Source organism: Colletotrichum fioriniae (assembly GCF_027942845.1).
Source record: "Colletotrichum fioriniae strain IMI 355084 chromosome Unknown scaffold_10, whole genome shotgun sequence".
Classification (NCBI taxonomy): domain Eukaryota; kingdom Fungi; phylum Ascomycota; class Sordariomycetes; order Glomerellales; family Glomerellaceae; genus Colletotrichum; species Colletotrichum fioriniae.
The window spans coordinates 1,640,482-1,901,739 of record NW_027076846.1 but is presented as its reverse complement, the minus strand read 5'-3'; the positions used below and the strand labels follow the sequence as shown (position 1 = coordinate 1,901,739).

The window sequence follows — 261,258 nt, the reverse complement described above, 5'->3', positions numbered from 1 at the left end:
CGTCTCACGCAAGTTTGTTGTGTCCCAGAAGTTTGCGTCCCAGGAAACTGGATCGGAAGACGGGATGACCGAACGGAGTTTTTCTATTCTTAAAACTCTACCTTAGATCCCGCGATGGGATACCCAGATCTTGGGATCCGTGGTGGTGTGTAACTATGTTTTGCACGTCATGGAACATTTCCTTTTCATCGGTGAAGTTGGAGATTGAAAGGAGGCTATGCCACCCTCCTCTCCCCTTCCCCAACCTCACGAGACGGAACGGCCGATGATCCCGCTTCTATTCCTGATTTACTTGAAAGATGAGATGCCCAGGTTGATGGTGGTGATGGGGTGGGAACCACGAACCGGATGTGATGCTTCCACCATCGATACAGCAACGACGAGGTCGGATGAGAGAGGAGAGAGAGGCCCGTCTCATGCTGCCATTGGATGACCCAGAGAAGCGAACCTCTGCACCGACGACTCTATTCTTGTCTCCAGAAATAACGGGCATCTCTCGGAATCTGCTTTGTTTGGAGTGACGTGGGCGACAAGCACGTCCAAACAAAGCGAGCATTAAGGGGTTCATCGACTCGTCTTGTCTCGTCATTGGTTTCCCCCGTGAGATCCTATTCAGAAAACGTCCTGGACTGGTGGCCTCTCTACACAGCAACCGGGAAGGCGCGAGCACTCGCTCTCTCTGAGGACATCGAGCTCGTCCCTTTGACAAACACGATCCCTGCGAAGATGGGTGGACGGGTGTCGAGATGAAGTCGCAGACGGGCCGATGAGGGATGACCGTTACGCGGGCAGGATCTCGGGGGGGGCGATGCTGCCGCTTGGGCAGGGCAGACGCGGGAGCTCCTCGATGGATGCTATATCAACACCGGTATGGTCCATTGGGGGGAGAATGTTGCGCCGCCTCCTTTGAACCCAGCTCGTAATGATGAGATGAGGCCTTCCATAGGCTGGCGCGGCCCCAAGGCCCTGCATTCCGAGCCTAGTACCATCGGGTACGTCTAACGGCGTCTCCGCGGTATGAGGGCAGAGAGAGATGAAGAAGGATGTACGGATACGGGAGAGAACGCGTCTGAGCGTCGTCAATCTGTATCCGTATGCCTGCACCTCTCGAAGCGCGTGGGACGTTCGTTTCCCAAAAGAGAAAGGCAAGATGGCAGATGGGAAGGGAAGAAAGAAAGGCATTCTGTTCAAAAATTAGCAACAAGCCCTCCTGGTCCTGACTAGTCTCACTGTGATTTTGAACATCATCTTAATTCATCCTCCGGGCGATCTCAACTAGCCCTCTTCGGATCCCAAGACCGAAGGGTTGCGGCTGTGGACAAGGCTGTATAGTCAAAGCTGGTGGCCTGGCGTCCATCATTTGAGAAGCCGAGACTTGAAGGCCCAGTCGCCTTGCCTCGTCTCCGCCTCCCTCCGAAGCCTGTCACGCCTGTCAACCCCTTCCTTCAGCCCACCAGCCCGAGCAGCAAGGAGGGAATCGGAGCCTTGTCTCTCATCGTTAGTAGTGCAGATCGAGGCGTAGGGCCGTGGTTGTGGCGTTTATTGTGAAGAGCCAGTCGTATCTTTGAACGTGCGGACGGAGGTGGGTCCGCTGGGATTGAGTGACGGGGGGGGCTTGCACGGGAGAAAAATGGGAATGACAGGGGATTGGATGAAGAGAGAGAGAGAGAGAGAGAGAGTGGAGAATATCCCCGGAAGGGGTGGGATAAGGTAAGGTAGGTACGGATATACGGCGGAACGTAGTGAGAGAAAGGGGGGCGTGCAATAAAAGTCTGTTTCCCAGGCTGGTATCGAAACGTCGCATATCCTTACCTGTATCCTTACCTCACGGTTAGCTAAGGCACCCGCCTAGGCAGGTAAAGGAAAGGCACGGTGCCGACAGGGAGCCGTGATGATAATTCGCCAGTACTCCGTAATAAGGGTGAAGTGTGGATTCTTCCGTCGGACGGCCGGATCACCGGGCGGCAGGTGCACGCTTGAACACTCCAGATTGCACCGAGAAGATGCGCCGTTAGTGCCATTGGATTCGTTGCATTGCGTCTACTGCGTGTGTACATACTGGTAGGGCGAGCCGAGGAAACCAATGGCAAGTGACTGTTTTCTAGGTCATGTAAGCCTGTACACAGCAAGGTCTCTTCATCATATGGCTCCGGGACGAAGACCGTTTGGGATCATCGCTAAGGACTTAGTAAGGCCAGCTAGGGCCTCATTTTCAAAGGCATCTTTGGAGCTTCTTGCCCTTTCCGAATCTGTGCTCTTCAAACTTCGCCCCGTCTAGGTGAGGTGCACGCGACCAAACAACGTCGACGCTAACAAGGTCTCATGGGAAACAGTTCCTTGCGGGTTCCGCCGCCGACGACATCGTAGAAAAGCACAATCACCTCGAGGTCCCTACGCGTTGTCTGCGCCCCCAGTGTAGACGTGATCTGTGTTGCTTCTCAGAGTCTAACGGGATGCGGCCCTGAACAAGTTGTCCGTCGGGGACCACATTTGGTCTCCGGAGCTGAGATCGTCCCGTCTTCCAAAGTCAAATATCATGCGGGATCGTAATCGGTGTGCAACGGCCGCCTAAAAGGAACGCGCATACAACGGATAGGACCTGAACAACGGATTGCCCATGCATTACTGCTGCAAGGCCCTGTGTGCTTCCTAATCGTCTCCTCCAACTGTTTACTGTGTAAGCAGACGGAACGTGGAAAGATTCCCTACCTCAACTCCATGTGTCGTCTCTTTCGAGCCGTACACTTGGCTGATCGAGCCCAAACACGTCCGCCCCGAGCCCAATAATCTGCTTCATCCTCGTGTTTGACAGCTGCATCGTTCCGCGAGATGTAAGTGTCACGTTACGCCCGAGCAGTTTTTCTCCTTCTACGGTACGCCCGGCTCAAGTCCGTCTAAATTCGCAATGTGACCCGAAGCGTAAGTTCGCGGAGGCGTACGTGGCACATACGCCGACCCCTTTTGGCGACCATGAAGCAGCCGCTTGCACAATCCGTGGTATCTTGTCCCGAAAACTAAGCATATCGGTCCGTGTTACACATATCAAAACACCACGCCTGGTTCCTCGCGTCCCGTAGTAGTCTCTCGGGAGAATGCGCCAATCTGGTCTTCGTTGGCACGCTCATCACATAACTGTCGTCCTTCCAAAGCTTGTCCACTCACAGGCTAACACAGCTCAAAATCCTTCATCAGCTGCGCGGATGCTCGGTTGCGCTGCGTTGCTACTGAGAAACAGGGTTCATCAGTACGGGCAAAGGGTCCACCATGGCGTGAATAAAAAAAAAAAAAAAGAAAAAAAAAAAAAAAGGCTGGCCAGCCATGGCTGCTTTGAGGCATGGCGGATAAGCATGACAAGGGTTTGATGATTGTCCCTTTCGAGGTGTCAGGAAGGGGGAGGCGATGGAGATCATCCGGCGGGGGTTCGTGGAGAAGAACGAGCTTGCATGTAGACGTACATCGCTGGATCCATATGTGACCTCGCAGGCCGTTGCATCCTTGATTGATGAGCCTTTCTCGCCGACATCACGCAGATTACATAGCCAGTCATGTATTTACCCAAGCATCGACAAGGAGCAGGGCGGTCGGGGAAGACAGAGACTGGGGCGCGCGGGGGGATGTGTGCAGTGTATCCGTACACTACGCAACGAGATGAGATTTGCGAGAAAAGCTCCGAGGTACGTGCCTATTCTTCTGATGAAATCAACAATGTCACCTCGAAGGAGGGGGTGCGGGCAGATGGAACACGAACATGCCAAGTAAAAACCACATGTAGCGTCGGAAGATTGTTGAACTGATGAGTTGTCCGTTGACTACAGTCGAGAAGTAGAGGAGTACCGCCATGGTTCAGCCTGTGTCTGTACTGGCTGGCATCTTGGGTGAGCCAGAGCAAGGTTGTAATGCCTGTGGATGCGACGTTGACGAGAGTTTGTCGCCGTCAGCCCTCCGTGATGACGGACGACGGTGACAGGTGAGCAAGCATAGGGCTTGTTGTCAACCCGGACAATCCTGTTACAGGGTTTCTCGCGCCCTCTGACAGCATCTTCGCAGCTGGACTCCTCTGGTCGACAAATCTCTCTCAATCTCGGGCGAATTGTTGTGGCTCTGAAGTTCGACAATCCGGCTTGTAAGGATGATGTGATTGACGCCGGGAGCGCTAGTATCGGTGATGATACATTAGCACAACGGAATAAGAACGAGAAGAGGACGTGTACTTGCCCAGGATACACTGTCTTGTTTGACTCTGTTCCGTCTAATCTATACAATTTCCTGGCACCAACCAGCTGGCATCGGGCGGAATTCAGAAGTCTCAGCTGCACCGCCTGGGCGGCACGATTTCTCAAGACAGGCCGCATCAGCAAGTCGTCATCGCCTGGAGGAGGTTGAAGAAGTCAACCATGGAAGTCGTCAGGGGGTTCCGGGGAGGGATGGAAGGCTTAACAAAATAGCGTTAAGGCAGGTCTCAAGCACGGAGGGTGGGTATGAAACCGGAGCGACTCTGGGGGCAATCCCAGTGCAGTCGTGCCGCCTCGACACTGATGAGGTTGAGAATGTGTCGATCCCAGGAAGCTCTCGGTGGTGGAGGGGCATGATTGGGGTTCCAGCTCTCATCTGAAGTCAGCCTTTCTCGAAGGGGACTTAGAACGAAGTTAAGAATAGGTAGGCGTGGCGTAGCGTGTCAACGGCGGTTCCCACTCCCGTTGCGACTGACATTTGATGGTCTGGCTGGCGGCGTGTCAAACTCTTCTCGACAAGTTGATCCAAGACGGCGTCAAGGACAAGCTCGATTGTTGTTCAGGGGCTCCGCCAGGGATGTAGTCGCCAACATAATGCGAGGTATTCCTCGTTCCTGTACATGGAATGTAGTCCCTGGAGGGGAAGACAACATTGATTCCAGTCGTCCGTCAAAGCAAACTGGAGTGGTGCCGAGAAGGAGAAGTCGGACTACAGTCGATGAAAGGAGAGATGTTCAGGAGGCTGATGTGGAGAATAGCCAGCAGACGAGTCGTTGACGCTGGGCGATGATGATCTTGCAGCCCAAGGTGTTGCGTAGTTTAGGTTGAGGTTGGAGGGGCACGGGGGGGGGGCAAGTAGTGTAAGGTAGAAAGGTAGCACGCACGCACGCGCGTAGCGAAGCCGCCATGTGAATGCAGCTCATCTGAAGCCGGGGCACACTAAGGCAGAAAATGTGGAACGAGATTTTCCTCTAGCTGCTAACATCATTCATTTACAGGTCGGAATGCCACAGGCCGGAGCTGGGGAAACGTGAACCGCGTCGTTTTAGCGGACCTAGAAGGTCGGAATGTGAATGAAGGAGCGAGAGAGTAAGAATAACCAGACACGCGCTGTCCCAAGGCATTAGATGCATCACCAGTGAGAAGAAGAAAGCCTCTGAGGTGCCTGATAAAGATTATACCTGCCTCGAAGTCCGAGGTTGAAAGCATCGACTTCCATAACCTACTGAAGACTTCGACGAGGTTCTAAAGAGGAAGCTCCGATCTTGAGAAGGTAGAAAAAGAGGGACGGACTGGCTGGAGTGGATATGAACATCATCTCGGGCAGCTTTTCAGGTACAGGCACTCTTTCCCTCTACTGGTTCTCTATACGTACCGAAGTACCTTTATCTGAGATGTCAAGCAAGTAGGTACACTGAAAGGTTGGGAAACCAAGAAAAGCCTGGGTTCAGTCCCTCTGTGCCTAGGTAGCTATGTAAGATAATATTTTTCAAACAGTCACTTTGTGGAGGAATTAAGCGTGCTCCGTTTCGATCTTGCTGCAGCCCCTTGTCCTACAGACTGGTTGATCATCCACCGTCAAATGGGGTGGTATTGGTTATGCCTGCCCCCGGGTGCTAGTCTACCTTGTGCGATGGAAGTCGAACGATTTCTGATATTTGGCCGACATTTAGGACAATGCAAAATGTAAGTTTGCGAGACCTAGGAACGTACCGTAAAGTATTGGAGAGCAGTCTAACGTCAGCGGTCACTACTGCTTCCGTTCCTGTGACGACTTCAGCACAAGCCCTCCACTCCAATTAAACCCTATCGCCGATGCGGAATGTCAATGCGGAATTTCCTTCCTATCAATTCGGAGCTTCCACGACCGCAAAGCCATGAAATTAAGTTGAACACGGAGAAGAATGGCCCAAGGGTTTGATGGCTCGACGGCTTGCGCGGTTGACTAAGGTAGTCTGGCAGCGTCACGTAATTGCGCCGTTGAGCTATAGCTCGAGAGCCTTTACCTTGTCTGGTGATTGAGAGCGGACTGGTCCCCGAACCTCGAAGCCTCACTCACCAGGGCCAGTCCCGTAGTACAGCAAGTGGCTTCTGATGGGGTCAAGGCGCAAAGCAAAAGCCAGGGCTCCAATGTGAGGTAGCCACGGTTCCCACCTTCAGGTACGCCGCTGTTGATCATTTACTGATCGTGTGGCTTGAGGAATTCTTGTTAGTGTACGGAGTAATGTCTGAGGCACCTTATATTCCGCAGTGATCTCCAGGACCTGTGGGTACCGTAGGTAGTCACGTAGTGATGCAGTACTGCTAGCCTGCTGTGGTATCGTGGAGCTTTGCAAATGAAGAGCTTGTTCCCATCGATCTACAGTACTTTGTACCGTTTAATGTTGACCTCGATATATGAATGGTAGGGCAGGCAGGTTGAAGATGTGGTTGACAACTTGAGATCAAAGAACGGTAATGAGTGCCAAGGACGTCCGCTATGGTAGACTTGAGTCTGGGCCTGTTCCTGACTTGTTGACCTGTTTCCCGGGACTCCTGAACGTGGAGGTCTCAGAAATGTCGTCTTGGCATGCGTGGCTCACCATCCGCGCCGTCTTCTTTGTGTTGCCAGGACCCTTCTACCTTCGTGCTTTCCACGCGGAACAATAACAATGTGAGCATGCTGCGCTTGGGAACCCAAGTCAAGACACCCTACAGCCTCACAGCCCAGGCCAGACCACCTCCAAGTAGTGTAAGGCACAGGTGCCGCAGTACCGCGGCACCTTACTGCTTAGGCTGTGGTCGTGAATCCGTAGAGTTAGACATGCCTTTGACTCTCCACATGGCGTCTCTTACATCAGCAACAATAATCAAGTCCCCAGTGCCCCCCCATTACCTCTAAGTGCAAATCGTTCATTGCGTTTCGACTACCAGCCGTGCCAGCCACATCGTCCTTTCCCAAAACAAGATGGGGAAGGGGCGTGGAGGGGCAATGGAAGGAGGTAAGGTACCTTAGCTACGGTGGGTCCTTCCAATTGGGCTCAGGTCTGCCTTGCTCTGCTAGCGTCTGCCCTCCACACTCCCGCTCCCACTTCTACTCCCACCACTTCGTCGCTGTCGTGCAGACAGAGTGACAGACAAACACAGACACCCCAACCCTCACAACCCTCCACCAGAATCCTTCCCTCCTATCAACGCTCGGATATTATCACGATCTACCTGCTCCATCCCCATCCGGTCCTCTTCTCCAACTTGTCTTGTCAACCCCGAATTTCGACCGCTCCAGATGATCCGCCACTCTGATGAAATCGGTACGCCTCATCCTCACCCTCGTTGGCTCAGGCCCAAGCCGTTCTTCAGACTTCAGCCCAAAGCCAACATGACTTCGATTCTTGCTTCCCAGCTTTTCTGCTCGGAGATCCGTATCTTAAAGTGCTGGCAACATTGACCCGTCGTGACCATACGCAGCGCTCTAGAAGGACTGGAGCTACCCCGTCCCTGGTTTGGTCGAATGACGTCCTCTGCACCACCTGAACCCCCCGGCCCTCAGGAAGATCACCCTTGGGTTCCATCTCCAATCCAGATGTTCAAACCCAGAAATGCTGGAACCGAATACACACGTCGAAAAAGGAACCAAGCAACCATGTACGGGGGCTTCTCAGATGCTACGCTTGGAGCTCAAGGTGTGCCTCAATGTGTTAGGTAGTCCCACGATCCAACTTCGGCCAAACCAAACAACCAGCCAAAGATGATTTACTTGCGCCTCTACCTACGCCTATCCCTACGCCCCATTCCGTTGGCGCCGCTGAAACCCGAGCTAGTGGCTCTTCAGAGGCTTCGTACTTTTTCCTCCTTCGCCAGATATTCTCAGAGCTCAATTCAAGTCTTGTCTAAACAAGAAGTACTGGCTACAGGGGTCGCAATCGGGGCGCCATCCCGTACAGATCCGGTCGTCGTCGACGAGAATCCACCACACTTGACTGTGAATCTGCAGCAGGCGAGGCACCAGGGCTGCAGGGTGGTCTGGGCCAGCCCGAACAAACACGGATCAAGGCCAAACCGATGCAGGCTTGCAGTGCTGGCTCCTGGTGCGTCTCCGGGGTCCCTTGGCCGCTGCCGCCCTGCTGTGACCGTTCCTGGTGGAACCCACGGCCGACTAGGTAAGCCATGGCAGGTTGACGGCGGCCTTCTTTGGCACTTTGCTAAGAGATGCAACACAAGCAACGGTGTAGACACTGACGTGACGAGGATGAGATTCCACCACATATTTGAGGCCCCAAGCACGGTAGTACCGTAGTAGGGTTACAGGGGATCAGCCGCAGGCGGCCAACCTTCCATGATCCCTCTTGGAATGCCTCTCTGCGGCGGACACACATGGCCGTAAGATCACCTGCTAATACCCCTTAGGATGGGATGGTGTTTACGATATCGTCGATGCACCATTCATAGAACGGCGAGTGTCTATCCCGTTTCTTCGCCAAACGTTGGTTTTCTGTCTAGCTCGCTGCTGGAATGCGGCTGTAATACTCATACCAAACCGATGGCTAAGAATATGTCTGGATAGACCACGGCATGCCACCAAATGCAACGGCGGACCTCTGGATTCTACACACGCTTGGCACCCGGAACGTTTATTCCCCGTCCGCGCCTCAACGACATATGCCACACCACGAAGAATCGCACAGTCGAACTCGTTCTCTCTGGATTTAATTCGATACCCATGTCTTTACAGACTCGACAGAAATTGGTCAATGTCAACGGCTCACCAGAATATCATGACATCCTCGTACATTAGTATTTTAGTCTGGGCACGGCGCATAGGTACCCACTCGCACCGAGAGAGTCTCGGAAGTTGCCTCTGGTTGCGGATCCACTGGGCTTCCGGCTCTCCCACTTGATCCCCCCGATTCATCCCTGATTAGGCGCGTGCCCCAGGCCCCCCTCGACTTCTCGGTCCCACATTATGGCGTGGATATCCAGTGACCCCCGGCTCCCACCCACTTTGTGGTGGAGGAGGTATCCACTTCTGTTCGCACTGCCATCGTGGGTCTTGGGCTGGGATGGCATTGGAGAACCTTGCATCTGCAGCGGCCACCACCAGAAAATCAAGGGGCAGCCCTAGCTAGCTACCTAGAGTGCTAGACCAGAGTCGGCGAGAACTCAACCATCGAAGACTCTGGCCGTGCCTGGATCGAATTGGTTGGAGAGACGCGATGATCAATCTGGGTCTGTTCATGGCCGACGAGGCGAGTGCAGGAACAACTGCTGTCCGAACGCGGTCCGACAACTGTGCTTACGAGGATCGCAAACAGCTCATTGATATCCATTGTCCATCGCCGTGGACGTTGAGTCAAATGGACTAGGTACGGAGTACAGTCGATGCGTTCGTTGGCTACAGTGAATCGGGGTATCGATCATACAACCAGGCATGTTTGTCGTTGGGCCGCTGAATGTAACGTCCATGCCAACCTCAGGGACTTGACGCTGGAAGTCTATTTTTCAGGTATTACCATGTTGTTGGTGGGCGTGTGTTTACTATGGAAGAGACGAGCTGGGTTGTGCCTTTGTTTTTTTGTTGCCGCGCGCCCTTCATATCTGGCAAAAATGTCTGACCTCGATATGGAACCTCGGTCTATCTCCCACATTTGTCCTATTCACCCTGCCGGAGCTTCCAAACCCTCCCGTTTTCATACAGGCATATGGACATACGAGACACTTGAGTCGCGTTGCAGGGACTGGGCTGGTTGATGCTGGCAGTGTAGGTGTTGTGCGGTTTGTAAGGGAAGTTCAGTCCTGGCTGTGAGATGTTTACAGCATCTCAGATGCTGTCGTATCTCGATGAAGTTGGCTCTCACTTTGCAGAACTGTATGTACTTCGTATCTGGTTATGCAGGCTTCCTATCCGTAGCTCAAACCATTGTTATAAAGCCCCACGCCCAGTCTCAATTGGGTTGGAACGAAGACCTACCTTACGCAGTACTCCGTACGGCATGACGGATATCTCCTGCGCGCTTGAAAAGCTTGGCAGATCTTGGACGCATCGCCCGCACATCTTCACACACGTCACACTTTTACAGTTTATTGTTCTCGGTTATACTAGCTCGACTTTTCGACTTGATCCAAGCCAACACTTGTCACTGAGTGTCAGTGTGAAAGGGCGGAACAAATCTTCCCACGGTCAAAGCCACAGCCACCTCAAGCCTCTAGTGCTGTACATGGCAAAGTATCCGTACTCTCCGCTCTGCAATTCCACAGCATCACACACTTGGGCAGCCCGACAAGCCACCAGAAGAAGACAAACATATCAATCAACTTGGTATACGACGTCCGACAGACTAGCCACCCATACGCACATTCATCCCGCGGCGAGAGTTGCCAAGGAGAGGTTGAATTGGTACAGATACATCGCCTGCGGCTGGACTACCTTATTGTGTACATAAGGTTTCTGGGCATCTGGTCCCTCATCTGGAAATCACGAGACGAGGCAAGAGAGTCCACATTCAAACCAAGAGAGGGACACAGCCCCACCGTGGAGGACGACGGGGATCGCTAGGTATTCTTTCCTTGGGCCGTGCCTGAGTAAAAAGACCCCATTGTTGGAACAGTCAGCACTGCTGTGAGCATTCTGTCAGCATCAACAAGCAGCAGGCCCAAGAGACACCCCCTGACCAGATTCCAGAAGGAGCAGCAACAGCAGAACCTTATTTGCCAGCGAATTGAATAGAGGGGAAAAGCCTCGGTTGAAAACGCCACAGAAGTAGTATCGTATGCGAAATACCTAGGTTGGAAGAGGTAGAGAGAGAGAGAAAGAGAGAGAAAGTCAGAGGTGAGTGAGTACGGTACTTACCGAGCCTACAGAGTGCACCTTGGCTACATTGAGTGTGCACTTCGCAAAACCAAATATACAACTTACGGATAGATACTAAAGAAAGCGCAGACGCAGACGACAGACGCACATCTCAAGTGACCTCGACGACCGTCACAGCATCACCCGCCTAACTCCCCCGGCCGTGTTCCAGCGAAGTATCCACGCATCTACGGCACCCCACAATTTGACCGCCGAAAACGCTTCCGATCCCATTGCTTGAGTCCCCTGCAAGTTGAGGTGCGGTACAGTGCAGCAGCGGTGCTGAGAAGTTCAACAAGAAGTGTGGGAAAAAAGGTCTCCAACTCTTCTCCCACCTGCACGCCGTGCAGTGCACGCCTCCGCGCCTGGAAGTGGACACACACACGCCTGCAACTCCACAGCTGCGCCCACTTGGATTGGTGCATCCGCGGCCCTCCCAGTCAATCACAGGTCGCCGATTACCACACCCCCTTTACATCCTTCCATTCTCTGTGCGACGCCCCTCCCCCTCCCCGGCCGTCCCTCCCCAACCCCAGTTTTTGCTGCACGAACAAGCCGGCGACATTCCCCATCACCCATCTTTCTCCTCTCTAAGCAGTGAGCATCACAAATCTGCTCCGCTGGTTTGGTTTTTTTTTCCCTTGACGACCTATGTAGACCTGGACCTTGACCTAGACCTAGACCCAGTCTTGCGCCCCTCTGTGTCTCTGGTAGGAGGTTGTCTTTTTTATTTATTTTTTATTCTCTATTTGCTGGTCACTGAGTGGCCGAGTCAGAGTTCCTCTTCTCCGACAGATCTCGACCAGACGCCTCTTCTCCTCTCCGCCCCCCGCCCACCCATCCAGTCCCGGTTCTTTCTTAACTTTGTGTTACTGTCATCAGCTTTGTGGAACATTCCCCTTCTTATTCTTTCGAGAACACTAGACAAGACGACAATATCATCTTCGACGGCCAAGAAACGTGCGCACGCGACCGGATTGAATATTCCTCGGCCTTCAACATCAACATCAATCACCATCGCCGAGTCTTTCCGCCGTCTGGTGCCTCTTCCTTGCGACCGCTGTGACCCTCTTCCCCCACTGCTCCAACTCACACTTACACCGGCGACCGCGGTCCAAAGCCATAAACAGGGACAGGGACAAACGCCGTCCTCAGCGCCGGCGTTGTGCGGGGAGCCAGCTTGCCAGCTCGCTCGGCACCGTCTTCTTCCACTGTCGCCTGTCCGTTGATCATTCCCTTGATTCGTGCATGACAAAGGACAATGTCATCTAGCCTGCAGCAGCTCCAAAGCCAACAACTCAGAGCTGTCAGTCTCGAGTATTCGCAGCAGCACGCTCACGCTCACGCCCACGCCCACGCTCTCGACTCGCCCGGCGCCCATTCTCATATAACCACTTCCTCAGCGTCCCACCAACCCTTCTCCTCCGGAACCCCAAATGACGGTATGCGGTCCAACAGCGCGAACCACAGCGTCGTCGATGCTTCTCACTTTGCCGACGACTTTTCTTTCCCTCCGAACCCGCTGGACGACCAAAGCGCAATGATGTTCCTCGGCGAACCAGATCACGCTGCCGACATGTTCCCGACCTCGCATCGCCCCTCCGTCTCTTCCATCGGTGGCCGCCAGAACTCAATAACAGTCATGCCTATCGGTTTTGCGCAGGCCATGAACCAGCGCCGCCACAGCATTATTACCTCGGAAGATGGCAGCCAGGACAGCGGCCACGCCGAGCACAATCCACTCGAGGATGCCGGTGCCGATGAGTTTGGTCTACCTACGCAAATCGCCGGTAACGGTTCCGATCTAGGCGGGAAATCCAAGGACGACAAGACAGATCAGACGCCCGCATGGAGCGAGTTGAAGACCAAGGCCGGCAAAGAACGAAAGCGACTTCCTCTAGCGTGCATCGCATGCCGACGTAAAAAGATTCGATGTTCGGGAGAAAAACCGGCGTGCAAGCATTGCCTTCGATCTCGGATTCCCTGCGTGTACAAGGTGACAACGAGAAAAGCCGCGCCAAGGACCGATTATATGGCCATGTTGGACAAGCGACTCAAGCGCATGGAGGAGCGCATCATCAAAATTGTGCCCAAGAACGAACAAGACTCCAATGCGGTGTCGCTGACCCGCGCCGTGGTTAAACCGGCAATTCCGGGATCCCTCCCCGCGGCTAAGGCCAACTCCAAGAAGCGAGTTGCCGACGAAGCATTCGGCCAGGATCTCGACCACTGGGCAAAAGCGCCGGCCAAGACGAGAATTGATACGCCAAATAAGAACTTGTCCTTGCAAGCGCAGGAAGCGGAGGAGAACAAGCTCTTCCTGGAGGGGCTCGATGCACTTCCGTCCAAAGAAATCCAGGAACATTTAGCCGAGGTATTTTTCGAGAACATTTACGGTCAAGCATACCACCTACTCCACAAGCCCAGTTACATGAGAAAACTCAGGTATGTTTCTCTTGTGAGAGTGTGATACTACTTCAGTGCTGACTTGGAGAATGCAGAGCTGGCACGCTTCCGCCAGTACTCATACTGTCCGTTTGCGCGATAGCCGCCCGCTTTTCCAGCCACCCGAAACTCAACAACGCATCACCAAACTTTCTGCGTGGAGAGGAGTGGGCGTCGCATGCCCGGGATATCTGCACCAGGCGATATGAGTGGCCCAACATCACGATTCTAACATGTCTGCTTATCCTCGGCCTCCACGAATTTGGTACATGCCATGGCGGTAGGAGCTGGGCTCTAGGAGGCCAAGCAATTCGTATGGCGTTTGCTCTACAACTTCACAAGGACTTGGATCACGATCCCCTGAACCGCAGCGGAGCATCTCAGCTGAGTTTCATTGACCGTGAGATCCGGCGCCGGACGATGTGGGCATGCTTCCTCATGGACCGGTTCAACTCCTCCGGTACCGAACGGCCTACGTTTGTGAGGGAAGAGACGATTGAAATTCCTCTACCGATCAAGGAAAAATATTTCCAGCTCGATATGCCGGCACCGACGGAAACCCTCAAAGGCAAGGTCCCCCATCCCGTGTCTGCGGAGGATGGCCAAATGGCCGACGCCAAAGATAACATGGGCGTTGCCGCTCATATGATCAAGACCATCTCTCTATGGGGTAGAGTCATCAACTATTTGAACCAAGGAGGAAAGGAGCTCGACCCCCATCCTATCTGGAGCCCCGAATCCGAATACACCAAATTGCTGCAGCAGTCCGAAGATTTGCTCGATAACCTTCCAGAATTCCTCCGCTACTCACCCGAGAATGTCGCGCTCCACGACACGGAAAAGATGGCGAATCAATTCTTGTTCCTCCACATCGCGATGCAGCAAAACGTTCTGTTTCTCAACCGAGTTGCCGTTTCAACGCCAAACAGCCCCGCTGCGCAAGGCGTTCCTCGGGAGTTTGTCGCCAAGGCAGGTGACAAGACTTTTGCAGCCGCCAACAAGATTTCCGAGGTTCTCAAAGACGCCGAGTCTCACATGGTGACTGCCCCCTTTGTCGGCTATTGCGCCTTTTCGTCTGGGACGATCCACATACTCGGCATCTTCTCTGGCAATCCTGCCATTGAGGCAGCATCGAAACGAAACCTGGCGACAAATGTCAAGTTTCTTTCAAAGATGAAGAGGTATTGGGGTATGTTCCACTACATGTCTGAGAACCTCCGCGAGCAATATCGGACATACGCAGATGCCGCCAGACAAGGCAATTCGACAAAGGAGACGTCAACGGCTTCTCCCATCTTCCAGTACGGCGACTGGTTCGACCGATACCCCCACGGCGTTTCACAATCCGACTTTTCCGACCCGGCATCTACGAAGAAGAAGGAGAAGGGCGACGACGCCGTGTTAGAGCAGAAGCCAGAACTGCACACCGTCGAGGAATACTTTACGAGTTTGTCGCCACCTCGTAGCACAGAAGGCAATTCGTCCAGACCCAACCCGCTCAAGCGGAAATCTTTTGTCGGAAAGAAACTCGGCACTCCGGGCATGAGAGCAGATGGAAGCCAGCTGGAACCACTTTCCACCGAGAACGTTGCTGCCACGGCGCAAGAGCAACTGAGCGCCCGCATGCAACAACAGAGAGGCATACAGCAGGGCTCGCTCGGCGGCCAGACCAGCGGGCCGACGAGCTTCAACCCCCTCACCGTGCCGCATTCGCAAGGCTCCAACTACCACGCCCTATCTCCCATCAGCCCCATCGCCGTTAGCCAGTATGGGCACCACCACCCGGGCACACCGTCATTCTTCTCTCCCGACCTGCTCAACATGTCGATGAATCAACAAAACGGCATCTTGCAGCCTCTGGACCGGCAGCTCGTGTTTGGCGGGTACTCCATGGAACAGGGCAACATGAGCCACTTTGACGGCATCGACTGGGACGGCATGCCGAGTAGCGCCCACAGCGCACCGGGAGCGCACAGAGACGGCGCCCGCTCGCGTCCCTCGCGCGGCGGTCCCAATGGCATGGGCGGGCCCGGCCACGGACACGGGGAGGGCATGGGGTTCGGAGGCCAGGAGGCGTCGACGGCGTGGTTCATGCCGTTTAACATGGAGCCGCCCGAGATCGGGCAGGACATGGGTATGAACATTGACGGGTTCGGCAACATGTTTGGCAGCGGGTTGCATCACGGAGCACGATGAGCTTTGTTGTAGAGGTATCTGTCTGCCACCCCCCCTGAGCATTGTATTAACTTTGCATTGTACATCTTGCCTCGGAGAATTTCCTCCTCCATTTTTTCTTTTCCAAGTTTATGACGTATATGATGGCAAAAAGACGGATGGGCATGGCATGACACGGGAACATGGACGGGAGAAAGGGGGGAGAAGGAGAAAAAATCTTACGCGGTCTTAGCTTAGCGATTTTTTCCAGCACATTTTCTTCTTGTGAGATACCACTATCATCAAACTCTTAATGCAAAAGTATCAAAAAAAAAGGATTCTACAAATTATTTTGACGTGCCCCTCAATTACTGTAGATAGATAACTTTTGATGTAAAATTTACAACCCGGGAGAACCAAATCTGTACATGGTATCGTTGTGGTCTAAGCAAACTTAACTTTTTTTTCGGTACCCTCTCAATGATGACAAGAAGAAAACAACAATATGCACAACTCCCTTTCCTTACTCACTCAGCGGCAACACCCTCATCAGCCTTCTTCTTCCCCCTAGACCTCTTCCGCTTCTTCCCGCCATCAAGCGCAGCACCACCATCCTCGACGTCCTCCTCTCCCTTTCCTTCTTCATGCTGCTTCTGCTCAGCGGCAGCGGCTGCAGTACGCTTCGCACCCCTCTTGCGCCCCTTCTTCTCCTTGAGCTCCACATCCTCCAACCCGAACGTCGGTCCCGTCCTCTCAAACTCTTCACCAAAGTGTTCCCGCCGCCACTGCCTGAGCCTCGCCTTCTTGCCCAGTCTCTTCTTGTCCTTGCGCTTCTTGTCCTGGTCGCGGAAGGTGGCGAGCTTCTTGAGGCCGGCGAAGCTGTTGAGCGCCGCGTCCGAGGGCGCGAGGAGGATGTCGCGGGCCGTCATGCCAAAGGCCTGCGGGGAGGTCTCGCGGTAGCGGAAGGCGGGGACCTCGTTGGCGGCCGCGGCTTCGGTGGCGGATTTGTGGGAGGAGGACGCGCCCGGGACGTCGACGACGTCGAGGTCCATTTTGGCGTCGACGAGGGCTTCGAGCTTGGCGCGTTGGAGCTTTGCTGCTTTTTTGGCCGAGAGGCGGTCTTTTTTGAGGTCTTTTGTGGTTTTGCGCTTTTTGGAGGGGCGGGAGTCTGAGTCCGAGTCGTTGGACTCGTTGTCCTCGGCTGCTGCTGCTGCGCCTGCTGCTCCCTCGTCGTCTGAGAGTGTGATTTGCGGGTTTTCCGTGTCGTCCTTGAAGTCGGGGATGATGTCGTTGATGTCAATGTCGTCGTCCCACTTTGGCTTCTTGGGCTTGCTCTTCTTCTTCTTGCCGTCTTCTGCCTCTTCTTCGTCGTCGTCCGACTCGGCGCCGCCCTCGACCTCGGCGTAATAGTCCTCTCCGAACCGGCGCTTCATCTCGCTCTCCCACCGGTCGTCGTCCCACGCGTCGTTCAGGAAGCGCAACCACTCGTCGTCCTTGAGCTCCTCGCCCCTCAGTCCAGCAGCGTGCTTAATCTTCTTGAGCTTCTCCTCGGCCTCCTCGAGCTTCAGCTTGCGCAGCCTGGCCTTCTCCTCCTTGCGTTCCGCCTTCTCGGCCTCCTTCTTCTCCCGCTCGGCGTCGCGTTGCTTGCGGCGCGCGGTGGCGGCCTCTTTGCGGACGGAGCGGGCGCTGACAATCTCACGCGAGTAGGTCTTGAGCGCAGCGTTTGATTTCGCAGGGTCCTCGAAGCGGAGGTTGTAGGCCTCCTCGAACTTGTCGTAGAGCTCGCCCTCGTCGCCCTCGCCCTCGTCCGAGTCAAAGGCCTTCCAGTTGTGTTCGCCGCCTTCGGTCCAGGCGCGGGCCGCCATGAAGTTGGACAGGAAGAGCTCTGGGTCGCGGTCCGCGTTTTTGATGTCGTCTTCGGTGATTTGCTTCTTGGTCTTCTTGTTCACCTGCGCCGCGCGGGCCGGGTGCACGCCGTCGACGGCGGGGCCATCTGCAATCTTGGCGACCTTTTGTCCCGGTTTCCGCTTGACAAAGTCCTCGCCATCTTCCTCGTCGTCGGAGCCGCCGTCGGCAGCCTTGTTAATTTCCGAGATGATGGACTTTTTGAGGGCGTCCTGTTCCTGGTTATACGTCTGTGGCGGGGCGGGTGCATCGTCGTCCTCATCGTCCGAGGCGCCGACGCCGCCTGCGAGGATCTTTTCGCGGTGGTAGTCCTTGAGGAACATGGGCTTCTCCTTCTTCGTCTTGGAGGGCGTGGCCTCGCCGGCGGCGGCGGCGGCGGCGGCAGCAGCAGCCTCAGGGAAGAAGGAAAAGTTCTTGTCGAGGACGCGAGGGTCCTTGTTCTTGATCGCGCTGAGGGTGGCGGAGATCTGAGCGTCCAGATCCTCGGTCGCGAGGAAGCCGTCTTCGTCTTCGGTCTCGTCTGAGGAGGACGAGTCGCCGTCAGAGTCGTCGTCATCGGCCTGCTTGCCTTTGCCGGGCTTCTTGAACTTTTCCTCGACTAGGTGGTAGCCACCTTTGTTAGAATGCTGCTTCTCATAATGTGCTAGAGACAACAATCAATTGAACTGAACCTACGTCTGTGCATCTCCTCGCGCTTCTTGTTGTGCTCGAAGCGCTTGGCGTACTCCTCGTTGACCTTCAGCGTCGGCGCCGCGATGTCTGCCCCTCCATCTTCGCTGTCCGAGTCGCTGTCGTCCAAAAGGTTGACCTTCTTGGGAGCTTTCTCCTTCTTGGTTTCCGGTGCCATCTTGACAAAGTTTATTCCTCTGGAGTAGGAATTCTATGTGCAAAACGCTTCGTCGCAAATGAGAGACAAACGAAGGAAGTGAAGTCTTGCAAGTCGCGGAACGGGACCCTCCAAAATCGAAGATCTCAAAGGTGGTCAAGCAACTTTTTTTTTCTGCCGCTTAGCCCAGTAAGCTGCTGCAGGCTGTTTGAAGGGCCCCTGCACAGGGTGGGAATCTTGGCGGGGCCCGCCCATGGATGCGGACACCGGCGCATCGATTCTCCGCCGCCCCTCCAACTCAGGTCATTGCCAGGCGTGCCAGGTGAAGCTGAGGTGCGAGGGAGAGAGCATTGGCCAGCGGCGCCGGGGGGCGCTTCGTCATTGTTGCGCCTCACCACACCCGTCGTTTCAGTGGCCAAGCTGCTGGCCTACCTACCGCTACGAAAACCATCCAACCACCCACATACTCATCGCGAAGGCAGCAACTTACAACTTTCGTGCGTCCCTGCTTCCATCCGAACCGAAACTTCGCATCATTTTCCTACGACTCAAATCGCAAGACTACCTTGAAGGAAAAAAGAAACCGGCTATTGTTATCGACCTGAATTACCGAGGACAAGATGGACGGATCCGGCGGTGCCCCGAAGCCGAGCAGCAGCGTCAAGCTGGTCCTGCTCGGTGAAGCTGCCGTAGGAAAGGTGCGGCCACCACCATCCGAACCCAACATCAGACCTTCTTGCTAAACAGCATCGCAGTCATCGCTTGTCTTGCGCTTCGTCAACAACGATTTCCAGGAGAACAAGGAGCCCACCATCGGAGGTACGAACCGCTGCCGTTGCCATCGCGGACAAGACCAGTCCGTTTGAGAGCGAAAAAGAGCTAACCTGTCCACTCCTCTCGCCCCCTTGCAGCCGCCTTCTTAACACAAAAGTGCAACCTACCGACCCGGACAATCAAGTTCGAGATCTGGGATACCGCCGGCCAGGAGCGCTTCGCCTCGCTGGCGCCCATGTACTATCGCAATGCCCAGGCCGCCCTCGTCGTCTACGACCTCACGAAGCCCACGTCACTCGTCAAGGCCAAGCACTGGGTGGCGGAACTCCAACGACAGGCCTCGCCGGGCATCGTCATCGCCCTCGTCGGCAACAAGCTCGATCTGACAAACGACGCCGAGACCGGATCCGCCGGCGACAACGAGGAGGCCGACGGAGAGGACTCTGGCGACGCTAGGAAGGTTTCGACGGAGGAGGCCAAGACGTACGCCGAGGAGGAGAGTCTGCTCTTCTTCGAGACCAGTGCCAAGACGGGCCACAACGTCACCGAGGTCTTCACGGCCATCGCCAACGCCATTCCCGAGACGTCGTTGAAGAGCGCGCGGGGTCCGGGCGCATCGCACGCCGTGAGCCGTGGCGCAGAGGACCAGCAACGGGTCAACCTCACGGGCTCAAGGGATGCGGCGGCGAAGGAGGGATGTGCCTGTTAAAGTTGTAGAATGGGGAAATTGCGTGTTTGTGTAACATCTCGAGAAAGGATGATTATCGTTTTTGCAAAGGAGGGATTCCTTTTTTTGGGCCGTTTTCCCAACCTCCCCCTTCATCATTTTGGAGTCGATCAGTTTTTATGCGCTGCATTTCTGCTATAGGGTTTCATTTATGGGAGCGTCCATCCGGCAGTAAATGGGAAGTTCGTCATGAGTCGAAATTCAGACAAAGTCGCTTTGCACCACTCTACATGCCGACTCCTCAGTTGTGGTGTACAATGGTCCCACTAGTGCTGGCAAAGTTCGCAGAAGAAGACGTTGGGAAGGATTGCGGGTCGGTTGGGAGCGGATGCTTCGTAGTGCATTATGTAGACGGAATCTCATACATTCAAGAAGATTTATGGCATACTTTGGTCTCGTTGAATTCACCGAGGCGTTGATGATGTTGACCAGGGATTTGCATCACCCCATGCTATCATTGCCAAAGTGCCGGATGCATAGGTGCAAACGGCCAGTGGGCGAGTAATGCACCGATCGGGGCAGTGGGCAGACCGACCTGCACAGCAGACCTGGTGGCTGGATCAAGCAGGCAAGGTACGGACCAAGGTGCTGTAAAACACTATAAAACCAGCAGGCCGGGGAAGGTTAATGAGCGCATCTGGTTGGTCAGTCACCGCCCACGCGTCCCACCTTTTTTCTGGCCCTTCCCGCGCCTCGTCCACCTCAAACTGCTCCGTCACTTCAGAATCTTTTTCACGACCACCTGCTTTCTTTGCGCAAACAAGCTCAACAAAAAGCAACCGTCCGCCATGACAGCGTCTCGCGCGACGACACGCTGAAATCATTCCCATTTCTTCTTTCTTCATACTAATACCAGGTCGGCGGTCACGCGGCCATCTTTTATTGTTGTACTTTCCCAAACCCCTCCTTCGCCCATGTATCTCTCTTCTTGATATTCCTGTTCCTCCGCAACGACGACAGCATGGCTGTCCACCTCACCCCGGCCCAGGTCGAGCTCATCAAGCAAGTCTCCCGCGCCCTTTTCTCGACTGCGATTCGTCTCAATCGCGTTGCTAACCTTACCTCTCTAGCTCACTTGCGCCCGACGACATTCCGATCAAGTTGCGATGCGCCAGCTGTAGCAAGCCTGCCGTCAACGCCTTTCGCCTTCCCTGCTGCGAGCAAGCCATCTGCGAGACTTGTCAGTCCCCCGTCTCTCATTCCCGCCTCCACGTGCAGCTTCTGACCGATCTTTCTAGGCCAAAGTTCTCTCCCATCATCCTGCCCCGTTTGCGAGCATTCGCCCGTGTCCGCCGACGACTGCACGCCGCTCAAGTCGCTCCGAACCACGATCAAGGTTTTCATCCGAACCCAAGAGAAGAAGCGCGACGAAGCGCGGTCGAAGAGTGCAAAGGACTCAGCGCCCCCTACTCCAATTGATGCGAAGCCGAATGCGCAGATCACTGGCTCCGATGAGACTCCTGCCGCCGACACACCTTCACAATCTGCCGCGATCCCCGACGAACGCGAAGAGAGCGCCGTTTCCCAACCTGCGCCAGTCGCAGATGCCAACACGACCGATGTTGCGGATGCAGACGTCGCCGCAGCACAAGACCAAAACGTTGGTGTTCCGAAGACGACTATGTCAGTATGACGTCTTGCTAACTAATCGACTAGGATGCGCCTAACCACGACGAAGAGCCTACCATCTCTAAGGGAGAGGACGACGATGACGAGACAGTCATCATCACGGGCGATGAGACCGCGGCCGATGGCAGCAAATTAGTGAGACCTCAGGAGGAGGATGTTGCGGACAACGATGGCGCAGAGGGCGACGACGCGAATGCGAGCGACAACGCCAATTTCAACGGAATGAATGGAGGCAACTTTCAAACTATGAACTTCACTGGGAATGGTGACTTCAATCAAATGCAGATGATGATGGCCATGCAGAACGGCATGGGCTCCAACTCGTTTGGCAACTTTCCAATGATGGGTAAGCCAACCCTCCACTTTCTCACGTCGTTGGCTGAAACTAACCGTGTCAGGTATGCCAGGAATGGGTATGGACCCAATGGCGATGCAGAACATGTACATGAACGGCGGCTATGGTGCTCAAGGCATGGGCATGGGAGGCTTCAACGGTGGTTTCGGCTCAGGCTCCAATAACTGGAACGGGCAACAGTCATGGAATTTCGGCCAAGATAATTTCAATTCTGCTAATGCTGCTGGCATGGGATCTGGTGACTATGGCAACTATAACTCAGGATTCCAGTCAGGGTACAATCAAGGTAATTATGGTCACCAATTCAATGACTACCGCCGCAACAATTACGGCAACCGTGGACGAGGCAGAGGACGCGGCTTTTACAACGGTGGCTATGGTCGAGGCGGATACCAACAGTATGGCGGCTATGGTGACCAGAGCCACGCGCAACAACAGTATGGAAACAACATGTACGGCCAGGGGTCCGAGGATGGAACCCGCGCCGCAGGAAATGTTGACGAGTTTAGCCGCGAGCGCCCAAATGACCAGGACGCGACTTCCAATGCAGGAGGCGGCGAAAACGCAGAGAACGGTGATGGGTCCAGACCCGCGGACGAAGGCGGGGACGAGCAGGGCCAGGCGGATCAGGAGGACGCTATGAATACAGACATGGCACAGGCATCCGGTGACTACTCTGCGTACAACGGGAACGGCATGTCGGGAGGTTATGGTCCTCAAGGATTCGCGCCTGCAGCCCCTGATGTTCCTATAAATGCTCCGACAGGTCCCAAGGCTATGCGTCAGGGTCTGCCGAATACAAGTTTGCACACCTTGCGAGCGCGAGGATACGTTGTCCCTGATGAGAGAGGCCGACAATCGTCGGTGGACGCACTCGCGATTCAGAGTCCCGTCGTGGACCAACAGCAGCAACAGCAACAGCAGCGATCCAGAAGCAACTCGTCGACACGTACCAAGGATAAGGACAGGAGCCGTCGCCGAGATGCGAGCCGTGATCGTGAGAGAGAACCTGACGTCAAGTCGGAGAGAGACCACGGCGTAAGAGAACGAGACTACTCACGCTCACCCTCACGCAGCAGAGACCAGAGCCGCGAGCGCAAGAGCGAGCGCGGCGGTGACCGAGATCGGGATCGTGATCGCGGCGATCGCCACCGGCGCCGGCGCAGACGTTCGGAATCAAGATCTGTCGTTGACGATCGAGACGATGAGTATCGTCGCAGGAAGCATAAGAGCAGAAAGCACACCTCATACAATGACGAAGACGACGTCAAGTCCCGTTCCAGAGACGACGGGCACGAAGAGAGGTCCAGGTCGGCGTCGCCTAGCGACTCGAAGCGGTCTAGCCATAGGAGCCGCAGAGACCGCGATGAGAAGCGCCGCGATCGGGAGAAGGACAACAAGCACCGGGACGACGACTACGACGACTACCACAGAAAGTCTAGCCATCGCTCGCACAGAGAGAGGGACCGCGACCGAGACCGGGGAGATCGGGACAGGGATCGGGATCGGGAGCGCGATCGCGACTACGACCGTGACCGGGACCGCAAGGATCGCGATCGCGAGAAGGATCGGAAGCGCGATAAGCACAGGGACCGGGAACACCGTCACCGCAGCAGCCGGAAGCAGTCGGCGGAGCCGCCCACGCCTGTCGACAGGGAGTTTCACCCGCCTACCGGCCCTCGTAGCGGTGGCGGTGATGGCTCCGGTCTCGAGATCAAGGGCGTGGGCTTAAAATCCGGCAGGTCGTCCGACAGACAGGACGGCGGACGGCGAGACTCCCAGGCCTCGGTCAACAGCAAGTCCGCGCCCAGCATCCCTACGAAAGACGCCCACGCCCTGGAGCGCGAGGCACGGGATCGCGAGCGTCTGCTGAAAGAGACGCAGCGCATGGCTGGTCTTGCGGGTTTGGCGGGTGCGAAACGCAGCAGGGATGAAAGTAGCGGAGGAGGAGGTGGCGAGGACGGCAAGCGGAGCCGACGAAAGGGGCGCCGCAGCGAGGCTATCAGCATCGATGAGGAGGAGGAGCGGATGCGTCGCATGGAAGCTGAGCGCGAGGGCAGTCGCTGGGGCTAGAAGCCTGACGGTCGGCCTCGTGCTGGTGCAGGTGGTGCTGCGATGGAGGAGACGATTGGCAGGCTTGGTCGTCACAATGTTCGGCCTACCAGGTCTCGGAGGGCGGACAATCGCGCCGATCACTACTGAGCACGGAGAAGTATTCCTATTCATTGAAGGGAAGACAGAGTTGGGGTTCGCTCTTCTCTCATGCCCAGCGGGGACTTGCGTCCCGGATCAATGGCTATTACTCTAGGCCAGCGTTTGCATGATATCATCTCAGTGGGCTCCTCTTTGGCGATGAAAGACTCACTCTGAAGAAATGGATGAGAAAAGGGGAAGAAGAGGTGATGGCGAGTTGTGGGACCACAAAAGGTAGACTTATTACGCTTCAGTAGCCGGCATGGGCTGTTATAGAGTCTCAGCACAACTCTTTGACATGATAAATCTTCTCTTCAGTGGCTATAGTGAAGTTCTCGTAAAGTGTGTTGCAAGTGAAACGGGTGCTCATTGAAGCTACCTGATGGGGAATCACTGGAATAGCAAACTACGCACCAGAAACCACTTGCCCTCGCAGCTGTCCACCCCTACTTCTACTACTACGATGCTTTCCAACGTCTGTTGCCGGTAGTATGTATACTCTGTAAAGTACATGTGATTGCTATTCTATTACAACTCCTGCTTGGGCTTAGGCTCTCTGAAGCGATATGGCCGCCGAGGATTGTCGAGAGCCCCCAAGGCCTCTCCTTGGCAATCTCTATTGAACTCGAAATCGATCAGGCGAAACTGAACTGTCACCGCATTTTCAGGGTCATCATCGAATAGAGAGTTTGGATCTGTCGTTTCATGGCAAACCAAAGGTCTCCGTCGGATACGTGTGCAAACTCGGGGGTGTGGCGAGCCTCTGCCCAGCCCAGCAGAGGGTTGGATCCTGCTTCACTCATTTCGTCCCATGCCTGTTCAACCAACAGCTCTCCGTCTTCTACAAGCCAGGTGCGAGTGGTCGCAATCGTGAGTGATTTGAAGCCGTGTCTAAAGTCGGCGGGTATCGTCAGTGCCGCGAGGGCTGCGCGAAGCTCAGCTCTGTGCCTTACTGGCGTGCGAAGATCACCGTATGGGCCCAGTCTCTCCAGGCGCCCAGTCACGGCTCCTCCGAGGTGATATGGCTTGAAGAGGTATGCCCAGCTGCCGGTCCGGGTCTCTGGGCGACAGAGGCCCTGGATATAAATGAGAAAGTCTGTTTGGTCATGGATGTTTACGAACCGCGTCGCAAGCCGTCCATTAGCCGACCGGTATGGCCTCTCTGGGTACTCGAGCTCCGGATACTGGATACTCGGACAATCCAGTATTGGGCTGATTTGCATTTTTTGACTGCATTCGTGATCGGCAGAGGAACCATCAGAGAGTCCCGGACAGCTGCCGAGGCTCCAGTCTGATGTATCGTCGTCTGACATGGGGTAATCAAGCTCTCCCTCAATATCACTCAGCGCGTCGTCATTGCTGTTAGACACATAGGGGTCTCCGAGATCTGGACGTCGGCCGGAGTAGAAGAAGTAGATTGGTCGTCGTGCGCGTGCAAGATCGATATCGCTCGGCCCTTCCCTCGGCGGCCGGGGCATGGGCCTCAGAGATCTGAGGTACTCTGCTGCGTGGGCGTCGCGAGGCTGTGGGCAGTCTATACATTCAATTTCTCGGTGTTCCAAGCATCGGATGATGAATCGAGTACCATCGCGTGGACGTCTCATCGTGTACACTTCCTAGTTCTCGACTGGGGTCCATCGGGTGTCCGAGGCTCGCGTGGACGTGGAAAAGCCGGGTGGGATTGACATGATGTATGTTTGCGATGATTTCGAATAATATACTTGCTGGGTGACCCGAAATAGACAATGATGAGTTGGGTTGTTCGGGTAATGGTAAAGAGAAAACCGGAAAAGGGGGATGATGTTGGGGAGAGGAACAGGGATGGCATTTCTATACCAGAACTTGCTTGGCCTGGGCTCTTGCCATTGGGCATGCCGTGGGTATTACCTACCTCATGTAAGTCACAGGGACAATCATTGCATACCTCGCGATCCTTCCCAATATGAGAACATCGTGGTTTTACATAGCTGGTGCGGCAGGAACGGGAGGTGAAGAACTTGGTGAGTTAGGCTTAGAAAGTCTTTTGCCAGCCCACCAAGCACTCTTTCCAATCTTCAAATCTGCAAGCTACCCTGTCATACGGGAAGGCCCGTCAACCGCCTAGCCTCTAACTTGAGCCTTCAAATCTTCAGAAATGCCTGTTACAAACAACGGCGAGCTTGCCTGGATTTCCAAGTACAACATGTCGATGGCGTCGACTCTCATACTCACCAAGGAACAGCCCCATCTCTGTTTGAAAACGTTCCCGACACAGCACTCCCCTCCTCCAGCGTAGCCATCTCCACAATCCTCTTCGCCCCCAACCCAGTTGAAGCAGCGCCATGGCTAGCCAGCAGATCCTTCCCCATAAACGCAGTCAGCTTCGTCTCAATCAGCCCCGGGCACACGGCATTCGCAACGCCCCCGTCACCCTTCAACACCCTAGCATAGCTGACGGTCAACATATTGACCGCAGATTTGCTGGCATCGTACGCCTTGGCCGCGATATCGTAGAACCCCGCGCTTCCGTCCAGGGCAGCGGCCATGGACCCCTTGGTAGAGCTGACGAAGACGATGCGCGGGAACTGGGCCTTGCGGAGGAGCGGGAGGAGCGCGCCAGTTAGGACGGCGGTGCCGACGACGTTTGTGGCAAAGGTGGACGTCCACTGCTCACGTACGGAGAGTTTGTCGTTCATGTCAAAGTGCGCGCCGGCGTTGTTGACGAGGACGTCGAGTTTTCCAAAGGTTTCGGAGATGTAGGCGGCCGCTGCGAGGATGTCGTTGTCGGATGTGAGATCGAGTTGGATGGCGGACGCGCACAGGCCGCGAGACGTGAGGGAATCGGCTACCTCTTGGCCTGCTTTGAGGCTACGAGAACCGATGATGACGTGGTAGTGATGGGCGGAAGCTAGGATTTCGGCAGCGGCGCGGCCGATGCCGCCGTTGGCTCCTGTGATGAGTGCTACTGTCTGGGGATTCATGATGCTGAGGTATTTAATGATGTGATATGAGAGTGACGACTAGAGGAATGTGTAATACTCGCTCAACCTCGTCCTCCTCGCCTTATATGTATCGTATCCTTCATATTTAGAAGTATCATGATACTTGTCCATGAGCTCGAATGAATCATAATGACGTTTCTGCAGAGATAAAGTAAGTAGAATTGCGAATCAACATCTCACCGGCCTCTAAAACGATAAGCCTCAAGCTAAATGCAAGATCTTGACGCATTTGCTATCGAGATGAGCTCCTATCTCATATAATCTAATCACCCGATAAGCAGGCATTCCACTCCGAAGGCTCCCCTGGATGCTCTGCCCGCTTGGCATCATGGACTGGGAAACAAAACGGTTGAAAAAGGTCCTCTGTACACGGAAACCGAAACCGAGATCCGCTTTTACATAGGTTGGATGTTGAAGTCCTTCCTGGATGACTCTTCGCCGCTTGAGCCAAGACCAGGGGTGCCGGAGTCTCCCAACTATCCGCCCGGGCTCGACCCGCTTTTGCGGCCCTCTCAGGGGCAAGATGACGGCGTTTTCAGTCGGTACTGAACGTAATTCGCAAGTGAGAAACGCCACACTTTAGAAAGGATCCAATGTAGTCGAGATTGCAATCGGACACATGATCGCGGGATATATCTGAAATCTGATTTAAAGCAAGAGTTGCAAAATCCGTAGTGTGTCGAGGCGTGGGTGTTAGGATAGATAACCGACAATGGTGGCCTTTGAAGTGAGAATGTTGACATTTTCTTCGGTGTTGGTCCTGTGTGACAGACATGAGGAGGCCCAGAAGTTTTCGACTGTACGCTTGAGAGTGAGCAAGCTCTATCGTGTCCAGTCCATACCGAGGCCAAGGATGGACTCAATGGGCCACACCAGGCAATCCAAGCACCGTCCAAATCATTGCTTTCATGGCGTCTCGTAACCGATCTCACTGACTAAAAGAGTAGAAAAAAGAGTCGCATTTGCCACCATAATCGGCGGTGGGTATCTATCTAACATACTTGCTCATAAATCGCTTGTGGAAGTCGGAGCGCAGGAGATCCTATACGCAAGTCAGCAAAACCATCATCACACCGCTTGCGCTCACCCGTCATAGGGGTGCTTAGACCAAGAAAGGGGGGGTGGAATACTCACGTTGACAAACTCCTTGCCCTTGCCCTTCTCTTCCGTTCCCCTCGCCTGATTCTTGAAAACGACATCGTCGTCCCACCGTCTCTTCATGTTGAAATCAGGCTTATTCAACAACGGGTTCCCCAGCGCGATATCCCTCTCCCGCGCCTCCTCCTCGACCTTAGCCCTCTCCCTCTCTTCCTTCTCTCTCTTCTCCGCCCTCTCGCGTCGGATCTTCTCCATCTCGCGCTGTAGCTCCGCCTCCTCGTCGTCGCTGTCCTCGTCACTATCGTCATCGTCGTCATCGTCTTCTTCGTCCCCTTCCTCGTCTGAGGATGCGTCGACGTCCCGCGACTCTTCTAATATCCTCCTCCGCTTCGCTTCAAAGTCCTCTTCTGCGTCTGCTTGCGACCCGGCCTCGAGGGCACGCTTCACGCCGCCCGAGGGCGCGTCGGTAGTATCGGCATCGTCGTTCGCGGAGGGGGGAGGCGCGCCGCCGTTCTTCTTGGCGAAGTGGGCGGCCTCGGCGGCGAGGAGCTCGGCTCTGAGATCGTGGGATTCTTCGTCTGCGTTGCCGCCCTGGCCTGCTTGGCGGAACTTGAGTTGGGTGTGCGCTGGGAGGAGACGTTGGTGGTAGGCCGGGCCGCGAAGGGCTTCTTTGCCTCGGGCCTGGGTATTATTTGGTTAGTAAAAAAGTTGAATCGTTGGTGAAAGAGCACTATGAAAACATACCGGATCAAAGGTGGGACGATGAGCGGTGGTCATGTTGGCAGTTTTGCGACGGGTTGTGAGAGTTGAAGATTGGTCGGTGTTGAAGAAGACTGAAAGTGCTAATCTGGTGATTGACAATTGACGTTCGGTCCCCCAGTAAATGCATGCGCGCGCGCACCTGGCTGAGTGGGTCCAGCTGCAGGGGAGGCGACACTTTAAGGCTTCGACCGCCCGGCAGAATTTTTGCAAGTGCCCCACCAATGCGATTGACCTCACTGAACACCTGCAGGTCACTATTGAGCCCATGAGTTTGTTTCTCAGTCTGAAATTGCTTCTCACATTTTACCAATTTCAACCACCAAGATGCCCAGGGAAGCCGAGCCGTCAGCAAATGAAAAGGCCTTTGTCACACAAGCTCTTAAGGAGAACTTGAGACTTGATGGCCGGGAATTCGATCAATATCGAAAAGTCCAGCTCACTTTTGGCGATGAATATGGAGTGGCCAACGTTGAACTCGGCAAGACGAGGTCAGTAACTCATGAAGTTATTCTTCACTCACCAGGTCCAATTTTGCTAACCACCATCACAGAGTCCTCGTCAAAGTCTCCGCAGAAGTGACGGTCCCCTACCCAGACCGCCCCTTTGAGGGCGTCTTCCAAATCACCACCGAGCTCAGCCCCATGGCCTCCCCAGCCTTCGAGGTCAACCGCCCAACCGAGGCCGAGGTCCTCCTCTCCCGCCTCCTCGAGAAGACGGTCCGCCGCTCGGGCGCCCTCGACACGGAATCCCTCTGCCTCGTCGCCGGCAAAAAGGTATGGTCCGTCCGCGCCGACGTCCACATCCTCTCCCACGACGGCAACCTCACCGACGCGGCCTGCCTCGCCGTCATCGCCGCCCTGCGCCACTTCCGCAAGCCCGACACCTCCAACGAGGGCGAGAGCCTCACAATCTTCACCCCCGCCGAGCGCGAACCCGTGCCCCTGAGCTGGCTGCACAGCCCCTTTTGCGTGACGTTTAGCTTCTACGGCGACGAGGGCGAGATTACGCTCGTCGACGCAAACTGGCTCGAGGAGCAGCTGCGGACAAGCAGCGTGACGGTCAGCCTGAACAAGCACGGCGAGATTAGCCAGATTTCCAAGTTGGGAGGCACGCCCGTCGAGGCGGTGACGCTGCTGCACTGCGGCAACGTGGCGTTGCAAAAGGCGAAGGAGTTCTCGACGATAGTGGACGAGAGGTTGGCGGACGACGCGAAGCGTAGGGACAAGGGCGGTCTCATATCAGAGCTTCTGTCGGCGGAGAATGACAGAGTGGTGGACGCATAGAACACGGCCAGTCAAGCAGAGGAAGATTAACCAAAAAAATGTAAAATGATACCCAGCCAAATACGCTCTCAAAAACCCATGCTCTGCAAGAAGAAGCGAAGTGACCAACGTGGCTTCACCCGTTCGTCCCTTGACTTTGAGCCTCCAACTCCATCTACGCCCAGTCTAAAAAGAAGTTCCCGTGTACTATCATGCCTCGTAAATGACGACAAGCCAGCGACGACGTCTACCGCATCACCGGCGGCCTCGACTCCTTATTCCACTTCACTCGCGACCGCACCCACTCCACCGCCTCCTTGACACCCGTCCCCGTCAGCGCACTAACAGGCAACACCCTCGAGTCGCGGATACTGCTCGCCTTTTCGCCCTCGAAGACCTTCTTCACGAGCCCCTCCTTGATCCTCACGACCTCTACGCAATCCTCCCGGTCCTGCTTGTTGGCCAGCACCAGAACGGGCACGCCCTCGGTCTCGGAGTGCTGCAGCACGTCCTCGAGCACGAGGCGGCACTCGTCCAGCCGGCCGGAGCCGTTGTCGTGCTCGAGGTTGCCGTCGCCAATGTCGGTCGAGTCGATGATGAAGACGATGGCATGCGCCGAGGCGTAGTAGCTCTGCCACAGGCGGCGCAGCGAGTGCTGCCCGCCGACGTCCCAGATCTTGAGGTACATGTCCGGCAGGGATATCGTCGAGACGTTTTGGCCCACCGTCGGCACGGTCTTGAGTTTCGGGTCCGGGTGCGACTCGAGGAAGAAGTGCTTGACTTGCTCGTGAAAGGTTGTCTTGCCGGCATTGTCGAGGCCGAGGAGGATGACGGAGTACTCTGTGGAAGGGGGAGAAGATTAGCTATGGAAACTGGCCGTGGACAATGGGTTTGTGGTTCATCATGCGCGAACCTTCTTTGCTAGTAGCTAGGAGGTATAACCCCTTGGCTAGGTGATACATGGCAGGCAAACGGCCGACTGGCGAGCGGCACCTGGTTTGCGACTATTTCAACGAGCGAGGTTCTGGGGGATCGTTTGGGGCCGGGATAGGTGGAGGGTTTCGAAGGCGGCGCAATTGGCGGGATGTGGATGGAGGAAGTGGATGGAGGAAGTGGATGGAGCTCGTCCACACGAGCTGGAGCTCAAACTTGCGTTGGAGCTTGTGCTGGCCTGTACTCCGTAGCGCTGACACGCTGTCCGCTACGTGGGTGGTGGGGGGTCCATACAGGGGTTTCAGGGACCTCCAGCTAGTGTCGGCGGCTCCTCAGCCCTACGGGCCCGGGCAGGCACGGCTCCGTTGCTGTTGTCTCCTCTACTGTCACGTAAGGCGCAAATTCCATTTGGTTGAGGACCTTGATGTCACACGACACTTGCTCAGGGCAGATAGATACCGCTCATTCTTCAAGTCATAAAAGTAAGAGATTTCTGATGATGACAACCCCTCCTCTCGTCACTCTTCTGCATCAGCTTGACGTCTATCGCACTTCTGATGAAGTCACTTACTCACTCAACCTCAGAGTGCTACTAACGCTAAGCTCATAGTCAACTCTCCCTACTTGGAATCCCAGAAAACACCCAAAAATATGCGGGCGAGTCTATTTATTCATGTCTATCATGACGTCTAAACACATTCGCGATCACAACCCCCGGGAACAGCTCCACCACCCTTCTCACATCTTTGGCGTAGTAGTCGCATAACCCTCAACAACAGCAGTCATCAACCGGTTGGCAATAGCCGCCGGGGGAGGCAACCTCAGCCCGCCCTCCTTGTACCCCTCCGGCGCAGGCTCGCCGAGCCCGCTAACCCCAAACTTGAGCGCGTCTCGCACCGTCTCGAGCGGGAACCACTGCGCGTCCTCCAGCTCCGGGTCGTTGCCGAGGTCAATCGTCTCGCCGTCGGGCAGCGCCTGCGCGATGGCGCCAATCATCAAGCTCGCCGGGTACGGCCACGGCTGGCTCGAGTGGATCACCACCCGGCCCACGCGCACGCCGGCCTCCTCGAGCACCTCGCGCCGGACGGATTCCTCGATGGACTCGCCCGGCTCGATGAAGCCGGCCAGCGTGCTGTACCAGTTGGGCGGGTACCGCTTGTTCCGGCCCAGGAGCACCTTGGTGCCGTCCGAGGACACGACGGCGGCGATCATGGTCGGGTCCGTACGAGGGAAGCTGATGTTGGAGACGCCCTTGCGCGTGGCGCACTCGGCCCGCTCGCGGGGTGTGTCGGAGCCTGCGAGGTCGGTGGTGGGACACAGGCGCTTGTAGCCCGTGTTGCCCGACAGAGACGGCTGCCCGCACCCGGCGCAGAACTTGTTGCGCGTGTTCCAGTCTGCGATGGAACGGGCCTGGGCGTAGATGCCAGCTGACAGTTGCTCATTAGTTTGACTGATATACAAACCGCTTGTTCATTTGCAAGAGGTAAATCCTTACCATGATCCGGCTCGAGCGTCATCGGTCTCATTCCCTCGAGGAACTTGTACCCCTTGCTCGACTGAGCCTCGATAAGCTGGTTGGCGGCATCGGCGTAGGAGCCCTTGGGCGTCACGTCAACAGCGAACCACGGCCGTCCCTTGAGCCCCTTGTACTCGAACGGCACCTTTGCGCTCTCCTCGAGACCCAGGAAGATGATGAGCGGCTTCGTGACCGTCGAGTCAAAGTTCTTGATCAGATCCTCCTCGGACGGCCCGAACGGGTCCTCAGTGGTGAGGGGCTTGACATCGTCGTACGAGACAAACTGCACTCTCGTCGGGGCGCTGGTGAGGGGGCTGAGGTCCTTGAGGAGCATGAATTTGGTGTCCTTTGATTGAAAGGCGGACCGGATAAAGGTGTGGTCGGTACGCAGCCAGCCGACGCGGTTGAGGACGCTGCCGGCGAAGTAGTTGACGGTTTCCCGCCCGAACTTGCGGGACAGCATGGAGTCCGGGTCGTCGACTGGTGCGGGGAGGTTCCAAGTTTGAGAACCCATGCCGAGGTTTCCTGGGTTTCTGGCTCAAGCGGGCGGTGAAGCTATCGCGGGGTCCTTGGGTTTTACGTGGGGGTTTCGGGGTGACTGGCGCCGATGTAGGATGTGTATGACGTATACTCCGTACCAAAATCAGAAAAGCAGTGAGTGCAAGTTTCTACAATAAGTTGATGTTAGAAAGACTGGAGGCGTCTTAAAGTGTGAGATATCTGAAAGACGTGCGGCAGAGACGGCAGCGGCAACGGACTGGCCCGGCTGATTAATCAGATTGACGAGGGACGGCAGAGAAAGATGGGGGACACCAGAGACGCAATGCGATGGATCTTGGAGCTTGTCACGGTGAATCACGACTCGCCGCTGAGCTCCGATAAATGGAGCCCCCTCCGGCAGATCCCTCCTCCCCCACACCAGGTGCGATTAAGAGATCGACTGGTCACCGTCGGGTCAGTGTCAGTGTTAGTGTCCGGACTTGTTACGGTGTTCGGAGCTACTGGACAGCCCGTGCGTGGCAGCTGTCTTACGAGCCTTTGTATTGGAATACCTCCATGATCATTGGGTATGATGTGGAAGGGGAGCTCTAATGGGTGCTCGTTGGGCAGCTGTCAATGCGACAACTTGGATGTAAGAGAGATGAGGATGCACTTAAGCTTATCCAATCGCCTTGGGCCCCCCTGAAGTCGCCCACGCGGCGGCTTAGATCTTGCCGAGGTGCAAGGAAGTGTTTAGTCATCATCGACTTCCTCTCACGATCACAGCCATACTCCTGACTGAAAACCTCACACTAACGAGCAGTCGAATCTCCGGGAGCAAGACTGGGAATTTTCTGCCGCTCTGTTCCATGCAATCAACATCGGCTGGAAAATTTAAGATCTCGTTTGCTGTTAGTCTTCAGCTGACATGAATACGAAGAAACAGGATCTCAGTGTAGGCAATGTCGCAACCTTGGCTTCTGCATTGTGGGTCCTTCCTTTGCTCACCATCGACTCAAGGTATACCAAAGGCACTTTTGCGCTGATTTCTTCAGACGTTCTACCTCTCTCGAAACCAAGAGACAGCGCCTCTTGGTATCTATATTTTCATTGATCTCTTCGTCCTCTTCTCAACACCACCTGTTGACGGATGGAATGAAATAGCTGAACTACCCATCAGCGACACTGCTCATATCACATCAATTCTGACAACCTTTCTGATGACTTTTGATTTGTATTCAATCAAATGATACTGACAATATCAGCCGTCAGGCGGCAGCAAACATCACAACAGTGGGATCCACGAAAGACTTGGCATCCTAGCCGCGTCAATACCACTGCAAGGGGCCCGGTACTTCAATTTAATGCCAGCATGTCGTCTCTGAAAGTATTTACGCTCGCTTGAACTCGCCATTGAGGATCGATATCCGATTCGATCTGTCTCTCTAGTCACTCTAAACCAGAGAGGGCAGTATCTAATGACGCTGAATCTTGACATCGCTCCAAGTCTCCGTTGCTTCTGACAAGGATACTGATAAAAGAAGAGACGAGACAAGCACCCAAGATGCCTAATCTCTAGCTCTAGATAGAGAAACATATGGAAGAAGGCCGTACTAGACCTTTGCCCAAAACGACCCTCCCACGCTCTTCCTCTTCGCCTCCCTCGCCAAGAAAATAAACACCATCCCCAGCATCAAGCTACTCCCCGCAAACATCTGCGCACCCAAATACCTACCACCCAAAACAGAAACCAGCGCCCCGGCAATCGGCGGGCCCGTCAACACGCTCATGCTCACAATCGTAAACACCATGCCGATCCGCGCCCCCTGCTTCCTCGGATCGTCCGTCAGCGACGCCAGCGCAGACGGGAAGAGCGCCTGGATCCCTCCCAGCGCGATGCCGCTCAAAGCGGCCCAGACGTAGAGAGCCGCCCGCGAGGAGGAGGAGGAGACGGCGATGGGCAGCGCCGCCCAGGAGTACGCCAGGGCCGCAGCAGCACCGGCGGTAGGGACGAACATTGTCAGGTTGCCGACGCGGTCTGCGAGGCGGTTAAGGACGAGGCGGCCGAGGATGCCGACGCCGTTTGTTATCATGAGGAGTTCAAGGGAGGTGTCGTAGGAGGCGCCTTGGATGTCGCGGGCGTAGGCTGCGAGGAAGAAGAAGACGATATATGATGCCCAGAAGCACTGCCCAGTTCAAAACAGAGGTCAGAATTCATTTGGTATTCAGGGGTTAGTCACTTTGGTGACTGAACAGAATACAGAAGGAGAGAGAAGCCTTTCTAGGGAAATCAACGCACCAGAGATGCTCCCACGGCATAGAAGGTATACTCCAAGTCCTTGAACGCCGCCCACTCCACCAAGTTCCCCGTCTTGCGAGGCGGCACCCTCGGCTTCAGACACGACAGCGCGGTACCCAGTGCGGCGGCCTGGACGAACCCGAGCGTCCTCATCGTCCAGCCGAACCCGGCACGGGGCAACATCTTCCGAATAACAATAGGAAACACCACGCCCCCGGCCCCGCTCCCGCAGGCCGTGATCCCGATCGCAAAGGAGCGCCGCTTGGCAAAGTACGTCGAGACAAGGGCAACGGTGGGACAGAAGAGGCACCCGTTCCCCAGGCCGACGCAGACCCCCTGGGCGAGCAGGAGCTGCCAGTACTGCGTGCAGGCCGAGGCCGCCAGGTTGCCCGCGACGACAAGGACGGAGCCGGCTGTCGCCACGAGGCGGAAGTAGCCCGCGTCCGTGAGACGACCGGTGAAGGTGCCGATGAAGAAGAGGAGGAAGATCTCGACAGATCCGATCCAGGATATGTCTGAGGGGCTGCGGTCGAGGGTTTGGATGTAGTAGCTCTGGAAAGCGCCAAAGGAGTTGATCATGCCCCTAACATCGTGCTTCTTAGTTATTTGGTTGAGAAAGGTTTGTGGTCTCAAGGATCATACCATGTATTCATAACGACGAGGAAGGTGCCAAAGACTTTTCAATATGGGAAAGGTGAGTGAATGGAGCTTTCCCAGTGCAAAAACTTTGGGTCTTGATACAACTTACCACACAACCAAGCCCTCAACCCGCCATCAGGTGGTGGTCCAGGGGTTATGGTCGATGGTGATGTTACTCTACTCGCGATACGACTTATAACACGATCAACTCCATTAGTTGACTGGTTTGGCAAGCTGGTAACCTCGCCCTGATGATACGTGTTGTACGTGGCAGAGTTCCTTCGGCTGTCGAGGTCGGTCGACTCCAGTTGCAGCTCGCTCTTGACGCCATGATCTTCTATGTCACCCGCTTCGAGTTTCCTCTCGTTGTTATCAGACCCGACTGGGCCACTGGTTGTTGTGTTGGACATTGCTTCGTTGAAGCTGTTGTTCTCTGAGCCTTGGGGTTCAAGGTGTGTGCACTGGAGGCAAATGAATAATAATCACTTTTAACGATTTCTTAGAAAATCTGAAGGGGGACGGGGAAAACCCTCTCTGAGGAGCACACTGAGCTTTCTCCCCCCAAGAACCGAGGATAATTCACCGGCAACTAACACCCGCTCCTGTGGTTCAAATTGGTCAGCAGGGAACCCGAGCCAACTGCGGGATCCCTTTCCCCTTTGAGCAATCTGTCTGGCAGTTTGATGACAAATTTAGGTCACAGATAGCGCGATTGACCCAACATGTACTTCATTCTAAGAGCACCCCTCTGCTCTTGAGTTTCAACACTGTGTCAACTGGATTGGCTTATGGGCCGTATACGGAGTTCAGTCAGGTAACAGCGTCCAGCTTGGTTTTGTTACCATTTGTTCGATCCTTGGATTGTATCTGCTGGCCAGGAGGTATTGGTGCCAAGGAGGTAGCAGCGCCAGCGTCATTAGTCAGCACTATTGTTCATTGCACAATCTCACCACCAAATTGCCAACTGCCCCAGCCACATTCATCTTCCGTCTACAGGTACTGGCATACGCTCTCGAATATCTCATCAGTGGCTGTACACGTTCGGCTCCTCACTGAGAGGATCCTATACCACTTCATCTCTACAGCACATCCGCACACATAACTGACTAAGTCATGAACAATGACGGAAGCAGGGAGCCGCCGAGGAAGCGTCTACGTTCAGCACAGCCAACTCGTCGGGGGAGGTCTCGTGGTGCGCGTGGCGGCTCCGTGAACCCCAGTACTACCAGAAATGAGTCAGATGAACTCGATCATCAGCCAACAGAACAAAAAGCACATGAGTCTGAAAGCTCAGTTGACCCACGAGCGCTTCCCATCCCCGCTGCTCTGGAGAGATACAAAGCTTGGAAAGGTATGAAAGTTGAGACTTCTTGCTGTGGTAGCCTATCTACTAACAAGTATATGGGGAGCAAAAGAGGCCGGAGCGCAGCACGATGAATTCTGCTTCATTTGCCGGCGGACCAATGGTCTGACGTATTGCATCACTTGCAAGAGATCGTACCACGAGTCTTGCAGGCCCGAGGAGAGCACTTTTGCTGCCATTGAGGGCAATGATTGCTTCTTTTGCGAAGTTTGCGTCCACCGGAACTGGCACAAAAATCCACCGTTTCTGATGCCGGAGATGCGGCCTTTGCCTGCTTCTTCATTATCATCGGCCCCTGCGGAGGCAGCTGAGGTAACGGGAGCTACGCCCTCGACCGAGGAAACGGCTCGGCAAGATCTATCAAATTCCCACCAAGTTCGCCAGGAGCAAGAGACAAATGGGACGACCGAGGCACCGAGATCCACGCCCCGAACGGCGGCCAGGAGGACTCGCACGACCAAAGCATCACACTCAGCCGCGAGAGAAGAAACAGCAACAGGCCCTCCATCTAGCACCACTCGCACCGAAATCAACCCCCTACCTCCGCCGGCAACAACAATAGCCTCGCGAGATGAACCGGCCCGTACCAGCTCATCCACAGCACGGGCGCCGGCCGCGCGCAAATCCCGCTACACGACCCTCCCGACAGACGTCGACGCCGCGCTGCGTCTTCTGTACGCCGAGCTCGAGACGGCCCACGAGCTCCGGCACAAGGTCGGCGACGTCGAGAGCCAGGTCGCGCAGATGCAGCGGGAGCTCCAGCTGCGCAACAGCGAGCTCGCGGTGGCCAGGCGGGCGGCGGACGTGGGCCGCGTCTCGGCGTCGGAGATGGAGCAGTTGCGGGCGCAGGCTGCGCTGGGGGAAACGGCTGTCGAAGAGGCGGCTGGGTTGAGGGCGGAGAATAGGAGCTTGCGCGCCGAGTTGGAGGTGAGTCGGGAGAAGCTGGTTGAGAGTGAGCGGGCGCTGGAGGAGTGGAAGCGGAAGCTTTCGGCGTTGATGTCGTAGTAAGGGGGAGTGGGGGTTCAAGGCATGCTTCCATCTAGAAGGGAAATTTATAATCAACACCTTTGTACAGATATCCTGGTGAGGGTTTTAAAACCAACAAGAGGTACGAATATGTATGGGGGAGTGCCTCATAACTCGTAATTATGCAGACCATTCACGCCATGCCAGTCTGTCTGCTCCTGATCCCGGGTTGTGGATTAGGGGGATTTGCGGGCTGTTTCTGACCGCTCATGTCGAGCGCGCCCTGGATTCCTGCGTGAGAAATTTGTATCCCGGCAAGACAAGATCAGACTGTCAATGACATTGCCGGGCTCTCTGAGAGAATGTCTTGCACACTGTGTCGAGACTCTCCCGCCCAAGCCCCCTGATAACAACAATACCACTTTGCTGACCAATTTCAGGAAGCCAAGCAAACGGCGAGTGGGCTCTTCTACATCAACGCCATTTATTATTGATACACCCCCGAATCAATGGATGAACCTACAGCATGAAGTCGTACCCTATTCAACCGAGAGTCCGTCCCCGGTTCCGGTCCAGAACCTGGAATAGGAGTTTGTTGTGGCCGAGCCCGTGTTCGTCTGGAAAGATTGGTCATCCTACTTTTCCTTCCCCCGCGGCAAGCGTGAGTTCCCCTGTGTGAGATGCTTCTGGGGCATGATCTGTATAGGTGTTACCGTGGTCCAGTGGTGAAAGGGATCAACAAACCCGATTCACACAGGTTGAAGTATGTGTACTGTGTGTGCTATCTGGGTCTGCTCGGGACGTTCATCTAATCGGTGGAAGTTTCGTTGGCTGTACCGTATCGCTGCGCCAGTGAGTTCACTCCAAGTCTGAAATTTGTCATCCGTTGTTCGACTCAGCTGGATAGTGGTGATCACCGCCGTCTTGCTTCCTTATTTTATATAAATAGTCTCATTACTTACTGTCTGATGGCGAAAATTCGATCTTTCTATATCATCCAGCTTTGCAACATCCCAGATTTAGCTTCTCCGAAAGTCCCAAACTTAAGAACCCAACCCAAACATCATCATCATTACCATGGCCCCTCCCACCACAGCAATCGTCCTCGTCGACCCCTACAACGAATTCCTCCACCACGAGGGCAAAATCTACCCGTCCGTGAAAGAATCCCTCGAGGCGACGGGCACAAACGACAACCTGCGCACCCTCGTCGCCGCGGCGCGCAAGCAGAAAATCCCCATCTTTTACGCCCTGCACAAGACGTGGAAGGAGGGAAACTATGCCGGGTGGACGCACCTCACGCCGTCGCATAAAGGTCTGGCGGCCGCCAAGGGTATCGCGGAGGGCAGCTCGGGCGCGGAGATCTTGGAGGGGCTTGAGCCGGATGTGGTGGGGAACGGGGACGTTATTGCGAGCCGGCATTGGAATAACAGGTGAACCACTTCGTCTGGAAGGAAAAGATCGAGTGTTGACTGTGGTACAGCGGATTTGCCAATACCGATTTGAACTATCAGTTGCGGCAGAGGGGTGTCACGCACCTCGTTATGGCGGGCATGATTGCCAACACCTGTCTCGAGTCCACGGCGCGGGATGCGAGAGAGCTGTAAGTGAAAAAAAAAAAAGAGATCTGAAGAGAGGAAATCGACTGACAATACGTGCTTCGGCGGATGTGCAGTGGCTTCCATGTTACCCTTTTGTGAGTTCTCCAAGGCGTTGCTGTGTGTGCAAGTATTCTTCTTTTGCTGACATAAGGTACCTACACCAGGTCCGACGCGACTGCCGGCTTCAGCACTGCGGTGAAGGATGCCGCGACGAACCTCATCTGGCCGCTGATTGTAGAGAATGTCACAACGGTTGGGGACTGGGTCCGTGAAAGCGAGACCAAGGCCTAAGATAGTCACGTAGCCTGATTCATGGCTTGTCTATAATATGTATGCAGTGATGAGCTAGCATAACGGCTGCAATAAGACGCCACTTTCATACCCAGTGTTCGTGTACGTTGTGAGATGGGAACAGTGCAGACAGCGACGGCCAAATTGGTCAGCAGCGATATGGTGGAGCTTCGTCCGTCTGATTAGGTAAGGTGGTGCCTGTCTTCACGGTTGGACCTTTTGTGGTGGAGACGAGTCCAAATCCGAGCTTGCGCCGGGGTTGCATGTAATCCTCCGAGCCAAGTTGCGGTCTGCCTCTCATGAGGTAAGTATAGGTAGGTACTTCAGATCACATTCCGCTTTCAAGAACTCTGGTTAAGATCCAGGCTGGTTAAGATCCAGGAATTAGTAGGGAAAGTGAGTCTCCTCAATATCGGATACACGTGGTATAAAGTGTGAAGAAGGCCTGCCTGAAAGTTAGGCGAAGCTGAAATGCACACCCGGACAGCTCAAGCAGCACCAAAGGATGGCCAGCTAGGTAGGTACCTGTCGATGAAAAAAAGTGGACGTTTCAGCGCATGGTTAGCGCTCGATTCCCCCGCATTTTGGTTCCCTCTTCCGGCGTGGTCGGTGACGTCGTGGCCAGTCGCTAAAATCCCAGCTGAGAGAAAACTTGCCAGCGCACGTGGACTCGGATGGCGCGAGCGGCGACCGAAAAAAAAGGGCCCTGCAAATTGCTGGTGGTGATTTTCGCGAATGCAAATGTCTCTCATTTCAGGTGGCATGCATAGAGAGGGAAAAAAAAAAAAAAAGTCTTCCTACCTTCATCGTCAGACTTTCGGAGGGACAGAACAGAACTTTCTCCTCCATCTTTTTCCTTACCCCAAAGCCATTGTTGCCGGTGCGTCTTGGATGAGCGCTTACCTGGCATTTTGTTTGTAGAATTGATCTCCATCTAGTCGTTTAATCTTTCTTTGTCCTAGAAAATCTCTGTTCACTCTTATAGCTTGCATCCACCGATACCTACTCCTCCTCTCCTTTCGTTAATCCTCTTTGGCCGCCGCATTTCCCACCCCCCTCCGAAATCGCATCATGGCGCCCCCTACCGCACCACTCAACCTCGACGTTGAGGCCATATCTGGCATTTGCGGGTAAGCACGATCTTTGCAATTCGTCCTCAAATCGATCAATTGCATCCCTCAATGGCTCACACAATGCGCATAGCTCCATCTCAATCGCCTGCTGGGTCGTCGTCTTCTCCCCCCCCAGATTCTCGAGAACTTCCGCCGCGGCAGCGCAGACGGTCTCTCGCTGCAATTCATCATCGTCTGGCTCGCCGGCGATGTCTTTAACATCCTGGGCGCCGTCCTCCAGGGCGTCCTCCCTACCATGGTCAGTCACCTTCACCAGAAAGAGAAATCCCTTGCAAAGCAGAAGTCGCTGCTCCAGCCAGCCAGCCCATGCTGCATCAAGAACCCCCGGCTGACGCTATGACTCCTACCCCTTAGATCATCCTCGCCATCTACTACACCATTGCCGATATGGTCCTCCTGGCCCAGTGCTTCTACTACAGGGGCTTCACCTGGAAGGACGAGGTCGTGCCCCCGGCCCCGAAGCCGCGCAACCGCACCGGCGAACCAAACGAGCGCACCGGCCTCCTCCCCAACCCCATCGTCGAACGCGAGCGCAGAGGCTCAGACTGGTCCAACCTCTCCCCGGCCGTACCCATGCGCCCCGAGACCGGCGTCGCCCCCGGCCCCTCCCCGCGACCGTCCACCGCCCTCCAGGCCATCGCCTGGAACACCACCGCCGTCCTCATGGTTTGCGCCGCCGGCGTCGTCGGCTGGTTCCTGAGCCGCAAGTACTCCCCCCACGCCGAGGAACCGGGCAACCACCACCAGCCTAACGACGACGACGACAATACCCTGACCTTCAACACCCTCGGCCAGGTCTTTGGCTGGCTCTGCGCCGTCTTCTACCTCGGTTCCCGCCTGCCCCAGCTCCTCCTCAACTACCGCCGCAAGTCCACCGAGGGCGTGAGCATGCTCTTCTTCCTCTTCGCGTGCCTCGGCAACCTGACGTACGTGCTGAGCATTTTTGCCTATGACCCGCGCTGCAAGCACGATGAGTGCGCACCGGGCGAGGCGAGCGCTATTTACGGCCGCTACATGCTCGTCAACCTGAGCTGGTTGGCGGGCAGTCTGGGGACGTTGTTGCTTGATATGGGCATCTTTGCGCAGTATTTCATGTACCGCACCGACGAGTTTGCAAGCGACGACGAAGAGGAGGGTGATGATGAGAGCATTGACGAGGATCAGTGGGATCAGCGGCCGTTGCTTGCTCGCGGTGACTCTGTTTACCCGTAAGAGCGGTTCATGAGAGGGCACTTTTTTTTTTTGTTACCGGTTTTTGAAGAATCACATTTGTGACATTTTACCATTTAACTAAGGCGTCCTTGATACACGGAAAGAAAAAGGGTTGGTGGTCATTGTTTTACTATAAAAGTACCTATCGCATTACAGGATCAAGAATCAAGAGACTTGGGGGTAAAAAGGTGGTTACTTTACCGCCACGGAAAATAAAAAGGGGCAGTGGCCGGGGGCAGCCTCAGGGGAGGATACGAGCTGGCTGTTGTACAATAGAGGCAGCAGCCTCGAGAATCATGCGAGGTCGCAACAAAGCTAGATCTACAAATCATTCCTTTCACCTGTCACGCTCGGACGAGGAAAGCTCGTGGCGTTGTTGTTGTTGAGACTTCTCACTCTCTCAACCTTCCGCGCCATGAGCCCGACCCCAGGTGGTTTCTTCATCGTTGGACGTTGTACGTTGAACATATCACTTACTACCAACAAAAAACCAAAAAAATTTAGATCCTTCATCCTCTATCCAACTAGTTGATTCTTCTAGCCTCCGTGATGACCACCAATCACAACCACCCAAGCCTCTTCCACACGAACGTAGCACCCCCCACGAAGGCCGTAACCCCCGTAAACACAATCAACGTCCCATACCCGCTCCCGTACCCAAACCCGGCCTCCCCGCCCACGGCTTCCCTGCACCAACACCCCGCTCAACGGTCCCGAAATCACGTTCCCGACCCCGCGCCCGGCCGCCAACATGCCAAACACCATGATCGGGTCCACGCCCCTCCCGCGCTCCCTCTCGTGCTCCGTCACCGTCTTCATGATACCGGGCCAGGCGGAGGTATACGCGCCCGCAAAGAGGCCGTAGACGACGCAAAACAGATACAGCACGCCCAGGTTCAGCGATAGGCCCCAGAGCAGGAACGTGCCGACGGTGGCGCCGGCGCTGGCGAGCGCGATGCACGACGGCGCGGACCAGCGGTCGACCAAGGATCCCATCGCCACGCAGCCGACGACGGAGGCGACGTTGATGAGGAGGATGGTGAGGGCTGACGCGTAAGGGGACGCGCCGAGGGTGGATTGGGCGAAGGAGGGGAGGTAGATGCCCGGGAGGAAGAAGCCCAGGGCCTCGATTGTGTTTGCGGCCTGGTGCAGGAGAAAAGGGCGGGAGAGGAGGAAGCGCATGTTGTTGAACGGGCGTGCGTGCGTCGCGTCCGCCAATGTCGTTGAAGATATCGGTACACGCGGCTTGATGAAGAAGGCCAGCGGCGCGGTGAGGGCAAAGAGTAAACCGGACCAGAGACGCAGGGTTGTGCGGAAACCGAGGGTGCCGAGGAGGTACTCCATCAGTAACGGGAGCAAGACGCCCGCGAGACCGGTGCCGGACCACATTATGCCGTAGGCGAAGCCCTTGCGGCGGACGAACCACTGGTCGATGTAGACGATGCAGGGCATGTATGTGATGCTGCCGCCTACGGCGTAGAGGATGCCCTGGGTGACGACGAGGTGGGTTACCGTGGTGGAGAAGGAGGAGGTCGCGAGGGCGATGCACATAACCAGGAGGCCTGCGATGGGCGCGTAGCGGGTTTGGCGGGGGTAGAGGCGGAGGAGGGCGGTTTGGAGGGGTCCGCCTAGGTACATTATCCCCTTTTTTTGTCAAGATGTCAGTTTTGGCTCTCGGGGTTGTGTCTCCTTACACGAGAGTTTTGAGATGGGGGGAACAGTATCAGTGAGAAGAGAGTGAAATAGGGGGAAGGAGGGGGGGAAGGAGGGGGAAGGGGGGAAGGGGGGTATTACCATGGCACAGGTACCGATGACGGCGATATTGGGCTGTCCAGCGAACGGCGGGTTCGTGGAGTAGTAATTCTGGAAAACGCCAAAGGCAAAGGGGAATCCCCAGACGAGCATCTCGACGGCGAAGCAGGCGGCTAAGAAGAGCCAGGCCTGTTTCCCGCCGTCGACGGGCGGGAGGGAGGAGAATTCCTGGCTGGCGCTGTGGGCGTCGTGGAGGACACCATCGGCGGCGACGCCGTTCTCGTCGCCGCCGCCGCTGCTTCTGTTGCCGGTGCCGGATTCTGCTGCGGCGGTGGCGTATCGGTCACGGGTCGTCGTTGAGGCTGCCGCTTTTGAGGACTCCGGGACCGGGGCCGTGACTCCGGCATGCGGGGTGAGGTACTGGAGCTCTGTTTGTGAGGTAGACATGGTCGCGACGTTTTACTACACCACGATTCTCTCAGGAAACAAGAAATGGGTGACTCCAAGTTGTCCCCTTTTCAATTCCCGTACAAGAAAAAATGAGAAAGGAGATGTCGTTTGTAGGCTGGTGGAAGTAAAGCTTACCTATGTGAGGCCGGCGTCTTTTGGGCTTGAAGTCGTTGATCGGCTGGGGGCGGGGCGGGAGACTTATCTCGGCGCGGGGAGCCCACTCTACGCCCTCCGATTGACTCGTTGACAAGGGTTGACGGGCGGGCGGGCTAAATCTAGGTACAATGTTGGTTCTAGAAGGCGCACGCCGATCCGCGACAGGGAATCAGGTATCTTCATTCTAGGCCTTGGTCATTAGTTGTTGTATGCACAAATGGACGAAACCCAACGGTTGTATTCATCGTCACTGCTCGATTTGCCGTTTGCGCACAATTTCTCTATGCTTGCTGACGCAACCACTCTTAGTTATCGAGACATGGGGAGGAGGGGTGTCTAATTTTTGGGCGATATACCTAATTACTAATCTCACAAATTTGGCAAGTATTCTCGAGATGCTATCATTAGACTCTAGAGTGATGCCAAGCGAGCGCTGACCCGGGGGATCTCTTGACCGGCAATGTCGGCGGCACCTCAGGCTCTGGCGGGTTGCTTCCTGCCGAGACACTCTCGTTCGGTTTTCAGGCACTCGGCGCCGTGAGATCCGATCCGCTGACCGGCACCGGCTCCGACCCTGCCGAACGCCGGCCGTCACTTCAACATGCCCCCGTTCTGACCGCTTCAAGCTCCAATGGCCGGGGACTCTGCAGTCAGCCTTGCGGAAGGTACCTTGGGATGCCCCCAATCAACAAAGTCTGCCCAATCCCCTGCATATCTCGGCAAAGATATCCGTCCTCTTCACCGCAGACAAAGGAGATTTATCGGCACAACAGGCCGAGGATTCCCAGCTCAAGCAAATACGTGTTGCAACTCCTTTTTTCGTACCTGATACGGGTGTAAGGTACGGTCACGCAGCCGCCTTGGTAGCCCAGGCAGTGAACATCCATACAAACCTCCATCTACAGTCCAACCCTCAGACGTACTGCATGCTACGCCTCGCACCCTTCCCATTGAACTCTCCATCCAAAGTGTCACCGTTTCGGATTGGGGACAAAAAATCCCACCAAACCCTTTCTAGGCTTCCACCTAAATCCCGGTACATGATCCCCCTCGCCCACGTTTTTTTTTTTTCCCTCAGCGGCGGGAAGAATGTTCCCAAAACATCCTTCGCTACGACGCCAGATGCAGAATGTCTCTCCTGAATCGTTTCGCTCGTCTGAGCCCTCTGAGGTGACGGGTAGAACGAGAAACCGCTCGAGCCGAGGCTGGTTGGGAGCAGAAGGAAAGAAGGGGGGGGTCCATGGTTCCCGCGTATATATTTCTGAGGCCCGAAAATAGTCCATGGACCCTGCAACCCTGCATTATCTAAAGTAATGGCAACCAACCCGCACATACGGATACCACGTCAGATCGCGCTCGGGTTCGGCGCGGGTTGGCTGTGGCAGGCCGCAGTCGTCACTCCGTCCCGCATGTTCTCATCAACTGGCGAACGAACGAGTCAGCGTTGCGCGATCCCGCGCGATCGGGTCCTCCGGGATCTTTTTTTTCTCAGTCCTTGGAATGTCACCGAAGCCCGGTGTGCCAGCGCAACGACTTTCTGGATGTGCGAACGTTGCGAAAACAATTAGGAAATAAAAAGAAAATGCGAAAGACTAGTAAGCCTTGCACTAGTTGGTGAACGGACTTGGATCCATCGCAGAGAAATAATGGAAACATCGGGCTCGTCTTCCTACAGTACCCGCACACGGCATTGCATTGCATTAGTAGACTCTCAACCAAAGGACGACGACTTGACACCGAAAAAAAAAAAAAAAAAAGAGAGAGCACATTTCATCCCAACTTCGCAGGCAACGCAAACACGGAATGCAAGGTCAGCAAAACAGAGTTTCCTATTTTCTTGCCTGCCTAATACCACTTCACCGTGCGACGACGCCTCAACCACTTTCTTCTCCATGACCATCGAACGCAAGCCGCATTCGGTATCCCTTTCCCCCCCCTCCAAAGGCTCCAATCCCCTTTGAAGATTTCCTCTTCCCCCAAACTGAGGTCATTCCACCCCCGTTTGGCCCCATCCCAGGATCCCCCAGGACACCCCAACACCATTTCAACTGCAGTTGCATAGCACAGCCAAAAGGTCAGGCGCAAGCCCTGTCTCAGCACAGTCTACAGGAAAGGATACCCCGAGTTCGCATCACGCTGCCAGCCAACACACACTCAAACCCGCGAATGAAGGCGAGAAAGAGCAAACAAGTGAAGCAGAACAGACGTATCCCGTAGATCGGTCGGCAGCTTGAACCCTTCCACTTGAAAGGCACTTGAAATGAAAAGAAACCCTCAAACACACCGAACGAAGAGTCCCCCTTCCATAAACCCCCTCCCAAGATGGAGGGACCGCCTGATCTAAGCCTCGTCCCATCCTTGCAACTGTCCTCAACCTCCCTCGCAATCAATGTGCCGCTTCGAGGTGACTCTTACACGCCGGGTGTCGTAGGTACAGAGGGATCCCCCCCCCCCCTCTCCCTCGTCTACATACATCTACGCAGAAACTCAACGTGCGGGGATATACTGCGCAAGGTAGACAAGACAAGGTATGTACTTGTAGAGACCCAGAAAGAGAGAGAAGATATACCAAAGCCTGTCAGCCCACGGTCGTCAATCTGGTCCCTTCCCCCCCTCCGCCCCTGCTGCTTTGCCTTGCACCTGAGCGCCAAGCTGCGGCCTCAACTCCAAAGTCTGCCTTTCTTCATCATGCAGGAAGAGAGAGAGAGAGAGAGAGGGGGTGAAGGGGTGGCCCCCGGACAAAACCATGGGCCACGCACCCTCTCAAACTTCGGGTTATTAGATAACTTTCTTCCTCGTGCCCTGTCACTGTTTTTTTTCTCTCCTGTTGGTTCCCTTTTTTAAATAAAACGATTCATCGCCTGTTTTGATGTTCACTGTGGCTTGGGTTCCAGGTGTGATTTGTTTTGTCTTCTGCACACACCTACAAGGCGACGTCAACTCGACTTAGACACCACACACACACACACACACACAAGACCTTCGTTTTCTGTCAACCACGAGACGGGTCAACGATTTCCGGAGAGAACTCGCGCGCAGATTTTTTACAAAGTCTTCCGGTCGAATACGTACAAACGTCAAAGAACGATTTTCTGCCTTTGTAATCCTTAATCACACAAACACACACACACACACACACACACACACACACACACATACACACACATAGGCCCGCGCAGAAGCAATGTCGTCCCAGATCGAGTACAATCAGATGCCAAGAGAGCCTGCGCCAGCCGTGCTCTCGGAAAACAAGATCAGCTCTCAGCAACCTGTATGTTCTCGCCCTCCAGTTTATCTTTCTATCCCCCTTTTCCCACGATGACCCATCATCGTCGCATCGATTTTCGAATCATCCAAGAAAATCGCAAAAAGAACAAGACTCTCTCTCTCTCTCCCGAAACCCGAGCTAACCGGATAAACCTCGAAATCTATAGGGCCCGAATCAGCCAATGACGATGGATCAATCAGCGAACCTGCGAGGCGGCGGCGATGGCGGAGTAAGTTGAAACAAATCTCAAGCCAGGCTCCTACTCCCCCCTCCCTTCCTTTGATATTTCTACGCCCATCTGTGATCCTGGTCAAATTCGAGAGAATCAGAAATGGAGAGCTGGGAAACGCGAGGGAGGATCCTGTTAACCGCCCACTCAAAAAGCACATGAATGGCTAACGTATAACTCTCTTCTCGATAGGCTGTCTGCTGCGGTCTCTGCGCCGGCCTCTGTTGCTACGAATGTTGCGAGTGCTGCTGCTGCTGCTGCTAGTGAGGGTTACGAAATGACTCTCAAGCCGGATCGCAACCTCTCACGTCCATGGCACTTTTGAGTGTCGTTCTCCCCCGAGGCACATCCGGATGTTTGATTAACGCAGTGGACGTTCCGCGCATCGTTTCTTCGCTTTCCGCATAGACCGAACGTCGTTTCGAGATGGGAGGGTGATATCGTAGACCGACCGAGATCTGGATGAATTCTCGTTGGAGAAATCCGCGAGAGAGAGAAGGAAAAGAGACGGAGAATAGCGTACGAGAGTTCCACATGGGATGAGGAAGGGATGGCTTGCGTGATCGAGTGATTGAACAGGGGGCGGATTCAGGCGCAAACATATACCAGGGCATTGAATTTCATGCCCGTGACAATTGTCACCTTTTTGTACGATTTTCAACTGTGTTTTTGAACAAATTACGAGTTTTTTTTCTCTCTTCTTCTTCTTTAGATACTCTCAGCTGTCTGTCTCGTCAGTATTCTCCTGACATGGTATCTCGACAACCTCTCGTTCTTCTCCCCTTGAACTGATTCCGGGGTGGCACGCCTCGTGCAACGTCGACGCTTGCAACTCCGGCATTACATCGAGATCTCGGAGCGCCTTTCTTCAACGCGAATCCGGATGCCACCCCCCAATCAAACTTTTTCATCCATATTTTTACAACTTGGAGCGAACGTCCTTGGTAGGCCTAGGGGGAAAAAGTCAGTATACACGTTCACAGGTCATCATCGTCAAGGCTCTCAGTCCCCGGGAAACGAAATAAAAAATAAAAAATTAACATACTCGGCAATCTTCTCCGTCTCCTTCATGATAGCAGCGCCGAGCTCGGGAGTCACCCGCGAGAACATCTCGTAGGCGCGCGAGCGGACCTCGGGGTGGGCGCCGGCGAGCGCGCCAGACACGTTGCCGACAAAGTTCTTCTGCTGGCCCTCCTGGCGGCCGAGGACCTTCCAGAGGCCGAGGGCCTGCTCGTAGTCCTCGGGCTTGACGGGACCGAAGAGGTCCGTGACGACGGCGCCGGCCCACTGCTCGTGCGGGGTGTTGACGGCCTTGACGGGCTTGTACTCGAGGGGGCGGAAGGTTGAGGAGTAGTTCTGGGGGGAAAATTAGTTCGGCTCTATTTAGTATGCAGATCCGGGGCAAGGAGGTGACGTACGGGGTTCGCGCCGTAGTTGCCGTTGACGGCCATGGCGCCGTCTCTCTGGAGAGGGTTGAAGGCGTTGAGGGGCTTGTTGACGGGGATCTGCTGGTAGTTCACACCGAGACGGTGGCGGTGGGTATCCGGGCAGGAGAAGAGGCGGGACTGCAGGACGGGGTCGGCGGTGGGCTCAACGCCGGGGACCAGGTGGGAGGGGGAGAAGGCGGCCTGCTCGATCTCGGCAAAGTAGTTCTCGGGGTTCTGGTTGAGGGTGAGCTTGCCAAACTGGCGCAGCGGCACCTCGCTCTGCGGCCAGACCTTGGTCAGGTCAAAGACGTTCCACTTGAACTTCTCGGCCTGCTCCGGGGTCAGAGTCTGGACGTAGACGGTCCAGCTGGGGTGCTCGCCGCGCTGGATGGCCTCGAAGAGGTCCTGGGTGTGCCAGTCCGGGTTCTCGGACGCCATCTTGCCGGCTTCCTCGTTGGTGAAGGTCTTGTTGCCCTGGTCCGTCTTGAGGTGAATCTGGACGTAGACGAAGGAGCCGTCGGGCTTGGTCCACTTGTGGGTGTGGCCCGAGTAGCCGTTCATGTGTCTGTAAGAGTAAGGGGTGCCGCGGTCGGAGAATAGGTGCATCAGCTGGTGGATGCACTCCTGGTTCTTGGTCCAGTAGTCGAACTGGGAGGCTGAGTTAGATTGAGATTTGTAATGAGTTTCTGCATCTTAACGCTTACCATCTGGTTCAAGTTAGCTCAAGTCATCTCATGAGAGATTTTGGGGGTTTCAATACTTACCATCGTAGCATCCTTCAGGTTAGTCTGCGGGTGACGCTTCTGGGTGTGAATGAAGGGAGGGAACTTGACAGGGTCGCGGATGAAGAAAATGGGCGTGTTGTTGTAAACCCAGTCCCAGTTTCCCTCCTCGGTGTAGAACTTGACAGAGAAACCTCTGGGATCACGAGCCGAATCGGCAGAGCCCTTCTCACCACCAACAGTCGAGAAACGGGCAAGAGCCTTGGTCTTCTTGCCGACCTGGTTGAGCATGTCGATGGAGGAGATATCGCTAATGTCATGGGTGACCTCGAACTGTAAAGCCGCGCGCGCAAACGCCGGTCAGAATAATTCTCTCAAAATTCACCAAGCTCCATGCCTGTTCCAACATAACACAACCAGAAAAAAAAGCTCACGAACCTCGCCGTAAGCGCCGGCGCCCTTGGCGTGGACGACACGCTCGGGAATGCGCTCGCGATCAAAGTGGGCCAGCAGATCAATCAAATGAAAGTCCTGGAGCAGCAGAGGGCCCTGGGGACCAATGCGCTGCCACGCCTGGGGGTTCTCGACGGGGGCGCCATTGGAGGTTGTGTAAGTCGGCTTCTCGTTATACCGGTAGGTAGAAGGCTTCTCGTCCTCGGAACCCATCTTGTCAGCGGTTCTCGTTTCTCGTCGATTCGGAGATGTGAGAGATGGTTTGCGCTTCGAGAAAATGGCGTGGGATGCTTGCTAATGTCAGACACCAACAAACAGGAGCGGTAGATGGCAAGTCAGATCAAGAAAAGAGCAAATCAAAGAGGGTCTCCGGGGGGCGATCCAATGGAGGGAAGACGAAAACATAAATAATCTAAAGCTCCATGGCAGAGAGAAAAGAAATAGGACGATAACATAAGTGGGAGGGGACCCTCCTTACACCTCGGCCCCTCTCTCTCTCTCCTTCTCACTCTATCTCTCCCTCTTCCTCCTGTTTGCCCCAGTTTCCTCGGCTTCTGGAGCCCCATGAGCTCTGTCCTCCCACTCAAGGCGTTCAAGTTACGAAGCAGAAACCCCAGGACACGACGTAAGTCGCCCGGGCAAGGGTGGCTTTCCTCTTTGATTTCTGAAGCTTTGGTGGGACACACGGCCAATTGGAAGGCAGACGAATGCAAGCTTGGGTTGGCCGAGGTCCACAGAGAGCTCCATCTCGAGGTTTCCTAGCGTCCTTCAGCCACCCCTTGTTAACTCCACCTCTTGTTGCTGAGGTGGTGCAAAGGCCAGAAATGGTCGATTTTCTTGCTGCTTTTTGAGTGGTAGATCTGCTGTCTTTAGTGTTGCTCTAGAGGCAACTCCAATTCTGGACCCTTGGTTTGAGGCTCTGTTGTAACAACTAATTGGGTAGCGCGATGTTGCTGGACACTTTCAACCTTCAACAGCGTTATCGTGAACCCGAACGTTCCCATACTGACCACCGCCAACTTTCTCAGACATAACTCGCGTTTTCCGCCGCTCGGATTGGTCCGCTGTCTCTCCTGGCCCCTCCGACAACGGCGGGGGTTCCACCACCACTGCCCAGCTGGTCTCTTTTGCCAGGATACATCAGTCATGACCCAGTCTCTTGCTCTACCTCCCCAGATGTTGCGGGGGACTCTTTAGATTCCGTCAATGTCGGCATCGAGGAGAGATATCTCGATTCCAGCCCTTCTGCGATGCGGAGAAAACTCGCCGACAAGAAAAAAAAGGATGGGGCCTGGCATGGGATATGCTGGTGAAGACTTTGTCCATCAGGCCATTTACATGCACTTCAACGGCTAGGCTAGCCTTTGATCACTTTGAGAAAACGCCGAGGGTTGCGCCCCTCGGAAGCTCGCTCATGCTGGTTTCTACTTATTCAGACAGGTCTGCCATGCTCTTCACCCCCAATTACCGTAGCTGGACGTTACCTTGAATAAGCCTGCCGGAATGCGAAGGGTGTCCGGTATCCATCGGGGTTTGGATGAACGTCTAGCACCAAACTCTGAGAACTCTCAGAGCCCGGCTTCGGGGTTCAAAAAGTTGGGCTTCAGCCACTACAAGACGGCCCAGCAACGCCGCCTCACCGGTCTCAGACCCGCCCTCTGTTCACCTCGTGTCTTTTGCCCAAATCGGGAGAATGGAAATTTTTCCAATTCAGGAAGCATTGCTGAACTACCATGACATCATTGGTCGGGGCCAGAAAGGCAGTCCATGCCGGCGGCAGCCCATTCGCGGTGGCATTCCCCTGAGCTTCTCCTTGTGGAGCGAACATAAGGAATAGGGTTTATCGCCGAGATCGCAGGAGAGTGAGGACTACGGTACATATGCTACGGGAAAGTCGCGTTACCGAATCTTCAGAGGCTGTGGCTCTGAACCTCTACAACGGCATGCATGGCCGGCCGAGGCCCCAGGTTAAGCTGGTGTCTCGCGCTGTCACATGGCTTCAGCGCGCGTACTTGACAGCAGTGACAGGCTGGCATGTTGGCTCGGGTGGTGAACCGTTCGCCGTCGGTAGCGTTTCCGGGGACCGCCGCCGCGGGTTCTGCGTTTCTCAAGCGCCGAGAACGCCGAGATGCCAGACCTCGCATCTCGGCGATATCCCGGAGGCGTCCGGATTCCCGCGTTTGAGCACTGTAACAACATGCCTTCTATCTATCTAACAAATTCGCACTGAACCAGTCCTTTGAGTAGAGTCTACTTTGTTCTGTTCATAAGATGATGGCTACGGAATTTCGCCCTGTGTGGCTGGCTACGAACAGGAGTATGGCGCCATCGGAATGAGCCGATGGTAAAGACTCGGGAGGAGGCATGTTCCGGGATGTGCTCCACTCACGCGAGAAGAGAACTTGAGTTTTTCTTCAGCTCACCTCAAAGGATCATAGAAACAAGTAAATCGCAGAGGGACTGTAGTCACTGCGGAATGTGTTCCGGAGCCGTTCCGAGCACACTTGACGCGGTGGGAGGCTGCAGAAGGTCCGCTGAAATGAGCGACAAACATCATGTCATTGGCTAGTGCTTATTTTAGCTCATAGGTGCCATTTTCATATGTCAGTCGCCAATATCACATAGGCACGTTGTCCAACGTTACCAGAAACTGTGGATAGGTACACTGTATTCGACTATTCGTACAATGGTGAATTGGGCCATCCGAGACTGTGATTTGCGTTGGGGCGTTGGAGCCTACTTACGCGCTCTCGCTCGACACAGTCATTCCCCCTGTCGATCTCGCCAGGAAACCTGACCTTGTGGGAGTAAAGCCAGGAAACGGATTCATATCAAAGTCCCGCGAATAATCAAGGCCTCGCTGGGGGTATGCAACGTAGAAAAGACAAACGAATGCCCAGTATAATGGTAATCAATGAGAACGCGAATGAGCCAATCGCTCTCCATCAACTTTGGAAAAGCCACACTTTATCTTGGCCCCATTATGTTAGAGTCATCAAGCGGGGAGTAAACTTGATTATCTTTCGCTGGACACTCCCTTAGACAGGGACGAGCGATCGAGAGCTTGAACAAACATCTTGACGTTCCCCTACGCCAGGAGGAGGCCCTGATATTGTAGCAATTATAGACACAACCTCATTATGATGGCCGAAGTTTTATTTCTCTTCTTTAAGACAAGCACACCAAACTAAAGCCACCAAAGCTGTGTTCCAAATTGTATTGCCTCGTCAACAGTAAGCTCACAGGACCTTGGGCAACGTGACTAGCTTGGACGGGGGGAACTATGCCGGGAGCACGGCAAGCGAGGCAAACTCTTCGACTGCGTCACACCCGGACCCGAAGATCTAAATATATCCGCCATGAGGCATGAGATATGAGTTAAAGAGACATACACAGCTTAGAAAAGCAAACAGGGGATGTCTCCTGTGGTGGAGAATCACCCTCGTGAAGGGGTTAAGTGACGAGACGCAACATGTGAATCATTCACCTGCCAGCCAACTCCTGTGATGTGATTCACTACTCGGTATGCTTGAGCCGCCGTCGAGACCGCTATAAAAAGTAGCCTTCCCAATCTTGCTCTTGCCGTCGAGGAGAAAGCCCACGGTAATGCATATTAATCACCGCAACTTTCATACCACCCAAAGTCCCCTTGATACTCCCAAGAACGAGCCAAGTAATCTGATAAAGATGCTTCTCCCAACATCCACATCCCTCCTCTTCCTCCTCCTCACTCTCACCGCAGCAGCAACCTCCCAGTCAACATCCACACCATCCCCGTCCCCGTCCCCATCCCAGCCATCCATCGATGACGGAACTGTCTGCCCCGGGTCCACGGTCCCCTGCTGGGAAGGCTGCATGCCCCCGGACGGCGTCTGCTGCCACGCCTCCTCCAAGACCTGGTGGTGCCGAAAGCACGATGTCTGCGGCAAAAACGAAGCCGCCGGCTGCATCCATCCGCCAAAGCGAGCCTCTTCCTCTTCCTCCTCCTCCTCCTCCTCCTCCTCCTCCTCCTCCTCCTCCTCCTCTGCCCCTTCAACAAGCGACGACTCATTCGCCACGGATACAGAAAGCGTGACGAGACCGAGTCTGACGGCCGCGACGACGACAACGACCGGCACCCAGCTTTCGACGTGCGTCTTTGAGATCCCGCCTATAGTACAGAGGCAACAACGGGAAAAGGTGACGACCACGTTGTCGGCGTGTCCCACCGAGCTGGCCTCGGCCACCTCCGCCCCGGGTGCCTCTAGGGGATCCGGGCCGGCGGTCACGGGTCAGTCGTGGGCGGTTGTGATGTTAATCGGTGTCGTGGTCGGTTTTGTGATGATGCTGGTCTGAATAGGGACAAAAAGACGAGGCGTTTGGTTGCTCGATGTAGATTAGCTTAAATCAAACTTGGCGATTGTGTGTTTTTGAGTCTTATGAGAGAGTCGTGAGTCCGAATCGCCTTGGAAAAGGTTGGGTACTAGGTCAGATTGAGCTAAGGCTCACTCTCCAGCCCTGATTCTATCCAAATCCCGCCGACCACCTTATGCGAGAACTCTGAGAAAAGGGGGTTAGCCATCACGAGGGCGACCAACGAGGTGTCAGAACAGAAACCGGGGACGCGGTACGACGTCCCCGTGCTGGCATTAGAAGCGTGTAAACTGATAAAATGGACGAATCAACTCGAGTTTCCTTTCTCTTTCATCTCTTCCTCTGTCTTCTGTGTGTGTCTCTCTCGCCCTCCCATTCGGGCCCTCTGGTCGCCTCATGAAAACGTGTCTGCGCAACACGCGCGTTCACTCATCCGCATTTCCAAAGACAACGTTCGTTGTCCAGTTATTCATAAATGAGCGCGGCAGCTAGACTGCAGACCGACTGTTTCCAGTAATCGGTTCTACAGTCCAGCACTACCCAATGCTGAAACGCCGTTCCCGCAGTACGCCGAGAGGTCGACGGGAATCTTGCGAATGCCCTTCTCACCAGAACAAAAAAGACGTCGACAAACACACATCGATGCGCAGCTCTACCCAACTGATGGGCCGTATTATGAATCGTGAGGGGCGTTATATATAAGTGGTTGTTCTTGAGAGGTTGGTCGTGTAGGGGTCAGTGAAGTCATAGACTCCGTATTTACGACTCCTGGTTGACGGTTTGCTAGTAGAAGAGGTCAGCATTCATATCCCAAGTTGAGGTTTCTCCCCAACTGGATCTCAAGGAGTAAATCCGCCAGGGTATGCACGTACGACAAGCCAGTCCATGCCCTCCGTGACACCGCTACCATCGACCGCGGAGCAGGCCATGATGCTCCAGTTCCGATCGCGCAGCTCGCCCAGGCGCAGCGCCTCGGAAATCTCGCCCGCGCCCTTGGCGCCAGGCTGGTCCTGCTTGTTGGCAAAGACGAGGAGCGAAGCGTCCTTGAGCTCCTCCTCGTTGAGCATGGCGCCCAGCTCCTCGGCCGCGGTCTGCAGACGCTCGATATCGGTCGAGTCGACGACGAAGATGACGGCCGCTGTGTTGGCGTAGTAACACCGCCAGTAGGGGCGAATGCTGGTCTGACCACCTAGATCCTATAGTCGGGGGCGCGCATGGCTGCTGTCAGTCTTTCTTTCTCTTCTTTTGTCTCTCTCTCGCTTGCGAATGGTGTTGTGAAGCAGGGGGCTTCGGAGAGTGGTGGCGTACCCAAACGTTGAAATTGAGGTTTTTGTATGTGACGGACTCGACGTTGAATCCTATCGTCGGGATCGTGGTGACGACTTCACCGATCTGGGAAGGTCAAGAAAAGGTTAGTCCAAAGCGCTGTGGGAGATGCACGCCTTGAGCGACGGCGGATAGGGAAGTCTGCTGCAAACTCACCTTCAGTCTGTACAAAAGTGTCGTCTTGCCAGCGTTATCCTGTAGAACGTTGGTTTGTCAGCCTTGCGTCTCCACGTTTCGGACGCATCACGAGGGAAAAGCTGAACGGGAGGGGTTTGCGTACCAGTCCCAAGATCAATATGCGAATCTCCTTCTTCGACCACACAAGGCCCGACAGCCATGACATGCTTGCGCCCATTTTGAAAGAGGTTTGTTGGTTCTTGACAGGAACTCGGTGTGGGATGAGGTGTGGTCGTTGTGTAAACTCAGAGCTTTCGGAGGGATGCAAAAGGCCGTGTGCGGGTTCGGGGGTTGAGATGCGACTTGTGTTCTGTCACAATATACGCGGTTGGCCTCGGGACAGGAGGGTCGCGGAGGTTTAAGGTAGGTGAGGTAAGGTTGTTGGTGGTGGTAGCAAAAGGTGGCTTGTTTCCCAAGGGGCGAGCAGCAGTAGCAGCAGCAGCAGTAGAATGACGAAAGCTGACCAAAGAAAAAGCTCCGCCCGCTTTGCTGGAATTATGTACAAACGCAGGGCCTTTTCCCGTTGGTGAAGAATAGGAGAGCACGAAGGGGTGTGAGAGAAAAGGGCGACAAATGTTCCGTGGCGTTCAGGGGCAAGAAGAAGAAGGAGTATCTAGTCTCTCCCCTTTTTACTTGTTTTCAAGAGTTTGGCTTAATTCGTCGTGGGTTTCGTTTCGTCGAGCTGTCTTTTTTGTCTTTACGAGTAGCAGACAAAGGACCGTTGCAAAAGTATCTCGGATGGCTTGACTTCCCCCCTAAGGCGTAACAGTAAAGGTAAAGTAGCGGAACGGGTCCCCCCTAATTGACAGTTTTTAAGACATGCATGGATGGGAAACCTGGGCGTCCAAACGGGTCCGCGGGCTGCCAATTCTGGGATCGTCGGCCGCTCGAGCCTATCGGTATGTCAGGGATTATCACATAAGCAGATTTCATAATTTGCATGCCTGAGGCAGCAGCATACATGGTCTTATCTAATCAGCACCTGAGCAAAAAAGAGCAGGAGCGAGCCACACGGCTGAGCCTCAAGAGGCGAGTGACCTTCTCGTGCCTCCCCTCTCCCCCCACCAGGCTCCGAAAGCGTGACCGACTCCACCTTTCGCCCCGTCCACCAATCAACGCGACTGCGGGCTCGCTAACCTAGTGCGCCTTGTGCACAAGAATTTCTCATTTCTAGTGGTGAGATCGATTCAACCCAACCCATCCGGAGAACAACTGCCACCCCAAAGGACTCGCACCAGTTTGATCAGCCAACAAGCCGTCAAAATGCCGGTATGTTGATAGATTACGTCCCTTTCGTCGCGCTCTCGTTCAAACGACTCTCCTCGACGCGATGATGATGTTGCCCCTCGACCGAATTTACCGACATGTTGCATCCGCGCCTTTCGACAAGATGCGTCACCCGTGGACGGGATTCACGATGAAGGAGTGAGGGGCAAACATCATCAACAAAATCGGGGAGGGTGATCGAGAGGCAGACGAGGAAAACAATCAACCAGGAGCAGAGAGCTGACAATATCCCCCGCGATACAGAGCCACAAGTCTTTCCGCACGAAGCAGAAGCTCGCCAAGGCGCAGAAGCAGAACCGCCCCATTCCCCAATGGATTCGCCTTCGCACCGGTAACACCATTCGGTACGATACACCCTCCCCTCTGTTCCTCTCAAAAAGGCCTCTCCCTCCTTTTCATCTTTCGATCTTGAAATGGATCTCAGAGCGAAAAGACGGGAGTCCTTCACATGAGAGAAACACAAACCCACCCCACCAAACACTCCGAAAAAACTAACATGTCCATCACAGCTACAACGCGAAGCGTCGTCACTGGCGCAAGACCCGTCTCGGCATCTAAACGCCTCGCCTCCTTCTCTCTTCAAGAAATCCCTTACCCTATCCTGCGGGACTTCCATATCAAACCATGGATACCGCCGACCGAACGACGACGCCGCGCTCGACTTTGGGGGAAACTTTCACATCAAACGGGAAGGGTTCACTCTAATGGACTCAAATACCCACTGGCTCGAGTCCTGAATTCGTGGGGGAAGTCTTTTTTGACAAACAGGAATGGAGGGGAAACAAAATGGATGCCCGGTTCGGCTAGACTCTACACGTATTGCATGTTACGGTCATAGGGAAAGGAAATGCAAAATTTGCCTCTGAAGAGATGAGGCCCCCACGATTTTCATTCTCAGTCGCTCAATACCTGTGTGATGCGATATTTCAAGGAACGCGATGCGTTCCACCTCGCCATCGAGGAGTATTTTCTCGCCCTTACTGATTGGTGCTGATTCTGTGCCTTCCTTTTGAGGTCATTCGATACATGCCGTCGCGTTCGGCCGAGAAGTCTTTCTATGTCACCGTAACAGTGGACACCATCAGCTTATCTGATAGTGTCAGCGGTATTCACGATAGCAATGGCCCATCGGGTGGAGGGGAAAGGGGGCCCTACAGATCCCCCAGCACTTGTTTCTTTGGCCTGGCTGTTGCCAATATCAGCTTAGGTAGCGCACATGGCGTTCAACAGTCACTGGCTGCTATCAGGCTCAGGCAGGTTTACTCTACCTAGCATACTAAAGTGATATTGATCGTCGAGTCTTCAGAGTCATCCGACTTACCAGTATCCAATAACTCACTGTAGACGAGCTACGACCTCTTGTCGAAAGTATGGCATACTAAGTGAGATTTGGTCGTCTGCCCTACTGTGTAATCTTTGAAAGTAATGGAAGTCACCTCCGCCCGGGCACAGAGATTTAGCTATACAGCCGGCCTCGATATCTGATTCTGTCACAACCTCAAACGGACCCCATTTAGGAACGCCATAAGGTCACCGACCAACAAGTTTATACGTTAGACGCGAAATCAAACTTCTTTGCCTTGCTATGGATATGTAGCAAAACCAAATGGGACGCACGCATAGCTGCTGTGCATGGGATGGATGACCTTATGTTAAGCGCCTCTCATCTACCAAGCGTCCCTTTCCATACGGGACGTGAATACCTGACCTGTGGAGCAATCCGCAAACTTTCCAGGGTAACCGAAAAACGAATCAATGAGCGATCGTCAAAACGCCGGAGTACGATGCATCACACTTTAGGTGCGCAGAGAAATGTCCGAAGAGTAGTTTAACCCAGACTCCGGCTCTTTCCACCAATCCATTTGTCATGATATTTAACGGTCCTCAGCCCACTCGTTCTCGCGGCGAATCTGCTCCTCCTCTTCGGGGGTGAAGTCGTTGGTGATGTTGAAGGTCTTGCGGATCTCCTCGGGTGACTTGCCCTTGATCATGTTGGCGACGGTCTTGCAGCCGACGTCGAGGAGAGGCTTGATGTCCAGGTAGTTGGATGCCTGTAGATGCGTTAGTAGTATCCAAGGAGATGTGACAGTGACGGGCGACATACGAGGATGATCTCGAAGAGCATCTCTTGGTCGACCTGCATGAACTTCTGGTCCCACTCCTCGATCTCGGTAGTCTTCTTGCGAGCATCGTTCTCGTCATCAGCGGTCTGCACGGGATCGGCGCGGTGGTGATCGCACCACTCGATGACCTTGCGAAGGACCGCCTCGTTGACCTGGGATAGAATGTCAGCGCATGTCCATCATTCGACCAAGAGGCGAGAGGCGGCGACACATACGTTGGGAATGGGAATAGGGTTCTCTTGGCTGATAGCATCATCACCGACATCCTCGAGCATGTTCTTGATGAGCATGGAACGCTCAGCGACAACGCGATCTGGGGGATATGTGTTAGCAAAGGATTGGTCAAGACCGGGCTCGCGGGCGGAAGGAGGGGTCTGACGTACCAACGGGGATCGTGATGTTGTCGTTGGACTGAACCCAGATCTTGGCGTCTTTCTTCTCGGTGGCCATTTTGTTTGGTAAGATGGGTAGCTGTGATGTAGAATATCTTGGAGCGGTCAGCTTGGAAGTGGTCGACAGCGATGGTTGACTGGTGGTGATTGATTGAAGGATTGAAGTTGATTCTGGAGGATGGTGGGGGAAAGTAGAAGTCGATCGGCGGGGAAGGAAGGCGTGGGAGTCGGGACTATATAGGCCTTACGTTTATGATTCGGAGATAGAATGAGAAGGTGAAGATTTTGAATGCGACAGGCGACAGTCGTTTGATTGGAGAAAGGCGAACAAACGAAGCAGTGAATAAGTGATCGGAAATGGCTTTTGTTGCGTCAGACGTTAGGTTAGATGGTTTTGAGGGTCGGGGCGGCCAGGCGGCTGTTGGTTGTGGAGAAGTGGGAAGGCGAGAGCGTCGCTACCCGTAGGAGTTGAGGGAGCAGGCAGAGGTGAAGGCCGGCAGGTGCTTTGATTGGTTCAAAGCGGCGTGACCTGTTTGTGCTCATGGGTCTCTACATCTGTTGCCTGGAGAAATTTATATGGCTCGAGGTACCTGCCCTTTGGTGCCTTTCAGTAGGTAGGTAAGGTAGGTAGGTAGGCCCCAATGGTGTCGATGGACCCGCAAAGGCACAGCACCTCAGTGGACCTGACCTGGAAAAGAACAATCTCCTCTTGTCCAACCTGCCCGGAACACAAGAGAAAAGAGAATGTCACGCAAGAAGGGCCTGAGGCAGAAGCTTCCTGGCGGTATTGAATTACCTTGCAGAAAACAGTCTCGGTGACTCTTCGCCGAATGCAACTCACCTTTGTGCGCAAGAGCACAGCTGGCTCCCTTATGTAAGCTAAGACAAAGAGATGTTGTCAGCTTGTACAGATATTGTCCCCTTCCCTCTCTGTTCGGGGGCATGATGTATGAGGGAAGAGAAATAGCATCAGCAGCAAAATTCAAGAGTCAAGAAGATGTATCAAGTTGTTCCTTGTTGCAGCGTGTGCTGCTACCTATGTTCTTGTTGGCCCAGGGCATAATCCGATGTATGTAGCCCGAAAGACTCCTTTCGAGCTAATTCAAGACAACCCTAGGCACCTTAGGTAAGCTTCAGCCTTTGCCTCATTTTCGAGAGGGCCCAGGCACCCGCGGAGGTGATGCCCAGTGGAAGAGTTCTCACACAAAGGCATCACTTCAAATGGGTATTCTGGTTTCGTCTATGGAAAAGGAAAAGAAAAGGGGGGGGGAGAGAATTCGCTATAGCTGCACGTAAGGAAACAATTTTTCGTGTTCCCTCGGGTTTTTACCCTAAGCCAGTGTCTTTGCTGTGAGGCCAAGGTACCTTATATAGACGAAGCTCAACTTGAGATTTTGAGCCAGCCTAAATTCCGGACCTTGATGCTGATCAAAAGGGACGAACTTGGACGGTCGATGGAGATAACTTAAAATAGGAGAAACGGCGGTAAGTATTCGGGGTGAAAGCGAGCCTGATAGATCTATATACCATCCCATGACCTCTGAGGCGATACCTGCTGAGGGTGACTCGTGATCAAGGATGCTAGATTCGGCCAAGCATCGTTCTTCTATCCCACTCTGCCATGCTCAGAAAGAAAGACAACCAGTACAATCCGAATCTCGGCGCAGAGAAGACCATGGGGTATAAGATTCGGACTTTGGTGCAATCCGAAGTGATACCTCTGTGCAACAGATTGCAGTTCCTTGGCATCCCTCCGTCCTTGGTAGACGGCAGTTTTCGGAGCCGGACAGACGATTAATGCAGGTATACCTTACTCGGACAAGAACCTCGTCGCCGCTAAGCTAAAGCCCGGCCGAAGAGCCCGGCAAGGCAGAACCGGGGGCGGCGGAGACGGCCGGCAAGGTAACGTCAGCGTCTATTTCTGCGAGTGCCGTATCTGCGGCGACAAGCACCTCCTTTTGCCAACGGTTGCATTGTGAATAACATGCTTCTCGGTGGATGGCTTCGAATCTAAGCCACTTACGGGCCAATGCTTGCTAACGGCGTCTGGTGCCTACTTTGCCCGTGATATTTCTTGTTTTCTCTGTCTCGGTTCGTGAAGCGAGCGGCTAGGTTTGCCTTCACCGCTTAGTGACCAGAAAGGCTTCAACTTATACAAAAAAAAACGATCGTAGATAAGCTCTCGTACCGAAGGAAATGTCCGATAAGAATCTGGAGCTGGCCAGGGTGTGGACACGAAAAGACAGGGCCGATGGCGAAAGCGAGCTGCAAGCACTTTACGAAGTCTGTCTTCTCCACGGATCTGAACCCCCGCGACGCGCGAGCAGGGCCACGCCAATCTGATGGTGCGAGACACTGAAGATGGTGGCATATGGTCTAGCATTCCTGGTCCTCTGATTTATACAGAGTAAGTCGGATGAATAGTAATAGTACTCTGCAAGTTGTTTTGCTTGCTAACGTAAGTAAGAGCCCAATTTCTCGAAACAGGGCAAAGTGTGGAATGCATCAATGATGACTGGGCCGGTTTCATGAGGACGCGCCAGTGGGAGTGGGCGGCGCGCCTGCGTCCGTGAAATTTAATGATTTGCAGTCCATAGCGCCGGATGTTGATGGGGCCCGCGATCCCGAAGTTTCCGTCGACGGACCAAAGGCGCGAACGCGACTACGACCGCGGATGCGCAGATGGCGTCCCGGGATTGGCATCATTACGTTCGTCTGATATCAATATCGGCCTTTTTCACCAGACGAACGGACAGAGCTTTGGAGACGGGTGGTATGGCTTTGTTTGATGCGACTCCTCCGGAGACGTGTTGGAGACAAGTACACCAACTGGCAGAAAGTCAAAAGTTAGCAAGTTATTGACAGGCGGCACCCATGCTGGACGGATGGGAAATGATGCATAATGACAGCAAGACATGATGGATAGACGTGGTTCGAGAAACCTGCTGACTGGGTCGGTGTTATTTGGTTGGTTGTCCGGGAAAAAGGGGTGGTGTCCCCTGGCGAGGGTTTGGAGCAGTGGACGAAGAGGACGGAAGAATTAGAAGCTTTGGATGGGGCCACCTCGCTCACAATACACGTACTGGACACCTGCCAGGTAGGTATGTAGCGATGGCCCTATGAGCCACGATGGCAGTGGCATGCACCCTCCCAGTCCCAGGTGCTGGCCGGTGGCAGTCTGCCTTGCCCGTTTTGGGGGTTAGCGCTCCCAACTGAAGGCCCCAGCGAGAAGAGCTTGGCAGGGAACAGGGGGCCGTTGCAGCGGACTCGGGAGGGCACACCCTCCAGAAGTCGGGCTCGGTTTTCTTTTCTTCTTTGATTTCTGCCAGCCAGCAACCATATCGCGGACTCGTGCGTCACGCTCCGCTTCACCGTGGGACGGGAAGGTTGGGTGTGTCGGGAGCTGGTTTGGCGATCCCTGAACCTGAGGTGTGCTGGGTGAATAAGCATTCCATTCTCCCAGGCGTGGCAGGAAGGTACCTCCTTATTCGTACGGATACCTTACCTGCCTTACACCGGGTAAGAAGGTACGAGTACAGTTGGGAAAGGAAAGGAAAGGAACAAACATACGACGGGAGCTGCCAGTTGCAACTGCCAACAACCTGGGAGGAAATGACAATCGTCCACCCGCCTTACCTCCCCGGTCCTTAGACTCTCCCGTCATTGGAGCTCCCAACCTTGACACCTCCCTCCTTGAGTCCCCTTCCTTCCTTCCATCCATCCATCCATCCCTTCTCCTCCCATCTCCTGCCACTTACCAAGTTACCAAGTTACCAACTAAGGTAGGTACGTAGCACTCAGCAGACCTCACTTCACAGTCACACCCTGAGCTCATCTCATCTCACCTGGCTCCTCTGGTGGGAACTTGCAAAGGCAAGAAATCAAACAACAAGTGCCCCAAGCACCAAACAGAAGCAAGAGCAGCCTCAGCAGGGGCCATGTGCCCGCTAAAGTAGTCTCAGAGATTGCGGATACACCCTCATATGGATAGTTCTGGGCCTATTGCTCGGGAACCGCTCCTTACACTGCTTACAAAATACACGTACCGACCAGGTTGTAAGAGCAAGGTTATCTCTTCTCCATTCTCAGTCACCCTGCAAAGTCCCCTCCAAGGTCCAAAAGAGCTGCGGTGCGGGTGCGGATGCGGGTGCGGGCTGACAGAGCGTGGGAACGACACTCAGTCACTTTCTCGACCCGAGTCCGCGCAAAAAAAATATCCTGACCATCACCCTACCTGACCTTACCTGACTTTGGACTTATTTACCTGGCCTTGCCTTGCTTGAGTCGCACCTCGACCTGCGCACCTCTTTTCTTTTCCCTTTGCTTCTCTCCCACCCCCCTCACCGGGCCTCACCTTGCAAATAGTAATCTTTTCCCTTCTTTGTTACCATCCTACTTCTTGCCTTTACTTTACTTCACTCCCACCTCTCCCTCCTTGACCTCTGCTGCGCCCGGTAAACCATCACATACCTGGCTCCTGTACATGCGCCTCTCCTCCTGATGATGCGACGTTGCGACATACACTCCTTTTCGCAACGAACCTCCCGCCGACCTTGCTCCGCCTAATACTCGACACCCGGCTACTTCCAGCCCTCGATCACGAACCGATGCCCGAGCTACGCGCAGCAACTACCACCAGATAATAATCGAGAGCACCTGGAGTCATGTGGCGGAGAGCGTACTTGTTTTTGGTGCTGGTTCGGCTGTGGTTCGCCCTGTCGCCCAGCTACCTGCACCCCGACGAGAATTTCCAGGGCCCAGAGGTCATCGCAGGTATGTTTGGCTTGTTTTGCTGCTGCTGCATCCCGTTGCCTGGGTAGAGCGTGCGCAGCTCTCGGTTTGGCGCCATGGAGCTTCCTCCCTCATAGCTCGGATTGAGTTTAGGCGCTCGTTCTCGTTCAACAGGACCTAGACTAACGGCGTGGCGCAGGCCAAATCTTTAGTTACCCAGTACGGCACACATGGGAATTCACAAACGAGCACCCGATACGAAGCGTCTTCCCCTTATGGCCCGTCTACGGCCTGCCCATGATGTTGCTGAGATGGCTGTGGATCGGAAACGGCAAGGATGGCGAGATTCCCCCAATCGCAGTCTTTTGGACACTTCGCGTCCTCATGTTCGTCACCAGCTTTGTGCTGGAGGATTGGGCCATCCATGAGCTCATCAGCTCTCCACGACACCGTCGCGTTGCTGTGCTCCTGGTCGCCTCGTCCTATGTCACATGGACGTACCAGACGCACACGTTCTCCAACTCGGTCGAGTGTCTCGTTGTTGCTTGGTGCTTGGTCTTGATTCAGCGCATTGTCGAGAGCCCGGTAAGGACCCCCTTGGCACGATTTTGTGGGCACCAACATGTGAATGCTAACGCTTGTGACAGCAACAATCATCGCTTCTTGCTTCTACGATTCTCGGCATAGTGGCCGTCTTTGGACTGTTTAATAGAATTACTTTCCCGGCGTTCTTGTTAATTCCGGGCCTTCGCTTGATACCCCATTTTCTCAATAGGTACGACCGCCTAGGCACCATGACATCAGGGGACCGCCCACTAACAACCCACCAGACCCATGTCCTTCACCGTGATGGTGTTGGCAGCTCTCACGACTACCTTGGTCGCCATCACCCTGGATACGGCATTTTACCTCCCTGAACCCATCAAGTGGGCAGACCTCATCTCACGGCCAGTCATCACGCCACTTAACAACCTCATGTACAACATCGACACAGACAACCTTGCGCAGCATGGGTTGCACCCTTGGTACCAGCACCTACTGGTCAATATTCCCATGCTGATAGGCCCAGCTGCAATGTTGCTCTTCACTCAGCCATACCTCTCATTACGACTCTACTCGGCCATCTCTGGTGTCTTTGTGTTGTCTATCTTCCAGCACCAGGAAGCTCGATTCCTCCTCCCGACTGTTCCGCTCATCCTCTCGTCAGTTCACGTCCCCAAGAATCGGACTGTCCTTCGTGTGTGGATCGGAGTGTGGCTTGCTTTCAACTTGATCTTTGGCATCCTAATGGGCGTCTACCACCAAGGCGGTATCGTGCCGGGCCAGGTATTCTTGAGCAAGCAGCCAGACGCGACGCAGGCCGTCTGGTGGAAGACGTATACGCCACCTATTTGGCTTCTCAACGGCAAGAATGAGGTGCTCACGACGCGCGACGTGATGGGTATGAAGGGTGACACGCTCCTGGAGGAGCTGACCAAGCTGGCGACCTGCGACACGCCAGCGGATCGACGCAACTCGGAGTATTTGAAGGAGAAGAACGGAACATATCTGATCGCACCAGCATCAGCGACGTGGATAGACCCCTACCTTCCCAACAAGGGACTGAAAGGCTTACGGTTTCGCGAGGTATGGCGTTACAGGCAACACTTGAACCTAGACGATCTCGACTTTGGTGACGACGGCATCTGGAACACCCTGACGAGGGTGATTGGCAGACGTGGTCTTGTCGCCTGGCGTGTGACGAAGAGTTGCAAGTGAGGTTGGGCCGTGGAGGAGACTTAAGAGCAATGAATAAAAAGACCTGAACGTTTTGATGATTGAAAAGGATTCGATTTTTCGAAAGCAAATGGTATCGTGACTATGTGATGTGGTCCTCCTTTGTCCCTGATTGTGACCAACACACCTAAATATCTCGAGCGCCGTACCGATGGCGCCAATTTTCATTTCATTACACAAAGTCTCTTTGTTGTAAGACCTGTTACGTTCGTTAGGGAGCTCCCTCAGTTCCGATTTCATCCCATCATCTGCGAACAGAAACCTATAGCGCATACCGAGCGCTTCGTTGGACGCCCGACAGACCTCGTCGAGTCCGCCGGCATTTATCCAGCTATCATGCCGACGAACACCTCACCCAAGATGAGTCCATTTTTGTTGTCTGTTAAGAAAGCGTTAGGTACGATGGTGATGTACCGTAAACGCCCAATAACCCCAAGACGCAGCTGGAAGGACGAAGATAAGCAGCACCCCCGCATCCCCCCTTCCTTCCCCCTGGGCAGCTTCACGCCGCCGCGCTCGTCTTATTCACATCCACAGCGAAATACCAATTCCCCGACACGTTCATCGTACCCAGCTTACTCTTCATCCAACAGACGTGGTTACCGTAGTAATCGCCCCAACCCGCGCCGACGCAGTCGTCGCCCTTGGACGCGCAGAGGTCGATGCAGGCGGCCATGGTGGTTGCGTTTTCCGAGGTGAGGTCGGTGGCGCCGTCGGCCGAGTTGAAGTCGTGGCCGCAGATCATACGGAAGGTGCGTTTGGGCGCGTCGGGGGAGCTGTAGGTTACGTTATCTGCGGCGGGGCAGGTGATTGTTGCGTTTGCGGTTGATGTTGCTGGGGTTGTTGTTGTTGAGTTGCTGGTTTGGGGTGTTAGTTTCCGTGAGAATCGGGTATTATGTGATTCATTTGAGAAAGATGAAATCAAAAAAGGCAAAGGGGAGCAAGCAAATGAGATGAAAAACAATGTTGGTTTGTGGAAAAAAGACAAAAGTGAACAAACGTACCCTGACGAAGACTTGGAACCATCCTTCTTCATCGCCAACCCAACCCCGAGACCGACGGCGATGGCGGCCACGACGATGACTATAGCGACGCCCATGACGATGTAGCACACCTTCCTACGCATTCCGCACACCGTGGCCTTTTTGCCCTTCCCGGACCCGTCTCCGTCGAGAGATCCGGACCCGTACCCCGGCGACCCCGGCGGCGGCTGGTGATACCCCGGCGGATGCTGCTGGCCCGCGGCGGCATAGTAATACGGCGCCGCGGAGGCGACGGACGGCGAGGACGAGACCTCGAGGTTGGGGTTCTGCTTGTGGTAGTGGTGCCACGATAACGGGTCGTCCGCGACCTCGGGGAAGGTTGTGGTTTTGGCTTCCGAGTGGTTGTAGGGGAATACCTCGGGCAGGTGGATGTCGTTGTTTGTGCGGTTCCAGGCGTTTGGCTCGGCTACTTCGAGGCCGGATTCGTAGACCTGCTGGTTTTGGTACTGTGGGTTTGATGTAGCGGGTGATGAGGTTGCGGCTGTGTTTGTGGTGTTTGTTGGGGCCGTCATTTTGAGAAACTTCTCGGATGCCCTTGGCCTTGGGCCCTCCATGGCCGATTCCCCCTTCTCCTCGAGAGAGGAGGACTATTATGGGGTTTTTGTTTCTCAGTGTCCTCCGACGCTCTGTCTCCTCTTAGCTCCGTCCAGGCTCCAGCTTACTGCGCCTCCCTCTGCGTGTGAGATTCCCTCGCTCTTTTTTGCAATATGTCTGCCTGGATCCCTCAGTCGAGAGGCAGGTAGTTCTCTTGGACGTCAAAGTGAAGGAACTTTGGTGAAACAAAACCCCACAGCTTGTGAGTGATGCGTGTTCGCCAAGAGATATCCGTATGATGCGAATAGGTTAGGGACCCCCTTTTGTTTGCGGAGAAGACAACCGAGTCCAGCCAAGTGCGTGAGCCAGGGTATTGTAGGACGGAAGTGTGGAAGAGATGGAAGAATGGAGATGGAAGAATAAGCAGGAAGAGCGAAAGGGGAGAAGCGCCAAAAGGAAAGGAAAACGGGAGAGGGCTGCCGGCATACAAATTAAACCCCAGGAGTCTGGAGGAGCCAGAAACGATGGAGGTAAGCACTGTAAGCAAGACCAAAAAAAGCAAAAAACGGGCCGGCGAGGAACTACCTTACAGGCTACCTATGTCCACAGTCCTGCTGGTGTACTGAATCCCCCTGCTTGGGGGGCAAGCTTATAGTTTAATACGACGGGTTTGGCGCGGTTCTCTCTCCTCTCAGCCCCGGGGGTTTGTGCCTTATTCGGGATAGCTTGGCAAATCGGCTGGCCTGGTTGCCGAGTCCTCCTTGTATGTATCCGTACGGGCTGAAGAGGGTGTGGGGGGGTTTTTTTCCCACGCAGGCCGTGGGATGTGTGATCGATGTAGAACGGGGTATGATCTACGGTCGATACGCGCTGTATCTTGACGAGAGCAAAGTCAAGGCTGACCCTGATTCCTGACCCTCGAACGTGCAGTGAAAGCTGAAAGTTTGTCACCTCGCTCAGTTCTCGCGTGTATGGCTTATTGCCGAGCTTGGTGGGACGGGTAACTGAATCGACCGAACCGGCCGGATCATGTCAGCGCGCGTGGGAAGGAGTTTCGCGCTTGCTAGTCACCTACTTAGTTTCTCACTGTCTCACTACTTTGCTCATTTATTATTGCCTGCCGCTACGGTCTACTGCTTTTCACCTTTTACCTCACAAGGCGTTTACTCGCCCACGGGCCTCCCCTTTTTCAGCCCCGTTTGTCAGCCACCAGCAACGGGTCTAACGACTCCCGGGAAAGCGCGCGTTGAGCGTGGAGAGACAGAGTCAAGAACGGGGCACACAGGGCACAGAGGGCTATTAGCGCGGGGGAGGAGGAAGCTTGGCGGGATTGTTTGGAGGTTCGAGAATAACGCCCTTTCTTTCCAATGAGATCCCCTCTCTTTCAGGATGAAGCAGAAGACGAGGGCATGAGAGTCGTCCCCGAATCCCCGTCTTTGGACGTAGTGTACCAATCCTCCAGCGCTCCGCATCTCATTTGCGGGAAGATTGGAGGCCACTGGGCAGCGTAACGTCGTCTTGACGGTGGGGAACGGTTGCATTGCAGACAAAGTGGTTTTGAAGAGAAGAAGCTGGGCCAAATCATGTCGCAGGGAAAACGACTGAAATGCTATAACAAGAGAAAAGACGACCCTATCTGCCTGCCACTCCTCCCAAGTATGCATTATCCAAGGGGATTTCTTCATGGAAGCGAACCAGCCAATTGGACGCCTAGGTTATGCGAGTTGTATGGGAGAGTGCGATACGGTTGGCTTGGCGAACGAGCTTGAACTTTTGGGCGAGAAATGTCCCCCTGTAAGTTGCAGGTCAGCGTTCCATCGCAGGGGGGGTTGAAGGAGGGGGGAGAGTCTGGAAGAGGGCGAAAGGTGAAATGGGTCTGGAGTTCTGGACCCTCTCTCTTCTCGTAGCGCTCGATTTGGTCAATTATTCGAGGTCGATTGTCGGGCTGTGCCTCCCGTCCGCGTTCCATTAGACTGGCTGCGGTACGGGATACAATGGGTAGCTCAAATGTCGCTCATGATGTAATATAGCTGGGGTAGCAGGCTTATCGATCCCGATGAATCCAGTTGGCGACCGCCCATGGAAGTTTGTGAACATTTTTGGGAGTTTGATTTATTGCCTATGACAAGCGTCACAAGGCAGTCCTGGAATTATACACTCATCGATTGTTATTCATCCGAAATTCGTGCCAAGCGATGAGTAACAATTCAGGGTGAAATCAAACTCAAGACGGCTGATGAGATGAGCAAATGGTCTGTCAGCCCTAGTAAAGTTTATGTAAATGAAGGTAGATATGACCTTGGAACGTGTCAAGTCTCTGACTTACGCACCCTTAAGGTGAAAAAAAAAACATGGAGCACAACTACGCGGGCTGAGGAAATGTGCGAAGTTTATGCTTCTTCTTCAATCTGTTCGTACGTTGGGTCTTCTCTGTCACCGGCCAGAGAATGTCGCCAATCCGCTCTATTTGAACCATATCGATCCAGGACTAATTGTGTTCTTGCATACCATCTAGAGCTGGGAGAAAAAAGCAAAGGCTTTGTGTGTTTTAAATTTGATCGAAGACAAGGCACGGTTCTTACGAATGTATTTACTATACAAAGTGCACTGCTGGGCTCACCCGGGTGGGTCCATCGGGACCGCGGTATACCCCTTGACCGAACCCGGCGCCGCGGTGGGGCCGTCGTGTTGATGCCAGCTCTGCGAGGTGAGACTGCGCTACTCAGGACCGACATCGCGGCCTGCAGGTTCGAGCAGTCGAGTTTCAGCCATGGTGATTATAACACCGGACGTCGCCGAGAGCCAAATTTCGCGTCGATTCTACGGACTCGTGGATAGACATCTCGAACTGCCCCCCCTGCCCGCGGCCCCTGCATCACATAATCTGAGCTGATCTTCACAGCGTGCAACGTCCAACGCCCACCTTCACACCTCGTTTGCAAAAAGCAACACAGATAGCTCGGTCTGACCGATCAAAGTAAACCTCCCAGATAAGTCTGGCGCCCAGCCAAACTCGGAATGGCGGAACAACCACAAGCACGAGATCTCAGCGAGTTGTCAGCGCATTTCCGCAGCGCTTTGCAAGACCTCACACACGAATGGGGCTTTGTCGTCGTCCGCACCGCTTACGTCGCCGACAGTGACGAAGCGCAATGGGCTGCCGCCTTGAAGAAGCTGCGCGCCTACGCGACTCCGGCCGACGACGACGCCGCCGAGATGGGCCCGGATACCTTTGCCCTGCCCGTCATAGCCGACAGCACCGTCCTGAGCGGCGCCGATTACGCCTCTGTGCGCAAGGCTTTCAACGGGTGGGTTGAGGATTTCGTTCGCCGCAAGAGTTCGTCAAACGATGATGATGACGACGAAGACGAGGGTGGACAGTGGCCGTCCGACGTTCGCCGTGACGCCTTCATCCTCATCGACGAGCCAGTGCTCACTTCGCTACTCGATGCACCAGCCTTCATCCCCGGCAAGGCCCCAAACCTCGACCTGGAGCCGTGGGTCGTCGCAGTCGACGCAAAGGACCCGGCAAGCGTGCCGTACGGCGGGGGAGGGCCGTACATGGGCTTCACGAGGTCGCGCGTGCGTGTTCTGGGTCAGCTATGGGAGGACCTCGGCTCGCGATCTCTGGCGAAGTTGAGTCCTGTTCGAGAGTACGACGGCCAGATCCCGCTTTATGACGGTTCTTCGCGGGGTAAACTCGTCGATCCTGCTGGTGGGCTGGAGTGGCGGTTCAAGTTCCCACGGGGTACGCCGCGAGGAGCGGATGGCACAAGGGCCGTGTTAGAGGAGATTGAGCGAGGTGTTGGCAGAGCGGATTGTTCAGGGAGTTGAGTTTCAACACGAGGGGTGGCTTTCGGGCTGCCGAAGACTGGATCAAGAGGCTTTGCGACGCAGAGACGGAAACCGTCGTTGCTCTCATTGTCCTACATTTACGAATCATACCGAGGTTGACAGCCGACATGTTCCATCAGATTAATGGGTACAGCTTACGAGAGTCAAATTTCAGTCCTATGGAAGGAGTGCTGCGATTCGCTTGCACGCCTCATTCGATGGCGAGTGTAAAACAGGTTCAAGCGCTTGGAAGAGTTCCAGCAGCCGTACGAAGGCTTCGACTATCATACGGACTTAGCAAGAAGAGGAGAAAGCTTGGATGTGCTACTAGTATTCCGAGCTCCTTGTCTTAAAGAAAGCTTCGCTTAAGCTTAGTCGTTCAGAGCCAGGACCTCAAGTCACATCGTTCAGTTCTTGGTCACCTATAGTATCGTCACAATCTCTCACGAACCTCGTTTTACGACGAGCACCACATCAGCGGAAAGTTTCCTGTCGCAATTGCTAGCCTGAATGTAGAATTTGGAGGTCTTCCGACTAAACCTGTATCGGCCAGTAGATCAAGAGATTTTCGACAGCCAGTTCATCTGCCAAGCACTGAGGCCTTGCCGCAAGGTTTCTCCGCCATCTGACTATCATTTGGGAAGCATGCAGCGACTTTTGCGTGTTTGAGATACCACCCCTTCCAGTCCCTTTCTAATATTCTGTAATGGAGAGTAATGAAGCGACTACCAGCGCCTTAGCGGACGGTGACATGTAACTGCAAGACACCCTTCCCTCGACTTTGGAAAGCCTCGTACTTTTACAAGAAATAGTTGACATTGACGCTTCTTGGGAGGAGGTACTGCCTCCGGTATTGGAAGAGTTCCCTATCATGTCCCAGATGTCAATGCCATACTACATGATGAGTGTGTGGATTGGTCTTTGGGGGCCATCCGTTAAGGATGAACGAGCAAGACAGGATTCGGGACAAAGTTTCAGCGAGCGTATGGACCTGATGTTTCTTTCTCTAACCTATGATAGAAGGGGCCAAACCGATTCCATACCAGAGACGCCTCGTCTAAGAATTTGATCTATAGTCATGAATTATATCTGATAGATCTGTATGTAGACTATCGTGGGTGAAAGCTATGATTCTGCTCCGCCATATAAAGAAAAAAGAGGTCTTCAACTCTTCAAAATTTCCAGCAGAGTCTAAAAGAGTCCCGGAGAAGGCAGAGCTGCACGCTGCCCTGCTCAAGCTTACCTGGCCCGTTCATCGACGGGGTCGCAAGAAGAAGGTAAACATAGCCAAGAGAAAAACAGTTGGCAATCTCGCATAGAAAATGTCTACAATTAATGCGGTGGCATGAGGAGTAATCTCATCCAAGCCCTTCTTTTCAAAAACCCTAGCGAGTCGCCATGTCCAGGTAGCGGTGGTTAGGAGTAAATTGCCCCACAACCATGGTCCTCCCTAGGTCAAGAGGTCAGTCATTTCTATTCAGTTCTCTAATGAAGGAAGAAGAAAGTATCTCACCACTGATTGAAACGGTACACATAACAAAAGCCCTATAAAGAAGAGCAGGATTTTGATCATGCCATCTGAAGCAAGGTCTTGCGATGCAAGGCGTACGTCCCCCGCTCCTGGCAGCCCCAAGACATGGTATTGCTTCATAACCGAAATTGATATCTGGATCCCGACGACGCCTAACGCCATCATCCAACCGAGCGCGTGAGAGCCTTGACGTAAGATGAACCAGAGGCTTCGTACTTGTTGCCTTTCTCCGGGCTGACCCCAGAATAGGAGGCCTAGTTCTCCAACGAGTAACAGAACGCCTGCATGTACCAGTGAGAGGAAGAATCCATCAATAGACTCGAGGTATCCATAGGCGTTATAGTATGATTCTGAAACGTCACACTTCTGTCGAGCTATCCAGAGAATTGAGCAAGCCTTGGAGATGGAAACCGTAAGATCACTGATCAATCCAGGGGGTGAGCTTCCGATCCATGACTTTCTACTAAGACACCCCAGCTTATGTTTGACATGCAATAAAACTACCAGTTACTTACATGACTAAGAGACGTTCGAGTGCCCAGAGCATTCGTCTTGCTTGTCTAGTGGCCTTTTTCTTCTTTCCTATCTCCGCCCAGGATGTCTTAAACAGCTTGAAGACGGATACGCAGAGTAAAATGAAGTTCATTGTGATTATTAAGAGTGGAATCCTTTGATATTGATGCCATAGTCGGGAGTTCCGAGCAGCCAACGAGGCGACTTTTCCAGCGGCGCATAGTAAAGCTGCGTCGGCATCGGAACTACCGATAGGCGGATTTGACCTATTCATTTTTATGATATCCTGGATTTTCGTAGGGTGTTGCTCTTTTCAATTGCTAAAAAGAGGGTGTTCTGCTCCTAGTTGTATGCTCTGGCCCCCTACGGCCATTTGCAAGGGTTTTGGCATTTGACGTCACCTCGCAGTGCCAATGATGACTTGCATCCTGAACCTGCGGACAATGTCACTTTCGTAAAACCCAATTATGGTTAAGCATGTAAAGTTCTAAGCGACACTTCATGCTTGTGGAACGTGGTCTTCATCTATTGGGTGTGGTGTCTCGAGGACTGCACGACCTTGCCTCTTGTGATGGCATAAAAAGGAACGTCGTCAACATACCGTCCTGGAAGAAAATTGACCCAGTCTTTGTTTAAACTGAGCTTGGTCTTGGGACGCTAGCTAACTGACGTGGGCATGCTTGAATGATGTATTGATTGATACCAAAATGGATTCCAAGGAAGCCCTATGATTAGGTGCCGGCTCGGTCACAGGTTCGGGATCATAATCGGAACCGATGTCGTTGATAGACGTGTTTCTTAGCTCGGGGTTATGACTAAGGCTATGCTTCAATCTTAAATCTATAGAATACTCTTCGTGGGATACTAGAGTAAGTATAAGGAGGCATTTAAGCCCCACCACCACATCATACAATGGGTTAGGTAACTCGTGTTTCTTAGCACTCCTCGTCACTCTACAGTCGGCATGGCCCGGTCGAAGAGACTGAATACATGGCTTGCCTACCCATAAAGCTCCACTGCGGCGGGCTGTTCCCCTAGGTTTCGGGGCATCAAGAATCTTTCCTTGATCAGGTCTCTTACACGGAGTCACACCAAATTCGGGACTAACAGCTACTGTAAGGATATTCTACATCGCATCTTAGTACGTTCAGGCATGGCATAACAAAGATATCTAGCTCACGGCCTGGTTTCGGGTATAAATTTAGGCTGTATGCACTTATGCGAACCGACCCTTGGAGAAAGCGAGGTCAAGTACATATCTACGATCCCGGGTTGCAACCCCAACCTCGTCGATAGAGCCAAGGCTATAATCTTGTACTCATCTCACGATGTGATCTGCATTAGTCCCGTGATTCTTGCCAGGCTCCCTTGAATACATGTAGTGGTGAGACTCACAAGCTGTAGTAGATCCCTGGAACGATGATTGAGCAGACGGGCGAGGGAGGAAAAGTATGGTGTTCCGTGTTATTGAAAGCAATACGAGGCTCTGCAGCGCCTTGAATGTTATTTATCTGAGAGGCATTACATGAGCTGGTGAATCAGTGGGCTTTTATTCTCCCACGACAATGTGTGTGTAACACTCAGTGTCGTTGCACCGCGCATGATGCCGTCTGGACGCCTCTTCGCCGTGGCGCCCCTAAACGTTCAGAGTTCCTGGACAAATGACTTCAAGTTTCTGCTGGAATCTCGAGTCTCGGTACTTCTTGATTCAAAAGCAGGCGGTGAAGTGCCGAGGAATGCAGATATCTCACAAAATTTGACGGTCCCTCCTGTGCGACGGTAAGCCATCCTCCAAGCGTCCGGACCATATCTGAATCTTGAAATCAGAAGGGACGGAGAAAGAAGTCTTATCTAGACTTCTTGCAATAACGATGACAGTGGGAAGAAACCGCGCGATTAATGCAGTCCACGTAGATCAGTACATACATTGACGAAAGCTTTGTTTGCGTGTCCCCCAAAGCTTGCATGGTTGGCGACAGCAGGATGAGTAGAGCATCTTTGGATCAAGGACCAGTCATTACGTTGTCAACTACACGGTACACGGTGATCAAATCACCGGTATGCTTCATTAGACAGCAAGTGCACGATACCCCTTCTCCGAGAGCTATTCGCCACGGGCAACAAGTATCCATCCGATGCTCCCCAACCAAATACACGACGAGCCCATATCTGCCCCTTCAGCCTCATCGATAGGCTAAGAGTTCGAGCTCGCGTGCGATCCCAGCATGAGCGCCATGATAATCGCCAAGAGATGCAGCCATACCGGTGATGAACATTTTGGGGGGATTTTTTACTGATAGCAGTAGCATCGCGGGACCTCTTCCTCGTTATGTGATAGAGGTAGCTCTGAGCCCAGCTCCTCGAAGACGGTATTCTCATTAGCACGTCGCTCATATGGCTCGAGACAATCTTTCTGCTATTGTCCCAGCACGTCATAAAAGCCGGATTTTCTGCCCGGGTCTTCTTGCACTTATAAGGAAATATAGTTGACATGGTAGGAAAAACTACTTTGGTGGTTTTGTAACATTTGTTAGAACAAAGAGACGTCCACGTTGTTGATGTCTACGTACGAGACCTGCCGAGAGAGGGCAGGAAATGATGGAAATTAGTAACTTGTGGGAAGAGATACTTGGGACACGAGTCTCTCAAGGAATCCAAACGTGTGTTTTGTTTGGTTCTGAATTCTTGAAACTTGCCAAATGAAGTGTGGAAATGGCTTTCGAGGCAGGGCAATACCAGTGAGCAACACAAGAAACACAATTTCATACAAAGCCTTTTCGATATGAAACCCTCATGATTATAACTCAAGAGTCCCGCATACACCTCTATTGACAACATCTACGAGATGTTCCACGTTGAGGGCTGGGCCAAGCTTCAGGTGAATACTCTCGTTTGAGCCCTCTTTATCCGGCCTTACCTACCTTGCGGTCCCACAATCAACGAGACCTGATGCTGGTAGTCATAATATTTCCATTATCTATTATACTGAGAAGCTGTGGTGTGCACTTCAGCCTCTAGCCTTCCCCTAAGGTGCCAAACATCGAGTCAACATCAGCTCAAACCTCACCCTCAACTACCACATACGACCATACCCATTGGAAAACTCGGGATCCCGTCCGCTCTCCCATAGATAAGCCAATGAGGGCCGGATTAGTAGTTGGGTCGGTGACGACCAGCGAATACCTGGTGTTGTATGTTTTTGAAGTTTTTGTGATGTTTCGTGGAGTTTTGGCGAAGGTGTGGATGCGTGGGCTTAACGCAGTGGGGGACGGCGGACTAGCTCAATTATTCCACGTTGTGCTGATCCTCGATGACCCACTAGACTCTGAAAGGACTTGGAGGAGCGAGCAGCGAGTATATGCCGGGTTATTTCTCTAGATTTGATGTCAGTATTGGCTAGTGTGAGTTAGATCGGTCTCCTTGACAATGGGCGTTGACATTGACTTGGAGGTAGCGTCGGAAATGGCCGGGTAGGCAAATGCCTGGTTTCCCCAGACAGTATTATGCTTTTTGTTCTCTTGGGTCCATAGGATAGAGATGAGTTCGAGCTCTATGCGAGCGAATGCGAGAGGGTTGGCTGTCATAATAACCTCCGAGTCCCTTCCTCTTTTCTCGTCTATCAAAGATTCGCGGCCACATCAAACACCCAAATTTCTCACGGGGAGCCGCATATCGTTTCAAAAATGTTATTTTAGTAGCAAAGCAATAATATGGCTGACCGAAAGAATTCCAGATCTGAATGTACGAGCCAGGAGTAGTTGTACCCGTTTGACATTGAGATACCTGCCTCCCAAGCTTTCCACAATCCACCCTCTTCGAATGCTCTTTCCCTTAACTCGCCCAAGAAATAAAATGAAAATCCACGACACTCAAACATCTCGTGACATCAAAAGTAACCAAAGCCAAGCACTTGACAACCTTTTCCTCTTCTCACATGTTGACAACAAGGCCCATTCCGCCAAGCATGACGCCAAGGGCAACAGCCGCAGTCTCTCTGGGACCGGCGTTCTTGCTGTGAGTGGTAGTCGAAGTCGCCTTGGCGGATGCTGAGTTGCTCTTCGTGGCAGCGGCTTTGACGCTGCCCGTCGTCGTGCTGGCGTGGGGAGTAGTAGTGGCCTATTAGTAGGAAGGGACATGGTTAGTTTACTTTTGTTCTGCTGGAAGAATACCAAGGTGGGTGCAAGAAACTCGAGGGAGGTATTTACAAGGGCCACTGTCGTCATGGCGAGGAGAGCGGCGAGAGAGAAACGCATTTTGGGCTAGTAAGACGGAGGCGGGAGATGAGAGTGTGGTTTGAGGGGTTGTAGTATTGATGAGATGGAGTTGTATGTAGTTCAAGGCGGTCTGTATGTTTCTGAGGCTGTGAGAAATGTAAGGGCGGATCTGAACATGAAGATAGATTTTGTTCGGGGTCTTATATAAGATATGTAGACAAAGAAATGTTTTACCGCACACACGAGCATGAAGCAGATTTACCCAACACAATACTAACCGCATCTAAAAATAACCCACCTGAACATCACGACTCCTCAAGACATTACCAAAAGGGGGCTTTACCGCCGTGCCTGGCAAATGATGAAGGCTGATCATGACGCCGTTTCCTGTCTCTCCAAGACAAGGAATCCCACCGGAAGTGTCTGCCTGATTCTATTTGGTCGAATCAGGAAACATCTACATGTTTTTGATGTATGCTTCGAGGTCCGGCTAGCCAGGATTGGCAGGGTAGTATTGATTTGATGCAGGCTATGTGTGGTACTGTTATGAAGCTTGTATGAAGCTTGTTCAAACTGCACGCAAGTTACAGAACGGTAGTTTCCCCGGGGCGGGTCACACAAGGACGATCTAGACCGACTTTGGAAGGGCAGGTGAGTGGAAGTCATGCCCCGAGGGGCCCGAACGAGGCGAAGCAGCCTTCGGTTTCTTGCTCGCGGCTTCTCGGTTGGAACTACTTGCTCGCTCGCCATGCGGACTTTCACATCGGCTCTAGATGCCGAACTCAGGGGGAGCCGAGGGAAAGACATGAGATGAAATGCTTAGCCTTTCATGATTCGAGTTGATGGATATGGCTTTTCACAAGGGGCGAGTTGATGGGCCGGTAGATCAAGACAACTATCAGATGACACAGCTAGCGAAGGAGAGTCGGCTTCTCACGCCTCAGATGCTTTCTTGAAACATTTGTTTGAAAACACGTTCAACGGCGCGAGGAGCTGTATAGGGCAGCAAGTGAAACAAGTTCCAGTCATGATGGTTTCCAGTCAATTTGGCCTAGTCTCTAGACTGAAGTAATGTTTCCTCGGAGAATACTTCGTGCCAGTTGCGGTTGTTGCTCGGACTGCAGTAGCACTCCGACAGGTGCCCGGGGCGGGGGCCGCGGGGGGCGCTTCTAGACTTCTTCGTATAGAAAGGAGCAACTTAACTAGTCCTTCATGCTACCGTTTCGTAGAATGTCGTGCTGCTATATTAAGCATCGCATTCCAGGTCGGTAATTATCACTTCTCGTGACGTTGCTAAAAGTTGTGGCCTGTTTATCGTGGATGTCGTTGATGAAGAACGCAGACTCTTAGTTGCACAGTTCGTTGAGGTAATTGGAGTCTGAGTGCACGAGGTTCAGCTTCCCAACACTGCCTCGTTTATGACGAGAAGTCAACGGACTCTGCATTTACGGTTTGATGATCGATTTTCTAGTGCAATTTAGTGTGACGGTGATATGAAGTTGGATGGGCAAAGGCCACCATTCAAGATTCGCCCCTCAACCTCTCTCGCGCACAACTTCGCAGGGGCAACGTGGGCAAGGTCCATTTGGTGTTGAGCAGAAAAAACATCGTGGAACGGCTTGCATGTTTCAAAAAGGGAACCAAAGACAAATGGACGGAAATGAGTAGCAGACTTGCGTCCCTGAGAATGACACTTCTTACACCAACACTGGTCGTTCGAATACACCAAGATGGACAAAGTACGTGTATAGAGGTTTGAATTGACTTTCCCCAAAAGGACAAGAGCAAGAAAAGGCGAGCGGCGCCAAAAACAGAATCCCCACGCCAAGCTGCCAGGATTCAGGAACAGAACCAACCGGCCGGCCGGGATCGCTCGCATCTGGATTGTCTTGGCGGCGTTCATCCCACCCGCCAAGGGGGAAGTAAAAAAAAAACCAAAGGTAGGTAAGGTAAGCAAAGCACGTGAACTTCCTGTCATCTTCGCGCCATTCTGACTGTGCCCACCCCCACCAATATACCTGACCTTGAACCACAGACGCGTCACGTCTCCCCGTCCTTGGACAGATCCCAGCCGCTAATCTTCACTTAAACACCACCGCAATCGCATCGCATCGCATCGCATCACGAACTTAGGCAAGCAACAATCCCATCATCTCTCAACAACCCACCCACTCCGCACAAAATGTCCGCTCCAGAACAAGACCAGCCACAACCCTCACAATCGATAAAGGAATCATCACCACAGATCCAATCGCAAGACCACGCCGTCCAACACCAACCCGGGACCGAATCGCATCCGGGCGGCGCATCCTCAACAACAACAACAACATCACCAGCACCAGAAGCACCCTCAGCGACAACAGCGCAACCATCACAAGACCCATCACAACAAGTGCAACAAACACAACCACAACAGTCACAACAACGACAACCGCCCGCCTCCCCTCCCTCCCCCAAAAACACACCCCCGCGACCCCCGGCTCCCCGCGCGGGACGCTTCATCCAGCTCTACGACGGCGCCCTCGCCAGCACCCTCCGCAAAGTAAACTACGACAACTTTGCCTCGTGCTTCCCCCACCGTCGCCGCCCACGCGCCGAATACCCTGCGCAACGTCCAGAAGCAAATGGTGGATTACCTCGAGGAGAGGTGTAACGTACGTTTAGGCCGTCTTGTCATACCCTCTTTCCGCGGAGGAAATAAGAAGAAGAAGAATAGCATGCTGATGTTCCTACCACCTCTGTAGAAAGACTTCCAATCGATCCTCGGCGAACGAGACGTCATCCGCAAACTAAACGAGCTAGAAAACCTCGTCAGCGACGCGGACCGCAGGAGACAAGAAGGCGGCAGCGACGTCGAAGAACCCATCCCGTACGTCACCTCCCTCCCCCCCTCCTTTTTCCTCGATACAGTAGAGATACATCAGAGACATATAAAAACTAACACCAAAACCACACAAACAGCCCACACGTCCTCCCCCCGACGAAATCCTGACAGCCCACCTCGCCCCGCGCCTCGCCCCGCAACAATCGACCCTCAACGCCCGCCTCCAAAACACCCAGGCCTCGAACGAATCCCTCTTTTCCTCCATCCAGTCCCAGCGCGCCGAGATTGACGCCCTCCTCGCCCAGCTCGAGAGCCAGGTCGCCGATATCGATGGCGCCAACGCGTTGCTCGTGGACGTGGCGCCCGAACTGGCGGCGGAGGCGCGGGCTTCGAGGTGGAGATGGCGGGTATGTGAGGATAGACAGAGAGCGATGGGGGAGGGAAGGGGGAAGGGAGAAATAGGAAAGAGATGGTAGGAAGGGGGGAGAGGTTTACGTTGTAAGAAGAAAAAAGTACGCAACCTGACGTTGGACGATATTCATGAGATGTTGTTGAAAAAAAAAGTTCGGAGTACGGCTAGGGATATGGTTGCTTTTCTCAATGCACGAGATACCATTTTGATTTACATAGGCCATGAATTGGCTTTGGGTTTATATGCTCACCCTGAGTTTCTCCAAAATTACTCCTGTTGCCACAGGGCTGAAGCACTCGTGAACAAAGCCAAAAGCTTGCGAAACGACCTGGTTCCTTTTACGTTCTTTGCCATCCTGGTCAAACGACATTCTCAACATGGCACTCTCACAAGATTTAAGCTTACGTCCGTTCCGAGACATGTTGTTAACATTCAGTATATTCAAGTCGACCAGACTATGCCTCGGCCATGACCAATGGGAAGTTTCCTTCAGGGTCCCCCATCGTTAACGGGTTTGTTCGGTGCCAAGGCTTTCGCAATGCCAGCGCTGAATACTCCATGCCACAAAAAAAAGAAAGCAAAAGGACGACAATGAAATTTGGGGCAGCGAGGATTGCCTCGCTGCCCTGACAACTCCGCCCAATGATGATATGCTTGGCGCAAAGCTATGCTCTCGCTCTCTCTCTCTCTCTCTCTCTCTCGTCCGCCATGAAAGACAAAGGAGACCAAGGACAATGTTGAGAGGAATGGAGATGGAAGTAGGAAGGAAGAAAGAAAGAAAGAAAGAGCCAACCAAATGCATATGCCGCGCCGTCCCGCCCGATTTTTGTTTTGGTCGCCGTACCGACCGACCACCCAGCCTCTGGGTAATGTATGGTGAAAATCCGTATCGTTCGAATCTTGCGATTCTTCCTCGTGTCGATGCAAAAGAAAGGCCCTCGTCATTGACGAGGGCACGGGGTATGTATATGTGCAGTAGAAGTGAGGGAGAAACAACGATCCATCTTAAATCCTCCTGTTTTCCGTGTGGATGACTTGCCAAGGGCCGAAGAAATCAATCTCGCCGTAGGCTGGCGGCAGTACGCGCACCATGCGACCTGTTGCCCAATCCACAAACCATCGCTTGCCCTTGCTGATGATGTAATTTGACTTTCGGGGGCTCTTGAACAGGAGAACAGAGTAGCAAAGCTTGGCGTAAAGCAGATCGTGGGCCGCACTCCATTGGTGCTCGGGCGCCCATTTTCCAGTGTCAGGGTCGATGGCCTCGTTGGGATACGATGTTGTCGACAAGCGGCTGCTGATCAGCTCGTTCCTCCCGGGTCCGGGACCGTAAATAGACTCGCTGTCTAATACGTTGGTCTCGCCGCGCTCGTTGACGACGGCCTGGTGAACGAGACCCTCTATAGTCGATGATGCTGGGAAGGGATCGGGTGCCTCGGCAGAGGCCACGCGGCGGAGTTCAGGACTCAGTGGTCTTGGCGTCGGTACGGGGTAGTTGTTCGTCGGTGCTGGTGTCTGGCCACGGAACCAGCGGATTCGTTGAATGCGGGGAATGCTTTGGTCGCGGGGATAGTCACGATCATCGATGGGAGCGGCAACATCGATGGCGGCGAAGAGAGCCTCCCAACCACCTGACCATCGTGCTTAATTCTATACAGGATAGAAGGAACTGATCCTCCTCGGCCCTTACTCGAATGACATATCGCCTCCTAGGTGGGAGTCAGTCTCTTGGCAGGTCTTGGCATGGAATGAGGCTGAGAATCGAGGCAACCTACTTCTTGTAATCGGCAGCAATACCAATATCGGCGTGCTGAAGACTGTACGCTCTGTCGAGAGAAGCCTTTCGCACCCACGGCGGGTTGTCGGGCGAGATGGTCGGTCCGTCTCTCGTCCTGCCCCATCCCCAATCCTTCTTCACGTTGTAAAAGTTCAATGCAGTGCCTCGTAGTTGTACGATAGTGGTGTGCCAATTTCTGTCCTCTGCCCGTTTGGTTGTGTTTTCAATTTCCATCTTCTTCACCCATACACCCTCCAACTCGATGTCGCACGAATAGCCTGGCAAGTCCTCCCCAACTCCATGTTGTGAGTTGACCCTGGGTGCCACCGGTCGTCTTGGTTTAGCATCTCGCTCATATGGTGGCGGCAGTGATGGTCGTCGGAAAGGGGAAGTCATGACTTCCTGGTAGAAATAATCCTCCTCCATCGATAGTCGCCGCCGGAGAGGCGGCGGCTGCGCAGCGGTATTAGATGGTCCATTTCCGCCGTCCTCGCTGCGGGGATCCATGGGGCAGATGAGGTTTTATATGACAGGAGACGAGTGAGCCGGCAACAGACGAGTCGTGTCAGGCCAGGACCACCATGCGGCGGGTGGCAGCGGAGGCAGAGGCCCGTTCCCGTGCGTCTGTCTCGGACGGATTCCCTGGAACGAGGGATTCACGAGATGTGCTTGGCCCGGGGGTTATGCTGACCCGCAAAACTTCATGGTGAGGGCCTTTTGTCGGCGGCTCTTTCTTAGGGCCGCACGGGGCAGAGTAACGTAAAACAAATGCAAAGGGGCCCTGGGACGAGACCGGTAGATGAGATGAGATCGGGGAGTGGATTAGGTCCAGTCAGGTACGAATGCGTAGGTATGGAGAAGGACTGGAGACCTCGGTGGTGTGGATGTGTGTGTGTGTGGTGGTGAGAAGGTGGTTGAAGGATGGAGTGATGTGCCGAGAAGCGAGAAAGCGGTGGCAATGGAGCGACGGGTCCAAGTAATAGGCCTGGTTCCAATGACCGGGCGTAGGAATAGTATCCGGTTCCTGGGGCGAGCGAGGTGCGAGACAAGCACGATGAGCAAGCACAGGAAGCACAGATGGGAGGAGGAGCCTGGAGTGATGATTGTGGAGGAAGCAGACGAGATGGGATGGGAGGTCAAGGTTGCAACGGGCTGGCGGGAGGAGTGAAGCGAAACGGGAGGCGTCGAGTCATCGGGTGGTGCCAGCGCAAAGAAGAGCCGCTTAACAAGGTTGGACTGAATAGGAAGCCCGATGATGAAAGCAGTACAAGCCGGATATGAGGGAACCGATTCCCGTGCAGGGCCGAAGAAGAGGCGCGAGAGGTTGGAGACGATGTCCGGGACCGCGCAGCAAGGGCAGTTCGTCTGTGTTGAAGGACCAGGGCCGCAAGGGGGACTTGGCTCTGGGGGCGGATCTCATGCGCATCGGACGTCGGGTCAGGCCAGGACAGGGCTCGTTGAAGAGCGGCGGGTGGGAACGTGTTTGCGTAGCTGACAAGGACGGCGTGATATGGCGAAAGAATAGGGTAACAGAAACCAAAGGTGAGTGAAGACCATGTACGGTAATTGGTGTGTTCCTGGGGGTGCCACCGCGCGACTTGTGGTGATCAGAGAAGGATGGATGGACGGATGGGACCTGGTTGATGGGTGTGGAGGCGTGTGTCGAGCGGAAGTTGAACAGGACCCCCAAGCAAGGTCGAGAGAACGGTCACGTTCAACGGGGAATGTACTGTGTATGCGTACGGGGTTCACCGTTGGTAGATGTGAAGTCCAGGTTGCAAAGGGTAAGACGGGTGTGTCTTTTTCCCGCTTTCTTTTCGAACTTCAAAAGGTCGAACGAAGTGCGCGCTACAATCGGTCCCTGTCGGGATTTTTGCAGGTGTTGGGTGATTCGATAATGGAGAATTGGAGAGTAAAGAGGAGAGATGGAGGCTCGGATTCTGGCCGGGCGGTAGGCGTGAATGTAGTGTATCGATCAGCCAAGGTGCGATTCAATTAATGATCCGAAGGTACGTATATCCATCCACTGCCAGGACTCAATGTGATGCTGTAGCGATATCCGTACTTGGTACGCGTACCCTTGATATGTACCTCGGCGCGATTTGGCAAATGGGCAGACTCTTTGTCGGATTGCTTGGAATGATGATTTGCAGTTTGGCGCTTCTACCGTACTGATGAAAAGTATGGTGTTCCATTCAGAGGGTGAGCAGCAAGCAGCAGCGGCGGCTAGCAAACGGAAACGCAGGCCGTCGGCTTGCGAGGTTGAGGCAGGCGTGGCAGGTCGGCAGAGCAGGGGCAGATGAACGAGGGGGATGAAAGCAGCAGGGTGGTCGTGAGTCCAGAATAGGGACAAGGAACCGGCCTCGAAGCAAATGGCAGACAGGCTCGAGTAAGAATTAGGGCGAGTTCGGTGCCGATGATCGTCAAGACGAACACCCAGCGGGCAGTGGCCCACGAGTAATTCCTGAAACCTAAGTGGTGAGTGGCCAGCGGTTCATCCGTCTAGCAAGCCGCAACCTAACATTACGGATACTGCGTAAGGTCCTGTGGTAGTGAAGGAAAAATAGAAAAAGGGCCCTTTGGTGCAAATGTATGGTGGTCCTGGTCAGTGGTGGATGTGGATGTGGGAAGCAAGAACAGCGCCGAGTGGACCGAGGCCTTTTGTAGACATGTCTAACCCGTTTGGGGAGGTGAAAGACATGCGGCGACCGGGGTGGCGCGGACTCGAGGTACTTTTTTTTCCCCTTGACCTGTGCTAGACTGCTAGTAGGCCACCCAGCTTTTTCATCTTTTGATCTTTTGATGGACGGTATAATGGCAATGCTACCTCCCATTGTGCCTAGACCCAGCAGCACGGCAGGGTATCTTTGTATTCGGAGACAAGAGGGACAGAGGTTGGGTTTCCCCGTAGGTCAACGTCCTCTAGCACTGTCATTTGCATTGCAACCTTGGAGATTGGCCGCCATAGCACAACGGGCGCTTGTAATCCTGTCAGAGTCTGGCAGTGACTGTCCACCGAGAGACAGAATAGAGGAGCGAAGTAAAGCAACCTGAAGGCAAGAGAAAAGATTAAGTGGCCGGTGAAGACGGAAAGCTTCAAACGCAATGTATCTATCTGATGCAAGGAATGGCGCCCTCGTCTCCAACGTTCTAGATTGGTGCCGGGCAGGCAAGCAAGGACTAGACGGGAAGGAAGTTGATGACCCAAAGTACCAATGTACCTTACCGTACGTACTAAGGTAAACAAAGTACCTTCCTTACCATGGGACCTACCTTAAGGTATGGAAGACGGGAGAGAGAGTTGCAGCGCCAGAAGGCCCGGGTGCAAAATGCTTGAATTCTGCCGAATATCAACCTGCCCGCTTAAGCCTTAGCAAAGTTTCGAGGTACCTTGCTCCATAGGTACTGTGTATGAAGAAAGGTATGCAAAAGTTAGGATGTGAGGCAGGTGCTTACCTTACCTAGCGAATCCCATCCTCCGTTTCACCCTTGGACAAGTTGCCGGCGAGGTACCAAATGGAAGCCACGACAGAAGGTCAGCTGAATGAATGCCTTTCTCAATGGCACCAATTACGGCATTACGGCACAGAAAGGCGGGGGCCTAGGCCGGCGTGGACCCTCCCTCCGTACCTGCTTCCATTCTCAGTCAGAAGTCTCCCGTCAACTTCCAAAGTTCTCAAGTTCCCACCGCTTGAGTCGGACGCGACCCGACCTTACCTTACCTTGCACCACCTAACAGGCTAACACCAACACCAAGCCTTGTTCCTTCTTTCTACTCCGTACTATAGGTAGCTTAACTCTCTCAACCATGGAGCAGGCAGGTAGCATCCGTCATATTGCACCAGCGCCCATCAAGGTAAAGGCCAGGTCAGGCGTCGCAACTCGGCCTCAACTCCGGCAACAACGTCTCTCTAGTCTTCCAACAGAGGAAGGTAGGCTCTCTAGGGAGGCCCTTTGCATACAATGTCCGCGTCATTCAATAACTGGGATTTTTCGGATATAGACAGAACAGAACTTGGTCGGCAACTGCCACTTGCTGACTGCTTGTGGAGCACTGGCCTCTGAGCTTCGTAAACCAAGTCCACCTTGGTTTAAGGTAAATTCTAAGGTAAATGTCAAGTGGATCGACGACCTGGGGGCCAGGTATCAGAACGTCACACAGTTCACTTACAGTACCGGAGCAAACCAGACACTCCTCACTCTTAGCATCCGTACTCAGGTCGAAAACCGCAGTTCACACGATTGAACAGAGCTTGCTTAGACGACGCGGCTTGGCATACTTCCCAAAAGAATCGTCTGAACAACTTACTTATGAGTTTAATAGGATGCTTCGTACGGGGATACAAACAATGGGATGAACGGGCTTGGCCGTCGACATGCCAGTGCTAAAACATGCCATACCACGCAGCACAAGCACCGCTACTTTGTACCCAACACCGCCCACCCACACACACTTTTTGTCTTGAGACCCAGACCAACACCAAAGGCCAAGACCAGGACGAAACAGGTCAGATATCCGCCACTGTGCCCGAGTCTACCCTCGTTGTCCACTGACCATCCCCCAGTCTCTCCATCCGTACCGTTCTCTTTGCCCTCCGGCCGCGCAATCAAGCATTTCTGCATAATCCATGTCGCCATGCTATCCCCCTAACGTTCGAATCGCCTGTCAATGTCATGGCCTGCCCTTCCGTCAACTATACCTCTCTTTCCGCCAACGCCGCCGCCCGCCCGCCGTCACTGTTTTTGCTGGCTCGGGATTCCTTGGCTCTGCACTGCAAGTCATTGATGGACGTCAACGGAGGGTTAGCACCGCCTAGCAGCAGAACGGGAACGCGGCCAAGCTCGACGCACATGGTGATCCTGTCCTCAAGTGGCTTAAACTCTCGAATCGGCCGAAAGAGGACTGTCTGTGTCCGCAGCTTGAATATCGTCCGCTGAAACGGAGGCAGCCACTAGCGTGTCCTTGAACCTACAACAAAGTGACCGTACCTTACCGTCCACTATTCCCGCGTACGCCCACCCGAAACATTGACGGCGGCGGGACACACCAGTGCTGTTTGCTGGCCTGGGCTTCGACGGGAAGAGTGGTGCATAAACGAAACGAGGAACGGCAAATGCCAAGAGCGGCGGCTGGCCCGAACCACCTACCACCCCTCGCGCACACACTCGCCTCTCCTCGCTTGAGCGCTTGTCCTACTGCAGTCTGCGAGTGCGCAGGGCGGAGTGTCCGTTTGGATGGACGCCCGATTATTGGCAAAAGTCCAAAGGATCTTTTGCGAGCGGATCCCACTCAGCCGTTCCCTCTTGCTAACACTAACTCGAATACATCCCCTGGTTCATCGCCTGTCGTTGGTCAGCCACCTGCCAGCCTACAGTACTTTCTCGAGCCAAGCATCAGCCGTGCAAGTTTGGGTAGAACAAATCGAACTTTTGCAGACGCGCCTCGTATATTGTGCTGCTGCCTTTGGAGCGGAGTAGTTTTCGCTTCGGCCCCGGTGCCCCAATGGCGCCGTTTCCCATATTGCGATTATCATGCGCAATACGTACGCTCTGCCTCACCACAAATTACAGAACGGAGCACTCTCCGCGACATCCGGCCCATCAGGACAATCGCTGAACCAGCCGTTGACAATGGCAGTTTAATACCTACCCCATCCATCACGCCATGCCTGCTAGGATCCCCTCCAGATCCCCCCGTTCCCCAGAAAACGCCCTTCGGATCCCCTCCGGTACGCCACGAAGTCAGGTTTTGACCATGGGGGCGCCAGTCGCGACTCGAACGTCGCGCCCTCCTTCTACGCCAGCATTCGATTTTTTGCTTCCCACAGATGAACATGGTGCTTTTGGGGCCTGTCAAGCAAATGTCACGTATCACTGATGGAGGACTGGTATGGAGGTATCAGTCTGTTGCAGGCCAGGCAAATACCACCACGCAACACACGCCCCCCGAACCCGGCCGCCCGTTTCTGCTTCTAGCGGCTTCGCCCAATCTCTTGGAATTTTCTTGGAAAGCTTGAGTGGACGCCATTCCCGCACCACAGCTCACGCCCCGTCTTCCAGCTGGCTGCCGCTGAATGCTCGCCCTGCCCTATTTTGCTAAGCCGGCCTCGTTTGTCAACGTGAAGCAAATATTTCGTTGTCATCGAGGAGACAGGACGTTGATTCTGACGCAAGTTTGCCTATGCCGCTCTACCTCGGAACAGGCAATATTCTAGAAACACTTGCCAGTGACCAACACCAACAAAACCCAACCTCGAAAGACGTATTCTTTCCTAAACAAGAATCGACGACGGAAATCTCCAAATAATCTCCACTGTCTAGCCGCTCTCCAAGGTGCTGATCTTTGATTATCGCCGGCAGTTCCCTATCTGCCACTTGAACATCTTCATCCTGGCTCTGTGATCATCGGTCAGCAAAACTGTTTGCATGCTAGCTAACGGACTGTTGCAACCCCTCGCAAAAGCAAGCGCGGTGAAGTCTGGCCACCTGCTCACGGATTCCCAGCCCACTCACACTTTGGGTTCCGTATGCTACCACTACAAGGATGGAAGCATTGTCCGTACGGAGATGTACAAAGCACTACTTTGAAAGCAGTGATGACAGCATGCCGCTCTACGACCTAGAACACGCGCGCCGGAGAATAATACAACCCAACGGCAAGATTTCCCCTCTTTAGATTCTCGACGCCCGAGGAAGCTGGGGGTTGACGGCTAGGACGGCATTTCCTGGACCATTTCTAATCGAGGTCCAGGTACCGGCCAACCACACAAAGTTGACGTGACCGCCATCTCAATCAAGAAGGTCGCAAGCAAACAGGGAGGGGGTAAAAAAGAACTGTGGGTGCAAGAGCAAAGACATCTGCAACCGCAGGGCTCGCAACATCCGAGCCGAGCCCGCCGGCAAAAAACCAACAGAAAGACGAGCATCAGCGAGCACAGCCTCACCGGCTGTGAAAGAAGCCCCGTTTGTCCAAGTGGACTCTTTTCCTTCATCAAGTCGGCGAGCTTGACAGCTGCGACAAATCGTTACCAGTCACCTACGGAGTACTTCGTAGTCTGACTGACATTTTGGGTTGCGAGGGGGAAGAAACAAAAATCCCCAGCCTTTACCCCGGTTGGGCGGCCAAGCCCGCAAGCCAAGACTTTGAGCTGCAAGCCTCCATACACCACTCTGAATACAGCAATTGTAGTCGCTGCCGTACCCTGATGGACAGAATAGAAATACACACGAGATCCGCTCATTATGAGAGTGCGTGCGTCGATGGCAGCTTCCGACTTGTCGCTCACGCATGCTGCTGGCCTTGCTTGGTTGGCAGCTCTTGGGACGTGAGAGTAAGGGCATTATTACGTACATCATTCTCGCGAAAGGGAGACTTTCTCTCAGCTGTGTACGACGATTGTGGAGACGAAATTCGCATACTAACGGCCTACTGTCAGCGCTTCCCAGGGCCTTGGCGACGAGGTTTTGAACTCGAGGGGTTTCAGACAAAAGGACACACGAACTTTTGGAAGTTTCCACATTGGTCCCTTTGTCAGTCGACCCTGCACAACATGTGGTCCGATCACCAAGGCAAATAACCAGACGTGCAACCCGCGCGTCCCATACTCCTGGTGAAAGGCGGGAGGTAATTCCGGGTGCCATTTCTGAATGGAGCCCCCAAGACCTCAATAATGGTTTGGGTTGGTCTTTCTGGAGTCGCACAAGGTTCGTTTGTTTATACGACGTTGTTTTCCCCAGGTTCTTTTGTAAAGAGGAAACTTTTTTCAAACCCGTCTAAGCGACTTGGCTATTTCACTCCCATTGAGCCTCGACAATCAAATCGAGATGTTTGGGAACAGGAGAAACATGAACAAGCTGAACAGTTAGGTCCAGTCCAATGACACCACAACGTGGTCTGGAGCTCTCTCGACTATCGACCGCCTTTTGCGAGCCAGGATGACTTCTTTGCGCCCTTTCTTTCCTTTTCGCATTTCTCCCCTTGGAACCTTTGTATTTCATTGTCCAACGTGGGGCGCGCTGTCACCCCGAGGACCGTGATGCGATCTCCGAGCCCGCATTGGCGAGAGGGGGAGAGAGGCAGAGAGAGGCAGAGAAGAAGGCGAGGAAGATGAGGTTCGTCTTGGATGAGCCAAACAAGCGCAAGCGAGGCGGATATCGACTACGGACTTCGATGTCGTCGCTCTTGATGTTGCCTCCTCTGCTTTTGCACCCGCCTACAACCTGACCAATCCCATAGCGCGCGGATAATATGCGCCGTTGTACAGCAACCAGAAAGCCCATCGTAGTAATTTCGTTGTCGTACTCGCAGCGAGTACAGTCGAACACGAGGTTCCAGAGATGCGAGCCAGCAATGAGGTTTAGGTTCCCCTGCTCTTGGCGGAACAGACTTGATCTCTTTGCAAACGTGAACGAGATGGAGACGATGGCGGTTCCCACATCTCAGCCCAGCATGGTAAGAAATGAAGCCGAGTAAAGAGGAAGGTGGATTTCCCTTTAGTGCGTTCTCGATCGATATAGTGCCGGTGGGATTTATCTACATACCCGATTAGGAGCCTCTGGTAGACTTTGAGAGTCGATCTTGGAGGCATATCTCTTACTGTTCTCCCCTGCCTCCCATGATTTCGTAAACTATCTACTCGCGCATTCCGACATTGTTCACGACCCCCTACCCGAGGTACCGCGATGTTCATAGAGAGAGGCTAGGGATGAAGCAGGCCACAAACCTCATCGTCTTGAAGTCTTTTTCCAGAAAGAAGACACAAGACGAGAAGAGAAGAGGTTCGCGTAGAAGGTGGATTCCAAACCCAGCAGTAGCTTTGTTTCAAAATCGCAGCTGTAGACAATTACAATCCAAGAAAGGATTCTGGGACACGCAGAGATATGGCGTGGTAAGAGCTTGGAGAAATCTGTGCCTTTCCATGGAAACTCGACATTCGAAACTGAGCCGCACAATCGCTTGCCATAAGCTACTACTACTACTACTACTACTACTACTACTGCTGCTGCTGCTGCCACGGAGAGGAGGGTACCGTTGTCTACTTTTCCCTTTGTCTATTTGAGAATCCCTTGGTCGGGTCTTGGTAGATTGTCCGTCCTCGGGACGAAGTATGAGGACAAACTTTATGCTCTTCTCTCATCGAGTCCGTGATGACCTGCTCTCAATAACACATGCGTGATTATTTTTTGACGCAATCTGGTTCTTGTGTGTGATGAGATGTTTGATAGAGCGACTCTCTGACGAGAGACAATGGGATAACATGCATACTTTGAGGTGAGATTTATATATCCCACCTCTTTAGCTATCAATGTATCCTCGACTCACCGGCCCTTTAGCCCCCCCAAAGTTTTGGCCGTTATACTCATCATCCCGTGGTATCAAGATAGACCATCAGGAAGGGAGGGGCTTGCCTCTTTTATCCTACTTGCCTCTACTGGGCGTCTGAGGGTTCTTCGTAATGATCTTTGTAGACATGACGAGCAATACATGGAGCAAACCATTTCTCTCAATACTATGACAGTTTCCTCCGTTTTACATAATTTTAGGATCCAGACATTGCCGTGAAACCTACGTTTGCAAAAGAATTCTCAAGTTCCACGTCAGGACGGTTTCAACGAAACATCGCCGCCCATGGAAACCATTGTATCTCACACACGTTCTTATTCCTTGTTCTTCCTCCTCCTCCTCCTCCTCCTCCTCCTCCCAGCTAGGGCGTCAAGTCTAGAGGTCCCCCCTTGACAATAGCTATTCTAATCATCCCATCACCCTCCAGAGAACAACCGGGGATTCGATCTGTATCCCCAGAGTCTCGAGACTCACGGAAGAAAAGATGAGTATTTGGACCAACAACAAAGCAAGACAGAATCAGGCGCGGCAAGCAAGAAATTATAACCCTCCTCCTGTTTTTTGTTCTCTAAAGCGCAAAGGCTGCTGGCCATCAGAGCAGAGTACACACACCCCTTGTGCTTTGATGGCATGATTTCGAAACTGGATAAAGTCCATAGCCACTCACTCCTCCGCTTCAAATATGGACTAGATATAACCCCATCGAGCACACGTGTGGAACAGAAGTCCAACTCACAAATAGAAGCCGAACGGTACTGGACTTCACTGGACAAAATATATCACTGCAAAATTCCCACAAAACCCCATTAGTAATTGTCGTCTGTTTCTCATTAAAAGAACCGGCTTACGGATCTTCGGTGTAGTGGTTGTGTGTCTGTGAGTGTGTGTGTGTCGGTCTTGGTATGGTACAGCATCATCACCCCGATCCCCTTGGGCATCCCCCTCCCTTTCCCACATTTCCCCGTTTCCCTTTCCTTTCCTTTTCTCCCAAGAAAGACAAATTCTCTCGGTAAAAAGCAATGGGACGCCAAAACTTTTGTTCATGCTGATCCCCCCTTTCCTCCCAGTGCTCCCCTTTCCCCTTGATTCCGTTCCAACTTCGCCCAAATGTACAGGGAACTCCATCCTTGATCGCAATCAAATTCTTGGTTGTGATAGTGAAGAAGTGAGAAAGAGCTAGCTCAAAACGTTGCTTGCGCTGGGACAAAGGTAACACTCCTCGGGGAAGAGGAGTTGCCTTGCCACGAGCGCGGATGCAAATGCTGGAAAAACGCAAGCGCGAGAAGGAAAAAAAGACAAGAAATGAGAATGAAAAGAATTTTGGGGGTGTAAAAGTACAGGAAACGGTGTGTAAATCCACGCCCTTGCCCTGTGAACTCCTTGCAAAAGAAATCAAGGTGACTGTAGCTTTTCTCTCCTTCGTCAGCGATCGTCTGACGACCGTGAGAATATTGTTGGTTTCGAGACGTAGTGAATTCGAGTTTGAATGTTGTGGTGGTCGTGAATGGTATAAATCTTGGTGTGGGGGGTGGTAACTACACGCAAGATGGTGGATGATAGGATCGATACTTCGTGTCGTCAACGCTGGTCAAAAGTCCTTCTAGGTAGCCTATGTGACCATGAACGGCGCTGCTAGCACATGACTGTCCTGCTTTAAGCAGCAGCCTGGGAAGCACCACGGCCACGGACGCTGCCGCGGCCACGGGCCTGACCACCGGTGAAGTTACCGCGGCCACCTCCCTGGCTACCAGAGCGGTTTCCTCCTTCGAAACCACCACGGCCACGGCCGCCGCCGGTGGCGTTGCCGCGAGGAGTGTTGGAAGAGTAGCTGCTTCCACCATAGGCGTTAGCCTTGGGGCGACGAGGCTCGACGATGATGTTCTCGCCGTTAACGGTGTGGGGGTTGGCAGCGGCAGCGGCCTGGTAGCCGGCAACAGTGGCGAACTCGACAAACGCGCAGTTCTGTTGTATTGTTAGTCTGCCACTCAATATTGGTTCAGGACACTCGAAATCTTACCTTCTGGCGGTTGATGTCGAAGTAGGTCAGCTCGCCGTGTGCAGCCAGGGCGCCCTTGAGGTCCTCAGCCTTGACCTTGTCAGTCACGTACTTAACGTATCCCAAGGTGCCGTAGTTCTCGGTGGGTGCCTGGGAGATGGACTGGGGGCGGTTCTGGCGCTTGGAGTCGGCTCCAACGGCTTGCCACTCAGCGGAGGGGGAGTCCTCCTTGGTGGCCTGGGCCTGGGCCTGAGTCTCCTTGGCGGGGGCATCGGCAGCGGGAGCAGCCTCCTTGGCGGGAGCGGCGGCGGGAGCAGCAGGAGCAGGAGCCTTGGCCTGGCCAGCGGGAGGCGTGGCGGTCTTGGGAAGGGGCACGACAGGCTTAGGTCCGACGGCGGCGGCAGCACGGCTGGCCCAAGACATGGGCTTCATCGGGACGGGCGCAGGGGCGGGCTTGGGCTTCTCGGGCTCAGCGGCGGGAGCCTTGGTGGGAGCGACCGGGGTGGGAGAGGGGTCGGCAGGCTTCGGGCTCGGTGACGTCCTCCTCAGCAATCTCCTTCGCCGCGGCCTCGGGGTCAGCCGTAGGCTCCTCGACCTTGGTCTCAGAAGCCTTTGTGGGCTCGGGAACCGCGGGCTCGGCATCGCCGTTGTTGGGGGCGACGTCCTGGGGGGCAGCGCTAACCTCCTCCAGCTTCTTCTCAACCTCGTCGGCATCGATAGCGGGGCCAGTGGCCTCCTCAGGGGTCTGCTCGACCTTGGGCTCCTCAGCCTCTGCCTGGGCAGGGACCTCGGCAACCTCCTCGGGAGCGGCTTGCTCTTCGGGGGCCGCCTCGGCTTCAGGAGCGGCCTCTTCCTCTTCCTCGTCGTTGATATATCTCAGGATGTCGTTGACGACGAAGTAGCCGGAGGGCTGAGGCGCGAGGACAAAGGTCTGGACGAACTTCTTGGGCTCAGCGGACTTGATGGAGCTCTCACCAATGACCTGGATGACGATGTTGTCGAAAGAGGCCTGGGAATCGACGTTTGTGATGCGGACTTTGCTGTTCTGGAAGTCGAGGCTCTTAATTCTCTCTTGGATAGTCTAGGAAGCGTGATGGTCAGCATGATTGGGCTTTTCGAAAGGTGTTGAAGTAACATAAAGAAAGTTGGAAGAACTGACTTGTCTGCCGACGGACACGTTTGCGACCTCTGCCTCCATACCATAGACGAACTGGGAGCGCTTTCCGTAAAAGAGCTGTGGATACGTGTCAGTATTCAAAGAACCATCTCGGAAGGGGGGTCAAGTTGAGCGCGTACGTGAAGCTTATCCGGGTTCTTGCTCAGGGTTGTGTAGTATTGCTCGACAAAGTACCAGCCAACCTCATCCTTAGAGAGGTTGCTGTTTCCAGCCGAGACGGCATCGTTGGTTGAGGTGGGACCTGATGATGTTGGTTCGACAGCGCCCTTGAACTGGTCCGGGTGTGTGTAGTTACCGTTGGTTGCCATGATTGCTTCTGTGGAATCTGGATATCTGGGCGCAATCGGACCGAAAGGAAGGAGGGAGGAAGACGACGATGGAAGGTCGCGAGAGGGCGAAAGCTCGAGGTTTCTGCGGGGCTTTTCGCTTTTGCTTGCGGGGAGATTTCTTCTTTCGCGGAAGGATATTCGATAGCTAGGACCCTTTGAATGATGGAATGTTAGGATTACGATATGCGCCAATGGGAGTGGAGGGTGAAGGATTAGAAGATTTAAGCTCGGAGGTGAGGAGGAGCAGATGCAAAGCGAGCGATATGGATGACCAAGGAGCGTACCTCAAAAGATGCGATGGGCCGGGAGGGATACGCTCAGAAGTGACTCGAAAGAGGTTTGATGACGGAGAGCCGAGGACGGGAGGGGTGGACGACGGGAGGAGGAGGAGGAGAAAGAGGAGGAAACGCCGGAAAAAAGGGTTTCGACGACGATGCGAGGGGGCGGCGGGAGCTTGAGGTGGAAGAAGATGGAGACGCGTGACGAGAGCAGCAGCGATGTGCGGAGATCAAAAGAGAGAAGGGATGGTTGATGGGAAGGGTAGAAAAATGAATGTGCACAGTTCAGAGGCAGAGGACACTGGGATAAAACCGGCTCAGGGTGTGTGTGTGGGTTTTTTGTGTGTTCAGTTGAGCAGATCTGGTCGTTCGGGGAGGCGGCGGCGGGCTGGTTTCTCTGAAGAAGAGCGGAGCGGCTTGCGAAGTGGGAGGAGAGGGTGGGACGTGGATGTGGATGTGGATGTGGATGGTCTTTTTTTCTTTCTATTTTCTAATTTTCGTTTGCGGTCGAAATGTCGTGAGAAGCAGAGGGAGGGACACTTTTTTGGGCTTCCCGGGGGTACCAACCGTAGGTACCTTACCACAGGCGCAATCCGAAGATGTGGAAAGGGCAAAGGAACCAAAAAGAAAAAAAAATAACACACAATTGTCGCTGCCAGACCACGACGTGCCCTGTGCTTCTCTAGGTCACGGTTCTCCTGCGGCAGGCGGCGCCAGGCCTGGGAACTGATTACCGACCCAAGTGGGGTTTTGCCGTGCACAGATCCCGATACATCTGGGAGCTTCCCTGATACCTATAGCCCCTGCGACCTTTGCTGAAGTGTAGAAGTCCCCGGAAACCATCTCAAGTATCGACAGGTTGGCTTATATAATCAGGGTAGCACGCAAAACCTAGAGCTCTTGGCCAAGCTCCCCAGCTCTAGCATCGAAGCAACTGCGTTTAAGACGTAGAATGGCAACTGCCATTGAGCAATGCTCCGGTGAGCGGAGCGCTTGAAGCTCTGCGAGGTGCATGCTCCATGTCTGCCCAATGACCTGTTGTCCTTTGATCTCCTTCAAAGAGGCGCGTCATCCTGTAATGCCTATCTATTCTCCGAACCACCAATACGTTTTGGCAGGGTATTGCCGAGGCAAAGGACCAAGCTAATAATACGGGTGTCAGACGCCAAAGCAAACCTCAGTCTTTTGTTCATATACTGTCTTTATCAGCTCCCTGACCGAGTTCTTTGCTCATGGCTATACAATTATAATGATACAGTGGTATTGTTGTTCGATTTTCTATCGAACTGACCCAAACGTCATTTTTATTCAACCCAGCCAAAAACCTCACTCACCGCCATCGTGTTGGACCTGACGCCGATGAGCGTGATGACGAGTCCAACCAAGTCTACCACCAGCAGGAGAGCCGCCGCCATCATGAAGCGGGGGCTGAACACTCTGTACAGCATGAGATGTCTCCTCAGCCATCCAGCCCACGCCATAGTTGCCAAAGACTCAACGGCGAAGTAGGCAATAAATATGCCCAGCGCTCTGCCGACGCTCTCAAGTACTCCCTTCCTCTTAGGGCTCACTTTCCAAAGTACAATGAGAGGAACGGCCGCAACGGCAACGATTTGACCCGCGAACGTGTTGAGGGCCATGACGATGGGGCTCCATGGGTATCTGATGGTGAATAGTGGGATGAAAGCGCTGTCCCATTGGAGACTGCTCAGTGTGGCTTGGTGGCCGGTCTTGAAGTACCCAAAGTTGCCAATGATTGCAAGCATAATGGGTCCAATCGCCTCATTTGTCAAAGAGTTAAGGTCGAGAATCTCCACGAGCGAGAGAATCTGCCAAAACATCAGGGCCAAAGCGCCACCTCCCATAGGCTTCGAGAGGAGGATGCAGGCTCCAACAATGTTCATCGGAAGAAGCAGATATCTCGAGCCATGCGTGTTGCCATAGCCCAAAACAGTGATCTGGGGACCGGCGTTTGTAGGTGTTCTGAAGATCGAGACCAGAGGCGGCGCCCAGACAAATGCGGTAGTGCCCGCCACGAAAACCAGGGTGAGGATCACCTGGGCCATATAAGTCCCGGCATTCTTCAGAGTCTGGGCTGGCAGGTCTGGGAACCAATCGCCGTTGTCGGCAGCATCGAGAACCCAGTACGATGCTGACAGAAGCAAGCCAATCCGGTAGACATAGCCAATCCATGCTGGCCCGAGCCCCTCCCAATTGCGAGTAGGCAAAAGGAAAGATTGGATAATGGAAGGTAGGATGAGGGCGACGGCGAAAGGTATGGCTAGTTGCCACGTAGACGACGTTGAGGAGGTAGCCGAGGAATAGTAGGTCGAAGTACAGTAGGGCATTTGCTCCTCACGGCAGAGTTTGGAAAATGATGCGAGCCGACCAAGAATAACAAAAAGAACCGAATGGTATATCGCGAGAGTGCGTTCCCGTATCGTAGGCACCGAGAACGCAGCAAAGACATTCGCCACGCCAAAGGTCGTGATGAAGAAGAGGAGGATCGAATCCTCCCAGATGGTGTATGAGTTTGATGCGAAACCAATGGACTGGCTGACCGTGAAGAGAACGGCGAGCCAACCCCAGACGTTGTTGGGCAGAAGATGGCGAAGAGTCTTGCCGAAGCCATAAAGCGAGAACAGGACACCTAACGCGCTGGTGACAGCGCCACCAGCAACAGCGTAGACCAGATCCTCAGGGCCGGTGAAGACGGAGTATCCGGCGCCAACCAGTGCTCCAGGTACAGCGCCGAGAATTGCCGCAAGGAAGATCTTCTCGTGGAGAGTCTTGTATGACGCAGTCCCATCGGGTTGGACACCCTGGAGTTCCAGCTTCATCTCTGCCTGGTCCAGCTCGAGATCGTCGAGAACAGCAAAGTCCTCATCTTCGTCGCGCGAGGCATAGACGAGCAGAGTAATGACTCCGACCGCCATGACAACAATACCCGTCACCATCTTGGGCACATCGAAACGGGCCCACAAGTCCTTGCAGATGCGCAGGGTTTCCTCCTGGAACATGTTGAAAAAGCCGTACGATTCCTGGTGGTTCTTCCACTGCCAAGAACGGTCGGCCTTCCTCCATAGGTTCGAAACATGGCCGGCCGTGGCGCTTTTAGACTGGTCAATACCACGGGCAGCAAAGTACGAGTCTTGGTATCGCTGGATGCCAGCAGCGGTCATCCGCGATACGGCTGCCAGGTTATCCCAGGCTTTGCCCTTCTTGCCAGCGAAAGCTTCCTCGATGGGACGTCCCAAATTGTTGTAAGGGATCGGGATGCCCAAAAGGAGTGCCAGAGTTGGTACGAGATCAATCTGATTGACCGGTCTGACCTTGGCCATGCTCGGGGGCTGCTTGAACTCGGGCTTGGTCCGGCCAAAGAAAGGACGCTTCGAGTACATCCACAGAGCTGCCTCGACCTCGTCGTCGCTCTCGCCGCCATGGTCGCCCTTGCTATCCATACCATGATCTCCCATCACGACGAGCAGAGTATTGTCGTCGATCTGAGCGGCAAGATCGCGGATGAAGATATCCATCTGCTGGAGCTTGGCCGTCATTGCCGCATGGTTTGGTCCGTAACGGTGGCCAGCGTGGTCGACACCAAGGAGGTGACCGATGAGAACATCCCACCTGCCCTTCTGCTCCTGTTTGAGGAGAGGGAAGATGTGATCAATAACACCGTTGTCGACGGTGTGCAGGTCCCAGACGTTGAAGCTGTCGTACGCTCTGCTCACGTTGGCCTCGAAATAACCGGGGAACAAAGACATCCAAGTATCGTCGCCCAGGTGCGCAATGCGCTTTCCAGCGTCCTTCAGTTGCATGAGAAGGTTGTCCTCCTCAATAGCGGTACCAGCAAAGTTGCTACCGGCATCGATGAACGTGGGCAGTGTACCAGTAGTCAGACCCTTCAGCCTCTGGAGAGTAGTAGTCGGCGGGTCAGCGATAAAGGGGCGCAGGAAAGCGTGTTCCGGGGACTTGACGGCAGTCTCGTGCAAGAAGGGCAATGCGTTGTGGAAAGGAGCCTGATCCTCCACGGGAACCGTAAAGTCGTACCGCAGCGCATCGACGATGACGACCACGGCCTTGTCAAACGACTTTGGGTGCCAGCAACCGCCTGGGACCGTGCCTTGGCCCTTCCAGCTCGACGAGAGCTCGAGCGGGGGTGCCGTACAGTTGGACTTCTCGTCGAGTACCAGTCGCGTCAGGAGAAAGCCGCTGGTGAAGAATGCGATGCCAATAGCATGCAGACACAGCATCCACGCCCAGAACGCAACGGTCCACCACCATCTACGCTCATAGGCATTCTTGCGCCGGCCTTCAAACACCTCACGCTGCTTCTCGCGAAGGAGTGCTCGTTCCTTTTCCGCCTTTATCTCCTCGGGGGATCTGCTAGCCTCCTCTATCTCCCTTTGGCGCTTCAGTTTGGCGAATTGCTCGGCAATGGCTTTGTAGTCGGCGGGCGGCGGACCCTTCGGTTTGGGGGATTTTTGAGGCATTGTGGCTTGTCTTAGCTGGTAGCGTGTTCAAAAAAAGAAAAAGGAAAAGAAAGATATGAAATATTAAGGCTGGCACTCGATGGCCATTGGGTTAAAGGAAGCTGTCAAGCCCCTGCTTTGGAGTCGTGTTCGTGTATTGTAGCTGCTTTGCGGATCGCAGCATGTAGGAGAGATGGTTTCGAACTGGCGAAGGGAGCTTAAAATTGGGAAGTCCACCAAGTTCCGGCAGCAGCCGCAGCGGCAGCTTTGGTGGGGCAGACGAACGCGACTCAGGGGCCAAGGATCCTGCACCTTTTGGTGCCGGCAACCCCTGGGTCACTAACAGAGCTTGGATTGGGACGGGTATGTCATCACCGATATTGCACACATAGAAGAGCAGTGCCGAGACATGCTTCTTGGAGGTAGCTTCTGCTATACAGACAAAACGATTGGGGAGATCCATTTTCGAAACTTTTGCTTTTACTAATTATCATGTAATGCGTTATCCCAATACTGGACTCCAAAACCACGCGAAACTGAACACTGGGCCTAATACAAAAGAAGCAGAGACGTCTCTCTTCGATGTCTTCCATTAGTCGAGAATGGACAGCCGCTTGAGCAACAGCTGACCTACAATACCACCTTACTCAGCCGTCAGCTCGGTACTGCGGAACCTTCGAGCAGGTATATTAAGCTTGAAAAGCTCATCCATCTCGGCCTGAGTCCTGTCTCGGACCTCGGGCAGACAAAAGTAGGCCCAGACATAGAAGGCGGCATTGATAGCAGCGTACACCAGCGCCGTGCGAGGTCCAAGACCCCATCCGTTGGGAGCGTTTTCCAACATCCTTGGCAAAAGCCACATGTTGAATTGTCCTGCGATGAGATAGGCTACTCGGCCGATAACAAGTGTCTTGGCTTTTTGTCGGGTCGAAGGAATCTCGGGGTTAATAGCATACACGAGAGGTCCGATGGAAAGATTGTAGACTCCTGTGAAGATCACGAGCATGACTGCGATGACCCAAGGAACTGCCGGGTGCGAATCGCTATGGAAGCCTAGCACGCCGACACCTGTCATGAGAACGATGGATCCCATCAATCCCCAGAGCCAGATGGTTCTGCGTCCGACGTAGTTCATCAGGGGCCAAGAAGAGACGATACCGATGATGCCGATTGCGTACTGGATGAGCGTAAAGTCGTATGACTTGGAGCTGCTCATGCCTGCCTTCTGGTATAGCTTGGCTGAGTAAAACATGAGGGCCGAACCGCAGAGCTGTTGCGTCAAGTTCATGGTGACGACAATCATGGTACGGCGAAGATTGGTGCCGCGGAAGCACTCCAGGTACGTAATATTGGAATCTTCCTGACTGCTCTTCTCCTGCTCGTTGGTGAGCTCGAGGACCTTGACCTGACCGTCAACTGGATACGTCGGATCTTTGTTGAGTCTTGCAAGGGAATTGCGTGCGAGGTCGGAACGAGATTGGCGCATGAGCCACCAAGGCGATTCGGGGGCAAGGAAGACGCAGAGGAGAACAGGAAGCGGCCATATCCATTGGATGCCGACGGGGATGCGGTATGCCATGAGGTCGTTGGATTCGATGTTCGTAACACCCTTGATTGCCGCCGTCGAGAAGAGCTGGCCGAAAATCCAGCACATAGAGACGAAAGTGGTGAGAGTCGGGCGAAGCTTGAGGGGCGAGATATCGGAAGCATAGGGTAGAACGCAGGCCTGGAAAGCTCCCCAAGGAAGTCCCAAGAGGAACTCGCCGGCGAAGATCATGCCGAGACCAGCCTTATAGCCTCCCGTGGGCAAGACCGCCGGCGCGAAGAAGTTGACGAGAAGTAGTACCATGATTGATCCGAGAGAGAACATCATCGTCTTTCTGTAGCCAAACCTGTCCATGGACAGACCGGCGAAGTACATGGCCGCAACTTGACCGGCCTGGCTTGAAGTAAGAATCAAGGACTGCCAGAGTGTTGGGATCTCCTTGACAGCGCCCCCTTGCGGAGCGTAACCGAAGAGGTTCTGGAACTGATCCAAGGAGAAAAAGTTGCCCATCAGAGCGAGGTCGTAACCCTCGCCGACAATGGTCATGGCGAAGAAGATGGACCATTTGATCGCGGGGAGGTACTTCGAGACGGTCTGCATGTAGTTGTGATGCTCCTCGTAGTCTCTGGCAGCCTTGGCCTCCGGGTTGGAGGCAATCGTATCGGGTATCTCCTTATCTTGTACTTCCTGTACAGAGGACATGGGCTTTTCGTGTATAGACGACATGATGAAATGAGCAATCGATGGAATACTGATAAAGCTGAGTTGTAAACATGGAGCAGAAGAAATGCTCGATCCAGAGTGTGTTGAACGAAGCAACTTTGTTGGGGAGAAGGAAAAGGGCGAGGAGATGTATGTAGGATGGCGAAGGAGGAAAAGGAGAAGAAATGAAGACGGATAGAACGAACTGCAGATGTCCATAACCCACAGCGGTCACTGCCCTCTCAGGTCGAATTGGCCCATGACACGAGAGCTCCTTCTCCATGATACGACTGAAGGAGGCCTTCGTGGGGGGACCATTGCTATGACAAACTCTAAATAAGAAGATAACGGGCAACGATGCTCACGAGAAGGTGCCACGTCCATTGGGACCTGGATAACTTCAATCAACCCTCAGGGTTGCGTGGCTGCGTGGATAATGCGCCTAAGGGGAATCCCCAGACGAATGCAGCGAAGCCCCATGGGGTTCGAAGTCTTTTCATCGCGGTTTCTTCGGCCTCCGTGACTCTGACTTGACCAAAAGCCTGCGTACCATACTTTGGAAATATTGGGCGTTTCCACCTCCCCACAATGAACCGGCGGTCAGGTTGAAGTACACACAGTAGGTAGTGCGGGAGCAGCGCCGACATCAATTAATGCTGTCTAATGACGGCGGGTCTTCGGCCTTACTGAACATGAATATCAACCTGAGTAGGATGCGGCTTTCAAGGCATCCTACTGTGTACAATTGCTCCGGTCATACTCCAGCATTGTGTTCCGAAGTCACGATAGTGACTGAGTATCATGAATGGCATGTTTGGTTGGTGTATTTATCCGTGGACAAACTATTCAGCCCTGCCACGACCTGAAACAGGGAACGGCCTCTCGCCAAACCCGCTGCAGATTCTTCATCGTCTTGAATCGCCGCTCCGATGTCTCGAGCTGTAATAGTCCCGATCTCTGTCTCTATCCCTCTCCCTCTCCCTCTCCCTATCACGGTGCCCACCCCCATGCCTATCCCGATCTCGGTCCCTCTCTCTCTCACGATCCCTCTCGTCCCTATAGCTCTCGCCCCTGCGCTCCTTGCGCTCGCTGCGCCTCTTCTCCTCCTCGCGGCGGTACTCGTCCAGCCTCGGCCGCCCGCTCTTTTTCTTTCCGCCGTGGTTCCACTGCCCCAGGTCCTCGGCGCCCTCCAGCTTCTTGGCCCCCAGGCCGAGCTGGTTCTGCCGCCTCTCGGTCGGCTGCTTCTTCTTGGGGCCGCGCATCTTGCCATCCCAGCCCATGCCGCGCAGCAGCGCGGCGCCGAACTCGCCGTCCGGTATCGCGTCGTAGTCTGCGAGCGTCGCGTCCTCACCCACATGCTTGATGTCGGAGAGGTAGGCGTCCTGTTCCGTGGCCTGGATGACAATGTCTTCTTCCTCCTGGCGCTTGTTCCCGAGTAAGGCATCCATGGCGTCTTCGTCCGCTGTGCGAGGTGCCCGTTTCTCATTTGGTGATCGATCACCACCCTGGCCGTCATTGTCATCTGCTGCCGTTTCATCCCGACCTGTGGGTGTGGTATTCTCCTCGCTCGCCTTGCGCTTCTTGACGGTCAACCCCCATTGTACCTGCTTCTCCGCATCGGCAGGCTCTCTCTCTGACTCTTGTTGTGTGCCGTTCCGTTCTTGCTCTCGCTGCGCCTGCACCTCGGCAGGCAGCAGATTCTTGCCTCCCCTGCGTCCGCGCAACTCCGCCTTCCAGTCGCGGTTGTTTTGCTTCTCAATCACCAGCTCACGGGGCTTCTCCTCTCGTTTCCGATCAGAGTCACCGCCAATTTCTGTAATCGCTTCGTGTCGTCCGCGGCTATGATCGTGCTCGCCGTCCGAGTCCGAGTCAAAGTTGTTTAGCGCATTCGTTCGTGACCGTTTGCCGAGTGATGATGGTGGGTCCGGGCGCGACGGTTTCTTGTTGTTTTTTGAGCTGGAAGAGCCGCCGAAGCTGATCGCTATCCTCGGAGCTTTGGGACCGTCTGACATGGCGCGAGTGTCGACGGGTGTGTGTTGTGAAATGATTTGAAAGAAAGAGAATTTTGGTGGTTGTAGCACGCTGGTTCACAGAAAGCAGTGGTCGGTTCACTTTGCGACGTCAACTTGCAGGGATTAGGACGCAGTGGCATTATGTAAGGTGGGGCACACTTTCTACATGACAGCTCTGTCGCAACATAGCTATCCGAATGCAGAAGCTCTTATCTACGGAACCCATGGAACAGCACCTTGAAATCTGGAAATGCATCTATATCGACTTCCCCTGGTGCCCATCAACATGCAAAACGCCGTTTCCTCCCACGCAATGTTATTTTTCGTTTATTTAGGCCACGTTCCCTCAAGCTTTGACAAGCTTAGAAAGCAAAGATTTGGTCCTCGAGCTTGCTCACGGGGCGGGCCTTCTTGAAGCCAAGGGTCTCGGCCGTCTTCTTCAGTCCGCTGACCATGGGCGGGGGACCGCAAAGCAGAAGCTTGACGTCGTCGGCAACCTTGGGAAGGAGCTTCTGTATTATATGTCAGCTCTGCACACAGAGTACGAGATCCACTGGGAGGCCTTACGGTAATCATGTCGCCGGTGACGTAACCGACGCCGCCGGTCCAGCCCGCAGGGGGCTTGTCAAGAACGTAGTGCACACGGAAGCCAGCGTCTTCCTTGGCAAGGGCGTCCAGGTCCTCCTTCAACAGGATATCCTGAGGGGTAACGTTGGCGAAGATGAGGTCAATCTCGGTCTTGTCACCGGTGGGGCGGCCACGAATGACAGCGCGAACGATTTGGAGCATGGGAGTGATACCAGTGCCGCCAGCAATCATACCAAAGTGACGGACCATGTTCGGGGTGTAGACGAAGGCGCCCTTGGGACCTCTGACCTTGAGCGTCTGTCCAACCTTCATCGACGCCATGTACTTGGAGATGTTACCGGTGGGGTAGGACTTGATCAGGAGGTCGAAGTAGCCGGGCTGGTGGTCGCCAGAAATGGGAGTGTAGGAGCGCACAATCTCCTTGGTGGTGCCATCAGGCTGGGGGCAGTTGGCACCAATGGAGATGTGCTGACCGATGGGCAGGCCGAGGATGGCCTTCTCGCTGGGGAGGTTGAAGCGGTAGCTTCGGACGCTTGTCAGCTGGGAATGTCAGGTTTTGAAGCTTGGGAGTACGACTTACATGGCGACATTGTGCGAGATGATGGTCTTCTCCTTGAGCTCAAAGTCCTGGAAGGTATCAGGCTTCAGGACCTTCTTGATCTCTGCATGAGGGGGGTTGTCAGTGGGCAATTCCGAGGTATTCCGAGAGGGGCCGAACTCACGCATGGCGTTGAACTTGTAGGCTGCCAGCGCGAGCGCCAGGGCAACAGCGTACGGCGTCCATTCGCGCTTGGTGATGAAGCATCCGAAGACGATCAGACCAGCGGGAATGTAGATGTTGTCAAAGTATTTGCGGGTAGTCAATTCGGACATTTTGAAGACGGTGTCCGAGGACTCTTTTTCTCCACAGAAAGCGGGATAGGACGTGTAGCTGGGAGCTTACTAGCTCTTTCGTTACGGGTCTCGGGAAATCTGGATAATTGCCAAAAAGGAAAATAGGTCAGTCGATGTCATGGATAGGAAACACGTGCTACTCACTAGACAACCGCGAAGCTGGGGGAATAGGGAAAGCTGTCGCAGTCAATCGGTGACGATGTCGAAGCTGGAAGGGCGAGCGTGCAACCAGATATCGTAAGATCGCGAAAGTGGGACAGCCCCTCCAATTTTCTGTTGAGTTGGGTTGCCGAGTTTCTGCCAGCCCTCGAACGGCGAGCGGTCAAGTGCAGCTTTGCGGTTGCGAAGTGCGTCGGTATGCGGAGGCCGGGGGCGGGATCCGTGAAAGCGAGCCAAATTCGGCAAAATAATCCGACGGCAGATGCAGCAAGGTCCCGACCTCGGGCTCGGTTTGCTTGGGGGGATTTAGGTTTGATGCGTGAGGTGGTCGGTTGGTCGGTCGGAATGTCGGTTCTACAACTTCCTACGTGGCTTGAGCATCATGTGGCAGTGCATGTGGCGGTGCGTATGGCTGACGCTCTAACTCGTGTCTCCAGCCACAGCGCCACATAAGGTTGAAGATGCGCCTCGTGTCGAAGATCAACATGTTGATCAACCAGCTGACGGAGCTGAGCTGCAGGAGCTCTTTCTTGCTTTAGTGCACTTGCGTCTAAGGTCTATGTATCTGAGACATGATTGCTCCAAAACATTGGTGCAGGACTGCAGGTCAGTGACAATCTGGGCACAGATGATTACGATCAACCGCAGTCTCTTTTCGCTTCATCTTCTTCACATCAGAAAACGACTGTTTGCAACGTCATCGCTGACGGGCGAATGGCCGGCATCATTCTCACTTTTCCATCGACTGACAGTCATAATCATACGCATGGTCAATTAAAAGCCCCAACTGCCGTTGAATGATAAGAGACATTCCTCGCATGGTTCGTGTAGTAACGCTTACCAGGGAGGGCTTCGGCAGCTTCGGGAAGAGGTCACCAACAAGCCACCAAAAAAATCAATTTAACAAAGAAGGGGGCGTGGGAGAACAGCAGGAGCCAGGACCAGTTCCTGAAAAGCCACCATACACGGGAGCTTGTACAGCTAGGTGATAGCTAGGGACTAGTTCCGGTCCAAAACTTCAATGCGCCATTTGGCTTGCGACGATCCGGCCTGTTCCAACAAGAGGACTAGCTATTCCTACCTTACGACGAAGGAAAATGAGCAGTCCGTCAGTTTGCTAGTCGTCCTGACAGCGCGCACGACTACCCAAGCTTGCTAAGGTACGTTTGCTGCGCCAAATTTGACAGATCGAGCAAAATGGCAAGACATCGGTGAAAACCGTGACATCATTACAGACTGGCCGCAGCGTGGCAGTGAGACGAAGGATATTGGAATGAAGTACTAGCGGAATTGACAAGATATGTATCCGTATCCAGGTCTCTCCTCGGACGGCCGTGTACGGATACATACCCCCGGGCGACTGGGAACCAATCTGGAATGCTGTCTCTAAAGCGTCACGAGCAGCCAGGCCTGGTGAGGGGAAATTCCGGGGGAAGTTAATCACTGATCGACCGGAAGCAAACTCCCAACATCGTAAAAATCTGATGCAAAAGTGTCGGGAAGTGGGATTTCTCCGCCTCGTTGTACGCAAGTATGATAACGCGTCCCTTCCCCAGATGCAATCGATCATTTTTCTAGATGGATCCCTGGATGCGGGAATATCGATGTCGGAGTCCTCACCTTATCCCACCAATTTTTTTTTTTGTCTCTAAGCTTTGCTGGTAGCGTCCTACGTGAGCAACACAGCGCGGGATGGATACTTGGGCCGACCGCGGTGGTTGGAAAGAGTGAGACGGGCCGGATTGTCGAACGGGTTGCCGGCCGTTCCCCGCTTTCGACACCAAAGTCAGGTCCATCGTCCCCAAGGCACCCGTCGGACTGGATGCGGGAGGTCCGTGCCAGGTGGTTCAAGAATTAAAGGAGACGGGAAAGTTTAGGAAGAAAAACGTGCGCTCCGTGTTGCGGTATCACGCTTGTGTCGCGCGCGACTCGCTCGTGGAATCGGTGGTAAGAGCATAGAGCGCGTGTCGCGTGGTGAAAAAAACATCCGAAAGGGTCATGATAGTGATACCCGCAACGACATCGAAATTGCGGCCGAAAGCAAGGATATATACTAGGTAGATGGAGAAACTTGGATTACAGTGTTATACGGGCCACGGCCCGTGTCCAGGGCAACTGTTTACCTGCAGTCCTGCACAAGCCCGGCTCATTTCCAGGAAAAACGGACACCTCTATATTCGCCTCACTTGGTTTTATCGGGGGCACGCCTTGGCCCAGGACTGCTGGTGGATTTTGCGGTTTGATGATGATGGGATTGAGCGCTCGCGAGTGGCGCACAAATTGTGCGGCAGTGGCTTTCCGGTGTGTTTCCCCCTTCTCAAGGTCTCACATTTGTAAATCCGTACAGGTGTAGTTATACTCCGACCGCCGTACGGATACAATCACATCAGGAACGCCCCTGTCCTGACGGCGATCAGAGACAAGTCGCAATCTTGAGTCCTTGACAATTTGGCCCCCGCCCGCTTCAAAGCCCGGTTGTTCCTTGGATGTGCCCCCATGCCCCCCCAAATTTGTTCGGCGCGGGTTTGGTTTCACAATTCTTCGCATCCGTGGTGAAAGGGTGCAAACTGCAAAGGTGTTCGGCCGGGTCGTTCAGACGATCGCGTTGGCCGCCCAGCGTCCCATTCCTGGGAAATTTCTTGAAATGGGCTTTCTCTAATCTTCAAGGGAGCGTGCCCGGGCGTCTTAAACACCTTTAATCATTCCTCACCATCGTCTCTACTTCATCTGAAACCGGCCGCATGGCACGATGGCACCTTCTTGAGCTTGACGCGGGCGGTCCAACAACTTTACCTTACCCCCAAATTTCTTGATAACCAACATTATTTGCCATACACAACCGCCGCAATGGTGTACTCTCGTGCCAACTGGTTCTGTTTCCCTCTTTCAAATTCGTGCTCGCTCGCTCTCGGCAAGGTCGAGTCTTGAATCCTTTGCCAATTACCGGAAGAAGGCTTGGGTGAAGGCGCCCCAGCACACCGACGAATATGTACGGATCTTCGTAGTGCACTTACACAGCCGTGGACAAAGTCACAAACCGAAGGGTCCCAAGACCACCTCCCCCTCGTATCCGTATAAAATGGGGCTGACATGGCCAGGGAATTGACCGTCAGAATTCTCTTGGTTCATTTATCTTACCCGACTCCTTCTAGAAACAAGAAAAGTCTATTCAGAGAACACGAGAAAGGGTTTCCCCTTGCTCTGTGATGCAGCTTTACGCGCACAAGAGCGACAAGACCCCTCCAGTCTCCAGAGGCCAAGAGAAGAGCGCCCTGAGCAAATCATTTCGGCGTGGAAAGAAGCCGCAGCCGGGGGCGAGGCGGCCGAAGCGCAACGAAGGGGAGGGGAAATTTGAAGCAATCTTGAGATATTTCAAGTCGCCGGGGCGCCCCCATTAAGCTGAATATTGAAAGTGGCTTGAAACGACCCTTACTCTCGGCCTGACCGGCTCTAGCGCCGTCTCCACGGCGAGGAGAGGAGCCTCATCATTCATGCTGCAGAAGAAAGTTTAGTTGAGAGCGGAAAAAAGAAAATGGAGAGAGAGAAGGAAATCGCAGCTAGTGAGGCATCAGGAAAATCAATCGATGATCACGATTAGAGAACCCTACCGTAGGACCCTGGATAACCGGGTCTCAGAGGCAAGAAGACAGGCATGGCTTGGTCACGGGCGTGGGCGGACTGAGCAAGCCAACGGAGCCATTCAGAGTTACTGAAAGTCAACCCGAATCCATCGTCTTGGGCTTAGGCGACTCTGGGATGGCAGCGAACTTTGTAGCATGCGCGGCATCTACGGCGTCGAGCATCTGCGGCTACCGCAGTAGTGGAATTGGCGGTCGTGAAGGGATGGATTTCCGCGAGGGCGAAGACGAAGACACCTGGATAGCACATCACGCTATGAGACATAAGTCCCGAGATGCCGGGAGCCACTACTCGCGATAGCCCACCGTAGCTGAGCAAGTATTGGAGATGACAGGACGGGCTGTACAGCTTGTACTATGCCGAATGGTAAACTTGGTAAGCGTTGACGTGCTGAAGTTGCACCGCCATTCTGCTGCGTACGCAGCCGCCGTCGACATACCGGCAGCGTAGCAACAGCATCCCAGATTGCTGGTCACTGGTTGCGCGCGGCGGGCTTTGGTGGATGCAGAGCCCATTTTCTCTTGTGGATTCGGGCATGTTGGGACTTGGAGGTGGTACATGGTCGGAGACGGGGCGTCGCAAGCTGCATCTGCCATCGCCGGCCTCACGGCATGCAATTGAGGCGAGGAGGCACAGCAACAGGGTGGCACTGGAGGACTGGTACGCAGCAGGGCCAGCGAGGTGAGGGGAGGAGGAGTGCCGAGGAGTGCCGTACGGATGCGCCATGCGTGCCGTGATTCCATGGTGAAAAATGCATGAGAGTGACGAGATGCACGCAGTTTCCGGTGGCCTCGCAAGCTCGTCAGTCGAATTCTGGTGGTACCGACAAGGTGCAGTCTCCAAAGACGCCAGAGGAAGATAGGTATGGCCCACCCCTCCCCTTGGCAAGCTGGGAGCCATAGAGCCACAGACCCATGGCACCATGATCCACGTAAAACGTGCATAATGGAGTGGATAAGAGTGGGCTTTGGCGTATGTTTCGATGCTCGCGCGTGGATGTTCGTGGATATGGTGAAGCGGCCTCTGACCTCTGAAGGTTCGTTTCTTGATCTTTCGCTCAGAGTTCTCCTCTTCGTCTAGTGTTTTGTTTTGTGCGTTTTGTCTGTACATCAAACAGCGGCTGAGTGAGCTCCATCAACTTTGTTTTCAGCTGCCAGGAGTGGGCAGAACAACGTACCCATGTCGAGGCGGAGGAGAACTGTGAACAACACATAGGTGATGGTAGTAGATTGTGTATTCGCGTGCACAGAAGATTGTACGAAGTATCCGTAAGGATACACAGATTCTCGGTACCTTCCTTGTAGGTTGCAGGGGAAAAGGGCCGCACACAGCAGAAACCCCACTGCAGGGCCAAGGCTTTCCGCCTCGAGAAACGCCCTCTCATTGGTGAAGTGCCCTTGCTCTTGCCTGTCTCTCTTGGGTGTCTCTCTCCCGCTCTCTTTCCCATCGAATTTTTGGCAATGGCAGCAACGGAGAAACCCCGCGTCTGTCTCATTGGGCGACGCTTCCGGGGGGCCAAAAACAGGATGTGCATCGATAACATCATAGCTGCATCAACCTAGCTTCGTTGTCTTTCGCCTTTCCCCTATGGATACACGTACATGGCCCTCAGCACCGGCCTCTCACTTTCATTACTGCGTAGACTCATCTCTTCCTCTCGCGTCTCCAAACCTCCTAGTTGAATGAACAAGTACTCTTTTGTATCCACGCACACCCCCACCCCCCTTCATGCTCCCCCAATTCCGATTCTTCCTGTTCGCTGTGTCTCTCTTGCGCGGCGTGCCGTGAACACCATCTTTCTTGGTCTCTGAGGTCGTGTTTGTTCTCCAACATCTTAATCCAAATCCATCATTCCCATACCTGTCTGACCAACCCGGCGCTACCTATCCTCACCACTCACTCACTCACCTCAGACTCTACTCACCTTGAATCCGGCCAACCCTACTCGCCCGACTCTTCCTATCTCATCTCATCCCATCTTACCTTATCCTCCCCTTGCCCAACAGAGTCCCTGATCTGACCGCACCTTGCCCGACTCGTGCTGCCTTGTCTCTCCTAGCGGCCAGGGTCAGGTCCTCTTCTTCCAAGACTCGGGGCATCCATCCGCATCCACTCACCCTAATCGTCCGAATTTCACCCCTCGCTCGTTGCTACCACGCTATCCGTAGACCGTAAGGATACCTAGCGTAGTGTACGAAGTACCGCCGCTGCCTCCAGTCTTCCCTTACCCTTCCCAGCAAGGTTCCTGGTTGTTGCCGGAGGCTTGCTGCACTCCGGTTCTTTCTTCAAACAGCTATTCCCTGCCCCCCGAACCTAGACGAACCTCTCCCTCTCTAAACAGAGGATAAGGACCGTCACTTATTAACACCCCTCCGCCGTCCGTCTTCTTGTGCACACACTTTTTGACCCCCTCTTCCTCTGATACCTCTCCCACCTTCTGATAACTTCAACTTCTCTACTATCTCGAACCATCCATCTTCGCCTCGTTAGCTCGTCGACGGAGATACATCGCCTTCTCTCTTTCCCCCTTACTCTCCTCTCACCTTCTTCTCGCCGAGTGCAAACAGCGCAATCGCCATAGTATTGATTAATCTCGACGACTTGCCTTTGGATAACGTTACATGGCCCAATAATCGATTACTCGACCTTGACGGCCTCGAGGGCCCGAATTGGCCGAGGCATTCCCACGACGACGACGGAATAGGCTGGGCTTGGACCCCCGATTACTGCACGTCAGTTCTGTCGACCATGGACGCTGCCGCGAACCGACGGTCAATGCTGCCCACCATTCAGACGACACATCATGGAGAGCCACACACCACAAGTAAAAGCTCGGCCTCAGAGCTTCGAAGTGTCTCGACACCAGCTCTGGGCGGCAAGAGGCGTAGTTTCTTAGCAAAGACCTTCAGGAAGGTTAGCAGCAGTTCCTCCTCAACCGATCTCGCCTCCATGTCTGAGGAGGCCTCGAGCGGCCTCCAAATGAAGAGTAAACGGGTTCTTCACAAGAACAACGGATCTGGCGGCTCAAATTCGTCCTCTATTTTCTACCGCCTCAACCGACGAGCTTCCAAGGACTCTTCCGCGAGCTCGCACATGTCCGAGGAGACTCCCAACTACCTCAGCCCTCAGCCGCCGGCGCCGGTTCCTATCAAAATTCTCAAGCACGGAGCCTTGAAGACTGACAGCCGTCTGTGGAAATCGCGCGCCGAGTATGTTGTCTTAACTGATGGGCACCTCATCAAATTCAGCAGTGTCGAGTCAGCAAGGGCGAACTTTGCTGAGCTTGCCCCGCCGTCTCAGCGCCTGAAGAGGTCTTCGACGTCTTCCACTTTGAGTCAGGATGGGCCACACTCTGATGGTCGGGTCGAAATTCCCCTGAGTAGGATCGTCAACATTTTCAACGAAGAGGGTGTAAGCCCTCACTTTGGGCTGGATGTCTGGTGGTCCGAGACATCGCCAATGGTATCTTGGGCTTGCACAAAGTTATTCTTTGGAATGCCTACTGAGCGAGACGATTGGATGTCGGAAATTCGCCATGCTATTCGTGAGTCTGTGGGCTCAGCCGTTGTGCCAAAGGGGCTTATTGCCCCCAACGTCGAGTCCGCCATTTACAACATCGTTGCCACACAAGAGCCCGCGTGCCGAGGCTGCCCTTTGGATATCTTTCCAGTCGTTCAACGCACCACCCTCCTCAGTACCAAAGCCGAGAACATTGAAAATGCCAAAAAGTCTCGTGACGGATCATCGTATTACTTGCTTCTCGGCCAGAACAAGTGCTATCTTGTGCGAGTTGCCAGGACTTCCGTGTACAAAGCCCCTCAGGATATCGAAATCAACACCGTAGTTTTTGGCTTGACATCTCTGGTCCGCTTGAAGGCGACTATGGTCCCGCACGAGGAGCGGTTCGTGCTTGGATTCCGGTATGTGTCTGGTGTATTTTGCGGGCCCCAACAGTGTTACTAACCCCTGCCCAAGACTCCCCTGTGAAAACGAGAAACGACTTGAGCTGGCTAGTCGGTGGTACAGAGAAATCGTCATGACGTTCATGAAGGCAGATCGAGCAGTGAAGCCTGCTTGGCCTCAACACATGCAACGGCACATTTTCGATATTAGGGGCCTGACGGCTCAATTACTCCTTCCAACAGGTCAAGACTATGGCGGACTCAAGCGCACCCTCGAGGCGTATTGTGCGACGTTCCAGTGCAAGCCTCCTGAATGGACTGTGAATTGGAAGTGCGAACGCCGAGAGCACTGCCCAGAATTTCGACTCCTCCCTGCGAAGGAAGCAGGTGGATACACGGCACTTCAGCTTTTGGCAGTCTTCAAGGCCCTCCGCTTCAACGACTACTTCAAGGCTCTATCGTTCCGTGACGTCGATTTCTCGCCCCTTTGCGGCCTGACCGACGTTCCAGGATGGGACGAGTCCATAGCTGACATTTCTCGCGATGGTAAGTCGGCAGTTACCCATCGTTTTCTAAGCATTCAAGCTGACCGTGGTAGGGTTTGTCATTGACCCCATGCATCGAGATATCATCAAGACTGCCCCACTGTTATCTCAGGAAATTCACGCCGTTGCCTTCACCTCTGGTTCTGTCCGTAAGATAGACTTAACCAACGTTCTGGCATCGCGGAATATTGTCGGTGTTTCACGCGCTCGTGCCGGGACCAAGAAGGATCCTGAGGTCGTTCGTCCTATCCTTCTTCTGCTCAAAACCCGCAGTACTCCTTGTGATACTTTGTTGGTCGGGGGGAACCCTCTGACGGCAGCTGAAGTTGACGATCTTGGTGAGTGGACTCCGTGGGTTATTACAATTCACATGGCTAATGGTATTCAGTGGGCGTCCTGCATATCCCCGATCTTCTCAAAGAACTCGACATTTCTAGATGCAATCTTGATGAGAGAAGCTTGGAGGAAGTTTGGGATGCTTTACCCTCACAGGGATATAAGATGGAGGCCCTCAATACTTCTCGCAACATTGGACATGTGGACCACATGGCGGTGAAGCAGAATCTGGCTCATTTCTACAACTTGCGAAAACTCGGCATCGCGGGAAATTGCCTCACTCAGGCCAAGGATACCATCTTCCTTGATGAGACTATCATGGGATGGGGCCTTGAGGAGCTGGATCTCTCGCACATCAACGTAAGTTAGGTAAAACCTTGCTTTCATGCAGTTGCTGATTCTGTCCTAGCTCAATGACGCCACGTTGCAAGTCCTCGGCGACTACTTGAAGTCTTCACAAGCCGATTATCTCCGCAGGCTTGACCTCAACAACTGTGCAATGACCGGTTCCCAAATTGCCACTCTCTTTCGCAGCATGGGTGAAGCAAGAGTGATTACTTGCTCTATCAGCGGCAACTATCTCGAGAACGGCACGGACGATTTGGTATCTGCCATTGTTGATAACTTCGGGCCGACGTCCCTCTTCATGGATATGGTTGAGTTTCAAAACGAAGACAACTATATAAAGCTCATCAACGCGCTCTCGATCAACAACTCGATTCGACTGCTGAGCCTGGTGGGAACCTCGACCCCTGGACAAGTCAGCGAGGACGCCTGCATGGCCGTGTCAGAGTTCTTTGCCACGAACAAATCAGTTCAATACCTCGACTTCTCTGGATTCTCCGCTAAGCTCGACGAGGGTCAACTTGGCCTGGGCTTCTCGCGGTCACTCTCTGGACTCGCTGAGAACAAGACGCTGCGTCACCTGCGAATCCGGAATCAGAAGTTGAATTTGAACATCGGTGATCTGGCACATGCGATCCAACTCAACCAGACCCTCACGACGCTTGACGTACAGGAGAATAACTTCAATCTGTCCAACTTGTCCCATATGGTCAGATCTCTTGACCACAACAGCTCTATTCAGGAATTCTGCCCATTCTCTCGGTCCGAGCTCAGCCGGGCCATCAAGTTCAGCGTCCAGAACGTTGGGATGCCAACGAGCCAGCCGACATCGTCTCGAGCCCGCCGCGCGTCCAAGGTCCTTTCAAAGGCCACGTTTGACAACTTCGCAATGGAAATGGATAAGAACAATGCTCTCATGGAGAACTTGAAGGACGAGTGGAGCGTCAAGACGGCTCAGATTGAACGTCTTCTCGAGAGAAATCGGACCTTGAGCTCTGAAAAGGAGATGGCGATTATGCAGTGGGATCCTCAAGTGGAAGGCCAGGAGGACTGGATCGCCCTTGAGCTCGGCACTGTCTATGGAGGCCTTGCCATCAAGGCTATGAAGACCCGACGCAAGATTATGCAGCCTGGCTACCGCGGCAGTGTATACTTTGGCGCAAATACTCCGCCTCTGGAGGGGATGGAAGAGTTTGGCGCCTTGGCGGCTCCTCACCATGTCACTCGCGAGGAAGTCATGGAAAGCCCCGCGACAGAGGTCGCCAGCGGTTCCTCCGGCCTTCCGACGCCTCCCGAATGGGCTCCTGCTGAGAGCCCTGTCAAGGAGTATTCAATTGCGTCCAGCGCACCACCGTCTCGCGATGCACCTCGCATCATCGACGAGAACTCTGATGAGTTCGACCTTTCTCTTCTCAAACATATGATACAACATGGATTCAACCTCGACGATTCGACGCAAGGTCAGGACCAGGACGTCGGCAGGAAAGCGGGGCCCTCAGTGTCGACAACCAGACTCAGATGAATCAAGTAAACAACCGAAACGAAGAACAAAAACATTGAAAAAGAAGGAACGAAAGAAAAGCGAAACGAAAAAAACACGAAACACACCAATCATGTGTCCCCCATACAATCTCCCACGTTTACCAAATCATTAGACATTAGCGACGGCAACATCATTTTTCAGATTTTTCAGTGTTTCACAAGGCGTCATAAAAGGGAGGAACAGGCGTTTTCTTGGATTACCGCGCGGGATTGATACCCAGACTCGCAGCAAAGCTCTAGTACTAGTGTTTGATTCTATTGCGTGCCATGGGCACGGTTGGCTTCCTGTTCCGGCGTCGGAGGTTCCTCGCTCAGCATACTTACTCTGTTTTGGATTTTGCCCATGTAGGAATACTATCAGAGAATGGGGTATGCTATGGTTGGAGGGTAGTCAGTTTCTCACCGATAATACATAATTGTGAGATTATTTAACGTGGCTTGGTCATGTCCGCTTCATTGAAAGGATAACAGTAGCTCCGCGCCTGACAATGATAATGTTTCCGCGCATGGTACGCATCGCCAACCCCGGATTGCGGGCCACTGCATGCGGCGCCCACCCGGACCCGGATGTTGTTGGCCATTGGCCGGCGGTGCGGGAAGGAGGGCCGCATGTTTGGACCAGGTGGAATGGTGTCAAGACTCCGTAAGGGCGCAGCGGTACCTTACTCTGTATTCGTAGAGGCTGAGATGTTTCACTTGAGCAATACCCACCAAGACTTGCTGCAATCCCTGCATATACGTTACGCGCAGGCGCAGGCGGCTTGTGTTTGCCCATGCATTGGGACCACTGGCTGCCATCTCCCTGTTTGCGCGGACCGACGTGTCGAAACTCTGATGCTGCAGATGCGGGGAGGGGGACAAGACTACAAGACACGAGGAGCGATAATGTATTATGGGGCAGAAGCTGTGGCTATAACCTAAGTATTTGTATGCTTGGCATATAAACGATGTTAGCAGTCCTACTCTATAAGTCTGTAAGAGGATGGAATGTGGCAAAGCACACTTGTCAGTTGAAGTAATATGGACGACTTCGAACAATGAACTTGGACGACACACGCCTGCGAAGCTTCGATGCATTTATCGAGGACCGAGCGTACGTTTAAGCGAATGGAAGTCAGAAACGAGGTTGGGCTCACCCATGCCGACTTGAACCGAGATACCTTGCACTTATCTGCCTTTCTGTTAAGAGACTTGCGACCTTAATTGATGGCAACCTATCCCATCTATAAGCAATCCCAAATAGACCAATTGTTGAAAGCTCTGGGCTAGATTCGGTTCTTGGGCACAATGGTCCTGTAAAGCTTGACGATGCCGAAGATAGGCGCTCCGCTAAGGACATATGCACCTCATAACTGTACGCGGTTCCAGCCCATGCGGCATCACGTAATGTTCTGCAATAGGAGACCCACTTGGAGCCCAAGCCACATTTGGACACTGACAGATCCCTGTTCGGTCTGCCGCCAGGCTTGCCAGGTTCCAACTGGGCAAACCAACCACTTCACCTTACTGGCCCCCCCGTTTAAGCCGCCGCACCTTCCTACTGAAACCTCCGTGTCAAGCTGGACACTTGTGAGCGCTTCGTCATCCAGCGTTGCCATCAACTCCGGCCACGACTGACTTTCTGCTTTTCCTATCCCCGCCTCCTCCGCGACCTGTTGCTTTTGCAATTTTCCCAAATAAGAACTGGCAAAAGCTCTCTCAGCCAAATCCTGATCGACGGAGATCCTCCGCTCGTGACGTTCGTCCCATCCAATTCTCAATCCCCTTATCGTCTTGTGTCTCCTAACCCTTCCATCAGGAGTCCCTCCATCTCTGACCTTTTCTTTTCGAAGCCCGACATCCTCGTCGGCACCAACCCTCGCCCATCATGTACTCGAACTCGAACGCCTTCCTGGGCGGCAACAGCCAACGGCCCGGCGCGCAGCAATATGGTGGAAGCTCTTTCGGCCAGCAGCCAGGCCAGCAGCAGCAGCAGCAGCAGCCGAGTCCTTTTGCTCCTCAGCCCACGGGTTTCGGTCAGGCGCCACTGCAACAGCAATTCACTGGCTACCCGGGGATGCAACAGCAGCAGCAACCGCAGCAGCAAGCTCCTCAACAGCTCCAGCCCCAGTTTACCGGCTTCCCCGGCCAGGCCCAGCCGCAGCAGAGCTTCCAGACCGGCGCTCCCCCGATGCCGTCGATCCCCTCGCAGTACCAGTCGCAGTTTCAGCAACAGCAGCAGCAGCCTCAGCAGACCGGGTTCCCGGGCCAGCAACAGCAGCCTCAGCCGACTGGTTTCGCTCAACAGCAGCAGCCTCAACAGACCGGCTTTCCGCAGCAGCAGCAACCCCAGCAGACTGGCTTTGCTCAACAGCAACAGCCTCAGCAGACTGGTTTCCCACAAGCTCAGCAACCTCAACCTACTGGCTTCCAGAGCCAGCAGCAGACGGCTGCCCCGACCCCTATCAAGCCCCAAGCTACGGGTTTTAGCCAGATGGCTGCTTCTTTCCGAACCGGAGGCACGCCGAAGCCAGCGGGTCGCCGCCCCAAGTCTGCCAACAAGATCCCAAACATTCGACTATCTTTCATTACAGCTCCTGATCAATCCAAGTTTGAGACTCTCTTCAAGTCTGCGGTTGGTGAAGGCCAGGCAACTACAATGTCCGGAGACAAGGCGAGAGACCTGTTGATGCGATCACGCTTGGATGGCGACTCGCTCTCACACATTTGGTCAGTGCCTTTCTAGCTTTGTCATTGTAGTAAATTGTACTAATGGGGTAATATGCAGGACTCTTGCCGATACGACACGATCTGGAGAGCTTCACTTCCCCGAATTCGCTCTCGCAATGTACTTGTGCAACTTGAAGCTCACGGGAAAGTCCATACCCCCGACATTGCCCGAGAACATCAAGAATGAGGTGTCCAGCGTCGTGGACATCATCAACTTCAGCATTGCCGAGGACGCCGGCCGAGATACACCCGGCAGCACTGCTACCGGCAGGTCGAGCACCGAACCCACGATTCATCAGCCTCAGCCTCAAACCTCAAACTCTCAGCTTTTGCAGGCACAGATGACCGGTTTCCCCGGGCAGCAAACTCAGGGCTTCGGGCAGACACAAGGCCTGCAACCTCAACAGACCGGATTCCCTGGCCTTAATGCGCAGCCCACCGGAATGAACCCTCAACCCACGGGATACAACGGTCCACGACCGCCAATGCCGCCCATGCCCACCGGATATGGCAACAGCCTCACGCCGGGCGGAGGTCCAATGGCTGCGCCTCTGAACGCGCAGCCTACCGGCCGCCCCGGCCAATGGGGTCTCGTCAACGCTCCCTCCACAGGCCTGCCCAACATCGATGCTCTTCAGGCTAGAATGATGCCTCAGCAAGGACGGGAGCAGGGAAGCTTCACTACGCAGGGTCTGCAAGGTAATGCCGTCATTCCTTGGGCTATCACCAAGGAGGAGAAGCAACGCTACGACGCCCTCTTCAAGGCTTGGGATGGACTTCACAAGGGCTTCATTGGCGGAGACGTCGCCATTGAAATCTTTGGACAGAGTGGTCTCGAGAAGCCCGACCTTGAGCGTGTCTGGACCCTTGCTGACAATGGTAACAAGGGTCGCCTGAACCTGGACGAATTCGCAGTTGCCATGCATTTGATTTACAGAAAGCTCAACGGATACCCCCTGCCTAACCAGCTGCCGCCCGAGCTTGTTCCTCCCTCGACGAGAAACTTCAATGAGTCTATTGGCACCATTCGGTCAATGTTGAGCCAGGAATCAGAGTTCCGTTCCAAGTCTGGTGCCGCTTTGCTTCCTCAAAAGACTGGTGTTAGCTATATGAAGACTCACTCGTTGAGAGGCACCCCGGGCGGCCAGAGCACTGGGCGTAAGGATGCCACCGTTTTCAAGAACAACGATGAGCAGGTCGGATACAGGTCTAGCGCTCGTCGCCGTGTTGGCAACAACTCGCCTCGCCCCGAGTCGCCATCCTCTACCGCATACGATGACCTCGGACTTGATCAATTGAGAAAGAAGATCCGGGAGAAGGAAGTCCTCCTCGACGCCATGGATTTTGCTGATGAGAAGAACTTGGAGGAGGATGACTTGCTTGACAGACGTGACCGTCGGGAGGCCGAGGAGCTGTACCGCCGCATTCGCCGCATCCAGGATGACATCGATGCGAACCCGGATGCCGCACTTTCGTCGGGAGACTCGGAAGCCGAGAGACGATCCTTGAAGCGACAGCTCCAGACTCTCACAGACAAGGTCCCTGAACTGGCTTCTGCCGTTCGCAAGACCGAAAAGGCCATTGCAGAAGCAAGACTCGAGCTCTTCAGGCTCAAGGATGCAAAGGCACACCCGAACAGTGCCGCTGCTATTGTCGGCACTGGTCCTGGGGGTGCCGTAACAGAGTCTGACAGGCTGAAAGCCCGGGCCAAGGCTATGATGCAGCAACGTACTGCGGCCTTGACGGGCAAGAAGGTCGAGTCGAGCTTCGACGACGAAGGCCCCAAGCGCCTCGAGGAGGAGAATCACAAGATCAAGACCGAGAAGGAGAACAACGAGAGCATGGTCAGAGATGTGGAAGATTCTGTGCGTGACTTTGCTCGCGGCATTGAAGACAATTTGAAAGAAGGTACCACGACGGCCTCCAACGAACACGAGAAGAGACGCTGGGAAGACGCTCTGGGCGTCGAGGATGAAGTCAGAGATTTCATCTTTGATCTTCAGCGATCTAGCCGTGCTGCACGTGTTCGGGCCCAGGACCGTCGTCCTACTTCCTCGTCCTCGCCTTCGGCTGCTCGTGCATCTTCAAGGGAGCCTGCTGCGGCCAGCCCCGCCGCCCGCCTCGAGAGCCCTGCGCCTCCATCGCGTACCACCACTCCCGGAGGCTCGTACTCTTCTTACAAGACCCCCGAGGAGCGTGCTGCTTTCATCAAGCAGCAGGCTGAGCAGCGTATGGCTGAGAGACTTGCTGCCCTGGGCATTAAGGCTCCCACTAAGCCTGGTGAGACGGCTGCCCAGAGAATGGAGCGTGAGAGAGCCGAACGTGCCGCTAAGCTGCGCCAGGCCGAGGAGGAGGATGAGCGCCGCGAGACTGAACGTCAGGCCCGGCTTGCCGAGGAGACGGGCGCTCCGGCTCCGGCTGCCAAGAAGCCTCCCCCGCCGCCGTCGAGGAAGGCTGCCAAGAGCGATGCTGCTGAGAGAGAGGCCTCGCGAAAGGCGGAGGAAGAGCAAGCGGCTAAACAGGCCGAAGAAGAGCGTCTTGCCAGGGAGCATGAGGAGCAACAGCGTGCCACCAAGGAGTTGGAGTAAGTTTGTTCCTTGGAAAAATGATCGAATACGAATATGTGCTAATGAATACACAGGGCGAGCGCTAGAGAGCAGCAAGATGACCTTGAGACTGAGCGTCAATCTGCAGCTGCTCGTCTCAAAGCACTTGAGGAGCAAGTCAAGCAGGGCAAGCTCAAGAAGGAAGAGGAGAAGCGCAAGAAGAAGGCAGCCCTCGCTGAGCAAAAGGAGAAGGAGGCTAAGTTGGCAGCACAGAGGGCCGAGATTGAAGCTGCCCGTCAGCGCGAGTTGGAGCTCCAACGCCAGCTCGAGGCTATGAATGACGATGATGACAGCTCATCAGATGACGAAGATGGCCCATCTCAAATTACCCCCCAGGCCTCCACTCCTACTCAGGGCGGTAGCCAGATCAGCAGTCAGGAGCTTGAGAAGCAGCCTTCCCCGCCTCCCGTTCCAACGGTGGTCACAAGCCCTCCGACTGAGAACGAGAGCCGCAATCCGTATCACCGCATGCTCTCTCACTCATCCGAGTCCACCTCGGCCCCGAGCGAACCCTCCGCGCCTGCCGCCGCCCCTCCTCCACCTCCGGCGGCTGCGCAGTCTACTAACCCCTTCCACCGTATGGCGCAAGAGAGCAAGGCAGCTCCCGCAGCTGCCTCTCCCCCGCCTCCCTCCGGACCTTTCTCCCGCAAGCGCCCTGATGAGGACGATGACTGGGGCACGGATAAGGAGGACGACGAAGATTCCGACGATGATGACCGCCCTGGCGGCAGTAGCGCTGCGGCTCTGGCTTCCATCTTGTTCGGAACCATGGGCCCCCGCGACCACTTTCAGCCACCGGAGACAAGCCGATGTCTAACCCTGTCAGCCCGGCCATGGGTAGCGACGCTTCGCCTGCGTTCCCTCCTCCCCCGCCGCCTATGCCAGCCACCGGTGCTCCTCCTCCCCGCCAGGCCCGGCACCTGAGGCTCCTTCGGCCCCTCCTTCGGCCCCTCCTCCGCCACCGATGCCGGCATCGCCCGCACCGGGTGGTCCGCCGCCGCCTCCTCCTCCCCCTCCAGGCATGGGAGCTCCCCGCCACCACCTCCCCCACCACCGGCGGGTGACGCACCGTCAGGCCCCCCAGCAGGCGGACGACCCGCGGGTCTGCTCGGGGAGATCCAACTTGGCAAGGCGCTGAAGAAGACCGAGACTCGCGATAAGAGCGGTGCCGCTACTGCAGGCCGCGTTTTGGATTAAATGCTAGATGCTAGTTTCAACAGTCCGTGCTGGGCTGTGGCTGGCTGTGGATGCAGGTGAAGGATGTCACGGGGTAGGGCAGAGAGAGAGAGAGAGAGAGAGAGTGAGTGAGAAGGGGATGAGAAGAAAGAGCTATGTTCAGGTAGCTTCCAGGATTGGTTGGAACTCGATTCAGTTCACATGTGGCAAGATTTTCGCTAAGAGGGAGAGGGGTTTGGAGGCGTGCAGTAGTAGGTATTGTTCCCATTATCACACAGATGTTCCACACCAGCTAGTAATGCAAACCCCGAATTTCGTTTCTTTATCCTCGTCAAGTCTCTGTGGGTTTTCGGTTTCTTTTTAGGCCCGTGACCTTCCCCCTCTCTCCCCGCCGCCGCCCGGCCGGCTGGCTGATCAGTCCGTCGTGTCAAACAAAGAATCTGAGCTGTGGGCTCCGGCGCGGAGCTGCGTTAGCTCTGGTGTATCGGGACCATGCGTTGCGCTGCGTTGCGTGCGTGCGTTTATATTGAGAATCACTTTTCTTTTTTTGGTCCCCTGGAGTAAGAGCTTGAGTGACGTAAAGTTACTTCTAGCTTTTCTTCTTATTCTGACGCCCGATCGAGTTCGTGTGTGTTTGAGCAGCACACGTTTATCGCTTGGAAGGATCGTCGTCTTTCTGCAGGGAGGAGAGCGCAAGTCCAGTGCGGCGGCGGCGGCGGCGATGGTGTTTAGTGTTTAGTGTGTGATGTTTGGATGTTTGTTTGCTGTGTGTCTGAGTCTTGAGTGCAGTGCACCCAACCCCTCTTCCCCGAGTCTTTTCGGGGATGTATGTTTTTTTCTCTTTCTGATTATGGATACAGCTACGTTTTTATGTTTGCTTGGATTTTTACCTGTGCTATCTTTCGTATTTTGAGTCTCCGAGGTAAGGAGGGGCTACTCTTTTTTCTTGGGAGGGGGTAAGGAGAGGGGGATTAGGTTCAGAGGTATTTGGTCCTTTGTGTTGGTCGTTTGGGTGAGCATGGCAAGGTGGCGAAATCTAGAGTTTGCGTAGGTGCGTATGGTCAGGGCGAAGAGGATGGTGAACGAGCCAAGAAGGGGGGTTTTCTAGTCTATCTTGCCTTTTTTTTCGAGGGTCTCTCGATGGGGGATTGCTTGAAGCTAACGAAAGTCAAGGTACTGTGGTACTGTACCGCTGGATTACGTGCATCTCTCTCTCGGCCCATAACGGGCAGGGACTTTGAATGTGAAGATCTTTCACTTAACAATCGGGGGGGAGGGGAGGATGCCCATGCCGTGGGCATCGATATCCTACAGTAGGTCGGTCTTCCTCTGTTCCTCATAAGCCAGACGCGACTTTGGGACGTGTGTCGCCTTTCTTCTTGAGAGCGCGATTGATATGTTTATTGACATTCGGTTCCTTTCGCCTGATAGTTCCTGCATCCTCGAGAAGGTGGTGGGAAGGGCAGTGAGAAAGAGGGGTGGTCAAAACGGGTTTGCGCCATCTGATGCGGCGCTGGAGGAAGAGGGGGGGGAGGTGGCGTAGCTGCGATATCTCGCTTTACTTCGTACACTACTGCAGGTTCTTCTTTTTCATGTGCGACATATTACGACATGATGGAGTCTACTACTGCAGTCTGCAGGTAATCTTCTCCGCGCAAACTAGGTGCTGCCCCCCCTCTCTTCATCTCCCCTCTACTACTGCGTATAATCCCGGATTTCTCGGGAGCGGCTGCTTTGTATCGGGTTCTAGTCGTGGAGACTAATGTAGGCGCGAGGCCTACTAACACCATGGTGAAGAGGAAACACTCTAGTGATGGGCTAGATATGCAGGTCGATCGTCTTAGTCTTGGTGGCAACTCGACACGAAAGAAAGCGAGCTGGGCGAGATAGCTATAGAGAGCGTGAGAGCGCCTACTGCTACTGCTACTGAGATAGAGGTACAGGAGGCTGAGCAAGAGCTATCAAGAAAGACGTTCAACGTTCAAGGTTGAAATACGGTTGCACTCGGCTAGGAAGCTTGGGACAGGAACGACATGAAGAAGGAGGGGGTGGATCTACGGTACGGGTCCTGCGTTTCCCCTCCCCCCTCTTCGACTGTTCGAGCTTTCACCCACATTGAGGTTCGAACGTTTCTATGGATCTGCAAGTCACATTTCGCCCGTGGCAAAGCGAGCAGCTGTAAAGTTGAGATGCTGGGTCCATGTCGGTCGTCGGAGGTAGAGTCTTTGCAGAATATGCTGGGGAGACAGAGAGAGAGGGACGTGCTCTGCAGAGCTCCTGTCTGGCCTTTTGGGATCTTTCTCGTTGGCCCCCGGACCCAGGCTGTCACGGTCAGAGGAACAGCAAGTGCAGCACTACGACCTCGATGAAACATATGCACGGATGAGGTGCTCGTGAGGTGGGAAAAGGATGAACCCCAGTTTAGAGCTACCCTGGAAAATCCTCCCAGCCACCGGACTTTTTTTCTGATCTCATGGAAAGTTTGGAAACGGCCATGGAAGGATAAGGGGTGAGAACGGCAGACTTGTGTGTGCTGTTGAGACTCGGGAAGATCGTGTCTCGGTCCTCCGAGTCTGTGTGTTACAGCTTGAGAGGGCCGATTGGGCTCCGGGGTGGCGCTTGGAAAAGAACGCCGGATGCTCTCGAAGGAAGCGGGATGGGATATTTCTGGAGCGCCCTGAGGTAGTCCCAACAATGGAAGGCCGAGTACAGAGCAGTACCCACCTACGTCTTACGACATGGCTGATGTGAGGGAGGAAGTAGAATGCGATGAATGGCCTGAAAGGTTCTGGATGATGGGCCGGAGATCAGACGTTGGCCTATGCTTCATGCTTGCTTTTTCGTGAATGGGAGGAGCCCTACCACCTGGTCTTTTACGAACCAAACTCGTAAGACTTAGACAATAAAGCCGAGGGACCCGTTTTCCAAACCAGCTTTCGCACGTAGAGGCAAACTTTTTTTGCAAAACTAGTGAAATAAGAAATCGAAACCGAGGCGGACGGATGGGCCGTGGGGGGAAAAAAGCAAATGAGATGGCAAATGCGTTGTCCATGGTTGGGAAGACCGGAATGAAGGCATTGCTGGCGGCAATTGGGCATCTAGAGTCGGCCAACTTTTGGTCGTCAATGCTTCTTTCTAGGGTGCTGAGGATCACAGACTCGACGTGGGATCGGTAAACGGACGGACGGCGACAGTGCGCGTGAGCTGAAATGCGCCCAAAGCTTTCCTCGGCTGCCTTGATTTTTCTGGACTACGGAGTACAGCCCGTAGGGTTATCTGGGCGATATGGGGCTTTTGGTATGGCCTGACATGGGGGATGAAGCTGGGGTTGGAAAGACCAGTTGCTTGGAGATGATAAGGTAAGGCAGAGTAGGCCGCAGGCCGTAGGTTGGCATATGCGGTGGTGGCCCTCTCCTCTGGGTATGGAGTATGGCCTATAGAGTATCGTCACGCTAGAGACGACACGCCGGACAAGGTCGGTACTGAATCAGAGATGGGATGGGAATGAGAATGGGAGAACGGCCGGCACTTTGAGTGGGTATATCAAAAGCAGCGCTATTAATATCGAGCAGGCAGGGATATGCGCTCCGGGGTTCCCAGAATGAGAGTGACAGTCTGTGAGAGGGAATTGATGGAGAGGAACGCAGCCGTACGGAGTACATACAGATGGAAAGGAAGAAAGGGAGGGGTACGGAGTACAGTAGTGCGATGCAGCGGCGCGCGGGTTGTGGTCCGCCGCGAGCGTTCGTGCATTGAAACGGACAGACGAGAGTTCCATCAAACATCCAAAGGGTGTGAGCTGGCAGTTGTCCGGGCCGGGAACCGCACGAGAATGAGGGAGAAGAAGAGAAAAGAGTGGCCAGAGAATGACGAAAACTCTGTCGCATTTCTGCCATGTGTCTCTGAATTTTGATTCCATGAGTTACTCCATATCGTCCGGCACAGGGAAGTGAGGATGAAAATTTGATCGCCGGAGCGGATTCCGTGGGGATCTCGATGTCTTTTTTCCCCCTTCTCTTGGGCAGAAAAAATGGAAGAGACTCCAGTGTCAGTAGAGCACGAGGTGGAAAAGATGCCGAGATGGGGATAGCGAAGAGTCAGAATTCGGGGCGAGCTAGATGCGTTGTCAATGATGTGCGAGATGGGATATCTCCCGTAGGGAAGATTTGCATCTTATGCGAAGATCGACTGACAGGGTGTGAGGACTGGGCTGAACCTGGCAGTGGAAAAGCCAAGGTAGGTACGGTACCTGGTGACCCCCTCCTGGTTTGTGAATGGATTGCGCAGAAATGGGAGGGGAGGTTCACATGGGAGAGGACGCCCGTCAGGTACCGGAGGCCGGAGCGATAAGGCGAGCGGTGAATGGTGAATATCAGTGCCAATGGGGGGAATCAAGAATGGGACGGGGCAGAATGAGTGGTGAGAGATACAGCGGCAGGAAACTGAGAAATTGCTTCCCAGAACCCTGCTTGGTCTGCACCACACCAGCTGAGCCAGAGCGTAGCACTTGCACCTGCCTGCACATCCCATTGCTCGCACTTGCGACTTGCAAGTTGCACGCATTCCCATTTGCCAAGGTGCAGTTGGCAGTTGCAACTTGTAGGTAGCATGGTGGCACCTACCTCAGGCCAGGTACGCTTACAGGGTACGTACTTTCTGGACTGGGATGGAAGTGGCTTCGAAACCTGGTGGGACCTGATGACAGGAACAGGCAAGAACGGGCAAGAAGTTGGGAAAGCCTGGCAAGTTGGTCCCAATTCTGGTTGAAACATTGTCAGCCAGAGGAACCAATGAGACGGCTCGAGGTGGAAACGGTTTGATTGGGGATCGAGAGCTGGGGCCAGGTCCGGGCACTGGCGGAGACACGAGGTTTCTGGAAAGAGTAGCCAGCCAGGAAACATGTGCGAAGGGATTGGCCACTGCAGCGTGCTGGCGGTAGCGAGAAGGGATGATGTCACGGATGGGGGGGAAAGAGTTCGGGAGGGGAGGTTTCCGCTCTCGGTATTTCGTATTATCGGATGCCCTGGGCCATTTGGGTCGTGCGGGAATACCAAGACCGACCTTACCTAAGGTACCGAGTACGGATACTCACCAACGGCTGAGAGTCTCATGTCTCCATCCCGTCAAGCACGTAGCAGTGGTCATGGACTCATAGACCCAAGGCAGCTTTACAGAGAGAATTGGAGCGAACAGGTCACAGGTATCATGACTAGTGTCAGATGCCTTTCCAACCCGTAAATCCCCAGTGGCTCCCGTGGTCCTGTGCCTGACAGTAAGGAGTGCCGATGATGAGATGTTGTCTTGCTTTCCGAGACCCTTTCCCCGTACCTGGCCGCGCTGGCTTCTAAACACTCAGGTTTCGGGCCCGGTGGAGAGACACATGTCGTAGCAGTCTTGTCGCGATTGGCGCCACGGCCTGGATGTTGCCTTTTTGTACAACAGAGTTCCAGTTTCTCTTCATCATCAATGGCTGCCTCCGTTTACTTGTAATTGATAGGCATGGGTTGAGGCGAACAGTGACACTCACAAAACTCTCACAACGGGCTGCAACCCGTCCACCCAACGTTCGTTGGACGTCGCCCATTTAGACATGGCATGCTTATTCGTCAGGCTCGCTCCAATGCGACACCGCGGCTGTCGTCGCCTTTCCGGAGAGGGCAAAGACCCATTCGACACCGCTCATCCATGGCATTATTAGCCTTCCAAGGTTTCCCAACGTATATCCGTGCAGCTGCTGTTAGTGTCTTCACGGCCGGCGATGGGCGCTCCAGAGTGCTCCCTGCGCCGAGGCTCGAGCATTTTTTAGTCCTTTTGGACCTCCAGACTACACTAGAAATCCATGGGTACCCTTCCTGAACAGCGCCCCATCTAGCCCAGTTCTAGAAGTCTGTTTCTCGCGGTTGGGAATCAAACAGCTGGGATAATGGAAGGAAAGCATTGACGAGAATTTGATCATTCTGATGGGATCCTCCACAGGCACGGACAGGTTGGTCATGCTCGGCCCAGAAAGACCCGTCTAGCCGTCCAAGACTTTTGAAAACGCAGAGCACGAGGCGAGAGATGAGATCAGGCGGAATGAGCGCGCGCAATCGTCTCTCATCTTATATCATCGGGAGGTAAAGTGAGACGCCCGTCACATTCCGTACCTGACGATCTGGCCAGCATTTAGACGGGGGTGGTCTTGGTACCTAGGTCTCGGTCTCAGTTTCAGAGCGGGGACAATCGTTGCAAGACAACCTAAGCCATCAAAAAGACTAAGATGGGGTGGGAAGAATATGAAAATTTGTTTAAGTGGTGTCAGTCTGACAAAAAAGAAAAAAGATGTCGTCTAGCCTTTCTAGCGGTTATCCGTGATTTCCTTTCCGTGATGGCTCCTGATGGGCATATGAGTTGGGATGACCCAGTTTCATCGGATGGGGGCACGGCAGCCAATCGGGAGCACAGTCAAGTGATGTGACCCGCTTGATTGGCTAATGGTAGACGCGTTTGTTGTTTTCTTCCCAAATCGGTGAGACGCGTCGGCTACGCGCCGACTTCATTCCATCATCCATGACCTGTGCCTCGAACCCTCGACCCAATCAATCCCAGCAGCGAGCACAAGAAAGAGGTCATCCCAACGAGACCAGATGAGAGCACCACAGAGAGGACCACAGAGCCGTCGCAGAGCGAGACAGTGACCTCTTTTCGAGCCCTCACAGGCTCGCACACACAAACGCAGCCACATCGCACAGCCATTGCCTTCGCCTCTCTGTCTACTTAGATAGGAAACCCAGTTCATCACGGCTGCAGGTCAGATCAGATCAGCCAATTGACGGTAAACGAGCGCTTAGCCGAACAAGCCAAAACCGTGAGGAAGACTAGCATTACGACCATTGCCAGAGGAAGAAAAGGCAAACTCCATGGTCTCTTTTTCGGGCCTTGCACTACCAGCTGGACTCGACCATGTTCGGCCTGGGCTTCCTTTGACACTTTGGTAGTCTCGAGATAGTCGCAACACCACCAAGGACGAGGTCGAAGTCGAGGACCGGAGCGATATCACAGTTTGCACCATTGCCCACAGCATCCACAGATATTTCCCCGGCTGAGCCCTGCATGCAACACCATTCGCTGCCCGTCAAGCTGCATCTAGAGGCTCTAGCTGTTATCTACAGCATCCATCCCTGTGGCGTGCTGGGAAGTAGGGGACCTTGGGGGTGGTTCAGTGGTGCTGGTGCATATGCGGTGGAAATTCAACCTTTTTTGGTGGCAGACGCGCGCACATTTTCACATTTCTGTTGGAAGACAGCGCGCGAAAAGAGGAGTGCCATACGCAGTACTCCGTACATACCCTACAGTAAAGCCCGTCGGTGGCCCACCACGGACTCTCGCATGAACTGCAAAACCTGCTTGCATACAGTACGTGCATAGCATAGCCTTCCCGTCCTGTCGCCAGCTTTCGCCCATTCACATTTCGTACAAACGTCGTCACCTCTAGGCTCTAGGAAGTCTGGGATCCTCTTTCGTCCACATCTTCTCCTCCTCTGTCTGCCGGACGTAACCCGCGCGGACACCCTTCCCCCTCCCTCCCCACTGGAACTGAGTCTGACAGGCCTGGCCCCGGGAGCCCTGAGCTTCTTCTGCTTGCCCGTTCTTGTTCTTCTTGTCTCCTCAGTCGGTTCCCTTCTGAACTTCGACCTGAACTGGAGCCGGGTGAAAGTCTGTTCGACTTCAAGCGACCGGGCTGACTTGACCCTCTCTTTTTCTTCGACGGCGTGGCCCAAGCAAACGCGCAAAGACAAACGCAATTCCTCATCCTCCGCGCCTGACAGAAACCAAACGGTGACGGCTAAGGGCACCGACCCCGGATGCGAGCAGCTCTCTACCTTATCTACCTTAGTATCTAGTCACCTAGTATATCTTCGGATACCTTACACAGACTGTGGACTGCACTATGTACTACTGTCTACCGGTACTTCAGGTCTCTGCCAACCCAAGTGTGCGCACTTCTTTCTGATCGCTCTCCCGCTCGGCGACGGTTGGCTTCCAACTTCGACCTCTTTTTTTTCGGGACGGCGTGTTCCAGCAAACGGTCGACCTTGCCGTGCATCCCATCATCGCCCATCCATGATGCTCCTCCACCTTCTTCACACTTAACACTAATCCATAGTCCATACCCATCATCCATGCATGCTGCTCATGCTGCTACCTTCTGTGCCTGTGCCTATGCCTATGCCTATGCCATCGCACCCCGGACGATATCAAGCACACGCACATTCATACTCGCACTCACACTCACTCACATTCGCGCACACCACACACACCTGCTCCATTACACTCCCTGCATCTAACCAGACTACGGAGGTCCTTTACACTACACACCCTTGCTGCCACTTCGGCGTACCCTAGCCTGGTCGGTCGTGTCACAGCCCACGCTCCTCTCGTCCAATCGCCCATTCCTCCCGTGCTCCAGAGGCCCCACCCGACATCTCTGGGCTTGCTGAGCTGGCCGCCCACCTCTTCAAAGACATCCCGGTCCTCTCCACTCGCCTTGGCTGAAATCAATCCATCTATCCATCCTTCTGCCGCCGACTCCCACACTTTGCTCTACCTACTCCTCCTCCTCACTACCTGCTCTGACCTACGCACGCCTGCTGCCACTACCACTACCACCACCACCACTACCACCGCTGCCGCTGGCTCGCCTATTACATCTTACCTACCCTCCTCTCCCTCGCGTGGTATCGTGCCTGATATCCCCTCTTTTCTTTTCACCTTTCTGCAGCCATAAGCCATACCTCACCCTCACCCTCGCCTGCTGCTCTCCTCTGACTCTCTCTCTCGCTCTCACACACACTCACACTCACACTCACACCCCATCGCGCATTATCGATTTCGCACAGCATCGTCGTCGCTCTTCAACGTTGTCTGTCGGGCACCACTCTTCGCAGAATATCGCCATCGCTTGCCTGATCGCATCGTGTCGATCCAGCGATCCCGTCGCTAAACTTACAATTTGACCGCCAAAAGGCCCCCTTGCATTCACGACCCACAACTCATTTCCAAAGTCTAGACCCGACCTAGGTGAGCCTTGAGTCTCCTCTCTCCTTCTCCTCCCTTCAATCATGCAAAACCCCGTTCGGGTTCAAGAACCTTGAAGCCGGGCCCTGTCAGGTTGACAGAGTCAAGACCACACCGTCAACTACTTATCTAACCTTATGCCTTTGCGGCTCGCTGACATGCCCTCCCTCCCACAGCCCACTACTTGCCGCGAACGCACTTGACGCAGGTTTGGAGACGACATCATCCAGCTACAATCGGCCGACATGGCCAAACCCACGCGCTACACCGGCTCTCATGAGCCTTTGCAAATCTACCAAGACGACTTTTTCGAGAACTCGACAACAATGATCAACCACGCACCCATGCCTGCCGCCTCCAAGCCACCGAGGAGGCCGCTTGGCGCAACAAGTACCAACAACGTCGTCCTCAACCCTCCGATGCTCGCATCCGACAGGCACTCACCTCTCAAGGCATCATCAGGCAACATCAGATCGCACCATGCTCCGTTGAAGTCCCAGGGCAGCAAGTTAAATATGGTGCCAATGGCGCCACCATCAGCAAACAACCAAAACACCGATTCGCTACACAAGAAGCCCTACTTATCCAAGTTCAAGACCGTCGCACAGAAGCCGCCTTCTGTGGATTTGGCTGCCGGCTTTGGGAAAGAGAACGTTCACCCCCAGTTGTATCCTGCGCCACCGACCATCAACTTCGATCAGTTTTACATGCACAAGGGACCCGGCAAGCGCACATTGATGGAGGCTGCGCCGATTAAGGAATCACGACCTCTAAAGAAGGTCAAGGCCGACGAGTCTGGTCTTCCACCCCACGACTCTTTCCCTCCAATTGTCGACGATGGGACGAAACCAGGCCACAGCTACGCGACTTTGATTGGGATGGCAATTCTTCGATCACCACTGCGACGCCTGACACTCGCACAAATTTACAAGTGGATCTCAGACACGTACTCGTTTTACAAGGCGGAGGAATCGGGATGGCAGAACAGCATTCGGCACAACCTCAGCCTTCACAAAGCCTTCATTAAGGTGGAACGACCAAAGGACGACCCTGGCAAGGGAAATTACTGGACGATCCAGGAGGGCATGGAGCAACAATTCATGAAAGACAAGCCAGCAAGAAAGACGGCAGCGACCGCCGAAAACGTGCCTGTCATGTCAACCCGAATGGAACCCTCGAGGCCGGCCAACATGCCGATCCAGGAGCCGACCCTTCCGCCTCCTGCGCCGATCAGGCATGCGACGACGCTCCCGCCTCTGCCTACTTCACAGGCCACCGTTGCCGTTGAGTTCTCATCTGATGCCACCATTCCTGTCTCGGACTCGGCCGCACCGGAAGATGGACAAGATAAGCTGGACAACGAATGCTCTCCTCTGCCGCCTACGATGCATTCTTCACCGCCAATTCCGCGGCACATGGAGCCCCGCAGCCGCACGCCTCCTCCGCCTGGCCGCGGACCTATGTCGTCCATCACCAGATCTCACAAGAGAAAATTCGCGTCCATGGACGACAGTGGTTACATCTCGTCTCTCGAATCCTCTGCGTTGCGCCCGCAAAAGACTGGCATTCTTACTTCAGAGGCTGATCGCCCTCGTAAGCGCAGTCGCGCTGGCAGGGCCGAGGATGAGATTGCTCGCTTGCGCGCGTCGTCTTACGATAGCCCTAGCAAGGGTCGGTCGTATAACGCGTTCGCCCCACCGTCCTCATCGCCGCTCCGCCAACAAGGGCAGATGCTGCCACCGCTCACGCCAGCCATGAAACTGAAGCCGCCTACCAAGGCCCCGCCTTCTGCCTCGCCCAACACCAACCTTCGCCAGCACCGCGAAAATGTCCGCCAGATGCTGCAGTCTCCGATCCGCAAGATGGTCGGCACCGGTGACGGCAACGCTCCATGGAGCCCCGCTTTCAACTTGGACGAGAGCGTCTACAACTACAACCTGATGGCCGCCGGTGACTTTGACATCTTCCAAGACATGGACAACGACTTTTTCGACGGTCTACCTCAAGAGTCTCCCTCCAAGAAGTCTGGTGTAAAGCGACCCCGTCTGGAGCGCACTCACTCTGCCAATGCCTTGGCCGACACTCATGACTCGGGTAACGGCAACAAGTCGGTTCTCTCAACGCCCTTCTTGAAGGCACCCGCACAACCTTCCGCCATGTGGGAGACTCCCAGCAAGGTCTTTGACGGCCTGTCCTCCCCTATCAAGGCCAACAACGACGCTGCTGTGCAATGGAGATTCCCCTCGCCGACCAAGATATCTAGTTCATTCTACGAGGTAGCGGCCGAGGGTGACTGGCCTTCGTTCTCCTTTGACACGACAGACTTCTTGTCAGAGGAGACCACCGAGTACTCGGGTCTCGACATCCTGCAAGGCTTTGAGAAGATTGGCTCTGGCTCCCAGCCCAAGGCTTCCGGCTCCAAGCCCAGCAAGCCTGCGTTTGGACGAAGCTACACCACGCAATTCTAATCTGTTGCAACGAGAGACGATGACGACCGTTACGATGTATGAACACACTTACTGGCATGACGTCCCGATGCATTCAGGCATTCAGGGCCTGTTTCGACACACTTCTCACGATAATGGAGCGCGCGGGGGAAACACAAAAAACTTTGGGCTGATTTTAAAGACTAATGTCTGATTCGGGCTTCGAGGCTTTCACAACTCTCTTGTCCATGATTGTTTGCTTTATGATAATGACGAAGCAGTGCACATATAATGTCTTGGCTCTCCTTTTTTTTCTTTCCGGTGGGCAAAGGGGGGAAAGCGAAGGGACATCATCATTCTTGAGAGTCACGGAGGAAACCATGAGATTCTTGCGCGTTTTTGCTTTTGCTTTCGTCGGCCTTGGACCAGGTTAGGTTCGGCTCGAGATTCGCTTTTGCTTTTTATTGCTGTTTGGCCGGAATAGGCTATTTTGTTGTTGTCTTTCTTGCTGTGTAGGAAAATCCGGGTTGGATGTGTAGCGTATTAGCTTCGCTCCTTTTGCTAAGCACACTGGTAGTGATCAATTCTATGGAAACACGCACTAAACAGAAGATCCTTCTCGCAGATGTTGTTGATGATGTCAAATATGATATGCCTGCCGTGAATGTCTTGTAGAATGTCTGTATTCCCATGCATTTGGTTGCACAGCTTTTTATGTGGGAACAGGTACATTGAAGAGACTACTTGAGTCCCTTGAGGTATATTCTAGCCAGCATGGCTCTCGACTGTACTGTGTTGTGCACGTTTAACAAGATCATCATCTCCTATGCGTGCCCTTGCAGTCTCCAATGTTGGAACTCAAGAACGGGTATCATATTGTCTTGCTCTAAATTTCCCCAATATCCTTCCTACATGTCTATGCCTCGTGAATCATGCCTTGTTCCCAGAACGCCTGAATGTGTATACAACCCTCTACGATATCTGCCAGCAGCGTCGCCATATTCATCCTAGGTTCGTTGATGTCGTCGTCCCCAAGCCAAACATGGAAAGACCATACAAAAATCCGTATCAAATCCTCCAAGAGGCATCTTGTCAAAACATCTCATTACAGTTTCACAATGTCGTCGCCCCGAATGCGCAAAGTTAGTAAATACCCATCCTCGTAGCCCACCCCGACTCCTTTTGGTTAATGTTGATCTGGTAGGGAAACGGGTTCGACCCCTGCGTCGTTATCGGAGGGATATGATCCTTGTGCGCGTTGACGAAAGTAATGACCTTCATGACGGTGGTCATGAGCGTCGTCTCCATGGCTTTTCGGACTTTGGCTCGCTCTGGAAAAGTTTCACCGGCAACGGTCAGCCTTTCATCTTTGTGTGTCCCTCTAGTGCTTCCATCACGATTACACACAACACCACCCCTCTCTACCGGGTTGCCAAAAGAGGGCAAGAGGGAAAAGGGAAGGTAGACAAACCAGTCTCCGTCCTGGGCTCCGCAACCGTGACTTTTACAGTCCAGCATTCCCAACAGACCTCCTCGTCGCCGCGCATGAGCCAGGCCTTGCGACGCTTCTTCTCAAAGAACTGAACGGTAAGCTGGCCGCGCCCGCCGCCGCCGCCGGAGCTGGACGAGGAGCGCTCCGCGTCGAGCTGGCGGACGAGGGCGGTGGCGCGCTGCTCGATCATGGTCTCAAGCTCGACGTCGTCGACGTAGGGTAGGGTCAGGTCTAGGACCTCGCGGGTGTAGGGAACGACGGCGGGGAAGAAGCGGTGGAAGAAGATTGTGTGGAGGATTCCTGTATCGCGGTGACGATAATTAGCATTTATTTCTGTTCGAGGGCCATCACTATGACAAGTATGGGTTTGTTTTGCATGGGTTGGGTTTTGCGCTTTGGAAGGGGGTCCAGGTAAGGCAGGCGCCCGTCGCATCGCGAGGCTGAGAGGTTGCGGAAGGTGTTGTCGTTCGTTTTGAGGCGGATATGACGTCTGGCGGGGCGCACGCGAACTGCGGGCTACCTATGGGAAAGAGGACGGGGGACGGGGAGACGGGGGAAACGGGAGAGAGATGACGGGTACCTTTGACGACATCCCGTACGGAGGCCGGGTCCGCAAAGGCCTCGAGGATGAACTCTGGAGCGCTGCTCTGCTGCATCGTGCCTTTTCTCGATTACGGTATTTTGTTCAGGTGAGTTGGTTGTCAGATAGACAGATGCGGTTGGCGTGAAAGAGAGTCACAGATACTCTCTCCCTCTGCCTGAGGTAAAGTCAGGGAATGACCCAAAGAAAGGTGTCAGATGTACTGAGGGGCACACTTCAGCCCAGCACTGATGCGCCGCACCGATAAGGGGGCGGGCGGGCAGAAGAGAGCGGGGAGTCACTACCGCAGTGTTTATCCAGGGAGGGAAGGGAGAGAGGCGGGGGAGGACGGGATATCGGTAGCAGGGGTACTCTTCCTGGTTTGGGAAAGGTACTTCACAGTTCCCCGAGCTGGGTCCTGGGGAGTAGAGTGTCCATAGCCTTGTGCAGTAGCAGTCCATATGGTAAGGTATTCAGGATACTTGGGCAGTCGTTGGTGGCGGGCAGCAAGGGTGGGCAGTGATGTACACTACCGCCGAGGAAGCGCTCGATGCGGCGGCGGCTGCGGTACCGGCACTTCAGCCACAGCTGTTGGGGGAAGAGAGTTGAGAACACGGGCATTAAATTGAGATGACGCGGGAACGTGGGTGTGGCTGGGCCGAGGTAATCACGGTTCACGACTCGCAGAGCGCAGTAGCCAGTCACTGGCTGTCAGGCGCGAGCTCCTCTCCTCCTGGTGGGCTTAATTGCTCCAACTTATCATTACGTGCCGACCAGCCTTCCTAGAGCTCGCCCAGATAGCCAAATTTGGGGGGTTTAATAGGCAAAAAATCTCCCAATCTTCTTTTTTCCATATGATTCCCCAAGCAAGACGACCGCTGTTTTCGATTCTCTAACTCTTTAACCCGGTTCGAAAGCTCCAATCGGGGTTCTTTTCGCCATTCTCGCATTCTTTGTTAAACTTCAATCCTTCTGATCCATTCCCTCCATTCCCCTCTACCATACTCCATATCGTACTTTACCTTTTCATCAAGAAACAGGCCGACCCCTCGGACGTCGAGTCGCTCGCCTTGCCAGACCGAACCATGTTGGAAGCCACTCGGCGATGGTTTCGCCGGAATAGGACGCCCCTCGCTGTCAGCGTGGGTGTCGTCGGCGCAGGCTACGTCGTGACGCAGTATGTCATGGGCAAGATCAACGATGCGCGCGAACGCATGAGCAGCGACCGCATCGCAAAGGAAAAGTAAGCTACATTCACGAAACACCCTCCTCTAAGCTGCCATGATCTCCTTCCCTTGCCTAACACCGCCGTGCCCCAATCGCAGCCTCCGCCGCCGATTCGAGCAAAACCAAGAAGACTGCACCTTTACCGTGCTCGCACTCCTTCCCTCAGCGACGACGAATATACTCGAGGCCATGAACACCGAGAAGATCACCTACGAGATCCAGAAGATGAAGGGCCAGACCAAGAGCCTCAAGAGCGGTAGCGGCAGCCCGCCGAGCATCGCAGATACCACCATGACCGAAGACGACGGACGGAGCATGGTCAGCAGCAGTGTGCAGAGCGAGAGCGGCGTGCATGCGAGCCAAATGACGGTACCGGCCCCGACGTCGGCTGCCGCGGGAGGAGCCGCCGAGGGTGCGCAGCAAGATGGCGGGGCGGCAGCGCAGAAGAGCCGGAAGTCGAAGAGGCAGTTGTGGGATGATCTGACCATCAGCTGTGAGTGACACCTATTTGATGCGATAGAGCAGACGAGAGAGGGGGCAAGATACTGACATTGACATCGCAGCTATAACAAGAGCTTTCACGCTATTATATACCCTCGCGTTGCTGACGATGCTAACAAGAGTCCAACTCAACCTCCTTGGCCGCCGTAGCTACCTCTCGAGTGTCATTTCCCTGGCGACCGGCGCGGCCCAAGCGACTATCAGTCTGGAAAACAACGACGACGACGGCCTCGACCAGCCCTACGGCAACGACTTTGAGACGAACCGCCGCTACCTAACCTTTAGCTGGTGGCTCCTGAACGAGGGGTGGAAGGAGCTCGGCCAGCGCGTCGAAGCCGCCATCCGCCAGGTCTTTGGCCACCTGAGCCCGCGCGACCTGCTCAGCTTCGAGCAGTTCTCGGAGCTGACGCTCGCGGTGCGCAAGGCTGTCGAGGGCGCCACGCCCGAGGAGCGCAGGGCCGCAAAGTGGCTGCCCTACCTCCTCCCACCGCGGGACAAGGAGGATCACGTCCTCCGCGAGTCGGGCATTCTGGAGGAGAGCACCGTGATGCTGTCCGAGAGCGCCACGTCCCAGTCTTCGCCGTCATCGTCGCCCGCCGTGAGAAGGCTGCTCGACGAGACGTCGGATCTTATCGAGTCGCCCTCCTTCACGCACGTGCTCACACTCATCCTCGATGCTGGCTTCTCCCTGCTTGTGGACAAGAAGCTCTCATCGGCGGCCTTTGATAAGCCGGACCTCGCCGAGTCGGAGCCGCGCACGTCGCAGGTGGTGGTACTCCTGCCCAAGATCCTCTCGGTTCTCACAAGGCAAGCCCACATCATTGGCAACGGGATGCCAAACGAGTACCTACAGGAGATGGAGCAGGTCGCCGACCTCGAGGGCTTCGCAGCCGTGGTGTACTCGAGCAACTGGGAGAATGAGATCCACCACGACGACGAGGGCATCATGGCGAGCGCCGTTGACGTGAGGGCTAGCGAGGTGCCTCGCGCCAGCCAGGGTACTGCTGCGACTTTCCCCAGTCAGACGCAGGGGATGATGCAGGGAACCGGAGAGGAGAGCCTCGTGATGGTGAACCCGCAGTCTGGCTTTGAGAGCGCATGGGGGAGGGCGGTGGACAGCAAGTAGGCCTTCCATCCAAAATAGAGAGATATAACATGTATATGTGGGCCAGACCTCGATTGATGTGTATTCTCGAGGTGTGTGAGCCGAGCTATGACATTTTTAATGATATTCACGGGTAACGGAGAGGACAGTTGGGAAGGCAAGGCAAGGGGAGTTGGAAATATAGGTATCATTGTATAATCTATGGTCAAGAGATAAATGGTTCATCTCTCAAATCTGTACCAATAAAGTACGGAGGCTAAGCCTAGAACCAGAGATGGCGCAGCCTCCATCCATTCCTTTGATCCATTTCGCTCGGCCCGCGATTCTCCTGATGATTTGTTGTTCTTGAAGGGCCGTCCAGTCGTTCTGGTGTGCCTCTTTTCTTGATCTATGTTTGTGATGGGACCTTCTTCATACGTCAAGTACGTAATCGGTTTGAGGGCCTACAATGCCTCCGTTGAACACTTTTGTTCAATGATGCCAACCTGGCAAAAGTCGTCGCGGTTCCACATCGATTTCTCCCGTATTGGGTTGTTGGGATTTTCCCCCTTTCCCCTCCCCAGTTCGAACCCAGTTCGAAGGGCTCCCACTCACGTATCGTTCTTTCCTGGGTTTGGTGTTTCCTTGCTCTTTTGTTTCTTTTCAACCCGGCTGTCGAGTGTGACTTCACATCAGGCCCCTAACGAACTGATCCAGGCCTAACTCAAAGAGCTCATTCTTAACGCCTTCGCCCCCCTTGTGTTCGGCCGGTGCTAGGGGGTTCTTGACGACTGTAAAAGAGGTCAGTACATCATGATCTATTGCCAAAAAAGAAAAAGAAAAAAAAGAGGAAACTCCAGAGGGATGAATTGTAACCATACCATATTCAACCCAAAGGTTAATATAAATCTGATGTAGCACATTCCGCATACTCAGCGTCGCCGTATCAGTAAGCATGACGAAGCGCAGGTTCGAGGGCGTCTCGTAGTAGTGGAGCTTGTAGGCCGACGTGCGGTAGCTGATGAAGGCGTCGTCGTCCCCGCCGAGCTTGCGGACCATGTTGCGCAGCGAAAATACAGTGCCAAAGATGAGTTTGGCGTCGTCCTTGGCCGAGTTCACCTGGCTGCGGCGGCCGAGCTGCTGTGATGATGGCGGTGCGGCGCCCGTTCCGGCTGACGAGGGAGGTTGTTGGGACGGGGGCCGCTCGGCGGGGAGCCAGGTTTTCGAGTAGATGCATTCCGTGTGGCGGTCGAAGATATAGAAGGAGTAGACGACCATGTTGGGCTAGGGGACGGCCGCGACGGAGCCGGCGGCGCGGGGTTGCGCGTGTTTGCGCCGGGTTTCGGTGTCGTTGGTCGACGAGGCGAGGCGGAAAGGGATGGTGGTCGTTTAGGGGCGCATGCCGTGGAGATGTGCAGGATGCCTAGATTGCGGATTGCTTCTATATCTAAAGAATCCGGGATTCGGATCTGGTCGTCTTCGGGGTCGGCAATGAATTCGCTAATTGTCGGTGTCGTTGGGTATCACGGGTTGAAAGTCGCAAGATGTTCATGAAGGTAAGGTAGCTGCCAGCTTAGGCGGGACGATTGAGTGTGGTCGGCCGTTCAGTGGCCCCAGCCCCGAAATGCGGCTACCGTTGCTTGTCTCGGTCGGCAGGTACCTCGGTGGACCTTTGAAATTGTAACTATGAGCTGGAGCTGGTCCGGTTGCGTAAGGTACAGATGCTAGGCAGGTATGTACGGGCAGGGGTGTCACTCTGCCTTGTGGTGGACCCCCCGGACGGAACGTAATTCTTTGGCGCAAGGAGGGGTTCGGAGCTGGCCCTACGAGGGGAGCACACTAGTCAGCCCATGATGAGAACTCTACGATGCGCCCAATGACAACAGGCAACAATGCTGGGCATGGATATGAGGAGCCGTGAAAATGGATAAGACGGAGCCTGGGCTTTTCGTAGGGCGTTGAGAACACTGGAGACTGCGAGGTGATCCTTGGGGGAAAATAACAGACGTGGGGGCTGGAAGGGGGCTCACTCTGAGCCTGAAGAGCTGAAGGAGAAACGCCTATTTTTTCCTTACCTTCGAATACAAAGTACTTCTTTCTCTCTTCCCACCCCCCGGCCCAGTTTCCTTTCGGTCGGGTTTTAAAGCTCAGCTGTCGTCTCGTTTTCGCGAATTCTAGTGCCCTTGCTTATGGCTCCCTTTCTTTTGACGTCGCTTTCGCTTTTTTTCACCTCACACGCGCGCTTCCAGGTTCAAAACGTCGCCAGCTCCATCGCTCGCTCATCCGGTCGTTCGCGCCTATCCGTCATACCTACCTAGTATTGCCTTACGTTTTGGGGTGCTCTGTTAGCTCGGCCATTCTGAATAGCAAAGCTCCGAATCAGCATAGGCAGAGCATTGTAGCTAGCTCTCTCACTCACACTCTCACTCTTACTTCGCTCTCACTCTCACCTCACCCGGATTTCACCTCTCCAACATTGCTCCTCCTCCAACATCACGTCAAGCTTACAACACACCTTTCCATCTACAACTCCCCAGCCTTGCGCAAGGCGAAGCCATGACGGATTCCGGCGAACCTCAGAGCCCGCCGACGACGGCCATGGCCTCGACGACCCTCGCTACCTCAAGCATGTCCTCACCCACCATCGCGGTAGGGTTTCACGGTGAAGGGCCCGCCGAGACTCGCCCGTCGCTCGCCCCCATGTACGTCAGTCACTACACTACTCACTTTGCTTCTCTGCGCTGCGCTGCAACTTTGCACTGCCTCCCCCGCGCGCTCCACCACTGCGCGGCGAGCTGCTCTAACCTCCTGCTCGCCCTACGCGGTACAGATCCGATTCGGCTGCCCAACCATCAAAGTTTCAGAGCCCCATGAGGCATCACCGTCGAACGCCTTCAGCTCACCGTGAAGTTAAGGTGAGTGTGGTTTATTCCGCTAGGTTTCGTTCAAAGCCCAGCTGTTAAACTGCCCCGCTACTGCTGGTTGTGCTTGGTGGGGGCGGGGTAGCTGCGATGACGACGAACCGGAGCAATGATCCAGAGAGACTCACCGACAAACTGCTGTAGGAAACGCTCAACGCCGTGACGGAATATGGCACCGAGGCACAGGATGGCTCAAGTCACCACCGCATCAACCAGTATGTCATTAAAGAGGAAATTGGCAGGGGGTCCTACGGTGCTGTCCACCTCGCGACCGACCAATTTGGCACCGAATACGTATGAGCCTCCCAAGCTTCCAAGCGATGAACCATTCCCTTGCTCACGTCCATCCGTAGGCCGTCAAGGAGTTCTCCAAAGTCCGGCTCCGTAAACGCGCGCAGTCCAACATTCTGCGACAGGGCGCTCGCCGACCCCAGCGCTTCGCCCCCCGTGTTAGTCTCAACGCACCGCTATCACCACATTTTGGCGAGGAGGGCAACGCTGGTTGGAACGTCAACGATGCCCTGTTCTTTATCAGAGAGGAGATTGCCATCATGAAGAAGCTGAACCATCCGAACCTGGTCCAGCTGATAGAAGTGCTGGACGACCCAGAAGAGGACTCACTGTACATGGTCCTTGAGATGTGCAAGAAAGGAGTTGTAATGAAGGTCGGGCTTAACGAAAAGGCGAAGCCATATGGCGAAGATTCTTGTCGTTATTGGTTCAGAGACTTGATTCTAGGCATCGAATACTGTAAGTCGGCTGCTACGTATACTCTGGCCAACCAGGCTAACACCGTCTAGTACATGAGCAAGGCGTCATTCACCGGGATATTAAGCCGGACAATCTTCTCCTTACCGACGATGATGTGCTCAAGATTGTAGACTTTGGTGTCTCCGAGATGTTTGAGAAGCCGGGAGACCCCATGAAGACGGCCAAATCGGCAGGATCCCCGGCATTCCTTGCACCCGAGCTCTGCGTGGTCCGACATGGCGACGTTGATGGCAAGGCTACGGATATCTGGTCCATGGGTATATCGCTGTACTGTCTACGATATGGCAAAATTCCATTTGAGCAAGAGGGTGTGCTTGAGATGTACGAAGCCATCAAGACAGATTCCCCTGAGCTTCCCGAGGATGAGAATCCCGACTTTGTGGACCTCATCAGCAGGATATTGGAAAAGGATCCCCAGAAACGTATCCAGATGCATGAGTTGAGGGTGAGCACCAGTTCTTCCTCCGTAGCGCTGGGTTTTTTGTTTGCTGATCATGAACCAGGACCATCCGTGGGTTACGAAACAGGGGACAGATCTTCTGCTATCAAAGGAAGAAAACTGCTCAAACCTCGTCGAGCCCCCAAACGAGCTTGAGATCAACCGCGCCTTTACGCGGAAGATGAATCATCTCCTCTGCGTGGTGAGCAGCGCACCTCATGTTTGTTACCACGATACAAAGAAACTAACGGCCACAACAGATGAAAGCAATCCATAAGTTCAAGAACATTCTCACAAGGCAAAGAATCGCCAAATCACGCGAAGGTTCCCAGACAGACTCCCCCCGCCTGGGCGCACTGCACGAGGACATTGAAGTCCTCCTCTCGAAACGCCGCGATTTCCTCAAGAAGAACAGCCTCGCCGACGTAACCAAGACCGCACCCCCCGAGAGGTCCGACTCGGAACCCCGCATCCTCGGCATCGGCATCGGGTCCCGGGATGAGTTCGACAAGGACGAGCCCTCGGCCGGCGCCGTGGCCGAGTCGCCGACCAACGTCGACTTCAATATCTACGACAAGGCGTACGAGGCCGAGGTGGAGCGCATCATGAGGAAGCAGACGCGGCAGAAGACCATGTACCTGACTCGCTTCGTCAAGGACCGCGAGCATTACAAGGAGGTCGCCAATGTCGTGGAGGGTACGTCGGCGGGTGCTACGCCCGTGGGGACGCCAAAGGCCGATACGAACCTGGCTGCTTCTAAGGGCCGGTTCGCTGATTTGGTTCATAGCATGACTGGTGCTTCGAAGGCCAAGACTGCGGAGGAAACTGAGGAGAGTTGAGAGCGTTGGGGAGCGAGACGAGATGTGAGTGGCTAAGGAGGCATACGGCCTGGCGTTTAACGGACAGGCATGGAGACAGCTTCTACTGCCTGGATACATTTCCTTTTGAATATGATACCTGTTCGTGGCCACTATGAGAGACAGAATTGATCACTGATTCAACATTCCAACACCCGCAACGAGGTTCACTGTGAATTAATCGGGGGCTGTCTTTAGAGACGCTAGAGGTAACCTAAGTAAACAAGCATGTCATTCCTCTTGATCTGCACTGCACGTAATAGCTACTAGTATGAGTTGCTTACCTATCCCGTGTCGCATATCACTTGTCCTTGAAGGATTGCCACCAACACCCAACTGCGATCAGTTCCTTTTCCTAGTTTCTCCACAATCTAGTCCATCCTCCTCTTCCTATGTGCAACATTCAACTTCCACCTGCCATTCGAACACTCACAACGCCCTTCCTTCAATTCCATCAGTTGACTATGTGTTTTCACGTGATATAGCCAAAATGGTAAGGTAACCAGGCACGTGCATGTAAGGTAAGGTACCTCAGTTCAAGCGGGGCGGCTTCAGGGGGGCAGATACCTGGATACTTACTTGGGTATATTGGCCAACTGCCGTTCGTCAATCGACAACAGCCAACATCATCTTGATTTCTTTCCAGGCACCTAATCCCCCAACATTCAACCTCTCAAGCCCCTCCTAAACAAACATATCGTCTTGCACAGTCTGTAAAAAAGGCCCGCCCCAGGTCAACCTAAAAACTGCGCAAATTGCGACACGACACCGTACTGCTCCCGCGACTGCCAAAAAGCCGACTGGAAATCCCACAAAAAGACGTGCGGCCTGACCGACGCCTCCGCACAACCCCGAGGTGGTCCCACCGGCGCCGGCGGCAACCCCGCATCCGCCGGCACCGCGCTGTCCCCGCCAAAGGGCCTAGACCAGCCCATCACGCGGCCCTTTATGCGACTCGACAATGGCACCTGGCTCCACGACCGGCCCGAGAAGGACGTCTACCGCCTGCACGTCGAGGACGAGTACAACATCTACGGCGGCGCGGACGATGGACTGGAGGGGTTCCGGCGGTTTTTGAACAAATCTGCGAAGCGTAAGGGGTTGTTGCCGGCGTGGTAGAGCACGGAGAAGCAGGCGGCGTGCGAGCGCGTGGGCGGGGCGGAGGAGGATGATTATTACGATTTGGGGTCCGCTGTGACGAAGGCTGATATCATTGAGCGGTATGGCGACCCGCGGTTCCCGATGCAGCTGCGCATGTTTGCCGAGGCGGTGAATTTGAGGGGTCCGGAAGGGCAGGATGGCACGCCGATGAGGAAGATGTTGGCTTCGATGGAGGGCGGGGCGTATGGGCCTGCGGCGATGGAGTCGACTATTGATGTGACTACGATGAATAGGTCGGATTTTAGGCACTGATGACGGAGGCCTTTCAGAAGCGAAGTTATCACTGGGAAGTCGGAATATTGAGAGAAATTTGGGGAATTTGTGCGTCTATGGATGAAGTTGTAGGTTGATACGGTTGCCCATTGCCGCCCTGCTGGGATGATCAGATGTCTAGCGTGGAAGGCTATTCGATTCCAAGTGAAAAGTATTGATTTAACCGTCAAACAAATGAGACCCCAGTGAAGATGGTCATTTATCTTGCATGGTATCTCCTAGTACGGATAAATCTAAGGTACCTAAACAGCTCTGTCAACGAGTCTCATGACGAAGGGTGTTGTCAGAGATATCCGTCTCTATAGCCCCAGTGATGGAAATGCGCCGCTTCTCTTGCCTACGCTGATTTTTGGTGCAGAGTCTCGACCCTCTTGCCTTCCATACAATTATATTTTTCTCACTTACACGCCCATCTGGCTTGTTCCTTCAACAAGCTTCAGAAGAAGATTCCATTTCACCAGGTAAGGATAGCTTTCAGCCATATTCCCAGTGGTCCCGCACCTTGTTTATTCTCGATCCCTTCAATTTCTATCAAACTTTCATATTCAACCCGTCCGGTATCGCCGCCGAATCCAAGTAATCTAAAAGGCCCCCTTCCAATTCCTGGAGATCCTCATTTCACTAAGCTTATCCGCCGACTCGTCAGGTCGTTCAAATCGCGGCTCCAACACGTCCTTCTCCATTCCGAAACCATGGCTCACCGTCAAAATGCCAGGGCCCCAAGTGATGGTTTGGCCCGTACCCACGGCATTGCGCGGGGGTATCGGATACGGGTTCTCGCCATCATCGTATAAGAATCTCTGCAACGCGTCCTCCACTCAAACAGCTCGCCCAGCTAACGGGACACCGGGAAAGTCTCGGATAAGCAGACGAGATCTTGCACTGGGTGTTCGCTCCTGCCATCCCAGCGTATCACGAATCGCAAATAGGCAGCTCTCTGTAGTCGCCATGGCCTTTTATGAACGAGAGGAAGCTTAGTTCCACAGAGCGTAGAGTTTGCGGGAGCGCGGCAAGGAAGTCGAGCGGGTCCGACTGCCTCACAAGCCAGCGCGTCAGCCCGAAATGCGCCAAATTCCTCCATGCTTCGACAGGGAAGACGGATCGCAGAGGGATGAAGTGATCTCTCACCGACCAATGCAAAGGATAATTCCCCGTTTTCGAGATCGTCGTCCTCGCCAGTTTCGAGAGAGAAGTGTCGCAAGTCCGCCTCTAGAGCTTTTCTCAGACGCCCCGTTACGGAAAGCGAGATAATTGTTGGTTTCCTGCCCGCCTACGATGAGGCTCAGCCTGAGAGTTGTGAAGCCTGGCTTCTTGATCACGGCGACGAGGTTGTCATACTCGACGCACGGCTCCGGAGCGTAAAATAGGCTACAGGGCAGACCGGACCAGATCTGGTTGCCATCAAAAATGAGCTCCTTGGTTTTTGTGCTTTTCTGCCAAGCAAGGATTCTGACGACATGGCGGAACCCTCGCCGATATTCTTTGTACTCCTCGCTCTCCCAGTCCCCGTACATCGCTTTATCTCCGTCTTTGGGAGGGACTGGCCAGCCACGAGGAAGCGGGTAGTTGAGACCTTAGGGTAGAGCACGAATAGCGGGTGTCGGATATAGCGAATGGAAAAGAATGCCGTGTGCTGCGGGTGTCAAGGTAATTCTCTTTAGGTTTGGGAACCTATCGTCCTCCAAAGCTCATTCAGTGCGGCTACATCGGCCGACGTAGAAAGCACTTTGTTCTGTTCTGCGAGTAGTTCCTGATAGTGAGCGTAGACGACGTCGAGAGGCAGCTGGGTCTCGAGCTGTTTCGCAGTCTCGAGATGCTGGGGCAGAGTCTCAGCATCATAGTCTTTCTTGTCTAAGTTTCAAGTACTCGATATTGTCTTTGCAGTGTCTGAAGTACCAAAGAGGAACGCCATGCGGGGGCTTCTCTGGCCGGTCGTCTTCTCCATCCCTATCGTCCTCGTCGTCGGAATCACACAAGTCTTCGTGCAAGTGCCGCAGCCTAGTATCTGGAGGCGGTGTTGTTTCGTAGCGAGCATCGTTCCAGATGATCTCGCGGACATCACGGTGGAAGGTGTCGTCTTCTGCAATGGCGCGAAAGACCCGGACATCTAGGGGACTAGCGGATATGAAAACACGCTTGAACCGAAGATGAGGACGGACATGGTTGGCTAATTTGTTGCAGGTCAAACGCAGGGCTTTGAGGTCGCAGTTGCCAAGGTGTGAGAGGACGAGGGCGGAAATCTCAAAGGGTGAGGTGGCGATGAAGTCAGTGACATATGGAGACCCCGTAGAGAGTAGGCCGGGCTGAGAGGTTGCCATAGAAGGCAGAATGTACATGCGAGGTCTGCACGAGATATTGCGGTATCTGCTTGTTGGCTGATGGCCATGAGCCTTGCACTTTGGGGGCTTTCTGTCTGTTAAGTACACAATCCACTCAGGGTCCCATGTGTAAATGTATGTTGGAGCGAACCGCAGGATCCTAGTCAAGTTGCGCTAATACTGTGATTGTATCAGTTGGTATCCGTACTTTACTTACTTTTGTATTTTCACTGCTGCTCCCTGGGGTCATTGCTCCGGGCGGGTGTAGCGGAGTCGGGAGAACCTCCAGGGGAATGGTCCAATCGAGTTGGTACCTTGGGTCAATATACCTCAGTGTACCTCGCCTCATGCCTCGACAAATCAACTTACACCTTTCTTGCCCCCCTTCAATTGGGTATAAACTATTACATTTGCCAACCAAGAAGTCTCAAGAAGTCGCGAGCACAAAACAATGCTTCACATGACATTTTAGCTACGAGTCCAGTTTCTGAGACTTAGTCTAAGCAAGTATGTGTACAGGTACGAGGCAGAAAATCGCGGATAGCCACGAACCAATGTGATAACCATGCGCAGGCTTGAGCCTACCGACCCACTCGTGGTGATGCCCAGGGAAGTTGGGTGTTAGTTCTGAAGATTCACAATCGGGTACACTACCAGCCAGCCACGCTTCCGCCCCATATGGTAGCCGCATTTGCCCTGGACCATATTTGTCGACTCTAATCCCTCATCAGGTCTGGTCTCTTAGCTAAGCAGGCACTATGCGTTTCTCAGATGAATATATAGAGTCCTAGAGATTTACAATATCGACGTTGGAGATGAGATCGAGTCGTGGCCTTCAAGTTTGAAACGAGAATAAGGCAAAGTTCTCACACCCCCGCCGGTCCTGGTGACTTCGTTAGGAACTATTTATTCATCTCCCGTTATGCTCACTGCCAAGTATCACATACGTCCACTGGCGATGTCCACCCTTCTCCGTCTATCAAGGCCTGGGGTGTCACCAACGGATCACAAGGGTCTGTCCAGAGCAGCAACATGCCATGTCGACTTCCAGTTCTTGCGTTGCCAAATAAGCCCGCCACAGATGAGATGTGCCTCTGGAGAAGGGCTTATGGTGATTGGGTTAAGAGTTTCGCTATAATAAGAGAATGATGGCATCTTTGGGGACGCTTTTAGCCCAGGTTTCTCGATCAATCATCGTTGATTTCGCTCCAACGCTTTCGACGCTCCAGGACCTGCAGCATCCTAACTTTGCGACACGATTCCAACGCGGCAGCGCTATCTTGAACATGCCATCCCATTTCTTTTACAGAGCTTCACGCAATCATTAGCGCGAGCAGTCAAGGCTACATCGTGACACTTACGACCCCATCTTCATACTGATATCTCCGACACTTAAGACTTAAAAGGGATGTAAGCCCAAGTCAACTGCATTATCCCGATGCCTTGCGGCCTCATGGCATTCGACACAGCAGCAATACCATCGCCAATAAAGTAGCCTCACAAACCAACTTGCCCTGGATGGACGGTGCTCTCAATATGACAAGACCCACTTACGATCTTGTCAACCTGGGAGTGGAAGCTGATGCGGAAGAGGCAGATCAGGACAAGACAGACGATGGCTTCATTCCCTTAACGGGGTATTCTCATATTATAGCTTTGTTGAAGAAATAGACAAACAAACCCAGTCCCCTCACGATCCCCATCCATCCAGACAGGCCGAATGACACCAAGCAATCATTGAGTTGCAGTCATTCAAAGCCATTTTTTGTCCGGCGAGATAATAGTAAACCCGTCGGTCTCTCAAGAAAGAACGTCACATCTAACGTCCTCGCTTTGACTCTTGGTTTCAACCTCACACTACCTAAAAAGGACGCCGCTAGCGCCAGGGTCAGAGTTGACTAGTCTAGTATTCGAGGATACTGGAACGCCTCTGTGAACTCTCCAAGGGTTGAAGAGGACTTTTCTAAGAGCTTTCAAGCTCCTACGGCTTAGCAATGGCTGAATATGATCAGCAACAAAGTCGGAATCAGATATGTATGTAGATGCGTTTGAGATCACGAAAAAAGTTCATGTGGAAGGCACCATTGGCTTTCAGTTCTACAACTGCTATTCTGTGGCCGTGACTCCTGGCTTATCAAGCACGAGGCAATACCTGACGGGTCTGGCCTGGTAGACAGGCAACATTAGGGAATATACCACTAGATGCGAGCCAGACCAGCGGGGTTCCTCTCTGTCAAGGGGTTCGCCAGGACCTAAGATTCACAGTTGATGGTGTCGGACATGTAGACCTCAAAATGAACAACAATGGCAAATTTAGTCACGACTAGCGGGCAAGACGGCAAAGCACTGAGTTCTGGTTTCTTGCAACTGACCGAGCTTTCCATATGGGAACTTCCAGAGGCGAGCCCCGAGAACCCCCGAGCAGTCAAAACACTTACCAGCATCTCCAGATTGCTATAGACGATAGCACGATGACAGACTTTAGTATCATTCCCGCGGGAGATACAACATTCTGTACGGACTATGGGAGTCTCATCTTGGAACGTCCCCTTCAATAAAGTCTATAAGATCCATGGCCTCGACTTGCGTTTGTAAACAAACGGGCTATAAAGCTATCATATATCTGACAAGGGTAGAACAGTCTTCTTGTAGTCATATAGCTAGATGGGTATAATATACCTGGCATATTGGTCCATGAATAATGCTAACTCTGACGTAGTACATTAAGCCATCGCGTACCTCCTAGCCTTTAGAATTCCTGTAAGTTTGTTCTTCCTGTCCATCAGTCATGTCCATTTCGGCATATACGTGAAAGAGACTATTAACAGCTAAAGGAATATCTCTTTCAGTATCAAGGACGAAAAACATAAGCTCAGATTGTTTGTCCACCATCTACCTTTCAGACAGCTGGGTGTCGTATAAATACCAAGTGGAAATATCAAGATCTAGTATCTACGATATGAGGGGTGGCTCTGCCCTTTCTTCAATTTGAATGAGGTAAACTCGTTATCCACTTCTATTCTTCCGAGACTATCAAGAAATATATTGCACTGATCACAACCCAGCCGGGCTATTCAAGCAAGGTACCAACGCCAACCACAAACCCCTCTCCCACGAACGCTTACAATTTTCGACTTTGTTTTCACGCACATCGAGGGGGAAAAAGAGGATAAAGTCTCCACGAAAGTCCAACTCTGATAGCCTAATATCCCTTAGCAGCACATAGAGAGAGAGAGAAAAAAAAAAGACAGAGTCCACAGTCCAAAAAGGGGGGTGCGTGGTGTCGACTTCGAAACCTTTCCTGCCCCGTAGCAATGACGACCACACCAGCCGCACTCGATGCGGCTGAGAATGAAGGAATGTACGGCTCCTTCACCTTCACCTTCACCTCACCTCACTCACTAGAACTCAGAGACGACTCACACTGTCTCAGCACACCACCCACAAAGTTTACCAAAACCACAAGGTCTCACCTCAGCTCCAGCCGGGTGTAAGGCAGGCTGGCAGCCCTCTGAACGAGTCGTTCGTGCGCTGCTACACACTATTGAGATACATTACACGTTCCTGATCCCTCCTTCGTCATATCTCTCTACGAGAGGAGTAAGAAGAAGCCGCGATCACCCGAGAGCATTACTATCCAGAAGTCAACAACCAAGTAGAGGCTCACAAGTGATAAGAGTGGGAGATAGAGACAATGCGACGAACAGGCTAAGCTTTAGCCGAACCCAACCAGCAGCGCTCTCTGTTCTCGCGTGCATGGCGACATGGCGACATGGCACCATGAGAACTGATATAAAGATGAGACAGGCATTATGTACCTGAGAGATGGAATAACATATGCAATGGCCGCCCGCTTCACCACCCTGAAGTAACTCTTGGCTCGCCACGTGCTGAGACTGTAGGTATCCAAAGCACACCGAATCACAAAATCCCGATTATCAAGCGTCGAAATCTCTTTCTATCAACCGAGTTCGCCACGGGAGGCGACTGCTGGGAAAAAGGTGAGCGGAAACGCGACGGAGGTTTTGCTCACCGCTCTCCTGCCAGCCACCGGCAAACCACCCCCCTGACCGGACCGGTCAGGCCAGCGGCTTGCGACGGTCCACCCCGTTCGTTCACTGCTCCTTCTGTGGTGACGAAGAAAGATAAGAAACAACAAGGGGGGAAGATAAAATAACACACACGCGCGTGAGATACAGAGCTGTACATGATCGCAGTAGGGCTGACTAGTGAGTCCCGACGAACACCTCAGGTACCCGTGGGGTTGCTGTGGGCACTAAGAAGGGGGAATGGGATGGGGGATGGGATTTTGGAATGCTTGGGATACATCTTCAAGTTGCACCAGGCGTCATGTTGATTAGCTAGCATAGCCAATTGAGCGTGAAGGTGAGACCGTTTGAGCCAACCCCGCCAGATAGCTCCATCGGGACGCGACGGCTGGGGTCAGACAAACGACATATTCCTTCTGTAGAGGTCTTGTCAGAGAAGAGAGAGACGACCCGAATCTTGATACCTACCCGTGTAGGTGGCCGGCCGCGGCACATGCCTCGCCAACAGTTCCGGCTGACGTTTCCGCCGGGCGGCTTGGTGCAGCACTGCAGAGCGGGAGGGTGCCGCCGTGTTGGCGTGACACCAGTACTCATAAAATGCGCCGAACTGCTGGGTAAAGCGAAACGAGCCACTGAGCTGCGAGCTTGTTTGCACGAGGGTCGCCTGGTTTTACAAGGTGAAGTGAGGTGAGGTGGTGTCTACATCACCGCCAATTCGTCGGCTGGGTTATGAGAGGATGAACTTGAGGCTACGTACGTAGGCACGTAGGCCCCGTTGAACCACACCGCAAGGTGTTGACGTTCATGTTCTGGACTTGTTGTCCAACAGATCAACGGCAGTGTCTCTTCTTGGGACATCCGAGAGAGACGCATGCTGTCTTTCACGCCAAAGGAGCGCCTGGCGCGGGGTGAGGACACACGAGAAGGATACGCCGTAGACGAGAAGTCAGTTCCGGCATACACTGGCTGAGCCTAGTCAGAGCACGACTGGGAAAAGTGATTTGTTCTTGGCACCAATACCAGGGCATCCTCCTCGTCCTTCCCCGCGCGGCCTCTACTCGCTCGCCTACGCCCGAGATGGGTCGATTGTCGTGGTCTGCGGACTTTCGGTTGAGTGTGGAACTCAAGGTTATGTCTTTCAGACACTTGCCCCGGTTTCCAGTTTCCCCGAATAGACGGTGCCAAGCCTTTTACAGGAAGGAGTAAGTGAATTAACCGCTCGAGGCCGTGGAACTCTGTCGAGACGGTGAGGGGAAGTTGTCCTTGTGCTGGTGCTGGTGCTGGTGCTGCAGACTGCAGCAGCTACTGCTCATGGGATGAAATGAGAGCTGCAAAGCCAAGCCAAGCAAGCCGAGCCGGGTAGGAGGAGGAGACTGGGGCAGAGGTCCGCAATTAAGAGGCCGCCAGCTGCAGATATCCCATGCTTATTGTTCGTCCTGCAGAGTCGTGCAGACACCCCAACTCAACCTCACATGCCGTCAGGTAGGTATAATATGAGAGGCAGGACCAGCAACCACAAAAAGGCTTGGCAGAAATGGGTGTGAAGAAGAGAGAGAGAGAGAGAGAGAGAGAGCTCTGACCTCCGAGGCAGTTGACGGATGGACAGCTTTGCAACTAACATGGCTGCTGTAGCTAGGAGAGAACCAAGGTGATACCCGGCGCGTTTAGTTGAGCTAGCCTGCAGGTCATCTGGAAACTGGAGCGAGCAGACCAGTATCGAATCAAATCTTAGTGTGAGCCAATGAGGAAAGCCGAGAGTTGCGCCAGTCTCCAGAGAAGAGGCACAGAAACGGACGCGGCCGCAGCATCGGAAAGACGAGTCGAATTGAGTTATTGCAGGTACTATGTGAGCAGTCAATGAGGGGGCTGAAAGACATGGATTGGAAATGCCTCATAGCGGAAGACAAATGCAAGAGTGGAGTGTTGTGTGTTATGGTCGCGCTGCCCAAGTGGTGGCAGGATCATGTCTGTACGAACGAGTAGGCACTCTCGTCTGCTTGCCTGCTTGCGTGTGTCTCCGTTCACAAGTGAAGCAAGCCATAAGACGGCAGCGAGGGGCCGGGGGAATGGGGGGGATGTACCGCCTTAGCGAGAACAAGATGACCCATGGGCAACAAGTCGATGCGAGCATACCGACAATCTGGAACGGGTGCTGGCAGGTTCGTCTTGTATTGACATGTCTCTGATTGCTCGTGTCTGCCGCATGTCCGACTAAAGTACTGATAGAGTGCGGCGGCACCACTGCATGCAACAGGCGAAAGGGGATGGCTCATGGTGCATGGGCCGCAACAACCATGTGGGCTCACAGAGGTGATTTGCGGAGAGGCACGGAGACATCTTTCAAGAGTTATTAGTACGGATAAGAGGCACCAAACCGAGGCTCTTGGAGGCTTGGAGCCAGACCGTCGGAGTTGTAGACCAATCCAGGGGATTGATCACGTAGTCTGCGGACAGCTAAGCCTGAGGGCGCTTCAACTGGGTCTCACCCGAGTGTTTTAAACTGCAACCTCAAGTGAAGTGTATCTGGGGATGACAAAACAAGAGCGGGAGAAGGAAGGTTGAGGCTGGTTAGACTTATGGAACGCTGGCATGGAGTTGCAGGGTGCCGGAGCCTTGAGAGTGGAAGTTGCGGATGTCGGCGGCGAGGCAGCGGAGGTCAATCGCGAGGAATGGAGAAGACGGGTTGATAGCGAGCCAATGATGTCGATGAATGAGAATGGGGAGACGGTGAGCTCATTGCTGAGAATGAGGTTATGAGATGGGGAATGAAAGAGCAAGGAGTAGGTGCCAAGAAACGTTACACAAGTGCATGGGGGCTCCATGGGATGTGTGGTTGCGCAGTTCAAGACAAACCCGAATGCCTCCTACCTTAGTCTCAAGACCGAGAGTCACACGACCTGGGGTGACGGAGGATGGGAGAAGGAGAGCGGCGTGTTGTTGAGACGGCAAGGACTACGCTGCGTGCAGCAGCGGCTAGGTAGTTAGTAGTCAAGCACATACGGCCAACGACTCCCCAGCGAGTAAGAAAGAGGTTTGGAGATGCGAGAGGGTTCAGGGTACGAACGGTGCGGTCGGGGAGACCAGGAGCGAAAGGGAAAAGCCGAGATTCAATGCGGTCTGGTTGGGAGGCTCCACACGATTGGAAAGGCGGCGGTTTCCATTTCCTCATTTCCTCATTTCCTCGTTTCGAGGTTTGAATGTTGTGGTCGCTGTTAGTACGGATAGTTATTACCTTCCATTTCTCACAAAATGTGAACTAAATACGTTTTGAAAGTACAAGACAAGTGGAAGGCAAGAACAGGCAAGAGAATATTTATAGAACCAGACTGGACTACACAGTAAAGCATAGATTGTAAACGAGAAGTAGTAGACAAGTCAGAGCAACGGGATAAACAATGAAGAGAAACATGCAAACAAGGCCATGACATTGAACAAGGGGGAAAATTAAAGGGAAAAAAAAAATCAAAAAAAAGGAAGGCAAGACTTTCTCGTTCTGGGGCCGATGAAGAATGGAGAACAACGGGATGGATTAGGATGGAACGGAGAACGGTACGGTACCTCTTGCCGGCTTGGTATTTCCTGGGCCTTGCTGACTTTTGTCTGCAAGTACTCAACCCACAGCTGCAAACGTCATCGGCTTGCGCAGGCACTGTGCGGGGGAGGCATGCGGCTAATACCATCTGACAGTACGGCGCTTGTCGCGATACTGGGCGTCTGCAGGAAAGAGGACCTGCCTTTAACACAGGAAGCCAGGTACTCGAGTACCTTACCTTTCTCACTCTTTTTCCGTACCTTCTGTACACTGCAGACGTACCTAGAGACCTTGTTTTTCTCTTCACCTCTTCTTTCTGTCGCCATTTCTCATTTCCCCATTCTCGAATTTTTACCTCACACAAACCCTGAAGTACCGAAATAAGCCGAGCTGAGGGGCGAGAGATGGAGAGAGAAAAACACAGAAGACAGAAAGAAGTACAAGCACAAAAGACAAAAAGTCAACGGTACGAAAATTGGCCGGCCAATCGCTCTCACCAGTTGCCCAAGCATTCAGAACCAACGAAACACACACGGAACCTTCTCTCTGTCTCTCGCTCTCACACAAATCCCATCAAGCTTCTTCTGCGAATCCTGTCACACGCCATGAGGTCGTCCAAGACCTTCCAAGACTTGCACACAGTCCACAAGACGGCCCTTGTCCACCCTGTGCAGACCCCGTCTTGGCCTTCGACTCTAAGGCTCTAACCCTGCGTAGCGAACCCCTCCAAAGTGCGCCAACAGGGCTCAGAAAGATGTTGTGTGGGTGCTCACTCGCCGATGCCCCTCCGGCTTTGGCCCGCAGTCGCATCTTGAATCTCACATTACCTCGCGCCAGGACGCAGCCAGCCATGCCCTGTCCACTGCCGTTCGCAAAGCCGCTTTTCTCTTTGCAGATGTCGTCTTGGCGGGTCCCGATTCGACCACGCAAGGGCTGAACGTCCTGCACGGCACCGCCCTGCCTTCCATGTCATCGATCAAACCGCACAGCAAAATCCGGGAAGCTTGACTTTCCATGCCCTTTGACACATGTGCCCTTACAACTGCTCCGTACGCACTACGCACTACACACGACATCCCAGACAATGTGGTCATTGAGTCGCGACGGCCGCTAAGCCGGCGTCCACGGCACACGGCTCCTCCAGCTATTGACCTTACCTCGCAAGCCCGCACCAAGGCACGCACACATGCGAGGGACAATCATGCCAACTGGCACGGCATCTTTGCGCTTGCTTTCTCTTCAATCGGAAATTGATAAGCTGCCTCGCTGGCAATGCCGTCCTCGAGCCAGGCGAAGGACCTGCTTGGAGGAATGATCGATGCCTTTCTACGTAATGACACGACGACCATCGCCACAAGCCGACTCCATCCGCTGCAGCAAGCTCCTGGCAGCTGGCAGGGGCCGTAGGGCTTCGTCCAATTTTTCCTTGGTACGGAGAACGGAGTATTGCATTGCTGTCAGCAGACGCTGTTGCTTATGTCAGGCTCTTCTCTCGCAAGCTACGGATTATCAAAGACGGTTACCACCGCAGGCCGCGGGCCTTTTCTACGAGGTGGCCGCGGGCAATGAGTGAGCGCCAGGCGCGGGCGTTCGGCCATGTCTAATACAGAGCACTTCACGTATTCCGTACGGAGTACCTGAGCCTGGTCAATGCACAACCACAATGGCACTCTGCAGACGGCCGAGATGGTTATTGAATTCGAGGACCACGTACCGGAGCCGGCCAAGCAAGGTATTGACCAGAAGGCGGATACCAATACACAAGACTGACAAACCCAAGAGTAATACATCGTTCAGCCTAGGTAAAACGGACATGTTTGTTAGTCAAGGACAAGTCACCCCTTGGCCGGCGCGTCCCTGGTCTGCATCTTGCCCCAGACCAAAAATGCGTCCTGTGGTCTCCATTCATAGGCTTTCCGGCAGCCGAATGGTCCAGTCGGCGGACTAATGTTGCGGGCAGAAGCCCCCGACACCCCGTCACCCCGTTCCGTGGCTCAAACTAGTCGATTTGCAGCACCAGAAGACGAGACAATGTGAACGGAGCTCGACTTGGCCAGAGAGGCAGACATGGCAGAGAGACCCTCAGGGCTGCGCGTCTTGCATGTCGTTTACCTGATCCCGCCATTTCCATCGGTCATGTACGGAAGCGCCGTTCCTGAGGGATCCTCATCGGAAGCCACGTCAAGGATTCCGAAGTCTCATTGAACCTTGTAGACGAAGGTCTTGAGTTCTTGTAAGTTGTGCCTTTCGTACCCTAACCTGACCTAACCTTATCTTGGTGTCTCTGCCCACGCCTGGTCCACTCATCAGAGACCCCGTCCGATGCACCTACGTTATTGTTACTGCATCTGTTGCTTGCCTGCTTCCCGCTCTGTGTCCGCACTGCGCATGGCGGTGGTCGTTGTGGTGGGTTTCCCACCAGAGTGACAGATGGACGGACTTTTTTCTTCTTCTGTTATTATGGAGATGTACTAACCAACACTGGCTGCCATTGATGTACCTGTTTCTAGTGGGAGTCCGGGTAAGTAGCTATTTGGTTGTCAGTAACCCATTTTGTATCTTTGTCTCTTACCTCGGTACAAGTTTGAGCGTTTTCTTTCAAATCAAAGACAGGTTCTGGCTCAACAACTCAGCCCTGTCCCTGGTCACTGCCCCCATCTGAAGGTGCTAAAGGGATCGGGTAGTCTCCGTCGAAACGGGAAACGAATACGCCACATTCTGGAAAAAAAAAAGGGTAAAGGACGAAAGAAAAACACTCACCAGACACTGTCACTTTGCGAGTACACTCTGCAAGTGAGAAAAGATTTTCTGGCATGCCCTTGATATCACTCACTTGATTAGTAGAAGCCCCTTTGATCTATCGGGGGCTAGACCGAATCGTAACAGCAACAGCGGAGTGGCCAAGGTGCCGTTCGGAGCAAACTTGGGAGGCTCGACATATTAGCTGGAAAACCTCCAAACTTTTACAGTAAACAGCAAAAGGGTGACAAGAAGGGTGACTGATGGGGATTGCCGACTGCCGCTCACAAGCGCGTTCTGGAGGCACCTCTCCACACCGAGGGCGAACAAACCATCTTGAAGCCAAAAGCAGTTTACGCGCCACCTTTCCAGTCGTCTTTCACCCATTACCACGGCCAGTCAAGAAGACAACCTTGGAAGACGAAGGTTCTTGTCTGTGTACGAGGCAACTAACCAACTGGTACCGTGGATTGGTGTAGTTTTTGATTCAGACACTTCACGAGAGCTAGAGCCTAGACCGTACCGTTGTAGCAGCAATTCGGACCTTCGCACTCTCCCTTTCATTTGCTCTTGGTAATCCATAGTACCACAGTCTACAGGCGGGCTACGAGGGACATTAAGGACTAAACTGGATTACCAAACAGGTGTGCAATTTCGGCCTTGTTCCATCCAGGACCACACACGGCAGTCAGTCACACCGACCACGAGTCCACGACTGGTCTGGTGCCGAGCAGCAAAGCAGGCCAGACTTTCCTGCCACCCTCTTAATGACGAGAGGCAAAGCAGGCGAGCCGTGAGGAAAGGAAAAGGGCCGTCGAGTCGTGGGGAGATTGCTGACAGATCAGAGTTCGATTTAGGCGGTGACTGCTGACCAGCACAGCGACAACAACAACAACAACGAGAACAAGCCTTTTTCCAGCCCTCCTCCCTGGAACAGCTTATTGCTCCTCTAACTCGTGTTGACCAAGGCACCTTGGTCGTCGTACAGTAGTGGTGGGTAACTGTGTATCCGTACCTTTTACGGCGTGGGAACCTGGAAGCTCTCGACCTGCCCCGACACACTCACACTTCGCTTACACCGCCCACCCGCCGCCCGCGGCCTGTTGTGTGTGTGTGTGTGTGTGTGTGTGTGTTTTTCCTTCCCCTCAGCAAAAGGGACACAACCCACTCGAGGGCGACGCAAAGCAAAGCAGTAAAAATAACCTAGCAGTACTTGTCAATCACCCCGATCACCTGCGTGGAGCTAGCAACAGTGCCAGTACCTAGAGCGGTACCAGTACCAGCGCAGTGGAGGGAGGGAGTGGAGGATCCCAGGTCTCCAGTCTCCAGTTCTCAAAAGTCTCCATTCTGCTGTTTTCTGCCCATCTGCTTTCTGCAGGCCGTGGCTAATACCTTAGGTAGCTTTCGCCGCTTCAGTAAGGTACCTTAGCTCACGGTAACCGTACGAAGTATACTTCACATCCACACCTTTCACCTTTCACCTCTCACCTCCGGCCCTTCCTACCTTTAGGTTGTCGTGGTCCTCGCCAGCCGGAGCCCGTCTGCATTCTGCCCTGAGGTCTCAAATTCCTCAACTGCACCGAGCTGCAGGGCAATCCAATGTTTCCCTCGTCAGGCCCCACCTTGACCCTACTTTACCTCAAAAGACGCTACACATCCTACGCTACCTTACTCTACACTACTTACACCAGGCCACCACCTATTCATCAACACCTGCCCGGCTGTCGCAACCTGACTGTCTTCCCCCCTCTCACCTCCATCCCCTCCCAATTTCTCTGGTATTATTGACTGCTCGCTCGCCCGCCGCCCGCCCGCCGACGCGTAGCCTGCCACCAGACCGCTACCTACCCGCCGCCGCTGTCGCCTGCTGGGGCCAGACTTTCTCGCTTTCTCGCTCCGACCGCCTCTGCCTCTGCTCAGGTTCCCATTCCTGCAGTCCCTCTCTCTCTCTCTCTCTCTCACACACACCTACATAATACTCTAATCCCTACGCCCATCCCATCTTTTTCGTCTTGTTACCTTCCCTTCCGACTTCTTCTCTCAAAAACTTTGAATACTACCTACAGCACACCCCCCTTCCCTTCACTCCCACCTTTCACCACAGGGACAAAATTAGAAAGAAAAGGGGGTTGAAACAGGTCTGCTATTTTGTCCGCCCTGCGAGTCACGTCTACTTGGGCCCGAGCCCTCCCACTGCGCCGAGGCGTTCTTTGCGCCACAGCGAGCCCTTTTTTCCCTTGTCAGACCTGAGCCTCGACACTCGACGGCACTCCCGAGTCTTACTCGGCTCAACTCGACTCGACTCGACTCGACCAGACAGACCAAAGACTTGAGTCGCAGACTTTACCCCCCACCACCACCACTACCACCAGCCAATTCTGCATAACCTGTCTCTGCTGCCCCTCCAGCAGCCCGCCTTGCTGTGCATAGCTGTTCATTCTTGCCAGCTGCACTGCACCCACGCACGCTTCCCTTGCGGCTGACACTGACACCCATCTGCGGCCTACCTGCGTCACCGATAGCCGGAACCAAGAGAGACAACAGCCACCAAGGGGAAAAGAAAGAGAAGGAGGTCACCCGTCGGTTCGCTTTCGCGTATATACCGCCTCCGTCCCGTCCACCCTTTCTCTCTACCACCAGGACCCCTCCAAACGAACCTTTCACCCACCAAACAAACCTGCTGCGCGCTCATGCCTTCCGCATCCCCCGCTATGGCGAGCCCAACAACCGCCTCGGCGGCCAGTTCCAAACCTTCCTCAGTCAAGTCTGACGGCAAAAAATCGCCGCGTTTGACCCCGCAAAATGGCCAGTCCCTTATCAACGGCAATTCGTCCCACGACGCCCTGCCGAAACCTGCCGAGAAACCCTCCATGAAAGACAAGCTCACGCGCATGTTCTCGACCAAAGACGTCAGCCGAAACGCTATTGAGGTCCCCCATCGACCCCGCGGCTCCAGCTTTAATGGCAGCGACAAGCCCCAACCTCCAAGCAGGAAACCATCCACCACCACCGCAGAGAAAGTCCCCGAGAAACCAGCCAACAAACCCGCAAAACCGCCCGTAAAAGACCTTCATCGATTCATGGCGAGCCCAGACTTGCAAGGTGGCCACGAGCACCACCTCAAGTCAAGTCGCAGGCAGGAGAAGCTCTCCGACATGTGGCGTACCCTCATCGGCAAGAAGCAAGAGCACGCCGAAAACGACTTGTCGCTCGTCTCTAACTGGGTCGACACGCTCAAGGCCGAGAAGGAGGACATGGCTGGCGACAAGAAGAACGGACCAAATGCAACGACCACTCTTGTAGAAAAGTACGGAAAATGTCAGGAAGTTGTAGGCCGGGGTGCCTTTGGAATTGTCAGGATATCCCACAAGAAGGTCGAGAATGGTGTAGAAAGACTCTTCGCCGTCAAAGAATTCCGCCGTCGCCCAGAGGAGACGGAGAAGAAGTACAGCAAGCGACTGACTGCCGAGTTTTGTATTTCGTCGTCGTTGCGTCACCCCAACGTTATCCATACTCTGGATCTGCTCAAGGACGCCAAGGGAGATTACTGCGAGGTCATGGAGTTCTGTGCCGGTGGTGATTTGTACACCCTCGTCCTCTCCGCCGGCAAGTTGGAGGTTCAGGAGGCGGATTGCTACTTCAAGCAAATGATGCGTGGTGTGGAGTACCTCCACGAGATGGGTGTCGCCCATCGCGATCTGAAGCCTGAGAATTTGCTGCTCACTACTCGTGGTGGCTTGAAGATCACAGACTTTGGCAACGGAGAGTGCTTCAGAATGGCCTGGGAGACGGATCCCCACATGGTTTCCGGCCTCTGTGGCTCTGCTCCCTACATCGCACCCGAGGAATACACAGACAAGGAGTTCGACGCCCGCGCTGTCGATGTCTGGGCCTGCGGTGTCATTTACATGGCCATGCGTACCGGTCGCCACCTTTGGCGCGTTGCCCGCAAAGACGAGGACGAATTCTATGCTAGATACCTGGAAGGTCGTCGCGACGAGGAGGGCTACGGACCGATTGAGTCCTTGCACAGAGTAAGTCTATCTGATTTGCTGATAGTATTATCCAGAAACTAATAGTCTTTAGGCGCGCTGTAGGAACGTGATATACTCGATTTTGGATCCTAATCCCACCCGTCGCATTACTGCGTCCCAGGTCCTCAAGTCAGAGTGGGGACGCGAGATCAAGCTCTGTAAGGCTGGTGAAGAGGGCCTTTGAACAACAACCTTGTTTTGGAACTACTATGGTGGACAGCTTCTTTCTTGTCAACAAGACTTTCAACAACTCATTTCAACGGCGGAATAGCAATGACCGGAATTTTCCATCCCGGCACAACGATAGAACAATGCGTCTGCACAGACAGCGTGCGTCAACCGGCGGTCTTTTGACTCCCTCTTTCAGCCTGCTTCGATTCACACCCTTTTACACTTGTTTACCTGACGATTTTACGACACCCCCCATGCGACCCTGTTATTGCGAGCATCGGCGTTTGGCGTTTTACCCTCCCATGCTGCTTACACCACAACAACCTACTGTTCAACGTACATATGACACCCTCGTCTTTGGAACGGGGCACCGGCAGAACTACGCTACAGAGCCAGGTCCTACATCGTTGGGTTGACTTGGCCAGCAGTCCCCAACACCTCATGGAACGAAGCTATAATGAGCGACGGATTGAAGATGCGTAAGGGCATTCACGACCTGGAAACGGAAGATGGACTTGGTTGAGCCTTGGGGAAGAGGCTTGGTGGGATGGTTGAGAACCAGAAGGAATTGGTAGGGACCGGATGCATAGGCATGATGCATCGGGTCTTGGGAACAACGTCTTGGGAGACTGCACGCGTGTGCGGGCGATGGGACTAATATGTTCCGCACATTTGCCAGATCCAAATGTCTGGATTGATCGCGTGGTCTCCCAGCAGCAAGTCAGTCCCCTAGTCCACTCGCTTTGCTCTTATAGTGAGTGGCTGTATTCTGAGCCAAAGACCTAAAGAAAGAAAAATTTAATGAACAAAGCAAAGAGGAGCGGCATCCTGGGCGTGATCATTTTTGTGACTGCTCTTGTCTGTGTGCTCACAACTCTTTGCCATGAATTTTACTTGGGTCTGGCAGTCTGAGCGGTCTTTGCGGACCAATCTGTTCGGATGGTCACCTGTCCTGTGTCCTGGGCACAGGCTGATCCGTGGTAGGACCAACAGAAGCATATCGTTGGATCTATTGCATCATTGGGATACGCAAAGCCACGATGCTCTATCTGATCATCTACATCTCCAAAAAAAAAAAAAATTTACTCGTCGGGGGCGCAGTATAAAGTTGGTCTACAGCCACATTGCTTATGGGTTTCCATCATTGCTGAAATCTACTTTCTATATCACAGCTTGGCAGATGACTTTGCAGCCTTTTGGGAGGAGGGCCGATGACGAATGGAGGTTGGGGGCGGCCGTGAAAATTCCCGCGGCTTCAAGATCTGGGAATGGGGCGCCGGGCCAGATCTGAGTGCCGGAGGAAGAAAGTGGGGGCTCCCCATAGCTCTTGTTTGCTGCCTTTCCCCCGGGTGGCCCGATGCGCGGTGTCCGTGGCTGTGGGGAACCCTCCCGGGCGATGAAGTCATCTTCTTCGCTTTGGTATTGGTTTTTTTTTATTTTTTATCTTTGGTATAACTTTATATCAACCAACCCCTCGGGGACTGCGGCTTGCCTGCAAGTTCTTCCCGTCCGAAGGTCCGTCTCGTGCTTTTGCACCGAACCGAGACTTCCGGGGCAGAAGAGGGAAGGGGGCCGCTGCCAAAGTACATACACCTGCGGAACGTCTTGGCGGAAGACAGCTAAGCCACCACCGCCTGACTGTCGCTTGCCAAGATCTGGCAATCAAGAAAGGCAGGGGCGGACAAAACGGGTTTGAACTTGTGATTCTTCTTATCCTTCCTTGATCTTGGGGTTTGAAGAAAAGTCTACTTTTTGTTTCTCGCCATGGCGACAAGTAAAGCGATCTTGCCTTGGCGCGTTCATCATACACAGTAAGTAGTCTTACTGTTTCTACCTCTGGAACACTCTGGAAAAAGGGAGCGTGCCTCTTCTCTTGCGTCCTGCTTTTTTTCCTTGGCGAGTATCATACTCATTCCGCCTTTACAATACTGGAGGTTTGTTCTGTTTGCCCTGTTGGGAGCGGTCAGCGGAAGGTAGGCTTACCTAGATTTCACACTTGGTAGAACTGGACTGGCCTGGCCTGGCCTGACCTGGGCATGCGGACCTAGAGCACGAGACAGCCCGACTCACACTCACTACCTACCATTAGGCCATTGAGCTTCCCTTAGCCCAGAGCCTCAACGAGGAAAAGGGAAAGCCAACGCAGCAACACCCACACTTCTCCCAAGTTCCATGGGAGAACTGACTGCTGACTGACTTGATAGGCGGGACTGATTAAGAAGCAAATGGATGGACTATCCCTAACTTAACAGGAATGACCAAAAAAACATACACCGCCTCTTTCTCAAAGCAGAACCCTAACCCCCCACGAAAGAGCCTCATTCACCTCCCCTCGTCGGTAAGTTGACTCACAAACTCTTAGGCCAGGACACAGGGGTACGTGTGGTCTCTCTTGATCCCGTGGCCCTGCTCATCCGCTCCCCTCGAGTCCACCGCACTAGCATCTTTCCAAAGATCTCAGACAGTCGTGTTCACTCTTTTTCTGCAGCGGGGAATTTTGGAGACTAGTAGCTTGTGTACCTATATCAGTGAAGGGAGAGGTAGGTAAGGTATAGGGTAGTGAGTGGTATAGTACCAGGTAAGCTGGCTAGCAAGGCAGTACACAACTGCACCTGCCCACCCCCCTCTTCTCTTTCCGAAGTAAGGTAGACTCGGAAATCTCGATAGACTCAACCAGCGTCATCGACCGATCCCTCCTCCGGTTCCCCTTCCACACTCAAGATCTTGGGAAGAAAAAAAGTCCCCATTCCACCCGCCGGGGTGGCGTATAGTATAGCACCCCTCCTACCCAAGTCCGGCGGCCAGAAAAAAAGAAAAGCAAAGCCTCTTTACTCTCCGTCCTCCCCATGCGTTTCCAGAACCGGCGCCAGCGCAACCTGAAGCCAACTTCCCTCCCCCCTCTCTCAGTTCCCGGGACTCAGCTGCCCTGCTCTAGTGTGCCAAATATCCAATACAGCTCCCTCCGCGGGCCCCCGTGGCTTTCTCCCAAAAATGACAAAGAAAATAACAAAGAACCCACGGCGCCGGATCCGGCTTGCGGGTTTACCGCCGGAGCCATACTCAGCCCCTTTCCCTCCCTCCCCTCCCCACCGTAACGACCACTGGAACGGGGAAACAAGGTTAGTTCCCAAGTGGGCAAACCTTCTAGTTTTCCGCCCTTGTACCGCATGCAGAAGACCGGAGAAAAGGCACGTCTTCTCGAAGTCTTCCATGTGTTTGGGGGGCGGCCGGCGGGTCCGAGAGTGAACGACCCACACCGTTCCCGGGTCCCCGGGTGCCGGAGTGGACAAACCGCCGTAGAGGACTTTTGCCGAACCACCACCCCCCCCCCCGGCATGGCACCGGCAGGGATGAGAAGGAACCGGAGCAGCGGGAACAATACAGACATCTTCCGGGTGCCCGGCTCTACGTACTAGGATCCAGCTCGCCGGGCCCATTCATATGTCAAAGACCGGGCCCTTGCTGCTCGTCTTCCCGGCCGGGTTGCCGCCCTCTGGATGGGTCCGGCCTCTTCGCAAAGGGGGGAGGGGGGATAACTAGACGCCTTTCTGCTGGTTATCGTGCGTCTCCTCCGCCGGTTTCAGAGACCCCATGATTGCCTTTCTACCGTGAAGTGAAAGTTTCCGTACGTCTCAGGTGTTCCTCTACCACAAATGGAACTTCTGGCTTCCCTCCTTTCACGTAATGAAAAGCTGTTTTTCACATCTCATCACCTTGGTTGTGTCGGCCTTGTCATCATCTACCTCCTGGTCTGTCCGTGACGGTGGTTACACTTCATGTCATGCATTGCATTTTGTCACGTCACACACGATGGAAGGGTCAAATCTTGAACTGAAAATGAAAGCCTCAAGGCCTCTTGTATATGCGTGTCGAATCTTCAGTACCTCTTGCTCCGATATACGTAATACCAAGGCGACAAAAGTAGCGCACAGGTTGGCAGCTCCCGAGATGGGAAGCAGGAAGCATAAAACACAAAAGAGATACGCGCCGAGGGTATATCCCTCGACCACCATTCTTTCCCCGTAGCAGACGACCCCAAGATAATACATACAGAGAGGAATCTGCACCCTCTTCTCTGCTCATGAATCTCGTGCCAACCCGTCATTTTCCCGTAAACACCGGTAATAACCACATAAAAATGACAAAGCAAATAAACGCCCCCTGGCGCACATCTTAAACTTCCAGTGCAAGAATCGAACGTAAAGTCTTCCTCAAACCGTGGCTGCCCCCTTGTAGAATAGAAGCAAATCAGAGCCGGTAGCGCCAACCGCCTCGTGTCCGCCTAGCCGCGCGCGAAAATACTCCATCGCTTTTTCCTCGAGAGAGAAAGCTGAAGTTCGTAATGATCGGTTTCGTTCCTTGTTAGAGACGTGCCGAGGAGGAAGCTCTTCGTAGTTGCAGACATTAATCCCTGACTTAAATCCTATCCTGCCGCGATATTTTTTAACATCCTCTTCTTCCTACTAGAAGATGGCAGCAAAAAGAGTAACAGTGGACGTGACACTGCCTCAAGCCCATGCAAGCTGGCCGAGATTGAATCGACGAAAGGGCGGGGCCGGATCCCGCAGGAAATTGAAACCTAGGAGTGAGACGCAAGTGGCCTACTCATTGAAGTGGAAGAATCGAACAAAGACGACAAGTGGCTCTCTAGGAGTGGAAAAGGTCCCAGGCTCTGGCGCAGAGCTGCATGAACTCCTCGCGCTTTTGCCTTTGGCTCTCGGGGCTGTCCCGACCGGCGCCGAATGGTCCTCTGCGCTGGGGAGCTGGACCATGACCCAATGGCGGGCTGCCGTCCTCATACTCGGCGCGGGTTCGGCGCCGGCTTGCGCTGCGGCTGGGATCAACAGCTCTGCTTCCCGGGGCAGGGGAAGGAGGCGTAGGAGGCTGGTGAGCGTTTCCATAGTGAACGATCTTAGGGAGCAGTTCGGGACGGCCACCGGCGATCTCGTGCTGTGCCTCTTCCGCTGACTTGTACTCTCTAGCACGTCCGGAAGTAGGAGGGCCATGCTGCATCTGAGGAGGGTGGCCAGGTGATGCCATGGGGGGACGGCTGGTCTGGGGGTACAGAGATGTGGGAGCGTTGTCGGGGTGGCCAGAGACCTGTCCAAAGACGTCACTGATGGGCGGAAGACGGTTGTTCGTCTGGTTGGCAGGGACGTGGTGGATGTGAGAAGTGTTGGAGAGGGTGTTCGGCTGGTTTGTGATGTGGCGAGAGAGCGGTGCAGGGTGTTGACGGCCAGTGAAGGAGTGTCCCAGGGGGGCCGACTGGATTACTCGCTCGTTGGCAAAAGACTCGGCGGAGGGCGGCAAGATGGAAAGCTGGGCCTTGTTCCTGCGAGACAAGCCGGGGGTCTTTGCTGCGAACTGGGAAACAGGGTCCTTTCCAGAGGTGTCGGGGCCATCGCCCTTTGCGGATTGCTGCTGCATTCTCTGCTCGATGATCATGCGTTGCTGATCTCTCACACTCATGCTGCGCTGGAGCTGCTCCTTCATGACGGGGTCCTGGGTGACAAAGCCGGGGGAAAGGCAGGCAAGGCCGACCTCCTGAATGCCCAAGTTGTCCCTAGCAGTCATGGGTCTAGCAGTCCCAGGAGTGTTGGAGCCCGGGTGGGCGCCCTTGTTTGACAGGTCGAGTTTGCGTGGCCTGTGACGAGTCGTCGGCAAATCGGGGGAGTTGGGCTCCTTCTTTACAACGATCTTTGGTGCACCGCTGGCATGTCTTGCGCTGGAAGGGAAGAAAGAGTCAATTGACTGCGATTACGAGGCAATGGGTTAGGCGTGGAGATGCAACTTACGCGCTGGGAGGAGATGATTTGGGAGCTTGGGCGGCACCCCTGGGGCTGCCGCTGCCTGATCGATGCGCCGTCGCATTGGGAGTTCCAGTCGGTGCAAGAGTTCTTTGTTGTGCAGGCGAGGAAGCGCCGTGCTGTGCGGAAGACGCGGGAGCGAGATCAGAGGGGAACGACGGTCTGTCGTGAGGGGCCGGAGAGGGAGCCATTGCGATCGCTGTGCTCATAGTTGCTGTTGGTAGGTAGGTTTAGAAGAATGAGGCGAGAAAAAAAGGGGACCGGTCGGGGCGGATTGCTGCTGCTAATGCTGCTGCACCCGACACGCCTGTTTGTCGTTTGGTCTGCAAAAAGAGCCTTACTTGGCTTGACGATAGCAGATATGCAAAGTCGGAGAATGGAAACCCGTGCAAAGAATTGGCCGAAATGCAACGAGTCGTCGGTAAATTAGTTAAAGGGCGAAATTGACGATGTCGTCAAAGGCTGGGTGATTGAGATGCGCGACTCTCCCTTGCTCGATGCTCCAGTTTTAAATGGGTCGAGATGGATGGAATTGTCGACGTCTGACTTTTGACGAGGAGGAGGTGCGCGACTGCAACTCTTTCTGTGTCAGAGGATTGGGGTTGCCTAGGCCGAAACGAGAGGACTCGACTTTAAGTCGGTTTTATTGGTTTGTCGGCTAAGGTAGACTTGGTGGGGAGTGACTTGGGGAGTAGTCAGTGGACTCTTTGTCCTTGTTTTTCTTGCCCTTTCTTGCGAAGCGCGGAGTCGCAGCAATTGACGCTTCGAGCTTGCGCTTTGAGCTTTGAGCTTTACGAGAATGGCCGAGAGCGGGCTTGGGGAGGAATTAGCCTGGCGGGTTGCGGGTGCACTGGGCGGCGGTGGAGGTGATGGTGTGGTGCCTCTAAAGGTAAGGCCTCCAAAGGTAAGGTACCGTAAGGCAGCTGATTGCTGCTGCTGGGCCGTGAAAAGTCGGAGCGCGGGTAGATAGAAAGCGGCTTGGTCTGACTACCTAGGTGAGAGGGATGGCGGGGCGGAACAATCCGAAATGTTGTAGAAATAAGAGAAGAGACAAAAGGGACAGAGCTGCTTGCTACTGCTCTGCTGCAACTTTTGCTGCTTTTTGCTGGCTGGCCGCTCTTGGGATTGAGGCGAACTGCGACGTGGAGCTGGAGCTGTGGAATGCGCAGCGGACGATTGTGTGCGCCAAAATTAGTGGTGCCTGGGAAAGGTTGTTGGCACGGAATGACTGATGGACAAAAGACAATGGGGTCGGCCAGGTCGGCTCGTGTGTCAGGTGGTGTCCAGAAAAGGGAGCAGATCAGTCTCAGTTCGAATCAGGGCTCGCGGGGGTGGTTGGTTGGTTGGTGAGAAAGTCCTTTTTGTCTTTCTCTTTTTCTCGAGTCAACCGAATGGACAGGTAGATGCCCAATGTTGAGTTTTAGTTTGCAGAAGAGGGTATATGGTCGTATTAATTAGTTGGCGCGAGACGGAGAGTGGACTACGAGGGTGGAAGCTGGTAGTAGTAGTAAAAAGTAGTAGTAGTGTATGGTCCGTCGGGTCGTCAGGTCAAATCAACGAAAGAAGAAGGTTGTGGTGGTTTGTTTTGTTTGAGAAAAAAGCGAGAGACTTGGTCTGCGACGTCGGGAGGAGAAAAGGTCAGTCGCGGGGGTTTTTGAGAAACCGGTAAAAGGAGGAGAGGGGGGTATCGGGGAAGGAGAAGAAGAAGAAGAAGAAGTAGAATGGACGGGGTGAAGAAGGTTGGGAAGAGAAGCGAGCGCTGGACGAGACGAGGGTTACAAAACAGAAGTTGAAAAGGATGGAGGGGAGGGGTGGTGTTTAAAGCAAGCGTCAGAGACACCTCCAGGCTCAGGCTCAGACTCTCAAGACACAAGACTCGGGAGACCAGGTAGGAGGGGACGGGGATTGGGATTGGGATTGAGACGGGGACGGGGACGGGGACCCCAAAGTTGACAAGTCGAGGACAGGTCAAGAAAACAGGGACCAAGGGGGTAAAGGGCCATACATAGAGTGTAACGACGGGGGTATGGTGACAATCCAGTGACAAGTTTGTCGAGAAAATGGGAAATGCTGGCCACCTTACCTTACCTAACCACTGTGCTGCGTGTGTATGTATGTAGTTTTGCACAGGTAGGTATCCTCACGGAGAGCGGTGCGGATACGCAGTAAGGCACGGATAGAGTGGTATAAAGTGAGACTGGATGGAGCAAGACGATCAAGAACTGACCAGGGCCCTTGGACAAGCAGTTGGAAGGATGGATCTTGGAGACTTGGAGGAGAGCGACGCACCAGGAGGTAAGAGGGGTGGAAGGGGCGGGAGGGGGGTCACGGAGTAGAGGGGCAGCTGTGGTTGTTTTATTCTCTTATGAAAGGGGAACACGGGGAGTGACACAATTATGGCCCAGCCGGCACACCAGCCAGGCTCTTCTCTGCTGCTCTGTTACTCTTTTCTTTCCTTTCCCTTCCTTTTCCTTTGCCTCTTCTCGTTCACGCATACAGTTTACCTAGTACTACTCCCTACAGAGTAGTGTACCGCTGAATTCACCTCACCTCGCCACAGTAATCCAGTGATACTACAGCAAATGTCGGATGTGCTGAGGGTTTCCGGGATCTATGCTGCAAGAGATGCGATTGACTGGCTGATATATACGTACTCCGTACAGAGTCTTCCAGGGCAGGAAGGGGGAGGGGTGGCTCCCCTCATCGGAAAGAGGTGTGTGCATAACGCCCATGTGCTGTACGGGATTATGGATGCACCTGCCAGCAGTTCCAGCTTGAGTTGGCCTCTCTTTCTGTATCCTTACGCAGTATCCTCATGGCACGCATGCCACAAATGCGATTCCACTGTGGTATTCTCCCACTATCCTACACACACACACGCACACACACGACAGAGAGTGGTGGTGACATTGGCTGGTGGTGGTGCGGCGGAGGCAGTCTAGACTTCCAGGCCACCTCAGAACCCAGGCCCTCGGTCTTTCAACACTTCATTTATACGGGAATGATTGGACAGCAACATCTGACGGTTGCGGCCGTTCTTCTCTTGTTCTCGTCCTGCTTCTACGCTTCTACGTTTCTCCTCTCGCCTCCGCCTGGTGAAGCACCACTCAGTGTCAGGAGCGACGACAAGATGCAGAGTGGCATCCGTGGGCTCGGGTGCTCTGGACCTTCTCCAGCTGTTGGTTGGTTCGCAGGCGTGTAGCAATGGTGGAGGTGCTGCTGGGCTACCCGGTACTATTCGCAGTGTGGCAATGTGGTTTGCTTCAACTCGAAGACCTCTCAGGCTCACACGAACAAACCCAGCACAGGCGAGGACAGGACAAGACAGGACGGGACGAGACAGGGCTGGGGCTGTCACCCACGCTGCCGGAAAGACTCCAGTGCAAGGAAAGAGAGAGAGCGGAGGAAGACGGTGAGAATCCGGATCGTGTTCAATCTCAAAAGGGGGCGTGGGATGTGGTGAGCGGGGGCACCGCTTCACCTCCGTACGCAGTAGGCTGTTTGACATTGAAGGTCAAGTTTCCCCCAGGTGGGTTCCTGCTCTTTTCCTCCTCACCCGTTCTCATCCTCCCGTCTCCTTGTCCAAACCCTCCCTGAGCTTTTTCGGGACCCCTGGTCCACAGCTCCCACACAGTCTGCACTTCCTATTTGGGCACCCATACAGACTAACAGTGACGGGATGACAGGACTGGAGCTGTCTGGCCGACGATGCTGATCAATCATCCAGCCCAGTACGAAACGGATACTCTCAACGACCTCCTAATAGCAGAATCCAAGAGAAACAACTATCATGGGCCCATGGCATGAACAACAACAATGGCAATACTCCCCCTTCTTGTTCTCAATCCCAATCTCGATATCCATGCACAGACGAGAACTGGCTGCATTGCAAGCCCAGCAACTAGAATGATGAGGGGGAAGCTACCACAGCACCTCGGGGAAGCTAAGGCAAGGCACCTTTGCTCATGTGCCTGAGGTGCCTGGCATGGCATACCTACACTACCTACCTACCTTACCTGAGGTAGATTCGGATACTTCTTCCAAGTCACTCTATACCTACCACAGCATGATAGTTACCTGTTACCACCTCTCAAGTTACGGGAAGCCGCCTCAGCAATGCTACCACGGTACGATGCCTGGTGGCCAAAGGAAGGGTACCTAGCGCGTGGTAGCGTCTTCCACCATAGAACTCTTCTACAGTCACAACCTATCGAAAGGTACGCTGTGTCGTGCCTCATCCCCAATCGACGGCTACCGCAGGCGAGGCTCGTAGGGCCGCGACGGTTGGCCCACGCTGCGGCAGGAATAGCAGACTATTGTTTCTGATTGGGTTCGATGCCAACCATCCTGCAACACACGAGCCACCGCTCACCAACTCGCTCGTTCCCCTCACCCCCAGGGACACACAACTTCTCCCACCAGATTATCAGGATTGGCACAGACTGCACTTCATCGATCAAGCACCATGGGCCATGGGTTGGCCTTTAATGACACCGGACGACAATTCTCCTCGTGCGAGACAAGACATCCCCGACCTGCCAGGGTGACCTGTAACCCTGCCGAGTATGAGAAATACCTGCTCAGCCTGCTCCCAACGCGCCGTTACCTATGTCATCCATGTACCTACCGTGATTACCGCACTCTATCAAAGACGGGGGAACTCAACAGACAAGCAATCGGAACCCTTCTCCTTTAGTACAGTTAGATGCCGATGTCGAGATCGAGCCAAGCAAAGGTCCGAGGCGCAACAATAAGGTAACGGATATGCTCTCCCAAAGACCAGACGGAAACACCACCGGCGGGGCTTCATTACACTTAACTCTGTCCCTCGACAACACAATCCCTCACTCCTTATCGTCCTCTTTTGGATGTCTTGGCTCGGTTCGGTAGGCTTGCCGTGCCGTGGGCTACAGCAACACAAAGCCGTGGCGGCCTCATCTGATGAGAATCACCGCGGCTCAAACTATAGAATGTCGAGTTCTCGTTGCATCGCGATACGTGGCTTGGCACCTGCTTCGTCATCTGCTTCCGAAGCAGAGGCAATTCAGAACCGCTAGTCAGCTCAGCTCGCCCGCTACCGCGCAACACTATCTGTGTCGTATAAACCAAAGACGACCCAAACTATCACGATCCCGTTTCTGAGACCCTCGTTGACGTACGTACCACCAGTGCGTACGCAGTGCGGTCCAGGTCCCCGCCATCAGCTCAACTACCTACGTACTACACAACTGTGTGCACCCAAGCAGCCCCTGGCAACACCTAGAATTCAGCCCGCGCTCTCTCGCATTTTGGCATTTACTCACCTTGCGAGATCGAACCCCTGGCACTAACCACTTCCGCACCTGCCATGACGGGGCCTGCCCTGCCAGTGGATCATCCAAAACGGGGACTCGGTTGTTTCAACCGTAGCATCACAGCGATATATGGAAACGTCCATTGCTTTCACCGCCGTGGAGCACCACGCAGTATTAGATGGCATACTTTCGACCAAGTCTACCTCCTACGTGCTAAGGCTGTCGTGGGGCGCAAAAGGACGGAGATGCTCCATGGGTTGCCCGTCAGTCGCGATATTGGTGTCATACCGCTGTCGCCGAGGCGTCAACCACGCCTTGGGCAAGCCGATGATCTCGAGACGGCAGCTTTCAACCTGGCACCGGACCCTGAAAAGACACCGCCAGACGGCCAGCCCGGGTGGCCTGTGCCTACGCCATCGCGTCTAGATATCCTGGCACCGCCTGCGCCTGCGCTTGGTGCCTGTGCCTGTGCTTTCCCGCACACATTGCCGGTCATCTCCAAACTCCTAATAGCTCTCGTGGTATTATTAAATGCTCATTCTTCGTCGCTGCCGCACCCCGGCACTGCAGCCCCCTTGCGGGCCACATCAGACGGAGCGATCACTAGGCTGTACTGGCCCGTCCGGGCGTCGGCCCTTCACGACTCTCTCCTATCCGGCAGATGTTCAAGCCACTTGCGGCCCCCAAGTGAGGAAACCCGAACATTGGGGGCGACGACGGCAATTGGAAGGTGAGAACAACTTCTCAGCTACCTTCATTCCCGTTGGTGGGGCTCCCAAGAAAGAGGCTAACCTGCGCACAGCATCTGTATCGCGACAAGCACTTTGTCCAACCGAAGCCTGTGCGAATGCCGACCGCCCAGTATCTTGGCTCACCGTCGGAAACTGGACCGAAAAACTTCATAGAAGTATCCATGAATAGAGGGGCATCCAATACTCCGTACTCGACAATCGGAAAGACCTTGTCGTGTGTTTCTCGAATTACTTTTTTCTCCTTTGGCCCCATGGTGCCACTGGCCAGACTACAAACGATCAAACCGATTCATTGCCAACCCAACTATAGAGCCTGAAATTTCCGTCGATAGGTTCGGAATATTTCGACCAAACTTCAAACGAGACTCTCACCGGTGAAATATAGTGCCTCTCCACCTTTTCCTCCGCCAGTATCACCCCTCCACGTCCACCACCCCTGATCACACCTGACGGACCCAGAGACTCCACATGGATGAATCTGCACAAGATAGATTGCCCAATCGGCCGTCCGAGTCTTAAGTCTGGTCAGCCAACAGCATGGGTTGTCTCTGGCTCTTGTGTCGCGCGCGGCGGCTCACGACCAAGCAAGCTCTGGACTAGAGACGGCGTTTCCGCTAGCCAGAAAGTTATTTCCTCGATTCTGATTGCTCCTCGCTGCCGCGCAGGAAGCTCCCGACGCAGTATGCAGTCGCTTGGGTGGACGTTGACAACAGCCGACTTTCCGTATTGACCTGGGCAGCGTTTGGTGTGCTCAATCCAGTCTTGAGTCTCTGCTCGCTGGATTTCCGGCCGTGACAGCCACCACTGGCGATCAGTAGCCACTCGTAGGGCGGCAGGCCTTTGCTGAAACCCGCCCCTCATTCTATTGACCTGACCTGAGCCTCCTGAAGTCTGAGTTTGGCGAGATTAGCTGGTGCTGGTTCACTCTGTCTCTTGTCTTCTCCGCATGGCAATGTCATGGGCAGGCAAGGTCAGGAAGAGCAGGGGGTCGGAAGGGGAAGATCCATGTGAAAACGTCCCTGAAGATCCCGGCCATATCCCACGACCGTTAAGCCGCAACCCCATGTGTCAATGTGTCACCAGCCTCTTTCTCTTTGTGTCACAGTTGGCAGAGAAGAGGCTGAGTTGAGTTGTGGCACAAGACGCACGTACCATTGGCATGAAGTTGATGAGTGAAATGCAGAAGAATACGAGTCGGAGAGTTGCAGTATTCTCCACGCCGTCGTCGTCACCGACGCCAGAGCCACCTCCTGCGCACGTCGTCAACTGTCAAATTTCCCATTTCTTAATGCGTCCATGCCGACTTACAACGTCTAGATGGGATTGATATGATTATCATAGATGAAGGTAGTATAACCACGACGTCGACGGATACTTTGCTAATGATTCTTTGGTTCTATCAGTCTTTTGTGCGGATAGATACGAATAGCCGTTTCTCATCCAGTATCTCAGCACCGATCTCCATTCGCACCCCTCTCCGAATGACATGTTCACGCCCCCCATGTAACCCCCAAACCCCACCACAGTTCCAGGTTCGTCGTCGACGTTACATCCCCTAAAAATTTCTCTTCATCCTTTTCGGGACGACAACCTTTTTTTCCTTCCACTTGCAGGCAGGTTTCCTTGGTATTGTGAATGGTGGTACAGACATCTTCATCCTGAAATTCCTCAGCGACATCAAGCAGAAGAAAAACATGGCTGTTCGTTTTTGGCTTGTGCGTAGCATTCGCTTTGCCTGCACAGACGATTCGTCGAGTTAAGACGTTACTTCCCTCGGCTTGCACACACATTTCCCACATATACGCTGAACACGCCCCCTCCACCTTGAACGTCTCCGTCCCATCTCTGGGTGGGACTCACAGACGACGGCCGTTGCTCACCATCGTCATCTGCAAACCATCCGTCAATCCATGCGGCTGGTGAGCGAGGACTGAATGCTGCTTACATAGCACACACTCAGAATCACAGTGACTTCCCAGACCTGGCGTGAGATGTACCTGACCAACCCCGGTTCAACGACGCACCAAGCTAAACCCACCAACTGGGTGTCGGTTTGAGGATGAAGGAAACGAGCCAATCATGTGGCTTACATCGACCCTGTCTTGAAACAATAAAGTGCGGTCGGCGGCCAATCAAACCTCGTTTCCGATGTGACAGCGCCGGACGATCACGAATTGGTCGAGTTTGGTTTGGCAGCCAACGAACAGAATCCGAACGTAGGTCGTCTGACCGGGAGGGGAATGCGAGGAGCGAAGGGTGGGAAACCGGAACGGCCTTGTCGGCTTTGCATCGTAACGCTTTGGCTCTCTGGGATCGCGATCAGGTTTTTATTCCCTTGCCCCGGTTGTTTTGTTTTGTTCCCTTGATAGGCATTTTTTAAGGGAGGTGGGCACGGAAGGCGGAAGGGGAGCAGGAGGAGGAGCAAGGCTCCCGTGATGCCGTATGATGCCCATGCATGCCATGTATGATGTCTTATCCGATCTCTTTCTCCGCCACTCCTGTCGCCTCTGCGCGCTTACGGACGTCAACCACGCGGGAGTTGGATGGTCCGTGGACGCGATGCGGGCAGCGGTGAAGAGGGCCCCTGTTCCACGGGGGAAGAAGTGGTGGGATTTCTCTCTTTCTATCCTGTCTCACCGAGAAGGAAAGACTCTCAACCCGGAACTTGGGCTGTCGGGGTCGGGGAGGCACCGCGGGGTGGCCCTGAGCATCTTTGAATTTGATTTTCGGACCGAGACAAGTTGCTTTTTGTAGGTCCATGGTATCTACGAATACGGGGATTTCGACTTGGTGAGACTTGATTGCGAGATTTGGGTCTGAGTACGGAGAATCCTTTCAACGTCTTGCTAATACCGAAGCATTCGCTTACCACGACGACATTGTTGATTGCTTTCATTACAGCATTGAGACAGGTCAAAGTCCACGAGTTTAAGCTTACCGTAGCTTTGGAGGGGCTAACCACTCAGGATTGGTTACCAAGAAATGCAGGGTAATGGAATTATCTCCTCTGGAAAGAACAAAGAAAGAACAAACTGGGGGGGACGAAAGACTGAAAAAGAAGCGCGCTATTGATCTTGGATTCTTCTTCTTTGGAACCAGTCAGAGGCTTTCGATGTGAACTAGCAAGCTGCAAGCTGCAGGGTGGTGTCGGTAGCTACCTAGGTGCTTAGCAACTCAGGTAGTTTGCTCATGCGTCCAACAACCAGAGTTGCGTGCGTGACTGCATCTTGCCGCGCGCCTTTAGGTTGGTGGTGGTGGTGGTGGTGGTGCTCTCTTCATTGTCTCTCGATTTTACCCCATGCGGAAAGCTGTCCATCACAACGATACTAGGTTTCCCATTGGTTCTTAGCGGGCTTTATGTTGGCTTGGGGGTTGCAAACAACCAGGTAAGCAGGTAATGCCATGCATACTATGACGATGTTGTCGCAACTCAAGTATGGTCGATGCAGGATAGTAGCAATATTGGTCTCTTTCAAATTTCGGAACATGAAGATGAAGATGAACATGATAGGTAAGAGAACAGGCGTCTCGTGAAATATCACCCCCGTTATAGGTATCTGCCGAGCGATAAGCTTTTCTGCCCTCTTCCACCATAGATGGCCCCCTTGTGCAGAGGAGGAAGGAACATATTGGAAAGGGCGCGAGGCGCGAGGCGAGGTGGCATTTCATCGAATCCTTTGTTCGCTATGACGCCTCTTCCTGACGTGACATTTTGCGATGCGATGCGAAGCTTGCATGTGGAATGGTAGAGTTGGGCGAGCTTAGTACCACCAGCTGGTACCGGTGGTAGATGGTGGATGCCAGCTGTCAGCTTATCAAATTGATCCCCGCGGGTCCGTTATCAAAAAATTTCGAGAGACCGACCCGGCAGGCGCGCAGTGCAAGTCGACTTGGAAGTGAATTATACTATTACCCCCCCGCGACGAAAAGAACCAAAACAGTCAAATTTCACCTCGAGTATCACTTACTCCCTCAAAACAACTGCCCAATTCCAGCCTCCTCAGCAAGAATCCGAAAAAAAAACATGCCCGGCAGAACCGACTCGGAAGACGTCCCCATGGACGAGGCGCCCACTTCTCACCAACCCGAGGAGGAGGAGGAAGAGGAGGGACAGGACTCGACTGAGCAGGAGGAGGAAGAGGAGGAGGAGCCCCAGCGCGTCAAGATTGTGAGTCTTTTATCTGCTTATGCGTCCAAGTTTTTTTCTCCAATCATGGGGGACGTTACAGGTTTGTGTGAGAGAGAGAGAGAAGCTGATTGTGGGATTTTCATAGCTGCCCGGCTCAACAGACACAGCCGCCTCATTCGAGTTTATCGATGAGGGTCACACGCTCGGCAATGCGCTGAGATATGTCATCATGAAGAAGTATGTTTTTGCGATTTCCTCATCCCCTCCCCCAGTCTCTCAACCTCTCATTATGGGCAGCAACCTGGCCTACTGGCATTTTGCTAAACTCACCCCTCCTTTTACTACAGTCCCGACGTCGAGTTCTGCGCCTACGCCATCCCTCACCCTTCGGAACCCAAGATGAACATTAGAATCCAGACCTATGGTGAGTCTCCCTCTCTTTCGTTCATCCCTTTCTCAGTCCCAGGTCCTATGTTGCTAACTGTAAAACCCAAAGACGGTACCGCCGTCGCGGCTCTGCAAAAGGGTCTCAAGGACCTTCAGGCCCTCAGCGATACCGTCGCCGAGGAGTTTATCCGCGCCAAGGAGGAGTTTGGTCGTTCATAGCGAACGCATCATGTAGAGAAGATGGAAAATGGCGTTATTTGACTTTTTATTTTTATTTTTACATGGGAATGGAGACACCAAAAGATAGAACCAATGGCGTAGACAAAACAAATGAAATAGGTCCCACCAATTTGGTCGGGGTTTTCTTCTTGTGACTTCTGTTTTTTGCGGAAATGTTTTTTTGAAATTGTATATTTATGTACACGAGCTCTAATCCCTCCAGCGCTCTTAGTTGCGGCCCTGTATAGAGTGTGGTTAGCGAAACAGCGTCAAATGTCTGCGAATGCCCTTCGTCCCCTTGTTCCTGCCCCTGGTGCTCTCCCCTCGATCTAGCATGCCCGTAGCGTTTCTGGGACAGACTCACCTCCAGGAATCCAGTCATGAAGCTGTTGGGCAACCGCTTGTCTCCTCTAAAGTTCTCCTCCTTGAAGTAGGACATGATGTGCGTCGTCTGCTTCCAGAAGTTCATCGTCTCCTGCGTTATGAGAACCATATGTTAGCTCTTGGTCTTATATCGTCCCAATCATAACGTCATCGGTCCAATTGGTCTCCCATTTGACACAAGACTACCCCTCTCTCCATCCATCCCTCCCTTGGTATGCTTCGATGCGCGTGTGCGCGGGGGGGAGGAGTCGTCGTCAGGAACGGCATACCTGATATTCGGCGTGGCTCTTGAACAGGAGAACGTCCACCACGGGGAGCTTGTTGGCGAATCTGTGGCGCTCAAACTCCTCACGTATCCGGGTGCGGAGGACGGACACGGGCAGGGGGACGTTGTACATCGTCTGGATCTCAGGCGCCTATTCCCAATATTACTCAATTAGCACTGCTCCTTGCTTCCAGCTTCCTTCGAATCGGCCTTTCTCGCTCGAATCGTCTTCATGTCGTTGCGCGCCTCGCTCGAATCGACCGCGTACGTCCAAGGTCTTATGACAGAGACAAATTGGGGAGGCAACATACAGCTCGGATCCATTCTCTGTAGGAAGCGAGAACCCGTCTCTTTGCGTCGTTCCAGTTGGCCGCTGCTCAACGGATCAGTGGGATTTTCGGGGTCAATTGGTCTGTACAACTCACACTGCCGGGTCGTCTTTGCGAATTGGGTCGGTGTGATGGCCATGGTGGGCGCGTGGGGATGCTGGTGAAGAGGGCGGTTTTGCTTGCTGCGCTACGTGATTCCCGAACGGCCTGGTCGTCGACTCGCTGGTCTGGCTGGGTGGAACGGGAATCTTGGGAAGCTCCAAGGTTCCGGACGGCCCAATCACGTGTGGCTCCTTAGTCAGCCCGGATCCAGCGCCTGCGCAGGTGTATGGAGAGGCGTTAAGGTAGTGGCATGCCGATAAGATATCGGAGCTTTTTGCCCCACTATCTAACCTATCAACCTGACCTTTCGAACTTCAAGTCCTTCGTCATCCAGCCAGACCATAACCGCGACGTGAAGCGAAACGAACCCTGACGAGACTACGAGAGCCCGTCAAATTTCAACAAAAGTGGCTATTGCAAGAATCTACGAGATACACGCTCAAACCAAAAGCCGAACATGCCTCCTATGCGATCTTCGAAGCGCAAGCCGCCTCCAGAAGGCTTCAACGACATCGAAGACCAGCTCCTCATCTTCCAGAACAAGATGAAGGACGCGCAGAACAAGCCGCCACCGACGGGACCGAAGCACCAGGCGCAATGGGAGATTTTCCAGATTGCGCACGCAAGGAGTCGCTACATTTACGACCTGTATTACGAGAAGGAGGCCATCAGCAAGCAGCTGTACGAGTGGCTACTCAAGAACGGTTACGCGGACGCAATGCTGATTGCCAAGTGGAAGAAGCAGGGCTACGAAAAGGTGAGTTGATGAATTAATAACGAACGACGAGTCATCCTGCTAACGTGTGTCTATAGCTTTGCTGCTTGCGCTGCGTCCAGACCAAGGAGACCAACTTCAACTCGACGTGCATATGCCGAGTTCCCAAGGCCCAGCTCAAGGGGGATCAAGAGGTCCAGTGCGTCGCTTGCGGATGCCATGGCTGCGCATCCAGTGACTAGAAGAGCAGAGTCTCTGGTCGTGTCCGTGTCCGTGTTTTCCAGGAAGATTGCCTTCACGAGCCTGTCTGTCAGTACAGTTTCCGGTCGACGGTCGACAGCGGGCCTCCCGTAGAGGGCAGGCGTTTGGCGCTTTGCATGGCAAGATTGGTTCCGGCCCTGGTTACGATCACTCGGGTCGTTGTTTACGGGAAAGAGGTAGTGATCCTTTCAATTGACCGTTTTGGTAATATCATGGCCTGAACGCTAATCGAAGTAGTGGTATCATTCGTGACGTCTTTCATCGTTTTGCAAAGCCTGCTCGTCCTCCGCCCCTGCCAAACCGCACGCTGTTCGGCACAAAGTTCAGCGCCGACATTGCGCCAGCGAGATCCTCCATTTCCGTGTCTGGACGTTCCGTTATCGCTGGTTGCGTGGGCACCGACTTGGCCTCGGGCTTGGCCACAGCATCTCTTGCCTTTTGTGACTCTTCTCCGCCTTGTGACGTGGTCGTGTCCAGAATGCTTGACCTGCGCTTTGAATCCTTGGTCGCACTGAACGTGTTCGACGATTTCCGCCGATGATGTCCTGCTTCTACTAGCAGTGACCGTCGCCCATCGACGCCCTCCCTGGTCACAGCAAAAAAGTAGTTCTTGGGAAACCCATGTTTGTCGATGAGGTGCATGCGGCGTTTCTGCGGTGTCATGCATTTTCTTTCACAGCCCTCTACGAAGCAGGAATACTGTAGCCGGTGTCAGCAAGATAGGGGCCGATGATGAGAGAAAGTGGGGGATGATATTACTGTGTGCTCTCCTCTTTCCCGCTTCACAGCGGCGAAGGAATCATGGCATTCCTCATGGTGCACATTAAGCAGATGGCTTGACGGTAGGTTCCTCCCGCATTCCAGACACCTGTTGGTGTGTATCGCTATGTAGTGCGCCTCATAATCGTCGTATGTCTTGAAAGTCAGAGCCTCCTTGTGAGGCGGAAGGGAACATTTCATGGCAAAATTCTCAGATGCTCCCTCGACGGCGGGCTCTAGTCCAGTGATTTTGGCAGCGCGGTCACCTGGAGTTGACGTCTCCGGGCTGCTACGCTCGTCTGCAGATATGCCAGAGGACGGGTGTTCCTCTTCGGCCTCTCGTGAGCGTTTCATCTTGAGTGAAGGCCAAGTGACGGGGAAGGTTGATTACTTGCAGATCAGGCACCCGAATTTCCCCCACGTCGCACTGCTCTGCTGAGTTATGTCCTGAAATTAATTTTTGGCAGGATCGGTGAAGGGGCTCGGACGACTGAGCCAGCCTGCAGTATATGGTATCCGTAGGATGTACTCCGTAAGGATAGCAGGAATCCAAATATGCCTCGCCGAGCCTTGGGCCAGTCAGGTTTACAATATCGGCGACAATAGGTCCGACGATGATGAATGGAATCGAATGTTTTGGGGCGAAAGCAGATCAAAGACCGGAGCCGTGGTGGGGCACTGACTGTCAAAGACCACTGCAAGGCTCAATGCTCAGGGCTCATTTAGCAGGTTCAGGGACGGATGGACAAGTCATCATCGAAATCAGTGAAGATGGAAAGGCCCTGACTGTAGGCAAGGGCCTAGGCTCCTAACAAAGCAACAACGTGACAAGGCTCGTCACTGATGTAGCTAACATGGGCCATGCTGGAGCTGCAAGTATCCCCCGTTAAGGGAGAGAGAGTGTGTCAATGAGGGACTCAGTGAGGGTCTGCGGAACCGAACAGGGACCAATCTCAAAAAGCGCAGTGCACGGTCCATGAGTGCCCGCCTGTTGAGGGGCTCCATCTAAAATATTAACTGATTCCCCAAGGCTCAGTCATGGAAGGTGGATGGAGGATGGATGATGTGGATGGACGGGAGAGACTGAGAGGTGCACACTTTATTGTTCCATGAGCTAAGTTCTGCTCGCGTCCCTCATGGAGACCCGACATCGCCATCCTCTTCCTGCTTCTTCTCTGCCTGCCTCTGTCTGCCACTCTCGCCCTTCTACACTGTCTGAGTGTTGCCTTTCTTGAATGTCTGCTTTGGGTGGCGCATCGCTCGTCGCTCCTTCCCTCCGACCCTCTGCCCAATGTTCTTCTTCCCGACTCTCTCATCACCCCGATTACGTGCCACCACAAGCCTTGGACCCGACGACGCCGCTGCCGCTGCCCCGATCCCACCACCATCGCCGCCTTCACCCTTTGGATCCCGACGACCTCACCTCCCAAGTTATGGATCGCGCGCACCTTCAGGGACTGGTCTTGAGAGCGTGTGAGCACAGCACGTAGCTTGGGCTTTTTATTTTTGTCCCATTCCTGAATTTCTGGAGTCCCGCACCTTCCACAACAACAACAACCCACCCCATCGCGAAAATAATCGCAACACCACCAACACCAAAATTCCTCCCCCAATCGCCAACGCCAGGGCCCAGCTCCGCCATTCTGCAAAATGGCGGAACATGTTGAGGCTGCAAAGCAGGCATGGCAGTAAGTCACCATTTTCCCCTCATGCTCATCTCGAAATTTGGATTGCGCCAAGCATTGCCTCTAGCGTACCTTATCCAGTTGGGTGGACATTTCGGGGTCCATGCGACTCCGGGCACCTACCTTCCGATGCTGACTTTTTGACCACAGCCAAGCCCAGAAGCTTCGAAAGCACCTGCAGAAGGAGGTAGACAAGCTCAAGGGGGATACCGACGGCAACGAGCTGAAGCATTTCGAGGTTCTGGAAAGCGTCATCTCCTCGTACGTACCGAATTCGGGCCCAATGTACTGGGTCGCAATACCCTGCTGACTTGTCATCAGCCTCCGATTAGCCTGCCTTCACGTCATATTCCATGACTTCGAGTATTCCGCGACCGAGAAGGTCGAAGCCAACCTCTGGCAGGCCCACAGCCTTGTAAATGCCGAATATCGAAAGATTCTGGGCAAGCTGAGATCGTCGCAGCTCGCCGTCCAGAAGCGCAAGCTGGATAGGATGTACAGCAGCTTTCTCAAGACGGCGCAAAAGTTCTACGTGGCGTTTGTCCAGCGCATGTCAGCCGTCTACCCGATTCCCGAGCTTCAGCGCATTGCCGAGGGCATCAAGGCCGAAAAATTGGCAGAGGCAAACCCCATGGCCAATACTACGCCTGCCGTCCGCCAGATTATCCTCAAATACGTTCATCTGGTGCTCATTCACCTCGGCGACCTTTCTCGATACCGGATGCAGGCGCGACACAAGGTTCCGAGCTACGAAGCTGCCTTGACATACTATTCTCTCGCCCACGACATCCTTCCCAATTCCGGCTTCGCGCACCACCAGATGGGTATCATTTACTTGGATGAGAGAAAGCACCTGGATATCATATATCACTTCTACCGCGCCATGGCAATTCAAGACCCCCATCCAATGGCGGCACAGAACCTCGAGTCGGAACTCAAGAGCCTTTCTGCGCCAACTACGCCGGCTCGTCGCACAGGTCCTCCTGACCCTCAAGAGGCCTTTGTCACCTGGTTCGTAAAGCTGCATTCTCACTTCAGCAAAGGAGAGCCGTTCCCTCAGCACGAGGGGCTTGAGAAGGAAGTGATCAACCATCTTGAGATGGCCATCAAGGCTCCAAACACCCAGGCAATCCTTTTGAAGATGGTCTTGCTCAACATGTCTGCATTCTTTGTCTACAACAACAAGGCGAAAGGTATGTAGTAATCATTATGGACCATGAAACTCATTTACTGACTCACAGTAGGTGACTGGGCTACCGCTGCGTTCCGAACTTCTCAGTTCCTTCTTCGCCTGAATGCTCGTTTCTTCATGACGTTTTGCAAGTTCCTCAAGAGGGAAATGGAAAGACTCATTGAGCAACAAGCAAATGGCGAACAAGAGAACACTGACGACCAAGCGTCTACAATGACTGAGAACACTCTTCCATTCGTGCGCCTGTATGCAGCCTGGCTCGTGGCGTGCCGTGTTGAGATTGTGAATGCTCAAGAGGCCCCTGAGCTGTCCATCAAGGACATGTACAGAGGATTCGCCAAGGCACTCACCTCTCTCTGCGAGATGTACGGCAACGAAGATCTCAAACTCACTCCTTACCTGCTTCCCGAGGACCAGGAAGCTATAGGAATGCTCCCTCTCTGCGACACGAAGTTGCCGGACAGTTGCCGTCTCAACTACGACGAGGATACTGGAAATGTGAAGCCTCAAATTCAGCACTATGGTGGCCAGCGTTTTGGCCCTCTTCAAGAGATCTTCTCCAGGGTGCTGCAAACGATCAAGTGTGGTTTCTTCCTCGCCAATGATGATACCAACTTTCCGTTCTCCTACACTTCGTCTCTAAGGGGGCTTACTTTCAAGTACGAGGACAGCTATACGCCAAAGTCTTCGGCTGTAGCGGCAACCTCCCAGCCTCCAGTTGAGCGAAGCTCTGCCGCGGACGTTCCTCCGGCGCAACGGAAGGAATCTCAGCGGCCGGCTCCTGTTAGAAACGCGACCCCGACTGCTGTATTGCCTGTACCGCCCCAAGTGGCTGCACCGCCGCAAGTGCAGTCGCACCCCACTCCCGGACGCAGCAAAGCGCAGGGCCAGTCAGATTACGACTTCAGTTCCGACGCTGATATGCTTCACATGGTTAATGACTTCCTGATGCCTCCTCAGGCCCACGTCTCTCCTGCAGAGAGCCACGAGGACACCTCGTACGGAATGAACTCAGCCATGGCCAACGAGGTATTTGGTGTGCCCCCGACCAACAGCCCGCCCGCCCTCGGATCCGCCACAGCAAAGACGTTCCCGAGCCTTCCCTGGAACATGATTTACACCCCGACACCCCAGGGTAAGAACCAAGAGCTGACGCCGCCAGACCGTTCCATCAGGGATGCTGCTAGAAGATCATTCGATGGCAGCGCTGGCTTCCAGAGGACTGCGCAACCCTCGGGTACCCCAAGGCTTGACGATCCATTCGGAGACGCCCGAGAGAACCCGTACATGGCTCGGCAGCAACAGCGTCCGTATGCTAGTACACCCGACATAAGTGCTCACCAGGACCGCCTTTTGCAGGCCTTTGGCAGACAACCTACCGACGCGAGATCCTTGAGTCGTGACTTGTCAGGATCGGCAGCATATAATTTGTGGTCGAGTCCGTATGCGGAAGCCAACAACCCCCATACTTTGCAACCCAGGGCGGCCGCCCACGCCCGTTCGTTCAGCGGATCTCGCCCCCAGTTTCCTCCGAGCCCCAACATGCCTATGAGCGGAGAGAACTTCTCGCCGGCTTCGGGTACTCAGTTCTCCAACGTCAGCAGTATCTACCAGAGCACGCCGTGCAACGGTATCGCGTATACCGCGACCACCGCTTTTGGACGAGGCCCCATTGCCGACATGCACGATGACCCCACGCACTACAAGAACATGGTCAGACAGAATGGAGGTGCCGCTACTGACGGCTACACGGCCGGATACAACGACATGATTCTTCAGTCGGCCATGGCTGACGAGGGGAAGCGTACTCCGGGCCAGAACATGCGTCGTTAAGTTTTGGGGACCACATACCCAGGACTCGTTTCCTGATCAGATATTATTATCCCAACGCCTGCCCGGCCCAACCGGCGGCTTGATTGGAAGTTGAACACATCTTTATTTGCTACTGCGATGTAAGTCCATCAGCACCTTGCATGAGCGTACACTACTGACACAAGTTTCAGCGACATGGATCGATCGCATGATTGAATTATACTGGCTCATACTACTGTTTTGGACGGACTTCACTGGACACGATACGACGGATACGACGGGAAAGTGGACTCCTGGTCTAGGATTTGTCATCTGGGCTGGTCTTTTTTGTCCAGCCGAAATCGTCTCCTCGCATTGTTTTCTACCAACTATCTCATGACCCATGGGCTCAAGGTCGTAAAATGTGTCGAGCCCAGATTGCAAGTTGATGCAAATTGCGATTGCCACTCATTTGAAAGCTCTCTCAGGAGCCAACGCCGTTGTTGAAACCGTTTTCCCTTTGACCCCCTCAACGCCAGACTATTCTGAACAAAAAGAAACTGAAATGCTCAATGCATTAGGTTGGAAGGCTACGTGCCTTACGCGGAATAAGCCTGCTTGGGGAAGGGGTAGCTAGTTCACAGTTAGCGAATGAAGCAAGAAAGTTTGACAAGTTTGTCATGAAGTGTCATGTGTGATGATGACGAAGGATCAACTTACGAAGGTCCAAGCTCCTGGATGCTGAGCTTAGCCAGCCACTGGCCCATGTCGATGGACTGGTCGAGGGACTTGCCATCGACAACACCAGCCATCAAACCGCCAGCAAAGGCATCACCAGCTCCGTTGGTGTCGTTGATCTGCTCCTTGGAGATGGGCTTGACGGGGTACTCCTTGACGCTGTCCTCACCCTGGACAGCAACCAGAGTGGGCTCGGTGCCCTGGGTGATGATGGCGACACGCTTGCGCTGCTTGTTCTCCTTGGGCAGGTTGGCGAGGACCTTGGCGATCTCCTTGAGGTCGGTGGTGCCGAGGCTGTGGGCTTCGGCGTAGGCGGCGGCCTCGGTCTCGTTGCCGATGACGTAGTCCCAGTAGGGGGCGCTGGCATCGAGGGGGTCCTTGAAGAACTGGCAGATGAAGGGGGCAGACAAGCTGACGGCGAAGACCTTGTTGTTCTTGGCGGCCTCCTCGGCGAGCTTCTGGATGGCGGCGGGGCAGACGGTGAAGTGGTAACCTCCGATGTAGTAGGCCTGGGCGTTCTCGACAAGCTTCCAGACGTCGGGGCGGGTCAAGTGCTCAAGGTCGTAGTGGTTGGCGGCACCGAGCTCGGTGCACATGGAGCGGTTGTGGCCGGTGATGACAACACCGCAACGGCCGGTGGCGATCTTGGGGTCGACGCGGTACTCGACGCGGAGACCGGCGGTCTTGACGGCATCCTGGAGGATGGAGGCGTACTTGTCGTCGCCGACACCGCCGAGGTAGACGACGGAGTTGGGAGGGAGGATGTACTGGGCACCGCGAGCGGTGTTCTGGGCAGCGCCGCCGGCAATCAGCTTGGCGTCGTAGTTGTTGAGGAGGTCCTCGTAGATGCCAAGGTGCTTCTCCTCAGCGAGGATGGCATCGTTCTCCTTGAGGCCATACTTTTCGAGGAGAGCCTTGTCACCAACTGCTTGGATGTCTGGGTTGCGGTGTTAATTGTCGATATTTTGGTTTCCAGCTCGGTGTTAAGGGAGGGGTTAAAGCGAAGATGGTGGGGTTGCGCAACAGTGTTCCCCGGTGCTTTAAGCTCTTAAAAACCATCAAAAGAAATCACTTACCAAGCAGAGGGTTCTCGAGGCAGAGAAGGCGGAAATCCTGGGATGCCATTTCGTTCAATTGAGGTGTTCTGGGGTGTATGGATGAGGTGTGGAAGGGATGAAGGTTGTGGGAGCTTTCAAAGATTTTGATTTTGGTGCTCCGTCGGCCAGTTTTGGATGAGGGGATGCCGATGGTGGGGTTACTGGACCTGTCGGAGGAGGTGGGGTGGTAGGAGAAGAAACGTGCTTGCACCGCAGGGCGAGAACTCTGACCGGAAGCCTGTCGACTTGGAGGGGTGTGGGCAGGAGCTCGGGCTGAGGGTGCTGTCGCTGCCGATGGTGATGAGAGGACAGGGGCAGCAGGGATGGTGGGGCGAGGGCGAGTAGCAAAGGTTCTCTTTACTGTTGCATTGAGAGAATTGGTGGACGTGCAGCGTTGGGTGAGACACCTCGAGGCGGTGACTCTCTGGCAAGCGAACATTGTTGCGGGCGAGTGACTGATGTGGAGTACACTTAAAAGAAGCGTGAAGCAAGGGGAATCGGGGATCGATATCAAATCACCGAGTGTAGGTTTCCCGTGATTTTGGCGGTTCTATCGAGGATTTATCAAAAGTCAAGTGTTGTAAGACTGAGTCAGGGCGGGAGAGCGCCGTTTTTGTTGTTTAGGCTGTCATATCATCAGGCCACTCGCCGAATGAATAAATGTCACGAGACAGGAGCAGCTCCTCAATATAAATTCCGAATCGATCAATTGAAAGAGGAAACCGCAACTACGTATGGTAGCTGGGCTTAGGAGGAAAGATCCAAAGGCCACTTTCCTCCTCACTCCATTTGCTGTCCCAAACCCCGTTTTTTGTTCGTCATCCACACAAACTCCCGGCGTCTCACTCATCACAGTTGGGTTTGGCGTTCTCCTCTCCCTCTTGTAGCGGGGGGAATCATGGCGTGATCATTCAATGCGCAAAATGCCTTTTAGTACTTGCCGAAGAGCTACCAGATGAACTGCCCTTGCGAGTACCCTCAAAAGATGCCAGCCGCGTAACACCATCCCAATGGAACCCTGAAATCCAGCCAAACTATGACCTTTATTCCTTGACCTTCTGGGTACCACGGAGCAGACCCGTCCGTCTCGCAGCAATGAGACCGGCCTTTTGTCCCTGGACGGCGTAGCGGGAGATGGTCGAGGCCTTACCGATATGCTGGTGGTTACCACCACCGTGGGGATGGTCGACGGGGTTCATGGCAACACCACGAGTTCTGGGCCAGTTGGCGCCACGCTTGACAGCGAATTTGTGCTTGGCACGGGAAGCCTCTGTAAACATGCGTTAGTCAACTGTTGCCTCCTTCTTCTTATCGTTGCTCTCATCCTTCCGCAACCAGGGGCCAAAACGTACTCAGGAGGGGCTTGTCGGTACGGCCACCACCGGCAACAATGCCGATCATGCCACGGGCCTCGGAGTGGACGACCTTCTTGGCGCCGGAGGGAAGCTTGATGCGAGTCTTGCCCTCATCGGGGTTGTGGCCGACAATGGTGATGTAGTTGCCGGAAGTGCGGCCGAGAGTGCCACGGTCACCGATCTTGGTCTCGACGTTGGAGACGACGGTACCCTCAGGCATGGAGCCGAGGGGAAGGACGTTGCCGACGGTAAGGGCGGCCTTCTTGCCGGCGTAGATGAACTGGCCGGTGTACATGCCCTCGTTGGCGATGAAGGTCTCGGTGTGCTGCTTGAACTTGTAGGGGTCGCGGAAGACGACCTGGGCGAGAGGAGCGCCACGGCCGGGGTCGTGGATGATGTCCTTCACGACACCACGGAGGTATCCGTGTCTCTCGGCATAGTCGAGGTTGCGGAACTTCGCGGGGGCCTGCACAGAAAATCGTTAGGAAAAATTGTCGTCGTATCGCGAATTTCGGGAATGTCGAATCTCACCTTGTTCAGGCGGGTGTTGGCCGTGAAGATAGAGCCACGACCTCTTCTCTGGTTACGGATCTGAGGAAGAGTATGTCAGCGCCTTTTGTCCTATCCCTTTGTCCATCTCGAAAAAAAAAAGTTCGCGGGTTTCGAATTGTTGGATTGTCGAATGCGACGAGTAGCAAGTCGATAATGCGCCAATGTCGTTCTGCGAATAAAGAATCGAGTGTTGAATAGAGCAATCACTTACAACGCGACCCATCTTGGCAGTCCTCTGGCGTTCGGAGGGCTAGGTGTTGTCGTCGTGGTGAGGTTGAATCGTCAAATTCCGTCAACAAGCAGGATGGCTCAAATTTCGGAAACTGCAGTGGTGCGTGGGACTTCCTCTCCAGCCCTCCTCGCTTGAGCACGTGTGATATCACGTGCAAAGATATACGTGGGAGATTGTCCAAATTTTTGACAGAGCACGGACGGCAAGATGAAGTGGTCTCCACAAGAGCGGACCCACAGGCTGACTGCTGCTTCCAATGGCCACTCGGTCTCGACCCTGGGACGTTTGCACCGCGTTACGATCTCCGCACTTTACCCTCACCTTCGGAACGTCTTACTATGGCCTACTGAAGCCATGCTCACGATATCCTCAACGCCATCATGCCGTGCAATGTCTCTCACTCACTATGAGTCATTCTGACGATGCACGAAAGATTTGAAACGTTTTGATTATGTGAGCACTTACTTCTGCTCGATGAGGTGTCCTCATTCCCTTCGCTATCTCCTGCTTTTCCTCTCGTGGCTGCATTTTCTGATGCTCTGTCAGGTCTGCTGTGTCCGAACGGTGTTGGTGCGTTTTGTGGGCAGGTCATGTTTTGGGTCTCTGGGAGGAAATCCGGTGAGGTTACAAGGACCCCGGAGTATTTGGTGCCTTGGTGTGGTCCAGTGATCAACGTCATCGGAACCTTCGCCGGAGTCGGCGAAGGCCGTTCCTCGTGGAGTGCATCATTGCGTCCAAAGCATTCTGCTCCCAAGGGTTCTTCGCGCCAAGGTTTGGCTGAGAAGGGTTCAATATTCGGGAGCACGCATCATTGCAAAGTGGCCCCGTCGCCTCAAGTGAGGTGTCGATATTGGTGACTACGGGCCGTAGGCTCGCCAAAATCGATGAATAGGCATTATCTTGAGCCAGTGTCGAGAAGGTGTATCCTGTAGGATTGCAGCCCATTCACATTGACTACGCATAGCCCTGTTCACGCAGCCACATGGGGCAAGAATACTCCAAAGATGGAATCTAGGTTGTGAATAGCCTCACTCCAAGCGTCGGGCATACCTGCAGACGCAAAGTTGCGAACGCGGGCGATCAGCATGGAATGATTTAGTCCCAGCTGGTTTGGCTGAACCGCGTTGTCATGTGATGAGCGGGAGGGATGTTGCGGTGGATGGGAACGAGGTGGAATGCATTGCAAGTGCTGGGCATCCCACGGGACTACGACCAGGAGAAAGGCCTCTACATCGCCATGTTGCTCAATAGCTTCAAAGCGCATCAAGTGCTGCCCAATTTTGATAGGCTCAGGCAAGCTAAAGGTCGGCTGCCGCAGTGACCAACAGGCCGGTGCGGGTAGGCGGAATGAAAGGAAACTGAGTCTCAGCGACAAAGCCTTAGTATCACCAACCCATTGGTTGGGAATAGCATCATCAACAGAATGCGTCAGCTTGAAGATTAGACAATCGCGAGAAGCTTCTCGGCCGAAACGATGTCTTAGTTTGCGCGGTCACTTCTGTCCTAGTCTGCACCATGGGACCCACCTGTCACCAAACAAGCATTATAAATCCTCGGTGGTTCGATTATGAGGACGTCCTGAGAGAGCGATCGAATATTCTCAGGCTTCTACTTTGGTGCTCAGCAGGAGACGTCGGGTTTGTGGTTTGGTGTTGAGAAAAGGTTTAGTAAGGCAAGGTAGGCCAGGATATCCCACAGTAGCCTTGGGTGGGGTACGGGCGACGTGGAGTCTCCAACGTCTTCGAGAACAAGACCGGACTCATGAAGCACAATCCGCAAGATATTGGTCAGGTACATATTCAAGCAAGCAAGCGGCAGGGAGCATGGACAGGCAAAGGGCTACGTGAAGGAGGAGGAGGCTCATCGTGTGCAAGACCATGCTATGCGTCTTTGATATATGCGAAGAGAATATGCGAAGAGGAATGAAAGCCTTAGGTATTTTAGATTTAATGACTCGGGCCTATCAGAGAACCAGACCAAAAGGAGATGCGGCTCAAACGTGACTTAATTAGTCCCGCGGGTGGGCGCTCGAAACTTCCTCTCGCAACTACACCGGCGCGCATACCACCACCTCCACCTACCACGATACCCACCCCCATCCAACTTCAACAACAACACCCGCACACACTACAGCCATCAACGCGAAGAGGAAAAATCGCCAAGATGGCTGACGACGATTCTTCGGATTTGTCTTCACTGTCTTCGTTGTCGCCAGTTCCTTCCGATGTCGAATCCGAAGCTGAGCCCGAACCTGCGACCAAGGGTGACATCCGGAAGTTCTTCCCCAAGCTTGCCAAAGGCAAGAAAGCCACCGTCGCGACCAAAGAGCCCTCGCCACCGCCTCGCAAGCGATCGCCATCGCCGCCACACGAGAATGCCTTCATTGACAATCCAGACATTGCTGTATGTACCCTGTCGCGTCGTTTCGCGCAAAAAAAACGCGTAGAACCACGCGCCCCACGTCATAGGACAAGCTAACACGCACCTCCAGTTTCTGGTAATGTTCCGCAGCCGATTCAACGATGCTTTCCCGAAATCCTTGGCCAACTTTGGCCCCCAAGAGCTTGAACAAGACATCATCGGCAGTCCGCCTGGCGAACGAGTCGAAGCTTTTCTATGCGCCCTACTGTTCCTGCTCTTGAACCGAAAGCAGGACGTCAAGTACGTCGACGCGACAGCAAACAACATGGGGGTTTTTTTGGGTTGCTAATTGGCGTGATAGGGCTGGCCAGTACTCCAAAGCTCTGGACGATGCTCTTTCCGCCCACAAGTCCCAGTGGCCGCGATCGTGGGAAGGCGTCAATCCACTGTCGGGTAGCAACACCTTTCACAGCATCACACCCACCCAGAGAGTAAGTACTGAACTGCTCCTAACTTGTCTGTGCACCAGTTCACTAACCAATTGGCACAGCTGTCTCTTCTTCGCGCATTCGCCTTGTGGTCTCTTTCAGCATCCGAAACTGTCAAGACCATCATCAACAAATCCTACAAAGGAAATCGTCACGATGACGACTTGAACCAGCCGCTCTCGGTCCAGCCTTGGGGTTCAGACAGTGACAAGAGACGGTACTTTTTGATTGAGGGCTTGGACGATACTGCTTTCCGCGTTTATCGGGAGAGTAATCCTGCCGGTTTCAACCGCACTTGGTGGTCAGTAGCTGGATCAATCGAGGAGCTTAGGGCCCTTTGCGAGAAACTGGAGACCAAGGATGGCGGCCCCAAGGCTAGGAAACTTGCAGATAAGATGCTGGCGGCTATTCCCCGCTTTGAGGGTACTGAGGAGGTAAGCATCTATCATCGAACTCCAATCCAGTGTGACAAGGTTTTGTTTTGAGCAATGACTAATGGTCACAGAAACGACGCCGCAGAGAGTATCGGCAGGCTCAGAAAGCCCGCTTCAAACGTCCTGAGCCTGGCTTCTCTTCCTATGAGGGTCGCACGAGAGGCAAACGAATCAAGTACACCTACTCCGATGACGAAGACTTCCTTACAGACTCGTCCAACCGACGCTCGGCGCGCAACACTGGAACGAGCACCCCTGCGGAACCAACAGGCCCAGTGACCACCGCCAGCGGTCGTCAGATCAGAGCTCCTCCACGAATGAACGGAAGCAGTGCAGCAGGTAGTGTCAACGGAGACTCGGAGGATTCCCGCCAACCATCAGAACCGACTTCTGGCCCTGGTGGCCGGCCACGCAGAGCTGCAGCGGTCAACCACGGAACGAACGGATGGGCATCCAAGGGCACCCGGACTCGTGGACGCGACTCTATGGATGAAGACGATGATGAGGGCAGTGAACCTGATTTGGGCGACGACGAAGAAGAGGACCATGTCCCAGATGAGAGTGAGGAAGACGATGACGAATTAGACGAAGACGTGGACATGGCAGATGAAGACTTGGCCGATGAACCTCGAAAGAGCTTGATCGTAAAGCTCTCGGTCAAGAAGTCCCCAACCACGACGAAAACGGCCATGATGACTCCCGCCCCAGAGGATGAGAAAGCCCCCATGAGAGACGACGAAATGGTTGACGAAATCGTCGCCAAGCCCAGAGAGAAGACCCCAGAGCCTGTCATCAACGTTGCGACTACAAAACCGCCCCTAAGCCCAGCCGCTGTGCAGACTTCCTTGGCTTTTAGAGGAAGCCCGGACAAGCTGCAAACCATGCTGCAACAAGTGGATGTAGGTGTGCGCGAGTAGGGCTCATTGGGAACTGGCTACCACAAGTCCTTTGGCGTTTGGCGGTAAAACTTGGCAGGCGGAGTACGGATAGGGATAGATGATGGGAACCATCAGGATGATTGAACAATTATTTGTAGGAGCATTCGCTCAGTCATAGACGGTACTACGGCTAGTACTCTCGGGAGATATGCGCATCACGAGACGCAGCGGTACTGAAAAGTACCTGGCTTGCAGAGACACTCTGCTTCGATTTTAGTTGTACAGATACCACACCAATCATGTTTCCTGACCCTTTCATGTTATGTTTTCCAGTCCCTCACAGCTCCTTCTTTGTAAATGGTGTCCTCCAGTTTGAGCTCTTTTGCGGGGGTAGCTGCCAGTTATTTACGCCATACCACCACCTCCGGACCCTTGCGCCTATCGAGCTGCCGTGGACCTGAGCATTCTTGTTCCAGTGGTGCCAGCCGATGAGGAACAAATTGTAAACGACGCCTTGTATCAAGGGCATCATCACCTATATCCGATCAGTACAGATTCACCCCGCCGCCAGATGTACTCAAGTAACCTACCTGATCCCTGGCAGTGATCCACGCCACCCGCCCCCAGGTATCGGCCTTGGAGATGCTGTTAAGGTAACTCTGCTCGAAGCGCAGGTCGGGCATGGGCGGAAGCTTTGCCGTGCGCGGCTTCGGATTCACCACACTGCGGGGAATGTAGTCGTCAAGCTCATCATCATCGAGATCATCGTGTGTCGGAACGGGTTCTAATGTCACTGGCTCCTTCTCAGAGGCTGCTGTGGAGGGATTGAGGTCGTGGCTTGGGGAGGGTGCCCGGTTGATGTGGGCTGTCTGTATCGTCTCTGCGATTTGGATGGGTACGGAGGAAGCCATGTTGTGAGTTTGGCGCTGTGTATAAGGCGGACAGGAGCTACAGCAGGTGATGGCTTGAGCAGCGATTTCGGGAAGCTCTCGCGGGGACGGGTATGGGCGCGTTGGGAGGTTGCGATAGAGTTAGCTCGTTAGTTGCATAGTCAGTGTTCATTCATTAATCCAGCACATACCACCCTTACTTGCATGGCGGATCCACCGCTGAGGTCATCAGCCGTTCCGCCCAAAGAAGGCGGTATCTGGACGGCACGCTGAAATTCAGTGGCCCAACTTTTAGCGGCACAAGATCGAGTGGGGTTGAATGGGCAACAACTAATACAACACATTGGCTTTGTCTCACAACCTGCCTTACATTTTGCCTATTTAAACCGGCTGCAGCCTGCCTATCCTGCAAGACATCGCCGAATACTATCAAGTAGATGCCTGAGGGCGCCTATCTCAGTGACTCACTTGGTAGTCATTGCGATGGTGAGAGTGTATAATGAGTGTTGGATGTGCCCAAATTCCAAAGACATACGGCGTTGAAGATGAACCATGGGCCGGGCGGCTCCAGCAAAACACTGTGTGGTAAGGTACCTTACGTGTGAAAGCCGGGAGATGAGTGGCTAGAATTTAGAGTGGCCAGGCAGTAGGCACCCTATGACTCGCTTGCGGTTTAGCGCCCTACCAGGTTTTGGGCGTGCACCCAGCCAGAGCCGGATCCTGGTGCGCTCCACGGTGACAGCACAAAAAATCGACCTACCTACGTGGAGCACCAACTTTTCTTTCCTTGCAACCACCCGACCGCATCGCAACGCATCGTTCCCGCCCGGAGAACCGCGCGACGTCGACGACAAATCCCTCACCGTCACGCGAACGCGTTCACTCATTTTGTCGTTCCTCGAGTCCCTTAATTACCCTCATTCAAGATGTCGGACCCCCAGGCGAACGAGGCCGAGAAGAACGTGAGTTTTTTCCCATATTCCTACATCGTGGCCTCGGAGCCCCTCCTTTTTTGCCCCGCGCTCTGAGCATGCAGGCTGACGATTCCCTTTATGGGTGCAACACAGATCGAGATATGGAAGGTCAAGAAGCTGATCAAGCGCCTCGAGGCTGCTCGTGGTAACGGCACTTCCATGATCTCGCTCATCATTCGTACGTTTCTATTTCCCAACCGCGATACCGTCGCCGATGCCGGGTCCAACTAACACCCCACCACAGCTCCCAAGGATCAGATTTCCCGAGCCGCCAAGATGTTGGCTGAAGAATACGTACGTTACGAATGCGACAATCGCACACCTTCCGAGCCGGCTCGGTATTAACGAGACTTTGTATAGGGAACTGCGTCAAACATTAAGTCCAGAGTCAACAGACAGTCCGTGCTTTCGGCCATTACCTCGACCCAGCAGCGTCTGAAGCTGTACAACAAGGTCCCTCCCAATGGCTTGGTTGTCTACTGTGGTGAAATCTTGACCCAGGAAGGCAAGGAGAGAAAGGTCAACATCGACTTCGAGCCTTTCAAGCCCATCAACACCTCCCTCTACCTCTGTGACAACAAGTTCCACACCGAGGCTTTGGCCGAGCTTCTCGAGTCGGATCAGAAGTTTGGTTTCATTATCATGGACGGTAACGGAGCCCTTTTCGGAACCCTTTCCGGAAACACCAGAGAAGTTGTTCACAAATTCTCTGTCGATCTACCCAAGAAGCACGGCCGTGGTGGTCAATCCGCTCTTCGTTTCGCCCGTCTTCGCGAGGAGAAGCGTCACAACTATGTCCGCAAGGTTGCCGAGTTGGCCGTCCAGAACTTCATCACCAACGACAAGCCCAATGTCGCTGGTCTGATTCTGGCTGGTTCTGCCGATTTCAAGACTGACCTCAACGCCTCCGATCTGTTCGATAACCGTCTGGCCACCAAGGTCATCAAGGTTGTTGACGTTTCCTATGGTGGTGAGAACGGTTTCAACCAGGCTATCGAGCTTTCTTCCGAGACCCTCGGCAACGTCAAGTTCATCCAGGAGAAGAAGCTCATTGGAAAGTACTTCGAGGAGATCAGCCAGGACACCGGTCGTGTCTGCTACGGTATTGAGGATACCCTCAAGGCTCTGGAGCTGGGTGCTGTGGAGGTTTTGATCGTTTTCGAGAACCTGGAGATCACCCGCTGGAAGCTCAAGGACAGTCAGGGCACCGAGCACCTGTTGCACACCACCAAGCAGCAGGAAACCGGTGACCGTGCCATTTTCATGGACAAGGAGACTGGCCAGGAGATGGAAGTCGTTACCCAGGAATCCTTCCTTGAGTGGATTGCAGAGCACTACAAGGACTTCGGTACCAACCTCGAGTTTGTCTCTGACCGTTCCACCGAGGGCAACCAGTTCGTCAAGGGCTTCGGTGGCATCGGTGGTATTCTCCGCTACAAGGTGAACTTTGAGCAGTTGGCTGAGGTTGATGACGACGATGACTACTACGACGGTTTGTGGCCTCCCAGTACCCTTTTGCCGACTACAAGATACTGACCATGCTAGATTGACCAACCGAGGCCCTCGAGAACGAGGGATCGACTCAAGTACCGTCTCTGAAGCATAGCAGCGAAGAGGAATCCGCGCGCACAGCGTCGCAGCCCGCGCCCGCGCCCAAGCCAAACGTCGCCCATCAGCTCCTTACAGACAGGAGCCCGATGAGCCCGGCTCACCTCACCCACCAAGTGGCGCGCCCGAGCCCGCTTCGGTCTGTTATGAAGGCCTCTTGAGTTGAGACCTAGTCTACATGTGAGACCATCCTTTCAGCCATTGCCGGAGCTGTGCAACTAACATGTGTACTAGATGATCCTCTCACAGACAGAGGACACTCAAGAGCGGTCGGGAGGCGACCGCTTGTTGATCGCGACTAGATAGAATGAAAATGAAATTAAATGCCTACTCAGTCCTTTCAGGCTCACTCAAGCCTCTTCGTTAACCGTGAAAAAATGTTTCTGTGCCACGCGTTCTGCCGTGTTTGTATGACTTGCCACCTCAGCTTTTACACCTAGATGCACCATCCTTGAGAGCCCTTGTTCTCACTGAACAATGACTCTCCTGGTGTACATTCACAATCACACTCCCCCTTAAGACATAGTCAGCTTGGGGCAGCATTTCATACAGGCGTGTCTATCCGATATGCGACTAAAACCTATCAACTTGTTATATGCATATTCATGACCTCTCACTCAGCCTCATAACATCTCACCCATTGAGGTGTGTAAGTCGTCAATGCCATCTTCAACATGAGGCCTCTATTTCCTAACATCTTTCGTCGGGGGTTCGCAACTCAGAATGCATCCTCATCGGTAGAGGCGGGAATCGCCAACATCCTGCACACCAGCAAAGAGATCCCAGACCACCTCTCCCCGACGCCCTCCCTTCTCCTCAACCTCCTCTTCTCAGACATCTTCACCTCGTCCGCCGAATACCCCCCAAAGTACCCATCATCATCTGAGCCTGCGAATTCGTTACCGCAAGGCCACCATCTGGCCTATTTCCCCCTTCAATCGCCGCCCTCATGGCTGATGCCGGACGGCACTGACCCTGACCACTGCCCCGGCGCACCGTTCACGCGCCGGCTCTGGGCGGGCGGCGAGGTCCGGTTTCGGGAAGGCTGGGAGGATGAGCTCCGTCTTGATGGGCGCAGGGTCGGCTGCATCGAGAGCGTGGAGGATGTGAGAGCCGAGGAGGGCCGGGTGTGGGTCGAGTTGTGGCGGCGGTATGGGATAGCTGCTGGTGGTCGTCATGGTGAGAGCGGACCGGCGGTTGAGGAGAGGAGGACGTTGGCTTTCCTTCCTGATGTTGATGTTCCTACTCCGGCGCGAAGGAGTTTGAAAGGTATGAGGCGTCAGCGGCGGCAAATTTAGTCTTCATTCCATGTCGTGGGGAAAATGTTTGGAGAAGGAAGAAGTACTAACGTTGAGACTTGGGTAGCACCGCATAAGCCGACAGCGTCTCTCACTCTGACGCCGACGCAGAACCTCCTCACCAATTTCAGCGCGCTGACGTACAACGCGCACGCGATCCATTTAGACCCGGCGTGGGCCGCGCAGGAGGGACATCCCGCGACGCTGGTCCACGGGCCTCTATCACTTGCTCTCATGCTCGCATTCCTGAACAGGCAGGGCAAAGGGCAGAGCGTGCGCTGGTACGGGTATCGGAACCTGGCGCCGCTGTACTGTGGTCGGGAGATGACGCTTTGCCTGCGGGAGAAGGAGGCGAGTGAAGGGGAGAAGAAGTGGGATGTTTGGATTGAGGGTGATGATGGAGGGATGGCAGTTAAAGGGACTGCTACGACCGTTGATGGCGTGTGATGTTGAGGTTGGTATGGACTTATCCCTAACCATCTCAGGCGATGCGTGTGTAGATGATTACTCGTAAAAGAGTGCCTAAAATTACATTATTGAACGAAAACCAGCCCTTGATATCCTCTGCGTGCCTAATCAGATCATCAACCCTGTAATGTAACACTACCACAAGTCCGGAATACTGCGGACTCAACATCTATGTGCCTTTAGTTCTATCACTCGAGCTCAACCGGGGTGTTATTAACGTTGATAATGTGTCTCAGCGACGGAGAAGACGCCGGATACGCCTCACTGAGAACGGAAGGCGAGGCTGCGGACACCGACTGATATTTGTGTCGCGCTTCAAAGCTGGAATGAAGAGGCAGGTGGTTCGCAGGGATAGATACCTCTGGCAGGTTTGAGAATTGAGCGCTCTGTGTCGGATCCTGCGAAGGATGCATGGCATCCTTGACCCTCGAGGCTCGCTTCTCCCGTACTAGAAGCCATACAGCGACACAGACTCCAATCACAACCGCTACTACGCCTCCAACGGCGCCGCCTACAATTGCAGGTATGTTGGACGGTGAAGCCACTGGCGATGGTGAATGTGACGGCTCTGTGGTTTGAGAGACTGTTGCGGGCGTTGTGGATTCAGCGGAAGCCAGCGCTGTCTGAGTGCTGTCAAGAAAGTTGTCCTCAATCGACGCCGGCACGAAGTCTAAGCTCGTTCGACCGCTGTGTACTTTCCATTGGCAATCGAGGAGCGATACCCAGTTGTCCCTGCCAATATCTTTGTAATATGTCACGCAGGTCGGGAGCCATTTGTCGTCCGAACTCGTGCTAGGAAGGTAGCTATTAGCCATCGTCTCTCAAAATGAGACGAAATATAGACGTACCAGCAGCGGGTATTGAGATCAACCATGCTTCTACACTCGGTAGCTGTGCCATCGTAGCATGTACGTCCAACGACATTATCACACTTCATATAACCATTATCAGTTTGGCACGGTTGCGGATACTCGCATGCTAGAGGGAACGTGGCTGTTTTATCATGGTCAGTATTCGATTCCTATATGCTGGCTGACATAGCTCAAGAGCCAGAGGGGGTTTTGAAGACTTACTCCAGGGAAGTGTTACGATCCCGCATGTATTGATGCGCAGTGCGCGAGGCGGCAGCATCTCTGCTCGGAGATGGGGATTGTTTTCGGGTGCCAGAGTTGTCGTCGGGGCCGCTCCATACTTTTCGTAATTCGGTGCCAGTGTTGGATGTGGTATGGAATCTTTGTTCAAGTGTTGGGACCCCGCGAGAACCAGGCGTAGCCAGATAGCCGCAGAGATGGCTACAAGAAGGAGTTCATCACTACTCCGGGTTTGAGCAGGCAAGGCTATCAGATGAAGTCTTTGATGAAGGAATATCATCCGTTGACGGAGATACAGTGGTCTTGAAGAGTCAAAGTCACCAGGAAGCAGAGGAGGCAGCATGGATCCCTCTTCTTGCTCTTTATCGTCTATGTTGAGGACTGTGCAAAGATATGAAAGCAAGCTGCCGTGTTGTGCAACCTTCAAAGCGAGGCAGGCCCTCTGGAATTGTGTGATACATGGTTCGCCCATCAATACCAGCGGATTGTGGCTAAACCGTGTGTGTTGCCGAAGTAGTTCAAAACATGAGCTGTTGCTGGTGTCAGCGTGGGCAGCCGGGAACGAAGAATCCTAGCCACTCTTGTGTATACTTGAGCTCAAGGACATCTACTAGATTGATGTGAAGCCGGGAGAAGAAATCGCAAATCATGAAGGCTGTATTCGAACCAGGATCAAAATTTCAAACCCGTTTCTATGAGATTTCGTCTTTGTCAAACCAAAAGGCGCCTAGTCAAGTCCGTAAAAGCAAATGCGGATATGCGCCCAGGGTCCATCAGCTTCGTATTGCAAGTGGCTCCCTCAATCTCTCATTGCATCTGACTGGTAAGCATGTATGCTGAAAAGAAAATAACCCACTGATCATAGTGGAACAGACTCCTAACGCCTTTGCTATGTGTAACAGAATAACCTTCCGGGCCCCGAGTACCAGACACACGAATGCCCAACTAATCTCTTGACGGCTCACGTTTCAAGCTCTGCCGGTCTTCGGTTGTCAACCACGTTGCTTCCCTGTACTTCAGCAAGAGGGGTAGGCGAGGGCGTCGGCCCGCGTTGCGCCTTGTAAGGGTCATCGTGCTCTCCATACCCAGCTCGAGAGTAATATGGCTGAATTTGCTGCGGTTGAGAGCCCGGCGTCAAAGGCACTTGCGACCCGTCCTCCCTCGCGCGTTTCCTCCGCCGCAATATCATCCAGACGATGACGCAGACGGCTATGGCTACCACGGCGACCCCGCCGACCACACCTCCGACGATGGCACCCGTTGAGTTCGAGGATGAGCCGGACGGGGGCGAAGTGGCTGTTGCAGTGTCCGAAGGGTCTACGGTCCTGGTCGCGTCTGGATCATCAGACTCTGCACCTATCACCATGATCTTTTGTCCACTATAGGCGGAATCACCGCATCGAAGCCATGTCTTTTGTCCCGAGTCGTCGGGCCTCAGGAGTGTCATGCAATACGGCAACTGACTCGGACCTGATCGAGTGCTGGAAAAAAGTTAGCACTCGAACTCACTGAAGTCTGGGAACGCGAATAAGACGAGCGGCCGAGTATGGCAAGTCTTGGGACGTGCAAGGTGGAAGGGATCACGGAAATACATACCAACAAAGCGCCTTCTGACCCAGAGAAGACGTTGTCTGCTGGCACACAGGTGCGGTCCCATCGAAACATTGTGTCTTGAGGATGTTACGACATCCAAACCATGGTCCCGAGCTATAGCAATCGTTGCTGACGCATGAGAATGTCTCGAAAGCTGGCAGCAAGGAAGACATCGTCAGCAAGCTTCGTGAAGCGCAGGAGTCATGGGCCAAGACTTACTTCCATTATCAAGGCGACGAACTCCACAGGCATTGGGAGGTAGACTTCTGGCTTCGAGCATCATTTGCCTCGACTCTTCGCTGGGAGCTGTCGTTGGCGCTGGGGAAAGTCCAGCGCCATGCTCTAGGAACCCCATCGCGAGCGTTTCTTGGGGAGGTCGCGCTTCGAGGCCCATGGCGAAATTCAGTGGCAAGAAACCCGCCACCGTGATTAATGAATACGGAAACAACTTGGTCAAGTCCACCGAGAGACTCTTCAAGTCATTGATTGAGCCAGGAACCAGTGTCCGATGTAAAACCTCGCATCTGATTCTCAATGAATGGCAACGAAGAAAAAGCGAAGAACCGGTGAAGTTCTGGCGGAGAGCATTATCCCCTATGTATCCCAAGGGATCTGACACGCGCAGGCCTAGTATGAGTGAGAAGTGATGGTCAACGATTGATTGGTGTTTCTATCTCATACTCAGCCTCTTCCTGATTGACCAGCTTGAGAATTATTCGTCCAATGAGTTTAAGGCAGTGTCGATCCCTCGACGTCAATTGCCAGGGGTAATAGAACAGATTCTCATCTTACTGCGTCTAGAACGTAGCAACTAATATAAGTCTGACCTGCTATCTGCAAGCTACTTGATCGGCCCTCCGCGGGCACTTGAGTGTTCATCTAAGCCCCTTCAGCCACACGACTTTCGGCCACAAGAAAGACAACCAATTATCGGGTTGATCAGAGCCGCTGAGACATTCGTACCGACATGACGGGATCTCGGATGCCAGCCATGACATCTAGAAAGATACTCATGTATTCAACATGAAATCTCACATACTCAAGAGCTATCGCTCATGAATAAAGATTGACTGGTTCGAGTACCGAAAGGATTCAATCATCCGGGACTTTCTTCCAGTTTTCACGTGAACTACACCATGAGTTGAAAGCTTAAGCTGCGGAAACTATTTATATTGCTCGGATCTAATCAAGCTGGCCACGCTCTCATCTTATCAAGGTATTACCCAACCTTGAATAAAGTGCTGTAGGTTCCTTCTTGCTGCTGCCCAATGTAGAAGTCCATGGGGAAAAGGGGAATCGAAATGCAAAGCCATTCCCGCCTATCGCCCAAGCTCGAAACCATTGCCAAAAGTCTCGCCCAAAAAAGCTACCTCCAAATTCCAGATAGAAGAGAGATGTCTCTCCTCAGATGCAACTAAAGAACGGTTAGTAGCTGGCCGGTGTAGTAGTTGCTCAGGATCAACTCACTGTACTGCTGCTTCTTGCAGACCTGCATCAAGGGCCTCCGCAATCTCATCAGTAAGACTGCCAATTGACCCATGTCGTTATCCACCTGAAATTTCGTCTCCGTCAGACGAAGTCCCAATGGTTCCAGTATCCTGGGTAGGTGGTGTGCCGTCAAGTGTTGTCAATGACCTGTCTAAACGCCCTCAACGTGGCCCTCCATGACGATGTCTTCAATCTCAGAAAACTGAGCCATGGCTCCAGAATCAGAAATAACGTCGGCCTCGGCGTGTCCATCCATATCAGAGTCGACAGTGTCGCTCTTGCCAGGGCTAAGATTCATCTTGGCCATGGTCATCTCGTTGACCCCATTCTCCTCTTCAGCATCCATCTCCGGGGCTGTGCAGACCTCATCGACGATGTCCTTCAAGACGTCATTACATGCGTCTTCGATTTGGGTGTCGGCCGGCAACTCGTCTCCAAAGAGCTCAGCATAGCGCCGAAGCATCTTCTTGTTGCTTCTGACGGCCTTGTTGTAAAGTGCACCAACCATTCTGCATCCGACGGGTTTTCCACCAGTCTAAGGTTCATTGTTAGCAAGTGTTGATTGTAAAAAGAATTTCGAGCCTCAGTTTGATTGGTAGGATAATCTTACCGGGGGGGAGTAACTGAACGCAGTTTTCTCTTGAGTTCCAGCTCTGGCGACTCTGTCTGCCCAGCGAATCTTGGTCTTCAGCTCAAAGAACTTTCTGAATCTGTCGTACTCGTTCCGGAAGGTTGAGCAACTGGGACTCGGGCGCTCAATGCCGCGCTCAACCCACTTGCCGCTGTCCTTCTTGTGGAACAGCTTTGCGCCAAACCAGTACATGTGCGGCCTAGAGCAGTGAGACCGGAAGAACTTGAGTGTTTAGCAGCACATATTAGCTAGGACTCGATTCCAAGTTTGTGATGGCCATTCAGAACGGGTATACGCTTGTGACTTACGTAGAGTTCGTACCTCTCGTGCAGAGTTCCGTCCTCATTCTCAGATGATCGGAAGAGATCAACCTTGTACTCGAAGGAGGTCAGGTCTTTAGCGACACTGTAAGACTCTGGATGAATACGTCAACGGTGTTCAAGCAGTAGATATGGTGTACATTCACTGACCAGGACGAATCCACCTGTAAGCAGACGCTGCAGCCCGGGCCCTTTCGATCTGCGCCTGGGCCTCCTTCTTCTCTTTGATCTTCATGGCATCGTATCTGTATTCATTCATTGCGGGTCTCTTGTTGTCGCGGCAAGATTTGGTGAACCAACTCCAGCTCACAATGTGAATCTTTTTTGCATGCTTCGTCCTGTTTCTTCTCTCTGCTTCTTTGACTGAGAATAATGAAAACAATTAGCTTCTGAACAAGGAACAAAAAAAGAAGCATGAAGCATGAAGCACAAAGGGGAAAATAAATATTCGATAAGTTGCATGTGAAGGGAAAGGTGACCTTACTTCGGTGGTGCTTGTTCTTGGACTTGAACTCCTCATCGGTGAACAGCAGGTGGGTCGTCGTCTCGTCCAAGTGAAGTGAGAATTTGCCTTTGCGCATCTTAACCCACTGGACCATCTGCTCTCTGGAGCAACCACTAGGGAAGTCTCCAGCAGCGGTAATGACCATCTTGTTGAAGATTGCTTGAACCATTGTGAAAGATGAACGTTGGTCGATGATTGTAAGTAAAGTCTCACTCAGTGACAACAGGACAAGAGAATAAAAGTCTGTGATGCTGCTGATGAAGATGAGGCAAGAACGGCTTGAGATTTCAAGTGAGGTAAGAAGCGTGAAGAGCTGAAGTGAGACTGCGTGAAAAAAAAACCTTGATAAAGGGCGTTCTCGGTTGGTAAGAGCAAGCAAGGTTTCTAATGCTGATGATGAAAGTCTAGGACTGCGAGTGATGTAGAATGGGTGAAGTGTTGGGATAGAAATTGGGTACGAAGAGGCCGATCTGAAACTGTGAGTGAGGTAGAAAGGGTGTAGAAAGGGTGAAGAAGTGGAAAAAAAAATGTCTGGAAAAAGGGTGGCTGTTTTAGACGTAGAGATTCGAGGAAGTAAAAAAAGATGAGCCAGGGCAGTAGGGAAGGAAGGAAGGAGGGAGGGAGGGAGGGAGGGTACAATTGGGGAAGCACTCGAAAGACTGGGAGGAAGGCGCGAGAGATATGAAGTCTCACTATGCCTTCCGAAATATGACAAGAAATCAATTTGATATGGCATCTGAAATGCCGGTCTGGAAATGCGGCACAGATCGATCTTATGAGAACCTATAGCATTTTGAGTATCGTCAATATTTACCCTCATGTCTACCTTAACGCAGAATTGTTTCTTGAACAGAAGCAGATAGCCCTATCTGACAATCTGAGGCTCACATTGTTCACCTACCCACATATCTCAGAGCAGTCTTGGCTCATGCGAGGATGTGGAATTAAGGACAGGATTATTCGATGACATCGAGGTCTGGGCTTCGTGGCAGAGCTGAAGTGTAGATATTCAAGTATCACGGACAGTCTTCGATTAGATCGCTTGACAGAGTCTCAAGCACTTACTCATTCGACGAACTCTCTACCTAAAGCTCTTCGCATTCTTGACAAACGTTCTAATCTTCTCCAAGCTCTGCTTGCCATCCTCCTCCACTCCGCTGCTCACATCAACACCTACGATACGGTCACCAAACTCCCCAACAGCCTTGACTGCCTCAAGCACATTGTCCGGGTTGAGACCGCCAGCGAGAATGACTTGCAACTCCTGGTCCTTTGCCAAGATTTCCTTGACACTGGAGACGTCCAGTAGCTTGCCTGAGCCAGCTCCCGAATCGAGCAGAGGAATGGTGTGGTAGCCTCGTTTCCCGATGCCAACGTTGCTCGGCTTGAAAGCCCGAATAACAGGTACCGGGATCAGGTTGGCCCACTCAACCGGCTCGTTGCCGTGAAGCTGAACAATGTCCAGGTTGAAACGCTTCTGCTTCTCGAGAACCTCGTCCAGGGGCTGATTCTGGAAGATGCCAGCGAGAAGCGGACGCGAGCTCGATAGCCTGGCGACAGACGTGGTATAGTAATCTGTAGCAGATTTTGTAGGAATGCTTGTTGCTGTGCGTGGGGCGGTAGGCACGAAGGTGTGTACCGCTTCTGAGATGGCTGAAGCAGTCTCGTCGGATATGCAACGCTTCGCACCTGGAACCAAGCAGATTCCGACAAAGTCCGCACCTGCCTTAACAGCCTCGAGGGCAGCCTCGGGTGTTCGTGTGCCGCAAATCTTGACAAAAAGGGGCTGGGTCTTGACCGGTTCAGGCTCAGCGTCTGTACCAGAACAGAGTTCTCTGATGAACTTGGTTGTGTCCGGCGCTCTGACAATGGCCTCTCCTACAAGAACAGCATTGACTCCATCGTTCTTGCAGAGAATGACATCCTGGTGGCTATTGATGCCGCTCAGGGCGCAGATGATGGTATTTTCCGGGACCATGCTTCTCAATCTGCTTGTTGTGTTCATGTCGACCTCGAAGCTCTCCAAGTTGCGGTTGTTGACGCCAATAGCCTTGGATCCAAGTTTCAAGGCTGTCGTCATCTCCTCGGCTGTCTGGACCTCAACCAAGGGCTCCATTCCCAAGGAAAGAGAATAATTGTACAGCCTCTCCAGCAGTTCCGTCTCCAGCATCTTGACAATAAGCAAGACCGTATCGGCGCCCGCAAGTCTGGCTTCAAGAATCTGGTATTCCTCGAAGATGAACTCTTTGCGGAGGATCGCTGGTCTGTTGGGCATACCGTCCAGAACTTGTCTAACAGCCCTCAGATCCTCGATGCTGCCCTTGAACCACTCAGGCTCCGTCAGCACGGATATGACGCTGGCACCTGCAAGGGCATATTTCTTGGCCTGGGTCGGAGCATTGATGTTGATGTCGAAAATGCCTTTTGAGGGCGAGGCTCGTTTGATCTCCGCCATGAGGGACACATCGAAGGGGGTCTGGCGAAGGCGCTCAATGAAGGGGACTTGAGGCGGAGCGGCATTGAGATCATACGCAGCTTGTAGATCTGCAGGTCTTTGCGAAGGAACAAGCTTCTGAGCTGCAACAGCAGCCTTTCGGTGGGCGTAAATTTGCTGCAAGATGTTGTTCTTCTTGCTTGCAGCCGGCGCAGATGACGTCGTCTTGGCAGAGGCGCCGTTGGTCGCGGAGCCCTTCTGGAGCCGGCTGTTCTCTTCCCAAGTGCCACCTTGAAGTTGCAAGAAGTTTCGCAGCATAGTCCGGCCTTCTGCGGTGAGAATGCTCTCAGGATGGAACTGAACACCCTCAATGGTGTACTCCTTATGTCGGACGCCTTGAATGATACCGGGGGATCCGTCCTCTGTCGCAACCCAAGAAGTGACCTCCAAACAATCCGGAAGTGTCACACGTGTGCCGGCTAGAGAGTGATAACGGGTAACCGGAAGGCCTTGGCGCAGACCAGCATAGACACCCTTGGCGTCGTGTGTCAAAGGAGATGTCTTGCCGTGAAGCCATTCCCCTGCGGATCCGACCTCTCCACCATAGACGTCAAAGATGCACTGCTGACCCATACAGACACCAAATATGGGAATCTTGCCAGAAAAGTGCTTAATTGCATCTCGACTGACTCCGGAATCCGTGGTGGGGTGTCCAGGTCCAGGACTGATGATCAACTGAGTTGGCTTCTTGTCAATCAGCTCTGCCAGCGTGATCTTGTCATTTCTGAAGACCGTCACATTCGCGCCTTCGAGAATGAGGTATTGGTAGACATTCCAGGTGAAGGAATCGTAGTTGTCGATCAAGATCAAGTTGGATGCCGTGGGAATTGGTGGCGAAGGGTCCGGATGCTGGGGTGAGTGATCGATGATATCTAAGGACGGCATTTTGCAAATTGTGCTGGAACCGCCGAAAAGTAAGTCAAATCAGCAGTGAATTGCTAAATCCCAATGCCTCTTGTCACGGATAGTATCGCTTCGGTGGTAATGGCATTCGAGGTTGGAATGAGGTGAGTCAATGGGACGGGTTGAAATGAAGTAAAAAGGCGGCGACTCACTAAAGTTGATTGTAGCACAGTAATTCGGAGAGCATACTTTAACTGTATTGATTGGTGATGACTATCGCTGAGAATACAGTGCACAGTTGCGCAAAAGGCAAGCTGCAATATACCCTGACCGGCCGCCCCGCCGCTATATCGCGATCCCGGCGCCCGGGACTGCCTATTGTGGCATTGTGCCTTGAACGGGCGCTAAGACGAACTGGACTTAGCGCCAGCTCCCGGAAAAACCACGGAACTCGAGCTCACTTTTTTTGGGAGCTCCAGTCAACCACCTGCAGAGAGGCTGCAAAAGCATTCGCGGGCCCAAGTGTGTACAAGCGCGTCTACTTACTTTCTTTGCATCTCAGGCAACATAGCTCATCGCAGCCTCGCCTAATGCAGTCCGGACCTTGACTGCTCTGCCCAATCGACCTCTGCGGCAATGGCGCAAGTGGCAGACCGTCAATATTTTCCTCCTTTGGAGGAATGCTTGAATGGAGACACCATCATTATGTGGGTAGCCCTGCGTTTGTTGACTTGCTGATTGTCCGGAAAACTGATCCTCGAACTAGCTCCTGGAAGCTCATCGCAGCTGCACTGGCGGACAAAGATGACTCCAGGCGGAAGAGCGAAGCTGTTGTACAGTTTTTACAAGATGATTTCGTACGGGCACTCATAAAAGATCCGTCGACCGCCTTTGCGCCGCCGAGCGATCACACCAAATCGAACTTCGAGACGAGGACCGCCGCTATACACGTCACCCCCAAACCGAACGACAACTTCGACATTAAAGTTATCAAAGAGGATGCGCAGTGGTTGAGCAAGAATGCCAAGGTCAACCTCGTTGCTGCGCTTCGCGCGACAGTTATCGAGTTCCAGTCGCGACCAGCAAGCCACCTAACAGGAACCCTCTCCTCCCAGGATATAATCAACCTCCAGGAAGCCTCTGGCGTCGCAAACGTACAATCGTCATCTTTCGTCCCTATTGCTGGTGCCGCTCAGGATGCGGAGACGATATGGGCCGAATTCGAGAAAGAGGAGTCAAGGCGACAGCGAATCTTCCAGACATATCTTGCTGAGAGACGCCACTTTCTGATGACTGCTGCGTTGGTCCAGGAGAACGTCCTCTACACCCAACCTTCAGCGTCAGTCTCTACGGCCGATCTTCCGATCGCGACAACTCAGTTGATCGCCGCGAGCGAGCGTCCCAAATACCTTGAAAATCTGCTCACGACCTACTTGCAGTATGTCACTGAGGCTATCGGTCGACTGGCCGAGGGGCTCGAAGCAGTCGTGGAAGACAAAAGCCTGCTGGGAGAAGAAATTGAGCTGGAATGGATGCGGACGGCACTCACTGAAGTTGTACACGCCTTGTCGGTCGTCTTCCAGTCAGTCGATGGCAGCGGCGACGATTTCGTACCATCCGCGCTGGTTGGCCAGTGGTTTTCCTTAATGGATAGCTATGGTTTTCTCAACGGGATTACTGCGGTGAGTTCACCAAGCATTAGACTTCGCTGGAAAGCCTGGACTAACAGCAGACAGCCGACTGATGCCATTGCCTCCCTAATCATGCCCCTTAGATCTCTCATCTCAGCCATATCTATCAAGCTCCTGAACCCTACACGATCCATCGAGTGTCTTGCCGAAGAGGCCCCTGAATATCGCGGAGACGAGGACCCATACATTACTGCTCCGTCAGTATTGGAGCAAGTCCACAATGCAATCCTCGCCGCAGCCAGTGCAGATTGCGAGAGCCAAAGCCCCATCATATTTGCGTGGACTGTCGTTGTCCACCGCATGTTCTACTCGCATCATGACCGAATCGAAAAGCGAGATGCGCTACAGAACCAGCGATCTCAGGAGACTTTCGAGGCTGGTGTTTTGATTCGGCCCACTACCGCTCGCCGTCTTTCTGCAGGGAGCATTGTTTCTCTCGACGGCAAGTCATTCGACATTTTCCTGACCAACGCGGGTCTGGACAAGGACTTGCAGGTTGTGGAGCAGCTGGCAGTAGCTGTCACATCGCATGGACGGGCTTACGAAGTATTGTCCGAGATGGCACTGGCTATTGGGGCCTCCAGTGACGGAGCCTTCTCGGCGCTTCTGAGTTCCAGAATCCGGCTTTCGTATGTCGACTTCCTCAAAGCCACATATCCTCTCGTAGGGTATCAGTCAGACTCTGTCACCTCTCTCCTTTCGGTCCTGGGAGCTGGCCAGCAATATTGGGACCTTTCGAAGCCTTCGCTCCACGCCTCAAGCGACATCTTGGCCGAGGTGCTCCACGACGATGCTGCACTCGAATATTACTTCCACCAGGCCCTCAACCGTTACCCATTTGAGTTGCTGCCATTCCTCAATCTTTGCAGGACTTTGGCGAACTGCACCGTCGCTGACGACCGAATGGATACGGTAGTCAACCTCTTGCGCAAAACCCCATCACTTACTTTCATTCTCCCCGATGACTACCAGCAATACGAGCTAGCCCAGGAGGAGGACAACACCAACACGTTTTACTTACTCGAAGACATACCGCTTTTCACGCCTGCCACAGCATGGAATCGCAGAACTCGGGTGGACGATGCATTTAGGATACCCGCGGAAACAGTGGGACGCTTTGTGACGGATACAGGTCGCGTGGTTCTTATGGAGTATGAGCACTCTGCTCTTGCCTTGCTTGGCAAGAGGCTTGAAATCCAACTAGCACCTGAGACTTACCGCAGCGAACTGGATGCGCTTCAGCCAGAGGAAACCGCAGAAACTATTGCTCTCTTAGCGACACTACTGCGCGCGGAGGTACTGAAGTCTGAAAAGCAAGGCTTGAGCGGCGAAACATCGCTCAAGTCGGGACAAGAGCTGCTGGAAGAGGTTGGTAAGCACATCTCCGGCAACAAAGACCTTGTGGCGGTTGTCTGCGAAACCATGGATGCCTATATGCAAGACGAGAAGGCGACCGAAGGACAGGGCATCGCAGTGCTCAACTCATGCGTTCAATTCCTACATGCGATCCTGCCGCTTTGCCCCACGAGAGTCTGGTCTTACTTGGCGCGTTGCGAACTTCTCAACTCGGAAGCCCAGGCAGGAAAGTTGGCAAAGATCACTGGTAATCTTGACTTAGTGGGGGACCGATATGAACTGTTGCTGTCGGCCGTACGGCTTTTTGCTAGCCTCATTGACAGCGTCAAGAGCAGCGCTGTTCAACGCAAATCGGGCAACAAGCTGGTTGGACGGCAGAAAATATCAAACAACGTTTGGCTCGGCGTGGCGGACAAGGTCTTGGGCAAAGTCAGCCTCGCAATTGCTCAAGCCGCGGTTGACGTCTTTGAGACCTCCTCAACTTGGCGCTTCGGATCAGAGCTTCATAAAGCACTGCTCATTCGGCATGTTGTCCCTGTAATGGATCAAATCATCGAGCACACGTACGGGATGGGTGACCAAGAGAGCGCGGATACGCTGGCGGCTTGCTTGGAACCCGCAGCGTCGTACATTATCGATGCGTTCCTCTCGCCCTCAACAGGGTCTTTGAGGTTCCAACCGCTCCTCACGACTCTGGTCAATGGTCTCCAAATCCCCGACTCAACGTTCTACCAAGACCGACTAGCCTCAGCTCAGGAACAGCTCACATGCGCTTTGCGATTCACAACAACCTTGCTACGTGTTGCGAGCTACCTGGACAGACCATCAGCGACGTTTGAAGAACACCTCTTCAAGACGTCATCGATTTTGGCGAGGTTATGTGCAATCTGCGAGCAATTCCGGCGACCAGCACTGCTACTGCTGGAGGCTCTAGTGCTGAGTGCTGCCAAAGCTCACGATGATCCCCCTTCACTCCTGGGATACCTTGGTCCCCTTTTGTCCCGGTCATTTATCGAGGTCTTGTCGCGACTCGACAAGCCCTTCCTCGTTGCGAAGGATGTGCAGACAACGTGGAAGTTCTTCTCCACGATAGTACAGAACCGCCAGCAGTGGCTATCAAACTGTCTCTTGACAGGCAAGACGCCCAGAGATGCCCTCAAGGGCGTTAAGAAGGACGCTTCATCGACGCCCAACTCGGTGCTGGCCACAGCCTTTGCAAAGCTGAAGAAGATCAAAGAGTTGGAAACAGGCGAGGCAGTCAGGATCCTCGATTTTGTTGCATCATCTCAGAACCATTGGCCTTGGACAATCTTCACCATGCAAAAAGACTCGTCCTTCTTGGACTCTCTGCGCCTTTACGTCAAGGACCTCAGTAGCTTTACGGTCACAAGCAAGACAGATGCCGTTAAGGCTGCCACAGATGCCAAAATGGCCGCTTACATTGCCGAGATATTCGCCATGCAGCTGTATCACTTACGGCAGATGGGCGGAGCCGACTCATTCGCCAAGAGCCTGGTATCCGACCTGGACTACTATCTACGGGACGGCGTAGAAGTGTCGAGCTACAATACTTCTCTGCACAGCAACTTTGCTAAAAACTTCACAAGCAAATACCCCGGAATTTCGTTGGAAGCTTTCAAAAGGACATCACTGAGACCCGGCGAGCTTGGTCGAAGCTATTTCTATGACTTGAAGAGTGCAACTGAGATGTTGAGCTTCGATCCAGGTTGGCATGGTCGTCGCAACAATGGGTTCCGCAACGAGATGGGGATCGCCAACGCCAACCTGTCCCTTGTCGACGCGCAGATTGTAAGTTTTTCACTTGAACACCTACCTGCCCTTTTGGCCCGCACTGATATTGCCGCAGTCGCTGTTCCACGCCTGGGAATACCTGCTCCTTGAGCTTAGTAGCTCTCTTGCAGAAAACGAAACCATTGCCAGACAAATGTTGCAAGTTGCGCAGCAATGCCTCGAGGCAAATCGGTCCAACCAAGGCCCAGAAAATATCTTCATGCGGATTGTCGAAGAGCGAGCTGATTTGAGCTTGCTTCTCGTCCAGCGTCTCGTTGGCCGTCCTATTTCGTCTCACGATGTGAACCAACTTCTGGGAACATTGTTCACCATCATCAGCGCTGTCGAGGAGCCCTTCAACCCGGAATCAATCTCGTACTACCGCACGATGCTCAAGGCCATCTACGTTACCCTGCGTGCGTATAGTGCTGCGGAAAAGAAGTCCCTGGGAGCCTCGAAGAACGGAGGTGACGGCTTCTCGATCACACTTACTCAGACTGTTCTGAACCTCCTCGACCGAGTAGTCGCAAAGGGGTTCAGAACTCTCGTTGCTCTTGTGCACGATTCCGAGGCTGCCGTTGCACCTGAAGACCTTGCTCTGCTTACGGCCATTTTGCAAGCTTGTCTCAACATGCCAACCATTGACCAATGTCAAACACAGATACTCAACATCATGGCATCATATGATGCAATGCACGCAGCGACATCACTCTTCTCCTGGGCCGATAAACTTTCCATCAACGGCGACCCGATCTATGGCGAGTTGAGCTTGCTCTTCTTGCTGGAGCTCTCTACCCTACCGGCGGTGGCAGAACAGATGGCTTGCGAAGGCCTGCTGAGCCACCTGACTTCGGCAGGCATCACCAACTTCATGCGCCGCGGAAACATTTCTCCCTTCTCAGAAGCTGTTGGACCCCAGCGATGCTACAGCATCTGGGTCAAGGGTGTTCTGCCCCTATTGCTGAATCTCCTCACTGCCTTGGGCGGAACGGTTGCGCCAGAACTGGGTTACGTTCTTAACCAGTTCCCTCTACTTCTCAAGTCTAGTGTTGACCGATTCGAGGCACCTGGCGCCAGTCGTACAGCATCGAGAGAGACGCCGCACTACGTAACGCTTCTTGCAGTATCAGAGGTGCACTCTCTTGCTCTGTTGACAAGAGTCATCGCCGCTCTGCGGACTGCCAACAACCGTGATATCCCAGAGATCCAGTGGGATGCTGCCTCCCTTTTAGAAAACATTGACTTTTGGCTATCGAGCCGTAAGTTGTTGCGCGACAGACTTCTGCCGCTGGGCCAGCGTGAGGTGGAGTGGAAGAGCATCAAGACTGGCGCGTCGGATGAGAATGGCCAGCCAGGAAATGTCTTGGAGAGCAAGGTCCTCTCGCAGTTGGAGGCCGTGAGGGATGTATTGAGCGAAGACCTTGAAGAGTCTTGAGTAAGGATGAGGAGGGATGTTGAGATAGGAATAATGAAGCCGAGGGGGTTATCGTCGGCCACAAGGGAATGAATGAATTGGAGGGGAACAACGACAAAAAAGGGTTTTAGGCGTTCAAGTGTGTAGGATAAACGTGGGTGCATCATACCTATTCCAGCCATCGTCACTGGGAAACCCCATAGTCTACATAGAATCAAATTCGTGGATACCCCTAGCAGATTGCTGGGTACAACCAAAATGACGCCCGTTTCTACTGTGACTTGTGGCTCACAAGCTGATGGCATACAAACTCTCTCTCTCTCTCTCACACACACACACTCAACGGCTCATGGAGTAGATATTTTGTCCATTCGTTTCTCCCTTCATTTTAGCGGTGTTTATTCCAAACCCGCAAAGAAGTGCTATGCCACGTCTTCCGTCCACCGGCCGGGGGACAGAAGAAAGTAAACACAATGTAATATACAGGAAACCCTCCTCGTTCGTGGTTGTCATTCCCAACTCACTCGCCTGGCTTCGTTAATTTGGAGATCGTGTGTGGTAAATGTTGCAAATCCCAGTGCCTTCTCCCCCTCCGACTTGGCTTGTCTGCCTGCCTTGCTGGGAATAGTGTTACATCAGCGCGTGCGCGCGCGTGCTCGCTCTATCGAACACCATTTGCGTGCCCATTCTCTTCTCTCTCTCTCTCTCTCTCTCTCTCTTTTTTTTATTTTACATCATTTGGGGGTTTTCTCGACAGTGAATTTACTGTCCCTGCATCTGGGCCGTCATCTGGGCGTTGTGCTCCTGGAAGCGCTCGCTGAGGCGCTGCTGGGAGAACATCTGCTTCTGGATGCAGCGGGTGATACAGCCGGTCTCGCGGGAGGAGAGGGACTTTGAGGTGAAGTCGTCGATGCACGAGGTGAAGCAGTGGTCGACAAGGTTTCCAAAGAGCTGTAAAAAGGGGGGAAAGAGGATTAGCCACAGAGTCTAGGGAGTCTTATCGCTTTTTGAACAGCGATTGAGGTGGGAAGAAAAACATGGGAGACGGAGGAACGGATTGATTTCGTTTGGTCTTCTGTGCAGATAACGAAACGGGAAGGTTGAAGAGAGAAACGTACGTTCATGAACTCCTTGACCTGGCGCTTCTGAAGTCTCTGCTGGAGCTGGGCCTCCTCGGTCTTGGTAAGGCTGGTAATAGAGAATTGCGCGTTAGTCGCTGTATTCGGTCTCTGTTTTCCCTTGAGCCCTTCTTGGGATCATTGATAAGGGGTGAGCTTACGCATCCATTTTAAAATGTGGTTGACTGTGATAAACTCGTAAAGTTGACGGGGTGTATGCGAGGCCGGTTGGTTCGTGATGGAGGTTGTGGTTGATTCCGGGTGCGATGACGATGGTTGAAATTTCTTTGGTTAAAGCACTTCCTCAGCCGAACAGCGCTGCGCAGAACGGGATAGCAGGCAAGCTTGCCTTCCCCCGGTCAATGCTGGCCAATCAGGCCTCTATAAATTTGGCAGCGCTGGAGCTCCGATAACGATAAGAACCTATCGGGATTTCATTTGGAGCTTCACCTCGGATAAATGCATGGACTTCAATGGGAGTTCCGTTGCGCGAGAGCCACTACCTTGAAATTCTGTTCTACTTCCAATGCCGAGCCAGTGTTGATTTTCATCTGGCCCTGGCGATGTCTCTTTTCAAAATTTGAATCTTTGACCTTGGCAGTCAAATCCAAAGGCCAATGTCAATTCGAGATATCTGAGCTATTATGTTTCTTTGTGTGCTTCTTACAGACACAGCATTCAACTTGAACAAGGGATTTGTACCAATTGCATGAAGAAAGTCCTGAACATTGTATTTAAAATATCCTGACGTGGACTAAACCCGCGTCGCCCTATATCCAACCCCAAGGCGACCGAGTCCAGTGACATCTCGCCAGGGTATCAAGCCTATATATATAGGTTCAGAAGAAGAGAAGACATTACCATTTCACATCGAGTCCGCCGGGTATCCAAGGTTGAAAAAAAGGCCGGGCCGCATATAATGATGCGGCCCGGCAGCCGAAAGCCACAAAGGGGGGCAAGCGGAGAGGCCACAACAGGAACCAAAGCCCCTCACATGACGATACAGCAAGCCTTCTCCAGCTTCTTGAGAATCTTGACGACCAAGTCGGCAGTCTCGTCCTGGTTTTGCTGCTGGTTCTGGCCGCCGTGGTGCTGCTGTTGCCCACCGTGGGTCTGGCCGCCATGGTGCTGTTGCTGGCCACCGTGATGCTGCTGCTGGCCGCCTCCGTGGTGCTGCTGTCCACCGCCCCCGGTGTGAGGTGGCGGCGGCATCGTCGCATCCCCGCCCTGGAGGTTGATGTAGATGCGGCCCGCGTTCTCCTCGGTCGAGTACTTGAGCCCCATCTCGCGGCAGATGGCCTCGATCCTCGGCTTCAGCTTCTGCACGTGGCCCGTCGAGTGGTTCCCCTTGCCGACGATGGCGTGCAGGTGTTCCTGGCCCCGCGCCCGGTCGGCGCGGATGCGCTCTTCGAGGATACGCTCCGCCTCCTCGACGTACTGCCCGTGCAGGTCGACGCAGCTGCCCGTCACGCGGCCGGCGGCGTTGTTCTCCCGGAAGATGAACTCGGACGCCTGGCGGTTATAGTCCTCCATCTTTTGCGCGTGGCGCTTGCCCTCGTTGGAGAGCTCCTTGGCGGCCGCGCCATCGCCCGATTGGTAGGCTTGTTGAGACTGGATAGAGCATCGAGGGTGGTGTTAGTTTTTTGCGGGATCATATAAAACCCAAAACCACGTGTTTCGAACGAGGCTTCGGTTTGGGTTGTGGCCACTTACGCGCTCAAAGGCCTGGTTGCGCTTGTTGGCTTCCTCGCGGGCGAGGTCGCGGAGGCGGTCGTACTCGCGCTCCGTATCGTCGTCGTCGTTGTCGGCGTGGCTGAAGGCTGCGACGGTTATGCTCGTGTCAGCGCACGCGTGCGTCCCACATATGTCGAGCCATCCCAAGCAGCACTGTCTTTATCCGGGTCTGTTTGTGGCGGTCTCGGATTCCAAGCCATGGCTCCAGGAGGATTCGAAAACGAAACATGGCGAAGATACTCACCGCGGCCGCCCAGGCGGTTCATAGGGATAGACATGTTTGCCCGTTTGCGCGTTCAATTGACTTCAGGACGCTGTCCGTGATGGAATTGGCAGAGGAATGAAGAAGGGTAATGCGGCCGCGAGCAAAACAAGCTTCAAGTTCGCGTCCAAGAAGCGGGCAGAGAGGTTGGTAGGACGGCGCTAAGCAAGCTTGTTTTTCGGTGCCGGCAACGTAATTGCGGGGCTCTGCTCCGGCCGATGACGGCTGTGCAGGCCGGTCCGGCTTCCGTCTCTGGCTGCCCGGTGCAGTACGGTTCAGCCATACGACCGGTTCCATGATGGGTGAACCCATTCGCCCCATCTTGGTCTATCGGTCTGGGTCCCATTTCTATGCCGTGTCTTCTGTGACCAGGGTTCTGGGGAGGGACAAGTTCGCCTCAAGTACCTTAACTCGTGTGATCTACAGGGGCAGACGCTATGCTTGGACATCGTTCTAACTCGCCAGGCGGCTGAAAACGCCACAGGCATCGCTTGAACCCGTGCTCTGGTTGGTGGCGCTTTACAGTATGTTCCGCGGTTTCTATATGTCTCTCCAGGGCAAAATGATGTCCTCTGTCTCCCAATTGTCCTGATTCAACTCGTCCGCATAGCAGAGCTGTTTAAGGCACTCACCGGAGAGGCTTCGTTTCACAGCTTCTCGGGTCCACGAGGATCTAGTCCCGTCCGAAACAAAACTCGAACAGCCGGAGTGGAGGACGATACCCACGGGGGCCAACGAAGGAGCGCTGGAGTCATGGAATGGACGCCAATTCGTCTGTATGATGTGCCAGATGGTGGTTACACAAGAGGCAGGCTCAGGGGCGGAAAGCTTCTGTGGGCCCTTCTAGAACACCACCTTCTCTTTTTTTCTTCTTCGTTTTTCTCCTTTCCGGATACTTCAGCATCTAATACTCCATAACAGGAGAAACCCAATCGTCAGTACCCAAGGTCAAAGCACACGCCGTCCGAACTAGCCGACCAAAGTCCAGATGGAATAATGACGATTTTCCGACAAAGGTAACCTTCACTAGGGGGGGTCTTCAGGGGAACAGCAGATGATCGTAAGAGGGTGCTGCTCATTACTACAACGACCTTGCAGAGCACCATCTTCGTACCTGCATGACATGCAAGAGGACGACGCGCAGGGAACGCTCCATCTGCCAACTTTTAGTGCGCCTTCACCAACTGTGCGCGCTGCTATTCGTCCACTCATGGAGTTGCACTGGGTCGGTGGGCGGCAGAGGCAAATGGGCAAGACGACCTTGACGACGAAGACGGTGTGAGTGGATGGGAACGGGCCTCGGAAACGAAGAGAGCCTCCACAATTTTGGGCCCTCTTCAATTAAAACGAGCCCTCTCGTGATCCCGCGTGGAATGACTTTTTGCAACTCCACAGATTTGCCTCTTCAGGCATGCGATGACTATGAGCCCCCCAGCCTCTGCCAATGGCTTGGATGGATCCCGCTTTTGCTTTGAGGAAAAGGCAGCTCGTCTGCCATGTGGCCTCCCTGTACCAGGCGGGAATAGTTTCTCTGGTAGTTTCCGACCGGCTGCTTGCAATGCATCTAGTGAATGTGCGAAATTACCTTATTTCGGATGCGAGATGTCCAGGTACGCCAGCTTGTCAAATGCTTCTATTGGTTCCCCTTTGATAGCCGCTTTTGACGGCGTTCATGTCAAAGTCTTTTAGACGACGGCTGCTAAAGCCTTGCTTTGCAAAAGCCGACGAGCCTCTTCTGGCTTGTCGATCTGAAGCTGGTCCCCCCCCACAGCACACTGTAGAGACTCTCGCCTTTGAGACGTGCCATCGAGCGAGAAGTGAGACCTGAGCAAGAAGTCTGGACTCCGAATTGCAAAAAAATGAGGGGCCAGAGCAAGGTCCATCCATTGCATGAAATACTGAGAATCCACTTCAGACCGCATTTTCGACAGTGAGGATAGTGTTACCCGGTACGGATATCGCAAGGTAGGGGCACATTCTCGATAGCCCCGTCGTGCCCCCCCAGGAAACCGTCCAAAATTTAGTGGTGATCGACAAGTCCAAACAGGTTCGGGAAGTGCACGCCTGCAGTTCAGCGGAATGGAACCCCGAGATCACTGTCCGATCTTTCTGTGCATGCCTCGAGGGGGCTTCAACCGCCATCGTATTATCATAACGCAGATGAGATTCGCAACGGCCAGACTGTGTTAATGTGTACAGCTACCAGCAAGGGTGGGTGATATTTGCCCTTGCATGGTCGGCTAAGATGGCTTGGTGTTTCAAGGCAGCTAAAATGGTGGGGTCTAACCGTACCAAACTCCAGGCTTTGGCTCTCATTGCACTGAGCGGTGGGTTGAGAGATTCCTGCCTACTTTCTCCGATGTGTCAACACGTACGTCGACTCTGTCGTGAAAGACGTGACAATCTGTGCGTCCTGTAAGAGTTCAGGCGTAACGACGAAGCGCCGAATGCTCTGGGCTCCAGATAGTTCTCCCCGGTGATTCCGCGAAGTGGATGCCGCTTCTGGTCTGTTTGCTCTGTTGTTTGCTTTCTAGAGAAGTAAGTTTCCATGTTTTAACTCGGCCGACTGAGAGGGTGGCTCTGACAGTATCGCAAGTCGGAGCGCCCATCTCGATACCGTGACTTGCGGTTAATGTGGTGCTTAGCTCTCGATACATGATCATAGTCGTGTGGCGCAATTATTGGCTGGCTGCAATAATTGCCCTACAAGTACCATTTCCGAGATCTAAGCCATCGAGGCGCTCTGGCAGCCAATCAATGCAAGAGAACCGAGTCAGTATGAACGATGTCTCTCTTTGAGCTTCACAGCTTCGTCTATTGCCGAACAGCTTGGGTCGGTGGCTTTCTTAGTGCGAAGCCTGCCTTGCTCGATGCTCAGACACGGCCGAGCGATTCTTTGTACAGACATCGAGGTCGACTTTTCGGGTTCATGAAAGCCGTGCGTCAATCGAGACCTGGATACCGGAACAGACTATCGCGTTCCGACGTAGATCTTGTCTACTGGAAGGATCTTGTTAGTACTAGTCTTTGGTCCGCCAGTGATACCATGTGCAAGCAGAATCGTGTGTAGCGGTAGCCAGTACTGCAGCCTGAAGCATATGCAGGTGAATCACCTCGGCGGCAGCTTGCAGCAAAGTAGCAAGCGGCTGAGGGCAGACGCGCAGGAACAAGTGGTCTGGTAAAAAGCAAACATCTCGGACTGAGTAGGGGGGCCAAAGATGTTGGAAGCTCGGAAAGAGTTGAATGACGACTAGCCGCAAACAATGCTGTTGTTGTCGAATAGTTCTTTGATGATGGGTTTGAGTAAAGGGAAAGTCGACATAGAATCTCGCTTCACGGGATGACGGCTCCTAATGTGAGCCGACTAAAATACCATTCAGATAGTCAGGATCCAAACTGGGCTTCTGAACAATCGATCGAGGTGTTGGACGCCAATATCCCTGATGATTGGATCTGTATGTGTCTGAGTACATACTGCTTGCCCTTTCCCCATTGTGTTTGCTTCTTGCTTTTGGAGATTTTGCGCCACGCACACACAAAAGAATTGCTGGGTGAGACGATGTTTGAAGCAAACAAAGACGCCATGGCAAGCAAGCTAATATTTTGATCATCTCGCTTTTTAATCAAAGGATCTTCTCATGCGTCCTACACGATGATCTCGTTAAGGGTAAACGGCCAAAACTGTCCAGTTATCGATAGACAGCGTGTAATGTACCGCATAGAAGAGGTGGAGCGGTCAAACATCGTAAGTGGATGCAGGGGTGGACAGGGAGACGGGACCTCTCGCGACAATCTGATAACAGGGCATTCCGGGATCCCGCTGCGTGTCCCAATAAGCGCAAGAAAATTCTCGAGACGAGGCTGAGTATCTGGTTTCCTGAGTCTGAAGGGAATACTGTTGACGCCGTATGTGCTGGCAGAGACGCTTGCACGGGCCTAAAATGGTGATGAGGAGAGTAGCCGCCGTGGCCGTGGGACCGTAGCTCCGATGCGGCCCCGGTTCTTCCTGACAGATGAAAGAGAACTAGAGCGATGGTCCGGCCCATTGGCGTCTGGCTCGTTTTTGAAGTTGACAGCATGAGTTCCCACTTGAGAGTAGAGAAGAAAGGGAATGCTACTTGTCTCCATGTAGTTTAGGCCTACTTTGAGAGAAAGTTGCCTTTGAGAATGCAGGTTCTTTGTCCCACCTCGATTTTCGTGGTCTGTCTTCTGAAGCAAGTTCGAGGCAGTGCAGATTGGAGGAGCGTTTTCGGGCGAATCAAAAGTTGATGGCCGAATGTATGGAGAGTTTGGGTCTTTTGCTGGTTTGTCTGGTAAGTGTGCGATGCAGTTTGGCGTCCAACTAACACCCAGATCCAGATCTGTACGCATACATGCCAACGAGTACCTATGTAGAGTAAAGGCCTGGTAAGTACCCGTACTCCATGATTGGTGGTCACCGTAACAAAAGAGGCCGTAGGTACTCCGTAGTGGTCGGTAGATCTTGTGGACAGGACCATGCCCACGGCAACGTCTTCGTTCACCTCCTTACCTTAGGGAGGCGGCTGACGAGGACAGTAGTGTTTCAAGAATTGCAATGGAAGTTTTGATGGAAGGACGTTGCTCAAGTTCCAATGTTCCATAAACCATCCATGTTGGGCAGGTTGTGGATGGGTGGATCTCTCGTCTGCTTGGCCGCGGCGGATGGTCTGGCTGGCGTTGCCTGCAGCTGCAGACTCTGGTGCAGATGGTTGCGAAAAAGGAAGCGTGCAGATTTCTTCTTCTCGGTTGGGACTCTGTCTGAACTGAGCCCGCCCGCGGTCCCCCCTCCACGACCGACTCCCGAGTCCTCCACATCCGCAAATGCTACTGCCGGTCGGCAGAGGATGGGTTGTCGTTCGACGCTTACGGAGTACACAGATGGCACCCGCAGGAATGATGGCGGTGTTATCTGGCCGCGATAGACGGCGAACCGTCAAACTGCCAGATGGACGTCAACTCAGGATACTATTTCAAAGTTCCGGTTCGTATTGGCATTGGCTCGTGCTTCTCAACCTAATTATTGTTCCTAGACCAGTCACCAAGGTGGCTTGATCCATATTAACTACCACACAGCAACAGATTGTATCCGTGGCAGTAGTCTAGAAGAGACATGGAGTCCCATTGCAGTTAGCGGATTCGTACCCGGCCGAAGAAAGAGCTCACACAGGGCCCAGAGAAGCCATCTCCGTGCCTGGTCTGTGGTCAGCGGTAGCGCGAGGAAATTTTACATTAGTCAGGGCGGCGAACAAGGACTCTTCAGACCAGTCAGGCCAGGCAAACCAGTGCGAGACCCCTTTCCCCTGTTCTTTTCCGCCCAGGGACGCCAGGGACTCCAGGGGACTTCGGCTTCGTTGCGGGCGACCTCTGGCTGGATGAGACCTCACCAGGCTCCTCTCCGCTGGCTATTGGCCCGGCCGCGGTGATTTCGACGTTGCAAAGGCCTGGGTGCGGATCCACGCCCGCTGGAAGACACTCCTGGTCATCGTCTCCATCCAGGTCTAGCAGGTTGTCGTCGATTGGTTGGCGAGGTCTTCGTCAGTCTGGTCATGTGTTTCTGACACTTGCACAGGAGCAGAGCAAAGGTAGTGGAGGCACGGAGTATGCGTAGGCGCGTAAGGAACAGGTAGGTAGGTAGTGGACGGTACAAAGCATCCATCTCATCGGCTTCCCGATCTGCAGTGCCTCTAACCGCATCTCTCAGTGTCAGCTCGGGGAGAGGAGACGGCGCTGAACATGGACGTTAGCTTAGCTCAGGAAAAGGACGAGACAGGCGATGACAGGACAACCTAAGACAATAGCGACCGGGGAGGCCAGACGGGAAACTGGGGCTAAATGCATCGAGAAGTACGTACATGCCCTTATGTAAGGCGATATATCATATAAAGCAGGTACCGGTGGATACATACCGGGCCGCACCAGAGACAGCTTAGCACCAAAATCAAGGCCAGGACATGTACCATGTCCGTGCTTCTGGAACTCCCAGCCCCTGTTGGCCCCTGCACTAAAGCCAGAGAGACGCGCCGTACGGATAAGTACCTATTGGAAGGTAGCTGGATATTCGCGTCCGGAACATTGCCCACACCGTACATGCCTATGCTTGTGACCTTGATTTCTTCAGCTTTTCTTGTGCACTACACTTGAAGGCCATGAGTCTCGTCGTAATTTCATGGTATGTGTAAATATGTGTAATGCAAATGGCTGAGGTGAGTGCGAGCTGGTGATGAGTTCAAGCCAAACGTGCCCGAGGTTGAGGTGTGAAGTGAGGTGAGGTGCGTTGCCGCGCACTGGCCACGGGGAGGAGCCTCCAGAGTCCAGCGTCCCCCACCAAAAGCTGCTTCAGTGTCGAGGACGCCCGGCGATGGCCCCCAAAAAGCCCCTAGTCTCGCTGCCAACTCCTCCATCACGGCCAGGTACAGCCAGTCGCGGCTGTCAATCTGAAGTCCAAAAGAACGGGACGCCTCCCATCGGTACCTACCTTACCTTAAGGTACCTCACTGCGTAGACACCAGGCAGCCTGGTAGACCCCCCGTGGACAGGTTTGGCACCACTGGTGCCACTGATTCCCTCCTTCCCCGTGCCTTCCCCGTGCGGCGTGCCCCTCTCTCCATTGTCCACCAACTTGGAAAGACCGCCAATTCGCCATTTCCTCGCCTACCCCGTGCCTCTTTGCCTCTTTTTCACACAGTATACTTTTATCCCCGTACCTCGCCCCGAAGCGCATTGTCCGCCCCGGCGACGACTGCCGCCCACTCTTTTTCTCCCACTATCCTCTGGTTCCTCGCAGCACCGTCGCCGCCATCCTTGCTCATAACTCCTCCACCCTTGCCCTTTCCCATCTCTCCTCTCCACATTAGAGGCACCTCCCAACCCATTCCTCTCTTTTCTCTCTCCCTCTCCTGCTCCTGGTCTTCCAATCCTGTCGCGACCATCCCATCCTCCCACCGTCCGCCCAACGGCTCGTGTTTTCTTTTCCTGTTTGCTGCGTTTTTCGACTCACCGTCAATTGAGTGATTCCATCATCAATCCAAAGACCAAGAGGTGAGTTTCATCCAACTTTTCCTACCGCATGCAAGCGAGAGAGAGAGAGAGAGAGACACGCACCACGAAACCTCCAACATGTCGGCGCCGACATCGAGCCACTGGGAATTGAGAAAGCGAAACGAACGAGACACCAAAGAGACAGCCTAGAAAGGAGAAACACCTCCACCTGCCCGCTCGCTCGATGCTAGCAACCTCCCTCGACCTTTCGACTCTTCGTCTCTTATCCGCCATCGCCTGGATCAACTTCGCATTCCAGCCTGTCGCCCCCAAACAATTCGATCCGTCTCTCTCGTTTGCCCGTCGACATCACACCCACCTGCGATGTGGTTGGCTAACAAGCTTTGCTTCCTTCAGGTCTTCTCCAACGCGCAACGCCAGATTCTTTACGGAATCCCCAATCCCCTTTAATCCCATCAATTTTATTCTACTAGTCGTCGTTTCCAACGACAACAAGCCGCCAAAATGGGTTGCGGAATGAGCACGGAGGACAAGGAGGGCAAGGCCCGCAACGAGGAGATCGAGAACCAGCTGAAGAGGGACAAGATGATGCAGCGCAACGAGATCAAGATGCTTCTTCTGGGTAAGTCAACATCTGCCCGCGATTGCATGTCCCACGCGCTCCGTACCTAGCATCATCCGATGACAATCAATCATGGCATCGCTGCACAACAATTCTCTAACAGTCACACAGGTGCTGGTGAATCCGGAAAGTCGACAATTCTGAAACAGATGAAGCTGATTCACGAGGGCGGCTACTCACGCGATGAACGGGAATCCTTCAAGGAGATCATCTTTAGCAACACGGTGCAATCTATGCGTGTCATCCTCGAGGCAATGGAGTCCTTGGAGCTGCCCCTTGAGGACCAGCGCATGGAATACCATGTCCAAACCATCTTTATGCAGCCCGCCCAGATCGAGGGCGATGTTCTGCCTCCTGAAGTTGGAAGCGCGATTGAGGCGCTGTGGAAGGACCGAGGTGTGCAAGAGTGCTTCAAGCGCTCTCGCGAATACCAGCTCAACGATTCGGCAAGATAGTGAGTGACCACTTCTCGGGCGGGAAATTGCCATGTGCGCTAACAAGACCCAGCTACTTCGACAATATCGCGCGTATCGCCGCTCCCGACTACATGCCCAACGACCAGGATGTCCTCCGATCGCGTGTCAAGACAACGGGTATTACGGAAACCACATTCATCATTGGCGACCTGACCTACAGAATGTTCGATGTCGGTGGTCAACGATCCGAGCGAAAGAAGTGGATTCACTGCTTCGAAAACGTCACTACCATTCTCTTCCTGGTCGCCATTTCAGAGTACGACCAGTTGCTATTCGAGGACGAGACTGTCAACCGTATGCAGGAGGCCCTGACCCTCTTCGACTCCATCTGCAACTCAAGATGGTTCATCAAGACGTCTATCATCCTCTTCTTGAACAAGATCGATCGTTTCAAGGAGAAGCTCCCCGTCAGCCCGATGAAGAACTACTTCCCCGACTACGAGGGTGGAGATGACTACGCTGCTGCGTGCGACTACATTCTCAACCGATTCGTCAGCTTGAACCAGCACGAGACTAAGCAAATCTACACGCACTTCACCTGCGCGACAGACACAACCCAGATCCGCTTCGTCATGGCGGCAGTGAATGGTATGTCCAATGCTCACCACACATTGCGTGAGACAAGGCGCACAAAGAGACTCAAGCTAATCTTTTGACTAGACATCATCATTCAAGAGAACCTGCGGTTGTGCGGTCTGATTTGAACAAAAAAAAACGTTTGCTTTTTCTACAATACCCTTTACTTCTAATTGCATGACCCAAGCCAGAAAGCGTCGTAGGGAGGCTGGCTCATGAAATTAACTTTCTTCCCGACGATGAGACGGCGACCCGACGGTTTCCCAAGATTCCCTTGATTACGCGACTGTATTTTTCTTCCTACCTCTCGGCTATCCCCCCGTATATTGCCTCGCGAATCAGGCGGTATACGTTTTTGGTTGTGCTCTCGTTGGCCCGCGTTCAGGAATAAGAGGGGAAAGGTGGGAGGTAGTTCTGTACCAAACATGATGTCTCGACCAGTAGACGGGCTCGCCGCGGAAGACGGAATCCTACTGCGGGCGGGCAGCGGTAGTGGGAGAGTGAGATGGGGGCAGGAGAGAAGGAGAGAGAGAGAGAGAGAGAAATGGAAAGATGGCCCCCATGGATGGATAGCAAGAGGAAAAGAAGCAATGAACTTGAATGCATTTGAGAGAGCCTGATGGATGGAAGGTGGCTAAATATTCTGTTTAATTACGAAAATCTCCTTAAATTCGTGCCATTGTGACATGATGCGTAGCTAATTGGCCGTTCCTCGAAGGCTCCTTACGCACCTGATGATGTGAACCCGCCATGGGAAGGCATACCGGCTGTTGTCTACGGTGCATATCCAGGAGCGTTGAGATCTGGTGATACATGGCGTCCTGCTGTTGCAGCTAGTGTGCTAGGCATGATCACTTTCAACATCCGTCAGAATCCCATTGTAAAGATCGCCATCTGCCATCTCGCAGTGGGCCAAGATGGGTAGGTAGCTTGGGATGGAAGGCTGGTCGAGACCCGGCGCCACATCCAGGACCGGCGTCGTCGTGCCCGCCTCCGTTCTCCGCATTGCGCCGTTTGCGGTCTTTGCAAGGCGACACCGCTTCCGTCCATGGGATATGTTTCCCGTAATGTACGTAAGGAGACACGCTTACACATACCTAAGCCTCCCGGGCAAAGTGTAGCGCAGCTTGGTTGAGGGTCTTCGTCTTCGTCATCAACTGCGATTGCCCGGCACCTAGCAATCACCACACCATCTTACTATTTCTCAAACTTCAGTTTAAGGCCGCAAGGGGTCCTCTGCTCTATTTTTTTTTTTATAATAAAAAATCTTCTTACACCGCCGCACGCCGTCGCCGCCTCCTTGTCTTCGCCATCCGCCCCGTCTGTCCGCTTTTCTTTTGCTCTGGAATTTTGAGTTCCATGGTAGAGGGTGGGCGGCGGCGAGGGAAAGGTAAATGGGAAACGGACGGGGGCCTTGGAGAGGGCCGAGTGTGGCCGCCGGTATGCGGAGAGGATTACAGGACGCACCAACACGCACATATTTCAATACTGCAAAAAGGAGATATAGTTCAAGAACTTTGACGACACATTTTGGGATGGGACGGGACGGGAGGCGCGGTTGTCGGTTGTGTTTGGGTTGTGGAAGCAAGCGCTGGTGGCGCGAGCTTTGGGGAGTTGGCGTTACCTATTGCCATTCACTTGGACCTTTACCACTCAAGACGAGAGGGGGAAAAAGAAAAAGGGGGAATAGGTAGGTATGTTGGCAAGGTAAGTGAATTGGAGCTTGGCGTGTATAGGTATCGCGAAGTGCAAACGCAGGTGAAGGGGAATGAATCGATGGTGAAGAAGCCGTTGGAGTGATCGTCGACAAGGATGGCAGGTCCTTGGGCAGAAAGTGCTTTTTTACCATGGACAGGCGGAGGCGAGCTAAGCTCATGGGGCGGGCGGGTGTTGCGTTGCTCGCCGCCGCCCCCGAACTTGCACATTACACACGGACGGGATGCCTCAAGTATACTACAGTGATGTTTGGCTGGTGGTGTTGGTGATGCTGGAGGTAGGATCCGGTGCCGGGGTTGGGAGGGGGGCTTCGTTCTTTCGTGATATTGGGTAAGGATCATGTCCTTTCATCCCGTCTGAAGAACGATGCTGTTGCTCACCCTCCCCCCGATTCTCAAACACGTCGCAGGATTGGTATGCCCTGCCCGCAGTAGCAGCCCCCCTCTCTTCCTCAGACCAACGAATTATATGAGTTGTGATATGTTTAATATGTAGTCGTTATATTGGTCAACTTTTGCAACGTGACCTTGCTCGATGGCAGAAATATCTTCTCCAACGTGGACCGGATTCGAGTACTCCGTTAAAGGGCCCCTTTCATTTCCAATAACCAAATGGCGGAGCAAGAAAACATGGACTGGTGGGGTGTTGGTAGGCTTTTGCTTCGCCTCACACAGTCGGGGAATTCGGCACGATGCGATCTCGCTCCTTGCAACATCTCCGTACACACGTGTACTTGTTTTGAAGGCTTCAAATTAGATGAGAAGGGGGCCACGAAGTAGACAGAGAATTGAGATAAAGTTGGGGGTTGTGTGGAGTGGCGGCGTGACGTTTCATCCAGATTGCGTTTGCTGTTCTTGTTTTTTTGCCCATATTTACATGTACTTCGTACACTAATACGGGATACACTTACACAGTAATGTAGGGCTCTCTTTCGCAATCGCCTCTGCCCACCGACTGCGGAAGGGATCGCGCTTTGAACATTTTCCCACGGACACCGCTCACGTCCTCCCGGGAATAGAGAAATGTCTATTTAGCTGTAGACTGTCACGGGTGGGGTGGAGTAGGCAGATCAGAGTTCACCTTGACCGTTGAGAAGGGGGAAGGGGGGCTAATTTGGCAGCTGGTGTGTGTCTGTGTGTAAAATAGCTTTCCATTCGGGGGCGTCGAATTCGGGCTGCCAAGTTTGTGCGAGTTGACTTGGGATCGCTGTGAACTATATATGGGTTTCCCTCATTCGTTCTTGGGATGGATATTGGTCAAGTACATGCTGGTGCGTAACTTGCGTACCTTACCTCTGGAGAGCACGGTTGAACAAGCCAGCAGAGGGAGCATGAACTGCTCTTACCTTCCCCGAGCGAAGCCGAAACCGACGAGTTGATTGGGCAGATAGTTTGGACTGATGAGACATGCAGAGAAAGAAGCTAAGAGGGTTGTACTTGCTCAAGGCAGGTTACTCGGGGAGATATTGTCACACGAGAGATTCAGCAGCGGGAGGGCGCATGCTACGCTGTCAGGCGTCTGTAGTCTGTAAAGTGGCTGTCCGCCCTTCACCCTATATCAATCATACCCATACCGGTTATGTGCGCATCTCAGCGTAGTGCAAGGCGGACTGTTGCAACAGATGATGGATGGGTGGCCTCACATTGAACGTCAGACCATTTGTCAGGCTGGGGGGACGGAGGCGGCGGGTTAGGTGAAATGGCGTAGCAGCAACGGAAAAAAAAAGGCAAATCGGCTGGATCTTTTCCCAAACTAGAAGATATATGACAAGACGGAATATATATGGGAAGGGCACAAGGGGTGTGTTTTCGCTTCCCACGACGGGACTATGGTGCGGCGGGATCGTTTGTACAGCCCCGGCAGTGTGACAGCAGTAGAGACATCCTAGTCCCTGGAGAGGCGGGCTTGTGATCAATATCATAGCCTATAGGTTTGGGAATGGAGTGTAGCCGGTATGAGATGCCGTACTGTGTAAGCCAAGAAGTCAAGTGTGAGCGAATGAGAGTGAATGAGACAATACATCCAGATATCCACTTGCACCTCTGAGATCCGCTGATTTGCAGTGTATGGACTCGGGACTGGTTCAGTGAAAGTTTCACCTATGCGTTGTTGTTGTTTTTTGACAAGCTCTTGGTATCAATCTATCTGCGTTTGCACGACTGTTAACGACTAAATCCAAGTAATTGTGAGCCGGCCCTTTCTCAGAAAACAACTGTGTGCTCGAGGTCTAGCCAGCCGCCAGACTACCATTGTCCTCCGATGTCCGCTATTGTTCAATGTCGTCTGTGTTGTCCATCCTATATTTCTGGCCGCATGGCTACTCTGGTTTCTTTGAGCAGGGAATATCCCAAATCCCTTCTGCATCCTGTTTCGTCGTGACGTTGTCGTGTTCCTGTCCGAGTCTACGTGTTCGCATACAGGGCGGGGCCTGACGATGCAAGCGCCAAGGGGAGTCAAAGGGAGGACACTAATGAGCGAGTAAGTCGAATATCTGACTTCAACCTGCTCCCAAATGCAAAGTGGTACGATGACGCCAAAGAAGCTGTGGCCATACGTCGTGATAGTTGCTGCCCGACTGCTGAGGCGCAGAGTCGGTGACTCGGGCACCCCATCTTGGCAACTCCGAAGAAACTTCGCAGTCCTGAAGGTGCCTTGCAGTCTCGATGATCGAATTCATCTCGTCTTTGATACTTCGGTACTCGGAGATGTAAGCAGAAAGCATAGAGGGGAAGAAAGATGACCAGAGCCTCTCTCACGCCCCGTTGTCCCCCTCCCCCATCGCCGCCTCCGGAACGGAGCCCTCTGGGTCGGGATGCTGACTCGGATCGTGACCCCCCTGCTGAGCGAGGAACTCGGCGTACTCGGCGCTAGCCAATGCTAGCTGCCGCGCCGCCGTTTCGATCCGGAGCTGGAATCGAACGTGGGGATTATCGCTCCGTGCCTCCGTCATGGCTCTGTCCAACACATCTTTCACGAAGTGGGCAATGGTCGGATCGGCGCCTGGCTGCCCGAAGCTGGGGCCTGCGGGGGCCATGCCGGGAGCCATCGGCGCTGTGCCGGCAAAGCTTGTATTCGCCGACACCTGTGGCACAGGCTGCAGCTGTATGGCTGGCATGTGCTGAGGCAGGTTGTTCTCTGTGTGGCCAAGTTTGTTAGTCACCCAACACCTTGACATCTAGTTGAGCTTGTGGGCCATTTTGCTTACCGTGGAAAGAACAGCGCGAGCCGCTCGCATTGAACCAGCAGTTGGCGCAGCTGCCACACATTTGGCCACTGACGACCACACATCCATTCCAGGGTCCATATCCTTTATGGCAGCTCTTGCAGGGACTATGAGCCTCCTGTCCCGATACGTGGGCCAGTAGTGCCTCGACATTGCTCCTTCTCTTGAGGTTCAGAGTTTGATCCTGGCGGCGTTGTACGGCGAGTCGCTCTCCTTCATTGTTGGCCAGTCGCTTGGCGAGGGCACTGTCGATGAGTAGCTGGCCGTATCCACTCTCGGAAGCGAGGTCTTCGGCCGTCCTCGACATACCGCCAGGACCATGCCCGCCCATCTGGGCTTCCATGGCGAACTGGGCCGGCAGGCTGTGTAGGTCGGGATGGATATCGGGGTCAGCGCCGGGTACCGTGCCGGGAGGACCGTTGGCTAGGATGCCTGCGGTGGCTAGGTCGAAGGGGTGCGGATGGTGTTGCTGCTGGTGATGATGTTGGTGATGTTGGGGAGGGGCGGTTATCTCGTCGTCATCTTCGTGTTCGGCCTCGGCCTCCGCATCGTGGGCGAGCTGCTCGAGCTGGTCGGCAGCCACGGAGGAGTGTCGACTGGCGCGGCCGTGAGCGTCCCTCTTGAGGCCGGCTGTGGGCTTCGTCACCTTGTTTGGGCGGCCTCGAGGAGGTGGTCGGCTTCCGCCTCGGGCACTCATGGGGTAATCGAAGAGGACGCTGCCTCTTTTGCGATGGTGGACGGTGAGGGAGCTCTAGCTAGTCGGCGATGATAAGTGGCGTTGAGAGTGGGCAGCTGGTGTCAGCTGGAAGAGTGTGTGATGAGGAGTTTGGGGGCCTCGAAAGAGCTGGTGTTGATTGAGCGGGAAGAAGCTGCTGATTGCTGTTCGGTCCCACTCACAATTTGGGTGCTTCCATTGTGGTGCAGTTGGGAGTGGGAGCTCGGGCCATAAGTTCTCCGCCTAAGCTTTGCCGAGTATTATGTAATCCATATCGAGAAGCCTACCTAAGGTTGTGTAGAAGTGGTAGGATAAGGTAAGGTAGGTAACGTACGGTTAAGGTAGGTATAAGAAGGTGCCATGTCACCAATCACGTCACTACTTTGATCTCACCTTGATGATTATTACTTTCATGTGACAGTCGACGTTCTAATGTCAAAGACTGGAGGTGCAGGCACGTGGCAGGGCAAATGGTCTTTCGCTACCTATACTGCTTTGGCAATGCTGGTTTCTTGTATCCCGTCCACTTCAAACGCCTACCTTGGCTGAGCCAAGACATCCCTTGGAACGTAAGGGAAGAACCTTTCGAGCACCTGGGTTGGGCCAGGAAGAAAGAAACATGCGCAAGGGGGAAGTCCAACCCTGACCGTCTTCAAATCTTCAGCTTCTAATGGCTGTTTCGAATCTTAACCTGACCGTAGGCCGGATCATTCTAGCCATGGTCCTCCATTCATTCACCTCGTTGCGACGAACCTCACGACTCAGCTGTGGGAGGGTTCTCCCAGACATCACCTCCACCCTCAGCCTCCGTCATCTCCTTCCACCTCTGAGCGAACTCCCTCAGGCCACCGTCGCCTGACATGCTGGCCTCCACGACCTCCTTGGGAAGTTTGTGCGCCGAGTACTGCGGTGTGCTGAAGTTGAAAGCAGCAGGGTTATCCTTCTCGACCAACCTCAATTCAGGCACCAATTCGTCAACGTCTTCATCGTCTGTTGTTTCTTCAACGCCACTGCCATCAACAAGTTCCTCCTCGTTGACACCCGGGCCTATTCTAATAATCTCTTCTTCGTTGGCAACTGAGCCTAGGATGGGTCCCGGAACCTTGAACTCTAGCAATTCCACCCAGCTGTAGAGCAGGCTATCTGTCCGAGGCGCCCAGGGGTTGATATCGATAAGGCGCACCTTGCCAAGCTCGTCGCGTGAGTCGCTGTCCCCGGGAACGTAGACGTCAAACGTGAATGAGCCGTCTGGGAAGGTGAAGCGCAGGCGGTCTTCGAAGAAATCGGTGATCTTGGATACCAAGGCGGGTCGTAACCCATCGAGGAAGGGGTAGTAGTTCCAGTCACGCTGGCAAAGACCAATCAGAGTGCGATGTTTGACGAAGCACCGGAACTCGAGGGCCGGGTTTGGCGCAAAGAAGGGTCTCAAGACCAGGACCGGTTGGAAAGGCCTGTTGGCGGAGGAGGGGACGGTGTCCTCAAAAGCGTGCTCCAGGTCATGGCTAACGAAGCTAGAGCTCTTGAGCAGGAGGTAAATGTCGTTGGGCGTCGTGCATTTCAGCGTGTTCTGATGCGGTGAAATCCAAGCGGCATCTTTCGGTGCTGACCAATTCAGCTTCGGCGCAACGGCACCACCCAGCTCCTTGATCCTCTCCTTGATTTCTTGGTGAATTTCAGGGAATCGCTCATTAGGCGGTCGGCAGTCAGCTTCGGGTTCGTCGTCGGAATCATCTTCTTCGAGATGTTGGTTTCGTCGTGGCGCGCCGGCTGTGTTCGAGGAAGCGGACCATTCCTCCTCTGCTTCATCCTCTTGCGGCTCATCGTCGTCGGCGAGAATAATGCCGTCGTCACGGATGTATTGGACAAAGTCAGGCGATAGCTTGATAATTCTGGATCTGATCGACACAGTCCGGTACTTCGGGAACCAACTATCGTACGAACAGTTCAGAATATGCTCCTTCGTGACTGGCGGAAAACTGAGTTCCTCAGTCTCTTGGGCAGTTGCATTGTTGATGGCATCGAGGGTTGGCTGCCCCTCAGTGAGACCTTCAAGTGATGGCATTGTCGTAAATTTAGCCTAGCTTGATTGAAGCGTCTCAATGCTAAATCCAGGTTTTTGAAGTCGAGAATATAAGTGATTTTGGGTACCGAGGTTCTGGCAAAAAAATATGATGAGGTGAAATTTGCTCTGTTTCTCACTTACATCGATGAGTCTTCTCACACTGAGTGAGTCTTCCCGTCGCCCAAAGCGGAACAGTACCCCACCATCCCACCCGTCATAAGTTTTCTGCCGGCCCGCATCTCTCTATCCACTTTCACCGCCTTTCAAGGCCCAACTGAACTTCGTCTGCGGTACCATGGCCAAGGGTCTAGTCTCGGTGACGTCTCTTGCAGATCCAAAGTACCGAGATACATCTTAATTTTCCCGCCAACACCGACGCGAGAGATCAACATCAACAGCGCATTAATCACTTCCTCCGACTAGAGTTGGTATACACCAAATAATCTCGATAACCATGTCTGACAACGTCGGTCTCTCAACGCCTCGTGGTAGCGGTACTTCGGGCTATGTTCAGCGCAACCTTGCGCACATGCGCCCACGCGACTATGGCGCGCCCTATCCTCCCAAAGACGCCGACTCGCTCCGCCACAAGCAGCGACAGCCCGATAAAGAGATCTTAGAACATGATCGCAAGCGTGAGGTTGAGGTCAAAGTCCTCGACCTGCGTGACACTCTCGAAGACGAAGGGTAAGCTAATGCCCCTCCCCCATCTCTGGCCACGCAATGATACTAACGGTGCTCTAGCCTCGACGAGGAAGAAGTTGAGAAGCGATGCGACGAAATGCGAAAGAAACTACTGGCCGACCTCGAGAAACAAAAGAACAGCCGTGGCGGCGGCGGCGGTGGTCCCGTACGGAAGCACTTTAAAAGCCATCAGGTCCACGAGATGGCAGACGCCAAAATCAAGGAGAGCGAGAGACTCAGGAGTGCTTTGAGAATAAGCAAGGACTACGAGGAAGGAAGTCACTGGAGGAGACAAGAGGAGAGACTTCGGGGCTCTCTAGAGAAGGAGACCAAGAGGGAAGACGTCGACTAAAGCACCGATTACACAGTAGAGCTCTTGTTACGAGGCATGGCGCCAGGATTTGGGCATGGAATAGCAGGGAATAGGCGTTCAGGCGTTTGCATTGGAGGGCGACCAAATACAGACACGCTGCTAGGGCATTGCTTTTGAAGCAAACGGTACCAAGGACGATCTCATGAACTCGACAGCTGGGTCCGGTTTCAAATTATTGTTGGTACATGGGCGGAGATTTCTTCCGGCGTCTAGTAATACACAATTGGCATGCCGTCTTTTAATTCGTTATTTCTTCCCTGATGGCGGAACCCAAGCTTCTGGCTGCCAGCCCTCGCTTGGCCCACTGGCTTTCGCCCAAGGGTCCTTGCCATATTTCTTCTTCGCATCGGTCGCAAGTTGAGCCTGATCCTCTGGCGTTTCTGTCGTCTTCGCGTTCGTATTGGCTGCTTTCAGTTCCGGCGCCGTGGGCTGTGACTGGGCAGTGTTCAAAGACGGCAGAGGTTGACCAGTCTGCTGACCTGGAGCATCGGTAAGCCTAGGCTTTGCCTCCCATCTCGCGTCGGCCTGCGCGGACAAGACTTTCATCCGCTCCTGTCTAAATGCCTCTCTTGTTTGTTCTTCGAGTGTCGGGGGGTCTTCTCGAGTGTAGCGCAGCCATTGATGCCACAACGGTGACACCTTCACGTCGGAGAGGTAGGTTGATCGGGGATAGTTGACAATGCGGCGGAAGCGGCCGGGGCCATTTCCCCGGGACTCTCGAAACTCCCAGAAAGTATAGCCCTGCAGGTCACGGCCTAGAACCGAGCGTGTTAGTTCTCCTCGGTCATTGACAATGGGGATCGATGGGCCGGGGACGGGGATGGGAACATGCCGACAAGGAAGCGTTTGCGCCATGGCAGTCTGAGCGATTTCCACTTGTACCAGGCCTCCAAAATTGGTGATATCCGTGTTGAAGACATTTGCGCTGTTGAAATGGGTGGTTGGGAAAGAAATATCTTCAATCAGGAACCCAAGGCTTTCAGATGCGAAAGTCGCCAAGTTCTAGAAAAGTAATGAGGTCAACCTTGGATTGCACCGCCACTTGAAATTTGGCCGAGGAATGGCGTATCTTATCGTCAGCCACATATTTCCTTTGCAATGGAAACTCGCGACTGAGCGTTCGCAGAATCAGAGTTGCATTGGCCCCGCCAGCCACCACCGCACACGTCACTCCGCAAGACCGCGGCGGTCCAGCCGGACCCTGGGTCCTGTCACCTTATCCAGGTTCCCGCCAGCGGCGCCTGGCTCTAGATGCATAAACAATTAAAACATCCCCACCACGACCGTTCTTCATCGGGCCTTCCAATCACTTCAAGCTGCCACCCGACTGCCTTGATTCCCCCGCAAACATTGACCTAACACTTGTTTTCACCTACAAAAAGACTGAAGATACGCGACCGGGGAAACATCCATATCATCTGGAGCAAGTCCCGCGCAACGCGCGCAGAACGACAGAAACTTGCATCCGTCACTTGAACTCCGTCATCGCCGGACCCCGCCGACGTCAGCGCCTAACCGCCGCCTTACTGAAACGCTCTCGCGAAACCAACCTCGAAGCTCCTGAACCCGCAAGATTCGATTTGGTACAACAATACGAAAGACTATCTTAATCAATCGCCACGACGACGCCATCATGGCCTCTGTATCGTCCTTGGACAAGGATTTGCGCAAATTGCGCCTCGACAAGTACACCCCGGCTGCTGCAAAAGAAGTCAGCAGCTGGATCGAAGGAGTCTTGGGTGAAAGACTACCAGCAGGCGACTTGCTGGAGGGACTGAAGGATGGCGTTGCGCTCTGCAAGTGCGTCAATTTACATCTCGCATAACTACCAATACTGACCCAGATACCTTAGATTGATTAACCTCGCGGTACCACCACCAGGCGTTAAATTCAAGAAGTCGGCGATGCCATTCGTCCAGATGGAAAATATCTCTCACTTTCTGCGCGCCTGCAAACAACCTCCTCTCAACCTCCAAGACCACGATGTCTTCCTGACCGTCGACTTATTTGAGCAAAAAGACCCTGCCCAAGTGCTTCAATGCCTGGGTGCTTTCAGTCGAGCCGCCAACGCAGCAAACCCAGCCAAGTTTCCGACGGCAATTGGGAGCCGGAGCCGAGGAGGAGTGATGAGCCCCCAAGGGACTGGCCGCGGAACCCCATCGCCGACGAGGTCGCGTGGATTCTCCAATGCATCAGGCTTCGGCTCGCCTCGGCCTACTCTGACCAGTGCCAAGACCGGAGACTCCGGCTCGGGTCGCTGGAGCCCGACTAAGCCTACTTCCCCGGTTACCAGCTGGAGCAGAAAGGAACACGAAGGCGCTACATCTCCCGCTTGGAACATAGCTCAGTACGGCTACATGGGCGGTGCCAGCCAAGGAAACCTAGGAATCTCATTTGGCAGTCGGAGGCAGATCACAAGTGCTGGTCCTGCAGTGCCTAGTTTGGCCGAGAAGGAGCGCATTCGAAAGGAGAAAGAACTCGAGGAGGAGTATCAGCGCCAACAGCAACAGCAAGAGGACACAGAAAGACGCAAGAAACTGGAGGACGAACGCGAGGCCATGCGAAAACAAGAAGAAGAGGAACAACGACTGCTGAAAGTGAGGCAAGCGGAAGAGGACGCCAAAGCGGAGAAGCTCGAGTGGGACAGGCAGGAAAAGGAATGGCGTGCGAGGGACGAGGATCGACGCAAGAAGGAGGCCGAAGCTCAAGCACGCTTGAACGAAGAGCAAAGCCGTTTAAGGAGCAAGAGTGACGCACGACTACGGGGCCAGTTCCTCAGCCAATACCAGTCTGAACAAGGCATCAAAGCACAAAAGACTGGAGCCGATCGGATTGCTGAGCTGGAGAGAGAGCTCGAAGAGGCCAGGGAACGCGAAAGGCAGTATGAACTTGAACGCCAGGGACGGACGGGCAGGACACTGGCCGTCACCAACGATCCCAAGGAACGTGTTCGGTCTAGGAGCCGGCCTTCAGATGGAACCCCTAGCCGTCAAGACTCATGGTCCAGAAATGAGCGTGAGGTTCTCCAGACGGCGTGGTCGCAACACCAAGACTCAAACCAAGATGACGAGCCCCCCGCGCCGCCACCAAGATCGCCGAGACCACTCCCTGATCCAATGGCAGTCGCCTCGCCTCCTCAAAAGGCTATAGCGCACACGACGGGTGGTCGGCCGCTCCCGGATCCAGCTGCTTATCAGGCGGCTGCGCGGGCCCCACCTAGCCGAACTGACAGATATCTCAACAATAACGCAGCTCCTGCGCCATTGGTCGCCAAGCAGACATACTCACGCGAGCTTGGTGCTACTGCCGAGCAAGACGGCGAGGACCGCCGGCGCGCTCAAAGCCAGACCAAGACTAAGGCGGGTGGTTGGGCTTCAAAGTCGCTGCTCGAGCGAGAGATGGAGATGGAACGCGAACGACAGCGTGAGTGGGAGGAGTCCCAGAAAGAGACGGCCAAGGCGGTTCCCAGTGGCAACGGAGTTGACGGTATTGGCGGTGGCATTGGAGGTCGCTGGGATGTGAGCCAGTGGGCGGGATACACTGGGGGAGACAACCAGAATCGGGGTGCTCAGGGCATCGGGGCGGGTCGTAGACAGATTGTCGGACCCAGGCCGCTACCCAATCCCCCTCGGTAAGAGGTGTTGTCAGATAGAAGGTGGTCTTTACTGTTCCCTAAGCGTAGACAGGCGCCTAATCCGCATGAACTGGGCCTAGGGCGGTTGTGCATGATGGAGCACCGGCCTGGCAATTACCGATCTTGTAATGAAGAGAATATTCACATAAACCTGACTGGTACCGATTCACTATATATGGACCCTGGGTGCCTTGGCTAGAGGTTTGAAATGAACCTCATTCTGTGCCTTACGAGTTCGTTATTCCTTCTTTCTTTATCTGTTTTTTTTTTCAACGCCGGTATCTGGTAAGCCCTCCAGTTTCTTGCGTCTCTAGCGAAATATCGAGCGTTACTACTATACTCGTTTCATTATAGGCCAGGTTTTGAGCGGGATCTTGGCCTCTGCAAGAAGATTCTTCAACGCAAAAGGAAAAAGACTAAGTTCTGACTTAAAGCCGATCCAGGCGCTGGATCTGGACGAAGTCTGACCTTGGATATTGCAAAGATCCATGTAGGTACGCCGTAGGCCAATTAAAAAAAGCTGTTCGTTGAAAGTGAGCCTCAAAGCCCGTCATTGTAGCTGGTGATGAGGTTAGATTCATTTCCCTCGTAGTAGACAGCTATGAGAGCCCTCAGAGCCGGGTGAGATCTAAAGGCCGTCGGCCACCTGGTGTAGGCACCAGATGGTATATGGACTCCAGGGTAGGGAAAGTTTATAGGCAGTTTAGTTGGCCTCGTGAACGTGTCATTACTTGCCTTTGGACATTCACCGCTTAAGAGAAGAATAGGAATTGTCTATATAAGGCTTGTAGGTTCGTGATCACCATTCCAAACTACCATGCGGGATCTGGCCAGGCTCCTGGTATCTTCAATGGCCGTTTTTCTCTTTTGAGATATCCAGATCGGTAGAGGGTTTTCATCTGCCTTCTGTTGAACCTCTCCTGCATGAGTCTCTGGGCGTATTGAAAACTTGAAGGAAGATTGCTGTCGGGATGTGAACAATTCCAATTAAAAAAACGACCGTCTGGTTCATAGTCCCGTACAAGGTTGAAAACAAATGGCCATTCAGTTTCTTCGGATTCAGAGAGTTCGCAGGATTTCCATAACACGTGCTGCCGACAATGCGTGTTTCCTATCATCGTCAAGTCTCCGAGATGGGGCAAAACGTCGCCTTTGAAAATTTCTCCAAAGTTTTTAAACTCGTTTCTGACTTCGTATGCTTTGCTGTGCGGGTCGACATTTAGGTGCAACAGAGGGACGTTAAACCCAGCAATCTGTGTTGCACCTGGAACCCATGCCCTGGCCTTGTTGGAAGGGGGTAGCCAATCGATGTATTGCTGGAAATGGGGTTCTTCACGTTGGAGATACCTGGCGACATCAACTCCAGCTACCAGCAAAATCCTCACCCAGTGTGAAATGGCAGCCTCGACTGTATAGGGGCAGGGAGAGCTCCGAATTAGAAAAGAAAGCACGGTGTTATGCCTTTGAAAGTGATTAAATGTATCGTAAGTCTGGATGCTGCAGATCTTGTGGACATCCACGCCTTCATTGATCAATTCAACAAAAAGGCGAGTCCAGTCTCTTGCTCGCCGATCTTCTCGGCACCAAAATGGATGGTGATGGGCCTGAATCACCAAAAGGCGAACTGCCATGTCCCAAATAGCATCGAAGAAAGCTTTTCTCTCCATTCTATCCAGGCCAGGCACTCTGCATCGTCTGTACACGGCAACCAGAGACTCAAGATCTCCAACACAACTGGCCATTAGCCTAAGCCTCATGGGTCTGGATAGTTGTGTGAGCTGAACAATTTCGTCTACTTCAAAAAGACGGTCCAGGGCATCAGAAGCTCCAAGTATGAGACTGGGACTGATCAACCCGACCCAGTGATCAGGCCTACAGATGCTAGCCATTCTGTTAGCCTGCATACTTGGCAAAGATATGTGTGCATTCTGAGTCATACTTCTCATCTATGCACAAATCAATATTCTGATGGGCGAGGAAGCGGCAAAGAGACGGCTGGCTGCAAACTGCTGCCGACTGTGACCGACAAGAAGTGAGCCCTCTCAAGATCTCCATCGAGTGCTGAACACCAGGCCTTACCTCGAATAGCGTCCTATCCCCCAGCATGGTGCCTAAAGTGATTGTTCTGGTAGAGAGCAGGTCTTGCAGCGCCAGCAAGTCTCCATCGCACATAATATGCAACATCCTCTCCACCAGCTTTCCGTCTTTATCTTTAGTGAGAACATGGCGAACGGCGAGGGCGCAGCCCATGGGACTCAAGTTGCTCATGGACCAATGCAGTTCTATCCTGTAGGAAAAACAGCTGTGCCCGAAAGTGTAAGTCTTGATCTCGCTTGTATTGGACACCTCCTGTGCACCGTGAGAGCTAGACTTCTTGAGTACTGTCCTGGTTTGGTTTTGGAATCGAAAGCCGAACGCTTCGATCACCTTCTGATCGCCTGTTTTCACCATTGTTGTATGTCTTGGCTCGGATAGCAGGTCGCCGTTGTCATCTTGTCGCAGAGCAGACTGCATGTGAGTATAGCACATGTTTGAAAACTCAGATGCTTCGGTCTTGTGGTGAATGGTCAGCTGCTGGACGATGTTGCACCTAGAGCTATTTACAGAGTCAGTTCGGAGCTTTCAGAAGTAGAACTCGGAATGCGCACAGTATCTCCGCAGTCATCATATGTTGCAGGTAATTCATATCATCGTCCAGCCACTTGCTCAACCGAGATATGTCATCTTTGCATTCCAGAAATGTGAATCCCGCGGTGTTGAAGGGCCGTCTCTTCCCACCTTTTCTTTCCAGCTTTTTGATGATGGCATGAATCTCGGCGAGTGTCGATGAGATACTTCTGAGAACACATACACCCCAGGTCTTGATGAGATCAGAGCACTGTCTCGAAGATGCGTCTCCCTCGAGACTGTCTTTGATCGCACCGCATATTACCTCGACCCTTTCGATCTTGAGTGCCAGCCGGTTGATCTCCGCCGAGGCAGACCGGTAAGATGTGACGACTCTCTTGACTTTGATGGCAGAGTCGATGAGCTGTAAAGAGAGCCCAATCACTCCGATAGCTGCCTCCATCGATGATGAGGACGATGTACTAGGTGTAGGTGTGTGAGACCGCAAGTACAAGGAGACTTGTGAAGACAAGAACGTTCACAAGAGACTTGAGAGACTGATGAGGCACCTTATTATTCTACCGTCGACAAAGAAAAAGTCAGCGAGACAAGGCTGTCAGGCAGATTTACCCCTCCCGGACCCTACATGCGACCATACAATCGTGGCCCAATAAGACCTCGCCGCAGATAGCTTCGCCACAGCTATACTGATTGCACATGCGGTTGGTTCCATTTCCGACGTATCACCACCCATGGCAGTGAGTTGCTTCCTTGCTAGACGTTGGCTATTGAATGGGGATACTGGAAAGGGGGGTTGTCTTTTTCGTGTCGTATCTAAGAAAGGATGCATTTATTAGGGGCTGTATAAAACCCTTCTACGCGGTGTCATGTACTAAATATCTAATTATGTAGGTCCCGAATGCTTGTATGTGCATCTTTCCCCTTCGGCCATTGTAAATTATTTACTCAAACGTAAAAGTCGAGCGGCAACTTGAGCCACTCGCATTGCTCGACATCCTTGAATCCTTTCATCATATTGTCTTTCACGGGCCAATCAATGGCCCTCATCTTCATGTCGCCTTTCACGGACGGCTCCCAGGGCCCAGACTTTTCTAACGCCCTCAACGTGCTTTCGAATCCTCTGGCCCTGAGGAAGGCCTTATCCGGATTAGGATCATAAGTCCTTGCAAACGAGGTGAACGTGTCGACGAGATATTGCATCCAGGGCAAGTCGTTCTCGTCTCGAAGCGGATTTCCCTGTCGTACGAGATTACCAAACAGCGGAAGCAACTCGCCCGAGTGGCATCGGAGGTTGTTGGCGGGCGACTCGGGATCTCCATTCGGGTGAGCCTTTGACTTGGGCGCCTCGCAGATGTCAAGTCGCGGCCACTCGGGCGTCTGGTACGTCCGCTCAAACTCATAGTAGTACACCTTGGACCCCAGGACGCCGTTCTCCAAGCCCGCGTACGCCGTAGCTTGGTCTACGCAGCGGAACATCGCGTCCGTCGCGAGCCTGGCGCCCACACCGAACGCCGCCCGCGTCTGATTTCTGACATCTGTCGGAGGGAAAAGACGCCGTGGCGGAGCTGGGAGACCCTGAGATGTGAGCCACTGGGTATCGTTGAGGACTGTTCCATTACGTGGGAAAATCAAAAACGGTAAGCCGTCTTCAGATGTGATTCCCATCATGACGTTGACGTTGAGAGAGTCTCCCCTGAGAGGCAACTCATCTGTCGTCAGGTAGACACCGTCGTTGACGAGGTACCGCGCTCCTGGTCCGAGACTGCCAAGCGGCGCGTCTCTCAGACAGTCGAGCTGCGACGTTGCGTTGGTGCAGTTCGTCGTGCCGAGAATAGCGTTGCCCACGAGATCTAGCTGTTCCTCGATGGAGAAGTACTTGGAGTACGACGTCCCGTACGCCAAGCCCCCGAGGTTGCTGAGCGGGATCGCGCCCGCAAACTTGCCGGCAGCCTTTGGAGACGCCATCATCGCGCGGACGGAGGCAGCTCCGGCGGACTGGCCAAATATGGTGATCTTGCTTGGGTCTCCTCCAAAGTCTCGGATGTGTTGTCGGACCCAGTCCAATGCCAGGATCTGGTCGGCCAGACCAAAGTTGCCATTTGTCTCGCCATCGTCAATGGCCAAATAGCCCAGAGACCCCAGCCGGTAGTTGATGGTCACGACGACTACATCACCACGAGACGCCAGGTTTCCCCCGTCAAACAGGGGATCACTGCCAAAGCCACTCGTCAGAGCTCCGCCGTGAATCCAGAACATGACCGGCCGGAGACCGCTGTCTATGCGTCTGTTACGGGGAAGATACGGCGTGTAAACGTTCAGGTACAGGCAGTCTTCTGCGCCGCCGAACCCCTGATAGCAAGGGGAGCCGAATTCAAGCGCGGTAGCATTACCGCCAGAGCCTCGATACATCTTAGGGTATGCGAACCGCTTCGTCTTTGTAGCGTAACGCATGCCATGAAAGCGGAAGCTGTTCCTATCGCGGAAGCCGAGTACTGCTTCTCTGTTGGAGTAAACTACAGTCTGCCACCTCGGACTGCTATCCTGAGCTATACCGTTGGAGTATGGCGCCGTCTGCGTGCAAAGAACGGTGTTCGTGTCGGATGTGCCGGCAGAGGAGACCTCGCCTTTAAGATTGATCGTTTGGGGATCATCGCCGTTCTTTGGCATAACCCAGATTGCTGACAAGTCAGCATCTGGCTCTTGATAGTCGAGAATGTCTAGTATCCTCTGAGTGTGGTTCGAATCTGCCTCCAACAGCTGTTCACCGAGACCGCTGCACATGGACTTGGCCTCTCGTAATGGTACCCGGGCCCTGAGGAAGAGAGCGCTTGCATTAGCCGCTGGGCTTTTCGAGTCTAGAAGGTTGCCATTGTCAGTCAGGGACTTTTGGATATGTGATACTGGTTGCGACTCACCCAGGAGGTCATTGTCTCGAATGATGGTTATGTCGGTCCTGAGGTCCTGGGTCGACGGTACGCACGAAACAGCTGCAGCTAGTAAGGCGACCAGAGCGAGCGCTCCCGCGGGCATGACGTCTTACACCGAGACCGAGATGACAATTCGCCGAGAAGAATATCGGAACCCATATATACAAACATGGAGAAAATCAACAACCAAAACCAAAGGAATGGATGGTAGAACTGTCTGCTTCTTCCTTCTGAGCAATGTTGACTTGGAAGTACAGCAAAAGTGGCGGCAGTCACTTCATCATTAAAAGAGTTCCAGGGACATCCGCTCAACTTGACTCAACCGGACTGTTCATTGCGCCGAGTGAACAGGACAGAAGCAGGCCAAGGATCTCCCAAGCAACAAGGCGAGCGGGAAAGGAAGAGTCGGCACGGTCCGACCAGGTGCCCAAGTCTTGCTCTTCCTCGCAATTCAGAACGACACACTTGGGCCCCCCTCCGCCCTCGCCGCGGGGCCCTGGGATAAAAGCTCAGGCACCAGAGTCGATCGAAGCTTTGGGATCAGCCTATCCGTGTTAGAGTGATTTCTCTACCGGGAAGACCGCAGGGCTGGAATGGCAGACAAGAGAGACCCCGAGCAGGGAAGCATGATGGACGCGGGCACTCTGCGAGTTTTAGGCTGGACGCATGAGATCGCGCGGAGGCCGATGCTTCTGGTCCGAGCCAGGAGCAGGCTGGCGGAAAGGTTGCTCAGGTTTCAAAACTCAAGTCTCTCGCGCGCTCGCGCGCGCCGTGCTCATTCGCCTGCCCCGCGACAATCATAGACACAAACGACGTGGGTTTATCGCGTATGGCGCTACTTCGATTTCTAATTGCTCCGACAGGCCGGTAGATTCTTGTTTGACACTGCAACCCTCACTCCACCAGAAGTTGATGGTGTGGGTGTCGTTGGGGCTTGTAGGACAAGTTTTGAGTGCCATTCGATTGCCGAACGTCCGGATTTTTGGCAAAACGTCGTACTCAAAGCCGCTGCTGTTGCATTCTCGAGTATGATCTACGAACTCGGATCGGTGCGGGGTGGATTGATGTAACACCGTGTCAACGTCCAAGAGCGAGGGCATGAAGACGAGAAAGGTCTGGCCAAGGTGAGAAAGCTCGTTGTAAGATGAACGACAATGGCGTCGGGAATCGACATGGATTAATCTGACTTCTACTGTTTCCATGCAGCACCGTTTGGCATTCTATCGTTCCATGTCTCTCTTCACACTTTTGTCGTTGAGGTAGTGGCAAGACGCCAAGAAGGACGGCGAAACAACGGAGACCGTCCGTCATGTTCGCCATCTGATGCGTGCTTTCTGCACATCTACTGAGTCGTCCCTTGTGAGGTAAACTCTATGTCCTGAAGAGGATCCTGCCCCGACGAGGTAAGAGGACTAGGTCAAACGGGGCCTGACTCACGAAGGTTATGGGGAGGATGAGGCTCAACATGGAACAACGTCAACCCTTCCTGACATCTAACACATGTCACAACGAGACAGACAGGTATTGTGTCGGATGAACCGCGATTTTTGATTTCTCTGGCTACTGATAGCTACGCAGGGGACTGCAACTATCAAAGTCACAGTTCCTCCGCGGTGTTCTCAAAGTTGATGATGGTGAACCAAAGCTAACCCAAGTTTCCCGAGCATTCCCTTGTATCCTTCTCCAACCTTTCAGATCTTGCTGGTGATTCCAGACATCTAATCGTGCTTCAGAGGCGGGTCGGACTTGCAACAGTCGTACTTGTCCGTTGCGACGATCCAGAAGCTGAGTGGAAATTCCTTGCAGCCGATACTGCCTCTGACTTCCATGTTACCGTCCTTGCCGCAGTGATCGAAGCTCTGAGCGAAGATGCCAAACATGTCGAGGTTGCCGATCTTGGAACTCTTGCCATTGATCGGGGAACCTTGAACATTGGCGAATTCAGAACCGACGGCGACGAGACAAGTGCCGATGCGCATGAACTCAACCCATTTGGTGCCACGGAGATCAAGGTCAGAGAAGGTCCAGGTGCCGTCTGTCTTGCCCATATGCTTGTATATCTCCATGCAGTCCTTAGTTAAGGCCTTCTGGTTGCGGTTGTAGCAGGTAACGCCTTGTCCCTTACAGACCTTCTCGGACTTGTCGCTTTTCTTGAAAATGTGACGCTTGGAGAAGGAAGAGGTGCTGAAGTAGTTGATGATGGGAGTGAAGGTGTCTCTGGCAAGGAGAGTATCTTCCGTGTTGATGTTACCCTTGGCAATGTCGTCGACACTCTTCTTGGTTTGCTTGACCTCCACAACCGAGGAGACAACTCTCTCCACTTCCGTGGAGTCGGCCTTGTCGATCTTCGGAACCGTGAAGATGGCCTTGCACTTGCCGTTGCCGAGAAGGACCTCGTGGCAGACAGCCTTGGGACAAGGGGGCTCGGTGAAGGCGCAGAGAGAGCCACAGGCAGGATCATGGATGATTCCAGGGCCCTGGGCAACAGGGTTGGCAGCGACGGCAAGGGCCATCACAGCGGTAGCGGTAGCGAGGAGACGGACCATGACAACCATCTTGAGGGGTGTTATTTGGGAGACTTGATTGGTGATACAGATGGAAGCTATCTCTTGGGGTAAAGAAAATGTAGAACTTTGTCTGCTTCTGGCTGTGGTAGTCGTCGTGTTTGACAATCGTGGGGTAGGCGGGTAGGTAGAGGTGAAGAAAACAAGAGGCAAGGAGGTCTCGGGTGGTATAGCCTCGAGGCGGTAATTGCCTTACTGGAAGTCTGAAGCAGTGAACAAGGTGCTTTGAAATCTGTGTGTTTGCTCGCTTGATAGCAGAGGAAGGAGGGAAAACAAAGGGAGAAGGTGCGATTGTGGGTGTACAGAAACGCCAGTCGTGAGGGGGAAGGCACGTCGGAGCAGCGTGAGGTGAAGAGAGAAAAAAAAAAACATAGTACCTAAGTTATGGCAATTATCAAATGAAGGGATCTGGAAGTACAGTATTCACGTCCAGGGCCCTGATGTAAAGTATTTCACTCTCTGTGCGCTGTGTAACATGAATAGCCGGATCAAGGTGAGATATCTTGTCCATATGGGGCTCAGTCAACCTTCTGTTTTCCAAGGCGCCAGACTTGGCTATTGTGGTGAGTAGTTCATTCACATGGGGTCAGTCATTGTAGCGAAGCCTGTGTATTGAAGCTATTGATGATGGCCTACTGAAGTATCCTTCCAATGTAACCTCAAAGAATTCCAAGAAGCAGTCACAAACTACCTGCTCCTGTAACCCGTTCCTTGTGAATCCTTGTCAACCCTGTAAGGATGTTTCTTCTCAAGAGCCAAATCTATAGCGTAAGGTATGCTCATTCCTCAGTTGTCCCACTTGATCATGTCGGGGTTGGCGATGTACCAGTCAGTAGCGACCTTGCCACACGAGGCAATGCAAGAAGAGCGACCAGCAACCTCGACCTGGTCCATCATTCTGTGCTTCTCGATGGCCTGCTGAATGATCTCGGTGACATCCTGGTTACCAATGTTGATACCAGCCTCGGGGCGGTTCTCCTTAGTGGCGCCGACAACAAAGGCGCAGGTGCCAACGACAGAGAGAGCGACCCAGCGATGCTTGTCCAAGTCGGCCTTGGAGACGGCCCAGTGGCCAGCATTGGAGGCGGCCCAGTCCTTGATGACGAGGCAATCGGAGACGAGGGGCATGTAGGGGTTGATGTGGCCAGAGTGAAGGCCATTGACGTTGTCGCAGAAGTCCTCGTTGCCAGCCATCTTGTTAGGGATCCAGCTGGTGGCTCCAGAGTTGACGGCAGTCTTCATGCTGTCGAAGTTGCCCTCGTTGGACTTGACGGGATCGAGAGTGAAGACAGCGAAAACGCTGCCATCGGGGGCTATGAAGGGTTGGCAGACAGCGTTGGCGAAGGGAGCCTCGGTGATCTCGCAGATCGTGGCCATGTCGGCCTTGACCGGCTGCTCAGCAGGAGCAGCAGAGGTGACAATCGCGCCCAAGATGACGGAGAAGGAGGTGATGATGGCGATGCTCTTCATTTCGGTGGTGTTTGAGAGTGGAGGGTGGGATATTGTGATGTGAGGTGTAGAGGGGAACTGAGATTGTTTGTTGTTGATTGTCGTTGAGCCACTTTTGTGAGGGTTGAATTGTTTGTGGGAAGAAACTTTTCCAAGGCAAGAGCAAAGGACTTTTTTGTCTTCTGGATATGAGTCTCTCATGGAATACACACTCAGGCGAGAGCGGTGAGCTAGTTTCAATGGTGAATACTATCACAGTTTTAAGTGAAAAGGGGGCAGGAGTGGATTGAGGGGGAAGGTGCCTCCAGCCCATTGAGCAGAAGCAAACAAAAACACGCCGCGGAAAGTTTGTTTGCAAATGGCTTATTTTTTTGCACCATGGACAATTGGGTAGGCTTTTAAGACATTCATGACTGGGATTTGAGTCTCAAGATCGCTGGTAATTGAGATAACTTTATAATAAGGGACGAGGTATCGTGCGTTGTGCAGCTTCGATGTGATCAATGCAACAACTTACCCAGGTTAATATCCTTCATCAAAATCTTCATAACCCGGCTGTTTGAAACAGCCCCTCCTATAAATTGATCGAGGAGTTCTCGATCCTGTTCTTGGGGACTTAGTCGTGGTTATGCATGGGAGGTCTTCTTCCTACCTGACTTACTTACCTTTGACGACTTGGGACGATATGTACGAGACACGACTGCGCTATATGCCATTCTTAATCCTTGACCCCATGTGTGTGGCTTGAAACTCGTTAATCGATTCCTCTTTTCAGACATACCGTGACTGTTGTTGATCATATTGACCAAGTTCTCTTCCTTAGAACATCGAGGAGGATGGGTAACAGAATCGTCTTACAATCGTGAGGCACCCAAACTGGTCACCAATCAAAGACGAAGAATACCACCCCTTTCAGAAATACGAGTATTGTATCTGCAAACCTTTTCCTGACGTTGAATCTGGAAAAGTGCCAGGTGAGTGGTGGCACAACCTGTGTGTTCCCCAGCAGAGGACGAAAAGAGGCCAGCATCTCACACCGCAGGCTGAGCCAGGCATCCAAGCCGTAAGCACACACTCTCGGAAAGACACTCACCTCTTGACTTCGGACTTGTCCGGTCGGATAAGTGGCGCGAGTTGAGACAAGTGTGGTGTCCTCGGGTAGAGGCGCTGTCTCAAAGGCTCTACCCGGCAAGGGAACGCCTTTTGCGAGTTCAACGGTTGGCGTCATACCGAGTATGTATCTTGGCACATCATCACCTCGTTGCTGCCTTGCTGATTAATTCTTTAGAGAGGCATCGACTTGACGCCGTGTTACAGATGAGCCAACCATCTCCGATCATACTAGGTAGGCAGGAGATGGATTGCGAATAGGGAGTCGAGAAAGGAATGCTAAACGCTGTAGATGGCCAGCCAAAGTGCTGTACATTGTGCAAAAACCCAGTCAGTCACGTCAGCCGAAAGAAACGAGGCAACCGCGCTTTTGCTAGCCTCGTTGAGAATGGGCAAAAAGTTTGAGAAAAGTTGTGATTTCTACACCCATCTACAACCTTGGCGTTGTAACCGGGCGCAGGCTGGTACATGTGAATGAGGGGTGGCGTCTTGTTGTGTGGAAGCCAAGGGCTCTTCTACTTGCAGGGATTATCAGCATCCTGACTGATTCCTCTTCAAGCCATGTGCTTTGTAGAGGTTACACCAAATACTCAGCATTCGAGGATAATCTCACTGTGCCGAAACTTCTTGAATGTACTGACATGATGATCAGTTGAGAATTGAATGAGCCGGCGAGAGTGACAGCTCTTGTCCTCCCTCGACCGTTGGGCACATATACAGATGATGGCGGCATTGTAGACGGTAAGAACCAGGAGCAAGGCCTCTTGTTTGTGACACGGAGTACAGCTTTTCGGCTTCTAAGGACAAAGGAAGGACCCGCAGTTTGACGGAAAGCCGCCAGATCGCTCGATTGTACGCGTTGTACATGAGGAGAGCAAGGAAGTCCCTGTGGCATTAGGCATCTCTGCAATGGCTACGGCGAAGATAGATTCCAGGGTGCGTGAGGAGATTTTTCTTGTATACCTCTGATGTGAAAATCTGCGTGTCCAACGTCACGCAAAGGCCATGCACAAAGACTATTTCAGTCGCTGTGGGACCCGGGCTTCTCGACGTGCAGTGCCGATGAGCAGAACGTTGGGAATACACGCATCGAAGGCACCGAGGTCTGATACTTCCGTGTCGTCAGGAAATGCGAGTTCGTGCCAGCGCTGTGGATGTTGTGTACCAACACAACTGACAGCCTTGGTCTAGGCTTTTGCTGATCAGCCGCGGCGTCTGAATATCATCGAGCTTGAATGATAGACGGTGTAGACAGGCCTCCCCTGTCTCTGAAAGATTGAGTGAGTTGAAGAGGTTTCGCGAGGCAGTAGAGACCCTTCGTTGTTGCATGGGTGGTGCTTGTAAAGGAAGTGACCGATCAGAGCAGCTGTCAGTCACGTCAGTTAAGGTGCGGCTCTGCAATGACAACTGAGACCAGATGGCACTATTGTCTCATTGTTCTCTGCCACTACACATCATTCGAGCACTCTGGGATGCTATGAGGCCATGGGAACGACGTGAACGGGGGAGAAAATAGGCGCCAGCGAAAAGCGGCGTTTGGATCGGACTCGTATCAGAAGACCGGCCACGTAAGATGCTCCATTTAGAATGGTCTTGTTCAAGTGTCAGATGAACCACCGACCAGGCCAGCTCCAAAGATCGAGGTAGAATTCGCACGTTCCAGACCACAACCTGAATGAGAGGCGCCCTTCGAATCCTATCTTTGATACGAAGCCGAGGGCGGTACCGACTGCAACACACTCGTCGACGAACAGCCTTAATGTCTCGGTTGTTACGGACTCAGAATAGTCTCTCTCACGTCCTGCATATAGACGTACGCATGTCTCGATCGCTGGCATCTCGAATTCGCATCCTATGACCGGGAAGAATCTTGTATTCTTGCCCATTCCTTCGTGTCGTGTCAGCTTGATTGGTCAAACACCTAGGGCTTCTGCCGTGTAACATTATTCTGCAGGTCGTTGCTGGATGTCCCTTATCGGAGTCATTTGATGCACCTCTCACCAATTGGAGTCGTCTAGAGGGGGAGTCGTGGCCATTGATTGTGGTCGGTGATCGCACCCAGAAGTGTAAGAATCCTATACCCGATTGAGCCGGCCCTGGGCATGCGTTGATTTGCCGATCAAGCCACACAGCTGGACACACTCTGCAATGCGCATCCTCCACACACCTGAAGAAAAAGCGGCACGTCTTCGGTGGGGGAATCGAAGTTAACAGATATTCAGCCGGATGGTTGCCTTGTTTCGTGCGGCGCGGACCATTTCCACTGTTCGCCATGTCCGCCTTCCGGGTCGACCCTCCCTCCCGCCCGTCAAACTCGTCCGTGCAAGACAAAGCCAGTCTCTTGCGGGGTAATGAGCACCGGCAGAGACGGTAAATGAGCAGCTCTCGGCGTGTAGCATAGGAGCTCAGATTTGCCAAGACACGGTGACAGCTTCCGATTCGGAGTGCAGCTCTAATACAGACGACTCAGGTTTATGAGAAATGTACAATCCACCGTCGCCGGGACCCGTTGGACTCTGGGTGGCAATTCAGACTGTGTTTCGTCTAGTCGAGTTCATCCATCGACCAGGTCAAACTCTCTGGCTCAGGCGAGGGAGGCAGGCGTCTCAAGTATCGCAGTTGAAATAATTGCCGTTTGATGACCAGGCTGCCAATCCAAAGGTGAGGAACGTGGCGCTCGACTGGGCGGTGCCCACCACTTCACCGAACCGACAGGGATGGTGCAAATGGATGCCTCGAGAGCGACGAAGTATCATATGAGTAGGTGGCTTGCTGGGTTGAGTGATAGGTTACGCATATGGTAGACAATTGCATATTCCTGGCGGTGAAAGTCAGCTTCCTGGCTTCCTGAAAGCTCGCAACGCCCGCCCCCTCTTCTTACCATCACTATTTCCCACCCTTCTCTCCCATCTTCTTCTTTCCCCTCATCGGACGTATGAAGCCGGATAGCTGACCTCGACATTTCAAGTACAGGGCTCGTATCATCGGAAAGAAATCAGTCGAGATACGTGCTGCTGCGGCCAAAGTTGTTGATGGTGGCCAGTCCGTTCTTCTCGCCGAGCCCAGACCTGCATCCTGCAGCCAGGAACAAAGATCAAGACAGACCAACATCATACCAACGGCATGCCAACAGCATAAGTACCAACACACCCTCTTGTCGCTCATTTTGTCTCATACACCCTTCCACAAAGGACTGCGCTCGCCTCACTTTGTCTGGCGCCGTCTCCGAGTCGAGACAGCCACAACCCTCTCGACTTCTTCCGGCACGACATCCTATTCTGAATACTTGTCTCCCTCCTATCTTATTGCACGTTAGCTTCCCGGGACGTCGGGTACAGGCTACCCATATAAGACGTGCCTTACCTGCCCCCAGGCCCCCTCGAGACTAGCCTCCGAGTCCTAGCATCCTTACAATTCTCGTCACCATCATGGCCCCCCTTCCAGCTGGCGTTGTCAATCTCACTTCCGGTCAGCCGAAACACCCTCAAGGGGCGACGGTACGAGGTGGACCGCATCCACCGCCTCCTCCGCCGGCGCCCAAACCTCCCGCTCAAGGACCGCCGGCTCATCATGTCATTCCACGTCCAGCAGCCCCGATGGTAGCTCCGATGATGATGCCTCGACCCATGCCGGTTCAGCCTCCCAACGACGTGATTCCACCTGAGCTACGGCGCAAGCGTCTTGTTGAGCGTTCAGATCTTCGCAACGAGCGTATGACCGATGCCGATGCACGCGAAGCCTTGTCCGAGTATGTCGTATACCGGTTCGAAAAGGTCAATGACCCAAACGAGATTGACGACGAAGGAAACCCCGTCAAATCGACCTGGGAGAATGTCATCCGCACAGAGGTCCAAGACCTCTCTAAGCCGGCCATAACCCGAACCATCCGTCAACTTGATGCTGAGGGCAAGACGGCAATGCAGAAGAAGCTCGACCTCACAGGGACGCAGCAGCGTCAGATCGAAAAGGCGCAAAACAATCTCGACGCACACAACCTTGACAGGCGGTTCTATTACACTCTGCAACAGATCAGCACTAAGATCAGGAAGCTCAGCAAGGACTCCATTGAGTACCGTCAATACATGGCCGGGAGAAAGGCCAAGAAGGTCGTGGTAACCAAGGTCAAAGAAAGGAAATCAAAGAAGAACCTCCTGGAGACCATCTCTATGACAGTATATTTCAAACGAGAGCCGCGCTTCGGCGAGGATGCAAAGGCCATTCTCAAAGAGAGGGAACGGGAGATTGAACATCAACAACGCCTACGTGATCAACAGCGGCAGCACCATCTTGATCATCAATTATTTGCACGACAGCAAGGTCATGAGTTGGCGATGCGACAGCAGCATGAAGAATTTCAGCGACTTCACCCGCAACCAGTGGTTTTACCACCTCGCCCTCCGTTCCCGTTGCCGAAACCTGGCAAAGAGAAAGCCGACGTCAAAGTCATCAAGACAGAGAAGGGTAAAACCAAGGTTTATGACCTCCCTTCAAGAAGCTCTGGAAGCTCCGGAAGCTCGCGCTCGGACGATAGTTGGAGCGGATCGGACCGTACGCCGAGTACATCCGTCACTGGGTCCTCGGACTCCGGCAGACATAACCACCGCCGCGGTCGTCTTCCAAGTCGCGGTCGCAGTCGAAGCCGCAGCCGTAGCCGTAGCCACCATCGATACCATACGAAGCAGGACTATCGCCTCTTTGATTACGATGTTCCTCGCGGTCGTATGCCTCATTCACCTCCACCCCCACCATTGATAATGCCTGGCGGAGTCGACCGCTTTGAGCATGAAGCATTCCGGCCCCGGCGGCTAGCAGATACGGCCTATAACAACGACCTGGAAGACATTGAGCTGTTCAACAGTCTCGGCCGCCGTCGACAAGTTGTGCTACCGCCCCGTGTCATACACAGGCGGCCCAGCTTCCGCATTGTCGATTCGGAAGAGGTTGTCCGTGCAAGACACGAAGATGATTTGGATAATGTGAGGAGATTGACGATCCGTGATGAAGTGAGATTTGAAGATCGACGGGTGGGCGAGGAGGAGCTGGCTGCCGACACACGGAGGCGACGACTGGAAACTCGATTCCGTCGGTCTTCTCTAGAAAGGGGCGCTTTGTTTCGAGACGAGGAAACGTACGAAGAGAGAGCGCGACAAGCAAAACAGTACATGAGCCGACACCAAGACAATCCGTTTGAACCACTTGGGCGATCGGGGGCGAGGTACCACAACTAAGGTGGCCCAAGTTTGCGGTTTTTTTTCCGGGGTTTCCTTCCATACTCGAGGATGTCGTCGATAGCTATACGTCTCATTGATCGGCAAGAACGGAACTATTCTGTGTTAATGCTTTAGTCGAAACAAAAGTTGGACGGGCAGTGTCTTTCCAGAGGGCAGCATAGTGAAATTGACCAATGAAAGATATGAACAATCAGTTTGACAAAGTGAGGATCTTCCTCGTCCCAGTGAAAGTAAATATGGCAATGCAGCTTGCAGGTTGCAGAGACGCCGAGGTAGCACAGCACAAACATGGAAGGCGAGAGCTTGACTAAGTAGTGCCAGGCCAGGCTGGCGGAGCTCTGCCCAACCTTTGTGCCTAAAAGGCTGCCATTGGGGTCGACTGCAGATAGTCAGTTTCCCGCCGCCCAACATGAGGCGAACGAACAGCTTCTCCTTCGACGACATTGCATCGGGGCGCAGGCTCTTTCTGCAAAAGAGAGGAGCTACGTGGTGAACGTGGACGGTCCGCAGCCAATGACGGTGATTGAGCAACATGCCATTGGACAATTTGAAGATCCGTCCAGGTAGCCAGCAGCCCATCAGTTGTTCCTAAAGGAAGTGGAATAAGTCTTTGGTGTGTGTGCGCGAATTCCAATCGTAGAAAAGGTTCGAAAACTGACGAACGATCATCGGGTATAAATCATATAAATAGTGCCCATGATTCACGACGTTGTCCCTTTCGTGCGTCACATGTAGTTCGGTACGAAGGTGAGGTTGAACGTAAAGAAGACTGGGTGGTGGTGGTGGTGGGGTCCAGTTGCTTAGTGGAGCTGTTAATCACCAAGTCGATGACTAAGCCAAGTTAGTTTGGAGCGACTTTCGCGCTGAGATTCAGGAGGGGCTTAACGCGTCCAGGCGCGTCTTGACCACAATCGGGATTGCCCTTCCAGGATAGTCGCAGATCGAATTCTTTCCTTCCTCGGTCAGCGTGCGACACAGCAAAGCCTCTCACGTTCAGGGTCACACGACAAATGTCAACAAGACAAGCCCTCGGATGACGGCTGGAATCACCAGCCTCTTTCCCATTCGATATTCGCCAGTACTCCGCCAACTCGCCCATAGAGCAGCAATTCGTGTCGCTCATGTCCACACTTCTGCCTCCCATCCGGATCTAGGTCCGCATACAGATTCCATGTTAGCCAGAGCGAAGAAGGCCTACGAGGCCAGCGCTCCGCCGCCCCAGAAGAATGACTTGGCCAAGCAACTATTCCCCTCGAGCAGCCCCAGCGCCACTCAGAATGGAAATATCATAGACCAGTTCAAAAAGACCACCCCGACGACCACGGTGCCACCCGCGACGACGAACTCGATACGACCCCCGCCTGGTAGGACTGCTAGTGTCACGCACTTCGCAAGCAGCAATCGATCCGCTCTGGACTCTATATCCGCCCCTAACGGCAAATCCTTCGCCTCTCTTTACGCCAGGTCTGACTCTTTTCGAGACGAGCCGGATAATGTGTCTACCCAAAGTGGGCAGGCCAACTCGAAACCCGCTGTGTATTTTGCCGAAGATGATTTCAGCGACGATGACCAGCTTGATCTGGACTTCGAAGCCCCATCAGCTCTACCGTCACTCCCCAAGCCCCCTGTTGTAGCAAAGAAGACTAGCAATCCGCCGCCCGGGGAACCTTCAACACAAGTTTTACCGTGGTCCTCGTCTCCCGCATCGCATTTCGTCCACCCTCAACTATCACGCAACACATCTGCCGAAAGCTCACTGAAGCGTGAGTCCCCAGAAAATTTCGAGTCTCAAGTGGCGCCGCAGCCCAAGAAGCGCAAGCTTCCAACAAAATGGAAAGTTGAGGAGGACTTTATCCCAGTGCCACAAGACGAGCCGGAGGTCTCTCGATGGGCGGATGGTGGTGTCACGCCTGCTCCCAAGAAGAAGAAAGAGACCTGGAATATGACTGCTAGCGCCCTCAAGGAGCAGAAGAAACAGTTGAAGACACAATTCAAGAAAGCCGCCAATGAGGAAGAGTGGTCCATGGATGACATTCGAGCAGAGGTGACGAAAAGCAACCTGCCCAAACCCAAGTCATCGGTAATCGCTCTCACTCAAGAGCAAAAGCATGTTCAAAACCTTGTTATCAACCAAGGCCAGAGTGTCTTCTTCACAGGTCCGGCCGGAACTGGAAAGTCGGTTTTGATGAGGTCGATCATTGCTGAGCTCCGGAAGAAATGGGCGAGAGATCCGGAAAGGCTAGCTATCACAGCGTCGACAGGCCTCGCAGCCTGCAATATCGGAGGCCAAACACTACATAGCTTCTCTGGGATTGGCCTCGGCAAGGAAGACGTCCAGACATTGGTCAAGAAGATCCGGCGGAACCCCAAAGCGAAGAACCGCTGGCTTCGCACCAAGATCCTCGTCCTTGATGAGGTCTCAATGGTGGACGGCGACCTGTTCGACAAGCTGTCACAAATCGGCAGAACCATCAGAAACAATGGCAAGCCCTGGGGAGGAATCCAGCTTGTAGTTACGGGAGATTTCTTCCAGCTGCCCCCTGTACCTGATGGCGATAAAGGCAGGGATTCTAAATTCGCCTTTGAAGCGGCAACTTGGAACACCACGATTGACCACACGATTGGTTTGACGCAGGTGTTCCGTCAAAGGGACCCAGGTATGTTGGAATGAAACACGAGTCTGGATATTGCAGACCGGCGCAGCAGCTAACCAATCTTAGTCTTTGCCAATATGCTGAACGAAATGCGTCTTGGCAGAATCAGCGACGAGACTGTGCAAGCGTTCAGAAACCTGACCAGGCCAGTTCCCGTCACAGATGGCCTGGAGGTCACGGAGCTGTTCCCTACACGATATGAGGTGGAGAACGCCAATCAAAGTCGACTGCGCAGATTGCCCGGAACACCCAAACGGTACGACGCAGGCGATAACGGAGACCCCCAAATACGCGACAAGTTACTCCAGAACATGATGGCACCCAAAATGATTGAGCTCAAGGTCGGTGCTCAGGTTATGCTTATCAAAAACATGGACGACACACTTGTCAACGGTTCACTCGGCAAAGTAACCCATTTCATGAGCGAGGGCGACTTTGAGACTTGGAATCCAGCACTCATGATGCAGAGTGTCGAGGACGTAGACGAGGATGGAGAATCAAGGGCTAAGCGCAAAATCAAAGCTTTTAGCAGAGAAGTAGAGGAGGCCACTAGAGGCAAGGCCGAGTATCCTGTCGTGGAATTCGCGGCGGTGGATGGATCTACCCGTACCATCCTCTGCGTCCCAGAAGATTGGAAGGTTGAGTTGCCTAATGGTGAGGTGCAGGCTAGTCGAAGCCAGCTACCTCTGATCCTGGCATGGGCACTATCGATTCACAAGGCCCAAGGTCAGACATTGGAACGTGTCAAGGTGGACCTGGGCAAAGTATTCGAAAAGGGTCAGGCCTATGTCGCGCTCAGTCGAGCGACCTGTCAACAAGGCCTGCAGGTCCTGAATTTCCGAAAGGACAAAGTGATGGCTCACCCTCGGGTCGTAGGGTTCTACAACAAGCTCTACAGTGCCGACGTAGCCATTGCGAAAAAACCACCGAGTATGGCTGATTTTCTACACAAGGAGAAGGACACGAAACCCGTCAGGAGTACTTCTGGAGTGAGCGCGCGGTCTCAATCGTTTGTGAGGAAGGGCGTTGAGGTGATTGACTTGGACGAGGAGGAGGAGGCAATGGCAAGCTACGGTGGCTTTTGAAATGGGGCCCAGGAAGGATCTTGGCAGTAACATAATACGGCGTTCTAGAGGCACCTCGTGAGCACATGTTCTACTCGAGTGGCCGGTTCATGCATGGTTGGAAGGGGTTCATTTAGTCTTCACGGTTGTCTAGACATGGATAGCGTTGGACTCTCAAGCTCTGGTTTCGTTTTGAAACCCTCCCACTTGGTGGGACGGAAAATGCCTCTGCTCTTGTAATGACTGAATAAGAGAAAACTATACTAAAAGATATTTGTCGTTGGGATCTTGATTCATTGTCATAGTGGAAAGCAAGGTAAGTTCAGGTAGTAGTAACATCCACTCGTAACCTCTCTCAGTTCGAGTTATGTCGTTGGGGGACGCCCAGAGCAGAGTCGGTACAGCTAGAGGTACTCTGTAGATACTGTCGCTTTCCTCAGCGAATGGAGAGCAACCAAGAGTAATGATAATCTACCTTACCTCGGGTGCGACGCCTACTATATGCGCTGACATTTAACCCAGCGTATTTACCTTCCTAATTGATTATGATGTTGGGTGCTGCGCATTTAATGGAAATTGGTACAATATGCCCAGTTCCTTTATTACCTAGCAGGTGAACCGAGCTTTTGAGGTACTGAACCTATAGGCTTAAAGTACTTAAGGTACCTTAGGCTGGTAATTAACTCCGTACCCCAAATGGGCCCGGAAGCTTGTGTCCATGACGTTCGTCCCTTCTTCCTGAGGACATGCTGTAGCCTGTAGCTGCCCGCCACCAGCAGAAATCCCCGTGACCTTGCACCTGGGACCTGCGCCTGCCCTGCGCTTAAGTCCCCTGCGCTTGCCTTATCGATAAGCATTGGGAAAAAGTTAAGGGAACCTGAACCCAGCAGGTAATTGTGCCCGAGGGGGGAATTGGGG

General features: G+C 53.6%; 64 protein-coding genes across 64 annotated transcripts; 28 read left to right on the top strand and 36 right to left on the bottom strand.

Annotated features, from left to right (window-relative positions):
- Nucleotides 1-12,319: 12,319 nt before the first annotated feature.
- On the top strand, nt 12,320-15,699 carry N0V96_008543 (uncharacterized protein; the record flags this gene model as incomplete). The annotated part of the gene is made up of 2 exons (XM_065758366.1): nt 12,320-13,503; nt 13,560-15,699. The coding sequence occupies 2 exons, from the start codon at nt 12,320-12,322 to the stop codon at nt 15,697-15,699; spliced, it is 3,324 nt and encodes a 1,107-aa protein (XP_065613121.1).
- A 485-nt stretch (nt 15,700-16,184) lies between these two features.
- Nucleotides 16,185-18,409, bottom strand: kri1 (Kinetochore protein Spc24; the record flags this gene model as incomplete). Its single annotated transcript, XM_053190162.2, has 2 exons — nt 16,185-18,160; nt 18,238-18,409. The coding sequence occupies 2 exons, from the start codon at nt 18,407-18,409 to the stop codon at nt 16,185-16,187; spliced, it is 2,148 nt and encodes a 715-aa protein (XP_053052584.1).
- Nucleotides 18,410-19,008: 599 nt separating this feature from the next.
- On the top strand, nt 19,009-19,871 carry VPS21 (Vacuolar protein sorting-associated protein 21; the record flags this gene model as incomplete). The annotated part of the gene is made up of 3 exons (XM_053190161.1): nt 19,009-19,086; nt 19,144-19,207; nt 19,300-19,871. 3 exons carry the CDS (start codon nt 19,009-19,011, stop codon nt 19,869-19,871), a joined length of 714 nt encoding a protein of 237 aa, XP_053052583.1.
- A 979-nt stretch (nt 19,872-20,850) lies between these two features.
- Nucleotides 20,851-23,946, top strand: N0V96_008540 (uncharacterized protein; the record flags this gene model as incomplete). The annotated part of the gene is made up of 4 exons (XM_065758365.1): nt 20,851-20,926; nt 21,128-21,516; nt 21,546-21,864; nt 21,926-23,946. 4 exons carry the CDS (start codon nt 20,851-20,853, stop codon nt 23,944-23,946), a joined length of 2,805 nt encoding a protein of 934 aa, XP_065613120.1.
- A 2,327-nt stretch (nt 23,947-26,273) lies between these two features.
- On the bottom strand, nt 26,274-27,026 carry N0V96_008539 (uncharacterized protein; the record flags this gene model as incomplete). The annotated part of the gene is made up of 1 exon (XM_065758364.1): nt 26,274-27,026. One exon carries the CDS (start codon nt 27,024-27,026, stop codon nt 26,274-26,276), a length of 753 nt encoding a protein of 250 aa, XP_065613119.1.
- Nucleotides 27,027-28,035: 1,009 nt separating this feature from the next.
- Nucleotides 28,036-28,922, bottom strand: CWC15 (complexed with cef1p; the record flags this gene model as incomplete). Its single annotated transcript, XM_053190158.2, has 3 exons — nt 28,036-28,089; nt 28,182-28,826; nt 28,890-28,922. The coding sequence occupies 3 exons, from the start codon at nt 28,920-28,922 to the stop codon at nt 28,036-28,038; spliced, it is 732 nt and encodes a 243-aa protein (XP_053052580.1).
- A 309-nt stretch (nt 28,923-29,231) lies between these two features.
- RRP45 (3'-5'-exoribonuclease) lies at nt 29,232-30,190 on the top strand (the record flags this gene model as incomplete). The annotated part of the gene is made up of 2 exons (XM_053190157.1): nt 29,232-29,395; nt 29,458-30,190. The coding sequence occupies 2 exons, from the start codon at nt 29,232-29,234 to the stop codon at nt 30,188-30,190; spliced, it is 897 nt and encodes a 298-aa protein (XP_053052579.1).
- Nucleotides 30,191-30,416: 226 nt separating this feature from the next.
- ARL3 (ADP-ribosylation factor protein 3) lies at nt 30,417-31,131 on the bottom strand (the record flags this gene model as incomplete). The annotated part of the gene is made up of 2 exons (XM_053190156.1): nt 30,417-31,009; nt 31,083-31,131. 2 exons carry the CDS (start codon nt 31,129-31,131, stop codon nt 30,417-30,419), a joined length of 642 nt encoding a protein of 213 aa, XP_053052578.1.
- A 709-nt stretch (nt 31,132-31,840) lies between these two features.
- On the bottom strand, nt 31,841-33,132 carry NPY1 (NADH pyrophosphatase; the record flags this gene model as incomplete). Its single annotated transcript, XM_053190155.1, has 2 exons — nt 31,841-32,529; nt 32,598-33,132. The coding sequence occupies 2 exons, from the start codon at nt 33,130-33,132 to the stop codon at nt 31,841-31,843; spliced, it is 1,224 nt and encodes a 407-aa protein (XP_053052577.1).
- Nucleotides 33,133-34,711: 1,579 nt separating this feature from the next.
- On the bottom strand, nt 34,712-36,446 carry N0V96_008534 (uncharacterized protein; the record flags this gene model as incomplete). The annotated part of the gene is made up of 3 exons (XM_053190154.2): nt 34,712-35,284; nt 35,398-35,991; nt 36,246-36,446. 3 exons carry the CDS (start codon nt 36,444-36,446, stop codon nt 34,712-34,714), a joined length of 1,368 nt encoding a protein of 455 aa, XP_053052576.2.
- A 1,202-nt stretch (nt 36,447-37,648) lies between these two features.
- On the top strand, nt 37,649-38,404 carry N0V96_008533 (uncharacterized protein; the record flags this gene model as incomplete). Its single annotated transcript, XM_053190153.1, has 1 exon — nt 37,649-38,404. The coding sequence occupies one exon, from the start codon at nt 37,649-37,651 to the stop codon at nt 38,402-38,404; it is 756 nt and encodes a 251-aa protein (XP_053052575.1).
- Nucleotides 38,405-39,442: 1,038 nt separating this feature from the next.
- On the top strand, nt 39,443-40,257 carry N0V96_008532 (uncharacterized protein; the record flags this gene model as incomplete). The annotated part of the gene is made up of 4 exons (XM_065758363.1): nt 39,443-39,798; nt 39,849-39,968; nt 40,041-40,061; nt 40,131-40,257. The coding sequence occupies 4 exons, from the start codon at nt 39,443-39,445 to the stop codon at nt 40,255-40,257; spliced, it is 624 nt and encodes a 207-aa protein (XP_065613118.1).
- A 1,071-nt stretch (nt 40,258-41,328) lies between these two features.
- Nucleotides 41,329-42,602, top strand: RTC2 (putative vacuolar membrane transporter; the record flags this gene model as incomplete). The annotated part of the gene is made up of 3 exons (XM_065758362.1): nt 41,329-41,387; nt 41,532-41,628; nt 41,745-42,602. 3 exons carry the CDS (start codon nt 41,329-41,331, stop codon nt 42,600-42,602), a joined length of 1,014 nt encoding a protein of 337 aa, XP_065613117.1.
- Nucleotides 42,603-43,139: 537 nt separating this feature from the next.
- N0V96_008530 (uncharacterized protein) lies at nt 43,140-44,801 on the bottom strand (the record flags this gene model as incomplete). Its single annotated transcript, XM_053190149.2, has 2 exons — nt 43,140-44,246; nt 44,397-44,801. 2 exons carry the CDS (start codon nt 44,799-44,801, stop codon nt 43,140-43,142), a joined length of 1,512 nt encoding a protein of 503 aa, XP_053052571.2.
- Nucleotides 44,802-49,376: 4,575 nt separating this feature from the next.
- CAT1 (catalase A) lies at nt 49,377-51,272 on the bottom strand (the record flags this gene model as incomplete). Its single annotated transcript, XM_053190148.2, has 5 exons — nt 49,377-49,407; nt 49,503-49,813; nt 49,876-50,532; nt 50,649-50,939; nt 51,045-51,272. The coding sequence occupies 5 exons, from the start codon at nt 51,270-51,272 to the stop codon at nt 49,377-49,379; spliced, it is 1,518 nt and encodes a 505-aa protein (XP_053052570.2).
- Nucleotides 51,273-56,171: 4,899 nt separating this feature from the next.
- ARL1 (Arf GTPase arl1) lies at nt 56,172-57,093 on the bottom strand (the record flags this gene model as incomplete). The annotated part of the gene is made up of 5 exons (XM_053190147.1): nt 56,172-56,195; nt 56,285-56,608; nt 56,721-56,804; nt 56,895-56,933; nt 57,019-57,093. 5 exons carry the CDS (start codon nt 57,091-57,093, stop codon nt 56,172-56,174), a joined length of 546 nt encoding a protein of 181 aa, XP_053052569.1.
- Nucleotides 57,094-60,076: 2,983 nt separating this feature from the next.
- On the bottom strand, nt 60,077-60,775 carry SCON3 (E3 ubiquitin ligase complex SCF subunit scon-3; the record flags this gene model as incomplete). The annotated part of the gene is made up of 4 exons (XM_053190146.1): nt 60,077-60,253; nt 60,307-60,477; nt 60,541-60,638; nt 60,709-60,775. The coding sequence occupies 4 exons, from the start codon at nt 60,773-60,775 to the stop codon at nt 60,077-60,079; spliced, it is 513 nt and encodes a 170-aa protein (XP_053052568.1).
- A 4,606-nt stretch (nt 60,776-65,381) lies between these two features.
- On the top strand, nt 65,382-67,206 carry SMP3 (alpha 1,2 mannosyltransferase; the record flags this gene model as incomplete). The annotated part of the gene is made up of 4 exons (XM_053190145.2): nt 65,382-65,490; nt 65,648-66,033; nt 66,096-66,223; nt 66,279-67,206. The coding sequence occupies 4 exons, from the start codon at nt 65,382-65,384 to the stop codon at nt 67,204-67,206; spliced, it is 1,551 nt and encodes a 516-aa protein (XP_053052567.2).
- A 520-nt stretch (nt 67,207-67,726) lies between these two features.
- On the bottom strand, nt 67,727-68,779 carry N0V96_008525 (uncharacterized protein; the record flags this gene model as incomplete). Its single annotated transcript, XM_053190144.2, has 2 exons — nt 67,727-68,081; nt 68,229-68,779. 2 exons carry the CDS (start codon nt 68,777-68,779, stop codon nt 67,727-67,729), a joined length of 906 nt encoding a protein of 301 aa, XP_053052566.2.
- A 3,040-nt stretch (nt 68,780-71,819) lies between these two features.
- Nucleotides 71,820-72,635, top strand: N0V96_008524 (uncharacterized protein; the record flags this gene model as incomplete). The annotated part of the gene is made up of 1 exon (XM_065758361.1): nt 71,820-72,635. One exon carries the CDS (start codon nt 71,820-71,822, stop codon nt 72,633-72,635), a length of 816 nt encoding a protein of 271 aa, XP_065613116.1.
- Nucleotides 72,636-78,609: 5,974 nt separating this feature from the next.
- N0V96_008523 (uncharacterized protein) lies at nt 78,610-78,932 on the bottom strand (the record flags this gene model as incomplete). Its single annotated transcript, XM_053190142.1, has 2 exons — nt 78,610-78,795; nt 78,885-78,932. The coding sequence occupies 2 exons, from the start codon at nt 78,930-78,932 to the stop codon at nt 78,610-78,612; spliced, it is 234 nt and encodes a 77-aa protein (XP_053052564.1).
- Nucleotides 78,933-81,517: 2,585 nt separating this feature from the next.
- On the top strand, nt 81,518-82,431 carry N0V96_008522 (uncharacterized protein; the record flags this gene model as incomplete). Its single annotated transcript, XM_065758360.1, has 4 exons — nt 81,518-81,547; nt 81,638-81,766; nt 81,855-82,124; nt 82,348-82,431. 4 exons carry the CDS (start codon nt 81,518-81,520, stop codon nt 82,429-82,431), a joined length of 513 nt encoding a protein of 170 aa, XP_065613115.1.
- Nucleotides 82,432-83,134: 703 nt separating this feature from the next.
- Nucleotides 83,135-84,413, bottom strand: N0V96_008521 (uncharacterized protein; the record flags this gene model as incomplete). The annotated part of the gene is made up of 3 exons (XM_053190139.2): nt 83,135-83,684; nt 83,800-83,838; nt 83,905-84,413. The coding sequence occupies 3 exons, from the start codon at nt 84,411-84,413 to the stop codon at nt 83,135-83,137; spliced, it is 1,098 nt and encodes a 365-aa protein (XP_053052561.2).
- A 10,489-nt stretch (nt 84,414-94,902) lies between these two features.
- N0V96_008520 (uncharacterized protein) lies at nt 94,903-95,677 on the bottom strand (the record flags this gene model as incomplete). The annotated part of the gene is made up of 2 exons (XM_065758359.1): nt 94,903-95,211; nt 95,267-95,677. 2 exons carry the CDS (start codon nt 95,675-95,677, stop codon nt 94,903-94,905), a joined length of 720 nt encoding a protein of 239 aa, XP_065613114.1.
- Nucleotides 95,678-95,714: 37 nt separating this feature from the next.
- N0V96_008519 (uncharacterized protein) lies at nt 95,715-96,730 on the bottom strand (the record flags this gene model as incomplete). The annotated part of the gene is made up of 3 exons (XM_053190138.2): nt 95,715-96,326; nt 96,405-96,479; nt 96,542-96,730. The coding sequence occupies 3 exons, from the start codon at nt 96,728-96,730 to the stop codon at nt 95,715-95,717; spliced, it is 876 nt and encodes a 291-aa protein (XP_053052560.2).
- Nucleotides 96,731-98,333: 1,603 nt separating this feature from the next.
- Nucleotides 98,334-101,525, bottom strand: GPI13 (mannose-ethanolamine phosphotransferase gpi13; the record flags this gene model as incomplete). The annotated part of the gene is made up of 1 exon (XM_053190137.2): nt 98,334-101,525. One exon carries the CDS (start codon nt 101,523-101,525, stop codon nt 98,334-98,336), a length of 3,192 nt encoding a protein of 1,063 aa, XP_053052559.2.
- A 622-nt stretch (nt 101,526-102,147) lies between these two features.
- N0V96_008517 (uncharacterized protein) lies at nt 102,148-103,776 on the bottom strand (the record flags this gene model as incomplete). Its single annotated transcript, XM_065758358.1, has 1 exon — nt 102,148-103,776. One exon carries the CDS (start codon nt 103,774-103,776, stop codon nt 102,148-102,150), a length of 1,629 nt encoding a protein of 542 aa, XP_065613113.1.
- A 380-nt stretch (nt 103,777-104,156) lies between these two features.
- On the bottom strand, nt 104,157-105,764 carry spp2 (DNA primase large subunit Spp2; the record flags this gene model as incomplete). The annotated part of the gene is made up of 2 exons (XM_065758357.1): nt 104,157-104,281; nt 104,795-105,764. The coding sequence occupies 2 exons, from the start codon at nt 105,762-105,764 to the stop codon at nt 104,157-104,159; spliced, it is 1,095 nt and encodes a 364-aa protein (XP_065613112.1).
- Nucleotides 105,765-106,126: 362 nt separating this feature from the next.
- Nucleotides 106,127-107,225, bottom strand: CBR1 (NADH-cytochrome b5 reductase; the record flags this gene model as incomplete). Its single annotated transcript, XM_053190134.2, has 4 exons — nt 106,127-106,276; nt 106,332-106,875; nt 106,933-107,014; nt 107,075-107,225. The coding sequence occupies 4 exons, from the start codon at nt 107,223-107,225 to the stop codon at nt 106,127-106,129; spliced, it is 927 nt and encodes a 308-aa protein (XP_053052556.2).
- Nucleotides 107,226-113,792: 6,567 nt separating this feature from the next.
- On the top strand, nt 113,793-117,694 carry N0V96_008514 (uncharacterized protein; the record flags this gene model as incomplete). Its single annotated transcript, XM_065758356.1, has 5 exons — nt 113,793-114,964; nt 115,020-115,492; nt 115,545-115,829; nt 115,880-116,187; nt 116,237-117,694. 5 exons carry the CDS (start codon nt 113,793-113,795, stop codon nt 117,692-117,694), a joined length of 3,696 nt encoding a protein of 1,231 aa, XP_065613111.1.
- A 1,887-nt stretch (nt 117,695-119,581) lies between these two features.
- On the top strand, nt 119,582-124,226 carry PAN1 (actin organization and endocytosis protein; the record flags this gene model as incomplete). The annotated part of the gene is made up of 4 exons (XM_065758355.1): nt 119,582-120,423; nt 120,482-123,007; nt 123,065-123,840; nt 123,955-124,226. The coding sequence occupies 4 exons, from the start codon at nt 119,582-119,584 to the stop codon at nt 124,224-124,226; spliced, it is 4,416 nt and encodes a 1,471-aa protein (XP_065613110.1).
- Nucleotides 124,227-133,507: 9,281 nt separating this feature from the next.
- On the top strand, nt 133,508-135,730 carry HCM1 (Forkhead transcription factor; the record flags this gene model as incomplete). Its single annotated transcript, XM_053190131.2, has 1 exon — nt 133,508-135,730. The coding sequence occupies one exon, from the start codon at nt 133,508-133,510 to the stop codon at nt 135,728-135,730; it is 2,223 nt and encodes a 740-aa protein (XP_053052553.2).
- Nucleotides 135,731-136,831: 1,101 nt separating this feature from the next.
- Nucleotides 136,832-137,836, bottom strand: N0V96_008511 (uncharacterized protein; the record flags this gene model as incomplete). The annotated part of the gene is made up of 3 exons (XM_053190130.1): nt 136,832-137,019; nt 137,160-137,480; nt 137,761-137,836. 3 exons carry the CDS (start codon nt 137,834-137,836, stop codon nt 136,832-136,834), a joined length of 585 nt encoding a protein of 194 aa, XP_053052552.1.
- A 1,009-nt stretch (nt 137,837-138,845) lies between these two features.
- PEX3 (peroxin) lies at nt 138,846-140,614 on the top strand (the record flags this gene model as incomplete). Its single annotated transcript, XM_065758354.1, has 3 exons — nt 138,846-139,003; nt 139,086-139,480; nt 139,551-140,614. The coding sequence occupies 3 exons, from the start codon at nt 138,846-138,848 to the stop codon at nt 140,612-140,614; spliced, it is 1,617 nt and encodes a 538-aa protein (XP_065613109.1).
- Nucleotides 140,615-141,259: 645 nt separating this feature from the next.
- bet5 (Trafficking protein particle complex subunit BET5) lies at nt 141,260-141,850 on the bottom strand (the record flags this gene model as incomplete). The annotated part of the gene is made up of 2 exons (XM_065758353.1): nt 141,260-141,363; nt 141,454-141,850. 2 exons carry the CDS (start codon nt 141,848-141,850, stop codon nt 141,260-141,262), a joined length of 501 nt encoding a protein of 166 aa, XP_065613108.1.
- A 1,278-nt stretch (nt 141,851-143,128) lies between these two features.
- Nucleotides 143,129-145,542, top strand: N0V96_008508 (uncharacterized protein; the record flags this gene model as incomplete). The annotated part of the gene is made up of 6 exons (XM_065758352.1): nt 143,129-143,221; nt 143,638-143,787; nt 143,847-144,243; nt 144,294-144,709; nt 144,792-144,905; nt 144,964-145,542. The coding sequence occupies 6 exons, from the start codon at nt 143,129-143,131 to the stop codon at nt 145,540-145,542; spliced, it is 1,749 nt and encodes a 582-aa protein (XP_065613107.1).
- A 508-nt stretch (nt 145,543-146,050) lies between these two features.
- Nucleotides 146,051-146,679, top strand: N0V96_008507 (uncharacterized protein; the record flags this gene model as incomplete). The annotated part of the gene is made up of 2 exons (XM_065758351.1): nt 146,051-146,058; nt 146,283-146,679. 2 exons carry the CDS (start codon nt 146,051-146,053, stop codon nt 146,677-146,679), a joined length of 405 nt encoding a protein of 134 aa, XP_065613106.1.
- Nucleotides 146,680-162,343: 15,664 nt separating this feature from the next.
- Nucleotides 162,344-163,850, top strand: SAT4 (serine/threonine-protein kinase HAL4/sat4; the record flags this gene model as incomplete). The annotated part of the gene is made up of 2 exons (XM_053190124.1): nt 162,344-163,666; nt 163,719-163,850. 2 exons carry the CDS (start codon nt 162,344-162,346, stop codon nt 163,848-163,850), a joined length of 1,455 nt encoding a protein of 484 aa, XP_053052546.1.
- Nucleotides 163,851-168,484: 4,634 nt separating this feature from the next.
- N0V96_008505 (uncharacterized protein) lies at nt 168,485-169,835 on the bottom strand (the record flags this gene model as incomplete). Its single annotated transcript, XM_053190123.1, has 2 exons — nt 168,485-169,562; nt 169,633-169,835. The coding sequence occupies 2 exons, from the start codon at nt 169,833-169,835 to the stop codon at nt 168,485-168,487; spliced, it is 1,281 nt and encodes a 426-aa protein (XP_053052545.1).
- Nucleotides 169,836-179,714: 9,879 nt separating this feature from the next.
- RPC19 (RNA polymerase subunit AC19) lies at nt 179,715-180,425 on the top strand (the record flags this gene model as incomplete). Its single annotated transcript, XM_053190122.1, has 4 exons — nt 179,715-179,858; nt 179,965-180,056; nt 180,167-180,243; nt 180,316-180,425. The coding sequence occupies 4 exons, from the start codon at nt 179,715-179,717 to the stop codon at nt 180,423-180,425; spliced, it is 423 nt and encodes a 140-aa protein (XP_053052544.1).
- Nucleotides 180,426-180,653: 228 nt separating this feature from the next.
- N0V96_008503 (uncharacterized protein) lies at nt 180,654-181,542 on the bottom strand (the record flags this gene model as incomplete). Its single annotated transcript, XM_053190121.2, has 5 exons — nt 180,654-180,665; nt 180,790-180,900; nt 181,079-181,225; nt 181,386-181,447; nt 181,500-181,542. 5 exons carry the CDS (start codon nt 181,540-181,542, stop codon nt 180,654-180,656), a joined length of 375 nt encoding a protein of 124 aa, XP_053052543.2.
- A 420-nt stretch (nt 181,543-181,962) lies between these two features.
- BUD31 (Component of the SF3b subcomplex of the U2 snRNP) lies at nt 181,963-182,462 on the top strand (the record flags this gene model as incomplete). The annotated part of the gene is made up of 2 exons (XM_053190120.1): nt 181,963-182,262; nt 182,319-182,462. 2 exons carry the CDS (start codon nt 181,963-181,965, stop codon nt 182,460-182,462), a joined length of 444 nt encoding a protein of 147 aa, XP_053052542.1.
- A 2,428-nt stretch (nt 182,463-184,890) lies between these two features.
- N0V96_008501 (uncharacterized protein) lies at nt 184,891-187,950 on the top strand (the record flags this gene model as incomplete). The annotated part of the gene is made up of 4 exons (XM_065758350.1): nt 184,891-184,928; nt 185,076-185,186; nt 185,247-186,118; nt 186,167-187,950. 4 exons carry the CDS (start codon nt 184,891-184,893, stop codon nt 187,948-187,950), a joined length of 2,805 nt encoding a protein of 934 aa, XP_065613105.1.
- A 557-nt stretch (nt 187,951-188,507) lies between these two features.
- On the bottom strand, nt 188,508-189,771 carry ADO1 (adenosine kinase; the record flags this gene model as incomplete). Its single annotated transcript, XM_053190118.2, has 3 exons — nt 188,508-188,541; nt 188,629-189,583; nt 189,723-189,771. 3 exons carry the CDS (start codon nt 189,769-189,771, stop codon nt 188,508-188,510), a joined length of 1,038 nt encoding a protein of 345 aa, XP_053052540.2.
- A 1,015-nt stretch (nt 189,772-190,786) lies between these two features.
- Nucleotides 190,787-191,873, bottom strand: RPL2 (60S ribosomal protein uL2; the record flags this gene model as incomplete). The annotated part of the gene is made up of 4 exons (XM_053190117.1): nt 190,787-191,013; nt 191,096-191,564; nt 191,630-191,689; nt 191,862-191,873. 4 exons carry the CDS (start codon nt 191,871-191,873, stop codon nt 190,787-190,789), a joined length of 768 nt encoding a protein of 255 aa, XP_053052539.1.
- A 2,172-nt stretch (nt 191,874-194,045) lies between these two features.
- Nucleotides 194,046-196,082, top strand: N0V96_008498 (uncharacterized protein; the record flags this gene model as incomplete). The annotated part of the gene is made up of 5 exons (XM_053190116.1): nt 194,046-194,285; nt 194,374-194,543; nt 194,605-194,734; nt 194,794-195,165; nt 195,237-196,082. 5 exons carry the CDS (start codon nt 194,046-194,048, stop codon nt 196,080-196,082), a joined length of 1,758 nt encoding a protein of 585 aa, XP_053052538.1.
- A 298-nt stretch (nt 196,083-196,380) lies between these two features.
- N0V96_008497 (uncharacterized protein) lies at nt 196,381-196,954 on the bottom strand (the record flags this gene model as incomplete). Its single annotated transcript, XM_053190115.1, has 2 exons — nt 196,381-196,578; nt 196,634-196,954. 2 exons carry the CDS (start codon nt 196,952-196,954, stop codon nt 196,381-196,383), a joined length of 519 nt encoding a protein of 172 aa, XP_053052537.1.
- A 905-nt stretch (nt 196,955-197,859) lies between these two features.
- On the top strand, nt 197,860-199,457 carry ERF1 (translation termination factor eRF1; the record flags this gene model as incomplete). The annotated part of the gene is made up of 5 exons (XM_053190114.2): nt 197,860-197,895; nt 198,001-198,085; nt 198,152-198,201; nt 198,268-199,399; nt 199,453-199,457. 5 exons carry the CDS (start codon nt 197,860-197,862, stop codon nt 199,455-199,457), a joined length of 1,308 nt encoding a protein of 435 aa, XP_053052536.2.
- Nucleotides 199,458-200,189: 732 nt separating this feature from the next.
- Nucleotides 200,190-201,260, top strand: N0V96_008495 (uncharacterized protein; the record flags this gene model as incomplete). Its single annotated transcript, XM_053190113.2, has 2 exons — nt 200,190-200,784; nt 200,881-201,260. 2 exons carry the CDS (start codon nt 200,190-200,192, stop codon nt 201,258-201,260), a joined length of 975 nt encoding a protein of 324 aa, XP_053052535.2.
- Nucleotides 201,261-203,333: 2,073 nt separating this feature from the next.
- On the bottom strand, nt 203,334-204,190 carry N0V96_008494 (uncharacterized protein; the record flags this gene model as incomplete). Its single annotated transcript, XM_065758349.1, has 3 exons — nt 203,334-203,831; nt 203,882-203,887; nt 204,185-204,190. 3 exons carry the CDS (start codon nt 204,188-204,190, stop codon nt 203,334-203,336), a joined length of 510 nt encoding a protein of 169 aa, XP_065613104.1.
- Nucleotides 204,191-205,604: 1,414 nt separating this feature from the next.
- On the bottom strand, nt 205,605-207,078 carry N0V96_008493 (uncharacterized protein; the record flags this gene model as incomplete). The annotated part of the gene is made up of 5 exons (XM_053190112.2): nt 205,605-205,988; nt 206,064-206,306; nt 206,393-206,499; nt 206,555-206,767; nt 206,889-207,078. The coding sequence occupies 5 exons, from the start codon at nt 207,076-207,078 to the stop codon at nt 205,605-205,607; spliced, it is 1,137 nt and encodes a 378-aa protein (XP_053052534.2).
- Nucleotides 207,079-207,990: 912 nt separating this feature from the next.
- Nucleotides 207,991-210,288, bottom strand: TRP3_2 (anthranilate synthase / indole-3-glycerol phosphate synthase; the record flags this gene model as incomplete). The annotated part of the gene is made up of 1 exon (XM_065758348.1): nt 207,991-210,288. The coding sequence occupies one exon, from the start codon at nt 210,286-210,288 to the stop codon at nt 207,991-207,993; it is 2,298 nt and encodes a 765-aa protein (XP_065613103.1).
- A 594-nt stretch (nt 210,289-210,882) lies between these two features.
- On the top strand, nt 210,883-216,519 carry N0V96_008491 (uncharacterized protein; the record flags this gene model as incomplete). Its single annotated transcript, XM_065758347.1, has 4 exons — nt 210,883-210,953; nt 211,013-211,928; nt 211,983-215,102; nt 215,161-216,519. 4 exons carry the CDS (start codon nt 210,883-210,885, stop codon nt 216,517-216,519), a joined length of 5,466 nt encoding a protein of 1,821 aa, XP_065613102.1.
- A 741-nt stretch (nt 216,520-217,260) lies between these two features.
- N0V96_008490 (uncharacterized protein) lies at nt 217,261-217,785 on the bottom strand (the record flags this gene model as incomplete). Its single annotated transcript, XM_053190109.1, has 3 exons — nt 217,261-217,449; nt 217,617-217,686; nt 217,778-217,785. The coding sequence occupies 3 exons, from the start codon at nt 217,783-217,785 to the stop codon at nt 217,261-217,263; spliced, it is 267 nt and encodes an 88-aa protein (XP_053052531.1).
- An 821-nt stretch (nt 217,786-218,606) lies between these two features.
- N0V96_008489 (uncharacterized protein) lies at nt 218,607-219,628 on the bottom strand (the record flags this gene model as incomplete). The annotated part of the gene is made up of 3 exons (XM_053190108.1): nt 218,607-219,227; nt 219,330-219,436; nt 219,595-219,628. The coding sequence occupies 3 exons, from the start codon at nt 219,626-219,628 to the stop codon at nt 218,607-218,609; spliced, it is 762 nt and encodes a 253-aa protein (XP_053052530.1).
- Nucleotides 219,629-227,136: 7,508 nt separating this feature from the next.
- GPA1 (guanine nucleotide-binding protein subunit alpha) lies at nt 227,137-228,434 on the top strand (the record flags this gene model as incomplete). Its single annotated transcript, XM_053190107.1, has 4 exons — nt 227,137-227,254; nt 227,366-227,708; nt 227,762-228,318; nt 228,391-228,434. The coding sequence occupies 4 exons, from the start codon at nt 227,137-227,139 to the stop codon at nt 228,432-228,434; spliced, it is 1,062 nt and encodes a 353-aa protein (XP_053052529.1).
- Nucleotides 228,435-232,774: 4,340 nt separating this feature from the next.
- On the bottom strand, nt 232,775-233,942 carry N0V96_008487 (uncharacterized protein; the record flags this gene model as incomplete). Its single annotated transcript, XM_065758346.1, has 2 exons — nt 232,775-233,157; nt 233,183-233,942. The coding sequence occupies 2 exons, from the start codon at nt 233,940-233,942 to the stop codon at nt 232,775-232,777; spliced, it is 1,143 nt and encodes a 380-aa protein (XP_065613101.1).
- A 772-nt stretch (nt 233,943-234,714) lies between these two features.
- N0V96_008486 (uncharacterized protein) lies at nt 234,715-236,022 on the bottom strand (the record flags this gene model as incomplete). Its single annotated transcript, XM_053190105.2, has 1 exon — nt 234,715-236,022. The coding sequence occupies one exon, from the start codon at nt 236,020-236,022 to the stop codon at nt 234,715-234,717; it is 1,308 nt and encodes a 435-aa protein (XP_053052527.2).
- A 454-nt stretch (nt 236,023-236,476) lies between these two features.
- On the top strand, nt 236,477-237,058 carry CWC21 (RNA-splicing factor; the record flags this gene model as incomplete). The annotated part of the gene is made up of 2 exons (XM_053190104.2): nt 236,477-236,709; nt 236,767-237,058. 2 exons carry the CDS (start codon nt 236,477-236,479, stop codon nt 237,056-237,058), a joined length of 525 nt encoding a protein of 174 aa, XP_053052526.1.
- A 1,654-nt stretch (nt 237,059-238,712) lies between these two features.
- Nucleotides 238,713-240,714, top strand: SCP1 (calponin; the record flags this gene model as incomplete). The annotated part of the gene is made up of 2 exons (XM_053190102.2): nt 238,713-238,879; nt 238,932-240,714. 2 exons carry the CDS (start codon nt 238,713-238,715, stop codon nt 240,712-240,714), a joined length of 1,950 nt encoding a protein of 649 aa, XP_053052524.2.
- A 3,572-nt stretch (nt 240,715-244,286) lies between these two features.
- N0V96_008483 (uncharacterized protein) lies at nt 244,287-246,371 on the bottom strand (the record flags this gene model as incomplete). The annotated part of the gene is made up of 1 exon (XM_065758345.1): nt 244,287-246,371. One exon carries the CDS (start codon nt 246,369-246,371, stop codon nt 244,287-244,289), a length of 2,085 nt encoding a protein of 694 aa, XP_065613100.1.
- A 1,615-nt stretch (nt 246,372-247,986) lies between these two features.
- Nucleotides 247,987-248,823, bottom strand: N0V96_008482 (uncharacterized protein; the record flags this gene model as incomplete). Its single annotated transcript, XM_065758344.1, has 1 exon — nt 247,987-248,823. One exon carries the CDS (start codon nt 248,821-248,823, stop codon nt 247,987-247,989), a length of 837 nt encoding a protein of 278 aa, XP_065613099.1.
- Nucleotides 248,824-249,618: 795 nt separating this feature from the next.
- Nucleotides 249,619-250,302, bottom strand: N0V96_008481 (uncharacterized protein; the record flags this gene model as incomplete). Its single annotated transcript, XM_053190099.2, has 1 exon — nt 249,619-250,302. The coding sequence occupies one exon, from the start codon at nt 250,300-250,302 to the stop codon at nt 249,619-249,621; it is 684 nt and encodes a 227-aa protein (XP_053052521.2).
- A 4,517-nt stretch (nt 250,303-254,819) lies between these two features.
- N0V96_008480 (uncharacterized protein) lies at nt 254,820-256,619 on the top strand (the record flags this gene model as incomplete). The annotated part of the gene is made up of 1 exon (XM_065758343.1): nt 254,820-256,619. The coding sequence occupies one exon, from the start codon at nt 254,820-254,822 to the stop codon at nt 256,617-256,619; it is 1,800 nt and encodes a 599-aa protein (XP_065613098.1).
- Between the last annotated feature and the right edge of the window lie 4,639 nt (nt 256,620-261,258).